The sequence below is a fragment of the Sebastes umbrosus genome, chromosome 15, assembly GCF_015220745.1.
Source record: "Sebastes umbrosus isolate fSebUmb1 chromosome 15, fSebUmb1.pri, whole genome shotgun sequence".
Taxonomy (NCBI): Eukaryota; Metazoa; Chordata; class Actinopteri; order Perciformes; family Sebastidae; genus Sebastes; species Sebastes umbrosus.
This window is the reverse complement of record NC_051283.1, coordinates 15,430,937-15,715,936: the sequence shown is the minus strand read 5'-3', so window position 1 is coordinate 15,715,936 and position 285,000 is coordinate 15,430,937. Positions and strand designations below refer to the sequence as shown.

Below are 285,000 nucleotides of genomic sequence, written 5' to 3'. Positions count from 1 at the left end.
ACTACCGCAATGGATAAAAACTTTTGCATGAAATCTAAGCTGGTTACTAAAAAATTTATGTTTACATCCATCATTTGTGAGAAGCACTGCAGCATAAAAAAACACTCATCTGAAATGGAATCCACCTTGGATAAAAGAAATAATCATTTGAGGTTGTAAGCACATCATTCAGCCGTCATCTAGGTCTGATGATGATGCATTGTTAGATTTGATCTGAAATATGTAGCCTACCAAAATAATGGCAAAGCTGTTACAGTGCAAAAACTTTAACAACATGCCCTCAGACTGTTTTGACGTCTTCCTGTGCTCCTGAGGGGATCTGAGAGTACCCTTTATTGCATGACAGGGAGGTGGAGTCGCATGTATATCCATAATCACAGCAGTGACGACCATCTGCACAGCACTGGCCCTGAATCAGAACAGGTCTTGATGTTAGAAAAAATAGTACTGACTAGTAAAATACTGCAGTAAAGGTGATACGCAGGTGAATTTCTAGGTTTACATTCAGAACAAGGACATTGAAACTTATGTCAGTTGCATCAGTTTGTGGTGTTTATGATGTAGACAGACATGAAATTATGCTGATCATTTAATTGTTCTATGCATTACACCCTCTAAACTCCTGTTTGTCTAAGCACTTTTGCCTCATTGTTTTCCCTCAGAACATTGCACCATAACATCATGATGGATTTAATATTTCATGCACAATCCATACCAGTTTGTAGGGGCAGCAGGTCCAAGGGCCGGTGGGGCCTTTTTGGCAGCAGGTAGTTCCTGGTTTGCAGAAAAAGGTGGGATCACAGCGAATGACTCCGACCTCAGCGTTGCCGCCACTGGCTTCTGTCACAGCTGTCATTGGTGTCTGCAAAAGGTACACACAAACTGACCATTATACCCTGGCTATTAATATATTTAAGCATGAATACATATTTATTTTCATATTAGATAACTAGTCATCAAATTTTTTTTGAAATGAGAGATCTTTAAATGATTTTAATCGCAAGAATTTGTCTATAATATTAAATATTCATAAACTAAACAACAATCAAAATAAAACCTGCAAGAGCTTTGGCCACTTGGCAGCAATGGAAACAGGAAAGGGGTGGGCTGTAAAACCAAAACAATATCTAAAACAGTGGTTCCCAACCTGGGGTCTGGGCCCCCCTTAGGGGGCGCCAAAGATCACAGGGGGTGTGCCAGGATTTGTCTGCTCTGGGGTGGTTAAAATTAGATTTGCTCATGTATAGCTAAAATTATAATAACACACTTAATGGATAATTAATACAAAAGCCTGTAAATAAAACTATTTAAAAAGATATATTTCCTACCGAACAAAATCTAATGAAATATTCTGCTTCAATCCATATTTGTTGGCGTTTAGCCTTTCAAAAACAACATTTTCATTGCGGTCAAAAAACGCAATTTGCTCTCTTGATTGACGCACACAAAGGGAGGTCTGCACCTGTATTAAGCAATCTGACAACACCATCAATTAAATGACATTTATTTAACCACATTAATAAACGTTACCAAAAAAAGATCATATTAAGTATCTGCATTCGCTTGGCGAATACGTCAATCATCAATTTATTTATGTTGATGAAACTGACGAGTTCTATCCATTAAGAAAGCTGATTTAATTTGTAATTTCTTTAGAGTGATTATGAGAAATAGGCTGGGAACCACTGACCTAAAAGATGCTAAAGCACTTTGTAGAGCTAAGTGGAACAGAGAAGGGAGATGTGTAATTTCTCTGTATGTTTTTCATTACAAGGGAAATCTTTCACATTGATGTAGTCATTTGATCCATTGTTAAAATAAAAATATTGATTACAGCACTTTTAAATTTAGGGGAAAAAACACCCTTTGGGTATTATTTGTTAAGATTTTTATCAATCAAGACTCAGGCCTGCCAACATAAGCAAACAAACCCACAACTGTTGTCACAGTTGGATTCAAATGATGCTAAATCCTGATTGGCGCACGGAAGGATGTGACATCACTCTTTTCCAACTAAGCCATGCCCACTTTAACCCAGTGAAAAAAAAGCCAAGACAAAAAACAAAATGCAATGTGCACTTAAATTGTCTGAAAATTGTGTATTCATGTAGGACCCCATCACTTATAGTAAGAAGCTGATTGAAGAAACTGGCTTTCAGGGTCTTTAGTGCTTTATGTGAATGGATGGTCATTCAGATCCCAGGATTTATACACCAAAAGGCACATTTACTGTGATTTGTCCTACCTCTAGCAAGGTGCTTTGGTCTTCTGGAGTTGAGATGAGAGAGGCAGGGACTGAAGACAAACTTTGTTTGGGGGAGAAGGGATATCGCAGGCCTTGCCTCACACAGTATTGATAAGTGACGTCACAGTTGTAGCCATAAGGACAACAGTGGTAGCCATCCAGACAACACCGGCCCTACAAGTTACAACAAGGTACAGGTTATTTGTTACATGCGCAACAATTACATTCCAAAAAACTTGAGTTGCAAGCTTTGACTTATCATAACAATAATGATTCATTGCAGTCGTTATTGTGCAAGAGTATGCAGGTCAACTCACATGATTGTACAAGCAACAGAACCAGAGACCGGTTGGGTGTCTGCAGCAGGTAGTGCCATCGGGACAAGTGTTATAGATGTCACAGTAGACAACTGAGCTCTTTTTTTGTTCTGGCACATGGTTGTTCTCGAGCTCCTGGATGGGAAATGCAGGTAGAACAGGAGTGCTTGGTTCCTCTGCAGCCTCCTTCGTCACCATGGGTATCTTCATCCACGGCTCCTTCTCACACATCTGGGTGACCTGGTTACAGCGATACTCTGAGGGGCAGCAGTGGGCCAAGTCAGAGCAACACACAGCCTAAAGACACGTGAATACAGACACACAGACATTAAGGGAGGAAGATTTGCACCAGTTTTACAGACAAAAATGTTTTAAAAACAACAGGTCAAGTTACTTTATGTGTTAACTTACATTTGGATACGGACAGCAGCTGTACCCATGACTAGTCCTACAGCAGGTGGCGCGATCGGAACAGACATTCCCGTCTGGACATTTGACGGAGCAGGACGCAAACCCCCACACAAACACTCCCACTAACAGCCACAGAGTTATCTTCAACATCTGCAAAAGAGTATTAATATAAAATTAATTTGAATCAGTTACATGTGACACATTATGTGCAGTTTCAGGAAAATTCTTCCTGCATATTTTGTTCACAATCTGACTTAAAGGTCAAACTTCTACTGCACAATCACTCTGCTCACTTGCTGCAACTTTCAGTTTCATTTCAGCCTAAACTAGGAACTTACTTTCACTCAAAAACATCACTGATACATTTATGCCAAGAAAGGATTTGATGCAGATTTATACTTTTTATTATCACTTACCTTGCAAGTGAAGTGATTCGAAAGCTTCCTGTTCTACTGTACGTCTCACAGTTTCCTGAAGTGAACTGACACACTGCACCTACTTTATATGGCAGATCAGTCCCTCCCACTGACCGAACAAGTCTGGAAGTCAAACTGTATCTCACACCCCCTGTGTCCTGTGACTGTCAGATTAGAACATCAAGTTTTCTGCTAGTTCACATCCACTGACCATACTTGGATTTTAAAAGGAGGGTTTGATTAATCATTGTATGAGGCTGCAAACACACACACTGCAATGTTTAAACAGGGAAGACTTTACATGCTCTCATTAACCTTTGAAACCATCAGCATCACAAGACCTGCCTGTAAAACCTCAAAAGTATTGATGCTACATGGATGGAATTTTTTTTTAAAGTAGGATGTACTTTGAATGTTTCAACCTTTATTCTAATATGACTTTTAAACTCACAGTGGGGGATAGAGCAAGAAGAGCAAGTTTTTAAAAGATATGAACTACTGTCTTACGTAGTTTAATACATAGATGTGGAATGTAACTCAAGTAAAATTAAGCACAATTTGGAGGTACAGTATGTGTACCTTACTTGAGCATATCCATTCTCTGCTACTTTCTACTTCTACTCCAACAGATACTGTACTTTTTACTCCACTACATGTATAGTTAATGTGCAGATAAAGATTTGACATACAAAACATATGATCAACTTATAAGACGGGAAACATTGATAAACATGAGACTAACCAACACTATGTTAAGTAGTTAAAATAGACTACACGTCAACCAGCTACATTAAAGGAACAGTGTGTAACATTTCGGGGATCTATAAGAAATGGAATATAATATTCATAACTATGTTTTCATTAGTGTATAATCACCTGAAACTGAGAATTGTTGTGTTTTTGTTAGCTTACAATGAGCCCTTCATATCTACATAGTGAGCAGGTCATCTTCACGGACTTCGCAATGTTGCGTGAGCAGCAGAGTGCAAAACTGTGGTACCAACAGCCGCCGTCTGATTTCTGTTGTTCCTAAAGTAGTGTTATTATGGTAAGGATGACCTCTGAGCGGAGTGGCTCACACTACAGTAGTCTTAGAACAGGAGGAGTGAGTGGAGGGGTACTCAGTTGGTTGCAATCTGCAGCCGTACCACCAGATGCCACGAAATCCTACACACTGTCCCTTTAACATGTTACCTACATGTTAATGCAAAATAAATGATAATCCAACAATATATAACAATCTGAAAAGGGCCATTCTTCCTAATGAATGCCTCTACTTTTTGATACTTAAAGTTCATTTTGATGATATGTTATGTACTTTTGCATTAGTTTTGAATGCATTTGTATTGCAGTATTACTTTTTTAAAGTAAAGTGTTTGACTACTTTTTCTACCAATTAATGGATTTCTCTTTTTTAGAAGTCATTGGTAGTATTAGTTCACTCTTGAGTCAGAAACATGTGAGCCCTAACTGAGGTAAACACAATGGGACGTGATGGCATCCAAGTGGGTTGGTTATCTACTTGTTGATAGGCATTAAACAAGGCAACTGGGTCTGCAACCCTCACCTATTATTAATTATTGTTTGATCCTGTATGTTACATATGTTTAGTATGATATGCTGCTGTTTAATGGTAGATTGTACGGCGTGAACCTGTGACAAAATGCAATAGCGGAAGTGGAACTGAGGTTTAAATTACACATAATGAGTTTGTTACAGTACAGCAGATCCCAGTACGTTTTAAGGAAGTGAGACTGTACAGAAGTAGATTTGTAACCGTTCGTATTTAAAGTGGGAAGGGCAACCACGAAAGCAAATCCAGTGGGTTAAAGGTTGATGGACCATATAAATATGATTTGTGTATATACTGTATATAAAGGTTGTAACTAAGAAACAGCAATAAAGGCTAAAACAATACTTTATTAATGAATTCCCATTGTTTATACATTTACACTGCAGTGTGACAATTCATCTATCGGAACAATTATCCCTTGTATAAATGTTGACTGTGCAGCTCACATTTCTTATCGCAAGTCCAACTTCAATATGAGGCTGGCGAGACATCAGTTCTACATGCACGACGCAGGCACTAGCATGACAGCCTCATCTAGCAACTAGAAACACAAGATGTCGGGTATGAAACAGAGAGAGCGACTCCGAGAGGGCCAGCATACTGAAGGTGGAAGCAAGTGCCAGTCACATTGAAATCTCCGAGATGAGGTGGGGGGAAAAAAAGAATATGAGGAATTCACTTCAGTCCCGTCGTTGAAAGAACAATTATCTACAAAAAGCGTGGTGACAAAAATCAACAGAAGATATGTACCGGTAGTTGCCACTTAGAGGGATGGGTGCCTCCCTCGATTTCACTCCACTCACAGAACCCCAGCATTACAAGTCTGTAGATCTCTTGTTCAAGCGTGATGTCCAAAGCTGGATGGGAGAAGTTTTCAGAGGTCAAAGGCAAAAATAACACTACTTGTGAGCTGTCAGGAAGATGAGAGAACCGTAAAGCTTTACGGTTGTTAGTCGAGCTCCGAGTCTGACTGAGATGCTGCCTTCTTTTTCTTTTTTCTGCCGTGTTTCTTGTGCTTCTTTTTCCTCTTCTTCTTGGATTTGTCCTGTGAACGTAAAACATTTGACATTTGTGTCCAAGTCTTTTCTCTTAAATTAAGCATAGATTCCACAGTTGGATTATCAATAATGATTTGTTAGGAAGTGTAGAAATAGCTGCTTTCTGGCAGAGTAGACACTAGTGGCGCTTTCACAAGCCAACATTTTGTCCCGTTTAATACGGTTTGTTTGGGCAGTTGTGAACGCAGTAATCGTACTCTGGTGTGGACTAAAACAACCGGTCCGAGACAGCTTGTGAGAGGTTGTCTCGGACCTTTTCCAAGCGAACCAAATCGCAGGCTGTCTGTATGGGCATTTGTTGAGATGGACACAGGTAAACGACAGGTTAACATGAGTGGGAGAGGACTGACCTGGACTTCTGTAGAAGTCTGACGTTTGTTTGACATCTAGGCCGAAGAGAACATACAGAATATGCTAAATAAAGTCTGCAAAAATAGTGACGTTTATAAATATATTTGAGATAAACTGGAGAGGGGGGATTTTTGCGCGCAGTCGATCAGTGCCAAGTCAAAGTGAAAAAAAAAACTTCAACAGCAATATGTCAAAGTCCGCGATTCCCTGCATAGAAGTGGCAGCTCTCGTGGCGAAAAAGATAGATTTGCTCCTTTGTACACACCCCTCAGCAAATTCATTTTTATATTTGGTCCACTTTAATTTTTGCAGTTGGTGAAACCGAACCAGACTAAATACAAAACAAACCAAAAGTATCAATTTCACTCTAATTCGGGCTAGCTAAACGGACAATGGCTTGTGAAAGACATATTGCAGCACCCTCGACAGATGACACTACATGCTGGTTCTGTATTATGAAGATGCACTTCATGTACACCTGCCTGTCCTGAAACATTTTTCAACTCGCAATTAAATCTTACCTACTTACTAAAGTCATACATTGCTGACATTAGTCTTTGCTGTAGTCATGAGATAAGCATCTGCCTCACATCAAACTGTAGACTCTAAAAGGAAGTTTGTCTCACTGTGATTTTCTCCTTTTCCTCGCTACTTCTCTTTTTCTTCTTGGCTTCAGCCTGAGGGAAGGAAAAGTTGACATGAGACCATGGAAAAAAGGGAAGTCTCACCCGATACTAAAAGGCCCCTTCATTGCAACACTTGTTTCACAATTATGGTACAAGCATCTGCAAAAGCAGTTACAGTAGGTTCACAACTGAATTCACAAGGTCATCTGTTTCTGAGCCAGATCGTTTCCTTCTTTACTGTTGAGCTAATCTGGTTAGCATGCCCAATTTATGATAAGTCGCTGTTACCTTTCCCCTTTCACTCAAGGTTTTGCCGTGTTTGCTCAGTTTCACAATCAGTTTCACAATCATTTTCATCCAACAACAGGGCTTGAAAGGAAAAACAAGCGGATATTTGGACTCATTAAGCCATTAAGGTGAGGGCTATATTTTTAGAAGGTCATGGTTCACGTGTTATTGATAGTTCAACCACCTTGATCACACTCTTTACCACTGTAGTCACTTGCTCTCACTCTCATTCACTGAGGTGCTGCATGCAGTCTGCCTCACACGACGTTCAGAGTGACAGTTGAGAGTTGAACTCGCAGTAGCCGTCAATCTGAATGGGTCAACCTGAGGTCGCGGTTCTCTTCCTGATTTAGGTTGAATGGAGGACAAACGCTGCCAGTTTTAGGTAAATAAGAATTTTTCAGTTAGCGTTTATCAGACTCCCCATAAAGCGTGACAGACAGAAAGCTTGCACATCTGGACGAGTGAGAGAGCGAGTGAGCGTACGGGGAGAACTGAAACTTATCTGTATCTGGCAATTGTGTATTGTAACTGTGTGTATGGTTTAGTAGTTAAGATTATAGAATGACACTGTGGATGGGAGTCTTGTGACTGTGACAACCAGAGATTAATCTGTCAGTCTCATGTGAATGGGTCCGACTCAGAAGTCTGACTAACTTATACACTACTGTGAATCTGACTGTCTCATCAGATGCTCACCGTTTTGACATGTTTGACCGGCCAAAGGCCTATACTGGTACACTATAAGGTTCTGTTATTATTTATAATTAAACAAGGCTAAAATATCAAGTGTCTTGTTGACTAAAACTGGACTATGAAATGTCTAATGTTCTCTTTGACTAAATATTTGAGGGATGAAGTTGAATAAATTTGATATTTAAGATAATTTTCTTCACCCCAAATTTGAATTAAAAGAGGAACTAAGAGCTAAAAGCGGAACAAAGAGGAGATTTTAGGTGAAAGCTTTTATTATCGAAGGTCTATTAGGGGTGGGAGTTTTTTTTTTTAATGACTGGTCTGGCTTTCTTGTAGTGAATAAAATTGTCACATAACAGCTATAAGCGGCGAAAGAGATGCGTTACATCTACAACCATTTAAGAATAATACTTACTACCTCTTCCCCCTCAGATTCTGCAGAGGACTCTGAGGATGAGTCTTTATAAATTCGCTCGGCCTTCCTTTTTCTTTTACGGCTCTTGTCATCCTGACAGACAAAAGATTTACATCACAATTACGAATGCTTTATATCACCTAGACTCAAAAGTGTTCGACTCAATTTGACTGGCAAGAACAAGAGACAAGAAATGCGATAAAAAAAGCATCACATATTTGTGGAAATATACACAAGGTCAAAAAGATTACAGGGATAATTTGGGTGTTTTTGAAGTGGGGTTGTATGAGGTACTTATCCATAGTCAGTGTATTACTTACAGTAGATGACGGTCGGCACGCCCCCAGCTTGGAGAAACTGACAGGAGTACCGACACGGGAGCAAAATTTAGAACACTTTCCCTTTATCTTGCCGTCAGACAGCCCTTTCTGACAGGGAACTGAGCTGAAAGTTAAACGTATCTATGCTCTCTCTTGTCTCTTCAAAGCCAGCAGGCTGAGATGACAAAAACAGTATAGATACGTTTCACTCTTAGTTCCACTTCACAGCATACACTTAAACCGATATTGTTTTTTTTAGGTGGCTAAAATAGGTTTTGTTGCCAGCCCCGTTCACAGCAGTACATTGATTTGCCCCGTTGCTGGTACTCCTGTCTGTTTCTCCAAACTGGGTGCGTGCTGACCGTCATCTACTGTAAGTAATACACCTACTATGGATAAGTACCTCATACAACTCCACTTCAAAATCACCTGTACTATCCCTTTAACACCATCAAAAAATGTGTTAAGTGGGTTACTGAATAAGAATAGTTACCTTATCTTTATCCCCTTCTTCCTTGATTCTTTTCTTTTTCTTCTTGGGAAGAAAAACAACATCTAGATTAAACACTGGCATTTAAAAAAACAAAACTTGATGTCATTGTAATGTAGGACAACTGTTTGACAGCACATTTTTAAAACCAGAACCTGATTCTTTTGAAGTGTACTGAAACAAGCTAGTTGGAAAAAAAGAAAAACCTTGCTTTCCGCATCAGACTCTTCCTCTGAGCTGTCTGATGCTCTCCTGGTGGATGACTTCTTTCTCTTCCGCTTTTTCTTCACACTCTTCTTTTCATCCTGTATACACAAATAGAAATACAGTCAAACCGCGTAATGCATTACGTGCAAGACAATTTCATGGAGTTGCGGGATTGATCAGGGAACAGATCACAGCCTTCTTTTAATTGATCAGTTTGGGCTACATAACATCTAATCTATTTCTGATCAGTTGTTAACTGTAAACCAATTCACTCTCTCTATTCAAACACAGGAAGTTATTCTGAGAATTAACCTGTAACCGAGCACCACAAGCACACAACAGCCAACAGCAATCAAACAAATCAAATCAGTCAGGATCATCCAGCAGAGCCGGTTCTGAATAAGAAGCTTTGTCTCTATTTCAGGAGCACCATGCTTCTAAATTGCAGCTGTTGGATTATGGGTCACAAAATGTTTTGTCTTAAGTATTTGGCAATATCTAGTAACACACGTTGAAGTCTGTAATAACTTACCACGTCTTCAGATTCTGAGGAGGAGCTGCTGGGGGAATCAGAACTCGATGAGGAGGAGGAAGATGAAGAATGCTTGACCAAAACACAATGAAAGCAGGGTTCATTAGACTTGAGGTTATTTGCTTGTTTGGGAATTGGAACACAGTAAGAGACCATCTCAAGGCCCTGACACACCAAGCTGACAGTCGGCTGTCGGACAGTTTGGGGCCGTCGGTGAGCGTCCATAGGCCTAGTTTTTATTAGTTATTGTTATTATCAGAGAGAGAAATCACTCTGATTGGCTGTTCAGCTTAAACGAATCAGTGCACGAGAAGAGAAACGGAAGTGAGGAAATCAACAAAAAAAAAACGAGTAAAGTCAAGAGGAGAAACACAGAAGACTTCTCATTTTTCATCTTCATCTCATCTGATCATTCAATACATAGATATTTTCACAGCGACATGACCACATGGAATGAAGCTAAGTGGTGAGTGAGAGTGGTGTGAAAATGGTTGGCAAACGCTGCTTAATTTCATTTACGTATCATATCAACGGCTTGTATATCCACTCCTGAGTCTTCCGGTTTCCCTTTTTGAATGACGAATACAGACTATCGCCGCCTGCTGGTGTGGAGAGTTATTTCCTCTCACACAGGCGTAGAACGTACGTGGTAACTGGCCGTCGGCTGTAGTCTTTGCGGTGTTTTCGGGTGCAACTTAACAACCAAAACAAAGGCGACGCAACAGCGTCCATAGGCCTAGTTGTGATGTCGGGTTGGTGTGTCCCCAGCTTCAGAGTACAAGCAGACAGTGTGTGTGTGTGTCAGTACTGTGGCACAACTGGCCATCAAAATACTGGAGGTCTCTCCTCACCCTGTTAGATTTCTTCTTCTCTTTCTTCTTTTTCTAAACACAAATGAAAAGCCAAAGTCAGTTAATATGATGGTGATTTAAGAGTGAGATCATTCAAATGTCTGATGAAGAAGAGATAACATACCTCTTTTTTCTCTTTCTTCTCCTCTTTTTCCTTGTCTGTTGTCTTTTTGTCTGTTGTCTTTTTGTCTTTCTCCTTGTCTTTGTCACTTGACATGGCACCCATCAACTTCTCTCGGTTCTTTGCCAATTCTTTCCTCCATTTCTGAAAACAACAGCAAGTATAATGGACTCATTACTCTTGACACTCATAGCAGGGATTGCAAATAATATGAAGAAAAAGACGGGTATCATTATGGTCAGTCAACATAATACAAACATACCACGTTCATTTTGTCCTCAAAGTCAGCCAGGGCTCGAGAGCCCTTCTTCTTCTTCTCCAGCTGCTCCTTTAACTCTTCCCTGATGAAGAGACAGTAAATCAGTTGTAAGACAATTTATATTGTAAAGCTTGTCAGCAGACGTCTGCCCAAACTGGAAAAAGCCCCTGTCAGCTGCGGCTCTTCATATCACCACTTCACTGGCGGCTACTTCTTTTAAAATCCCTTCCATGCAATGTTTAAGCTGATCGTCTACTTTTCATCAGCAAGAATTTACAGTAAACAGAAAATGCATAACTCCCTTGTCCTATTAATGTCCAGCATTTGTTTGATGAATCAAGATTCTTCTGTTTTCCTGGTATAATAACATATAATTAATTGAAGGCCCTTAACTAATACCAGACATGGGTATTTTATGTCCCCTTACTTTTTAATATTGCATTGAAAACACATTGCTCTTTGAGTAATGCAAATGGAAGTTTCATACTGAAGGTGAAGAGGAGCAGATAAAGACTTAAATGTGCCCCCTTGTGGCTAAGATTGGAGTGCATTTCATTTAAGATCAGATATGACATTTAACAAGATAAGATTTGATCCATGTAAAATACAGTGGGAGGAGAATTTTTTTTTTCAAAAAGGTTAAAAAACAAAACAAAAAAAAACTCTTAACTGCACAAATTAAAGCTGCAGTCGGTAGAATTGGAGAAAATATGATTAGAAAAAGTTATTTTTATAAAGCAGCCACTATATCCTGACAGTAGTGCATGAGACTAATGGCATCAAATATGAATAAATAATATGTTACTGCAATGCCTATTTCTCACCTCAAATGTTTTCAGAAACATCTTGTAGTGTACTGTTTAGCTGTAAAATGATAAAGTTTGTGACCCGGCAGCCATGTTGAGATCAGTTGAAGAAATACCAGCACCGCCCACCAGCCAGAGCACAGCCAATAGGAACGCTCAATAGGAACGCTCTCTCTGAAATGACCTGTGATTGGCCAGAGTCTCCCATCACGGGCTAGATCTTTTAAAGCCTGAAAAACAGAGCCATGAGGAGGTGCAGAAGTCTAGTTTTCTCCCAGAACACTTGAATTATAATACGCTGAAAGGTTATTATGGAATTTTTGCCCAATGATGCCAAAATATTCTGCCTACTGCAGGTTTCGTTCATATATTTTCATAGCAATATGTTCCTGACATAGATATATTCCTGACATAGATATATATTTTTTTCTCTCTGCAAGAACTGGAAGCTCTTTGCTTGCAGAAAGCAAATTATTTATGGACTGCGCTTTTTCTTGCTAGCAGAGTTTTGAATGTTTCATGGGGGGGACCAATAAACGTAAATACACAAGTAAAATGGTTAGATGATGCGGTTGACAGATGAATCTGCATAATTCATAATCAATGCATATTGGGGCTATGAAAAAAACGGCCCTTATTTTACACACATCAAAGGACCTTCCCCTCTGCTCTCAATCTTCTTTGGTAGCTCAGTTGTGAGAGCACCCTGTCCTGGAATAATGCTGATGTTGCAACTATACTGACTATTCATTGGGTAAAACGCTATCAAAAAGGGGGATAAACCTATCACTTTTTTGCTGCTGTGACATTAAATTTGAATAAGCCAGTGTCATTCAAATTCTCTACGCAGGAAAATCCTAAGGATGCATTAAGGACCAAGAAGTCTTAACACTAAGATAGCAAGTACAAGTGTTATTAAATCAAATCGTTTCTTTATCTATCTTATCCCAGTAGACAAAGTGCTGGTTCTGGCTGTCTGTAGGGAGAACCATGGACTAGAAAACTGCACATCCTCCCAGCAACAGTATCTTAAACGGCTACATTGAGCTGCGATATTGATTGACATGGTTGTAACATAATTCTCAGAAATAAGAGTTCATTTTTGTTACCAAGGAACAAATATTTATATCAGGGTAGTAAGGAGGTTTACTCACCATGTTGGTCGAGGTCTGCTTAAATAATCTTGTATAGTTGGTCCGGCGTTATTTGCCGGTCCCCTGGCTCTTGCAGCAGCAATGGGGTTAATGTAAGCCTGGAACAAACAGAGGAAAGCATTTTATACCCATTTCTAATGGAGGATGTTGGAAATACACCCAGATGCCAGATTAGTAGGCACTGAGATAAACAGTATATAGTTCTACAACACCAACACATACCCAATTTAACCAGAAAAAAAAAATGGAAAGATCTCTAAAATGAAATGTAAATGTATTTTGACCCTGAACCATTTAGTGCTTTGTAATAAACCAGCAGGAGTGTTCTGAAATCAATTCTCTGTAACCAAAAACAAAGGAATAACATTTATCCACACTTTCTTTTAGTTTAATAGGACCCTGCTAATGATTCACAGCTATATATATATATATATATATATATATAGACTCAAGAAGCAAAGAAAAATACTGTGCAACGTCACCACAAGATATTGAAAAACAAAAAAAAACAACTAGATGGTTAGTGAATATCTGTGGATTTTGGACTCTTGGTTGCATTAGTAGTTTCATATATTATATATCTGACATCTATCTATCTGATGATTCATCATTTTATTGAATCATTTGGCATTTTAGTTACACTTATTTATAAGCAACTAACCATCTAGGTTTTTTTTTTTTGCATCCACACACAGAGAAGAGTCTCCAAAAATAAATGAATAGATAAATAAATACACAAATAAATAAATAAAATAAAAATACCTTAAATGAAGCAAATGTTAATTTTGAAATAAATAAATAAAAATACCTTAAATGAAGCAAATTTTAATTTTGAAATAAATAAATAAAAATACCTTAAATGAAGCAAATGTTAATTTTGAAATAAATAAATAAAAATACCTTAAATGAAGCAAAGGTTAATTTTGAAATAAATAAATAAAAATACCTTAAATGAAGCAAATGATAATTTTGAAATAAATAAATAAAAATACCTTAAATGAAGCAAATTTTAATTTTGAAATAAATAAATAAAAATACCTTAAATGAAGCAAATGTTAATTTTGAAATAAATAAATAAAAATACCTTAAATGAAGCAAAGGTTAATTTTGAAATAAATAAATAAAAATACCGTAAATGAAGCAAATGATAATTTTGAAATAAATAAATAAAAATACCTTAAATGAAGCAAAGGTTAATTTTGAAATAAATAAATAAAAATACCTTAAATGAAGCAGATGTTAATTTTGAAATAAATAAATAAAAATACCTTAAATGAAGCAAATGATAATTTTGAAATAAATAAATAAAAATACCTTAAATGAAGCAAATGATAATTTTGAAATAAATAAATAAAAATACCTTAAATGAAGCAAATGATAATTTTGAAATAAATAAATAAAAATACCTTAAATGAAGCAAAGGTTAATTTTGAAATAAATAAATAAAAATACCTAAAATGAAGCAGATGTTAATTTTGAAATAAATAAATAGAAATACCTTAAATGAAGCAAATGATAATTTTGAAATAAATAAATAAAAATACCTTAAATGAAGCAAAGGTTAATTTTGAAATAAATAAATAAAAATACCTTAAATGAAGCAAATGATAATTTTGAAATAAATAAATAAAAATACCTTAAATGAAGCAAATGATAATTTTGAAATAAATAAATAAAAATACCTTAAATGAAGCAAAGGTTAATTTTGAAATAAATAAATAAAAATACCTTAAATGAAGCAAATGATAATTTTGAAATAAATAAATAGAAATACCTTAAATGAAGCAAATGATAATTTTGAAATAAATAAATAAAAATACCTTAAATGAAGCAAATGATAATTTTGAAATAAATAAATAAAAATACCTTAAATGAAGCAAATGATAATTTTGAAATAAATAAATAAAAATACCTTAAATGAAGCAAAGGTTAATTTTGAAATAAATAAATAAAAATACCTAAAATGAAGCAGATGTTAATTTTGAAATAAATAAATAGAAATACCTTAAATGAAGCAAATGATAATTTTGAAATAAATAAAAATACCTTAAATGAAGCAAATGATAATTTTGAAATAAATAAATAAAAATACCTTAAATGAAGCAAATGTTCATTTTGAAATAAATAAATAAAAATACCTTAAATGAAGCAAATGTTAGTTTTGAAATAAATCAATAAATAAAATAAAAATACCTTAAAAGATAAAGATATTGTCCAAACATGTTATGAGCTAACGTCACAGTTAGCATTGTAGCTTAGCAACCACTAATACTAGAGACTCGCTTTTTTAGCGTTAACTACAAACACGATGCACCAAATAATGAAAACCTACAAACATACATATAATGAAGAGCATGTTGTTGTATTTTCAAAAGGAGATGTGTATTAAAGGACCCTTGTCTAGGCCTAGCATAGCCTAGCTACATTAGCTCCAGCTAGCCTAGCCTAGCATTAGCATTTAGCATAACGTTAGCTTATCTTATAGCAGATATAATCAGTGGTTTCTCAGTTTTACTCTCATATTGTGTGACATAACTCACCACTCGATTGTCTCTCTTGCCCATGTCGAGTTAGTGATGGGGATCGATATCCAGAGAGAGAAACCATCAGTGCTAGCTGGCTAGCATCGACCTGGTAGCATCATCAGACTGAGAGGAGGCTGAGAGGCGACTCTTCTTCTTTCTGATGTTTTTTAGAGGTTGGTGTTGGATAACAACGATGTGGTCAATTAGCGCCCCCAGGTGGTATGGAGTGTAAACACCGCTAACACAATAGAATACAATACAATACAATAAAATGAAATAAAATGAAATGAAATGAAATAAAATAAAATAAAATAAAATAAAATAAAATAAAATAAAATAAAACAAAACAAAACAAAACAAATAAAATAAAATAAAATAAAATAAAATAAAATAAAATAAAATAAAACATAACAAAACAAAACAAAAAAAACAAAATAAAACAAAACACAGTAAATAAAATAAATAAAATAAATAAAATAAATAAAATAAATAAAATAAATAAAATAAATAAAATAAATAAAATAAATAAAATAAATAAAATCATGTAATTCTCTGACTCTTTTCTGAATTCTGGAAAACTTGCCCCGTTCACTCTTCTTCCCAGTTCCATTGCCTCTGCCACCCTTTCTTTAATCTGTGTTATATCAATATTAAAATAAAAATAAAATAATAATAAAATAAAAATTAAATTAAATTAAATTAAATTAAATAAAATAATGTAATTCTCCTTCTCTTTTTTGAATTCTAGAAAACCTGCCCCGTTCACTCTTCTTCCCAGTTCCATTGCCTCTGGCACCTTTTTTTCAATCTGCGTTATATCAATATTAAAATTAAAAAAAATAAAATAAAATAATGTACTTCTCCGACTCTTTTTTGAATTCTAGAAAACTTGCCCCGTTAACTCTTCTTCCCAGTTCCAATGCCTCTGCCACCTTTTCTTCAATCTGTGTTATATCAATGTAAATCTACTGTTACGGATATGTGCAATAACATGCTGATCACTCTGTGCAATAATTATATGATGCTGTGCAATAATTATATAATTATCTGACGGACACTTTGTGCAATAATCTGGCAAAACTGTATTCTGGCGAAACTGTCATCTCATCAATATACATATTGTATTGTTATATTTTATATTGTATTATCTTTTCATTAGCACCTATGGGATTGTCACAATCTAATTTCGTTGTACTACACAATGACAATAAAGGGCTGAATCTTGAATCTTGAATCTTCTTTTGCACTTAATCTGCTAATTAATTTCCTTTGATCCAAATGTCTGTAATTACTCAAATTAACTGGTCTGACTCTGTTGGTCTCTTCAGTTCACATGCTCCTTCACAGTACTATGTTCTAGTTTTGAAATTGGCACTTATAGTGAAACAGAATCATAACACAAATGAAATGATAAAAAAAGTTAATTTATTAAGAAATATATGTTCTTGTGCTGGTATGAAATAGAAGCTTGTTTCTAAGAAAAGACTGTGTGACAAAATGCAAGTATTAAAACAAATTACAACAGCAATTCTGCTTCCTCCAATGTTCCCTCAATCCAAAAATCAATAATCCAAAAATCAATACCTACTAGGACTGTCAATCGATTAAAATATTTAATCACGATTAATCGCAAATTAATTACAAATTAATTACAAATTAATTACAAATTAATCACACATTTTTTATCTGTTCAAAATGTACCTCCAAGAGAGATTTGTCAAGTATTTAATACACTTAACAACATGGGAGTGGGCAAATATGCTTGCTTTCATGCAAATGTATGTATATATTTATTATTGGAAATCAATTAAAACACAAAACAATGACAAATATTGTCAGGAACCCTCACAGGTACCGCATTTAGCATAAAAAATATGCTCAAATCATAACATGGCAAATTCAATCCCAACAGGCAACAGCTGTCAGTGTGCTGACTTAACTATGACTTGCCCAAAACTGCATGTGATTATCATAAAGTGGGCATGTCTGTGAAGGGGAGACTCATGGGTACACATAGAACCCATTATCATTCACATATCTTGAGGTCAGAGGTTAAGGGACCCCTTTGAAAATGGCCAAGACAGTTTTTCCTCAACAAAATTTAGCGTAAGTTTGGAGCGTTATTTATCCTCCTTCACGATAAGCTAGTATGACATGGTTGGTACCAATGGATTCATCAGGTTTTGTAGTTTCATATAATTCTAGTATTTTCACTCTAGCTTTAAAACTGAGCCAGCTACTTCCTATAACTCGCAACTTGCGTTAAAGAAATTAGTGGTGTTAAAATGAATTTGCGTCAACGCATTAACTTTGACAGCCCTAATACCCACACATTGTCTAGAACGATTCGTTAATCTGTCAATCACACTTACAAATGAGTCCGAAACAACTTTCACAAAAAGCTGCTTTTTATTCAACTGGTGCAACACAATAATAAGACACCAATGCCTGCATTAATACACAAGTATAATGCCATGATTGTGTTGTTCCTACTCGCCATTTCCATATGCTTAAAACAAATGTGACATAGGAACATATGTGTAATTTGAAATATACATTGGTTTCAAAACAGTGAAAGTTCTAAAAGCTCAACAGTGGACTTCAGTTTTGTGTTATGAGATTGAAATGCGTTTATTGTATTATTTGAATTGTATTTAGAGCTTTCATTGCATTGTACGCGCCACTGACACCAGATGTGAGTCGTTATCAAAATTCACACAGTGCTTATTCAAGCAGACAATTATACATGAATCTACATTGTGTTCGCCATCTAGCAATTAAAAGTTGCTGACAATAAAACAGTTGATACAGGCAGTTATCTTCAGACAGTAATGACTACAGTAACATATGTGATAAATAGGAATGACAGTAGACTGTGATCCACGATGATGATGGGACAGCTTGAAAGAAAACCTGAAGGAGTTGTGATGTGGTCAGTTAGTAGCCCAGGGATGTGCAAACTGTGCCCGAAAGGTTCGGACGACCTTAACAAGAACCTGAGACAGTCAAGAGTGTTTCTGTGTGTGTGTGCTAGCAGCACTACCTGTTAAGAAAACATAAACCAGTGTTAAAATATGTTACTGTTCTGCAAGAACTACTACATACAAAAATACAACTCTGCATAACTTGCTTTTTCCTTGCTGGTAAAAAAAAAAAAAAAATTGAATATAACTGGACATAACTGTAAAATAAAGCAACAACTGTACACAACATATTTATGCATTATTTCATTATCAAAAACCATTGTAAAATTCACTCTCAATCCAAAGCTAATGAAATTCAACAAGCACCCACAGAGCCCGCCCGACATTTTCAACAGACAAAATACTCTTTGCCCAACGACATTCCACCAACCCTCGCTATACTCTACGTCTATCCATTTTTACGACATATCTATGGGCTGACGATGCACGTATCAAAAGTTTTCTATCGTTACAGCTTGTATGTAGCACTCTATACTGTACAGTACCAATGCCTATCCTTTATACATTCCTTACATTGTCAAACTATTCTTACACAAATTCTATAATCATCTAAAGAGTTGGTGTAATTGGTGTAAGAATATTGTATGCCCCAGCATCTTAAAAAAAAAAAAAAAAAAACTTGATGAAAACAAGTATATAAGACTTGTCAATAAAATTAAAATTAAATATTGGCAACACTATTCTGTGCCAAACGTATTCATGTTGAATAGTGCTGGTGGGACTTTCTCCACCTATTGCAAGCCTGTGCATTACTGTAACATTCGGATAGTAAATAATAATTGTATCTTAGAATGATAAAATGGCAGACAAGTGAGTGGCAGGAACATTTCTGTTAGGTTCTTTTCATCATTGTCTCAGCAATGGTATCAGCCCATTTATGATGAGTTCCTTGAAGAGTGCAGAAACCATTAGAATCCCGCTACTGGTCTGCAGTTACTCAGGACATCCTCAAGGTGGCAGTATTATAATAAACGTAGGACTGGAATGATAAGACATGGCAGTGAGTGGCTGGCTTGTGATGCCCAATAATGTTTCTATAAGAAGTTGTGTACATGCTAATGTCAGTGGTAGTGCACACACTTAAAAGTACATATCTGTGAGCGTGCTTGTACTGTATATCTGCTCACTGCACACACCCACAGTGAGCATGAAGGCAGGTGAGATCCATGCTGTCCACCCAGGCTCCTGTGTGGTTCGCTCCTCCGGTCGAGAGGGCTCTTGTGAGGCTAAACACTGGTCATAAAGAGGCGTCTGCTTCGTGGCCTCTAAAGTCCGCTTGCCCACTACTACCAGTCAATCTGAGATGCAAGTCTCTTTGCATTGTTAACACAGTCAATCATCAACATTTAACAACCTAAAAGCAGCAATTACAATCCATCAGTTCATGGAAGGAGGATAGCTTTCGTGCATTTTTTCCGAGGGGGGGTGAGAGCGTTGGTGTCATCTTTCTTGACACTATCTTTACCCTCTATTTAGGAGTACTTTCCTTGAGCTCTGTACATTGTCTATAAAAAAGTATTGGTCTATTTCATGTTTTGGTTTTATGTACAGTACAAAATCACAGTTGATTAAGCTTTTTTGACACTGATTATAATAAAAAAAAAAGGTCTTTTTAAAGTTAAAGAGAAAACAAATCTCTACAAATGGATCTAAATCACAAGTATAACTGGTGCATCCAACTGTTTTTGTGATTTTTAGTTAAATGCATCTGTATCTGAAGGGGGTCAACAGCTGACATAAACTACAATATTTATTATTGAAAAGAACCAATCAGTGGAAGGATACCAGTAAAATGTGAAGGTACTTGAGTATGAGGCACAAATCTGTCTAGAGCAGATCATCTTAAAGGGTATGTGCGAAGAGGCAATAAGGCCACAATGAGGTCTGTGGACACTGAAGGAGGTACAGCGTTCCCTAACTGGGAGACTTTGACCTGACAGCAACTGCTGCATATCTCGCTCTACGGCCAACTGGCAAAGAGAAAGCCACTGTTGAAAAATCGCATGACATTTCCGCTTGTATTTGCCCAAAAGGCATGTGGGAGCAAAAGAAGGCTCCATGGTGGGATGACACCACAACCAAGCTTTTTGACCAACAAACTAAATGCTATGCAGAGCCGAAGGCTGGTAGCATCATGTTGTAGCAATGGTAAGAAGTAAAATAAATGCAGCAAAATACAGAAGAATCCTGGAGGAAAAGCTGCTGTCATGTTGGCAGAAGACTTTTTCGAGGATTTTTCCAAAGAAGAATGATTTAATCACATAGACTCAAGGCTGTAAATGATACTAAGGGTGCCTATACATGCCTCAGTATCAATCACTTTTTGATTTATATTTGTATTAAAATTACATCTATTTCTACTGATTTATTTTCACTTTGACATTTAAGATCTGTCAGTGTCAAAAAAGCTTGATTAACACACCTTAATTTAACACTGTAATAATAATAAAACATGAAAAACACCAAGGCGGGGTGCGCACAATACTTTTTATAGACACTGTGTGGGATGATTAAGGGTGAAGGAGGACGGTCAGGCAGTCCTCTCCTCCATAGTGGGCTTGTTGCTGGGGATGGGCTGGGCCGCGTACACACTTCTACTGTGGCTGTCCACGCTTTGAAAATAGGGGTGGCTGAGTGCGGCAAAAGCCGATATTCTCCTGGAGGGGTTGAAGGCGAGGAATTGCTGCAAAGGAGAAATAGAAGAAAATGAGATGGACTATAAATAAAGTAGATGATCAATTAATGTATAACTGCAATATTATGATATAAAGACATTTCTAGGTTTAGAGGACCTGGTAAATCACTGAAAACAAGTACTGCATGATGAATTGGGATTGGTTTGTACAGTAGCCAGTACCACCCACCATTAAGAGGGCCCGTCCTTGCTCGTCCATGTCTGGAACTAAGTCCTCTATTGGCTTAGGGGGCCGGGGGGTGAAGGCACTCTGTGGTAGGGCCACTTCCTGGGGCCAGTCCTCCGCAGAAGGTACCCCAACAACACTGTGGGATTAAAATGATCATTAGTGCCTTCAGATCAGCAATGTTCAGCATTCAATGCACTCCAGTTCAAATGTTTGTTAAAATCCTCCAAGGTTTGTTTTGTTTTCTTGCGTGCCTGTTGGTAAGCTTTAGAGGGATGCAAAATGGTGCTAATGATATTCAACCAAGCAGAGCAGCATAACCTAATCTGGGAGGTTCTGCATTAATTACAGAAGAGTCGTTGGGTGCACATCCTGTTCTATTAGGCTATATGCAGGATACTATGATCAATGAAGGGAAAGACAATATTCACACAACTGGATTTAGGTTCCCCAAATTTTATTGGACTGACTTTTGAAAGACTGATTTTTACGGACAGTCCATTAAAGTTTGAAGAGCTTTTAAGCAGGTTGTACGTTCAGACCATAGACTATATATAAGAAGTGGACGTGGTCACCGTGATGTCACCCATTTGTTTGTAGACTGCCGTTTTGAAGCCTTGTTTTTTGCAACCAGAAGTGAGACGAGAGGATGGATATAAGTACAACCGAACGCTGAATATGACATTTTTTGGCGACCAAAATGTATCAATTAACGATTATGTTGTAAGACTAAAATGCGGACAACTTCCAGGTAGCAACCTGTCAATCACAAGTTAGCCACGCCCTAAAGCATACCCTGCTTTATGGTTTATTTTACTCTAAATAGGACCAAAATTTACTAAATGAACATCATGCTGTATTGAAGAAGACTTGAAACTAGCGATTGAGACCATAAACTCATGTTTACAATGTTTACTGAGGTAATAAATCAAGTGAGAAGTAGGCTCATTTTCTCATAGACTTCTATACAATCTGACCTCTTTTTGCAACCAGAGGAGTCGCCCCCTGCTGGCTATTAGACAGAATGCAAGTCTAAGGCACTTCCTCATTGGCTTCACTTTTCAGGCCCGAAGGTTGCCGCCTGATTCAGACTCAAGCAAAGAAAACATACAGGGTCTCAGAAACTGTAACAGGAAATACAGCCAATAATACTTACTCAAAAATCTTTCCCAGCTGATCAACATCTGAGTTTCCTCGAAATAGCGGTCTGCAAAGTGAAAATAAACACAGGCTCAGTTTGACTTACAGTATGTGCTGCACAAAATACATGTAAATACAGGAAAAGGTTTAAAATGCATTTTGGTTAATTATGTTCTCATTGACCTACTTTAGATGTGAGCCTCACTATCCCACGGTACACTGCAGACAAACAACCCTAACATATAAGCTACTGGCTCAAGGCAAAGAGGAATGTTTGACTCTGATGTGAGCGTTTGAAGTCGCCACACACTGGCAGCTCCATCCCATGTAGTCAGGATTGTGAAGCGGTGCTGGTAGTACCACTGAAAAGGGGAGGGAGGGAGGGATGAAAGGAGGGAGGAGAGCGGCAGCAGGGCTGCTGGTGGTTCCTGTGGCTTTGGGCCGTCTTTGGGTGCCCGTGGGCGGCCATGCCTGCCCTGGCACCCGCACAAATTCCAGTAGTCATCATCGGCACAAGCCTGCCGGCCGCCGCACGGTACAGAAAAAGCCTATTTATCCCTCATGAGTGTGGGTTTTGCTCTGTGTGTGTGTAGGAAAGTGGGAGGGAGAGGCGTGTGACAGAAACGTTGGATTATTCTAACAGAGGCAGAGAGGTATGGGAACTAGACCTTCCTGCTGGAGTTCCTCTGAAAGGAAATGAGGAGGCGTTGCTGTCAAAGAGACTTTCCTCTTAACACTAACGATGGCAACATTACTTTTCTATATGTGTTACTCCCAAAATCACATTATGAAATCAGGTCAGAGGAGCTTTCTTTTTGTTATATTCTACTGATTAGTCACCAGCAGATGTCAATGTAATGCAGGATATTGTCACATAAGGTGTGCTTGCATGCATGCGTGTATGCGTTCTGTATCCAGGCACAAACACAGTTCAAGTGCATCCCACTTCACTGAAGTCAACAGCCGGGCTAGCCAACATGTGCTCCCTGTTTTCCCACTCGCAGGAAGCTTCGCATAGCTCAACACCCACACTTTCCTACAGACTCAGACACTGGGAAATTAGTCACACAGGGGTATTTTGCACTTCTTTTTTTTTTTTTTTTGACAGTGACGGCAAACTCTTTGTCACATGCTTGAGTTCGGAAGTGGAATTGAGATACAGAGTTTGTTTCAATGATTCACAACTGGCATCCTGAACTAATGGATGTCTCAGTGTTGCTTTACTCCTGAACCTCTCTGCTTTAAAACATCTGACTGGAAGGAGGATCACGCCACATAGGTCTTTCGGGGTAAAGCACTGCACTGAGGTTTGAAAGCCATTCAAGATCAGACCAAACCAGTTCTGACTGTTGCAAAAGTAGAAGAAGAAAAAATTCACCTACAGCAAAGTCATCGTGCCAAAACAAGTAGGGCTGATGATTCCAAGAGGTCCATTTTTAAACCTGGAGCGGTTTGTTGGTTTGTTTGAGGGGGATAACTGGTCTCACAGAGAGCTGGTGGCCACTGGCATGCACACACAGTCAAATGTACATTTGCACACACTCATGTAAGGGTGCACACATGCACAAAAGGGATTGTTTCTATCTCTGAGATTTGCATGTGCACATACGTACCTATGCAACACACACGAACGGGTGGCAGTGAAAGAAGGACTGAGATTGGGTTGGGAGCTGAGTCACGCTTCCTTTAGTGCCAGCACCGCTCTGTCCCACATTCCACTGAGACGACCTCTGGAATGTGTGTGTGCATGTTTGCACGTGAGAGCGTCAACCTGACGGGGTGGGAAACGCAGAGACAGAGAGAAATGGAGTGTGTGCTTGAGTGCGTTTAAGCTTGTGAACTGCGAGGACATGCAACTTTGTCTGTCAAGAGTTTGGATGTACTGTACATGTGTGTGTTTGAGGATTTATCAATTGAGTTCCAAAGTGTGAGAAAGTCAACACGGATGTGGGGCCTCTCCCAGACCATTAACACAACAACCTTTTTCGATTGGAGGAATGTCAACAAGCAGGCGCTCTCTCTCTCTCCCCCATTCACTCGAACTGTGACTCACCCCGACACTATCCCAGCCATGCAGATGCAGACTTGTATGATATTTGCTCAAATTCCTTTGAAAAAGCTCCCAACTCTAAGATTAGTTATTAAAGGAGGTTTTCTTTTTTTTTTTTTTTAACAATGGCATGTTTGATAATGAAAGTGGAGAGGAAGGTGCTCGGGGGGGGGAGCTTTGAAGTTTCATGAGTCATAAGAAAGACATTTTGAGGTTGGATTTGCTCTTTTCTGACTTGCAATGTTAGGTAACAACAGGGTGAATTGGGGTTGTTGCTGCTCAGTAGGGCTTCAACTAACACTTATTTTCATTATTTCATTACAAAAACTGACAGTTTTCCAAGGTACTCCAAGGTAATGTCTGCAGATTGCTTGTTTTGTCTGGCCAAGAGTTCAAAATCAAGAGATATTCAATTTGTGAAGAAGGAACTACAGCTGCAATGATTAATCCATTAGTTGTCAACTATTAAATGAATCGTCAACTATTTTAGTAATAATCGATTAATCGGTAAATTGTCTGATTCCAGCTTCTTAAATGTGAATATTTTCTGGTTTCTTTACTCCTCTATGACAGGGGTTCTCAAACTTTTTGGGTACAGGAACCCCTTAAATGGGAGGAAATTTTCCAAGGACCCCCTCATAATCGTAACACTGATTAAGCATAACGTTTACAACCATTTCTCTTAGATTGGAATTATTAGTATTCTAAAACTTTTCAACCTAAATACTTCAGACCTGTTTGATAGTGATAAACAGAAACACATTTCAATTTGAATCATGTTAATACCACTTTGTTTTGCCCTGTTTTTCCGGGATGTCACTTTAGCTTGGCCGGCTTCATGGCTTCCTGCGGTGGCACCTGAAGACACATGACGCACTTTGGTCTCCCGTCGCTGTTCTCAATAAAACCAAACTCGATATAACTTTCGTCATATTGTCTTAATTTAACTAGTTTGGGCTTAGCGTCACTTGACGATGTAGACTGACTCAAATATTTCTTGACTGATTCATGACAATCGTATCAGTTTCTAACATGGATGGGCGTAATGGACACAATATGCTTGTTTTAATGGCACAAATGGTTCCTGATGGACTAACAGATCGATCGCCCAATTTTGCAGATGATTTTTCTAAGATGATGTACTCGTTCATTCCCAGAAAAACACCCATTCAATTTAGATTCTCAAAGGCAATTAAATCCCCAGTGGGGACGTCTGGTTCATTGTACCTGAGCTGCAAAGCAATAAACTGTGTTTTCTCATCCTCTCTTGTTCTGCACTTTCCCTCAATCACGCTCTCTTTTGCTTTTTTCTCCACTGCTTCTCCCAGGTGCCCTTTAATCTCTAACAGGTGGCCTTTTAAAAAGCCATCTTAATCACCTGCAGAGAGAGCGAGAGAGTGTATGTTGTGTTCATGGTCATCAAAGGGCTCTGCCTTGCCTTCCGCCTTAAGGCAAAGTTGGACAGGTGCCAGACTGTGAAAACACACACATATTATCCACACCAAAGCTTTTTACAGCTTATTGTGTCAGGGTGAGGGAAGAAGTACCTTAACCCAGACAACACACACACACACACCTCACCGCTATCAGACAAGGCAGGACTGCCAACCTCAGATTGTGCCTGCTTGTAAAGGAACACTGTATCCTCTTGCACATAATACATACAGTACATGTTACTGTTATGTTATGTTTAGGCTTGGTTATTTAGTGGTAAGATGCTCAATTACAGGTTAATTTGCCACAAATTCTTTGGTTTGTGTTTAAACATTTTACACAGCCACGAAATGCACAATTTGTGCTGTTCATGTTGCGTTAACACATGTCAAGTACATCCAGCTGCCATTCACCTCAATGAGTCAAAGGCTCGACTGAGGTATTATGCAACTAAAATATTATCAAAATAGTCGCCAATTATTTTTTGTCGACCGACGTTTTCAGCTCTAATCAAGAGATGCAGAAAGAAAATAAAAATGTAAAAAAAAAAGGTAGAGAAACATCTTTTCTCATTTCTTTACATAACTGAGTCACATATGACCGTAATGGATCATCACTGGTCATCAAAGCATGAAACCAGGAATAACAAAGCAGCCTCTGTCTTTCACCACTCCTAATGTAAAGATCTTAATTTACACTATGAAAAATTGTCACGTGCCGTCACTTAGTTTTTACAGCAGGCTACCAAATAAAGCGTGATCACATGACCTGGAGCACACATGCACACGATGCAGGCGAGACCCCAGGATAGTTTACACTGAAACATGTTTGTTCCACTGTTAACTATAAAGCAGCTTGTGGTGGACCAGCCAACAGATTGAACGCACCATGGCCATTTGGTGTTTTCTTAATGGTGATATCTAACGGGTCGGTCTGCATGGGGCGACTGTCATTCGACTGTATACCACATGACTACATAGTCTCTTCACACTGCATCTCCGTTTGCCACTGGAGCCTATATATTCCCACTGAGTCCCACGTGCAGAGCGTTGAGTCGCTGTGTGTGGCTGTGCATGTTGGGGTATGAGGACGGTTGGGGAAGGAAGCATAAATTATAGGCAGGGCTGCTCCTCCTGGCACTCTGCCCTGCCTCAGAAAGACTGTTCTTATCTACTCCGAAGCACACCACTACAGTCTGGCAAGACCCCAGTGTACTGTTGAACACAAGACACACTTCTTCACATGCTATGGCACATAAATATTAACAATAGATTGACGCTATGATGATGAAATACATCCTCATGCCCTGGAAAAGTATTTTTTTCCTTTCACAGGCAGGCAGTTGAATGTTTTTTTTAAGAAAAAGGGTCCGTTATTAGCTTGGCTCTCCAGTGTGTGAAGTTCGTTAGACCACAAACTGACAAATACCTATACCAAGAAGCAGGATCTTGACTTGCATGCTGCAACCACAGCAGCCGGCCCGTCATTACTGTAATGGTTTGATAAGTCAACTGAAATGTGATTGCTCACAAACGCAGCTGACAGGTGACATTTTGAGAAAAAGACGACAAGTTTAAGAAACACCCAAATAACCGATTCTGTAACGACAGAAGCAGATTTTTCTGTGGAATAATATACCTCAAACTATAATGACCGCCTGGAGGTTGTATGCCTCCGCCAACCAGTTAATTTGCAGTTTACATGTCTGCTTACAGAGGAGTACAGAGGACCGATAGAGAGCTTTGTCACATAATGCAACGACAATCACCTGAAGGTCAATATCAGCAAAACAAATGAGCTTAATGTGATGGACTACCAGAGGAACAGGAGACCCCCTGTGCTGGTCATCCAGGGAGTCGAGGTGGAGAGGGGTGGACTCATACAAGCACCTTTGGGTCCAAATCAATCAAAAACTTGACTGGACTCTCAACACCAAAGTGCTCTTCAGGAAGGGACAGAGCAGACTTCCTGAGGAGACTCAGAATCCTTCAGTGTGTGCAACAGGCCCTTGCAGATCTATCAGTCTGTTGTTCTTCACGGTGGTGTGCTGGGGTGGCTTGGAGGCAGAGATGAGGACTTGGACTCAAGTCACACTTAAGGAATTCATCGGTACCAACCATGTCATACTAGCTTCTCGCCCTAGCTAAATAATGCTCCACTCCAAACTTACGCAAAATTTTGGCAAGGAAAAACTGGCATGGCCATTTTCAAAGGGGTCCCTTGACCTCTGACCTCAAGATATGTGAATGAAAATGGGTTATACGGTTACCCACGAGTCTCCCCTTTACAGACATGCCCACTTTATGATAATCAAATGCAGTTTGGGGCAAGTCATAGTCAAGTCAGCACACTGACACACTGACAGCTGTTGTTGCCAGTTGGGCTGCAGTTTGCCATTTTATGATTTGAGCATATTTTTATGTTAAATGCAGTACCTGTGAGGGTTTCTGGACAATATTTGTCACTGTGTTGTGTTGTTAATTGATTTCCAATAATAAATATATACATACATTTGCATAAAGCAACATATTTGCCAAATCCCATGTTGATAAGAGTAATAAATACTTGACAAGTCTCCCTTTAAGGTACATTTTGAACAGATTAAAAATGTGCGATTAATATGAAAAGTTTTTTTCAGAGTTTTATCCTACTAGACATTTGTGTGAAATGTGGTCATAATTAGTGTATAAATTCATGATTTATGGCCAAAAGCGTGTTTTGTGAGGTCACAGTGACCTTTGACCACCAAATTCTGATCAGTTCATCCTTGAGTCCAAGTGGACGCAGTGCAGAGACCATAACACCGACATTCAAGTGCAACACTCACATTCTTTGGCTCGGGGGGGTTTACAGCTCAAACATTTCAGCCATAGATCTGAGACATCAGATGGTTCAGTATTCATGCAAACAGTAAAACCACTTCATCGGGGAGACGAGATGGCAGATGGCTTTTGGTGATATGACCTCTATCTAACCTAGTCACAAGGATATGAGCATGACCTTTGTTTTTATACACTACACTGATGCATCTTCAAAAACATTACAGCCTTGGGTAAGTTGTGTGCTGCAAACTTACGCAAGTACAATGAGCTTAAAGGATTTAGTTTACTTCCTTTTCCCTACTCGTGACCACTTTAAATGTGACATATGGTTAAGATACACACAATGCGATGTCAGTTCAGTAATACAGTTCATACTGAGCTGGAAACATAAACATTTTGTATTTAAAAATGAGCTACAGTTGGTGCACAAGAGCACAGTAAGATCAATACGGCGAATAAGCGGCCGGCTTGTATGCAGGTCAGGGAGTGTGTGACTATTTCCGTGCTCACACGGTACACCACACGAGTCAGTTGTTGAGATGTAAGTGTTTAGTGCGTTTTTAATGCAAAAGCAGCGCAGTGAAGGAGGAGCATACAGCAGTGCATTAATGCAGTTTCCACATCGACTGAAGTTTAGTTAGACAGGATACGTCACTAACTTACTGGTTGGTTAGGGCAAAATAAACAAACAAAAAGCTGCTAACATGAGTATGACGTCAGACAGAATAACACCTCTTCCTACCTGGACGCGATGCAAACGAGCGAACATCAGATTGTTTCAGTCTTTCCCAATGAAGATGTCCTATAACCTTCTCCGTGTGTCAGCAAAGTGACGTGTCGCTTTATTGAAAACTGCTCGCCCTGGCTCTACTTATGTGAAGTTTTGACACTGACAGTAACTGAGAGTTAATCAATATCACTCAACAAAATCGCAATTTAGCCTGATTATCAGACTAGAATAGTGGCGCTTTTGGGTGAAAGCTCTGTGGGCCAGTGAGCGTGTAGTTGTTGGTTTTTTCTACATACAGTATAATTCTCTTGGCTCTCACCTTCTCCTGAACATCTCAGCGAAGATGCAGCCGACGCTCCACAGGTCCACCGGCGTGGCGTAACTGGACTGGAGCAGCACCTCTGGGGCTCTGTACCACAGCGTCACCACCTACAACACACAGCAGAAATCCACTAAGAAAACAAGGAGACACACAGACACAAATCACTCCCAGTTTCTTGCGTGTAGTTTTACCTGCCAGCAGCATTGAGTAAATGTCACCATATAGGGGGGGCTCACACTCACACACACACACACGCACACAGGGTTAATACTTCTCTGCCCCCATCTTAGGCTTACGTAAGACATGAAATCATATCTGGCAGGACACGTCTCCCTGCTCCCAGTTTGGTGTACCCACATCACACAGTCTTTCCACAGCAATCCACCAGAGACACTAAATACTGTATATACATATACTTATTACAATAATAAACAATACAATGTTTCCCTGGGTTAAACCTTGCAGATGTCTCATGTACGTGAAGTGATAACGAGCTGACTATCACTGATATTGACCACCACACCCACCCCCCAAAAAACACCTCCTGTCTTGCATCAAGCAACCCTGCACCCACCTGAGGTATAACAGCAGCCATTTTGTGCCACTTCACACTACGCATGGTTTCCAAATTTGTCCCTGTAACTCTATTGGGAGCTCTGAGTGTATGTATGTGTGTGTGTGTGTGTAGCCATAGCCTGCAGGAAAGCAGCAGCATTGTTAACAGCTACAGTAGGGAAAGCCTCCAGACAAAACTCAGTGACCCCTAGTAAGAGAGTGGACCGGTTCCAGGTGCTTTCCTAAACTCCAGATTTTTCCAACAGCTTTTGGCTGCGGTTCCCCCCTCAGGCACTGCTGTGTGCTTATCGGGATCTCGGAGTCTGAGGCGAATGTTTGTAAGCAGAGCGAGTGCGGTGTCACCTAGATATCTTTATTAGCTGGCTTTTAACTCTCGGCGGGAGGACGAGGAAACGATACCCTTTTAGAGCTTTTAGATGTCGTCCACATGCCTCTACGTGTAACACGAGCGCAATGATCTGAAGGATGGAGATGGCCAAAACTATTAAAATCTTGCTTATGTGCTCAAGTGCCCTGTGAAATTACTTTGAGTCAGCAGTCGAGTAACTTTATGGTTTATAGACTTTGGGATTTCTGTCACTGGGGGAGGTTGATTTCAGTAATGCACGTCCAAAGTATCAGTGATTTTAATCTTGTCCAAAAAACACAAGTGTGATTTTTCTTCAGTTAGCGCACTTGTTCATCTTTGTCTAATTTAATTGCCACTGGGAAAAACAAGTTGAGTTTTAGCGATGCTAGCAGCGCGGCTCTGCGGATGTCGGTTCACCACTTTGTTCCAGATATCTCAAAAACTATGATGATGTATTGCTGTGAGATTTGTTACAGATATTCATGGATATGATTAATTCAATCGGTGATTGCTTAACTTTTCCTGTAGCGCCACAAACATTCTTTGGTTTATGACCAAATACCTGCAAAACTAGTGATCATTCCCATTAGGCAATGTTAGCACGCTAACAGGCTAAACTACGGTGCACCTGGAAAATATCACCTGCTACACACTTAGCATCGTCACTGTGAGCACAAATAGCATGCTGGTGTTTGCATTTAGCTCAAAGCCTCACAGCGTTGAGTCATGGACTCATAGGGCGCTTTCACGAGCCATAGTCCACTTAGCTAGCCCGAATCAGAGTGAAATTTATACTTTTGGTTCGTCTTCTATTCGGTCCTGTTCGGTTTCACGGTGCGCAAATTAAAACGGATCAAATAAAAAAAAAAAATCTGCTCAGGGGCGTGTACGAAGGAGCAAATTTGTCTTCGTCTCGAGAGCTGCAACTTATATGCAGAAGATGCCGTCGAAGTGTTTTCCCTTTGACTCAGCAGTGATCTACAGTGCGCACGAACCTCCTCCAGTTTTATCTCCAATGACGTTATAAACGTCACTATTTTTGTGGACTTTAGTTAGCATATTCTGTTCTCTTCAGATATCAAGCAACCATCGGACTTCTGCAGAAGATCATTTACCTTTGTCCATCTCTACAAATGCCCACACAGGCAGCCAAACGGTCCGAGTCCACCTCTCGCAAACGATCTCGGACTGGTTGTTTTGGTCGGCACCGGATTACGATTACTGTGTTCACAGCCGCCCAAACCGCACCAGAGTTTGATTAAAACGGACTCAATTTTGGCTTGTGAAAGCTCCCAGTCTTGTTCAGTGTATACAAATTTGTATAACTGTAACTGACTTTCAGTCCTTTTCTTATTGTAAATGGTAAAAACTGTCTGTCCTGATCATTTGACAGTAAACTAACGATATTATTTAGTAAGCGTAATATTTTAATATGTAATACTAATATAAAATGTAAGAATTTGATAAGCCGCTGATGACATACATAACACTTTCCTGCAGAGCATCCTCGTCTATTACAACCACTTCCTGTAATTTTTGCGATGGTTTACCATTCAGAATGGTGAGTTTGGTTACAAAGTTGCAGGGCAATATTTAATTACCCAGCCATTATAAGAATCCTGTAAGAAAGGAGCATTATTCATAATTGTAGCTTGAGGCAAACTGAACAAACTTAACCCATAGCTGGAATTCTTAAGCAAGGCTGTCGACAGAGACTGATAAGAGGAATAAAAAGTTTGGTCACATTTCTTCTTCTAAACTGAATGACACTATTAATAGAGCCGGGCGCTGCGTTTTGCAGATGTGTGATACTTTCTCATCTCCTACTTCCTGCTTCAGTGGAAATGGGGAGGAAGTTGAGGCTAGTTGGCTGAGATGTGTCGGCCAAGCCACGTGACCAAAAATGAGACGTGTACTGAGAATGAACAGATTGACTGTTAGGGGTCATTGACAATTTTTAGACACAGCGAAACCATAAAGAATAACATGAATGGAGGAGGTTGCTCAGCTACCAATGTAGTCAGGCAACAAAAGATCATTGATGTTTTTTCAACATAGGAACATTCAAGGCTGCATTGCTTCTAACTTTCTTTAATTTTAGATATCTATTTAGAGCACATTACATCTCCATTTCCCCCTTACCAACCAATACACGGCATTGCTAAAGCCATCAAACATTGAAACACACAGTTGTTATTTTAAAATATGGATGGATGCATAAGTGACAAATGACCCAACATGTTTCTGCAACTCTTGCAGCTGCAGGCTCAAATGCATGTGACTTTTGTTCTGTCTGCTGCATGGAGTCTGTGGGCCTGCAGAGTCAAAAGCCAGGGCTCGTATGAACACATATGCACACATCGAGCCTTCTAGGAAGAACCACAGACCTAGAGCTCGGGGTATATCCGCCTCAGCGCAATGCAGTTATTCGAAAACCTGGCCACAACTGCAGATTAAGGCATATATATCACACATGCGTGCACTTGCACACACGCCAATAGATAGCAACAACTTTGCACTGTAGGAAATAGTTTTTTGTAGCAGTGTATCTGTGCATGCAATAAAGGATAAGACTGCCATTATTCTATATTTTTCTATTTTTGTCAATGACAAACAATCCCGTTTGTTCTTATAGGGCTTCTTTTTTAAGTAATTTCCTAAACCAACTGCCGACTTCTTATAATGTGCATTTGTTGATGACAATTTCAACTTTAGAATAAAGGCCCTGACACATCGAGCCAACGGTCGGCCGTTGGTGAGCGTCTGTCGGCTTAGTTTTTGCGATGTGTCCCGCACCTTCAGCTCCAGTCTGCCTGTGTCCAATTCAGCATGTTGAATTGGGGGCGGAGCTTGTCGGTGAGAGAAATCACTCTGATTGGCTGTTCAGCATAAACGAATAAGTGCACAAGAAGAGAAACAGAAGTGAGGATAACAAGCCAACGAGTAAAGTCAAGAAGAAAAACACAGAAGGCTCTTCTCAATTTTTATCTTCATCTCATCTGATCATTCCAATACACGGATATTTTCACAACAACATGACCGTCTGAAATGAAGCTAAGTGGAGAGTGGTGTGAAAATGGTCGACAAACGCTGCTTTGTTTCACGTACGTATCATAACAGCTTGTATATCCAGTCCTCGATCTTACAGTTTCTCTTTTTGAATGACGAATACAGAGTTATTTCATCTCACACAGGCGTAGAACATACACGCTAACTGGCCGTCAGCTGTAGTCTTCGTGGTGTGTTCAAATGCAAATTGTCAGCCAAGACAAAGGCGACATGAGGCGACGCAACAGTCGGCCTTCATGGCCGCTAGTTCTTTGATGTCGGCTTGGTGTGTCTGGGCCTTTACACAAATTTGTTGTGCTACATTAGTTAGTATTTACAGCACCAGGACTACAGCACCCATGTTCATCCTAAGCATCATTTTTGAACTATAATGGACGTCTATTGGACAGATCAGGCCAAGGCCAAACACGGGCACGTTTTAGTATGATCAATTCATTCTTGGATTCGACTAGGATTAAGATATCCTTTTTTCTGCAACCATCCTCTCACACCAGTTGTCGCTTGCAAGCACAGTCATCAGCTCTCTGCCCCTCAAATGGCTCATCTCAAACCTCAGATTCCAAGTTTCCGGGTGCTCATTTTCATTTCCAAACAAACAAAGTCCACTGTCAGCAATCCTCCTCACCCTTTTCTCCCTCTCTTCTGCAACCTCTTGTTCCTTCTCTATTAAATGCCTCTCTTTCTCCGTCTGTTTCTGTAAGCCGAGGAGTCTGTAAAACACACACATCTGAAATGCAGTAAAGTCTACATGCAACAGTTGGAGAGCCTGTAATATCCATGAGTGCATTTTGATCACGCCACAGTTTCACACTCTCCATAAAAATACTCAACTGTCTCGGTGTTAAGGAAGTCTGTTATACTAAATATCTCAAAACTCTGACAAAGGAACACGCTCGGAGTCTTAACTTAATAGCCGTTTTCATGGAGATGATTATAACAACACATAGACTGCTGTAAAGAGAAACATTCCCCAATTGCAATGTTGTTCTGAGCTTTTTTCGGTCCTTTCCCTTCCTCTTCTTCCGACCACGTTTGCATTCCTTCTTCCTTAGTCTCTTTCTCACCCTTCTCATTCTCTGTTCTGCTTCACATATCCCTTCATTACCCTCCAGCTCTCCCCTTCTCTGCACAGGCTGCATGAAAACAGAGATACAGACACATACAGTATGTAGGACAATCAGACACAGAGAGAGTGAGTCAGCCCTTAACTGTGCAATTTTTTGCTCTTAGGTCAGCTGCTTTGAATTTTCAATCTGTCTCTCTGCCTATCTGACGCCCTTCTTCCCTTCCGCATGGCAACAGAAAAGCCAGAGGAGGTCAGATAAAGCCTCGAGAGAAAAAAGAGTTAGAGAGAGAGAGAGAGAAAGAGAGAGAGAGTGTGAGGCTGACTCCAGATTAAAGGACAACATTCTGGGAATTCCTTTCTGCTGAGAGCATCCTCCCCCTCACCAACACCACCGCCATCCTCCTCCGCAACCCTCGCTGCTGCTGCTCCCCGCTCCGCTTCAGGGAGGAAATGGCTTCTCCCGCCCCAGAGGACCTCCAGACCTCCTGGGCTGGACCTCCAAGCCCGTCTGACTAGCAACATCCGGACCTGTGCCACCAGCGCACACTGTAGCATGAGGAGCATGACAATGGGGTGCCTGCATGTGACCGCGGGGGCGTTTGGTTTGTGTTATGTGCGAGTACTTGCACGTGACTCAGCGAGCACCTGCTTTAGCCTGGGTTCATGTGCTTCAAGTGCTGTGTGTCTGCAAATGTATGCAAGTCATCAGCAGCATGTGTTTGATGTTTAAAGGGTAATTCTGGTTTATTTCAACTTGGGTCTTATACGTAATAAAAAAAAATCTTCTAATAAAACACTGTACTCGCCAAGTTTAAAAGGTACCTTGTGGAGTTTTTGACCGTTGATTGCTATTGTTGTGAATAATCTGTTGCTGAGAAATCTCTGACCTTGCCTTCAAGATTTGTAGCACTGGTTTCACTCCCTGGCTCACCTTATCTGTGTGAAAAGGCCGAACTATCCTCCTTTTCCCGGTGCTCCTTTCTTATCTACTCTTACTTCATCTACCCGCTCGAGCTTTATGTAACTAGTATGTCATATATACTCCACTATGTCTAATTAAACTTAAAATTATTTTGACCGAACCGTGCTTTGTGTCATCCCGTTCTCCGAGCGCTCATCACTGCTCCCAGAATCCACTTGAAAGGGTCAAGCCAGTAGATTACAGATTAGAAGGATATACGAACCTCAGAGATAATCATGAATGAAGCAATGCTTTTACAAGTTGGTCCCCAAAGACACACACACAAGCTACCACCAGGAGACAGTTTACCTAGCTTAGCTTAAAGACTGGAGGCAGTAGGGTTGTAAATCACCAGTTTCATCAGGATTCTTTGGACAGTGATACGATATTTGCCAATATAAAAAAGTGTGCCATGATACGATTTCGATTTGATTTAATTCAGGGTCCTGTGATCGATTTGAGACGCTATCATATGCTCATTTAAGACAAACAGTTACATTTATTTAAACTCACATGAAGCAACTAAATTATGATTTGACAATTTTATTACTGAGCTCTTCTACACGATTAAATGAAAAACAATGTATTCTTTTTTTAATAAAAAAAAAGATAAAAATAGACCTCTTGTCGTTGGAGGTCTGGTAGCTGGTCACTGCTGGTGAGCAGCTTGTCATTACAATGAGAATAGCTGGTTAAAGGTCAGCCCACCTTAAGTGAGCTTGAGCTGAAGTTGTTGCTAACTTCAGGTATAACCCCCTCCACTTTAACCAGCAGGACGCTGCTTGGATAAAGGTTGCTTTCCTCGCTTTCGTTTCTGTTCTCCTGCACCGATTCGTTTGCGCTGAACAGCCAATCAGTGATTTCTCTCACCGACGGTCCACGCCGCCGATTCAACATGCTGAATCGGCGAAAAAAGCCTCCGACACAGTGAGTGACACACCGCAAAAAACTAGGCCGACAGATGCTCACCGACAGCCCGAAATTGGCCTTTAGAGGTGCTGGTAGGTGGACTTTTTAATCTTTGGACAATGCCAGGCTAGCTGCTTCTAGTCTTTATGCTGACCTAAGTTAAGTTAATCGTCTCCTGGCAGTAGCTTCATATTTAACAGACAGTCATGAGAATGGTATCAATGTTCTTATCTAACTCTTTAATAGAAAGTGAATAAGTGGATTTCCCAAACAATTCCTTTAAACAGCTGCCTTGTTGACATCCTGCTTGATTGTGTGACCACTTGTGTTTTCTGCCCCAATAGATTTGGTTGTAGTAATGTTGCTGTGTTCCCAGATCTCAGCTATGACTTTGATGAGCACGGAGGTATAATGACCCTGTGTTCACACTACAAGCAACGACACAGCAACAGGCTACAAGTCATTTTCAATGGAAGCCGTTGACATGAAGCTTTGACTTGACTTGACATCAACGAGCGCTTGAACGAACAACGAACGAACAACACTTCAACAGCGACAATGTAGCTGGCCACGTTTGGCCGGTTTGTTGCTTTTGTTGCTCGTAGCGTGAACACAGCAATAGAAATGATAGCCCAACAAAAATAATACCCAAGTTGTAATAAACCTGAATCATCCTTTAAATAACGTGCAAATTATGTTGATTTGTTGGGAACCATGTTCTCTCCCCTCCCCCCATCCTCCTCCACTCTCATTGTCGCTACCATGATACAAACATTTTGCTGTCGCTCTTCATGTGGACGTCCGAGTGGGGGGGGGAGGAGCCTTCACAGTGACCTGATGCCATGAGGATGAGGGGTTTAAGGCTGCAGTGCCGGAGGCTCTGGGGCTGATGGAGCTTGGCCGGGGGCCTGTGTTTACATTCCCTCTCACTGAGGAAGCCCAGGATGAAAGAGCACCACTGCACACACACACCACCTACACCCACATGTGCACCCACATACAAGTATTTTGGATGCACCAGCGGCCAAATGATTGTTGTAAGTGAGTAAATAAGAGCAGGATTGGAAGTTTTAACTTTCAGCAATTACTGAATAAAGTGGAATAAACGTTATAACAGTCAAGTCCTTCAGGTAAACTGCGTCATGCTTTAAGTCTTAATCTAGAATCTGATTAGATTCTGGAAAGCAATCCACCACAAATTAAAGACTTTCTACATGAGTCTAAGGAAGGTAAATGGATAAAGTCTTCAGAGTGTATAGGCAAGCCACATATGGGAGAAGGGGAGCGGATGTTATAATAATAATAATATGAGCAAAACTATGCACTCTGAGAGTACAGTGGAGCTGAGGCTGTAATGTTGTGTCTCCAGAGAGGCCCCATTCGAAGCTCTAGCAGTCAGCCATGTTGTAAACACCATTATTTCACTCCTCCCTCACTTTCCCTCTTTCTGTCTCTTGTTCTGCAAAAAGGACAATTTACAGTCCCGACAATACAGCTGCACCAGGCCAAGAAAGGAAATAAGGAAGGAGAGAGAAAAAGGGAGATGACGGAGGGGAAAAGGTAGAGGCTGAAGGGAGGGAGAGACAGAGCTACACGGCTAGAAAGAAAAGTGCAAGAGCAGCACACAAACTGTATACAGTAAAACGGGGCACTACAACTGTTGCCAAAGTATGCACAGTGTACAGGAATGCAGCATGGGGCCCTCGGCGAGCGAAACAAAGACAGCACAGTCAGTGGCTCTCTCTCCCCAGTGCTACCACATCCGCACATCATTAGCTGGAAAATTCCTGATATATGCTGTAATTTTTTCTCTTTTTTTTCTCCTCCTCTTCCTCTTGCCGTTGCTGGTACAGACAAGGCTTTAATATCCAGATGCTGGTGTGTGTGCGGGAGTGTGCACATGCACCATACACACCGGTTGGAACCCCCTTTTCCCCACCTGGAGCATTGCCAATTGACAATCAGCGATTAATGCAGTGAGGTGCAGAGGAGTGTGGGTACGGGGTCGCTATCGACAAACCGGAAAAATTAAATAACACCCGCACTGTGCACGTGAAAGTCTACTGCATGTGTGTACAAACATTAATAATGTAATTGTCTGCCTTTGAGTGTGTACAGTATATGCCTGTTCATATATGTGTGTGAACTGTGTGTGTGTTTGCTTATGTCAAATTGGGGCCAGCCCCTTTGCCCCAGCCGGCTGCAGTCAAAGCATAGAGGATGACTTTTCCTTTTTTTCCCATGCGGAGCTGTTTGAGGAGATATCTAAACATTCCCAGAGTGCGCTGCACGTGCTCTCCTGCGTGCAGTGCAAGGGTTTTCCCCCCCTCTCCCTACCGCTGCCCGCCTGCCTTTTCTTTCTGTCTGTCTGTCCAGAGTAGAAACACATTGTCTGGCAAAAGAAGAGATTCACAGACACGACTGTCCAGTTCATCCTTGGTCATCGCTGAGAAATTTCAGTTTCATCAGCGTTTGTTCCTGAACTCTGTTGCACTACAAGGGGCTACTGGTGATTGCATGTATGGCGGCTTAGTTTAAAGATTATGGGAGTACTGACGCTGCATGTTTTGCAAAGAGGTTTTCATAAAATCACTGTCTTAACCAGTGGGCAACTCCGGGTCTGAAAAGTGAAGCCAATGCTGAAGTGCCTTAAACTTGCATTCTTTGTAATAGCCAGCAGGGGGCGACTCCTCTGGTTGCAAAAAGAAGTCTGATTGTATAGAAGTCTATGAGAAAATGACTCTACTTCTCACTTGATTTATTACCTCAGTAAACATTGTAAACATGAGTTTATGATCTCAAACGCTAGTTTCAAGTCTTCTTCAATACAGCATGATGTTCATTTAGTAAATTATGGTCCCATTTAGAGTCAAATAGACCATAAAGCAGGGTATGCTTTAGGGCGTGGCTACCTTATGATTGACAGGTCGCTACCACGGCGTTGTCCGCTCTGGGAGTTCACCGTGTTTGAATCTTACAATTTTAACCCTTTCACAGTGTGTTTTCAGTTCATAAAAGTTCATTATAACCTTTTTTGGTTGCTGAAAATGTCTTATTCAATGTTCAGTTGCACTTAGCTCCACCCTCTCGTGTCACTTCTGGTTGCAAAAGATCAACATGGCGACGGCCAAAATGCCAAACTTGATGCTACAAAACGGCAGTCCACAAACCAATGGGTGACGTCACGGTGAGTATGTCCACTTCTTCTATACAGTCTATGGTCTTAACCCTTCAAAAACAAACTTTCCACGGGCGGCCGCTTATAATTTATTGACTGACACAACCTTGTAGCTAAGGTTGTACCAATTTTAGGGATATGAGGCATTGTAAGACAATGTAGGCACTGGTGGACCATTTCTTTTGCACGGTTCTAAGGGTTAAAACTGTGAAAATAAATAAAGCTTCATTTTAAATAAGGGCTAAAAGAGCCATCATCGAGAAGCATGTGGTTAGCCGACTCATAGACAGCTTATCTTGGTTATCATCACTATCTTGTAAGATTATCATAACTTGCAACAAGTGAGAATCTACACTTTCCCCTAACCCACACCCACAGATTTTAACTCACATGCATAGTCAAACATGGGCCCAAAAATAGGAATCACTAGTTCATAGTGAAATCCAGACTGAATAGAGTCTTGAAAGCTCTGTATTGTAAAAGCCTGTCTGCTGTTTGAGCGTGGGCAGGAAATCTGGTTTCAATTTGTTTAATGTCGTCTGAGATATGGGTGTCTTATTCTGGTAAGCGTAGTGGGAGGGCTGTGAGCAGAAACTAGGGGGAAGAATCGGGAAAATACCTTTGATCAGGTAATGTTTTCACTCCTCCGCATGTCACCAACAACAGAGTTTACAGGAAACTGTGACTGCACACTGTGTTAGATGTTGCTATTTTTAAAAAGCTATTAATGATAGGAAAAAACAATTGGTTCATTTGATCATATGAAAAGAAATTTAGAGGATTTATTCACTGAAAAAGACCTGAAAGGACCAGGCTTGAAGAGTCATTAAATTCCCATGTAACTCAATAACAGACTCACTTAAGATAAGCTCAGGGGCAAGACAAAAAACATTTTCACCACTAATGAGCTTATCTTGTCATCTCCTGTGACTTATGGCAACCCCCGAGTTTATTTTGGTTTCCAACTAGAAAAACACAGGAGTTTGTCAACAAGCGCTAACACAATACTCTGGTGGCATTCCTCTTGAGTTTCCCAAATCTAAATTTGACAGACGACGGCGTGCGCATGACATGCATGAGAGTGGAAGCTAATGGGTTTCATGGGACCATCCTTGTAGTACAATGGTCACAAATATGTGGCTGGTGAAGATGAAAAGACCACCAGGTTATTCAAGGTTATCTTTTAACGTCTACTCCTCTGTCACTTCCGGAGAAGGAGCCATATTCAAAAGGATCTTATCGTACAACTAGGAGGCGTAGATAGGAGCTAAAAGTTCCTCGCTAATTTAGGTCGTAGTTTTGTGAATAATTACTGTCTGCAGTGATTTAATTATATTTATGTGTGAAGAGTAGGGCTGCAATTAAAAGGGGACGCTGAGGTAATAGAAATGTTATTATGAATACTATTTTATGTAATGATCATCTCTGTTGAATAAGCTATAATTTAAAAAGTAACCTACAAAATGTTTGAAAACAAGGGCCTAATTGTGCAGTAGCCTATTCACATGCTGATAGTTATTCATTTACCATCCTGGTCATTTTAGTGTTTAATCTGTTTCATTAACTCATTCAGCATTCAGGAGAATATTTCTCCTACCTCGTCTTTCTACCATTTTCTCCTCTGCTTAAGAAACTCTAACCCTTTTAAGTCCTTTTAGTCTTCCACCCTGCTCCCAACAGTTTTCACCTTAGGGGCTCTCTTAGAGGATAAGATGCTTTGTGAATAACTTTTATCTTTACCAGGATCTAGTCTTAAATGAAAGCGGAAATTCTTAGAAAATATCATTAAACTAATATTCTAAGAATTTCATCACTAGGAGCAAATCTTTATACGCGGAAGACTTATGAATACGACCCGTGAGTCCTAAAGTTAGGAGCTACTTTTAGCCTTAGGATGTTATAGGAACGTGTCCCCTGACTTTGATTGGATGGATCCAAATCAGAAGATGAAAGATTTCTTGTCTAGCAGGGTCTTTGATCAAACATGCCCAAATTCATTTGGATGATAATAAATCATGTTTTAAAACTGCATTACACACTATCACTGCAGACTTGTGGGTTGTATTTTGCTGGAGCGTTTTATTCCAAATTCAAACATCAAAAGAAACGGTTTACCCTAAAGCACTTTAGCTGAAATGGGATCTCAATAAGATGGATAGAAAAAAAGACCCCACTCCGCTCTTTTCTGGTATGTCAGATTAACCCATCAGCTTCTCCCATCTGCCCGTCACTCAAGGCAGCACAATGAGCCTGTAGCCAGACCGGGGTCATTAAAAAACCATCAACAAAGCAACGGATCTCCAGGGACTGCCAGGGGCAGCCTAATCTGGACCCCGGTACCAACCCAATGGGTGGTCTCCCTCCCTCTCTCCCGCTCTTTCAAGGGAGGGTGAAATATGTGCAACATAGTAGGTGGGTGATGCCGATGAGGCCATCAGTCACACGCAGCCATGCATGTGCAAATGTACCCGGACTCCATCACACGTATTTACACACAAACCACATTTTTTGACATATTAACAACCCGGTATGTTGCTGGGTGAGAAAGCACATTCATCACAAAAAGAGAAGTTCAAGCAATGCTGGTAAATCATCAGCAGAAAGTACAACTTTCAGTTAGTGACACTGGGAAAAAAAAAAAAACGGAGCGAGGGACTCTTTTTGGCGACTTTATGCAAATGCGCTCTTCAGCCATCTTGTCATTCTAGAAGTGCTAAATGAATCACTTTGAAAGTGAGAGAGAAGTGTCTTGTTCGCTTAAGCAACAGCAGTTCTCCAAAGCCCATCTGTCTGCCAGTTAACGGTGGCATTAGGTGACTAAATAAGCAACTGCTGCTCTGTTGGGCAAAGGGGAAGATCCTCTTAAACGCTGTGTGTATTTGTGGACATGTGCAGCAGCATACAGTGTAGATTATCTGCTTTTATTAGCAAGAGGAAATACTGAATGGATGAGTGGAGGTTGTGTGTGTGTTGGACTGATAGGGGGATTCCAGACACAGGAACATTCATCTAGAACCAAAGATCCTGTGCTCTCGTTGCAGCACTACGCTCCAGCGCATGCGTGCACTAACACACACACACACACACCATCTCATTTTTGTGGCCCAATCTGTATAACCAAGAAAGGAAATGAGTGTGTGAGTGGGTGCACAAACACATTCACATGTCAAGTGCCTCCGTGTATGCATGAGTAGTTTCAGGGACTTGAGATTTGTCGTTCACATCTAAAAAAGGTGAATTCCCCGGATTAAGTATTCTACCCTGGACAAAAAGTGTCTCCGTCTAGTCATAAATGAAGCATAACGTCTACACAAAGACGAAACCTCCCGTGAAACCACACACACACACACACTGAATATTGTGTAACACTATGTAAATTCTCTGGTTGGGTACGTCTTCCTCTCTTAGAGTGTGACTGATTATAGAAATTTACTGGAGGAAATACTCAATAGTTTTATCTGAACCATAAAAATTACCCTTGATAATAATACTGAGAAATTAAGACTACAGTCAGACATCACTCAAACAGAAAAAGCTTGGAGAAAAAAAAATGCCTAAAGTTTGAAACTCAAACAACAACAATCTGTTCTGACATTTCTAACACAGACATTTATCAGTACTTTTTAATAACTGCTGTCTTAAGAATGAAAGCTCCTGTTAACTTGTTATCAATAACCCTATCATTACTAGGGGTGGCAACATTGTATTGATACGCGGACATCAAGTATCGATCTTTTATTATATAAACTAATAACCCCTTAACAATCTGACAGCCATCTTTCAGAGGTTGTAGTGGACTCAGTCTTAAAGCTAGTCTTTGCCAGGTTTAGAGAGCAGATACTGGTATCATATGAAACTAGAAAATCTAAGGAATCGATTGGTACCAACCACGGCACATTACCTTGTCGGGAACAATAATAAATAACGCTCCAAGCTTACGCTAAATTTTGGCGTGGAAAAACTGGCATGGCCATTTTCAAAAGGGGTCCCTTGACCTCTGACCTCAAGATTAGGGGTACCACGGTTAGGAAATTTCCCCACTGGTTAATAATGTGACAACACCGGTGTTACCGATTACACCAGACATTTTACAAGTAAAGATGACGGTCAATATATGCAGAGCGCTTACTTTGATCTATAATATTGGTTATATGGGGCCGCAGGTTTCCACCTGGCGCTGCTGCGGCTTTGTCTGCTCCAACACTTTCACTTCGTAGCGTCCGTCGTCCCACTATGTATTGATAACACAACGCTGATAAGCAAAAAGGAACTAAATGGGTTTTGTTTCTATAATAAAAGGCAAAACGACAGTGGGGGCAGAGGGCAAGTAATGTAACACCGATTACCGCGGCAAGCCTACTCAGTATATGTGAATAAAAACTCTGAGATGAACAGAGTGAAACCTATATCTTATTAGATAGAACAGATGTTGGTGAAATGCATCATTTGTTGTTGAAAAAAGGTAATATATATCACAATATATCTTATCGCAATACACCGTATATCGCAAAATGTTTAAAATCGCAATAAGATCGTATTTCATCGCAATTATCAGTGATCAATTCAAATTAATTCCTCACTCATGCTCCTTTAAAAATGTTCTTCTTTACATTCTAAATAAACTTTTCTGTGATGTGTTGTTTGGCATGGTTTCCTGATATCTAAAAGAGGGATTTAATGTTCATGAGTATAAAGTAATAGAATAATAGTATTTATATATATTTTTAAATAGCATTCAATGACTGCTTTTTCCTGGTGTGCCATGAAATACAGTTTATATATGTCAGCTCTAGAAGGGAGGAGCAGCTGCTTGGGTCCACTAGCCTGGCTGCTCATCTCTCGTTGTGCAGTGACAATGGCACCGACTCGTGTGTCTAATCTGATGCCGAGAGCCGAATAAAAGTTTGCATTCTTTCCCAGAGGATGTTTATATTTACTGTAGATGGGCAGACAGATGCTGCACTACAGGATGAGCCTGACTTAAGTTCCCATGAGCGTTGCTAACTTGGCATTATAAAAAACAAAAACAAGTTGCACAGCCCTCACCTACAACCCTAATCCTCCTTCCAATCACTCTGGTGCCTCGTCAGCAGATTGTAGAGATTTCCCTTCCCGATACTGATACCTGAACTTGCGGTATTGGCCGATACCGAGTATCGATCCGATACCAGCGAGAGACCTTCTTCTGATTATCATTATTACTTAACAGCTGTTTACTACTGACTATGAACGGATGTGATATTATTATTATCTTTGTTGTATGGCCTGGCTCAGGTTAAACCCTTTGTAACACATGTACAGATTTTCCTCTGACTGCTCTGACTACTGTTACCGTTACACTCTCCACTAGCACAGCACTGTTGTTGTTGTTCGCTATCGTCATGTGAAAAACTACCTGCAATCAGTTCCTCTCCGCTGCTCTAAAACAGTAGTTGCCAGTGGCACCCATGATACATCCAGGGCGAGAGCACAGTGAAGGCTACTGTTTTGGAGCGGCAAAGAAGAATTGATTTCTAGTTAAACAGGTTTTTCTGGGTTAATAAATGATGGTATCGGATCGGTGCATACACTGGCCTACTCGCCAACACCCAATCCCGACTTTTAGGCAGTATCGGACGCATTTCCGATACTAGTATCGGAACAACTCTAGCAGATTGGGTGAGTAACATATTTTATAATGTATTTTGTATTAGTGTTAGAAATGTTTTGTCTGTCGGTTGTAATGCTGTCACCACTTTGATATCTCCAAAATGGAACAAATACAACTCGTACACTTACTACGCATATATCTGTGTGAATGTGAAGCGGATCAGAATCCCTTCTCTTGGTAAATAGCCTACAGGTTTATAACAAAGTACTGAGCTACTGTTGCTGGCTACCTTAATCTCAAAAGTCTCATCTCTCCCCATTTCAAGCTCTTCCAAAGACTCCTTTCAGTCTCCCTCTCTATTTTATCTGGTCATCAGAGCCCAGAGCTCAACAGTTGGACATCAAAGTGCCGACAGTGGAAAGGGAGGGGTGTCTGTCTCTCCTCATCTGTCCCATCCCTGTCTGCAGCAGCCACTGAGGGATTCCTGAGACAGACCACGGGGGCCCTTGGCTCTCACTTTACACAGAGAAACCCTATCATTTGGCTCGGTGCTGCAGAGCTGCCCGCTGATGCCCTGTAAGTGCCCGCTACGTCACATTAGATGCTTTTCATCTAACTCTCTGGAGACGGGCGGGTAGTTCAAGCCAGTGTGTCTGTGTGTGAGTGTGTGAACGACGGCGTGAGTTTGAATGTTTAGATTTGCAATAATAAAAGTATACACAATGTGCAGAGACATGCACACTTGAAGGTGTGCACACACACTATATTGTATTCATATACAGTTTACTTGTGTAAAAAGAAAAAGCAATTAATTGATAATGGAGGGGAAAATAAAAAGAGAAAAGGAGGACACCAGATAGGGCTAGGCAATATGGCCAAAATCTTCTATCATGATATAGGTAATTTCATATTTTTATAATGATATATATCACAATATAGCATGATTTTTGGTAATTCAATAAATAAATATGAAATGCCTATTTTTGTATACTCCTGAGTGAATTAAATACTTGACAAATGAAAAGTACGGACTATTTTTCTCATTTAATTAAGAACCTTTGTTCAAAATGAAAATAACAGTTTCAAGTGAAATTATAGGGAAATAATTTAATATTTCCAGCTATACACTATGTTTACATGTATGCACACAAATACAGAGTAATCAGATTTAGACAATAGTTTGATTTAACCGAGTTTGATCAGATTTTCTGAGATATTTGAGTTAGTATGTGCTTATTATCAATTTAGACAACGTAATTGTGTATCATGATATATGAATTTATCAGGATAAGATTTCATTGAAATAATAGATAAGATAAGGGTATAGAAAGATTCTTTGCATTGCACAAAATCAGTGAATTCTTGTTGTCATTCTCTCAGTTGTTTTTGCTGATATTTTCTTAGTGTGTTTTTTCTCTTTTTAGTTATGTGTATGTTCACTTTAGAAGAAAAAGAGTGGACTGCTGATTTAAGGGTGAGATGTAAACTATCTAAATGTGCTCTATTCTCTCAATAAATATCACTGTTTGAAAAGTCCCTCAATAGATTGCTAGTTTATCTATTATACAGCTTGTATTAAAGGCATTCATGTGGGTACATTTTAGCTAAATGTCATGAGATGCAGATGTACTAGTTGATGCTTACCAACATTAACAGGTGCAATAGAGCCCAAGTCTGTTTGCATTAGGGCCTGTACTCTACATGACATCCCAAACCAATATATTTGATCATGTAATATTCCCTTATCCAAGTCTATTTGTGTCTATGACCCAGTTAAAACTTCCTGTGACCCACTTCTGGGTCTCTATTCATTTGGGAGTGTTTGTTTTGAGTCACTCTGTTGTGAGGAACTATTGGATGATGATCCCTACTGAGTTCAGATATATGAACAACATCACTCACCACAGAGGTGAGCGCCATCTGGAAGCTGTAGATGCGGGCAAGACCAAAGTCGGCCAGTTTAATCTGTCCTCCGCTGGTGACCAGGATGTTCTGGGGCTTCAGGTCACGGTGAACCACGCGGTGCGAGTGCAGGAAGTCCAGCCCCTGGAGCAGCTGGTACATCATATCCTGTAAGACAACAAAACAGAAAGAACAAAGAGAGAGAGAGAGAGGAGGGTGGATATTTGTTAACATGACAAGGACACAGAATTGATACAGTGAAGTTAAAAGGAGATTTAGGATGTTGGGAGTCATGACCAAGTTTGAGGTCATGATAAAAATGACACTGACGAGTGCGACATTGAGGCAACAGCACAGACAACATGGCTGAAGTTTTTCTACTATACCTCAAGTACCATCAGGGCTTGAAACTAATGGATCGTGTCCACAGGGACGTTTTTGGAACCAATGGATTGGCTCGCCTCCCAGTATTGGATGCTTGATGGGCTGCCACTAGATTAGATGGACTAGCTTTCACTTGTGGGCTGCTGCTCCCAGCTTTCAAACCCGAACCAACATGGCGGCTCGTTTGGGACATTTTTTCTTGTATATTACGAAAATAATTCACCGAAATGTGTTTCTGAAAACATTTTATGCGAGAAATAAGCCATGCAGTGGCTAAATCTGTCTTTATTTTAGAAGAACGATGTTTAGTATAAACCTTTTTTTGGGAGTTTCCGGAGGTGTCGACTTGCGCCGGACGCCCCTGATTTGCATAAAGTAGCCTAGACCTCAACTTTATGCAAACGAGGAGCGGCCAATGTGACGTTCCGTCTCTCGAATCGCGCCGCCGCGCTACCAGGATGCATTGCGCGGCTGCTTACATAGACAATGAATGGGAAGCATGGAAAGGATGGAACCTGTGGGCATGTACCATAATGCCTTCTCGTCGTCTCGGGGATGATAGAAAATGTGTTTGGGACGCAGTACACTCACTAGACGTGCCCTATTGTTTGCCCTGATAATGCTACATTGCGAACGACAAATCTGTGTTGAAATCGACAGGACGAGAGCTAGTTACGTTAGCTGTTAGCTCCGTGCATGACTGTGCTGCTTACCGACTGCTAACAGCTAACGTTAACTAGCACTCGTCCTGCCGATTTCAATACGGGAGGTGTGAATGATTTACAGTATGATGCGTTGAGGGTTCAGTATTGGGCGAAGGCAAATTCTATCATTATCATGATGTGTTCAAATTTAATCTTGTGAAATTAAGATAATGAGTATATAAATATGAGTATGAGAGTGTATGTCGAAGTAAATGGGATTTATTGTTTTATTTGTTTTTTACAGTGGTATCGAATCGGTATCAAGAATCGTGGAATTTCACTGGTATCGACTACTAACTGTCCGGTATCGTGACATCCCTACTCTGAATGACTTAATCTCACCTGATTAACCAAAATAATTCAGCCTTAATTGTCTTTGCAAGATGTCAAAGACAGATGGCTTCATGACCCCACACCTCTACATTCAACATTTTAATTCATTCCTCTGTCAAACCAGGCAACAAAAGGCCTGAATGAATGCAATGAGAAGTTAAGTACAAAGGCTGCAACGTTGTGGTATGGAGGGAGTTAACTAGAGGAGGCCTGTGTCTTTTCTTGTCGACTGTGGCAGATGTTTGATAACTGACACACACACACACACACAGGATAGAGGCAGAAAGAGGCCCCGCTCTGTATGAGCATGGCTCTCTGTTTCTCAGCAGCTGTCCTGCTCGAGTTAATTGGCGCTCGTTCTCTTTTTATGCCCATAAGCTGACCTCAGAAACGGCCACAGGCGCTGCATCCATGACACACAAAAGTAAAAGTAACACGGATGAACGGTGTAGAAACCAGCTTAGACTTGTTCTTTCCAAACTGAAATACTCTCAAACAGGTCCCGCACCTGTAAACAAATAACGAGTCATTACAAGGGGTTGTGGCCAAGTGGTTTTGGCAGAGCTACGGTTTGGGTTGTTTGATAAAAATTAAGTCTAGGGAGAGCAATTTCAGCTTAAGGCCTGATAACAGATACAAAATATGGAGTTTATGTGGGAAAAATGCGAGTCTCAATCATCTAGTCCTATAGAAAATCGAACGCGGTAAAGGAGACAACGTGGTAGGGCTGCAACTAACGATTATTTTCATTGCCGATTATTTGTTTGGTCTATAAAATGTCAGAAAACGGGGAAAAATGTTGGATCGGTGTATCCCAAAGTCCAAGATAACGTCCATCAAATGTCTCGTTTTGTCCTCAACTCAAAGATATTCAGTTTACCGTCATAGAGGAGTAAAGAAACCAGAAAATTTTCACATTTAAGAAGCTGGAATCAGAATTTAGACCGTTGTTTCCTTAAAAAACTAAAAATTATCAAAATAGTTGGCGATTTAATAGTCGATTAATTGTTGCAGCTCTACAATAAGAAGATGTGGTGGTGTGTTGCATCCTGGCCTGTACACCCCCCCCCCCCTCCAAAACACACACACACACTCCCTCCTATACACACACACATGCCCCCTACACGCACACACCCCCAAAAGCCTCCGCCAAGACCTCACAAGTGACATGGACCTGAGCCCGCAGCTCTATTCACTGGCCGACCAGCTGGTGAGTGAGTCAAAGGGGTCTGCACACTCAAGCAGAAAACATTAGCAAACGGCGCGGGGCTGGCCGCTGTGCTCGCCATAGAGGAGGAGACAGGACGCCCCACACAATGCTGGGGAGATGGGGAGTGATGTGTGTTTGTGTTTGTATACACACAAACCGGGTGTCCCTCTGGGTTAACATAATATGTGTGTATCTACGTTTTCTATTTGTGTGTGTGTGCACCAGCGTGTGTGTGTGTGCAAGCATGCACATGTGTGTGTGCCCTCTGACCAAGGGCAGGCAGGATGCATAAACAGACCTTCCTTTCTGCATCTCCATCCAGCCATGACCCAGCGAGGAGGGCAGCAGACAGACAGGGCCATAGCAGAGAAGCAGGCAGTTGGTTATTTTGTGTGCGAGTGTGTGTAGGGGGGGCTGACACAATAGCATGCCTCCCCCTCCCCCCCCCCCCCCCCCGCCCTCATCAGTTCCTCTCCGCTTTAAATAGCCATTTCACCATGCTTCCTTTCAGCAGCATTTCCTAGTAAACACTAATTATCTCAGAAGTGTGACTCTTGGACAAACACACAAACAATCTTGGCCCCCTTGGCCTTTGTGCCATCTTCTCCGCTGTATCAATTACCCTCACGACTGAGTAATGAAATGCATTCCAACTCTGATCAACCAGCATAACTTGCTGCATTGCAAATGGTGAAACAACAAGTTTTAAACTATTTAAATAGTCAGTTTAATACTACCGCAAAGTTTAAGACCACATGTGGCACAGAGAGAAGCGGGTGAGCCATCTCTTGGCCTCACGCAAAGTTGATTTCAGCAGCAATAAGACGAGAATTGCTCAACACACAACCGTCTTCAACTGGCAGCACTTCAAAAGTCTTCAAAAACCCCACTAACAACTTGGCCAGGAGGAAACAAAAAAATCACACAAAAAGGCAACAGGTCTGACCCTGAAAAAAAGCAGGAGGACCAGGATAAAAAAAAAGTAGTCAGCCCTCTGCAAGATGCAGTCAAAACATGGCTTTCTGAGTGCGCCTCCTTTTCTAATGCAAATGTACCAGAGGCAGCCATATTGTTTATTGTAGCTAGGCACAATATGGGACATCTGCCGGTTAGCGTTAGTGTAATTCCCTCCCCATGCTTCATTAACCTCCCCCTTTATGGGCCCAGAGAATGGAGCAGTGGAAGCTTGGACGATGGCGGCGGAGGAGGGTGGGCGAGACCCAAGCGCTGGCCCGGCTGAGGAGCACCGGGGCCGGGGCAGCCCGGCTCCTTGATGTCCTTCCAGCTCATTTGATTCCTGGAGGAGGACCTCTTTCATCAATGACCATGTGGTGGGTCTCGAGTCTGAGGAAGGCTGAGTGGGTGGTGGCGGGTGGAGGGTGGAGGGTGGAGGGTGGGGGGCTAAAATGGACAGGCTGGGGCAGGGAGGGGAGTGTGGTGCTGGGGGGAGATTGGTTTTGAGGATAAGTATGCCTGTTCTTTTTGGTTTATTGGTGAATATTTTCTTTGGTTTTTCAAGGGTGACATTCTTGAATAGGTAAGCATATAATGAGATTGGCACAGGTGTGCTAAATTTCAGACTGATGGATTTGGATCCACTTTCTGGTGTCATCTGGTGTAGCCTGGGGGGCAAATTAAGTTGCTGGGAACGGGGGCGATCGGGGGGTTACTGTGCAGTGCCCACTGTCCTAGAAATAACAGGGGATGGTGCCTGTGTCATCTTGTCACTCCATCATTGTCCTTTTGTCCCCTCAAGGCTCCAGCCATATGGATGTTAGGAGAAAGCAGAAGAAGGAGGGGTGCCTTAAGGATTCAGCATGCTTCAAACAAAGTGTTTATTGGATCGTTGAACATCGTCGGAATACGTTTTTCCAACGTCAGAATTGTTACTTTACAAAACTGACAATTCGTCAAACTTGCTATCTCAAGTTGTCTTTTTTCCTTCGTCACACAAACAATCCCTTCTTTTGTGAGAGTACAATCAAATGAAACACCATGAATGTCTTTGAGGAGAGACTGTCCATAAGTGTGTGCCGTTATACCCATTTGAACGATTATTGCGTCTCACCACTTTGAATAACAGCAGGCTTTTTCATCCCGCCCTCGAGCGTAGCCATTCAAAACTAGAGCTCAAACAATTAATCGATTGAGTTGTTAACTATTAAATTAATCGCCAAATATTTTGATAATCGATTAATCAGTTTGAGTCATTTTTTTAAGAAAAAAAAGTTAAAATTCTCTGATTCCAGCTTCTTAAATGAGAATATCTTTTGGTTTCTTTACTCCTCTATGACAGTAAACTGAATATCTTTGAGGTGTGGACAAAACAAGACATTTGAGGACATCATGTTGGGCTTTGGGAAACACTGATGGACATTTTTCATAATTTTCTGACATTTTATAAACCAAACAACTAATCAATTAATCGAGAAAATAATCGACAGATTAATAAACAATGAAAATAATCGTTAGTTGCAGCCCTTCACTTTTGCCTTCAGATGTGGAATATCTGTGAAATGTGGCTGCTAATGATTACTAGCCAAGCCAAAATAAGCAAAATGCTGATGAATTAAGTATCAAAATTGCAAATGTTCTCTTGATGGAGTAATTGATTAATCAGCTTATCATGCAGGCATTACCATTAATCATTATCAAATCCATACCTCATGAAAAATGAAATGGCTACAACTAACAATTCCTTCCAGTATCAATTATTTTCTAAATGAATTGTTTTGCCTTTAAAATATCAGAAAACAGAGAAGAGCCCAAGGCAACTTATTTACCTTTTGTCCAGCCAACAGTGCAAAGCCAACGATATTCAGTTTACAGTGACGTGAAACAAAGACAAGCAGCAAAGCCTCACATTTCAGAAATGCTTGGAAAATGATTAATCAATTAGTTGCTGATACATTTTCTGTCAACTAATCAATTAACTGACTGAAATGCAACTAATAATAATTTTCTTTGACAGGTTTTCATGTACAGTAAGTGGGTGCTTCAGTATTGCAGTAGAAGTACAATATTTGGAGCCGAACATCATCATCAACACAAGCATCAGCGCACCGAGATATCTATAGTAACTAGAGCACCGTTCACTGTATCAACTTCGGCAAAAATCCCTTGGAAAGCCTCAGGTGTGATCTACCTGACTCGTCTACGCTTGCAACAGCATCCCACCAACATTACCACTCGACACAAAACTTTCACACATAAACCCGGCCCTGGGGTGAAAACCAACAGTTATTCTAGCTTCCACAACTTCTCTGTTTCAAATGTGACACTTTAAACTCTGAGGCCCCGCTCTCCAAATATAGAGATGTACAGTATATGTCTCCAATATTACACACGATACATTTACAGACCTTGGGGTGAAACGTGATGAAGAGATTTTTTAAAAAGGTATGAGTGTGGGAAAGATTAAAATAAAAGGAGACAGTTACAGAGGAAAGGAGTTGGCGACACATTCATTTCCGACCTTTTGGCAAAGTGTAAATGGACACTCAGTGGATTTATTTAAAAGGGCAGGTCCATCTGCGTTGTATTCCGCCGTTGGTTACCAAAATAAGATAATCAATAAGATTATGAATAATGTGAACGCTGGCACTAGCTGAGTCAACGTTAACTGTGCCAAGTTATTTGGAAATAACTGAAAGGGTTAGTTTTGATTTTTTGAAGTGGGGTTGTATGTATACTCCCGTGTTCTGTGAGATAAAATTGCTGCTTTTGTGAATGTAGTCTGGTGGTTTGAAGAGAGCGATCTAACGGTAAAGCGGCTGTAGACGGGAGCAGTAGAAAATTTTAGCCACCTAAAAAAAATCTATTTAAGTGTACGCTATATTCAGTATATTCTCAGCACTTTACCTCGCCGACAGCCTTTTCCGACGGGGAACTGAAGCCATTGTATCACTGTCTTCAAAGCCACCAAACTCCATTCACAAAAACAGTTTTTGCTGGTCTACCGCTGCATCGATCGGTTAGTTTGTTTATGTTATTGTGTGACTTTCGGATCTGAGCTAACGTGGCGTCCACAGTAGTACATTGCTTAGCTTCCGTTCTGGTAGTCCTGTCTGCTTCTCCACACTGTCATCTAAGTTACTGTAATACACACTGACTATGAAGTATTATGTATATACAGTATATGTAGTACATCATCATGCAGAAACCTACGTCAGGTCACGTGGGAAAACAGCATTTTGACGCTAAAACATACGTAGTTCGACCAAAATTTGAATGTTCAAATTTAAATAAATAAGGGACACCACTGGGAAGCTACAGACTGATATACAAAACCTAAAAACAAAAATAATAATAATAATAAAATTTAATGAATTGGAGAAATTGATAGTGGTGGTGAATTTGAATTTGTTCACTGGAATTGTTGGTACAGATATCAATCAAATTGTGTACTCTTTGTTTTTTAAACAAAAAGGGACGATTTCAGAGTCTAGTTTCTCACACACTCTTTCTCTCTGTCTCCATCTGTAACGCAGCAGTGTAAACTTGGAGAGAGTCAGGGTAGAGTGAAAATAGAGAAGGCATGGAGCCTCTAATTTGGAGCCCATCTGCCACATGTGCTGCCCTTCAAAATGCTCCGGTACCTCTGATGTCGGAGGGAAACTGCACTCTGTCCTCCGTGTCTCTGGCCAAGAAAACTCACTCAGTACCACACAGACATGGCTGTGGTCATGCAGTGTTCAAGCCACAGAGTATTTAGCAAATAGCTTACTATATATTTTAAATAATGTAAATAATATTTCAATTGAGTTCTTTCATGTTGTGAAATTTGATAAGTGAAGCAAACAAAAGTCACTCACGCCATTAAAGACTCCCGTTTACAGCAAACACCATCTGTCTCCCCGAGTACTTCAAGATAACAACGGCTATGGTTACCTTGATGGTCTCAGGTGGTACTCCGGGGTCAGGGGCCTTCTCCAGGTACGTGGTCAGGTCCTGATCCACGTGCTCAAAGACCAGGGTGAGTTTGGTTTCTCGGTCAGTTCGAGAGACTGTACACACATCAAACAACCTAGAACAAGAGGAACAGGAGGAAGAGATCAATATGATTGATTCAATGGGGTGCGCTCTGCTCAGCACGCTGCAACAAAGCTTCTGATTACTACTGACAAGACTGGATATCTCTTTGTTATCATGTCTGCATGTTCTTTCTTACTGAATTCATTCCATTGTTTACTCATTCACAATTTTTGATACAGCATGGTGTTGCGCTAAAAGTAGAGTGAAGACACTGGTATCATATGAAACTAGAAAAACCCAAGGAATCGATTGTTACCAACCATGTCATGTTAGCTTGTCACGAAGAATTCTAAATAACGTTCGAAAGTCACACTAAATTTTAGGGAGAAAAAGTTGGCATGGCCATTTTCAAATGGGTCCCTTGACCTCTGACCTCAAAATAGGTGAATGAAAACTCTGAGATGAACAGAGTGAAAACTGTATCTTATTAGATACAACAGTTGGTGAAAAACTGCATCATTTGCAATTGAAAAAAAGGTAATAAATCGCAATACTCAGCATATCGCAAAATGTTTAAAATAAACATAAGATCGTATCGTGACTTAAGCATTGTAATAATATCATAACGTGGGGCCTCTGGTGACTCCCACCCCTACATGTAGCATAATTTTACACAACAGTTTTGGTTCCACTGTGCGAAGCTTTTAAATGCACTTTATATTGCACACATGTTGCACATGGACACTCAAATATAATACAATTAATATATTGCACTTTAAAGCAAATAGGGGGTGATTTCATACACAGCAAATAGACATGTTAAAGTCAGGTGAAACTAATGACAATAATAATGACTTAAGACTTACTGGAACCCCTTAATGTAATGGAGCCCTTGCTGATGTTATTAGTTACGCCTGTGTGTTTCCTGCTATGACAAGGCAAAATGTCTGCATGAGAAAAGGAGTCTATTGATGCAGCAAAAATAACAACACACAAGGGACATATTATCTTGCATTTCTCTTTTTATGGAAAAGGAAAATGTTCCAATAAAGCCTCAACAGCTAGAAAGCAGAATGATCATGTGCTGCAGGACACCCTGATAACGTTGTGTCAGGTTACCCTGAAAAAACTACTTCTATGCAAAAGCTTTTGAAGATTCAAGACCATCCAGCCCCAAACACCAGTGTTTATGGCTGCTGTGTTTCACTAGGCAACAAACTAAGGCCAAGAATCCAGATTATGTCAGCAGACCTGCCAAGGCAGGCTTTGGTGAAAAGCTGAAAAAAAAGCTATCCAGTATGTCCTCTTCAAAGAGCTCGGGGACCACAAGCAGCATTCCTCAACGGGCACTATGACAACTCCTGATGCTCTATGGGAAGTCGAGTGGACCCTGGCTGTAGCTGTAGAGGCAGCATCTTTCATCACAACAACACAGGGGACTGAGGGAGCCATGACGGATCTCCATCAGACACGTTGTGTTGGGTTACAAAGTAAAGAGTTATTGTAATCACATTACCTTAATACAAGACAGCCTTCTATCACCTGAAGAATATAAGAAGAATTAGAGGACTGATGTCTCAGCAGGATTTGGAAAAACTAGTACATGCATTTATCTTCAGCCGACTTGACTACTGTAACGGCGTCTTTACCGGTCTTCCTAAAAAATCGATCAGACAGCTGCAGCTGATTCAGAACGTTGCTGCTAGAGTCCTCACTAAGACCAAGAAAGTGGATCACATCAGTCCAGTTCTGAAGTCTCTACACTGGCTGCCTGTCTCTCAGAGAATTGATTTCAAAATACTGCTGCTGGTTTACAAAGCACTAAATGGTTTAGGGCCAAAATACATTTCTGATCTTCTGCTGTGTTATGAACCATCCAGACCTCTCAGGTCATCTGGATCAGGTCTGCTTAGTGTCCCCAGAGTCAGAACTAAACATGCAGAAGCAGCATTCAGTTTTTATGCACCAAATATCTGGAACAAGCTCCCAGAAACCTGCAGGACCGCTCCAACTCTCACTTCTTTTAAAACAAAGCTTAAAACTTTCCTGTTTGCGGGTGCCTTTTATTCTGACACTGCACTATAACTTTTACTCTTTTGAGTTTTATGCAATTTTAGCTTCTATCCTAGCTTTTATTTTTAGCTTGTTTTTATTTTCTAATCTTTAATGTTTTAATGTTTTTATGTTTTTATAACTGTTTTAATTATTTCTTAATGTTCTTTTGCATTTTGTCGCAATGTTCTTGAATGTTTCTGTAAAGCACTTTGAATTGCCCTGTTGTTGAAATGTGCTATACAAATAAAGCTGCCTTGCCTTGCCTTGCCTTACCTTTAAAGTAGTGCTGGGTATCATGGCCAAAATCTTCCATCCCGATTTAGGTCATTTCATACCTTGATAACGACATACAGTATATCCCAATATAGCATGTTTTCTGGTAGTTCAATAAATAAATAGTCTATATGAAATAACCACAAGGTAAAGCCTGTTTTCGTATACTCCTGTTTGAATTAAATACTTGCTACAAATGAAAAACACTGAGTATTTTCTCACTTAATTAGGAAGTTTAGGGCAAATTAATCAGATTTTCTTAGAAAAAGGAATTCGTATGTGCATGTTTTATCAATTTAGACGATGCCATTGTGTATCCCGATATCTCGATATATGATTTCATCATGATACGATTCCATTGAAAGACGATAAATTATCGTATTGAATTATTGCCAGGCTCCTATTTTAAAGTATATTATCTTTAAGTGAATAATACGTGGTAAATATAATTTGTGAAGTCAATTTAAATTCGTAGGCTACAAAACATAAAAGCGAAGATTTTATCATCCGTTACTTTGACTTAACATACATCTCCAATATATATATTGACCTAATGAAACAATAAGTGATAAACCATGTGCAGACCTTTTAAAGCAGAGTTGATGCTCACTGTAGTGTTCCCAGCGCGAGGGTGTGCAAGCCAAAAATGGCATCATCACGTATTGTGCGTAAATCGTGAAGGCTCTGCAACTAGGTGCTGCGCAAGCAGGGCTTTTCAGACATGACTGCCACTATAAGATAAAAGGCAAATAACTTAAATTAAGAAGTAACATAATGAAATAGAGAGACGGACAATTTGTTTTTAAATGCTTTAAAAGCAGGAGATCTCTATTTTGCACGCCAAATCAAATTGTTTACAGGATATTAAACCTTTCAACCTTTGTTTCATTATAATACATTTAATACTTGACTCCTTTCTTTACAAGGATTGTATAAAGGCGATAAAGTATGTCCATGAATATGAGATTAGAGTTAATTACAATTCTTCCTCGGCATAGAGGAATTTGGTTTATGGCATTCTTCTGGTAAAACTCGTTGACTTCTTGCGTCTTCATAGAATATTTAGTTTGTTTGCCCTCTGGCGTTTCGGAGAATACTGCAAAGAACAACGCATTGACCATGAAACGCCTTTGTGCGTGCTCGTAGCTCACGTGCCATCTGTGAAGGCCTGTGCCTCGCGTGAGTATAAACAAAACTTAATGTTTGAAACCCAATATGTGTCCTACAAAGCTTTCAAGTCATGTTGACTGATTCAGGGAACCACTAGATACCAGCTTTAACTGCCAACCTCAAAATGCAAAGATTGATGGGATTAGAGTAAATAAGGACATCTTAAGAGACTTCATCTATGATTAGTGCTGCAAATATCAATTCCTAGTGATCCTACGACCTATGTCACATCAATATTTTGATATATTTTCAGTGCGTGTGCAAACTAAAAATCGAAGCATGGAAAGAAATGACTAAATCCCTCCGGAAACTCTTTCATTCCTATCCAACGAGGCATCATGCGTCCTCGCCAACACCCTTGTAATCAGCGGACTTGGAAACGCTGGAGTCAGTGCAGTGCAGTGAGTGAGAGGCGATTCATTCAAAGGTATTAGTACTGTGCATGATGTCAGAGAATAGACGGCGCCCTCCTCTTGAAGCGCCGGGGTTAAACGCCCCTCACAGCTCGATTGTTGGGCTACAATGGGGGCTCTCAGCAGACACTGAACATATGGAATGAATAATGGACCTCATTACAAACATCCAGGGGTTGCCTGGAGTCACACAGAAGGCCCACAATGCACCCTTCCTGGCCTGGGCTGCTTTGCTGTGCTGGTTGGCTAAACTGGAGGATAGTGAAGTTCCTCTCAAAGAGCCGATGGTTCGCACACTTGAACCGATTTATTGCAACAAATGCTACTTGATGTTATTTAACCTCATGTAGTGCACAAAGTATGTGCAACCGCTAAATAAAACTGACCTAAGACAACTTTACACCCGCTGACGTATTTGTCTTCCAGTGAGAACAAAACCCATTGTGATCCCATTAAGAGAAAACCATAACCATTATCCTCTATTATTCATTTATACGCTGGGGAATTATTGTTAGAGGCATGAGGGCAGTAGCCATGCTTCTGAAACGTCCATTTAGAGTTTCCCCTTCAATCCCAAAGCAGTCAATATTCCACAATAAAAAAAGTACCAAGGTCAGGCCTTGGCTAGTGCCAACATATGACGCAGTATCTGACTACTGACCTCTGAGTGAACAATTCATTACAAAACTGAAAGAAAAAGGCCTCTGTGTGCAGAGCAGAGAGTACAACTGTAAACTGAGCTGTGAGTAACGCGTCTAACATGGATATATTCAGTAAATCCAGTCTGACTTACAGTAACTGAGCTGGGAGAGTATCGGTGTCTTGCTCAACAGCACTTTGACAGCATAGATCAGTACTGATGGGCACAACATATAGAATGCATCAAACATGTGCCACGCTTTTTAATTGGTTGTATTGTTATTTTAAAAACAAGGTACATACTGTATAGCCCAAAGTGAATTGAAATAATGTATAAATCAGTGGTTCTCAAACTTTTTCAGTCATTCACCCTTTGGAGGAGGACATATTTTTACGCCTCGGTAGGATAGAAACATTACATCCCAGTAATGTTTCTATCTCCCACTGCATTTATTATTATATATATTTATATAAATGTTATTTATGGTGCTGTTAGATTGCTGCAAGACCGCCCCATTACAGGTGAGTAAGCTGTTTTTGACCGCAGTGAAAATGTTGTTTTTGAAAGGCTAAACAGCAACAAATATGGACTGAAGCAGAATATTTCATTAGAAAAAAACATGCTGTCAATTTATTGAAATTTTTAAATCTATCTTTTTTAGAAGGGTGAAGGTAGGCTAATGTTTCTGTAAGTAAATATTAATTTTAATTCAAATGTCAATGCTATGGATGAGGCTCCAAACTACTCGGTGCAGCCCTACTTCGTTATATTTTCTTTTAATCACCGTCAGATGAGCACGTTGTCTTGTTCGTCTCAGAAGCATCGTCTGTTTTTATTTTGTCCCTGTCAAATATCTGTCCATTCTGTAAACCTGCAGAATGTCTGTCTGAATGAACACCATTGCTATAGCCGATTTGTTTTCTGTTCCGCCGTGAAAAAGATTCCGACGTCAAACTATCACATTTTCAACGTCACATTTCCCCCCATCTCACTTGTCATGCCTCTGCGCCCCACACTTTGAGAAACACTGATATAAATTAACAAATAAATAAAAGATGGTTATCTTTACTACTTAGAATATTTGAATATTCGTTACACTAGACATGTAACCAACCTCATGTGACCAAAACCAATTTGTGATAATCAAAGTCTGAAGTAATTTTTAAAAATACATTGCACCTATTAAAGTGAAATATTGCACTCAAATTGAAGTGTTATTGATGTTACACAGCTGTCCGTCAACGTCTCTTATAAAGATTGTCATCACTACCGCGTTGCATTATGGGATACTTATGCTGCCGTGTTCAGCGTTGCATGCTGTAATATTTCATCAGAAATAGAATGCAATTCACGTCCTATTGGTTTCATACCAAGGTTTCGAAAATACTAAAAATCTCACATACTGTTTTATCGTACTAGATGGCATGCTAGTGTGGAATTTTGGATGCAACCTCAGTCTTTTCTGATAGTATACTGAATATCTTTGGGTTTTTTATTGTTGGTCAAATGATGATGTTAATGTGAGCTTGAGGAGATTGTGAGAGTTGTTTTTCGATATTTTTTAAAAACATTTTACAGACCAAACAATTAATTTAGAAAGTAATAGACAGGTTAATCATTTCTGAAAATAATTGTTATTGGCAGCACTAGTTCACTTTTTTAACCAGGAAGTGAACCTTGAGTTTAGAATATTTAATCACAGATGCTTTAAATGTATTACCAGATAATTAATAATCTAATTAAAACTAATGTAAGATCCTGCAGAAAGGCAAAGGTTTAATCATTAGAAAGTCCAGCTTTGAATGGAAACGTCTCAGGTTTGATGTATTCCAAGCTGCGTTCACCGACACTCGTCTGTCCTGTCAAAGTTTTCATGAGCACCGACTATAGAGCTGCAACAATCAATCGATTAGTTGTCAACTATAATAATAATCACCAACTATTTTGATAATCGATTAATAAGTTTCAGTCATTTTTTTTAAAGAAAAAAATCTCTGATTCCAGCTTCTTAAATGTGAATATTTTCTGGTTTAATATAATATTTGATTTAAAATGGTATTTTGCCAACGTTTCAACTTTAACAAATACTGCGCGTCTTGTGAATTGAAGAAATCGCTGTAGGCCATATTGAAATTTCAATAAAAGTTTGATTGATTGTGCAGCCCTAGTTATTTCTAAAGCTAAGCGGGGTTACTTTTTAGAGGAAAGTGCATGAGGTGGATCAATGTGATTGGAGCCGACAAATAACTATGAATAAAAGACGTGGTGTGAAACTTAGACATGAAACTAACAATACAGATAAAAATGAAAAAGGAGAAAGTTCTGCTCTGACAGGTGTGCACCTACTGCCAGCTAACAGTGGCAGCAAGCGGCTAGTTGTTATGCAACCCACATTTTCATATTGTCAGCAGAAAATTTAAAGAAGATGACTTCTGCTACAAAAACAGTGGACACATGGAGGGAGTGTGGCTGCCAGTTGAGACCATCAAAAAGGAAGTAGTATGTGTCTCATAGGTCTTATAGCGTGAGTTGCCCTAATATGGGACACCTAAGCTCCAGTGGGTGTAGGTTTTCCTTAAACAAATAAAAGTAAATAAAACTACTGGTTAACACAAGCTGTGGTGTCAAGCGATCAAAATCACATGAATTCTCAAATGTCCAATCATAGATTAGGGTGCAGGAATCATCAAACTGGAAGCACCCTGTGTGAAGACCACCCAAAGCTCGTGAAATAGCGTTCAGAGAAACTTAATGTCAAGGGTATACATTTCTTATAAATAAAACAATACTGCTAGGTTTTAATCAGGATATGTTTATGATATGTTGGTTCATCAAAAATAGTATAATATGGTGTAAATATATTCGTTATTTCAATCAAATTTTCCATTGTCCCACTTTAGGAAATATAATTTCGAAAAGTGGGACAGGATGATTTGCCTAATGTGGGACAGCATGGATTGTGCAATAGCAATAGTTATTTATAGGGTTTTGGTCTGACTTAAGTGTTTCCTACATTAATTAAGGTGATTTAAGCCTTTCAACAGACTTTTCAGTGTCCCACATTAGGAAATAAAGATTTGTCTGAGACAACTTGGCACTAAGAGTACTGGTATGTCTACCATTTCTTTTTATGAGTGTGATATCTGCATTTTCTTTTTTTGGTTTGATTAGCACACATCTTGGGGGATTTCAGAAAGTGGATTTATTGTAATGGCTTCTATATATTACAGAAGTCTGAAATGCAAAAAAATCCCACGTTAGGCTAATTCACCCCACATAACATTTAGCTCATTCACTCTCTTAAACATACACACCCACAGGGCTACCAACATTTCTTTTATGAGTGTGATATCTGCATTTTTGGTTTGATTAGCACACATCCTGGGGGATTTCAGAAAGTGGATTTATTGTAATGGCTTCAATATATTACAGAAGTCTGAAATGCAAATGCATGGTTTGTGCAATAACTATAGTTATTTATAGATTTTTAGTCTGACTTAAGTGTTTCCTACATTAATTAAGGTGATTTAAGCGTTTCAACAGACTTTTCGGTGTCCCACATTTTGGACATGACTGTCCCAAATTAGGAAATAAAAACAACTTGGCCCTAAGAGTACTGATATGTCTACCATTTATTTTATGAGTGTGATATCTTGCACACATCCTGGGGATTTCAGAGGGTGTATTTATTGTATTGGCTTCAATATATTACAAAAGTCTGAAATGCAAAAAAAATCCCCACATTAGGTTAATGTGGGACAGCATGGATTGTGCAATAGCAATAGTTATGTATAGGGTTTTAGTCTGACTTAAGTGTTTCCTACATTAATTAAGGTGATTTCAACAGACTTTTCAGTGTCCCACATTTTGGATATGACTGTCCCACATTAGGAAATAAGCACTAAGAGTATTGATATGTCTACCATTTCTTTTATGAGAGTGATATCTGCATTTTCCTTTTTTTGGTTTGATTAGCACACATCCTGGGGGATTTCAGAAAGTGGATTTATTGTAATGGCTTCTATATATTACAGAAGTCTGAAATGCAAAAAATCCCACATTAGGCTAATTCACCCCACATAACATTTAGCTCACTCACTCTCTTAAACATACACACCCACAGGGCTACCACCATTTCTTTTATGAGTGTGATATCTGCATTTTTGGTTTGATTAGCACACATCCTGGGGGATTTCAGAGGGTGGATTTATTGTAATGGCTTCAATATATTACAGAAGTCTGAAATGCAAATGCATGGATTGTGCAATAGCTATAGTTATTTATAGAGTTTTAGTCTGACTTAAGTGTTTCCTACATTAATTAAGGTGATTTCAACAGACTTTTCAGTGTCCCACATTTTGGATATGACTGTCCCACATTAGGAAATAAGCACTAAGAGTACTGATATGTCTACCATTTCTTTTATGAGAGTGATATCTGCATTTTCTTTTTTTGGTTTGATTAGCACACATCCTGGGGGATTTCAGAAAGTGGATTTATTGTATTGGCTTCAATATATTACAGAAGTCTGAAATGCAAAAAAATGTCCCACATTAGGAAATACAGATTTGTCTGAGACAACTTGGCACTAAGAGTACTGATATGTCTACCATTTCTTTTATGAGTGTGATATCTACATTTTCTTTTTTTTTGGTTTGATAAGCACATCTGCATTTTCTTTTTTTTTTTGGTTTGACTAGCCTGGGGGATTTCAGAGGGTGGATTTATTGTATGGGCTTCAATATATTACAGAAGTCTGAAATGCAAAACATGTCCCACATTAGGCTAATTCACCCTACATAACATTTCTCTCTCTCTCTCTCTCTCTCCATCATACAGACCCACAGTGCTGCCCACCTCTCTCCCCTCACTTACCTGACAACATTGGGGTGCTCAAAGGCCTCCAGCTGCCTCAGTACCGCCACCTCCCGGATGGTGGACAGAGGCATCCCCTCTTCCTCCGTCTGGACCCGGACTCTTTTCAGGGCTACAAAACGTCCCCCGTTCTTCAAGTCCCTCGCCTTGTACACTTTCCCATAAGCGCCTTCTCCAATCTCGGCCACGGGTTCATATTGAGTAGTACCAGTACTTTCTTTGTCCATTTTTGCAGATGTTTTGTCTTGTGTCGTCTCGTCTTCTCTTCTCTTGGTTGGAAATATTGCAGGGGGGGAATCCCGGCGAGCTCCTTCACAAAGGCATATTCACAGAGAAAAGTTGGTGGCACATGCAATGCCTAGAGATGTGACAAGGGAAGACACACAGATGGAGGAAGACAACCATCTTTTGTCAGATTGTGTTGCTCCAGGTAGGCAACAACAGGACTGTCATCATGTTTTTATTCTCGACTATCAACACACAAGAAGAAGCTGAGTCCCAAACTTCCACTCCTCCTCCTCCTCCTTTCTATTACGTCCTCCTCTTTACCAAACTAACACACACAAAGTGAAACAATTCAAATTAAGCACATTTAAGCTGCTTTCTTTTAAAGCTAAGTTTGCACCAATTAAAACAGCGTTGTGCATATTCACAAACTCGCCTCCAACATGCAAAGCTCATGCGCGCTGACTCTCAACTGTGTTATAAAAGGACATTAAACACGCAAAAAAGAGACGCACAAACCTTATTGTGTCAGCTGCGTTAAGCTTACAGAATAAAATAACTCCTCTTGTGTTGTTTTCTAAGACTTTCTGTTTGAGGCGACACTAACTTTCGGAGCACGTGGCTGTCTACTGATTGCATTGTCTGAACTTCCTACAGCAACAAGTCCATTTAAAACACCCTAAAACTCGCTTTTTGCACACGGAATCCCTTTAAATACGTAAAACAAGGCTGTGACAGAGTTTTAAAGGTGTTTTCATAAGCTTGGCATAGCGTGCTCTAATTTTTTCTAATTTAATTGTGCGCGCACTCCAAAATAGGCTCATTTAAAACCCCAAGCAAAGTCAGGGGAGTTGCTCTTTAATTTAATTATAAAGCAACATTTCTAGCCTTATAATAAAAAATTTGCACACACAACATCTTGCATAAATATAATCCCAAGCTTTTCAAGTGTTTACCTTATTGTGTTGTCAATAAAAAATGTCGACATGTCCGATAAAAAAAAAAAAAAAATGCTGATGAGGAGGCATTTGGTTAAAAAATGTCCCTTATGTGCCTCTAAACGCATCACCGTCCACTGTCCTTCCTCCATCCATGCAGGGGGCCACACAGGTAGTTGGACGGTGCAGATCTAATCCCCCATCCCTCAGAGTGCATGCACCAACCCCAGAGCAGAGACACTCAAACAAGGGAGGAGGAGGAGGAGGAGGAGGAAGGTGGAGGGTTTTTACACACACACACACTCTCACTGCAACATGTGGGGGTGTGTGGAGAGGAGAGGATGATGGGAGGAGGAGGAGGGGGTCATAGGACAAAGGCAAACGCGTGATACAGCCCCTCCAAAAAACTCTTCTTTTGGATTTTCTTCTTTCTTTCTTCTTTTTTTTTTTTCTTCCATAGGCTACATCCCCGGATAGGCCCTATGCAACTATGCAACTTGCAGCAGCAGCAGCAGCAGCCCTGCAGCTCCTCCTGTGTGTGTGTGTGTGTGTGTGTGTGTGAGCTGAGTCTCTGCCTGGCTTTCTTTCCCACGCCGGCTGAATGTGGCCTGACCCCCTTCAGAGAGGTTTGACACGGAGCGGGGACATTTCCGCATTCCTCCAAGACTACAAAGGCAACACCGCCTCCTTTTTTTTGCTCTCCCCTCGGCCTCCTCTTGGTGCTTTACCATTCATAGTCCTACAGGCGGTTTATTGGATGGACGGTGACACACTATCTATCTATCGATCTATCTATCTATCGATCTATCTATCTATCGATCTATCTATCTATCTATCTATCTATCTATCTATCTATCTATCTATCGATCTATCTATCTATCTATCTATCTATCTATCTATCTATGGATGCCATGATGTGCACAAGCTTCGGATCTAGATGGTCCTCCTGAAGGGGTCAGGTTCAAGGCCCCGGTGGCTTGATCTGTGGCTCCACTGCTCCGGTGGTCTTAGTCTGCAAGGCTACATGCACCCCACCACTACAGCAGCCATGTGGGCTACTTACTAGATGGCAAAGTGTTTTATTTTGAAAATATGGGGGGAACTTCTGCAGAGCATCATCATCTCAGGAAATACCTTTGATTAATGTCACACGAAAAGAGGAAAGATTGTGAAATGATGTCAAAGTCAGTTTACAACATGTATTAATAATTATAATAATGATAAGAATTTGTTTAATAAGACACACATGTCTTGAAATGTTTCAATTTCAATTATAAGTCATTTTAACTGTGATATTGAATAATGTAATTTTAGCTTCAAAAGATGGAAGATTATGAAATTCTGTCAAAGTCAATTTACAACATGTAGTAATAATAATAATAGTAATAAGATGGCAAAGTGTTTTATTTTGAAAATATGGGGGGAACTTCTGCAGAGCATCATCATCTCAGGAAATACCTTTGATTAATGTCACACGAAAAGAGGAAAGATTGTGAAATGATGTCAAAGTCAGTTTACAACATGTATTAATAATTATAATAATGATAAGAATTTGTTTAATAAGACACACATGTCTTGAAATGTTTCAATTTCAATTATAAGTCATTTTAACTGTGATATTGAATAATGTAATTTTAGCTTCAAAAGATGGAAGATTATGAAATTCTGTCAAAGTCAATTTACAACATGTAGTAATAATAATAATAGTAATAAGATGGCAAAGTGTTTTATTTTGAAAATATGGGGGGAACTTCTGCAGAGCATCATCATCTCAGGAAATACCCTTTGATTAATGTCACACGAAAAGAGGAAAGATTGTGAAATGATGTCAAAGTCAGTTTACAACATGTATTAATAATTATAATAATGATAAGAATTTGTTTAATAAGACACACATGTCTTGAAATGTTTCAATTTCAATTATAAGTCATTTTAACTGTAATATTGAATAATGTAATTTTAGCTTCAAAAGATGGAAGATTATGAAATTCTGTCAAAGTCAATTTACAACATGTAGTAATAATAATAATAGTAATAAGATGGCAAAGTGTTTTATTTTGAAAATATTAGGGGACTTCTGCAGAGCTTCATCGTCATCATCTCAGGAAATACCTTTGATTAATGTCACAGCAAAAGAGGAAAGATTGTGAAATTATGTCAAAGTCTTAATGATTATAATAATGATAAGAAGAAGAGGAAACTAAAATGTTAATGTTTCAATTGCAATATATATAATTTATATACAACTTTACGATACAATAAAATATTATGTTAGAAGTAATTTTAACTGTAATATTGGATAATGTAATTTTAGTTTCAAAAGATGGAAGATTATGAAATTATGTCAAAGTCAATTTACAACATGTAGTAATAATTATAATAATGATAAGACAAAGAAGAATTTGTTTAATAGGACAAACTCAAAAATAAATGTAAATGTTTCAATATCATTTATATACAACTTTACTATCCAATAAATATGATGTTATAAGTCATTTTAACTGCAATATTGAATAATGTAATTTTAGCTTCAAAAGATGTAAGATTATGAAATTCTGTCAAAGTCAATTTACAACATGTAGTTTGTTTAATAATAATAAGAAAATACTCAAAAATAAATTACAGTTTTTCAATTGAAATTCATACAATTTATATACAACTTAACTACAATACTACAAATTATTAGGCTCCATGCCACACGGCAGCAGGGTGATGATGGCCTTGTGGGCTACTAGATGGCAAAGTGTTTTATTTTGGAAATATGGGGAACTTCTGCAGAGCATCATCATCATCTCAGGAAATACCTTTGACTAATGTCACAGCAAAGGGGAAAGATTATGAAATGATGTCAAAGTCAGTTTACAACATGTATTGATAATTATAATAATGATAAGAATTTGTTTAATAAGACACAATCAAAAATAAATGTAAATGTTTCAATTGCAATGTATATCATTTATATACAACTTTACGATACAATAAAATATATTATAAGTAATTTTAACTGCACTATTGAATAATGTAATTTTAGCTTCGAAAGATGGAAGATTATGAAATTCTGTCAAAGTCAATTTACAACATGTAGTAATAATAATAATTGTAATAATTTGTTTAATAATAAGAAAATATATATTCAAAAATGAATGATAGTTTTTCAATTGAAATGCATATGGCCATGTGTGCTACTAGATGGAAAAGTTTTTTATTTAAAAATATGGGCCCTTCTGCAGAGCATCATCATCTCAGGGTATACCTTTGATTAATTTCACAGCAAAAGAAGGAAGATAATTAAATTGTGCAAGTCAATTTAGCCTTAAACCTGAAGTGATAATAATTATAATGATAATAATTTGTTCGATAATAAAACAAAATTAATATAATAAATATAAATTATTATGTTAAGGAATTTTAACTGCAATATTGAATAAATATCATTGTCACTTGGTAAAACCTCAAACTAAACATTTAAATATCTTCTAATATCTACACAAATAGAATTGTAGGCCCATATATACTTTAATTATTGCCTTTTACCAATTCATTTTAATATTTTCAATATGTTTCTTTTGTGCTTATTTTATCTGTTTAGGTTTGTTTTTTATATATAATCCATATACATATAATAGCTATTTATTGATTTATGTATTTATATAATATACCCCTTTGTGCTTAAAGTTATAACTTCATTACATATAATATCAGCTGTAGACATTTAAACCTCTGAATGTTCTTCAAACTCTAAAATAAAGTTTATTTTTCACATTGTTTTTGTCCTCTTTAATGCTGGACACGGTTTAGACATGACAAGACTTGATGTCAGATTATCCCAATGAATAGCCAATTACAGGCGTGGAACCAAGCTCCATTATCATAACTTCATTTGAAGGCTGCATTACAGATTCACAGGAGATCAGAGGAACGACATTCCCCCGGTGCTTTTATTTACATGCAAACTTGTCTTGCTTGTAGAATCCAATGATTTCCATTGAAAAAGGTAAAGTTGGGGGAGATAATGACATGGAAGTATGTATGACAACCTCTCCTGCCCAACTTTAACCCCACCTTTAAACCATTTGCATCACAAAACACACAATGTTTTCCCAGACCAATTACTGTAAATGTGAGCATTTACATTTTGTTCATCACCATTGTTCATGTGAAATCAGCTCTGAGAGCCATCGCCCAGATTGAATACATTAGCATGCATACTTCTTATCTGGCTCGAGAACAAGCCAATTAGAGCCGTTGTGTGCGGTGTAGAGATGAGACTCAGACAGTCATTGATTAGTCAATATCTGACACATACACTTTTTAAAACGTTTCCACAGTCTGTGTCTGTCATGTATTTACCTTGGTAGGGCTCAGTCATTTGAGAGAAGTTGCAGGAACAGGATGGTCCAATTAAGAACATCCTGTTCTGGGAACAATAGGTCAAAATATAATTTAATGTTTAATCTTGTGCTTTTCTTGAAGTTGTAATATGAACAATAATACCATGTACTGACAATTCAAACAATTCTGATACACTTGTTGTAACTGATGGGATCATTTTAGTGGACTTAATCTTCTACCTTTTACTATTTTCAATAATCATTTATAATTATTTTTGACTATTGACTGACCTTATTTTGTAACTTTGACAAGAAGCAGTCAGTAACTATGGTGAGAACAACAACCGGTTCATCCTGATTTTTGGACAGAAATAGTTGCTTAAGATTTGTTATGTGTTTGGTGACTTACAGCATTTACCAGAGCGTGACTCAATCAGGGCATTTCCAATATAGCTGCAGAATTTTCCAGTTTCTGCTATTTAATGTTGGGTTTTGATACAGAAATGCACAGTGTGTTAATCAGTGGAAGAACTACTCAGATCCTTCAGTACAAAAATGTAAAAATACTCCATTACAAGTAAAAGTTCTGCATTCAAAATGCTGCTTAAGGGGAGACGCCACAGGCAAAAACATTGTTTTTCATTCACTGGTCAATTTTCCATAACATCTCTTCTTTCAGACTAGTGGAAAGAAAGCATCCAAAATACACATTTAGGTGCAATACAAAACATAATTGAAAAAATCAACTGGGGAAGTTTCATGGTGCTATCTATTAGTTAAGTAAAAGTACAGCGGTATCATCTGCAAAATGCACTTAAAGTACCTTTGACTGATATTTCATGTAAGACATTATTGGGTTGGTGCTAGTTTCAACCTTATCTACAGTTCTGTAGTTTAATACAGTGGTTTACAACATGGGGGGTCAAACCCCTCTACAGGGTCACAAGATCAGTCTTGGGGGTCGTAAGATGATTAATGGGATAAAGAAGAAAAAACTAAGTTTTGCTACACAAATTTGTATTAATTCTTTGTTTTTCTACTCTTTGTTATTTTGCGAAATATTTGATAATTTTTATCTTGTTCACCCTCAAATATTTATGTAAATGAAACCATCTGGAAGTTTTTTGTCAGGGGCCACAAGCCAAAAGAGCTGGGAACCACGGGTTTAATTTTTAATAATGTATTGTGTTTTATAAATGTGTCAAAAGATTTTTATTGTAAAATCTTAGCATGAAATGTAACTAACAATAAAAGCTGTATACTGTAGCGCAGTATAAAGTAGAATAACATGGAAATACTAAAGTAAATTACCTTGACATAAGTAGTACTTGAGTACATGTACTTAGTTACTTTCCACAACTGGTGTTGATTGCAGGTGGCTGTAGTTTTCCTTTAACACCCCCATACAGACAGTTAAGAAAGAAAAACACAAGTTGCTGCCAAACGCCCAAACTGGCATTTCAGCTCAGTATTCCTGAGAATCTGTGTTTGGCATCTGTAGCGTGAAACAATGCTTAACTATGAAACTGTTCCAAAAAGTTGGTGTGACCGTTTTTTCTCAGTTCACTTCATTGATTCTGTGGTAAAATGTTTGTCCGACAGGTTGTCTAGACAGTTCCTCAGGTATGCACAGGTTCGGCAATGAGCTCTTTCTGCATACTTGAATATTGCTGTGATAACACAGTGCGAGGTGTTTGGGGCGGAACTGCTCATTCTTCAGGTTCAAGATAAGGAATCAAATATCAGGAGAAACCAAACATTATAATTGTGAGGAAAGTACTGAGCTTTCAAGGGTTTCGTATTTGTCTCTCAGAGTTTGGTTCAAGTCTGTCAAATCCTTTTAAATCTCTTATCAAATCTGTTTACGTAACAATAGTAACCAAAACTAAATATTTACATTCAAAACACTAAAACTTAAAGCTGCATTAATTGATTTTTTTGGCCACTTGGGGCAGCAGAACAAGCTGTAAACACAGCATTATCCCGAATAACAACATCATGGCAAAAAGTTACCTATTTACACATAATTAGCAATCATTTAGAGTCGTGTTTCTGACCACCCAACAAATGTAAATCCAGTAATTCACTCTTTAAGGGTGATATGGTTTCCACCAACTCCTGAGGGAAATATCCAACACGTTCTCATCCCAACTCGTCAGATACTGACGCTTCGTCAGACCCCTCGGCGTCTCTTTTCAGTCAAAGTAAACACATGCTTAATATTGTAAATTCGGGCACCCTTGTAGCTCTCCTGATAAAGCTGGCCCCCCATTTTCCAAAGCTGAGTCCTTACCGCAGCGGCCCGGGGTTCGAATCTGACCCAAGGCCCTTTGCTGCATGTCATCCCCTCTCTCCTCCTTTCACAACTGTCACTGTCAAATAAAGGCAAAAAAGACCCAAAAAAAACAACAACAATGTGAATTAGACAAAAACACTTGCTTAGGTTTAGGCAACAAAACCACAGGTTTAGGAAAAAACTAAAATTACTATGTTTGTACAGTGAAAATGTGACTTGACGTGAACACAAACACGATCAGCTGATTGTAACGTGATAGTGAAATGCAATGCATGGGACACGAACAGCGGTCTCCTGGAGACATTGTGTTTGTTGGACCCATCCACCTCCCCTCCCACCTTTAGTGTGTCTCTTTCGCTCTTGAAACTACATCATAGCACTTTCCCTGTGCGTTTACTGTTGCCGCAGATGGGTTTACATTGTAGCTAATGGAAAGCCCGGTGTGTCTCTTACCGGCGCTAATTATGTGGCGGTATTAAACGCTGACGGCCGTGACAAAGCATCAGTATTTGACACCGTGGGAATGAGAACGGGATGAAATATCTGGCTCTTTAGCTGCTAAATGCTCCACTATGTTCACCAGCTAGTTGCTAACTTTTACGTTTGCTAGAAACAGTTACCTGCTGCGGCTGGACACAAGGTTGATGAGACTGGTGAGAGTGAAGCAAAACAATAAAGTTGCGGGCCAGGAAACCAAAATAATGCGCTGAAAGATGCTAAAATGCTCTGTAGACTATAGAGTCAGGTGAAAATTCAAAAATTGTCTGTGGGTTTGTCAACAGTGTGCAACCATTTCCATGTTAAACACTGTCGTTTGATACATAGTTAATATAAAAATATTGATCAGTGCAGCTTTAATTTTTCACTTCACCAAAATGGAACTAGCAAAATTTGAGGGCACTTTTAAAAAATAGTAATTAATGGATAAAGCTGCTCTTTTTTTTAAGACTGCAACTAATACTCTTAATATATTTATTTATTTAATCTTAATCTTGAAAGACCATTGAGGAGGTATCCTCTTTGGTGTCAAGATATAAAACAATGTTTGCAAACAAAACAATAAAAACAACAATGTATGATAGATATAAGTTAAAATACAGGATAATAAACATGTGGTGTAGATAATAAAATAGAAAAGATAAATACAGTGAAGTATAAAAGTAGAGTAAAATAAATAAATAAACTCATAGTTTACAATCAATAAAGTTCTGTCTTGTGTTAGAGAAGGAAATGGAAAATAAATGAAAATAAAATGATGGCTTAATGTAGGAGTAGGATATCGGCCTAGACTGGTAAATATATATTTTTTCCCAAATCTTGGGGGCAATTTTTTTAGGGACATTCTGAGATTTCTTTAATTTTTGCCCTTTGCTCCCCTTACTGAACTTACTACAGTACTTACTACCCTTACCCTACACCGAAGGCGTGTCATTTGAGTCTTAATGTGCTGCTTCTCTTGAGCAACCCAAAAAAAAGCCAGGCCAAAATTTCACTCTGACTCTGAGATGTTGTTTGTGTGTCTGAATGTGTTTGTCTTTATTGCTCTGTGTGTGTGTGTGTGTGTGTGTGTCTGCGTGCGTGTGTGTGTGTGTGGCAGCTGCTGATCAGTCCAGCCAAGAGAGAATTATGTCCCTCCCGAGGGCGACGAGAGAGGCCAACAAGGGACAGGTGACTCCCAGTCTCTCCCAGATCTCCTTACACCCACCCACACACACAGCCGAGGATCTACACACACACACACACATACAGAGAGAGGGAGAGATTGATTGTGGGCCTGTCTACTACGTCCCACCTAAATAGGGGGGGATGTCCAGGCCACAAGGCACAGGGTACAGTGATAATAACCTGAAGTCTTTAGGTAGACAGCTGTCACACCTGGGGAGGAATCTGATAGGATGTGTGATATTAGATTCCTTTTAAAGTTCCCGATCCCATTGTCAGGATTTACAAGCATCACTTAGTCCGCCGTGTGAGTCAGGTCTTATCCACCCATCAGCAGCGACATTTTGAGTGTGGAGACAGACCCCGACATGGTGCCGGCAGACAATCCGAGCCTGTTTTGCGTCTCTGACTTGATTTCCTCTTCCTTGTCAAGCCACACTGAAGTCCAGAGTGTGTGTGTGTGTGGTGCAAGCAAAGCCCCTTCTCTCCTCTTCCCTTGCCCTCCTCTCCTCCCCGTCACCGGCCCCCCAGACACAAGCCTCTTTCTGTTGGGGCATCGCCATGGCAACCAAGCCACTAACTTGAGGAGGCGACATAAAAACCTGCTCTTTTAGGGGGACACAGGAACACCTGCCGCCTCCGCCGATGGGGAGGGCCAGGCTGGACGCCTGGCCACGAGCAGACACACACACTTACATACAAATTCATGTTGTCACAAACGCAGACACACACACACACACACACACACACACACAAACTCACACACATACACCCACACAAACATAAACAGAGGATCAGTGTAACATTCAAATGAGACCTCTAGCTAACATCTGCTCCCCTTTAGAAACTCATCTATCTTCTCAGGTTGTTTGGTGGCTTTTGTTCTGAGAAAAAAACAGGGAAAGAGTTTCTGTTTGATTGATTAGGTTTATGGGTTTTCCTTATTTTAACATCTTTTTTACATTCGTGGCCACTTTGATAATGAATGAAATTACTTGTAATCCTGAAGGACCACCAGGCACATGCTCAGCCGATTGACCAGCTTGTCAGTACAATACCTGTAAGGTCATTGGGTTCTTGGTAACTGTTAGTTAACCTCACCTACACCTCAGACACTCCCTAATTACAGAGGAAAGTATCCTCTATCAGCACCTCTAAAGATCACCAATTAACACATTGTACCATATTTGTTTAAACTGTTTACAGATTTAAATAATGATATAACGTGTAATTAGTGAGCTCATGAGGTGCAGGTACAGATTTTGTTACCTTTGGACAGAGCCAGGCTAGCTGTTCCCCCCTGTTCTCAGTGTTTGTGGCAAGAAATGCAAATATGCTATTTTCTGATAGGAGTGAATGATAAAATGATATAGACTGTGAGATTTTGTTATATTGTTTATACCAGGGTAACTATCCCTTTAATATCTTTATTTGCATTAGGCCACTGTGGTCAATGTTACATCACTGAAAAGGACTGCTTTATGGCAATATTAGATGTATTTGCATCAATATGATGAATTATTAGTATACTTACCTTCTGGTTATTTAAAGGTACAGTGGTACAAGATTTTGCGGCATCTAGTGTTGTGGTTGCAGATTGCAACCAACTGAGTACCCCTACACTCACTCCTCCCTTTCCAAGGCTGCGGTAACGTGAGCCGCCGAGTGCAAAGCCGTGGTAATGCCGTTCGCCTCACTCAGAGGACATCCTTACCATAATAACAATACTTTAGGAGCAACGGAAGTCAGACGGTGTCTGGCGGTACCACTGTTTTGCACTCTGCGGCTCACATGACCGCAGTTTCACAAGCGTGTTGGAGAACTACGGTGGCCTCAGGTAAGGTAGAAACGTGAAAGGCTCTCTCTATAGCCAGTGTTTGATTTGTCCGTTCTGGGCTACTGTAGAAACATGGTGGAGCAACATGGTGGACTCCGTGAAGAGGATCCGCTCCCTATGTAGGTATGAAGGGCTCATTTTAAGCTAACGAAAACACAATTCTTAGTTTCAGGTGATTATACACTAATGAAATCATAGTTATAAAAATTATAATCCATTTCTGCTAACCAATCTCCCAAAATGTGACACACCATTCCTTTAAGAATGGAGCTAGAGCCAGCAGGCTTAGCATAAAGACTGGAAACAGAGGGAAACTGCTAGCCTGGCTCTGCCCAAAGCACCTTTAAAGGTACCAAATCACAAAATGCAAAATCTTGTCTTATCTCATTGTTACATTTCCTCTATCTGCTCTCTGCTCCTTCTAACCATGTTCATAAAGCATTCTCAACATCACTTTGTTAACCTTTGGGGCAAATAACATATGTCCAGCCCAGATCTCTTGTGTCCACTATATTATAAATCAAGCTAATGTCAGTCAGTTGTCATCCCTCTCAAGGCCGATGTGTGAAACCTCATCAAACAGACAGCAGTTTAAAGCTCCCGCAGCCCCTTTAAAGGCCCCAATCAACAAGTGTCAGTTTGGGGTCAGCCGGCGAGCCGAGGCTGCCTGCGTCCTCCTGCTGCAGGCGGAATATTCTGGAGAGACTGGCGAGTGAACCTCTGGTGCCTGGCTGCTGTTCATTAAGAGTATTAATGATTAACTGAGAGTGCTATTGTCCCCGCGGGCCCAGCTGTCCCTCCTCCGCCGTTGATCCACTCCGATGCCTCTGGGCCACTAAACTGGCTCCATTCATGTGCTAAAGTGACAGCTGCTCCTCACATTCCGCAGAAAATTAACTGCAGACGCAGGAAAAAAAAAACAAACAAGCTGGAAGCAAATGAATAATATTTGAGAGATTTCCTTTTGTCTTTTTTTTTAAAGGAATGGATTGGCGATTAAAGGGTGGATCGGAAGGATTATTGCAAGCCTGTGCGGTAATAGTTAAAGAAGCGGAAGATGGGGGGTACAGATAGGCTAATGTTTGCTGTGTTGGCGCTTAGTCACTCAGGGGATGTGAATCAAGTGAACTCAGCAACTTTATTGTTGAGATGAAAGCCATCAAACAGTGTGTATAAAGTACATGACCTATTAAAGGCGGGAAAAAAATGCAGAATCAGTGTGACATTTTTTTTTTTTATTGAGTTATTTTACCTTTGTTATCATTCCTAGAGAGCGGCATATAATTTATCGAACTGTAATCAAGAAATTAAGATTGTTAAAAGCTTTGACTATCTCTTTAAAGTTGCCGCTGGTGCCAAAAGAAAATTAAATAACACACATGATTATTTATATTTCTGCTGTATGTACAATTTAAAGTGGACAGAGAGAATGCAACACGTGCTCCATGCAACCTGATGTTGAAAACGCCTGTTTGTAGTCACATACCATCATTCACTGACATGTGTGCAAAAGGAACAATACAATGAACAATATGATCTATCAGAACCGGCATCATCCTGTATTGTTTTACAACATCTGTAGTAAAGAAATTAAAGTAGGTTTATCTTATCCGCAGGGAGAGGACTTTAATTGGACCTTAATAAAAGGCACCGCCGGTGTTTTTCGCTGCCATCTGCGGCTCTAACATTGTGAGGAATTGTTATTGTTTCACCTGGGAACAATTATGCCATCTTGTCTGTAATCAGTTGAGTGGTCACAGATACTGTATGTGCATGCTGTGGGTGTATAGGGCTGTGTTACTGAGCAGCATATGGTCTCACTGTCCCGTTTCCTTGTATTTGTACCAAAACTCCTTGGAGACAGGTGGGATCTAATTACTGGTAACATGATGGTTGTTTTCAGCATTGCTTTCAATTAGAGGGTCTCTTTCTGTCTTTGTTTATGGTTTTTGCACAAGTCAACACATACTTTACATTCTGGTTTTTGGGTTCCTGGATGTATACAGGGGTGGACGAAATAACAGAAAACACCTTACAACACAAAACAATAGCTTTCGGAGTAAATACAAATGGGTTATAATTATTAGTTTTTGCTCAGCCTGTTGGCGGTGTATTTGAGGCCGTAGTTAACAGGGTTGGTAATTCTTCTCTCATATAGTCACTGTGGGTGAGGGTCTACTTGAGAGCCTGTTCCTCTTTGCTGTATTTGCAGTATGTCAACATGAATTTTGAGACTTTTCCTCTTGCCACACTTTGTGACTGATGCACCACCTGCGACTTCAGGCAGCAACTAAACTTTTCTTTAAAACTCACTCTTGTCATTGTCAGACCCCTACCTATTAGGCTTATTTTCAGGTGCACACTATATTTAAATCTAGGGTTTCTACTAGAACATGTTTAAATGCTTTAAAGTGCAAAAACGCTTCGATTTTCCTCATACCGACTGTGCTGCAGGACTTTTTTTCACCCTCTGTCTGTAACACACTGCTTGAGCTAAGGAAAAGCCCAGTCTGCTCTGATCGGTCATCTGGCCCACTGTTGTGATTGTTCAACTGAACCAAACTCTTCCGACTCCGCTCCAGCTCCGCTCTAATCAGTGGGCAACTTCCGGGTCTGAAAAGTGAAGCCAATGCGGAAGTGCCTTAAACTTTTGCTTTTTTAAAAGCATTCTTCCTAATAGCCAGCAGGGGGCGACTCCTCCGGTTGCAAAAAGAAGTCTGATTGTATAGATCGCTATGAGAAAATGAGCATGAGAACATGACTTTATGGTCTCAATTGCTTCTTTCAAGCCTTCTTCAATACAGCATGATGTTCATTTAGTAAATTATGGTCCCATTTAAAGTAAAATAGACCATAAAGCAGGATATGCTTTAGGGCGTGGCTACCTTGTGATTGACAGGTCGCTACAACTGCATTGTCTGGTCTGGGAGTTGTACGTTTTTGTCTTTCAACCCTTTTACAGTGTGTTTGCAGTTCATGAAAGTTAATTATAACCTTTTTGGTTAAAGACCCTAAAATGTCTTATTCAGTGTTCGATTGTACTTAGCTCCACCCTCTTGTGTCACTTCTGGTTGCAAATAACCAAGATGGCGACGGCCAAAAAACGAAATGGCGACGGCCAAAATGCCGAACTCAAGGCTTCAAAACGGCACCAATGGGTGACGTCACAGTGACCAAGTCCACTTCTTATATACAGTCTATGCCTCTAACTTGCTTTTGTTTGAGGGAGTGCCAAACTAGCCTCTAAGCGGGTATTATACAAATGTGTCACTTAGTGACATCACCACGTCATGGTAGAAAAGGCAGGACTTCAAACAAGGCATTTCAGGCTGTTCAGGACCAGTGTTTCTGAGGGGGAGAGTAACTCCCTTTGGTGTGGACTTTGGGCTTTGTAACTTTGCAGAACTTTTACATGAACAAAAAACTATACAACACATTAAAGGAAAGGGGAGAAACACAAAAGCATAATAGGTCCCCTTTAAAGCTGACATATATTGCTTATTGGTTCAGCACAATATGACCCATTAGAAAACCAACCATCAGGTGACCTTGGCTTGTTTTACTTCACACTTCTTGCTGATTATATCACCACTGTGGGTGGTTATGGGTATTACATCTAAATACCTCCAAACAAAGCAATGCCTCCATTTAAGATACTTGATGTGTGATAAGCCCCAGCCAGCTGTTCAACAACCCCTATCAATGCATCTCTCTTTTTTTGACAGGAACTATGTAGTCTCATACTTCTACGCACAAGTGGGAAATATTTTACTGTGACACCTCCGGGGAGAGAGGAAGGGAGGGAGAGACCACCAGATGTTTGATGCAGGATGCAGCATTGCGTCGAATATTTTTGATAAATGGCGGAGCCCTGTACGCCAGCCAGTTTGTGTCGAGTGACGATAAACATTAGCACCTTCCATGACAGGAAAGAGGCCAATGAGGTGGTCTCTGTTAGAGCCAAAGGTGTGTATGTGTATATGTGTGTGTGTGTGTGTTAGTGTGTGTAAGTGTGTATGTTGGGGGCTGGGTGTTTTGACTCCTACCTCCCATGGCAATTCCAAAATACAAAACTGTGCTTTCAGTAAATGAAAAGTATACTTGGTGCGCTCTTGTCTGACATTATGTCGCAGAATGTCACCTTTTCCTCTCAGGTTACTTGAGGTTGTTACTAAGCCGGCGAGGCCGGTCAAATAAGGTTTATATATACACCCTTTTACCTCTGATTGGTGCACGCGTTAGTGTTGTTTTCCTCTTATCCTGCGCTTTACGAGTGTGTGAAGCAAAGACGACAAGCACAGACCTGAGCAAAGGGAGTACTGCCTTTCAGCCTGGGATTGTGGTCTGTCTTAACAGCCAACGGTTTACTGCTGCAGAGAACATAGAGGTGGCTGTGTCCATTCGACTCTGTATGCATGCACGTGCACCCACCCACAAAAACACACACACACCAGTTTGGTTTGTGGCATGTAGGATGTAAACACCTATTTTTCATAGATGTGTGTGTTGGACGAAACGCTAATTAAAAAGTCATTACTGCAATGGAATAACTGTGAACTTTCATTTCTCTAGTTTAGTAAATATACACTTTGTACTGCAGAGACATTTAAGTTAGTCATGTCTGGAGTAGACACTTTGCATACTTAAAGTATATATTTTTCTCCCCCCTCCCCAGCATGACATACGTCTCAAAAAAGCACCCATACAGAGTAAGAATCTTTGATTTTTAATCTCTCTAAGGAACTCTAGACTGGAGAACAGGAAACAAGATAATATGTCTATGTGTGCATATGGGTGTCAACTATGTAAACACAACTGTTGAGAAAAGTTTTTATCAGCGCTACACCTGCCATTGACAGATACTGTGTCACATGCGCTGCAGTGAATGCACACTTTATGTTATAAGTCTAAATAACGTATGCGCTCAGTCACTTTCACGCTATGTCTTTTGAATTAAGAAACCAGTTACTCAACCGAGATTGAGCAATGACAGTAAGAACGCTATGCTCTTATAGATTTGCATTGAGCTCTGAGCTGCTGTGGGTGTGTTAGGTTTTGAGCACACAGAGTCTTTCACTGGAAGCAGAAGAGGATCTGGGTTGCAGGCAGCAGGATTTGACATCGGCTTATTTCCTGTCATTGACTGCGGGTCACATGTGCGTGGGCGCGAGATAGTGGAATGCATTAAAGGGGTGAGGCTCTTGCCACCAGACACACACACACACACACACAGCAGTACTTGCAACTTAAAGGAAGACAGGAATATGTGGCTTGTCGAAGCATATTTACATGTTTGCTTTGGGACATGTTGTGCACACTCACAATGAAACACAATGTTTTGACTGATATTGAAAGTTCAGGGTGGAGAACGCCGAGGCGCTCTCTTTGAAAGCTTCACACTGACTCAACCCAGGCGCCCTCCAAGGGTCAAACACTCGGTTCACAAAGTCAAGGTGCTGTTTAGGCAACAGCAGTGAGATCCAGAGAGAGATAGAAGGGTTCAATGGTGCAGCAGTAAAGTGTTCACATGCGAACATGAGGGAACAACATGCGCCTGCTGCATCCACCCACGCACATCCATGCACGCACACTGTGCACCAACATTCTGTTTCCCACTGTTATAAATCTTTGTGTGTGAATGAAACTTGTCATCCAATCAAATCACTCGCAGGCAGTGCAGACGGCCCCGCCCCTTTTCTTAGCTCCCTCACTGCTCTACTTTAACCCCACTCTCTCTCTTTCTCTCTCTTTCTCTCTCTCTCTCTGTCTCTGTCTCTTGTTCTCCTCCAGCCATAGACTGACATTTCATCATATGTAGCATTTCAAGTTGTCATCCAAGGCGTGACATCCTCTTATCAACGACCTCAAAGGCACAACTGTGCATGCCCGCTTCTCGTTTTGCTCGCGTAGTAATTGATTGCGTGAGAGGGCCTGCTTTCCCTGTGAACTATTCTTTAACATAACTTGAAGTAGTGTTACATATAGGTGACAGTCACAGATGTGCTCATCCTGCACTTCAACACCTTCACTGACAAATTCGAAGGACCTTTAAACACAATGACACAGCTGCAGTTATTCCATATTTCAGTGGATCAGGACAGAAATATGTATGGGGAGCCCCGTAGTATATCACAGTAGGCCGCTGACACCCTATGTGGCCCCACTGTAACGACTGCTCCAGACACGCACACACACACATTCACGTACACATGCACACACGTGTGCCAATAGTGTGGCCTTGATGTGGGCTGGTGTGCTGTGTCTGCTCTGAGTGTCTGCAGCTGGAGGCCAAGGCTGCTAGAGGAGAGGAGAGGAGGAATGAAAGAGGAGGAGAAGAAGAAGAAGAAGATATAGGATAAGAGTAGAAGACATACAATATACAGGGGTTGAGGAGGAGAGAAAATGATCAAGAGGACCAAGGTGCAATGCAAAAAAAGAGTGAGGAGGAGTTTAGGTTGGAATAAGCCTTACAAAAAAGTATACTTCAAGTTAATTCAATGAAGTAAAGTATAGTTAGTATAGTTCAAGTATATTCCCATGTATACTTTATGTAAGTATACTAATATCAATGTACTAGTAGTATACTTGTAGGTGTACTAGTTCAAGTATACTTTAAAATACACTCTCAGTAAGCTACTAGTTTGAAAGTTTTACTGCAAGTATACTTATCTTTAAGTGAACTTATAGTACTTAGCCAAATATACTTATACTTTTCAGTATAAGCTAAGTATGCTTGGACTTTTCGGTATACTTGTCGGTATAAGCTAAGGATACTTATATAAGTATAATTTTGTTAAGTATATCTCTGATAATTACATAAAAAGTGAACTGAAAGCATACTCTCTTTTTTAAGTTTAAAAGAAGTATACTAATAGCACACTTGAATAAAATTCTTTTGTAAGGGAAATCATCTCACAAGGAAAATGATTTAGTGCTACGAGAATAAGGACAACAAGATAATATGATGATGATGAAGATGAAGAGTAGGAGGCGTCCAGAGGGGTAGAGTTGTGGTGAAATGTGGCAACAGTCACAGACATGGACTGGGAGGCAGAAAATGGAAAATGTGACATGATTTAACACAGCAAGAGGGCCCCCATTTGAGGTTGTGTGTGTGTGTGTGTGTGTGTGTGTGTGTGTGTTATACATAACTCGCTGGATGTACAGCGCCAAGCCAGACCAGATTAATAAAATATGTCAGATAGCTTCATTCATAATAATGTGAGAGGAAGAGCACGGACAGGGACAAGGTTCAGGGATTGCAAGATCTCACTGGGCAGACGTGTGAAACCTTCAGTAATTCTGTCATAACTCAACATCCAAACTGCTGTCGAGGACATCTGGCTATGAGATATTAACTACTGATATCATCTTGACCCTTTTAAATATGTCTTATAACTCAGGGGTGGATCTACTTTCATCACTCACCACAGTGGTCATCAAGTCAAAAAGTCACAGCCATAACATCCTGACCCAGTCATTACAGTGAGCTCTGTCTTTCTCAATATCCCCCAGTCGTGTGCCAATACGTTGTTCCCTTTTGAAAAATAAAATACACAACATTTCTCATGATGATGTGCTAAAATTTTCTTATTATTAGTCAGTGCTCTTAATAACTGAAGCAACTCAAGCTGTTGGTATGTTAAATTCTCAATCAAAAAAAATAAATTCTCAATTTTAGAACATATTTTTCAAATTGTTTATTTATCTTAAGAAGTGGTAGAATTTTCTCAACCCACAAAGGAAAACAGACAATAGGGCTGTCACAATATCAGATTTTCACTACATGATTATCGTGGCCAAAAGAATTTAAAAATAACAATATTATTGCGGAATCTATGGAAAATTTTAAGAAATAATAATAATAATGCCATCAGTCAAATTCATGTTTAACTTGTTTATTGTGCGTTTTGTCTTTTTTTTGGCAAATTAATTACACTCAAAATACAAGTTTTGGGAGGTGGAGCAAGAGTCTGTAATAATAACTGTACAAAAACGTGATTTAAGAGGCACTGGATTATTTACATAATATTATTATATGTGTATATTTAACATGATATCAATATTTCATCTTAAATATCACAGTTATCGTCAATATGCACTTTATTAACACTCTAACAACAAAATATCCAATGCTGCTGTTATAATTATAATACTTACAGTCTTTAATGCACCAACTTGTTTTTTCAAACATGTACATATCTTCTGTCACTGCCGATATAAATCCTACATACAGTACATGTATATGTACATACAGTATATAGACAAGTACATGTACATACTGTACATAATCCAGCCCATGTATAACCATTCAGTATTTATTCTTTGCACTATTTGTATTGTTTACATTTAAAGAACATTTGACTTGTAGATGTTTTTATTTTATTTTTAAAAATAAATGTATTATATTATATTATATATATATATATACATATATATATATATATATACACCTTTTTTTCCACTACTTGTGTACATACAGTTCTGTCTATTCTTTACCTTTATCTGTCCAGCTTTGTTGTTCTTATGAGAGAGATGCATAAAATAATAAAATAATAAAATTCTTTGTATGTATGTACTTGGCAAATAAAATTCTGATTCTGAATACTGTTATATGGCGACACCACTACATGACAACAACAAAAATGTTCTCAACAGCATAATCATACTGTATGTGACAGAGAATTACAAGGTAAATAATCTGTTATACTAACAAATTCTACATGTTCTAAGCTTTACTGTCTTTAATTGTGAAAAGCTAGATATTTATACCTCTTCAGGCCTCTTAAAACTGAGAAAAACTCGGAGAAACTCATAGTATGCAACCTGCGACACAGTTGTGTATAGACATTACTTTGATTTAAAGGGTCACAAGCCAAAAAGGTTGGCAACCACTGCCAGAGCCATGAAATGCAAATAGTTAGCCATGATTAACAAGTAAAAACTAACCCTTAAACGTGCTGTAACCTGCTGTACAGCTCAGTTTATAAAGCCACTGGCAGACTTTGTCTAATACATGATGCACTGACCCCATCTAAAGGTAAAGAGGAAACTTGCAGCTTCTGAGGAGAGAGCCTGCTTCACAAACTGAAGGTACAAGACAACGACTCTTTTTTCTTTCATAAAACAATATTAACGTTACAGATTTTATATTAATTTTTGTTCAAAACATTTAACTGAGATCATTTGTGCTGCTTTCATTTTCTAGTTTCTAATTTGTTTCCAACAACATAAACAGATGACTCCCCCGTCAAATTTGCCAAATCATGTGTTCTCGCTAACAAACACTGTATTGATGTGACAAAACCTCAGTTTCATCAGGTGTCTCTGCAAATGGACTCCCTCATGGAGTACTTGACAGCAGTGATGATAATCAGTGTATTTATTGGTGCCATCACCAAACTAGGCACTCATTTACACGACCTACAATGGACTAATTCATCCACTGTGCAGTTCGGTCCCAAGTTTCACCACATCCTTTCAGAGGATGACCATGCAGAAAAAAACTCTACTGAGCGAGTCCCTGAAAGGACACAGTAAGTGTTTAAGTGTCTGGCATGTGACTATGACTACATTGAGACTTGGTCTGGGCATGATTTCTCTAAACATATCTTTAGCCAGCACCGATCACAAAATGAAAAGTAAAAAAAACAGTTTCTTCATGGGAAGATGGTGTGGCACAAACAAGTCTTTGTTTAGCAGCAATGCAAATAACTTGCGAGACAAGAATTAGCAACAGATTTCCCTCTACTTTTCTGTCGTGGAACAATATTTCCTCCACAACTTCTCCCCGAGGGCTGAAAATAATACAAAAATGATGTCAACGTATCTCTGGTCTTGATGAGAGTCTGTATCTTTAGGGCATTTGAAAGGTCAGGGATACTTCATGTGTCGGTGTCAGGACAACATTCACCAGCCAGTTTTCTCTCTTTCTGTCTTTTTGTCTTCTAATTTCTAGACTACACGACAGAATAGCTGACTGCTGACCGTTGTGTCCACTGACGGCTCTGCAACTTAACCAAACTGAGTCACGTTGGCGGTTAAAAGCTCTCTGCCTGCCTGCTTTTTTCTTTGTTTCACAGCCCGAGGGACGGCAGACAGCTGGTGTATTATAATGTAAAGACCCAACTATCCTTTTACAGTTGTATGTCTCAGTTTCTCTTTGACAGAGTGAAACCCTCGGCCTCAGGGCAGCTATGTGTGAGTGTGTGAGGACCATGCTGTGCTGCCTCTCTGCCAGGTGGACCTCTTCTTCTTCCTCCCAGTATCACATGGGAGGGGCCTGGCTGCAAGCAGGCTAAAGCCAGCTCCTCTTATTTCCCTGCCAAATGTTGTCACCACAACCAGTCACATTTCTCTCCTCCTCCTCCTCCTCCTCTTCTTCCACCACCACCACCTCGTTCTCTTCCAATCCTCTCCTCCTTCCTACATCCCTCACTCCCTCTGCCTATACTTGCCTGCCCGTCAGAAGTCCCACACATCCCCAGAGGATAAGATGCCATGGAGGTCACAAGAAGAACAGCGCTTTACGTCTGCTCTGTTCTCTTCATCCTAACAGGTGAGTTGCAGTAGTCTAGGAGATGTTTTGTTTGAGTTGTCAGTGTTGCGTTGGTGCAGCAATAGCAGTTGCTGTGGTTGCTGTGTTTGCTTGGTTGGCGGGGTAAAACTTGAGGAAGTTTTTTTTTTGTGGTGAGCAGAAACATCATTGTTTGTGAAATCCTTTAGAGGGTTCAGGTCAGAGAATCAGTAATGAAACTGGGTTGCAAAATTGAAAAGCAGTGAAGTGAATTCAAGGACAATCACTGTGTGTTTTTGTATTTTAAAAAAGTTAAATTTGGCAACCCTAATATCCTAATATTTTGGGCAAAATTATAAGTTCTTTACGCTTAAGTACAACAGTCTTTTACAGCCTTTTTAAATTTAAAGTGTTCCTTTTAGAGTCTGTCTTGTTTTGCATGTCCTTTCCATAATCATCACCGTGTGACTTGACGGATTTAGCTTTTCTACTGTTGTCGGCTGTAAGTAAAGACATAAGGAGGGTGTCAGTGGAAAGAAGAAGTGACCCAGAGGCCACAGCTCTGTGACTCAGTGATAACAGACGTGTACCAGCAGCACATGACCAGATAAATCTAACAGAAAAATCCCTTAAAACACAAAGCTCTCACCTGCTTTGATGTTTGTATCATCAAACCTCCTTAAGGAGCTCTATTTGTCTTATCTGGAAGAGGACAGAAGATGGTGGCGTTTGGACACGCACCGGGAGACTTTATTTAGTATCCAAACAACTCAGATGTGTGTGTGTGTGTGTGTGTGTGTGTGTGTGAGAGGGTGATAAGAGGCAGGTGCTCCACACAATAGTTGTTTGAATGTGTGTGTGTCCACTAAATGAAGATATCCTCTCGCCTCAAAAGCCATTGTCACTGTAATCTCCTCTGGTATCACCACAACAATATCCGTGTTGTTTGGGGACAACAGTGAAGGAGCGGGCTTGGCACACTCCTCATCATTCTGCCTTTTCGCCGGATCTCAGCATGGTGTAAACACAGGCACACTCCTGCTACTGGCAACACACACACACACACATACACACACAGTGGGAAACTGGCCTGCAGGCCTGTAAGTGTGGAACGTGTCGATGGGGCGTCTGCATTATTTAGGACATGACACCAGACACACTGTGAGTCTTTTGTGATGAACATCATGGGTAGCGGTCACCAGGGACCTGGCTGACACCAGCTGGACGTCCCCGAGGAGGAAGTGTGGACGGGTCAGAGGGGAGGGGGGACAAAGAAAGAAAGAGATTAGAGGTGGAAGGTAAAGATGTGAGGGGAATGTGGCTGTAGAAGGAGAAAGAATGAAACTCACTTTCCCCTATTTCCATTCAAGATTTTATTGCATGAGTTGCAACACACTTAAATGATGTGAAATCGTATAGCAAACTAACAGCTTTCGTGGATATTTTCCACCTCCACCAAGTTTTTTAACGCTGAATTGGAGAAAGAGAAGACAGACAGACAGAAGTGAGACAAAGGGACACAAGTTTAGAGAAAAGTGAGAGGTTTTTAGTTTCACAGTAACTGCCTACTCACATGCTGCCGCTTAACTCAACCTGGCATCCAAACTCAGTCCCTCACTTTATAACTTCAAACTGTCAAAAAAACAAAATATCCAGAAAGCGAAGTTTGAATTAGTCAATAATTTATGTCAAATGAAACCATCTGAAAATTATAGACAGTACAGTAGAACTGCAATGATTAATTGATTAGTTGTCAACTATTAAATCAGTCACAATTACTATCACTATTTTTTATAATCGATTAATTAAAAAAAAAAAAAAAATGTAAGAAAAAAAATTCTAAATTCTCTGATTCCAGCTTCTTAAATGTGAATATTTTCGGGTTTCTTTTCTCCTCCATTACAGTCAATTGAATATCTTTGAGTTGTGGACAGTACAAGACATTTGACGATGTCAGCTTGAGCTTTGGGAAACACTGATCAACATTTTTCACCATTTTCTGACATTTTATAAACCAAAAAACTAATCGATTAATGGAGAAAATAATCGACAGATTAATCGACAATGTAAATAATGGTTAGCTGCAGTGCTACTGTACAGCATAGACTACAGAGCAAGTGTATTTACTGCTATATATGTTAGACATTTCCAGGTGGAATGACAATAGCTGCTGAAAAATAACCATAACTCCTCCTGTTCTTGGTGTTTATATTCCAAGTTGTTGTTTTCATCTGGTTACCAGCGAATAAACCACCCTGGCAACTAGCTGGTGCTCTAACAGACAGCAAGGTGCAATTACTTCAGACAGCCCAAGTGTTTGTTTTGTGAGTTGTGATCAAAGAGAGACAGGCCTCATCCTTGTCTGACAACAATGAAACTCTGTAGTGAGCTGGGTCAATATTAACTCAGTTTCAGGACCTGAACAATTTGAAGACTAGGATATAGATTATCAGATTAAACAGACACCACATAAATGGGTTCATCTTGAAATGAAAATAGCTGTGTTTTGCTTTCATATTGTCACCATCTTTCCATCTTATCAACAGCACCAATATGATTATCAATGTTTTTCCAATATTGATATACTGTAATTCACAAAGCATAGATATGTAAAATCAGTTTTAGTTTGTGACTAAGTTTCTAAACACTTTTGTAAAACAATAACACAATATGATGCGCTAATAATGAATGCCACGAAGCAGCATTAATATGAGCCATATGTTTCAATCTACATTAAATGGATTTTCATTACGGTTTCTATCATATGGTATGTACAAAAGGGTGACAGTGTCTAAGTCTTTTCTAGTTATTTTCACCCGATTTGATAGTTATCAGGCCATTAAATAGAGGTTATCAGTCACTATAAACACCATAGATGTGGGCATACTACGCCTACTATGTTGTAAAAGTGTTGTTGCTGAAAGTGTCTGCTGCATGTGTAAAAAGGCAACTGTTTGCCTACGTTAGCCATACCGACTTTATGAATATGCCAATGTTGTGTTTACAGCTTGTTGTGCTGCAAAAAGTGTCCAAAAAGTCAATTATTGCAAATGGCAGATAGCTTTTCTTCACCATCTAGTAATCTTTCTCAATAACTACAATAAGACAGGCTGGAATAACACATTTTATAAAATAATTTCCACTATAATACATTAACATTTTGACATGGAAATTGTCCGATTTAAAGATATTATGTATATTGGCTACCTAAATCTTGTTCTCTGTATCATCTCCAAACTCATATTTATTTCGAACACTTAGGGGAACAGAAACACACTCAGTAACTAACAGACACTCTGGAAGCACCTTGTGTGTTCATCCTAAAATTATCTTATATCATCATCAACAAGTTTCCCTACAGCGACGGTGCAGTAACTCTTTGTTTCCCTCCTTCTCCTCCTCTTCCTCTCCCTGACAACTTCACCAACTCAGAGGTCAGCTCTGAGCTCATCTACATCCCGTCATCGGTCCATCATGGCGTTAAAGGGAAGTCTGTGCTCCTGTCCGTTGAGACTCGCTTCCCGCTGGATGATGCTGAGATGCAGGGAACTTGGTCCCACACCAGGTCGAGCGGCACCAGAACAACGTTGGTGACATTTACCAAAGAGGCCACAATCACTGACATGATGTACCGCAACCACCTCGTCTTTAGAGAACCCAATGTTTCTTTGCTCATCCGGAAATTAAACCATGACGATGAGGGGGATTACCACCTGAGCCTCAACATAGCGTTTCATAACAAGACAGGACTGGTTATCAAGGAGGAGAGAACTGTGCACGTAACAGTGGACGGTGAGTGTTTTCCTGTCACATGTCATAATGACCAATTGGATGTCATCTATGGACTCTAATACCTTAACTTCTTTGTTTATTCCGTAGACTCTGTGTCCACTCCAGTCATTCAGAAGAGCCCATCGTATGCAGTTGTTGAGGACAAGGCCAACGTCACCTGGAATTGTTCTGTTGAGAACGGAACAAGAGTTGTGTTCCAGTGGTTAAAGGACAACGTCGCACTAGGTCCCAGTGACAGATACCACTTCTCCCGAGACAACTCCACATTGTTAATCAGTCCTGTGAGAAAAGAGGACAAGGGAACTTACCACTGTGTGGCCAGCAACGCTGTCAGCCAGGGTCGGCACAGCCGGGGCGCGGAGCTCAATGTCTATTGTGAGTAGATATATCCATCTGTATCTGTCGCCTTTTCTTCTACTGTATATACGTCTCTGTCCCTGCACCAAGACAACCTGAAACTGCCAATCTAGTTCCCAATTAGTTCCCAGAGAATTGCAATGTGGTTCATTTCCTGTGAAAATGTAATCTTCACATTTATAAGAAGTGGACGTAGTCACCGTGATGTCACCCATTGGTTTGTGGAGTGCCGCTTTGAAACCTTGAGTATGGCATTTTGGGGTTGTGGCCAGAAGGTAACACGTAAATTGCGAAACTCTTTTGCGAGATGGTTAAGGTTAGGCATTGATATTGAAGGGTTAAGGTTAGGAGGGGTCATCGGGCAGCGAGTCTTTTTTGCAAGTTTTAAAAATTTGAGGGTTACCCTCTAGAAACGGCTTCATTTTGACTGTCACCACATTGTTTTTTTGCAACCAAATGTGACACAAGAAGGTGGAGCTAAGTACAATCGAACGCTGAATAAGACGTTTTTAGGCGACCAAAGTGTTATAATTAACTTTCATGAGTTGAAAACACACTGTGAAAGAGTTAAAAGTTTAAAGATGGTTAATGATTTAAAACAAAAATGCGGACAACACCCAGACCAGACAACGCTGTGGTAGCGAACTGTCAATCACAAGGTAGCTAAAGCACACCTTGCTTTTTAGTCTATTTGACTCTAAATGGGATAATAACTTACTAAATGAACATCATGCTGTATTGAAGAAGACTTGAAACTAGTGATTGAGACCATAAACTCATGTTTACAATGTTTACTGAGGTAATAAATCAAGTGAGAAGTAGGGTCATTATCTCATAGACTTCTATACAATCACACTTCTTTTTGCAACCAGAGGAGTCGCCCCCTGCTGGCTGTTAGAAGGAATACAAGTTTAAGGCACTTCCGCATTGGCTTCACTTTTCAGACCCGGAGGTTTCTCATTCAAGAAACAAAATGCCGCTCGCCATGATCACCTTTTTCATGTGAAAGTAGCTGCTATGAACACCAGAAAAGATAAATTACAGCAAAATGATGTCCATAAGGCCTGGCTAATTTTACAGGGACTGGAATCAGATTTTGTTTCCCTGCCAAAATCTCTATCACGGCAGGTGTGATCTTCATTTTACAAGCTGTTGTTAACTTGTAATTAGGCAGGATGAACATAAATGAACCAAACTGAGAAATACCATAAAGACAGCAATGTAGACAAAATAAGTAAGTTGTTGAATTAATGTGTTACACATATACTTTTTTTTTTTTAATTTGGTCAGAATGCACAAATATACTTGGATGTAGGCTATTTGTCACAAAGCTCCTGTAATAATACCAATTTATAGAAAACACCTATTTTCGTAATTTTTTTGTGCTCTCTCTCTGCACTGTATTAGGTCATATGTAAATGTCTGTGAGACCAAACTACTTTCTGACAACTGAAAAGATGTGACTGTTATGGGTATTTGCATGGGAGCAGACTTATCTCATAAAGCCTCTGTTCTGCCATAAAGCGCGTAGATATAGTGATAAACTGGCCTGCTTGTGTGAGTCTGAGGTTGCACCCAGAACACACGTATCAATGAATTCATTTGAATGTATTCTAATTTTCTCAAAACTCATGTTTCTGTATCGACAGAAAGTAAAGTATAGCCTCTATCCACTACCATCAGTTTCAGTTTTACTGTGTTCAGCTTCTATTACATCCAGAGTTTTTATTAATGTTAATGTAAGACTGAAAACGACTTATTCATTTTCTCAAAGTCATATTTCCAGTCACATTAAAACTGATGTGAGTCAAAGAACTGACAGTGCTTATGGACTGATTCACTTTAGATGCAACACACAACTGCAATGTTTGCCACTTACTTATGTTAAGTTACAGTGAATCCTATTTTAACAGACTTAAAGGAACAGTGTGTAATATCATATTCATAACTATGTTTTCATTAGTGTATAATCCCCTGGAACTAAGAATCATTGTGTTTTCTTTAGCTTAGAACGAGCTGTTTATATCTACATAGGGAGCGGGTCCTCTTCATGGAGTCTGCAATGTTGCTCCAGAACGGACAAACCAAACGCGGGCTCTAGAGAGAGCCTTTCACGTTTTTACGTTACCTGAAGGCCACCATAGTTCCCCAAAACACTCGAAGAGTGCAAAACCGTGGTACTGACAGCCCCCGTCCGTTGCTCCTAAAGTAGTGTTATTATAGTAAAGATGGCCTCTGAGCGAGGCGAACGCCGTTACCATGGTTTTGCATGTGCCGGCTCACGTTACCGCAGTCTTGGAAAGGGAAGAGTGAGCGGAGGGGTACTCAGATGGTTGCAATCTGCAACCACACCACTAATTGCTGCCAAATCCTACACACTGTACCTTTAAAACAGACATCTTACTTAACTACATGACGTAGAGATGTGGTAGGGAGACATTGTGTGTTGTCACAATTAAAATAAAACAGAAATCTTCAATCAATCTTTTGTGGTTAGAATAAAATCACAATATTTCTTGCCATTAAAATGTACATTATTAAATCTTTTTAGTTAGATTTCTTTTTACACTACAACGCTTATCAGCGTACTTGCGGCAATTAATAAGAAAAAAGTTGTTTTCATATGTTCTCACATCTCCTCTAGAGCTGTTTTGTTGGTTAAGTGTTCAAGGTCAAGCACCTGCTCTTTCAATTCCCCACCAGGACTTCTGCTGCTAGACTGTGGATTGAACTTATGACCCTGTTTAGAAAATCTTTTCGCCGCTGCTGCCCCATGATGTACTAAGATGAGACAATTCCTAGAAAAGTAACCATTCTGTATAATGAGCACCATATCAGCAGCCAACTGTCATGTTTCCCTGACCCCTGCAGACGGCCCCTACAACCTGGAGGTGAACTCAGGCCAGGGCCTGCGGACAGGAGAGGTGTTCACCATCAACCCCGGAGAGCTGGTCTTCTTCGAATGCCAGGCGGACTCCAACCCGCCCAACAGCTACGTCTGGATCTCTAAGAGCCGCAACGCCACCCAGGTCATCACCGAGGGCCCGCGGCTGGAGGTGCGCTCCTACAGACTGGCCCAGGCCGAGGAGTACCTGTGCCGGGCATTCAACAACGTGACGCAGAAGCAGGACGAGGCCCAGTTTACTCTGGTGGTGGCCAGCTTAGGAACAGGTGGGTAGAGGGTGGATCATGGCGAGAAAGAGCACAGCGTGGGTAGATTTTGGGAATCCTCTGAGATAAACACTCTGTAAACACTGTGTCACGCCAAAAGCAGAAGAGGTTGATGAGCCGTGAGAGATATATCTTGACAATGACAAACACCACGACCAGCTTTGGTGGGTGGATTAAAGTGTAGTGTAGTGTGTGTGCACAACCGTTGAAAAGTGAAACCGGGTTATGGATATAACATGAAATATGCATGGCTATTATGAAACTGGCGTTTTATCTGTGTTGCTATGGTTGCAGCTCCTGCAGCCTGTATTAAAGTTCAGTGGCTGGGAAAGTAAACAGTGGATAACAGCTGTCGTATTTGTTGACTAAGTTTTATAGCATGTGGAGTTTCTGTGTGCCGAATGCGACATTGATATGTTGTCTTGGTGATATTGGGGAAAGGCTCTCTGATGGCTACTGTTGATACTGGATATGATTTAAAATGCTGTTTATCGAGTCAACACAAGTCATGACAGCATCCATTTTATTGACATCAAAATCTCTTATGAACATTACCAAAGAAGTCTGAGGCTCACGCTGGTGCTTTAAGCTAACATGAGCCGTCTAGCATGCTGATGTCTAACAGGTAATATTTAAAGGAACAGCGTCTAACATTTAGGGGGATCTATTGGCAGAAATGGAATATTAATAAGTATGTTTTCTTTAGCGTATAATCACCTGAAAATAAGAATTGTTGTGTTTTCGTTACCTTAGAAGGAGCCGTTTATATCTACATACGGAACGGGTCCTCTCCTCACGAAGCTGGCCGCCATGTTTCTACAATAGCCCAGAACGGACAAACCAAACACTGGCTCAGGGCCATTCGCGTTTTCACATTTTTGCGTCGGCTAATGTACTTCTCCTACATATTTGGCCCACGGGAGGAGAAGTTTCAGTTGGTTGCAATGTGCAACCTCACCGCTAGATGCCACCAGATCCCTTACACTGTACCTTTAACAGATTCTACTTTAAGCTGTGTCTCAATTTGGATACTTCCGTTAGTATACTTCCTTGTAGTACACTGTACACACTAGATTTACTTATTTGCGTAGTGCATGAATTTTGACAGGGTAGTTTTATCTCAAATCGCACATGGCTGTTATGTCACAGACATCACGCGGTATCGGCAGTAATTCAATTCAGACGGATAAATTAACCCAATAATGGCTTCTATCCGACTAGTATAGTGTTACATGGTAAAAAACCCCACATGTATAACTAATAAACTTAAATTTGTTCGCCATTTCAATTTCAAATTTCCCTTTATGTAGCAAAGATATCGACCATTGAGGGTGAGAAGTGTCGAGCGTTCCACAATCAACGTTTTGACCGTTTTGAGTACAACATCTGGGTACTAATCAGTGTGAACGCACTTATGCACTCAAAATAGCAAGTGTAAGTACGGATGTATGCGAATTGGGACATAGCATTAGTTTAGCCTAGTAGCATGCTAACATTTGCTAATTAGCAATGCACTGTGGCCGATGGGAATGTCAATGTAGTTTTGCAGGTATTTGGTCATAAAACAAAGGATTCACCAAATCCAAATTTTGACTTGATGATGGCGCTAGAAGAAAAGTTATCACCAAAGTTAATCAAATGTATCTTCTCGTGTAGAGATCTTGAATATTAATACCACATTTCACATTAATCCATCAATTATTTCAACATCATTGTGATTGAGGAAAAGTCAGGGAGACACGAAAGTCATTAGGAGTCATCCTCTGAGGACCGTGAATGTGTGTTATTTCATGGAACTCCAACCAACCTAATAGTTGTTGAGTTATTTCAGTCTGGACCAAAACAGTGGACCATTCGACCCACATTGCCATCCCTAGAGCCGGCTTGGCTAACAATGAGTGTTAATATCAGTGTCCCTCCTGTATTTGTTTACAGGGAAAGAGAAGCACACCCAAGAGGGCAGCTCTGTGTCCCCTCTGGCGGCCATTACCGTCTGCTCGTTGTTCGCCATCGGCTGCATGCTGCTGTTCTTCCTCAGGAGAACCTGCCATCCTAAGAGAGGTGAGATAATGTCTTATCCTGCTGGTGGTTTTCTAGCAGTGAGTCCTGCAACCTGTCTAACACGTTTGAAATCTGCATGTCTGATTAAATGCTGAGATGCGCAAGACAACACTAACGGCTTGCTGCACCGAGATCTCACATGTCGAGGTTAATCTTAAATGTAAATGACTTGCAAATGTCAGTCAAACAGAAGGGAACCAGGCCAAAGTAACTACTGTGTTTGAATAAAGGTAATATTTACAAACCTGTCATTTCTCTATTTGTGAATAATTATTTCTCTCTGTCTCTTTCTCTCCATTATCATTAGTGCTTATGAGCATTTATAACAGGTAAGAGCCTTTACTATGAAATGAATACAGACATGAACAACAGTACTTTTTATTGTGCATAAGCTTCAACTAACAGCTTTATGTGCTTGTTTTTGGTAGGCCGCTTTCAGAGCAGAAACGACCACATCGTTCAGGTGAGCTACTGCTTGTTAACACATGTTTTTAACTGCTATCAAGGACACTCACATTATAGCATACATCATATTTACATATGTATCTTACATCATATTTTTTGAGGTGATTAAAGGGATGAACAGGGCCTTGGTTTTCCATTAAACTGCAAGCCATTCCTAAAAAACAGGTTTGAGATAGGAGGAGTTTAAAGCAGGAAAGTAAACAAGGTCAGGATGTCTTTTTTCATGCAGTACAAATGTTATTTTCACCTATTCTAAAATGGTGTATTTGAATATTTGAATATATATACAGTCTTGGATGAATTGTGTATCACTGTAAAGCTGAGACTCTTGTGGATCCAATGAGCCCAATTGTATTCATGTTTGATGATGTTAGTCTCCATAGTAGCCATTTCATTGTAGTGAGACCATTTTTGAAACTTGGCCTCACTGTATAAAATGACCTGTGGTGACCTCTAGGATAATCACAGCCTCATGAAACTTAACCGCTACAAACTAGAGACCTAGAGCATTCAGAGGATGTAGATTCCTAGATTAATTGATTTATTAATAATTTTGTTATTTATGACTAAAACAACTTGACACACAGTGCTGCTTCCCAGCTTTCAGATGATGTACACCACTTCTATGTGACATCTACTGTTGACTTTTTATCTACCCCTGAACTTCCCCTGTCCCCAATCACTACCCCTCTATAAGAAAAGGGCAGAATGGTTAGGGGTTAATGTAAAGCTTGACTCAAAATAGACACTAATGTACCGCTCTAACATTAAAGCCTCTGTATCGGCAGGTCATGAAGATGCTACAGAAGACTTTGGCATCTACGAGTTTGTCTCCATACCTGGGAAAATGGAGTCCGCACAGGTATATTTAACACATTGTACATCGACATGGATTCAATGATAACAATGCAAGATTTTAAGATTTCTTAAGCTATTGTTGAAACGTTTTTAAATGTTCCTATGCAACTGTCCTGCAGGCATCGTGCAGATCTCTGGCTCGCCTGGAGTCCATTCAGGATATGCACACCACCATCTACGATGTGATCAGACACGTACCTGAAACCCCCAGTCACAGTTTGCTGGAGTGAGCTGGAAGAGTTGAGATGGAACTTACACCTCATCATTTCACTTGAAGACTCCTGTGTAGCTTTATTCTCTGTTATCAAAGCCTGAAACTCTGGCTTTGGTGGCCCGTTTTTTTGCACAAGGGATGAAGGAGACTTGTTTGAGTACACAACCTGATCGTGCACTGTTACTGTCCAGAGTTTGGGACAGATGTTCAATGACTTTTGCTGACATTATTGTGAGATGAAAGTGTATGTATGCCTTGAAATGTTTTGTTTTTTTATGTGCAAGTGTAACTGTTATGCATTTTTGATCATTTCAGGTCATATTAAACCAAGCAAGTTAGTTTATGAGGTACCTAAACTATTTAAAACATATATTTAATTTGAAATACTAAAGTTTTATTTCGATAATATCTTTCTAATTTAACATTTCCGCTAATGAGAGTCTGTTTTGTGACAAGACAAGTGTTATAATGAATGCATTTTCTTGTGTGAAATATTTAGGTTAATTGTAAATATTGTACATGGATTATACTGCAGATTCTTTATACATATTATTCTATTTCTATGTTTTGCTCCGATCTATTTATTCCCATAGAAACACTTAACCCTGTTTCCACAAATGTAGCATTTTTCTCTGCTCAACATGGATATAATGAAATGCTGAAACAAGGAAAAGGAATCATAAATTATTGTACAGTTTGCATTCACATGTGTGTTTTGTACTTTATTAAATATATAACTGTTTACTATTCTGGGTCATTTTTACAGTAAATATGCATACTTCATTCTGCAGTTAATATTGCACTTGTTTTATGTCTTTTTCATAGAAGAGCAGTCAGGGCTTGAAATGAGCACTTTCTTTGTCAAATGTCCTGAAAACAACAACAACAAATAGCTGATGCCAGCAAAGATGTCAGTTGTTCTGCTGCTTCATAGTCATTCTTTTGTCTGATGTCTTGGCTGTGATCTCTCTTCTCACAAGTGTTTGAGTCGTATTTGTTGTTTCCAAATTGCTGCAGAGTGCTCGTTTCTCTCGGCTTTGTGACTTGCATTGTTATGCCGTGTACCTGGCGTGATATGGAGAGACAGGCAGCAACAGACGGATGGTGCAGCATGTGGCAGGGTGCCCTCCACCCGCTCCTGCTGACACCTTGTCACGACTAGATAAAAATGTGTGTGCTTACCAGTCTGCATGTGTGTGTAAAATAGAGGTAAAGGGATGTGGAGGAAATAGATCCAGACCAGACACAAAAGTGTTTTGTTAAGAAAAGAGAGGTCACAATTTATATGTGATTTACAAAATGTATTAGAGACTCCCATGCACTTACTTTTCTGTTATTTTTCCCACCTTGAATGCACCACTTAAAGGCAGCAGTCTGCTATGATTCAGCTTATTACCAAAACATTGTGTCACTAATGCGCTGAGTGCTTCCATTCAAATTCATGTCAAATGCTGTAGCACAAAAAAGATCCAAATTCACAAGCTAGTAGATCTGGTATTGAAACTTAAAACTCTTAAAGGTCTGATTGATAACATTTTTATGCAGAAAAATATATTTAAAAAAATAACACATCCACAGAGCTTTTAGAAAGGTGACGAATAAAAGTATGGCATTGCCTGACAAAAATTAGGATTGTGAATTAATCATTTAAAAAATGTTGGCAGGTCCAAAATGAATGTTTTGTTTATCTCTGTGGAAGATATCTGACATTTGGTTCCCACTTCTAACAAGGCTTGTGAGCCAATAGTAAAAACGACGTTGGTATCACGTGGTATCTCTGGGTCGTCAGTTAGTGGGGGAAAAACGGATAAATGGCTGAGATTGACGGTAAGCGCCTGGCAATGACTTGTCGTGAAGTGAATGCAATGGAACGGGGGAGGGAGAATGCGACATCTAGTGGCTGAATGTTATCAATAGCCACTGTAAAATGACTAGTGCAAATGTGTAATATGGTTTCTATAGTGTTACTCCACAAAGCTGCTGAGGTGGAACATTTGATTTGGCTCCTTTCACAGATATCAGGCTGGTTAAATGTGCAGACAGAGGTCAGACTCTTGGCTCTAGCAGCAGTTTACTCTCTGGGGAACCCATTCTCTCATAGAAAATCTGATTCCCTTTGTCGGTAAGTGCCTGGCAATGACTTGTTGTGAAGTAAATGCAATGGAACCAGGGTGGGAGGATGCAACATCTAGTAGCTGAATGTTATCAATATTATCAATAGCACCTTTAAAATAGAAATATTTGAATTGATTTAGCACTTAGGTGGTTTATTTTCCAAAGAAAACCGGTGACTATGAAGAATCACCACAAATAAATGACACTATTGTGAAATTATTATTTTACACATTGCCAACAAGACAAATTATTGCACTAAGTTTTTGCTTGTTCACTGGATAATAAATTGTCAAGACCTGCAGTACTTTATGACCCAGTATGAAGCTCATAAGTCTGCTTATCATGATGCTCCCCTGCATAACAACAAGCAGTTTATTGAATCTAGGTCTTATTATAGCTGATGAACTGACCAACAGAGTGTGCAGTGTCTTTGCGGTGGCATCTCCGGGTAGGGGCTGCCATCTGTTCCGTCTCAGTGTATGCTTTGAGGGAGGCTCCGCACTGTGGATGACTGCCTAACAAACAACAGTGGAGTAGATTCACCTAAGGAGAGCGACCTCACCTTCATTTGACTGGGAAATAGCCTGAGGCATCATTAACCAGGAACTAGAGCTCATGGGGCCTGCTGTCTGCTGTCTGCTGCATGCTGCAAGCTTTTAGCCAAGCGCTGCTTGAAATAACACCCAGAGGGGGAAATTATAGAACAGGCTGAATGGGTCTGCATGTGCCGTTTTTGTAATTATTTTCAACAGTTTACAGTGCAGAGCCAAATCTAATTACTTGGCGGAGGTGGAGCTACAGTACATGGCGCTGCTGGGTCATTTGGATGGCATGACATGATCACAAAAGGAAATGTGGTTTGCTAAATAATCTCTCTCACTCCCACTAGTAAAACTAAGTTACATATTGTGTATTTAATTACAGTATGTAAACAACAAAGTGTCCCGTATACTATATAGGCCTACAGAAAGCTTCAGACAGTTGTGGAAGAAGTACTTATATGTGTTACAGTATATAATACTATTGGATCATTTGAATTGATGCACTAATATGTCAGCAGCATTTTAATGTTGTAGCCATCAATGTTGACTAAATTAACTTAGTTACATTCCACTCCTAATTTTGAATATAGAAAATTATATACAGCTATGTAATATATATATATATAACATTTATTGAACTAGGAAGTCACATTGAGATTAAAACCTCTTTTACAAGACAGGGTCAGCAGCATCCAACACATAACAAGACAACGACATTGAATCACGGCAGCAACAGTAGGTACGACAAAATACATTACATCATACAGTGCATTAACAAGGCAGCATGTTGGCCATGTGTTTGTTATTTAATTGAAGCAACTGCAGCTAGCAGTTACCGCTTCTATTATTCTATGTTTAAAATCATTTAAAGAGATAAGAGTCTCAAGTTTAAGCTTGGCCTGCAGATGGTTTCAGGACTAGGACTGTAGTGGAACAGGCTTGTTTTGCAGCTTCTGTACTGATAGAAGGCACTTTAAACTGAAGACATTTATGTGACCTCAGATTATAACTGTTCTGGAGAAATACAAACTTCCGGCTTAGGTAAGGAAATTTGCCAGAGATGATTTTATAAACTAAAATGTACCAATGTTGTAACCTCCACAGAGTGAGGGATGACCATCCTACCATGCTGTATAAGGTACAATGATGCGTCCTGAAGCCAGAATAAGTGACATACCTCAGGGCTGAGTGATACATGGGGTCAAGTTTGGACAAGGTGGACGGTGAGGCAAACCTGCAAACTTGTATCACAAAAATCAATCTGAGTCAAGAAAAGGCCAGCAACTAAGCATTTTCTTGATGCCATGGAAAAACAGGACTTTTGTTCTGTACAGAACACGCAGTGTGAATTTTAATTTCTTTTCAAGATGGTCAATATGGCATTTAAAATTTAAACTTTTGTCCATCCAAATTCCCAAGTATTTGCAATTGTCAACAGACTGAATAGAGACACCATCAAGAGTATTAATAGAAAGGGTTGGAACTTTTGAGATCAATCAAGATAATTTCAGTATAAACAGTGGAACAACCATAGGCCTTTTTCTTTTTCTTTATTTTTTTGTATACTTTATTTTTTCCCTTTTTACGAGGTTGTTTTCATATATGCAATTTACAGTTCGTAATTACAATAGTTTTATAAACCAATTTTTTTAAGTAGTTGAGCTTATAAATGAACTCATTAAGTACACTAGAGAAAACAACTTCAACATTCAAAATTGAAATAAAATTAAGAAAAGAAATAATAATAATAATAATAATAATGCAAAAAATAATAGAATTAAAAAACAAAAAACAAAAAAACATACAAAAACAATAATCATACAAAAATAAGAGAGTAATAATAATAAATTAAATAAACAAATAAGTTAATAGAAAATAAAAAGGGGGGGAGGGGTGGGAGTGCAAATATATAGTAATATCATTTGCATGGGCACACATATGCATCCTCCTTCACGTCAGGTCACCTCCAAGCATATGTATATGTGCATGCGTGTTAACCCATGTAGCTATATTTTTCCATCTGTTAGACTCCATCTCTTCTCAAAAACATCCTCCATATTCTTTATTTTGTGAGTTCCCTTTTCCATAACCTTTACTTCTTGAATTACTCTTTTCCATTTTATAAAATCTATGGGCGTAGGCCTTTTTCACAACCGACATTTTGACAAGCAGTTGACATGATAAAATAACACCAAGAGTAATTAGTAGAGTAACATATTTTTTTTTTCCAGGAAGGCAAAATGAACATTGCTGTCTAATATTCTACTCTGTGATGTTAAATTACTACCATCCAGTGGTGTAAGACAGCAATACATGTATCATAATATTAATGCTTTACATTGCTTTTGAATAGAATTTCCATTATTTCTTATTTAGAACAACATTTATTTTTAATACAAATGTTTTCAGTTTTTATTACACTGGTATTACACTTCTGACAGGGGGTCACAACAAAAGCACAATTAAAAACTACCTTTCCCAGCATGCTTTGTGAATTTTTTCTATTTCCTGACGTTCACAGTCACGTGACGGTCAACTATGGCTTCCCTCTCGTAGTGATGGAGGCGCATCGTTGACAACAAACACAAAACTGTGACTTTATTCAGTTAGTTGTCCACTTTGACACAAGTTGGATTCACGATGCAGAAGATCAAGTCTCTTATGGCCCGGCAGGTGAGCGAAACAGGTGTACAGAAACCCAGAAACATAACTATTAACCCGTTTATCTCTATGACAGCAGCAGGTAGCTAGCATGACAGCTAGCTAAGCTAACTGGCTAATTGGTGACAGCTCATCGTTTCTGTGGCTCATTAAAGAGCACAGAAACAGCGTTTTATTTAACAACTACGACCTATTAACACCACATGAAGAAGATACACATGTAGTGGAAGTATTACCCGTGGTTCAGCTGTAAGAGTTTACCCATTAAAGCACAACAATAGAATAGAGAATAGAATAGAAAGCTTTATTGTCATTGTATTAAATACAACGAGATTCACAGTTGCCACTTCTGGTCAGTGCTTTAAAACACACAGTTATAAAGCAAATAAAACAGGTAAAGTAGATGTAATAAATACATAAAAACAGAAGTGTTACACTAGAAGTATAAAATATAAAAATAGATGTAATGTAAACAGAGGTAATTGCACTTGTAAAATAGGTAGGGTAGATGTAATAAATAAAATGTAAACAAAGGTAATTGCACTTGTAAAATAGGTAGGGTAGATGTAATAAATAAAATGTAAACAAAGGTAATTGCACTTGTAAAATAGGTAGGGTAGATGTAATAAATAAAATGTAAACAAAGGTAATTGCACTTGTAAAATAGGTAGGGTAGGTGTAATAAATAAAATGTAAACAAAGGTAGTTGCACTTGTAAAATAGGTAGGGTAGGTGTAATAAATAAAATGTAAACAAAGGTAGTTGCACTTGTAAAATAGGTAGGGTAGATGTAATAAATAATATGTAAACAAAGGTAGTTGCACTTGTAAAATAGGTAGGGTAGATGTAATAAATATGTAAACAAAGGTAGTTGCACTTGTAAAATAGGTAGGGTAGATGTAATAAATGAAATGTAAACAAAGGTAGTTGCACTTGTGAAATAGGTAGGGTAGGTGTAATAAATAAAATGTAAACAAAGGTAGTTGCACTTGTAAAATAGGTAGGGTACATGTAATAAATGAAATGTAAACAAAGGTAGTTGCACTTGTAAAATAGGTAGGGTAGAGGTAATAAATAAAATGTAAACAAAGGTAGTTGCACTTGTAAAATAGGTAGGGTAGGTGTAATAAATAAAATGTAAACAAAGGTAATTGCACTTGTAAAATAGGTAGGGTAGATGTAATAAATAAAATGTAAACAAAGGTAATTGCACTTGTAAAATAGGTAGGGTAGATGTAATAAATAAAATGTAAACAAAGGTAGTTGCACTTGTGAAATAGGTAGGGTAGGTGTAATAAATAAAATGTAAACAAAGGTAGTTGCACTTGTAAAATAGGTAGGGTAGATGTAATAAGTAAAATGTAAACAAAGGTAGTTGCACTTGAGGTGTACATTGCATCAAGGATATATTGCACAGACAAATGTATTTCACATTCAGTGTATTAATATTGCACAGATTTATTGTTTGTACAGTGTCCGTATGGCACAGTGAAAGACAGGGCACAACAGTGGAAACTGGGCGGTTATAGGGAAGTTCTCATCTTGCACTGCAGTAATGTTAGACAGGTTGGTTCACCACAGCACAACAGAGCATATCGCTTTCAGAAATCTCCCCCTAGCTTCCACTTTTTGGCTGTATGTAGTAGTGTGGTGATGAATAGCAAGCTATGTGACACCGGGAACAGGTTATTATAACTGTAAAAACCGTGAAGGTTACTTAACTTGTGAAGTCTAACAGTGACTCTTATTTTGACAGGGCCTGAAAAGCCCCCAGGAAAGCATGGCAGACCTCAGTCCTGTGGAGAACCTGAGGATCCCAAGCAAGGTAAACTTCTTCTAGCTCTCAGTTTTGTTGATGCATTTGGACTACATATCCTATAAAATCAACATCTGACTACAGCTAATGCTGTAGATAGCTAAATGTCCCATGTTTAACGGTTTGTAGTAAGGTCTGAGTAGTTGAATGCTTCCTGTTGAGTTTTGTTGACAACTGAAGAAAATATATGCTGATGTACTTTCATTCTTTTCAATTCTCCCAGAAAACCCAGAAAAGTTCCTTTTTGTCCCCCTCCATTTGTCTTTAGATAGTTTATTTTAATGAACATTTTAGTGCTTTTAGTGTTTGTGAATTGTATTTTATCTCTATTTGTGTCTGCAACTTTGTGTTCTTACTGCTGACCGTCTTGGCCAGGTCTCCCTCGGAAAAGAGGTTCTTAATCTCAATGGGACAAACCTGGTTAAATAAAAAAAAAAAAAAATACACAATGAAAGTCAACAAAAACTGCTTTTGAACTGTCTTCTTATGTACGATATATCAATGGTAGTGATACAACAAGATTGAATGTGTCAGGATGGTTTTAGACTTGAACCAGACTTATTGTTAATAATGTATGTCTCAGACAGACCACTGCATTGCACTTTGAATCGCTTCCTGTAAATGAGTTACATCCCACCTACTGGGTTTTCTATACTGTAATGCAAAGAGACCATTTCTTTCTCTCGAGGACACACTTCACATCAATCTTAAGTGTGAAATATGGTCTGCTGTAATAGTATTTTAGCATTTTTGGCATGGCAGCGTGTGAAAATGCAATCAGTCATGCTCAGTCACAGGAAGCATTTGCCATTAACCACTTGTACAAATTCAATTTCAAAAGACAGAGCGAAGCCGCAGAGTGAATGTAGAGTCACTTACTCACTTACACGTAAATGCACTGCTAGTTGCCGGCTTTGCTTTGACTTTGTCTCGTCGTGATGACCTTCTATTAATGTGGCTGCGTACAATTTGGAAGGTGACCCAACTCCACCCACACAGTGCAGGGTGATATCAGCTACATTGATTCAACCAGACGTTTAATTCCTTTCCTTCTCAAGACTTGGCATTGTTGTAATTGTTGTTGTCGTTTGGCCTTAATGTGAGTGCAGCTTTCTTCGTGGCGCGCTTTGCTGATGTACCATTTGAGTGTTTTCTGCCCAGGTTGAAAAACACAGCAATAGAGATAAGACTAAAAAAGAAGAAGTGCTTTTCTGTCAATTCACCCATGAGAGTTGTGAAAGATGAGGCTGAGAGAGTTTCTGTTGTTTATTTCAAAAGTCCTGTTGTCATGAGAAAAGAAAAAAAGCAGTCTCCCGTGATTGGCTCATACATAACAATGATTTTTTTTGGGTCAAAGATGGGGCTTGTGCTTGGTGTTATTGTCACAATAAACTACAAATACAGGCTCGTGATGGATAACTAAGATATTTTTTAATAGGGGTGTAAATCACAAGTTTCATATGAGATTATATTGATTCTTTGGACAACGTTACCATATTTGCTGATATCATAAAGTCTGCCACAATAAGATTTTGATCGATATGAGACGATATCATATTTCATATATTAACACAATCAGTTACATGTATAACAACTCACAAAAAGCAACTAAATTATGATTTGACAATTTTATTACTGGGCTCTTCCAGACATTTAAATGAAGAAACAATCTATTCTTTTTGAATAAAAAGAATAAAAACAGACCTCCTGTTGTTCACTTTAAAGTGCCACACATGTTTAAGTTAAAAAGATGACAATACGTATCAATGTTTTCACTTTGCATCGATGATATTGGATTGTTACACCCCTATTATTTAATAATCAAATAATTTGAGGTCATTGTATCATATTGGTGTGTAGACAATATACAATTATGTTGTAACAAACCTGAAAAGCACCCAATGACGCAGATGAAGCTCAGATAAGATAAGCCGTCATTTATTCTCCAGGTGTAAGTCGAGCCTGAATGAAAGCAGAGGAAAGTTTCTCAGGAAAGATTTCTTTTCATTGGATGCATGTCTCCCTCTGGCTTTGTGATTGGTATCAGGTGATGTGGCCAAACTGGATATACAGACATAAAACACGCTGGTTTTATACCTGAAATGTTCACCTCTTCATGCTGCAATCATGGCGCCCAAAACAGTTGATATTATTACACCTTTTATGTTTGGCTTATGTGATATGAGTCAGCATAGTATTGGGCGAGACTTAGTATGGATGTGAGGATTATATGCACCCCAGCCTCCTACCTCTTTATTTCACAGATGAATTAAATCTCCTGCCTGTGTGTACTGCAAACACCTGGATACTGTGTGTTCAGCCAAAACACAGGTCTTATTATTAGATGATATTATGCACCGACTTTATTTACTTTGCTGCGGGGCCTTTCAGCTGTCAGGAAAAATGAAATAGGACCCTGGCAGGCTTTGTATACACCGAAACCTACGGTCCTCTTTGATTAAAGGTGAATAATCCTCTCAATATGCCGTGGCCGCTGCCACTGTGGGGAACATTACTTAACACACTGCTCTGTGTAGGAGAGTGAGACCAAGCTAATCGACTGTGTGCGTCTCTTATTATTACACTTAATCTGAGACTTACTGGTTAGTACTAGTCGTGTGTTTCCAACCACTTTAGCCGTGATTCACGTCATTTATCATCCTCCAAGAGCTGACAGCAACATCTGGCTCACTGTAGGGGGGAGGAGTGATGCGGGGGATGATTGAGAATGAATGCGGCCGAGTCATTGTTGTGACAGGACTTGAAGGGTTGATGGAGTTTGAGTGATACGCAGGGAAAACATCAACATATAGTTAGTCTGTAGTTGTAGATTTTTGTGTGGGAAGGCAAATAGACTGCATTTATATAGTGCTTCTTTTACCTAAGGCACCCATTCACATACACACTGACATACCGATGTATCAAGTAATCATTTCCTCTCTACTTGTGACATCTTCACCAGAGATACCTCGCTTGGTTTGCGGTAGTCATTAACAGGAAGTGGCATTTTCGGCATTTTTCGCTCTACTTGTTCACCCTGTTTGGGTGATTACAGAAGTTAATGAACTTTTAAGGTCTTATTGATAACAGTTTTATGTAGACAGATATATATTTTTTAATAATACGTCCGCAGAGCCTTTATAAAGGTGCCAAATAAAAGTATGGCTTTTCCTGAAAAAACATAATTAATTTATCATTTCAAAAATTTTGGCAGGTCCAAAATGAATGTTTTGTTTATCTCTGTGGAATATAGCTAACGTTTGGTTCCCACTTCTAACAAGGCTTGTGAGCCAATAGTAAAACGACGTTGGTATCACGTGGTATCTCTGGGTCGTCAGTTAGTGGGGGAAAACGGATAAATGGCTGAGATTGACGGTAAGCGCCTGGCAATGACTTGTCGTGAAGTGAATGCAATGGAACGGGGGAGGGAGAATGCGACATCTAGTGGCTGAATGTTATCAATAGCACCTGTAAAATGACTAGTGCAAATGTGTAATATGGTTTCTATAGTGTTACTCTACAAAGCTGCTGAGGTGGAACATTTGATTTGGCTCCTTTCACAGATATCAGGCTGGTTAAATGTGCAGACAGAGGTCAGACTCTTGGCTCTAGCAGCAGTTTACTCTCTGGGGAACCCATTCTCTCATAGAAAATCTGATTCCCTTTGTTCACCTGCTGCTGTGTACCTGATGCCCTCTACAAATTTACATGTACATCTGGTCAATGAGCCAAGGACCTACATTTAATAAACGTTTGACCTTAGTTGAGACTTCAATGTGATATAATCTCAGAAATTATGATAAAGCAGAGGTCTACGGCATTAGATAGATAGAAATTTGTATCAATTCATGTGTGAAACAAAACCTTTAAATAAATCACAACCTTGGCAGAGTCTTTAATATAATCTTTTTTTATTGAAATGGTTCTAAGCTATTTTTGATCACGCTGATGTTTTTGTTCCTTTTGTTAGTCTCTCTTTGTTCCTGAAATGGCATAAGCTGCTTATGCTTTTCTTTCTAATACATAGACTGTATATATCGATGGTCCATTGATATATACAGTTTATGTTCCTATCCTTTTTGTTCAAAGCTGTGGTCCCTCTGGGAGTCAGTTTTAAGGATTTTCTTTGCGGGTATTGTGGTGAACCATATCTCTAACCTTTTCAACCCTGCGGAGCGTTTGAAAAGGTCTTTTATTGTGTGATAAAGCAGTGCTCGAATCAACAAGACTTTCTAGATACAAAATACTGACTTCCAGTGAACTGTATATAAACTGAGGCACACTATTTTCGAACTGATATATGGATATGGCCATAAAAATGGCTTCTTGGGCCTGATTATTTCACAAAGGCAAGTAGAGTTGGAACAATTTCAGATTAATTGAGTAGTTTCAGTCATTTTTCAAACAAAAAAATGGCAACTATTTGCTTATTCCAGCTCCTCAAATGTCCGGATTTACTGCTTTTCTTTGTTTGCATTATTGTAAATTGAATATCTTTAGGTTGTGGACTATTGGTCAGACAAAGCAAGCAGTTTGAAGATGTCACCTTGGGTGCCTTGGACTGGTGATGGACATTTTATCATCCAAACCATTCATTTATTAATGTAAAAAATAGTTGGCAGACTAACCCATAATGAAAATAATGGTTTGTTGCAGTCCTGTTTGTTGGGTAGTATGTTTGTTGCAGCTCTAACTGTGATACAGGTTTAGTGAAGCTCTGAAACAAGCTGGTACATTACATCCGTGTGATGCTGAAAAATGTTTAATTTAACTTTGTTCTTGGGATCAGTTGGTTTTTCCTGGAGGCTTCACTTTCCCCGAGGCAAACAGTAGTTCCTCTATAAACCCTGCTGTTAGTGCTCGAGGTTCATGCAGTTCCCATTTCCCACCAGCGGGGGTCACCCTCAGTTTACTCATCACACAGTTTTAGCTCATCAGAATTCTCTGTTCACACAAAAAGCATTATTTACACAGGCTGAGTGCATCGCCAGCTCAATATTGTAGTACTTCTTCACATTTTTAGGATGAATATGAGTGCCTCCAGTGTGCAGTATGTATTTTCTGAAGATAAGGGGCTAAAGCTGTGAGGAGAAGGAGGGCATGTCATTAGCTCACACAGGCTATCTTTAGGGGGAACACAGCTCACTTTGACACTTCACATGTGTTATGGCCTTAAGTGTTTTGATTCTGAGATACTATTGTCTAATTATGCCTCCAATGGCCAGCTTAATGCACTCATATAACAACCCAACTGCATGACATTACAGATAAAAGATAATCCTTGCTTTTGGCTCAGTGATAGACAACGGAGAATTACTGTAAAGGAAAAATAATCGCATACTTCACTTCACTTTACTCAAGTAAAAAAATCAATACTTGTTAAACCAGCAGCTGACAGCCTGGGTATTGCTGCTGGTTGTGATTGTGTCCTAATGTCCCAGAAGACATCCCTTGTGTAGGAGCAGATGAGGATATACACCCTGTTGGGCTCGCATAAATATTCAACGCTGATTATACATGAGGAGGTTTTGATTTGTTCATCTAATGAATGATTCCATAGTGGAAATAATTGGCCCTCCACTCAGCCTCCTCACTCCACCGTCTTTTTCTCCTAATGTCTCGCTGGATATTCCACGAAACTCTTTTTTGTTTATTAAATTTTCTGTTTTATCAGGGCCCGCCCCGTGTCGTCGAGCACCTTTGCTTAATTTTCCGCATTCACACGTAAGCAGCACTCCACACCAATATCCCCCTTTGATTCTTTGATAACGCTTGTTAAACGTCCCACACTTTGGATGCAAATAGATTTCTAATTTCCGCAACGAGATGAGAATTTCATTAATTTGCGAAAGGGGTGGTTTGTTTGTCCTTCATCCTTCAAAGTGAAATTTGATCAAAGCCTCAGAGCAGCTAATGCTGGGGCGTCTGTTTTGTTTTGTGCTTACGCAGCGGCAGGGATGGAAGGGGAATTATTTAACCCCGAGGTAGCCTCTCAAGGAGTCATTTACTTAAAAGATGTTTGGTACATCGCTGCAGGTGAGAGACTGAGGGAGGGAGACGGTGGCACACGGGAGGTGAATTGCTCTAACCACACCGGAGTGGCTTCACATCATTGTCTTTTGATTCGCACTCCCTTTTCTTTTCGCTCCAACTTTCGCTACCAATGAGTCATCCTCCTCCCCCTCCTCCCATTTTCACTTTCCTTCTCATTTGAGCTGATTTCCCACCCACCCTTTTGAAGGCAGAGCGTGATCTCATGCCTCTACCCCTCCTTTCCAATCTCACACGCTCACCCACACATTTCCCCCGGGGCCTTTGCTCACCTGATTCAAACATGGCACACACACACACACACACACACACACACACACACACACTTGCCTGAAGGTCTGTGCATTGCACACACACACATCCACATGCACAGATTTAATTCTTTATTCCTATCCTCTCAATTGCCTTGTATAAAATGTATATATGTTATACAAACGGGAGTCTGTTTGTGTAATTGAATTAAATGGGTCTATATTCTACTGTGAGCATTAAACTCGCAGCAGCGTTCTCATATAAATGTCACTCAGCAAGACACTCTCACCCGCAGAAGCAGATTCAGTTACATGGGTGGCACGCTCCATCGCCTTTACTGCCACACTTCTTGCTGATAGTAGCTGGTGAAAATATTTAGTGCTTAGGCAGGTGTGTAACAAGGTTTTCTTGATGAGTGTTTGCTATCTCATGAAGTCTATATGAGTACTTATGCATATAGGGGGCATATAGATTGCATTTATCCTATAATTCCTCATCCATCCTGGTTCAGCTCCTTCCCAAGCCTACGGTCTATTTTTAGTGTCATTGTGCTTTAATGTGCTGTAAGATTATGGCATTACCTTAAATAAAAGATTTCTACTCGGCATAAATCCGCCTTGCATGAGATGTTCTCTTTAAATTGGATGTAATATAATATTTAGTTATATGTAGGATTTCTAGCCATGCTAGGGATGGCATTGATGGTCGGAAATATATCAGCAACTGTTGGATGGATTGCCATGAAATTTGGTGCACATATTCATGTTCCCCTGAGGGAGATTCCTAAATACTCTGGTTTTGTGGTTTTGAGTAAAATGTCTCAACAACATGCTAAGATGGTGAGCACTATAGCATTGTCATTGTGAGCATGATAGAATGCTGATTAGGGCTCCCCCCTCTTGGTTGATTAGTCGACTAATCGTTTGTTTTGGTCTTAAGCCAAATTCACAACGGAGCAGTGGCGAAGTGCGGCCTGCAGCGATGATCATGCAGTGTCTATGGAAAGCTGCGGCGGCCACTCCCGAGCAAAGCGTGCTACGGCCTTTTGATTCTGTAGCGGATTGTGGCCAAACAAAAGTTGGGAAGTGGTTAACTTTTAGTGGCGGAGTGTGGCCAGAGACGACCCACAGCCAATCAGTAAACAGATCCTGTGACTCCTGTGATATTTTGACCTATGTTACGAGGAATTTCTTCCCGCCTGAAACACATTAACACATCTCCCAGCTGCAGAACATTTTTATTATTGTGGCAAACTGCACTTCGCCGTTGCCTGGTGTTTTCAGCGTGTCTACTAAGATTTCTTAAGTCAATTAGTTTTGTTTTTTTTAATGCTTTTTTTATGCTTAATGACTTATTTTCCAAGAAACTTATGAGCACATCTTTGCTAAACACAAGATTTAAAGTGGTGCATTTGTGTGATTCTTTGTGGAGAAACTCAGTTTTACAGATCTGTCGATTAAATCAGTTAATCGATTAGTGGACAAAATCAAATGAGTGTTAGTTGACAATGAATACGAATTTCTTTGGTCGAGTACCGCTGTGTCTAGCCTCACAGAACTGCTAGCATGGCTGTAGACTCTCTGTGATTTGGACACTTTTGAATCATCATCATTTTGCATCATCACTGACAGGTGTAGAGTCACATACCTGTAATTATTGGATTTATAAAAATGTGATGCATTGCCGTGGGGGACACTACTTTTTTCGTTCCGTTGTTGCAATTTACAAGGGCACTATAAAGGCCTTAATTTCATACTCAGAATTTGGTGTTAGCAACACAGTTGACCCATTGAGCCGTGACTTTATCTCGGCTCCTTGGGAATGCAGGCTGAGAGCCCTTCATCTAACTGCAGCAATAAGCCTCAATGTATGCACAGCATAATCACTCAGGCTCTAATGCTTCTCAGAGATGCTCTGAAGGGGAATCCCCCGTTGTATTTTTCTTTCTTCTCGTCTTTCCTCTCGAGGCTCCCCATCATCTCCCAGGACAGCTATCCAACGAAACAAGCTGCAATCTTCTCCCGAACCATGCATTTAATGTTTTTCTACTACACTTTTTCCCCCACTGCACACCTCCTCTTTCCCTCTCCATGCCTCTTGTTCGCTACCTCATTTTTATTCTGTCCTCTCTTCACTTTATCCTTCACCCTTGCCCATGTCCTTAAACTCCTCTCTACCTCTTGTTCCTCTAATCCTATCTCCATTCCCTTTATTGTTCTTTCCCTGAGCATCTTTCCTTTTTTCCTGTAGTACCCTATTCCTCTCTGTATTTCTCTTGAGATATTTTGTTTGTTGTTTTTTATTACTTAGGAAATGATGCAATTCTCTTTTCTTTATTCGTGTCCAAGTGTGTCTGGGACTTTCTAAAGTGCTTACTTCAAGGACATCTTTTAATACCCTCTCTCTTTGTCACCGTCTTTCTTTCCTCGCCCTCTTCCAGGAGGAGTTGCGGGAGCTGAGGGAGCAGCCCATCGACCCCCAGGCGGAGCAGGAGATGATCGAGAGCATCGAGGAGGTCTACTTCTCCAACGACTCCTTCGACATGGTGCAGCACGAACTGGAGGTCAGAAACTCACTGTTCGAATGAGCGTTATTGACTGAATGAGCTCCACTCACTTGTAAAATGATGACAAGACACTCGCTCCCAAGTCCCCACGCCCCTCTCCATAAAATAATAGCTCCATCAAACCCGCCACGTTTCAGTAATTCTGATAACGGCATTATTGCATTTCTAATGTGAAGATATCTGGTTATGGTGTGGTACCCTGCGCTTTGGACCTCATCTGACTGGCAGAGTTAAAGCTCCTCCTCACCTGAGCTGCTGTTTGTTGCTCTTCTGCTGAGCCGCATACGCACCATTGACATCCGGATTGATGGATTGCATCCGCTCAACAGAGGAAGGGTGTGAAATCTCATTAGATTTATCTTGGTATTGCTACACCATCTGAAATGAGACTCTCAGTCAAGGGGAAAGTAATTACCTATTATCCTTTGGGCCGTGGATTTGTAATATATTCTTTCCTTAGCAGAGTTTGTTTGCTGTTTACTAAATAACGCCCTCTACCTTCTTGAATAATCTTACTTATGATCTGGCAAAGTGTATTTCTTGAGCAAATTCTTTTTGTTTTTTTGGATGGAGGAAGAGCGACAGCTATCCTCAGTGAAACCAGCTTTTATTTTTAAATGCCTAGTGTGATATATTTGATAAATGAAGATGCTCAGGAGTGAAGATTAGCTCTCTCAATATAAATGAAATGACTGCTATGGTCCTGAGCGCCAGAACTTGATTACTTTCATAGTTCTACTTTCATTTCAATTCAATTCAACACAACTTTATTGATCTAAGAAGGCAATTTGATTTTGGGCGGCAGTAAAAACAGACAGGAAACAGACATATGCACAGACAGACATTTACAAACAAAAGAGCTCTTTGGGACGGTGTTGAGCTGATTGTGCAGTTGCATTTAAAAGGTAATGAAAGTTATAATTTATTGAGCCCAGAATTGTCCTTCAGCTCCTTGTTCACCAGGCGGATGGCTTCCGGTATGAACAACGTTGGAGGGTACTATCTGGGTACTATCCCCCATGATGCCTTTGGGCCTTTGTCTTGACCTGCTGCTCATATAACGATGCTAGGCCTCGGGAGGGACGATTTTGGAAAAGGTGCTCATTATGATTTGGAGACACTTTCTGTTTTTTGACAGTGAGGGATGGGAACCAACAAATGAAAGGATAAACACAGAATACTCTCGAAGAAGGAACTGTAGAAGGTTTTGTAGGATGGATTTTTGGACAATGAATGAATTCAGTTTCCTGTGGAAGTATTGACTTTGGTGTGCTTTCTTGTATGTTGCTGAAACTTCAAGGTGTTATTAAAGATGGTACGGATATATTTACAGTTCCACAACACCCACCTCCTCGCCGTGTATAACCACGTTGTCTGTCCGAGGGGGCTTCCTCCTGAAACTAATGACCCTCTCCTTAGTTTTGGTGGCGTTCAACTCCAGCAGGGCATTGTTACACTGCTCTATGACATCATAGAGGACGGGACCATGTTCCTGTTCAGACCCTGAGAGTCGTGAGAGGACCGAATTTGATGAGGTGGCGGTTGGGATGGATGCTCTTACAGTCATCACTGTAGAGAATGAACAGGAGTGGAGATAGGACGCATCCTTGTGGTGAACCTGTGCTGGTGTACAGTGTGTCTGATAAAATGCCATTAGTCAGGACTCTCTCAGGTCTGTATCCACAATACATAAAATTAGACCTTGGACTAGATTGTTGTGAGTGATCAGTTTCTTGGTTAGGATGACATGCTGCATCATGGTGTTAATTGCAGAAGAAAAATCTACATATAGGAGGCCTGGCAAAGGTCCTGCCACAGATGCCATCAGGTCCAGCGGTCTTGTTGGATGGGGTGGATTTCTGTTTTTGCAGGTCAAGTGTGGTAAATGGCATAAGGCTGTGTTTGAGCTCCTTCATGTAGGAGGTCAGGTCAGACCTCTCGAAGCGGGTTAGTATTTCTCTGTGTGACACATACCTAGCAGGGATTTTTACTACGCTGAGCAGTAGAAACATTTGGAAGCAGCACTCAGCTGTATAGAAGTAAGAAGGGCTTACAGACTGTTTTTGCAGATGTGGATGCAAAAGCTTTCACCTGTGTAGGAGGATGTATCGTATGCAAACAATAAGGTTGTATGTTTGTATCTGTGTGTGTGATTATAGAAACTACCCCCTGAGCTGAACCTGCAGGAGCTGGAGGAGTACAGAGACAAGCTGAAGAGACAACAGGCAGCAGTAAGTAATTATCTCTCTCGCTCTCTCACACACACACACACGTGGGAAGAAATGCTTTGTAACATAGGTCAACATGTCACAGGACTCTGTTTACTGTGACATGTTTACGCTGCGGGTATTCTCTGGCCGCAATTATCCCCAACTTTTAGTTTGGCCGCACTTTGCAGCAGAATTAAAACGGCCGCAGCTCGCTGAGCTCGAAGCGGCTGCCGCAGCTTTCTGTAGACATTGCATGGCAGCTCGCCGCAGGCTGCACGTCGCCGCTGCTCTGGTGTGTTTTCAGCGTAAGGGTCTGATTCAAGTGAACCAATTAAAAGGCAATATCACAAAATATTAACAGAATGTATTTAATTAAGATTTGACCCACTGAAAATATGTTCTAGTAAATAAAAGCTGAAATAAATGTCTTTCTTCGCTAGTATTTTGTCTATTTGAAATGATCTCTTTTGGTTAACACAAGAAAGACAAGACAAGACTTCTTACTTTGACCTGACCCAAACTTTACAACATTTTCCTCAGACCTATTATGTTGCTATAACATTGTATTCTGATGCATGTACCCTTTGCGCGGTTTGACAAGACTCTGACCTGACTTGCCTGGCACCCCAGCAACTTTAAGTCAAACCGCTACATGGTAACATGAAATATGTGGAGTTGTGAAAAAAGTTTGAACGTCGTTAGCCTTTGTGTATTTACATATATGGCCTCAACTGTATTACCATTTAACTGGGAGCAGCGTGGTCACAAAGCTAGATGAAAACTTGAGGTTCAAAGTTCAATCTTGACCTTGAGAACAGCGGTTGACATAACAAATCTCACCTCAAGGTCCATGTAGTAGCTTTTCAGGAAGAAGACAGCAATGAAAACAGCTTAAAACACACTGGCTCACACTGCAGACAAGAAAAACTAATACATCTGAACTATAATTCCCCAAAAGCCTGTTTTCAATTAGGTAAATGCTTGGAATTTCTTTGCTTTATTATCTCATAGCAATTTATCTTGATTTGCGTGAAACCCCAAAGATCCTGTCTGACAAGTTCTGGTGTCCCACCTCAGTCAACAGCGCCATGTTGTGTGTGTGTGTGTGAGGCTAGACAGGACCATTAACACCCCTAAATACCACGATTTGTTTTGTAGATAGATGGGTCCTTTTTAAGCCAAAAACCTGCACCCATTAGCAATAGTTTGTGCTTTGTGCCTGAACTCTGATTGCAGACTCTTCTGACGTCAGTGACTGCGTTTTCGTCCCGCGGCCACAGCAGGACTATTTACATAGTGGCCGTCATTCTGAGGTCAGTCAGGTACTCGCGGATTCAGACCGGAGAGCTGGACTGTTAACAAATTCTATTTATAGAAACACGTGGTAGAGGAAGCAGCTCTTTTTCCCCTCTGCACCCTCAATCTTCACAGTTCAGTGCAGATTTCGCCCACTTAGCCCTCCTTCCTGACAAGCTTCCGTACTTTCACACACCTGTTTGTCTCCATCGCTCCTTCAGCTCTATGTTTGTTTTTTAGTACTTTGCCACATCTATTCCCTCCACACCTCCTCTTATCCCTTTTTTTCATATATGACGCTCTCCCCCTCACTTCCCCTCGTTTGACACTTTTGGCAGTTGCCCACAGAGCTGTCTGTCTAGTTGAGATGATGCTCCAGACTTTATGGCCTGTGGCATGATGAGACCTTCAAGTTAGTAACACAGACGTACTCTCACAAGTACCCTCTCTCTCTCTCTCTCTCTCCCTCTGGCTGTGAGCCGGAAGGCACCTCATCGGAATAGCCATGGTAATTGGTCCAGTGTGCTGTCAGGCAGAAAATCTGCAGCTATGTTTCTCAGCAAGCTCGTCAATACGAACCTGCAATCCTGAGCCTAAATCAGCAAACCCTCTACCTGTTTGTCTACCTCAATACCCTGAGGCTTTTGTTAGATATCATCAGTATATATCTCCTTTCATTTGTTTATTTTTCAAGCTAAATTTTCTTGTCTTTCTTTCTGAAAATCATCATCTTGCTGTTGTACAATTTCACAGATCGATTACCATGAGAGTGAAGAAAGAGACAATAGAACATTACATACACAAGTAGAGTACACATGAAACAGCTATAAGTATAGACATATACATACATTAGGAGAAAGACCCCAAACCCCCAAAACAAAAGAAAAATGTACAAAATTATACTATATTTGTGTTTTTACACTTTCTCTCAGGTCTCACTATCTCATCGATCAGTCAGACATTTTCTGAATAATTATCAGGAGATGGAGATAACACCTGTTGCCATTTCTGAATAATGGCTTTCTTTTGTTCTAACTATCACTCCCATTCCATATTTTTTATCTGTTCAAAATGTACCCTGAAGGCAGATTTGTCAAGTATTTAATACTCTAATCAACATGGGAGTGGGCAAATATGCTTGCTTTATGCAAATGTATGTATATATTAATTATTAGAAATCAATTAACAACACAAAACAATGTCAAATAGTGTCCAGAAACCCTCACAGGTACTGCATTTAGCATAAAAATATGCTCACATCATAACATGGCAAACTGCAGCCCAACAGGCAACAGCAGCTGCCAGTGTGTCAGTGTGCTGACTTGACAATGACTTGCCCCAAAATGCATGTGATTATCATAAAGTGGGCATGTCTGTAAAGCCATGCCAGTGTTTCCTCGCCAAAATGTAGCTCAAGTTTGGAGCGTTATTTAGCCTCCTTCTTGACAAGCTAGTATGACATAGTTGGTAACAATGGATTCTTTAAGTTTTTCTAGTTTCTTAGATGCCACTATCTTCACTCTAGCTTTAAAACTGAGCCAGCTACAACCTAAAAATCGCATGTTGCGTTAATGCGTTAAAGAAATTATTGGCGTTAAAACGATCTTGCGTTAACGCGTTATTATCCGGTTAACTTTGACAGCCCTAGTTGTTTTGTATCAGCAAAACAACACCGTTGCCATGACAGGGAATCAACATTTCTGCTTGATTTGATAGTGAGAGAGACAGACAGGAAAGGCAGGGAAGAGAGAGGGGATGACATGCAGCAAAGGGCCTTGGGCCGGACTCGGCCTTAATGATACACCCTCACTATTTTAAAATCAGAACTCATGTAACAATGTACTGCAAAAAAGCCTTCACACTGCATATTTATTGTATTGTGAAGTCGTACCTGTGGATGATTGTGTATGTGTTGTGGTTAACCAAACTAGTGCTGCCACTAAAGGAAAACCATCTCTCTTGGTGGGAAACTTATATGTGTGCATCCATACTGGACACATACTGACTCCCCTACAGCATCATTGGTAGCCTACAGAGGCTCGTAGTCGTCAGTGTGTGAAATAGGGCCTAGCCCTCTGAAGGAGTAATAACAGTGCTTTCAGTTCCTCACTATGGGGCTGTTGTGTGACGGCCTTTCCTCCTGGCGGATATTGATGCTGTAAAGCAGCGTGACGTAGGAGTGTGTGTATCTGTGTGTGTGCTAGGGAGGGCTTCAGTACATGAGATGAATGTACTGTTCCGTGTGTACTGCATGTACTTGTTCCTCTATTTGCCGTTCTTTCTTCACATGTGTATTGACACATAACTATCCCTTCTCTTTCCTTTTTCTTCCCTTCTCCTGAGTCATATGCTGTAGGGTAGAGAACGGACTTTCTGTGGTGTTTATTTTCTCTCAGCCCTATGTTCCCTCAGATCAGTACCTCTGGTGCCATACCATTGTTCTGACGACCCATTATTTCTAAACCCCAAAAGTCAAATCCCATTTCTTCGACAACCCGTTATCCCAAAAACAAATGCCCATTTTTCCAAAAGGGCCCATTGCTCAGAAAATACAACAAATACACATACACAGCACATGGCTAATTATAATGTAGAATGATGCCACTGGACCTTCCTAGTCACAATTTTTTCCCTACTATGGTGAAGGCATGTCCCGCCCTACTCTGCCTCTGATTGGCTTACCCTGATATTTTTACCCTAACCCTGACCAATCTCACTCCTCATGCCTAAACCCAACCAACGAAGGCAACGAGTACTAGCCAGACTGTCTGTCTGTTATCGGATATTGGTAGCGCGATATCTCAAAAAGTTATTGACAGATTTTAACATGGGCCTGGGATGATGCTGAGGGAACATAGGGGCTGAGGGAACATAGGGGCTGAGGGAACACGGGCCTGAGGGAACATAGAAATGACCCCCTTTCTGTGGTATTGGAGAAGAGAACAACTGCCCCGTTTCTCTGCCACAGTAACCAAGCTTAATTGGCATCTTTTACACACGCCTGGCAGAGGCTCGTCTCAGGGCAAATGTACTTTTCGTGCAACAACACTCGAAAAATCTCAGGGTCCAGAGACACAGTGTGCAATCTTGGAAACCCATCAGCTATCGGTCTGACAACGGATAAGCCTCTGGGGGCAAGGGGCTATATTTCTGGGGTATAGCCAGCTGATATCCGGGCCAAGACGCTGCTCATTGTTTACAGTCCAATTTGCAACTTGAGATGTGAGACTGGAGTTGGAGTTGAGAGACGATCTGTACGACCGGATTGTTTCACAAGTAGCCAGTTTACAAGCTGATTTTAAACCAAGAAAAAGCTCAATCACTGTCAGACGATAGCTGTGTGTTCCTAGATTGCATTTCTGCCAATGCGTTCCGCCTCTGTTGCTCTCCACACGGACTGTTTACCTCCATTCGACCAAAGCCTGCTCGAACGTGACTGGTCAATACTACTCGGACTACCAAAAGAAACCACAACGCTTCTGATGCCAAAATCTTGTCCTGTTTGCAACAGATTCTAGATACGAATGCAGAATCTGTTTATAGAGATTAGGTCGTGTGTTGTTGCCATAATTCCCCATGTAAACACACAAATGGTAGAAAGCCTTAATACATATTGACCCACATGCTTGTATCAGGGCCTTTATTGACCGTATTTGTCATCTAAACCTACTCAGATAAACCCATCTGTTCCAAAACCTGTAATACTTCTAGAACATATATAGTAGTTAAAGTGCTTTAAAGATACAACTCATGAGCAGCAACATTTTGCCTTCCCATCCACCTCAAAGTGACTTTCCTCACAGAAACGTAGACTGAAGAGATGTCGGAGGAGGCAATGTTGATAACTTGGAAGAACATATTACATTTTTAGAGCTAGAGATGACTATCCCTCCTGCAGCAATAATGAATTCTCTCCCAGCGCTCAGTTGTTTAAAAAGCTAGTAATGCTAATGCAACCTTTGCCTAAGCCCCGCCGCCTGGCTGCCACATTTCTCCTTGTGTTTCAGTCAGGCTGAAATCATGTCCTACTGTGCAGAGGAAGTGAGTGAAAGTGGAGCACGAGAGATGACATCACAGCTTCAAAGTGAATATGTGTTACACTGCTTTGTGTTAACCCTCACTGTTGACTTTACTGTGTTTCGACTCCCTAGCTCTCTTAATCAGGAAGACTGACCTTCACTATCCTGCTCGAGACTTTTCACTGCTACCAGCCCTAATTAGTGCTAGCTAATTTAACTCTAATTGCCTCATGCATCTCAGTAAACACTTGCAAACTATTCCGACACATTTATTATAAGCCTATGTATATCTATAGTCTACAGCCTTCTTGCTAATGAGCAAATTGTCCCAACATGTTCAATCTCTGTAATCAATGCTCGTGTTCGTTAGCTCCGTCATTCTAATAGATGATGTGGGTGAGCTGCAGAGTGAAGTCTGTATGAGACATCTGTCTTCTCCTGTCACTTCCCGCATTTTTTCCTCCCTCGTGGCACATGTTAGTGTTCCTAATGAGAGAAAAATGGCATTCATTGTCTTACTGTGTCTTGAGTTGATGATTGTTCATTGCCAGTCACTAGTTTTTGGACAACATTGACTCCATCTGCTGAATATTGCATGCACTGCGCTCACTTTGCAACCCAGTCGCTGCACAATTAGCCTCCATTTGTGTATGTGAGGGCGAGCTGAGAACTAATGACTTTGGCCTTGTGGCTCAAGTGGGAGGGTTTGGTTACTCACTGCTGCTGGGTTTCCATTATGTGTTTAGACTCCTTTTTTAAAAAGTTTAATGTTATGTGTTGTAGTCAGTGGGTTGCCAATAGGTGGCGTTATGGTCTAATTTTGGGCCAGCTCTGTGAATGGTTGAGGGTGTGTCTGGGACTTCTGTAACACGATTCCACAATGTTACTGAGTACTGGATATATTTTTCTTTGACCATCTTATTCATGCATTTATTCATTAATTCAACCTTTATTTATACCCCAAAGATCATTGAGGGGCGACCCTCATTTACCGCATCAATTACGAAAACAAAGACAAGGAAAGCAAAACAACTATGAGATGTACAAACAGAGAAGAGGCAATACCATTATAAGAATTATAAAAGCCATCAAAACTTTTCGATTTGGAAAAATAATTTGATAGATACATTTGGATATTTAAGAGTACGTACAAAAGAATAGAATTTTGAAATTACCATAGATAATTTGACAGGTTAAAATCCAAGATTAAGTATTGTAAAACAATGCATTTGAATGTTAAAAGACACAAGACCCTGTTTCAATTGAGCTGCATTCGCCATCTTTTCAGGTCTCCAGTCGGCCACCATGTTGAAATGTCGATCCCTGCCCATAGCCTGGTCTACTGCATACTAGCAGATATGAACACCTCCTCACTACTGTGAATAAACTCATGCTAACCGTAAAAACATGTACTGTGTGTGTGTGTGTATGTGTTGGTGTGCACAGTAATGGAGATAGAGGAGAGATTGCTCACTGTGAGTCGGAAAAAAATGGTTGGTTACATCTACTGGATGAGTTCTTTTGCCATGATAATGAGCAGCACATTCATTACCAGCTCATGTATTTGTAGTAAGATTTGAAACATTTGAGCTTCATTTACTCTTCACTTTGAAATTACAGTTATTGTTTTTCTTGTAATTCATACAGCCCATGAGTTCTAGAAATTAGCCCTTACTGAATATACATCAGACCGGCAATACGTCACCCAGAGTAGGCTCGCATGACCACTTTAAACAAACCGGTAATAGTAATAACGCTATGCCGAAGAGTTACTGTGTAGTTTGTTGCACCAACATTGAATCCAAAAATGCTGATCTATGATTTGTTCCCCTGCCATGTCCTAAAAAAATATATAATAGAGGGTCTTTATGGCTCCAAGCTATAGACCAGACCAGCATTGCGTCATCGACGAGGCTGCGCTCCTATTTGGGGCAAAGAAACTCGCCATCACAGGAGAGAAAATGGAAAATGCCAAAAAGCTGTTGTGTAGCGGGTTAACTGAGGCTTTCACACTGACATCTGATACACATACGATACGTTAATATTCACCGTGTGGTAAATCGCTAAATGATGCTGGTAACAGTGACTAGCATGGCTAGCTGACGTTAGCTTGAGTGGGAGGCTGCTGCAGTAATACAGTCATACATTAACATTATAGCAGTATGAGTCTGTCGTCTCCAACTAAATCTCAGCCCATAGATCAAACAGTTAGCTATTAACACGTTGATTATTCAAAGACAACACTTAGACTAATGTGATTCAATCAAATATATGTATAGAAGTCTGAATAAGCACTATCTGGCCACTGTGTTGGACGGGCGAAGACTGAAGGGACATGATGGCGACCAACATTAATTTATTAAGGTATGGCGAGCGCTCAAATTCAGGCAAGGTCGCAAAATAACTACTAGACATGTGTATAAAACAAACGTTTGTATAACAAGAGATGAATGCATGCGAATTTGTCAAAATTACAATCCAAACATACGTCAAATTGCATTGAAGTCTATGAGACCTTCGGTTTTCTTTCCCCCAAAAGGGGGGCACAGCCTTGACTTTTTGCGAAGTACCCGTATGTGCTGGTCTGATGTATACACGAGAATGTACTTTTTTGATACCACTTCCTGTTACACTGGGGATCCTGTATTAAAGGGGCACACTTCAAAATAGAAAAATAACCCTGATGTCATAATGATACAATCAGGATTAATTCAGCTTGGGTTTTCGAGACTAAACTTTTACAACAGAAATCCAGTGTTACAAAGGGGGGACATGGAGATGTGGTGTTTACCAGGCAGGGAGAGTCTAATGACACGATCGAGGTGCAATATGCGACTACAGACATTTTACAATCCTTTAACTTTTTCAAAAAGTGTTGCAAGTATTGAATGAGAGTCATCGGTAGGAGTTAACCATAGCTCCAATCTGTAAGACTTGTTTCTATGGTCCTTCAGTGCGAGTGAGGTTGACGATGCATTCAATTTCCATTGACCCTCATTGTTCTTCAGCTTTTTCCTTCTCCACTAATAGCAGTGGGGGACAACACTAATAGCAGGGGGTCATAGTGATCTGATGACCGTGCTGAATACTGTGCTTGATGCCATAAGCAGGGAACGTGTTCTTTAGATAATTACAATTCACCTGAGATGTCAGTCAAATTGGTAAAAGGCACAAAGGAGAGGAGAGAACATTTGAAAATACAATAGGAACAGAGACTTCTCTGAAAGAAGAGTAAGGCTATCAAGAAAGGCATTGAATGAAATGAAACTGAGAAAGGGAGACGCTCTTTTAAAAGGCTTTCGCTATATTGCTCTTTACATACAGACATCAGTAATTGTTATTTTAGCTCCATCCTTGATAGCAAGATTGCATTGCCCAGACTGTTTTTTGTGGGGTGACATTTAGGTAGAACATCAAAATGTCTTCGTTATTTCTTATGCTCCATTTCTCATCTTTTTTTTTTCCTTTCTCTCTCTCTGTAGGTTTCTAAAAAGGTCGCCGATCTCATTCTGGAGAAACAGCCCGCTTATGTTAAGGTAAGCCTTCAGTGTCAACTCACGATCACATTAAACAACTCTTTCTGTCTTTTCTTGGCCCAGACACTCACCTAAAAAAAGTAATTCCAAAAAACATATCAGTTATATTTGACATTTGTTTTCTTTTTTGGGAATGGCGTCTTTTCTGAATTTTCTATGACTGGATCGGGTTATTTTGATATCAGGGTGTCAGTGGATGTGTTCCTGTGTCAGCTGTCGACTGCCAACAAGATAAAGTAGAGTTTCCGTAACCATGGCAATAGGAAATCTGACTCCAACCATGGATTAGGAAAAGGAGACAATAATCTACTTTTTATTCTCAATATAGTCGGATTGGGATTTAAAACTAAATCCATAAAATCCCTTCTTAGAGGAAGGGGGGGGGGCCAGGGGTTTGATCCAGGACTGCCCCGACTCCTCGCCAGATCAGCAAACTTTCTGTTGCTGTTGTTACACAAGTTAGACAATAGACTGTGTATGAGAAGTTTATTGGAATTCAGTTCCAAACTAATAAATTCTATTTCAAATTATGCGATTCAGATTTAGTTTTTTAATGCAATTATTCAAGTTAAACAATACAAATTCAACTTATGTGATTAAAATTCAGTTTAGTGACTCATATTTCTGCCCGCAGAGAAACTACTTATTTACCTTTTTTTGGATCTTGGATATCAACGATTGTTAGTAAAATAAACTCTATAGACGCTGCCAGTGTTGCCAGATTGGGCTAGTTTCCGCCCATTTGGGCTACTTTTGATTACGTTGGGCTGGTCGATGAAATTTGGGCTGCTGTTGTCAACAGTTGGTGGGCTTTTGAAAACACAGATACAAAATTCAGTAAACTTTGTTGTCTCCGCTCACTCATATTGACGTCATCTTCACTGACGTTGACATGGCAATTTGTGTTGTCTAATTTCAGTCTTTGTGGGTTGTGATAGCCTATTTATCTAACATTTTATCTTTGGTTATTTGATGCAGATATGAAGCTTTTTATGCTTATGATGTGTTTTCTATTGAGCATGTTATGGTTTTACATGGGTTTCTGGCAAGGTTATGATTTGAACCATTTTTAAGTAGCGATGGGCTGGAAACTGGCAATCTGATCTGGCAACACTGAACGCTGGTGTTTGCGCAGGTGCTCGAGTGGGCTTCAAATTAACAGTGTTTTGGCTTGAGATCAAATATTTGCATATTACTAAATATGTATATTTGTGTGTGAGTATGTGTGTTGGATTAGTTGAAGGATTTGGTCTTTTTTATTTATTATAATTTAGCAATCACTAGTCCCATCAGATTTATCATTATTGAAGTTTGGTCGAGTATGTCAAATTTGTGTTAAGTCAATAGAGCTTTGATACCAGCAAGACACAGCAGCAGATAACTGACAGCTTTAATACATTTGGTATATAGTGAAATTGCAGTGAAATTACCATCATTGTTGAGCCTTGTGGAGGTCAGTCTATGAATAGCAGATTGATCATTATTTCTTTGACCTCCGAGTGACAGCAGGGCTTATTAGCAGACGTTGCCAGGGGTTTTGGGAGCATTTCCATTGACCCGTCTCAGCCCTCTTTCATTTCTACAAATGCCCCGTGGAGTTCAGAGGGCACTTCAGTTTCTACATCCACTGCATTAGTGTCACAATGAGAAGACAGACAGAGTTGCACTACATAATTTCCTAGCATTAAGAAAGACCAAACGTAATACTGACCAACTTGGTGCTCGTCCCTTAATTTGCAGAAATGTTAAGTATCCAGTGTAATGCCTTGTAATTTAATATGCATTACCCTGTGTCTCTGAGGCTGTTCTGTGTACCTGCTACTATATGAGGTTTCATCATTTTCTCCACCATGTTTTCTGTCCTAAGGCTTCTTATCTCCTCTCTGTGATACTTTATCAAACACGTACACAGAAACACATACTGCTGCAGAAACACAGCCACAGGGCACGATGCCACTTCTCCCCAGTGCTTACGCGCTGTGTATAACACATCGCTGCACACATAAACTGTACGAACACATACACCCTGAAATGATGGCCTGCTAAGCGTGTGATGTGAGTCATAGCTATGTAGTGACTAACATTACTTATGTTGGAGCCCGTGTTTGATCACAGTTGCTGCTTTCAAGCGACGCATGCACTCGTAAAGAGTCACAAGTGTGATTAGGTGTCTTCACGTGGAAGGTTACATAGAGGCCAGAGTCATTATCATTGATTCATTTACAAATGTTGATTACTAATTAATTGGTATATTCTTCAGGTGCCCACATTTTACTACTCTTTTCTTTCATTCTCACACCTTTACATTTGAATTTGATATTCTGAAGTTGACAGATGTAACATTATTTTCCATGAGTCCAAGGTGTGATCCAGTTAAATTGCTGGATCAATAAAACAGGGTATGTGCCGATTTTAAAATAACCACCCTCTGTTATCTCTTCAGGCAAAAACAGACGGGTTAGAATTGAGTGGACAACTTGTCAATAAAGAAAGATTGCCTTCTGGGAGTCCAACTTGTAATGAATTTGCACCTGGTAGCCCTGATTAGGTCACTCAACACCATTGGAAAGGGACTTGGACTGGTATTCAATTATTTTTCCACTGGGAACACTTATTCGTCACAGTTACAGCTGGTGCCTTTGTTTGTGTTCCCTAGTTGCCAGTTGGTTATACCTGACAATTACATGGGGGTCTCAAAGCTAGGGTCGGTAATGTTGTTGTTAAAATTATCCAACCGAAAAATCCAGCCCAGTGTTGCCAACACTTTTCCAATGAAAGTAGATTTGCAGCACTAGCTCCAAAAGTCCCTAGAGATCCCGAGAGAAAGTCGCCAAGTCGGCAACACTGACAGTCATCCCTTCAGGCCTCCCTCCAAAGCCACACCCCCGAATTATCATTGTGAACGTATTGTTAGTATTCATAGACTGTATATAAGACGTGGACGTAGTCACCATGACTTCATGAACTGAAAACACATTGAAAGGTTCAACTCCCAGACCGGAGAGCGCCGTGGTAGCGACCTGTCAATCACAAGGTAGGCACTTCACTTTTAAGACCTGGAGGTTGCTCACTATGGAGGATACAACACCCTCTGTCTTTTGGAGAACACTACCATCCCTAGCTTTAAGTAACTGCGTGGGAATGTGGAGACATGAATATATTATATGCAAAAAAAAATGTGAACTCCAGCCATAAGTCCCAAACAGCAGCATCATTACAATGTATAGGATGGGTACCAGGGAGCTAGTGCATAGCCAATGTGGCAAAGGGTCGCAGGGCGGACCTCTTATGAATATATGAATAAAGAAGCCTGGAAAAAAAATCTCCCTTATGACTAAACATCTCCTCCTCTTTGACCTTCATTTCCACACCAGCCTGTGTTTGTGGATACTGTAGGAGTTGAGATGTATAGTTTCATTGTACTTGAGTATGCTCACCTTTCCTGTACTCTATGTGTACAGTACATAGAGATCTATTTGCTTCTGCCTCTCTTTACTTGAAGATTTATTCCAGGCATTATTTTTTAAGGTCATCCCAGTCATGCGTACCAGATCTTTAATCTCTTTTAAAAAAAACTGACTGGACAATTGTCAAACTGCACCACAGTTACTGTATTTGCTGTTACACTGTCTGAGCTGATTTAGCCCTCCTTCTGTCAGGTTAACTGTAGCTTACATACAGGATAGATGGCTCAGAGCAGTGGTCTAACAACAAATTAGAGCCTCAGGCTACATACTGAGTTCTCAGCATGTTGAGCGCGTGTGTCTGAGTATGTGATTCTGTTTTGAAGCTGAATGTGTGTATTCACGCTGTTTTGGTCTTTTCCTGTTTGGATTTGTTCACATGACTGAATGCGTGAATGTTTCTACATTACGTCATTGGCTGAGTGTTTGCACTGCTGCTATGCACACAGTAGTGTGTGTTGATAATGGGCATCATAACAAGGGGTAGACGGTGAGAGCCAGACTGTGTGTGTTCGTCTGGTGAAGCGAAATAATAGTTTCTGTCAGAAACAGGAAATGAATGTAACCGTCCTTGACCAGACTTGACCCTGAGGGCACTTATTTTGTAACTACTCAAACTAGTATTGACTGAACTAAAACCAACCAGTGCTATGCACTGATATACGTGTCAATCATTGATTCATTTTCCATCACTTTCAGGATATTGGGGAAGTCAGGAGTTAGGGATTTTGCTGTGAGAGTGATGCCTGTACAGCTTGATCCCCTTTGCTGTGACTAAGTCTAGACATAGTACAGTTTAACAGTTGTAGTGGTTTGGTTGCTAAAGACGTGCTCCCAGTATGTCAGTATGCTGGATTCAGTCTCTAAATTATTCGTTAGCTGGACGTGGTGACTCAGCCCAGTCCCAGCCAGTAGAGTGCAAGGGCATTTTGCCTTTTTTCTCTCGCCATACATCCTTACACACTTACTTACTTACTTACTTACTTACTTACTTACTAACATACATACATACTTACTTACTTACTTAGTTACTTATTTATTTACTTACTTACTTACTTACTTACTTACTTACTTACTTACTTATTTACTAACATACATACATACATACATACTTACTTACTTACTTACTTAGTTACTTATTTACTTACTTACTTACTTACTTACTTACTTACTTACTTACATACATACATACATACTTACTTACTTAGTTACTTATTTACTTACTTACTTACTTATTTACTTACATACATACATACTTACTTACTTACTTACTTACTTACTTACTTACTTACTTACTTACTTACTTACATACATACATACATATATACATACTTACTTACGTAGTTTACTAATCCTGAGAAAAATGTAGGCCTCCATTAGCTTAAACAAAAGAGTGATATACAAACAAATAAAGGATAAAAAGATAAAAACAAAGCAGTGAAGTGATATTCTAGCTATCTGTAATTTATAGTAAATAAAGTTGTTAACAGTTTATTGACACTTTTGCCGATAAAGTTTTAGCTTTCTTAAACATTCTCATGAAACCAATTCTCAGAATTAGTATCCTGGCATGCTGATGTTGTCCAATTTCCTAGGCCTTGAGCAGAAAAGCACAAGAGTTGCATGGTGCATGTCCCCTCAGAGACAACCCTGGCTGTATTGAATCAACCCTTGTCATGGCCTCCGTCAACACTCGAGATCATGAGGGCAGATTGGTTTGAATGGGATCATTGATCCCTTATCCACAGCTGAAGTGCCTTAAGTACTTTGATGCTGTTGTTGTTGTTTTTATGACCCGTTGAAAATTAATTTCCCCAGACTATCTTCCCTTTGGTAAAAGGTTGTTATGTATCTGACAGTGTTATGATGACATTTTTGTGAACACTGGACCTTTCTTTGTGGAGGGATGATACAGCATTCAAAATTAATTAAGCTAAAAACAAGCATCTCCCACCTCAGGCATGTGGCAGATCAACAAAATAAGAACCAAGAGAGGAAGAGAAAAGTCGTGAATATAAAAGCAATGCACTTCGTCCTGCGGTCCTACTTCTGGCAGAGGTCACTGAAATGGCATAAAAACTGAACCGTCAGAGCAGAGTGCTCATTGATCCTTTTCGAAATGTCAAAGCTCTGAAGAAAGGAAGCTTTTCTCAGATTTTCTGTGTGTTTTTGTAAGTTGCTCTTCTGAACTACATTATACTTTGGCACCGATGATGCATGCCTTACCATAATGACATCATCAATTTTATCTATCTTCACAAAACGCTCACAGCAGGATGCATCTCACTGAGGAGTGCTCTCGTATGTGTGTGTGCGCTTGTGTTTGAGCATTGCTGTTCATAGTGGGGGAGATGATTCGCTGGGTAAATGGCATTATTACAGGCATATTTCACTGACGGCTCCGTAAATGAACCAGTCAAACAATATCTCCTATAGATGTTAAAAGACTCAGCATTATAATAAGGCTATGGGGCTGTTTCTTATTCCAGCAGTTTTAGTGCGAAATAGTACAATAATTCTTTGGGATCTGAAACATTAAGTCTTTTCCTCTGTCATTTCTACCACTAACTTCTTCCCTATCACAGGAACTGGAGCGAGTGACGGCGTTACAGACCAACCTTCAGCTGGCAGCGGTCATTTGCACTAATGCAAGGAGGTAATAGTGTTCTATTGCATACCATTCACTAAATGAAATGGCTGCTGAAATGGCCCATTCAAATAGCATCCGCATACTAAGTGCTTTCCTCATAACCGTGGTAGCGTTCCTTCCCTTCGTATATTCTCCGTCTGTTAATATGTTCCCAAATGACAAATTATTCTGTCTTGTTTCTTTATGGGAATAAAAAAACAAAACACCATCCCACTATATATACTAGGGATGTCACGATACCAGAAATTTAGTAGTTGATACCAGGGAAATTCCACGATTCTCGATAACAATTTGATATCACGGTAAAAAACAAAAGTAAAACAATAAATCCCATGTACTTCAACATACAGTCCTTTATCACCATTTGCATACTGGTTTTTGTTAGGAAGTTAAACAGGTCATAATTCTTTCTCTTTTATTTATTTTATATATTGGTGTGAAGACATTTCCTTCAAACAACTGGATTTATTCAATTCAATTATTGGACTCACCAAACAAACATGATAACGTTAGAATTTACCTTCGCCCAATACCCATTTTTACTGAAAAGAGCCTGAACACATTATAATGTAAATCAATGGTACCTCCCGTGTTGAAATCGGCAGCACGAGAGTTAGTTAACGTCAGCAGTTTTTTTGTATAGATATACAGTATAGTTACATCAGTTACTACTGAGTTCTACTAGTGCATCATAAAGCTCATCACAATGTATTGGACTTAAAAATGCCTTTAAGAGCATAGTAGTATTAATCTGTGTTGATGCTATATTCTCCCTGTACTGTGACGTCTCGTGTAAAGGCAACTGAGCGTTTCAAAGGAGGGATTCACAGAAGCTAGCTTGGGTCTGTTGGCCAATCAGAGGAGACGACAACTGCTGACAGGCCTGCTGAAGTCACTAAGGACCATCAAGACGCTGGTGAAGTTTACACACACAGTTGACATACAACACATTTTGTTCTAAAACTAGCTATAGTGTAAAGGAAAACCAGTGTTTTATGGTAATTAACACACCTTTTGTATACTTATTGCATAGTTATTTTTGTACTGTTATGGTTGATGTAATATCTATTTCTGACCTGCAACATACTTTGTTTAGACTGTTGTCCTGAGAGAAGTTTTTGACTTCTCTGTCAGTGTTATTTTGGATCACCTTGGGACTCCGACTTACAGTACCTACTGCACGACTCCCCTGAGCGGTTCCCGTCAGAAATGCCGTTATAAACACACTGTGTGTGACATACCACTGATGTGAAACAGATGAATGTAGTCTAATAATCTGCACTTGATTTAACATTAAGATGAAAGTTAATCAAACATACCCTGTTTTAATTATTTGCTCATTTGCTTGATCATTAAAAGATTTTACCAACGTGGTCAGAGCAGGGAAGTGTGTAACTTGTGTTGCTCTAATTATTACCACTTAATATTGTGGCCTGTTAGTGATTTTAAGCCGTATTCATGTCTTCCTTTTGTCATTCTTCCCCTCACAGCAAAGAACAGATGTAAGACTCAGCGAGATGCTTGAGGTATTGAAATCCTTTCTACACGCACACACACGCACGCACGCACAGATATGTTTATAATTGACCTGAAAGGTCAAACATCAGTAGGGATTCTGCATTGGAAGCCAAACCCACACAAACTTGAGACGCTCCCACAAATGCCTATCTACAATACTGTGAAGGTCAGCTGTAGCACATGGAATAGATCTGACTACCACTGAGTGTAATCCTAGGTAATCTTCACAGTATCTACTGTAAGAAGAAGATCAAACAAAAGTGACACACATCACTGTCGTAACCCTGTAAAACGGTTTCAGACCATACTATACTGTTTTTATACATTAAATGATCTCACTTCTCTGCTCCTTTAGGAGGAAGACTATCCAGGTGCAATCCAGCTCTGTCTGGAATGTCAAAAGGCCGCCAGCACCTTCAAACACTACAGCTGCATCAGGTACAGTACAGTATGTACAGATTGATAGAGTGATATTTATCCAAATGAGAGCAGGCAATGACTTCATGTTCTATGGGTGAATGGAAAGTTTTCTGATCTTCATAGATTAAAGCTTAAAATCACTGATCTCCTACTGTGAAAGCCTTTACTTCTAAAATAGATGTTTTATTGAAAGGTTTCCAGTTAAAAGATAAAGAGAGAGAGTTAGGCAGGCAGCTGGCTAGTCATGCCATACAGATCAAAACACATCAACAGAGACAGGTAGACAGGCACACAATCAAAAGCACATGAGGATCAACTGTTAACCATTAGGGGTATACAATGTCTGTCCCTTTGATTTCCTGTGTAAGTGCGATCAATTTGTGGCAGAAGGTGGGTGCCACAGTGCTCTTTTGTATGTATTGATTAAGGATTGATCAGGGATGCACGTCATTGCCGGCTTCCTCCTTCTTCCTTTGACACCTCGTACAGACTCTGACAGAATATTTTGTGAAGAGGTGTGTGGGAATGAACGTCTTTAGCTCCCAACCAAGGTTTTAATAGTTTTGAATATTTAATTAGTTTTTATCACAGGTTCAAGCCCAGCTTGGGGTCCTTCTGTGTGGAGTTTGCATGTTCTCCCCGTGTTAGCATGGGTTTTCTCCGGGTTCTCCGGTTTCCTCCGAAAGAAATGCAGGTTAGGTTAGTTGTTGACACTAAATTGCCCGTAGGTGTGAATGTGAGCATGAATGGTTGTCTGTCTCTATGTGTCAGCCTTGTGATAGTCTGGCGATGTCAGCTGGGAGTGGCTCCAACCCCCGCTGGATAAGATAAGCGGTTACAGATAATCAATGGAATCATTTTCATTTTATTTTAGTTTGGACTTTTAGATTTAATTTTAGTTTAGTTTTAGTTAGTTTTCAGAGTGCGTTTGCTGGTTTTAGTTTAGTTTCAGTTTTTCAGAAAGGTTTAGTCTTTATATATCTGTTTTTTACAGCAGAGTTTGTTTTTGTTAGGGCCAGCTATAATGTCTCAGAAGTATGTAGCTACATATACATACAAAATACATAGTGAACTGTGTAGGAATGGCCATAATGTTTAATGTTTAATCTTTGCGTCTCCTAGAATGTAAAGTCCGTTCAGGTCGTCTGATTCAACGTCACGAGAGTTGAAGGAAATTCATGCCGTCCCCTTTTTTCGGTATTGATATATTATAGCTAAAGAAATAAAACTGAAATTAATTTCTGTTCATTTTTATTTTATTTTTAGTCATTTGTTACTAGGCAATATAGTTTTAGTTTAGTTTAGAGGTATTCTTAAATAATATAGTTATTATTTAGTTTCAGTTTACTAAAAATTAGGGCTGTCAAAGTTGATGTCATAATAACACGTTAAAACCAATTTGTTTTAATGCCACTAATTTCTTTAACGTTTTAACACAATCAATTTTTTGGAGGTTGTAGTGTGTTCAGTTTAAAAGCTAGAGTGAAGATACTGGCATCATATGAAATTAGAAAAAACTAAGAAATCCATTGGTACCATACTAGCTGACAGCTGTTGTTGCCTGTTGGGCTTGAGTTTGCCATGTTATGATTTGAGCAAATTTGTTATGCTAAATGCAGTACCTGTGAGGGTTTCTGGACAATATTTGTCATTGTTTTGTGTTCTGAATTGATTTCCAATAATAAATATATACATACATTTGCATAAAGCAGCATATTTGTCCACTCCCATGTTGATAAGAGTATTAAATACTTGACAAATCTCCCTTTAAGGAACATTTTGAACAGATAAAAATGTGTGATTAATTTGCGATTAATCACGATTAACTATTTTACTGCTTCACTGCTCCCATCACTAGTCAGAGTAACACACTGTGTAATTGTTTGCTATTTTGTCATGCACTGCAGAGTGTGCGTTGGTCTATTTTTGGAGCGAGCACTTGCGTCACAAAACGGTGAGCTCCACGTCAACGGAGCTCCATGTCAATGCACATTTCTTTCCGCAGGCACAGACCTTTTAAACAACACCGAGCATCTGCGCCTCCACTACATTTAACAACTCCACCTGGCTGTGACGATGCCCTTTGAGTGACCACTGGGAGATGGTTATCAGTATGATAACATTATGCACAGGGGATTGTTGTGGTGCGGGAAATTTCTCCCAATGTTCTGTCTCGCATGCAGCTGCTGTTTATTCGTGTCGATATCACTTTTGTTTTGGAGTTCCGTGTCCATGGTGACGCTCCCTGAATGTGCTGGGATGATGGTGTGCAGTATAGAGTTGTTCCACCAATGATACCAATGATCATTGCAACCAGCCTGTCGATGAGGGAATGTGATTGTGATCATCGTAAAAAGAAGCACTTGCGTATCTGTTGCAACTCTTCACCTTTGCTTTCCTTTGCAGTATGCTAATACTGCTTCCTGGATGTAGTCGTTTTTTAACATTGTTGCATTGATCACACATCTGTCACGCTTTACATCAGCATGCACATTGAACTTTGAGGCTCTCTGCCCAAAATTGTTACAACCCAGAATGCAGCGTTGCCCTTCCCTAAGCAGCTAGTTGGTCTGCTGCACTGTGATTTAAACCTTACAGCCATGCTTTTCCATGCGCTGCTGAATGCCCTACAAGGAGGCTTTGTTTCATGCCTGACCTTCCTTTGTCCCCGTCCCCAACCCCTTTGAAAGTCAATATCGTATCCCCCAAGAAGGCACTTACACAGCCTCACGCTCCGTTTCAGTCTATTTTCATCAGACGGTCCACATGAGCATCTGATGGGCAGCTTAAGACCCGCACATGTCAGCACAGTGTTCATAAACTGTGAACTCTGCTGTGGCCTTGGAAAAACAAAGGTGTAATCTAGCATATAGCATCTCTGTAGTATTGTGAGCCTCACAGCAGTTAAGAGTAAATGGGAAAAGAAGTTCATTTTTGTACCATATTAGGCAGCCTTAAATTAAGATAAGATAAGATATGTGTAAATTTGGGTTTGTATGTCTTTTTAATTGACCATTAAACACTATTGAACTTTTGCAAAACTAGTGTTGTAAACATAGAAATAGAACAGAAGTAGAACAGACATTGAACTGTTTTCCATAGTCATTTGACTAGCACAAAAGAAAATGCCGATTGTTGTTTGTTGTTATGGTGTTAATAATGTTAATGGGGTGGTAAAGTGTGATCGCAGCTCGCTGGAAAGAGAAAAGGATGCAGCTTTGGGGTTATCTTTAGGGAGGTAACCCCCAAGTTGCAAAAAAGTGTGAAAACTCTCGTGAGACTCGCTGCCCAACGTCCTATCCTAACCATAACCATTCGAGGTCAATGCCTAACCTTAACTATCTTGCGACTTGGGTGTTATCTTCTAAACACGACCCAGCTCCGGAGATGGATGGATGGATGGCTAGTGATATGGCTAGTATTTTATACCAGTTGTCATACAAATTGTCTATGGATTATTCTAGTTGATGCTCCTCCAGATCCCCACGGCAGCTAATTGCCGTTTTAGTATTGAGGGAGGTGATTTGTTCAGGTGTTCTAATCTATTCGAAGGACGGGCGGTTCAGCTGCAGGTTCAAGAGGAGCAGAGTGTAGGAAGAAGGGGAAAGGGCTGCTACGTTAATTCTTTTGTCTCAGACACACAACATTTTTTTGTGCAGGCTGCCCAACATGACAGCACAAGCACTGCAGCAGTTCATTCATTTATTCAGAGCCACGGCCTTCCTCCTCCTCTTTGTGGTCTTGGTATATTCTCTTTTGGAGGCTGCTGGTGTGCAGTTTTTTAAAGAAGATCTTCATGTGTATCAGCTGTAGTTTGTGTTTCACTTAGATTTGTGTTTCCTCGCAGCGCTTTAGAGAACAGGATAAATGCCTTCCAGCACTCACAACAACAGCAGGATCTTAAAACGTATTTGAAGTCGGGTCAGTTACTTTGGTCTGAACGACGTGTTGTTCGGGTTTTTTTCCACTCCGACAGGTTTGGCTTCACACATGTAAATTCAGCTGAATGAACCACAGTGCATTAGTCTTTTTTTATTTGTCTCTAACATCACTTTTTCAGTTATGCTGGTATGCTTGGAAGAAAGAATATTTTTTTTTTTTTTTTTTTTTAAGCGGTCACAGTCCTTTTCATGATGAGCACCAATTATATCAGGTGACAGTAAACCTGTTTTAGTCGGACGTTATCTGCTTCCCAAATGTTTGGATTTAATTGGATGTTCATGTAAGCCACTGGACTGAATAGTCAGTATAACAGACAGACTAATCACAGCTTATTATATTACTAGGCTATATTTAAAAAAACAGTGACACACTCTGAGTGAACCTAAAGGATTGTACGATATTGCTGCAAATCTACAGTAAGAAATTAGCATAAATATTCACATATGCTATGAATCTAAATCGGGCTGGTGTGAAGACAAAATAGAAAATAGCAGCGAGCACGTCTCCAAATCTTTAACAGTATCGGGTGCCAGGTAGTGGTAAGAACAGAAGAAAAAAATCACCGGCACTCACAGATAAAGATTCTTTTTTGGTTTATTCTGGGCAATCAAACGTAAACAAACACGTTTCAGCTATAAGCCGTCATCAGCTTGATAAAGCAGACAACAGATTCCTATTGTCATGTGAAACCCACTCCACTTTTCCGACTTCAGGTCGACAACTTTTTATGTGGCCCTTGTAATCTTAGAGCCTACAAGTTAGAACTGTACCCATGGAGAAAGGGCCACAACCCCACTAAAGATGCCAGAGCTAAATATCTAAATATTACATCAAATCTTGCAGTTATAGAAAACAATCATTGCACTTTTTTTCTGGTCTGATCAATTTTGCCAGTGCTCTTTCTACAACCACCTTCTTGAAGCCTTTTCTTGTTAACCTCTCCTCTTTTAACTTCCCCCTAACCATCCTCTGCTTTCTCACTTGCATGTTACGGTTGTTGTCCCTTCTTCTCGCTACGTTTCACTCTTTAAAGCCCTTCCCCTGGCACTTTGTTTCCTCTCTTGTAACAGTGGCAAACAATACTACAGCAAAAACGTCATTGCCACAAAATCTGAGCATCCTGCAGGACTCCTGAGTCCACATTTTGCCAATTTAGCAAGTCAGCAGTCACCGTGGTGGGGCTTTGCCTCAAGGCCCTGTGGACACCTATTACCAGTGATGATTGAAAACCGTGTTTAAAAAAAACTCCCTGATATCCACGTAACTCTATTTCAATCCTTCTGTTCCCTGCAGGGAACAGATTGTTAATTAGGTTTCTCTCCTCATCTGTTATTTATGCATTCTGTCTGATCGTGGGAGGGTGCCAGTTTGTGGGGAGGAGCTGCATCTGCACACACATGAACACGCACTGGACAGTGGCAATATATTTATGGGATGGACCAAATAACAGGAGGACCGGATAATACGGTCACCTGGGTTATTGGATTTGCGTTGACCTCTTGTGATCTTAAAGGAAAAAGTTGGGAAATACGCTTAATCTGCTTTCTTGCCAAGAGTCAGATGAGGATAGAGCCAGCAGGTGCTTAGCTTGGCATAAAGACAGGAGAAAACAGCTAGTCTGGCTCTGTCTAAAGTTCAAAACTACACCCAGCAGCACCTTTAAGCTCACTAATTAACACATTCTATCTTGTTTGTTTAATCCAAACATAAGCAAGGCCGAGTCAGTGACTTCCTCACTGTTCTAGCCAAGAAATAGTTGCTTTTGCATTTCCGTTTCTATGTGGATTAAACAAACAAGATATAACATATCAGTTAGTGAACTGGTGCTTGCAGGCGGATTTTGTTATCTTTGGATAGAGCCATGCTAGCTGTTTCCCCTTGCTTCCAGTCTTTTTTGCTAAGCGAAGCATTAGCTGGCTCTAGCTCCATATCTAGCAAACAGACATGAACGTGGCATCAATCTTCTAATCTCACTCTTCGAAAGAAAGCAAATAAGCATGTTTCCTCAAAATGTCAAACTATTCCTTTAACACCTAGCAAAACACATGAACAGTTATTAACAGCTGGTCTTCACATCATCGAATCTCCTGTTAGCAAAATGGGACTGGAAAAGCAACCAGAGCACTCAATGCCACACACATGGATCCTTAAATGCTTGGTGCAATATAAGGCAAACAAACCACCTTGATCTTCTTTAAAGGTGCTAAATGCGAGATTGGGAGCATTTCTATTGCCTCCGCACGGCTCTCAATATGGCGACGGCTGAGCTGGTGGCTCGCAGCTAACGGTGCTAGCAGCGCTAACAGTACAAGTATACAGTACAAAAGCAGTGCGGAGTGGCGGCTGTGAGCTAGCAAGTGGGGCACGCTCACATGTATGAACATGCACTAAAAGACACACACGGCTGGCCCGGCTATGTCAACAAAGCACGGAGAAGAGGTAGAGTGACTTCATTCTCTGCTCAGGTAGATATTACCTCACTATATCTTTACATAACAAATAGTTCTTTGCTGCTTTATTAATGTTCTGGATATCATAGCACCTTTAATGTGTGCATTTTAGTTCCTTTAACCAGTAGGTATGGGTGATGTTAGGCCCTGTTGCTGCCCAGTTCCTAATGTTTGTCAACCACTGTTGGATGTCTGCAATGCTGTGATGGTGACTGGTTCTTATTCTGGAAATTGCAGTGGTCCGCCTCACTCTCAGGTGTGTTAGCCCCCGAGCACTGGTCTTGTGGGATGTTTTTTTTTCCTCTTATATGCTTTTCCAATACTGCTCAGTTTGTTGTTTGTGTTACTCTCCCACACTGCAGCGTGGGAGTACAAAAGAAAGTTGTGTGATGAACAGGGCATTTATCCTGTTGGCCTCTGCTCCTCTGTTGCATCTCCTTAGTGTTGCTGCCAGAGCTGGAAGCCTTTGTTTAGCGCTCTCCCGGGCCTTGCATATGGACATTCAGATGCATTTCTTTAGTAGCCAGGACCCGACATTGATCCGTTCACCCCTCTGTAGTTGAGCCAGCTTACTCACTTTGTGTGTTTTCTTTATATTGGCTTCCTCGTGGTGTGAGGATACTGGCTATGACTCGCCTAACTGAGCTTGTAGCTGACATTGTCTGTTGTTATCATTGCTGTGGTGCATACCCTCATTAGATTTAGTTACAGTGTGGTTGTGGTAGTAATAGAGATTGTGAGCAGCACTCCGTTTGCATCTGCTATGTCACACTGTTTGATGGGAAATTCTCAATCATCCTTGGCAGTTTAGTTCAGACGCTGATAGTAAGTAGCTTCTTCTAAACTCTTAAACTCTCAATTCTTAGCTCATTTGTCCATTTTCTTTCCATATTGTGGCCATTATTTGAGTCTCCAATTGTAGTTATAACTTTCTCTTTGCTAACTGGCTGGTTTCACTCATCTATAATATTTCTCTCATACACACACAGAGGCAGACAAAAAAGGCTTACATATTTTGAAATGGTGTGCTCATTTTGTTACCTGTTTTGCAGACGACCTGTGGGACTCCATCTGTAGTCTCCTCTCAGTTCCTCCGCTCCCTCCTCCTCCTCACTCTCCTCACTCTCCTCACTCGATACCCAAATGAAGCTAAGATGCTTAATTAGCAATTTTGTTAAGGACACTCTCTCCCTTGGGCGATTGTGGTCTCACAAGGCACAACATAAGTGCGGGCTGACCTGAAAAATACCCCAAGCGCAGCAGGGAGAGAGGCAGGGAAACGGTGAAACAGAGGATGATTATGAATGGGCGCAGTGCAGGGGGAGTCACAAGGGGATTGGATCGGTGTCTTGGGATGGCAAGAAAGTCGTGATTTCCGTTGCTACTTCGCAGCTCTTTAAGTTGAAACGTGTTTCCCAGGATGAGGCAAAATTGGAGTACGCTCCAAGGAAACGTAGTGTTTTCTATCCGTAATAGTCTGGTATATACAGACACATATAATTTATTGAAAAAGTGCAAACACTTGAAACACAAAATCTCATCTTCCCAAAATATTAGTTGGAAATACATCCATTACTTATACTTTTGCTCCCTTTTGCCCTGTTTGTATGAAGGAGGAGACTTGTGAGACACACGGCTGCAGCTTGTTGATGAAGTGGTTCTCTTTTTAGATGAATATTCTTAATTTATAAATATAAACCGAGCCAAATTCTGGTTCCAATACTAGTTGCTCAATTCAAACATGCAATATTTAATTATGTTGTTATTGAGAGTTTATTGTATATGTTTGCTGGGTATTGTTGTTTTGTTTTCCTATAATCTATATAATATTCTAGTATATTTATTTAATTTTTTACATCTAACTAATCGATTAATAGAAGATTAATGTATGGCAATTTTCATTATTGAATGTCAGAATATATATTTTGCTTGTGTCTCATATCATTGGAAATTGAGAATATTTAGAATTTTTTTGTTGATCAAACATCGAACAAAGTCAATTTTTGATATCGACTCCAGTAAATTTATATGGGCATTTACCATCAATTTAGTCATTTTTGGAAATTATTTTTTACATTTTATTGACAAAACGATTAATATCTTATCCATTAATTAATTTATATATTCTCCATATTCTGCTTCAATTAAGGAACTAACCCTCAACCATCTCCTTTTTTCCCCCTCACAGCGAATTGAATTCCAAACTACAAGACACTCTGGAGCAAATAGAGGTATGTGCCTTCATGCTTTATCTCTAATCACGTTATTTGTGAGCGATATCAGTAAAGCGACTTTTAGCAGTGAATAAGATTGTGCTCTAACCCTGTAATTTTCCAGAAGTCCTCATCTGAAAGAAGCAATTTATACTTAATTTTGACATTTTCATAGTTTGCCTTTCTCATTCTGGGTCTGCCAAATATTGACACATTCAGAAAGTCATTATTGTCAGTGCACAGGCACCGTAAATTATATCTGTTTCATCTCTAGCTGTGTTGTGATAAATGGTATGCAAAGCAATTTTCTCTGCACCGCTGCCGCTGCGCTTGACTAGATTAATTACTTACGGTTTTGTCGGTACACAAGAAACAGGCGTGCATGCACACACACACACATACACACACACACACACACACACACACACACACATAGCCACGCAGCCAAGCAGCAAGGTGCTCGTTTGTTTACCTGTCAGCATGAGTTTGTGATTAAGCAGAATCCTCTAAAATTAGAAAGGTAAACACTTGCACAAAGTACAGACACACACACATCAAACACCTTCAACTTAAGAATGCTAAGTGCCAAAAACACTATATACACTATATGAATATGCATATACTCTACATATATACATAACCTGTACAGCATATACTAAGTTTACACAATAGAGTTGTCATTAGTTGGCAGTCAGCCTAGTGTGTAATATCCCTTGATTCCTAACCGTTTTCTACTTGCAACACGTCTTCGATCTCACACACGCACACACACACTCACACACACACACACACACACACACACACACACACACACACACACACACACACACACACACACACACACACACTCTGCCATGTTTCTATAGTAGCCCAGACAAACCAGCCTCTGTTAACTTTTCCTGCTTGGGCTGGAGTCGATAACGTACTCGCTCCCGTCGCCGCCGCTCTCTCTCTCTGGCTTCACCACTCACTTCCCACATACACACACACACACACTTTATGCACTTGCTCTGTTCCAACTTGCTCTAGAGAGGACTATTTGCGTTTTCACTTCAGCCACCGTAGCTCTCCAACAGGCTCGGCACACTGGAGAGGCTTCAGTTGGTTGTAATCTCCTCATCTCACCACTACATGCCACTAGATCCTACACACTGGACCTTTAAAGCATTGATACATTATTGTAGAAAATGGCAATAGCAGGAACCAAAGACGAACATTTTCAAACTCTACATGTAGTGGAATGAGTCGTCAAATGACCCAGTATAAAGCACCATTAAAATTCCACAACATATAATTAGACCAATGTACAGTGGCATGGTTTGTCTTTCGTCAAAGTACTTTGAAATATAAATTCAGTTCAAATAATTTCTGACTTCCTCTCGAGTAGTTTGAGAACGTACGTCAGCGGTAGTTGTTGCATTATGTTCAAATGCAGCTTTAAACATAAAAGGCGTGAGAAAAGACGTGGTGACGCAAGGCGTTTGATCACTTACCGCCTTTGTCAGCGCTATAATCTTTGAGGTCGGCTTATCCCTGTACATCCAAACTTCCTGCTAACCTTGATTTACTTTCTTACCTCTCATTTTAGCTCTTTGTCAAAGACTTACACACACTCATATATATACACCCACATTCACATCCAATTACCCTTGACCTTGTGTGGTAGCTATACAGCTGCACATCTATATCTAAATCCCCGGTCTTAAGGTTGATAATCCCTCTCTTTTTCTCCTCCTTTGTCATCGTTCTCTCTCTGGCTCCAGGAGCAGCTTGATGTCGCCCTGTCGAAGACTTGTAAGCACTTTGATGTTTCGCACTACACCAAGGTCCAACTGGCATACACGCTCCTGGGAAAGACACAGGTCAGTGGTTTGACTCGTCTACAGGGTCACGGGGAATGGCTAAACATGACTGGATGTGATGGTCCGATTGTTGTCCTGGCGTACTGCATATGTCTTTTTGTTTGACTCTTGGTCTCTGTCTTTTTTTGGCGGGGGGGGATTGAGTGTCAGCATTTTTTAAAAGATTGTTCATCTTGGCTGTTCCTCTCCTTAACCTTATGTCAGGGCTGTGTTCATTCAATAGTCAGTGTTGTTTCTTTACTTTCACGACCTTTTGCCACCATTTAGATTAGGACGGTGTAAAGATATCTTCCACAGACACGCTGGTTAAACCATTATGAGAATGTAATTTGTTTTATTCAAGTTTCTCTTCGTCATTATTATTCCTTCTTGCCTCAGTCGAGTGTTTTCACCCCAGTGAGTGAATTCAGGGTTTTTTCTCACTGGAGTAGAGAATATTTTAGGCCACAGGGCGTGCATGTCATCCTTTGTGACTACGTTATGCTCCGCTTAATGTCAATCAACTGACACCCACCGAAATCACCCACAAAACAGACCCGAGTTCTTCAAAAATAATCCTTGGATAATATGAAATAAGCTCTCGAAACGGCTGAGATGATACAGTCACAACAACATTTTTGAAGCTGTAAAACATTTATGTTAAGAACAACAACAAAACACTAACAACAACAACAACACCAACAAAACACTCCTGCTAAAAAATGCCTGGGGAGAAATATAACGAACCACAGATATTATCATTTATCACTCGCGTCTTTCTTTTCTTGCTCCTCATATCCCATTCCAGCCCTCATATTTTTTGGCAAAAAGCATTGATCTCTAATGCTCAGGCCTCTCTCTTTAATAAACCATGCACTCCATCATCACCTGCAACATATCACTTGGCCCTGATCTCTTTCTTCTGCTTTGAATTACATTTCTTCTTCTTCTCTTTTTCATAGCCCTGATCTTATGCTTTCTGCTTAGGTGTGAAAATTATTTTCTTTTCACCTCCCTATTTTCGTGTACCAGTGCTCTCTGATATGGGTTATAATCAGTCAAGGCTGGAGTTGTAAGCGCGAATTATAAACTTTGTGCTTACGTAATCGTTGTCGTCCTTGAAATATTTGTTACTTTCCTACTCCAACGTGCTGAAATGAGTAGGCAGTCTATCCAGCCACGCATGATCGTTTTGAACGATGATGAGGCTGACATGCATGCCGGGCCTGAAAAATATACTATCAATACTTTTCAAATCATACAGAAAATATCTAGCCTGGAACAACAAAGAAACATAAAAAACACGTTTCTTGGGTCTTTTTATTGATTGTTTTAATCGTTAGCATTCAATGAACTTCAACTGTCAATCAAAACAAATAAGGTTGTAAAGCCTACAAATAGCATTGCTTTTATATAAGTCTTTCTGTTGTGCATTTTCCCCGTCCGCTAAAGTGGCGGATGGCCTGACGATTTTACCTTAAAATTTACCTGCATTTGGCGGGTGGTGGGTGCTAATTTCAGAGCTTTCACAAACTCTGTTCCTCAAAGAGCCTCATTCTCATCCCGGCACTCACACGACAACGAACGTATTCTCTCATTGTTATTCAAAACTTGCGTCAATGTTGATGCTAATAAATCTGCTATATGCCTCTTGATATTAACAACCATGCTTGAGGTGGAGTCTGGGTCATCAGCGCTTGTTGAGAGTGACTGTTTTTTCTGTGATAATGAGCATTTTCAGACTCTAAAGTTAACTAAGGAGTTGTTCTTGACTGCCTCTTGCCATTGCTCCTAAGGGCTTGTTGTTGTTTTCATCTTCCCTTCTCTTTTTTTCTTTTGCTTGCACTGAATAGATCTATCACACCCTCTCTCTGCATCTGCATTCCTCACATGATACCTCTATGATCTTAGTCTGAATCTTATAGTCTTATTTTTACTTCTAATGACACTTTTCAGTTGAATACATGAATGAACTGTGTCATCCAAGAGGTACAAGGCTCTTGACCCACAGTAGCATAGCACCTCAGACCATCTGTGTTTTCTTTACACTGCTCTCTCTGGCTCTCGTTCTCCTGGCTCAGAGCCTAATGAACATGACACCCAGGTTGTTTTTCCAACATTTATCTGAATGAAACATCTGCTTGCTTAGTATAAGTAGTTTCTAGATGAGTCTGTTTGCTTTTGCACTTGATTGATAATTATGTCTAAAGATGATGATTATTAAAATGTAAGTTGCCTCCTTTTCTTGTCTACCGTCCATGCTTTGTACAGCCAGCGATGTTCACGGATTTTTTTTTTGCACAGATGAAGTGAAACTCCCTCAGAAAAGAAGGAAGAAATGTTAAATTACTTTTGTGGCAGCAGGCAGTCAGAATGGATGGGGGGCAACATTTTGTGGTTGTTTGTAAGACAGTCTAATTGCACTGAAACACTGTGCCCACGTCTCCTGCGACTCTGGTGTCCTCGAATTCACTAGGGTCCCGTAGCAAGGCTGTGGGTGGGAGCTGCAGAGCAGAAAATGAGGGTGAATGTAACTTGAGAGAACAACAAACTTGAATTGCAAAGGCACAAACAGGGCTCAGCGCAGCGGAGCGACATTGTACTGCAGATGTTTTTTGATAAATCACGCTTAAGAGCAAATCTTACTAAGCCAAAAAGCTGCTTTAATCAGTATTTTTATATTAACAATGGATCAAATTATTAAATTTTATGTTAATAGGGTGGAAATGGAAAAAAAAAACTGAAAATGATCACATGTCTCTGCAGTTCCCCTCAGCTATTTCAAGCAATTTAGGGTCTTTTAACTCATTGTGTTCGTTTTAAAGAACGCATCTTTACTGTTTTGTTTACCCTCACTGTTCTCATTAGGATCTTTGCCAGCCGCATATGGCAGCTTTTTTTCAGTGACTAACTAACTGATTATCTAATTAGAATCGAGTATTCAACAAAGCCGTGTAATAATATTTGTATAATGTTTCATATGCTAAATTTAACAGTGTAAGAGTAATTGGGGGCATTTTCCTTTAATTCATAGTGCCCTGATAATCAATCATTTTGATGAAATAGCTCTGGGTAATCCATATGAGATGAATGGTGCTGTGAGGTGAACAGAGCTGGAGGCAGTTAAGTGTGCTACCATACATATCACTAATATGCCTCTGCCATTGTGTTTTTCAAATTGTTCTTTGCCGTAATGGCTTCATTAATGACACTTTCCACAGCAAACTGAGCTGGTTTCAGAGGCAAAATTGCCCATTTTCACTTGGACTTGAACATAGCAGTTCCCAGGAGACAGCTCTGCCCATTTCCCCTCATGCATTATTGTTTAGCTAACATAATATGTCTGCAAATAATCCAAAATATCGAGTATACAGCATGTGTCTCGAAGAAGTTTGATTTGTAATTTTCCCTATCCGTCTGCCTTTTCACAGATCCACTCTGGTAGATGACAGTGACATCTTAACATAGTCGTTTTTCATAACAGTGTGTGATTGGCTCTCTCTGCAGACTGCTATGGACCAGCTGCACATGCACTTCACCCAGGCTATCCACAACACGGTGTTCCAGGTGGTGCTGGGATATGTGGAGCTGTGTGCTGGCAACGCTGACACCAAGTTCCAGAAGATGCAGTACAAGGACCTGTGCACGGTAAGGAGACGAGTGTGTGCGTGTGGGTGTAAGTGGGTTGTCAATTTATTCCACCAGTATTCACCCATTCTGTCTTCAAGTCTAATAGCTTTTTGCCCAGAGAAGGTTCAGTCCCCTTTGTTAAGATTAACCACTTATTTACTTAGTTAAGTGGAATATTCATTTAGAACAAAAAACACCACCTGCAGAGTGCTTTGATGAAAAGACAAATGACACACTCAAACTTTGTTGCTCACATTATGCCTCTAGCTTCCTTATTTCATGACAAGGGATTCTACAGATTCTCAGTAATAGAGTGAAATGAAATGAAGTGGAGGAGAAAGCGATTCAGAGAAAGGAATGTATATTGTAGCCCTGCACTTTGAGATAATTAATCTTGCTCACAATACAGAACCAATGCACTGCAGCAGCAACAGCACATTCTGATTGGGCTCTCCATACCGGCACACACGCCTCAACTCCCTCTCTGTCTTTTTCTTTCCCTCCGGATCAAAATAAATCACATTTGCATGGCCAGCAAGCCATAACTTTAGTCAATTCGTCATTATCTTGCTGGGGTGAGTTTTCTCCCCCCAGGGGTCTGTGTTACAGTCTGACCTACAGTGTGGAGGGGTATGTAGAGGTATAGGTAAAGGTTATCTCTGCATGATCGGAGGGTACAATTTGTTTCTTTACAGTCTCTCCTGATATGTCAGTTGTGGGAGTTTTTTCCCTCCCTGAGCTCCATGTGTGGCCTTGCTGTTTGACTGCACACCATTTACTAGGGGCATTGCCAGCTGTGCTCATATCTACAATGCCCTGCCCTTTACCTCTTACCTTTGTGTTACCTCTTCACTCTTCATCTCTTCTTGCCCTGCTTCTTTTTTTTGTCTGTTTATGCATGTTTTCCTGCCCCAGTTGGTAAGCGGCATGGAAGAAGCAATATTCAGTTTATTAAAGCCGGGGGTTCTGGGTCGAGGTTTCTTTTGGTGGGACCCGGTTTAGATCCAGAGGGGTTCAGTGGTAGCCTGCATTCAAGCTGGCTGGCGGGATGTTTTCAGTGTAGGAGCTGAATAAAAGATCAGTCTCTCTGTCGTTTCAAACTCAGTTTGAGCACATTTTTTTGTGTCACCATGAAATTGTGTCAAAAGTAGAACGAAAAATGTTTGGTGGGATGTTTTTTTTAAGATTACTTTTGGGCCTTTTGCCTTTATTGACAGTGATAGTTATTAAAGGGGGAGAGAGAAGGGATGATACGCAGCAAAGGGCCACAGGTGGGATTCGAACCCCGGGCCGCTGCGGTAAGGACTCAGTCAGTAGGCTTGTAACAAGGAGTGGTATCACTGGTAGCATACGGTGCATGGGATTCCCAAACAGAAGACTGTGGATGTAATGAATTGATGCTGATAAATTTCTCAGTTGTGGTCTGAGGAAGAGTTCTCTCTCATTGTTGTGGGTAAAGAGCTTTCTTGCATGGAAGTCTGCTAGCTTGACCAGTGGCTGCTGTTATAAATGATGTACTCGACTCCACTCTTTTTTGCCTAGTGCTATGAATACATCAGAAGCAATGCCACTATATATATATACCGTACTACAGGATTCTTGATAGTAATACCAGTTTATCAACAATCCAGTTAGCTTTTGAATGCTTATGACTGTAGATTTAAGTGCATGACCTGTCGAGGTATCAGTGTAAGTACTGTATAATCCACCTTACTTATATTTCACTAGTATTGTAAATAAGGTGGAAAATGACTTTTCATAAGAGAGTAGTTGCCTCTTGGACAGTGTCTCCATAAACGACAGCTGAGCCGGCAGCTCTAAGCTAACGGTACAAACAATGGCAACAGTGCTGACAGAGCTAACAGTGTGCTACACTTTCTCATCGACGCTGGTCGGGACGCCGTTATCAGCTGTAACCGACGTATGAGTGCACTGCAGAATGGCGGCCATGAGTAAGCAAGTGGGGCACGCTCACATGCACCAATATGCACTTAAAGGCATGTACGGCCTGCCCGGGTGTGACAACAAAGCACGGAGAATCTCGGACTACAACACACACGGAGAGGGAGAGCGAATTCATTCTCTGCTCAGGTAGACATTACTCCTCTATATCTTTACATAGCAGATAGTTTTTGCTGCTATATTAAAGGAACAGTGTGTAACATTTCCGGGGATCTATTAGCAGAAATGGAATATAGTATTCATAACTATGTTTTCATTAGTGTATAATCACCTGATCTAAGAATCGTTGTGTTTTCGTTAGCTTAAAATGAGCCCTTCATATCTAAATAGGGAGCGGGTCCTCTTCACGGAGTACGCCATGTTGCTCCGCCATGTTTCTACAGTAGCCCAGAACGGACAAAACCAAACACGATTGAAAGCCTTTCACATTTTTTACGTTACCTGAAGGCCACTGTAGTTCTCAAACATGCTTGTGAAACTGTGGTATCGCCAGCCGCCGTCTGACTTCTGTTGCTCCTAAATTAGCTGTTATTATGGTAAGGATGGCCTCTAAGCAGAGAACGGCGTTACCACTTTTGGATTCCCTGAAATACTGTGTGCATGCAAATATTCAGTAGTTACATACACATCCTTATGTTTACTTGAGTTTGACAGATACACTGTCAGCCCACCATGTTGCCTGGATGACCCCACTCATTCCACAATCACACACATACTGTACAAATACTCTTATCAAGATTGATGGGATATGCCATTACACTCTCGGCTGTGCGATCGTGATTGATAGGGCAGCGCACCCACACACAGGCTCACACTCAAATGAAGAGCTATGTGAACACCCACGCACAGTCAATTTGTGTCGCCTGCAGCATTTGCAGCCTGTCTGCAGTGATTTTTATGGGGAGATCAAGCGGTTTGCTTACTTTTACTCCAAATCCGTATCGAAGGCACTTATGCACCCGCCTCTAAAATGTCAAAAGGAGAGCTACCTGAAGTACCCTGTGTGAAATAAGTGTCTTTGTAGCTCATGTGGTGCACAAACACTGGATTGAGCTGGTTTTGAAGAGATGCTAAAACTCTGAAGATGGGTTTGCCAACTTGTATTTGAAATGCCTTTCAGTGTCCCTCTCTGAGGTTCTTTGGGACTTTATGAAAGGATAAAGGAATTCATTGACAGTTCCCAAGGTCTCTCTGGCTGGTATATACCTGTGACAAGTTCTCTTTCAAATTAACGGAGAAGGTGGTTGGGGAAATCAGCTAAGCAATGACGTAAAATGTAGAAGTTAAAGGGACAGTGTGTGGGATTTGGCGATATCTAGTGGTGTGGTTGCAGATTGCAACCAACTGAGTACTAGGCTTGCCGAGTTAGTCGGTATTACCGGTGTTACCGGTGTTACCGATTACATTACTTACCCACCACCCCCAACGTTGTTTTACAAACTGAGAGTGAAAGTGTCTGCTGCGTGCATAGTCTCAGCTAAGAGACATAGCAGGAGTTAGATTTTACACACACGGGACGAGAGAGAGTTGGACAGACAAGACGATGGTGGAGGATTTGGCGTAAAAGCGAAAAGCAAAAGCACCTATTTGGCAGTACTTTGGATTTAAACCCAGTGCTGTAAGGGAACCATAAGGTTAATGGGGTAATTGCCTTGCGGAGGACTGAGCGTTCACAGCTAGTGTGCACGGGCACAGCAGCTCCAGGTAGAAACCTGCGGCCTCGCAGTAAAAGCTGGACCAGAGAGCCCAGACACACAGCCACCCAACGATAAAGATCAAAGTAAGCGCTCTACATATATTGCGCGCCGTCTTTTCTTGTAAGATATCCGGTGTAATCGGTAACACCGGTGTTGTCACAAGTTAATTAACTGATGGGAGAATTTCCTCACCGTGACATCCCTACTGAGTACCCTTCCGCCCCCTCACGAAACCGGGGTAATGCCAGTTTTGCACACTGCGGCTCACGTTACCACAGTTTAACAAGAATTACGGTTAAAGTCTCTTGTTGGTAGCAGTGTTTGGTTTGTCTGTTCTGGGCTACTGTAGAAACATGGCGGAGCAACAAGGCGGACTCCGTGAAGAGGACCCGCTCCCTATGTAGATATGAAAGGCTCATTCTGTTCTTCATATCATATTATGAATATTATATTCCATTTCTGTTTATAAATCCCCGAAATGTTACACACTGTTCCTTTACTATTGTGGAACTGTATCAATACAAAACTAGGTGTTTGTGGAGCAGAGCTATCTTATTCAGCTGCTGTTCCCCTGATAAATAAAGGTGAAGAAAATGTTAGAGCCACATTAGACCTCCTGAACTCGCATCTTAGCTATGCAACTTTAAAATTCAAGGGAAACGGGAACACTCAGAGAGGTCAGTTCTGATTGTGAAAGGGTCTTATTAATTTTACATCAGCATCTCATCATTATTGGCCAGCCTCATTCCTTATCAATCCCCTTGTCTGTCTGACTTTTCTCCTGATGGAAATGGGACGGTTCGCTCCCAGAACCATAGGAGAGGAGGTGACTGTAAAGGCTAAACCATATACTGTACTGCACTTTCATATTGTATTGACCACAGGAGTTATAGTAATGATATTCATTCTAATCTGAAAAATATCGGAAAATGAGAATACGCTATTGTTTCTGATAATTCCACTAAGTCGTAGGCTGTAATGAACATGGTGGACTCTAGAAGCTGCTAGCGGGGCTTTAGCCTTCTATGATTGTTTTCTTTTTTACCTGTGTTATACAAAGCCATTAGCTCACCCCAATAATATCAAACAACTGCTCAGTAACCCGTAGTGATCCATCCCACTCTCTTTTGTGCAGTGTCACATTATTTTTATATAGGCCGACCTTCGGTTCAGTTGTATATCTGAAGGATGGACCATTTTGCGAGGCTGTGGAGCGGATGCAGTTTCTTTTTCATGTTAAGCAGTGCCATGATCCCAGGCCTGCTTTTTGTGTTTATTTAATCATGGCCGCTGATGGCGTCATTACAGAATGAAACTAATCTACTGCCAAACATTGTGCATCTTATCAGCATAGCTGTTATGGATGGAAATTGGTCTCATGTTGTTTGTTGTTATTACTCTGCCACAGTAGCAATAGACATCTAAAGACTGCAGCTGTTAATCATGTAGAGTGTTTTTTTTTTTGTTTTTTTCCCAGAGGAATGATTTTTGATCCTCAGGCCAGGATGCCCCATGCATTATATTTTTTTTCTGTTCAGTTGATTGGATGATTCTTGTATGTTTCTGGGGAATCTGTGGTTTGAATAGCAACAAAAACGTCTCACTCTGAATCCCATGGAGACTCAGTCAATGCCTTTGACAAAGTTGACACGTGCAATGAACCTTGTCGTTGCGCATGGCAAGTTTTTGTGATGAAACACTTTGAAGTGCAGCATGAAACAGGGAGCAGATGATCGAAAAAATCTCCAGTCGCCTCACTCAGAGGCCATCCTTACCATAATAACACTACTTTAGGGGTGTTAATGTTTAAAGATGTTGGCTTTGATGATAGCATCAGTAAGTAACCACTCAAGCAGAAGCAGCAACCTAGTTTTTTTTTACTCTTTAAGGGCGTGCCACAGGGTTCTATATTGGGTCCTCTGCTCTTTACATTATACATAAGAAATTGGTTTTTATCCACTTTTATGGCGATGATAATTGCATGTCACATTCGTGAGGCCTTTATTAACTTACAGACTGATTTTATGCCATCCAAAATGCTACAAAAGATCTGAAATTTACTGTTAGATTAATTTGGTAATATACGATTTGTGTTTACAAAGTCATTTCAAAAGAATTTTCAGACCTCGTAGCACTTTACCTAACTGCCTAGATGCATTGTTTAAAATGTGTCCTATATGTTGGCAAAAGTTAAAGGAACAGTGTGGAACAATTAGGGGGATCTATTGGCAGAAATAGAATATAGTATTAATAAGTATAATTTCTCTAGTGTATGATCACCTGCAAATAAGAGTCGTTGTGGTTTTTTTTTACCTTAGAATGAGCCCTTCATAGCTACATACGGAGTGGGTCCTCTCTTCACGGAGCAGACTGCCATGTTTCTACAGTAGTCCAGAACGGACAAAACAAACAGTGTAAACTTTTCCTGCTTGGGCCAGAGTCGATAACATTACTTGCTCCAGAGTTAACCCCTGTCACTCCACAGCCGCTGGGAAACAAGTCACGCGAAACCTCTGTTGGTCTTGAGGAGCTGCAGCATTTACTTCTGCACAAACTGCAACTTCCACTGAACATTCCCTCGATATTCTCAGAGCTGAACTAACTCTGTCTTCAGCTCCACTAGCTCACTTGTTCGCTCACATCACACACATTCATTGCCGCTTTCTCTCTCTCTCTTACTTCACCACTCACTTCCCACGTACACACACACACCTTGCTCTGGCTCTGCTATATTCCAAATGACCTACGCTACTCTTACAACAGCTCTAGAGAGGGCCATTCATGTTTTGGCGTCGGCCACCATAGTTCTCCTATACACGCTTGGCACACGGGAGAGGTTTCAATCTACAACCTCACCGCTAGATGTCGCTAAAGCCTACACACTGTTCCTTTAAGCCAGACTCTTTACAGACTTGTGCACCAAGTTGTGTTTGAGACTGTGTTTGTCTGAGAAAAAAGAAAGATTCCTCTTTAGGAGTGTGTACTCTGTACTTAGTTTCTTTTCTGGCACAGCAGCTCTACAGATTGCTGACTATGTGTTTGATCTCATGCAGGTTAATCAGGTTATTTATTCTTTTTTGAAAGGCAGGGGGTGTGATTTGTCTGTTCCTAAAGAAAGTGAATCAGCTGAATCAAGGTTACCTGCCTTCGCTTGCACATCTCTTTTGTAAATTGTCATGTGGGGCATTTCTTTCCTGCGCACTCCTCCACACACCCACACACACACAATTGAAAAAAAATCACTCAGCGCTTTGTCTTTTGAAAACCTCCCTGACAGAGCTTGGCATATGTTATCTGCATAACGATGGGTTACTGTCTTCAGAAAACCAAATGGCTGAAAATAGATCCCAAGCCTGCCTCGTGCGAGCTCTCGTCACTGGACTAGTTTAGAAGGCTGTGTCCAGCGAGAAGGATGACAAAAGTTTTTTATTTAATTTTTTTCTTGTGTAACCTTACTGCAAGTGTGACGTGCAAACACTCTTATGTCCGTTGTAAACTATAACACACACACACACACACACACACACTAATACTGAAGAATACAGCAGTTCTGTGTAGGTGTATTTCTTCTCATCAAACCCACTGAAGATCCACACCCACACACTCCTCTTACCCCCACATTGTTTCCCCTCACCTCAGTTGCCTGGCAACATGCTGCTGTAATATGGTTGGCTGGTGAACAACATGGGATGTCAAATGTAAGCCCTGTTTTGACCAAGCAGGTTCATTAGCTTCCCCATCTGACCGGTGGTGCTAGAGCCGGTGTGTAACTGAAGCTATGTTTATCTCTATTTGTTTATTTCCGGTTGGCCTCCTAAGCACTGCTGCTCAATTATTTCCTTTAAGTGTGTGTGGCAATTATAATTCTAGTATAGTACCCATAGTAGAAAGTATACAGTAGTAATACATTTATTATTATTATGTCATGGCTGTGTCTATTAGTGCTAGTATTTTATGTCATATTTGATAGTGGATACACAAAAACAGTATATCCAGAATACTGTATTCTAGTATAAGTACTGTTGATATCGAAGGAGCATTAAAGTTGTTTAGATGTAATTATTCAGCAGCCTTATGATTGATATTTAACTTCATTCACAAACAGTGCGCACGCACAAATCTGTACTTAAAGCTTCAGTAGGCTGAAAGTTTTTGGCATCATTGGGCAAAAATTCCATAATAACTTTTCAGCATATTGTATTATAGCGTATTGTGTTCGAGTGTTCTAAGAGGAAACTAGACTTCTGTACCTCCTCATGGCTCTGTTTTCAGGCTTTAAAAAATCTAGCTCGTGACGAGAGACTTTGACCAATCACAGGTCATTTCAGAGATAGAGCGTTCCTATTGGCTATGCTCCGACTGGTGGGCGGTACTTGGTATTTCCTCAACTGATCTCAACATGGCTGCTGGGTCACGAACTTTATCATTTTACAGCTAAACAGTACACTACAAGATGTTTCTGAAAACATTTTTGGCAAGAAATAGGCATTACAGTAACAGAATATTGATTCATATTTGATCATCGCTGCCTAGTTTGACCGTTTGATAGGAGTTTGCGGGTGATTGACAGCTGCTCAGAGATCAGATGGTCCTCTTCCTCCATCTTTTTCCTTCTGGTCTGTCATTCTTTGTTTCGCATCAACTTTAATATCAAACCACTTCTTTTTGACCTGAGCCACAGTCCGTAGTTTATATCAGGGGACACAACATTCACAACCTGAGTTATTGTCACCCAAAACCCTTTTCTGCCTTCCGCCTCGGACACTATTGTCTCAATTTCTTCAGTAGTAGTTTTTTTCCTTTTTGCTGTAGGGACCATGCTTCTCTCTTTTACAACAACTTCACCACTTTGTCAATGGGCAGGATGCTGATTGCAAATAGCGAGCATGCGCTTGTCAATTAAAATTATTCTGATCCACTGACATAGACACGCTGGTAAGAACAAAATTGGCTGGTGGGCATGTTTCATGAATCCGACGGTAAATTTGCATGTGCACTTATTTTGTGCAGGATTACTTTTTTTTTACTACAGTACCACAATTCGGCCATATTATGTTGGACCTGTAGCGCTCAGGCTAATAAAGAGCAATATTGACAATTCCCCACTTCCCCTTAACATGAACTAGAACTAGACAGCAGTAGATTTATTTGACAGAATCTGCAGCGACATAACTTGAAACATAATCTTGATGATGCTCCATGATTTATCCTGGTATTTAGAGCACATTATTTTACTAAATTTAAATGCCTTATTTTAATGCTTATTTAATTCACTTAGCTATAACAAATTTTTTTTTTTTTTTAAAGTTATTTTTTGGGGTGATTTTTAAGCATTTTATTGATAGGACAGTGGATAGAGTGTTGGAAAGGGGGAGAGAGAGAAGTGACATGCGGAAAGGACCACAGGCCGGATTCGAACCCGGGTCCACCGCTGCTAGGACTGAGCCTTGGCATTTACATGGGCGCTCGCTCTACCGACTGAGCTAACCAGCCGCCCAGCTATAACAAATTTTAATATTTAATATCCATATAGAGAGGATCCTTTTATGCAGTACAGTTATACACAGTAAATTGTTCAGCCTGAACCAACGGAGAGCAAAATAAAGATGATTTGCAAAATGTGTTCCAATTGTTCCCCGTCTTACCTAATGGCTGGTTGATACTGTTCTGTGGTTTTTGTGCTGTTCATGGCATAAATGGAGATTATACTGTACTCCCTACCAATATCAGGTAATGCAATGTTATTGCATTCAACACAGCTCATAAATAACAGCCAGTATTTGTGTGTAATATTGGAGGTCTACTACACGTCTGACTGCACATCCTGCAGTTACCACTGGTGCCATAGACTGTTTTTCTAAAAAAAAGAAAGAAAAAAAAGCCTCAATTACAAATTCCACTTATTGTTTGATTGGTTAAGTGAACTATTTACACAGTTTGCTGTGGTTGCAGAGGCAAAGAGGTTTGTTATTTGTTTTTTTAAATGTTAATTTGGAGATGTGTTGCCATTGTTGTGGTTACAAAAACATCCTCAGTAGAAAACGGTGATTCATGTCGTTTGTAGCAAAGGTATTAAAACCTCTCAAGTTTGAGTGCAGTTAAAACAAATTCAAATGAGGATTTATTACACTGGTAAGAGCATAATTGACTGTCATCATTGGAGGGTTTGCGGGGCATGTTGTTTTAATGTGCTATTGAGAGTGGCTGGCTAACATCTGATGTACAATCAACATTGAAATATGAATGCAAGCATCACCTTACCTCCAATATTTTGTCCTTAAATGCAATATACCAACTTCTTCATTTTAATAATGTTCACTATTTCACTTTTCACACTTTTAATTTGAAGCGCTATTGATTACCTGTTAAACTTTGGTGTTTTGTGTAGTGATGTTACATGTCTGAGAAATGGCTATTAAGTTATAGCATTTCAAACAACAGTGCTTGACAGCAGTGGAGGCTGTTGTGCAATTTAGCTGCCTTGGGCAACAGCTCTGTCGTTAACATCTTTTGAGATTGTGGCCATTACATGTTTTTTTGTTGATTGTGTACAGTGATGAATGTACCTCAGGTGTCTCACTAAGAACCGTTCTGTTGAGAGATTGTCCTTGCAAGTGGTGGTTTGTCACTCAGGGACTCAGACATTCCAGAGGAAAATACCAGAAGAAGAGGGCGAGGGACTTTATTCATGTTAGTTTGTGCACAGTTGGGGTCTTTATTGCAATGCACTGCTTTCTCCATCTGCAATTACCAGTGTGTGAGGCTTGTGTTTATATTTACAATGGAAGCTGCAACCACTGTGGTGGTTTAAACAAAGTAAAGCGCGGCTGCTGTCGACAGCACCGTTTCATCTGGCTGTGATTAATTCGTCTCCGGGCATGTTGACGGGACTCTATTGGCGAGTTATTTGCTAGAGTCTTGAACTGTGTCAGTGGCTACTATTGCGCCAGCTGCACTTTTCTCTGGTGAGCCAGATTTTTATTTAACACACACATTTTTCCAGGCTGTCTCCAGGCGGTCTCCTCAGAGCTCAGAATGAGATGTGCTCTTCTGTTGGATGTGTGCAGGAAAAACAGCAGTGTGCATAGAGTGGCGCAGGAATGAGTCTTAAAACCCGGAAATGAGTCAGCATTTTAGCACTTCCGGTTCCCTCGTTTGGAAGTCAGTGGGTTTTTTGAATGGGTTTTCAGTTAGATGCCTGAATAAGGTTTGTGGTTAACACAAGCTGAAGAGATGTATTAGTATAAAGAACACGCCACCAAAAGCATAACCATATGTAGAACAGTGTGATCTGCAATTTGCACTGCTGTCAGGATATAGTGACCATTTTATAAAAATTACCTTTTTAAATCATATGTGCTCCAATCTTGCCTACTGCTGCTTTAACACTCCAATGTACAGTTCGACACAGTGTCTCCTAGTGTGCAGAAATAATAAAGATGCCATTTTATGAAAGCAATAATTCACTTCAAGCCTTGGGCATTTGAACATTACGTCACAGCTGATGTATTACTTTCTGATTCACAGACAGTGGTTGATTATCCACTTGCACAGACTTATTATAGATCTACAGTACCCTCTGTGAGAGCCATCAGAAAATCATCCGTGCATATTAGTTTAGAAAGTTTTCATGGTATGATATAACCTAATGTGCATCAGATATAGTTGACACCCTCTTTATAACATCATTATTTTAATCAGTCCTAATTACATAAGATGAAAGTGTTTCTTGTGGCACTGAAAATAGATGTTTTCCAACGCAGTGTCCTTGAATGATGAGCATAAGCAGGCTTTAATTAGACGTAACATATAGGATCAGCTTTTTGTTTGATTCTCTAGTGCAGCACTGTGTGTTTCATAACTCCAATATTATTCCTTTTTTTCTCTTTCAGGTAAATACAATACATATGTGGCACACAAATAGAGTAATACAGCACACTACACTGAATTCATGTAATGTAGAAAAGAGCATCAGTGACCTTGTTTTCATCGCTTCTCTGTTCGCAGCACATCACCCCGGACAGCTACATCCCCTGCCTGACGGATCTGTGCAAGGCATTGTGGGAGGTGATGCTGAGCTACCACCGCACCATGCAGTGGCACGAGGAGCATGACAAACAGGAGACGACAGCCACTCCAGGTAAGAGACTACATTATACCTGTTTAACCCTATGACCTTTATCCTTTTTCAGAATCTGTTTATATTCAGCACAGTTCCCCGTAGAGGCATACAGTTTCAGAAATACAAGACGACCTCGTACGTACAGTGGTGGAAAGTAACTAAGTACATTTACTCAAGTACTGAACTTAAGTACAAATTTGAGGTACTTGTACTTTACTAGAGTATATCCATTTTCTGCTACTTTATACTTCCACTCCACAACATTTAAGAGGGAAAAATGTTGTACTTTTTTACTCCACTACATTTATCTGACCGCTTTAGTTACTTTACAGATGACAGTTTTTCATCCCCTTCCTGTCCAGTGAAAACAAAACAATACAATAAATCTTTATTGTCCACCAAGGTGGAAATTTGTCACAAACGGAGACCGCAGCATAAAAAACAGACAAGTAGTTAATTACAAACCAACACATAAACAGGTCATATTACACATTAAAACAGTTTATGTCAATGCCTGTGGCTCAGTCACTTTGTTGATTTTGAATGTTTGTGATAAACTGAGGGATGAAGTGTTTTTCTGAGAAATAGTAGTTTAAATGAGCACAACCAGCAGAAAAATGCAACATACACATTTAATGCAGCAGTGATATTAATCCAGAAACATCAGATATATTAATAAAACACTGACAGGATTTTCACTTGTAGTGGGGTATTTTCACAGTGTAGTATTAGTTATTTTACTGCAGTAAAGGATCGGAATACTTCTAACACCTCTGCTCACATAACATGGCTCGTACACCTTCTGTTTTGCACGAGCTCATATTTGGTGCTCACAGAGTATCTCGCAGATTCAGTTTACAGGAGTATCACTCTTTTCCTGGCTGTGTGATTTCAACACACAGCAGGTTTATTAGCTTTATAGCTCACAGAAAGGAAGGATTGAACCTTGGTGCATGAAAATAGAAGAGAGTATTGTATGCGTGCTGGTGCTTCAGTGCAGCACGCAGTGTAGTGGTACGGGTACTGAAGAGGCATGATATTTTTTTCATTTACTGAGCTCCCTTTCAGTGTAGAGGTCATTGAATGAGTCAGTAGTGGAGTAATCACTTTTGATCACACTGTTCTGACCCCCTCTGCAGCAATACAAAGAGATGTGCATTATAGATGCAGTTGTACAGTATCTCTCTGGTGCATTAATACAGTGGTTTGAATTATTTATTTTTCTATCATTAAAATGAATTGGTTTGACAATCTGTCCTAATAACATGAATATAAATTATATGTACACATTGTTGAATTTACATTGCGACATGGATATGACCCAGCCGTTTGGTTTCAAGGATAAATACATGCACAGGTGATGAAGCATGAATGATGCATTGTTTTCTAATGGAAATGTGTCATGCGTGACTTTGAGTGTGCTCTGTGTACAAGCTAATACAAACAGGACTTTCATGTCCAGCTGTTTCAGTTCACGATGGTACCGTTTGCATATAAAATTAAGACTTTTTCCATACGGAGTTGCTTTTTTACGTCGTCCTCAGTGACAAACTCACGACCCCTGACTAAGTGACATTTTATGGATATTTCATATTATATTCAATGCATAACAACAGTCCAGAACAACTAATAAACTGTACAATTAACCCAAATAATTCACACAATAACTGCAGGAAGTTCGTGTAAAACGAGCGATGTAGATGAATGAGCACATTATTTCCTGTGAGTATTGCGTCAGAGATGAGTTTTCCTGTTCTTTTTAGGAACTTTTAATACAATTCCCTGTATTGTGTATATTTTTTTAAACGTTTAATAATCATTCATACTTAATAGGCTTCTTTTTCTCCTGACAAATTCAGCGCTTTCTTCTCCCTGACGCTTGGTCATTGTTCTGTTAGCTCTTTGCTTGTTGTAACTGCGACCTCCCGTGAGGCTTTGGGGACCCCAGGTTGGGAACCAGTGATTTAGATCCCCAAATTCGACCTGCTTTATCATTTTAGAAAATAAATAGCACGTGCTTTTTGTACATTTTGTGACATTAACAGTATAAAGCACACCAGCTCTCCACTGGAAACTCCGCAAAGCTGCGCTCAAGCTATACGGCCCATTAAGAACAGCACGACGACTGAACACCACATCTGTCCAAACCCAAAGCTTATGTCTGGATCAACAAGAAAAGTCTCGCTTGTGTCGCAGCTTCTATCCATCCATGCCTTCAGTCAGCCAGATGTGAAAACATCAGCCACGAGAAGCTCAGTTGTCAAGGCGATACATACTTTGCGGTTTAGCAGTAAGCTCCACAAGAAGTTGAATTTCTTACCAGTGTAAGAAAAAGAAAACATACTGGATTTGGTTTATAGCTCTTTCACTTCATAACTGTTTATATAATTTGTTTTGCCAAAGACTTTGTCAGATATTAGCTGCAAATGCAGACCTGTCAAATTAGCTGGTGCCTTCCTACTGTGTATGGAAAGATAGCTCATTTCCATTTCCCATACTGCAGAATTCATTAGGCGAATGGATGAGGACACAAAGATGTCCTGAATGGTTGGCGACATGCTAAGTCCTCAGCATCCTTCATTAGATGCCATCCTCCTTGAAGGGGAAAGGACGTACTCCACATTCCCTTTCACAAGGCCCATCTATCATCTCGCTATTTGATTGGCTGTCACCTCTGTCCTCCGTGTAAAGGTGTCCCCGACCCTGGCTTTGTCCCGGCTTTCACCTTTCTCTCTCTCTATCCGCATGTGTGTGTACGGTCCATCAGAGTAATGATTTACTGTACAGGCTTTGTGTAATTTGTTGAAGAGTATGACCTCCGCAGACAGTGACCGCCATCTCTCACAGGAGTCCTAACGGTCAGGCCCACTGAAGATCACTCCTCTTCTGTGACAAACACACTATCCTCACGTCATTGAGAAAGTAAAATGAGCATCCCGTTGAATTTAAGCCCGTGGCCACTTGATATACTGAGCTGGTCAGTGTAACGTTTCAGTAATTAATCTTGCCACTTGATGAAAGGAAAGACTGTTTCAGGAAGTAATATGGGCCAGGGTCGTGTCCCTACCTGACAACATAGATTTGCTGCCCCGTCATGTTTTATCAGAGCTGATGGCCGTCAGGCGCAGGGGGTGGCTCCGTGTGCGTGAGAGCACTCGAGTGTGTGAAAGTAAATAACCATGGTTCATACAGAGCATGGGCATGGACCATATAGGCTGATATTGAAATGTATGGCGGCTGTTTGCTCTGCTGTGATAAAGAAAAGTATCGGTTTTCAGCAGTCAGGGTGAGAGTTGGCCTTCATGCCTCATTAATGTTCAGCAGTAACACGGCATATACACTGAACTAGGGAGCATGCTATGTGAAATAACATACGGTTTACTGACCTCTCCCAGTACATATGGCAATTTATTTTTTTTGATTGACCCATTTCATCTTACTTTTCTCTTCATGCAGGCCTCCCTTCCCCTACATCAACATGACCAATCTAATTTTTTTCTCAATATTTACATCTTGCTTATAGAGCATGTGTATTCAGTAATTGAATTTATTTGCCCTTCAAATGCATCTTCTTTAAAGGACTCTCAGGTTGGAAGTTAAATACAACATTGCGACCAGCCTTTCAACACATATAGGTGTGCATGCAAATTAAAAAAAGACTTATTTGTAATGCTCGAACTGCACCAAATAAGAACTGAATAAATTAAAGAGGACCTATTATGCTCATTTTCAGGTGCATACTTGTATTTTGGGTTTCTACTAGAACATGTTTACAAGATTTAACGTTAAAAAAAAATGCTTTACTTTTGTCATACCGGCTGTGTTGCAGCACCTCCTTTTACTTACTGTCTGAAATGCTCTGTTTGAGATCCTGGCTTCCCCCTCCCGAACAGTCCAGTCTGCTCTGATTGGTCAGTTGGCCCACTCTGTTGCGATTAGTCAACCGAACCAAACTCTTTGGACTCTGCTCCAGCTCCGCTCTAACTAGTTTTGTTTGAGGGCGTGCCTAACTATCTGTTATGCAACTGTGTTACTTGGTGACATCACCACGTTACAGAAAAAAAGGCAGGACTTAAAGCAAGGCGTTTCAGTCAGTTCAGGAGCAGTGTTTCTGTGGGGGAAAGTAACTCCCTTTGGCGTGGACTTTGGGCTTTGTTTCTTTGCAGACCTTTTACATGCACAAAAACCTATATAACACACTAAAGGAAAAGGAATAAAGCATAACAGGTCCCCTTTAGGCTTGTTGCGGTAGTCAGGAAAATATCCTCACCGTCACATCCCTAATCCCCTTTAATTTAAATTAATAGGGTATAAAGTGATATGGAAATATAATTTTCCTATTTCCTATACTATTTCATTTTGTGTTGTCATAATATTCTAAAACCACGAGCTGCGTTTTGACTTTTCTCTTGCTAAATGTTTACAGATTTATGCAAAGTCATGCACATTTTTCTCCTCTATGAGTGGTTTGAAACCAGCTGGGAGCTTAGTCCCCTGTGGGTGTTTGTCCTGTGAGTCACCAAGAACTCCGTCACCCAGAATGCCACCAAAGGTCGAATGCTGGTTACCACCTACAGATTGGCAAGGGGAGGCTTTCCCGGTCATTTGCCTTCTCCTCCCTCTCTGCAGTAACACTCTTTAATGACCATTATTAAAGCTTTCTAAGTAGATAACATGAGCAGGCTGTCTGCACCCCGCCTCACCAAGGCAACAGTGGGAGTTAGCAGTGACACAAACTAAACTGACAGCAACCGCAGAGTCGGGGGAACTAATGGGGATATAATTGTTTAAACGATGTGTGGAAAAGAGGATGGAGAAAAAGAATAATTTAATATATGGAATAAAACCATTATGGATTCAGAAGTATCAATATATGCAAGGGAATTCTCATTTTTAATCAGCTTTTAGAAATATAGTTAATACTGCAGTATTTAAAAAGGGTGCAATTAGTTTTTGCTCTTTTTCCGTTGATACAGCCTTACTCTTTCTGGTGCAACCGGTGCTCTGTTTTGGCAACCTCAGTTTCACCTCAATTGCTCTCTCTTTTCCTCACACCCGCTCACTCCAACTGCCGCCCTTGTGCTCATTAAAGGAAACCCAGTTATGTTAAGTTCCCGTATCACGATGTCTCCCAAGCCCTTTGCTCTTTGGGCTTTTAGTGAATGATGCAATTGGTGAAACCAGTTCTGTCCTTATTAATGACTCAAATTACAACCAATGTTATTGGGGTGGGGTCTCAAGGACAGTGTTTGAAAATCCCCCCAATTTAAGACATCCTTTGAAATTCCCAGTCATGTTTGATTAAACCCTGCCACAATGTCATTAGAAATCATAAATAGTAATGGGAATAAAATGATATTATTGGCTGTGGAGGTAATTATGAAAGGATGAGAACGGATTGAATTTGAAATGCATCATGAGCAGCACACTCCCAGTGAAGGTCAGAATCTGAGACGAATACGAACACCATTTATTTCATATAAATCCATATACCAAGGAAAAAAATGACCAATTCTGAGTGTGATGATTGCAATCAGTCTGTGGGAGGAGAAGATAAACGTCCATGGTATAGCTCGGAGAGGTATTCTTGCTGACCAGAATTTAAATTTGATTTAACTGTTGTGAAAGTGCTATCTCCTTGGAACCAAATCATCTTGCTCGTCTGGTGCTCAAAACCGCCATTATCCCTTCTTAGTAACAGGGGAAGCTTTCGCTCCCCCTAGAGATAAGATACACTTGACCATGTCAAGTTAATATGTGAATCAGTGTCGTGAAAAAAACATGATACTGTCCTTGACACAGGCTTTCTGTTTTGATGCACTCACAAGATTATTAACAAAGACGTCCTAAATCTGTTTAACACTGAAACAAACATGAAAGCAGATTCAGCTTTTGAAATTCTTGAGACAAAAAGATGCAAATTCAGTGAGATGATTTGACAAGTGTGTGTTAGAAGATGCAGATGATGAAGATTGCGATAGAAGGAAAACACTTTATTGTAGAAAAATTGTTGTATTTTTAAATGTTGCGCTTGACAGATTTTTTCCCCCACTTGTTTTCATAAGATATATTGTTTGAACTCAATGCTAGGCTAAGCTTCTTGTTAAGATGGATAATTATTGCAGTGGACAATCGGAGGCACAGGCTTATTACCCATTAATGATGTTTAAGGGAAGCCCACTGTGTCAAGCTATTCTGCTCTTTGGCGTATTGAGCCTACTGTCAGAATCTATAATGAGGCCGGGCAGATCCTCTCTGCTGCTAATTGTATGCCACAGAGTACGATTAGCACAGGTCCTGTGGGTAAAGCTGTGGGCTACTCTACATACGGACTGATGAAAAAGAACAATAGAGTACGAAAACCTCGTGAGGTGAACGATGCTGCGCAGGACAGAGTTCTTCTTCCACTTTGTTTCTCAGAGAGGTGATCAGCCGCTGGGGATGTTAATGATTAACTGATAATTAATGAATCGTGGCTAAGAGTACTCCACTCATTTATGTCACTCCTATAACATTGACTACGTTTACATGCACACTAATATTCCACTATTACTTTATTCCGAATTGAATGCGGGTCATGTAAACAGCATGTTCCGTTTGGATATTATAAATTAGGCTTTATTCCTAATGGAGCATTTTCAGATTAAGACATGGGATATGCCGATATTATTCGGCTTTTTGGCGCATTATTTGGACGTGTATCGGAATATGCAATTAGGTGTTTTACAACAGTTTGCGACACACAGCCTCTTGCCTTTTCCCTGAATCTTGTTTGCAGCCAGCTCTCTTCGTTGTACATAAACCAACTAGCCAACAGTTTACAGAGATGCATGCCCAAAAGAAAAGCCCACATTTCTGGTCGGAAGGAGAAACACACCTACTTTTAAACATTATGACTTGTTGGAGGAATGAAAGAACAACCAACGTTGACCCGACGTTGACCCAAGTGATGTAAATCTTTCAGACTTCTCTCAGCTCTATTTTTTCACATAGGCAGTAGTATTCCCCCAACACCTGTAAACAGACTTTGATGTGTAAATCAAAGGAGATCCCCTTTACAGTAAGAATGTGATTGAAAAAGGATATCGATAATGTAGAAAGTCGGTAACCTCTGGACATTGGCTCCATCAGTTCAGTCAGTTCCATATGGCATACAGTGGATAACAATGCCGTTTCATTTCTAAAACATCATGGTAAAAGATAGTGTTTCTTTCAGGCAATATATATGTCATTATATAATCCCAGGATGACCCTTCAATATATTTGTGTCACACCTGAACAACCCACTGCTTTTTACAGCTAAAGTTTTCATTCTTCTCTTTTTTTTTTCTATCACCATAAAGTAATACCTTCACAGACTCCAAGGTTTCTGAGAAGCTTTGATTAATCCAGGTTCACTAATCCCCAACTATGTCGTTTGGTTTAGATTTTTCATGTCTTTTAACCTCTTGATGCCCCTTTTGATCGTGTTTTTTATTTTTTTTTTCCCTCTCCTTTAAACAGCTCAATAACTCCTTACTCAGGGCATCTTGGTTGTGAAGGCTTTCTTCACCTCGTCCTGCCCTTTCTCTTGCTCTCCGTCATTATATGTAATTACGGAATTAGATATACACGGTGTGTGGGTGTAATAAAATTGATGTTTGTACTTTTTTTTAATGGATGTGCTCTTTTGTTCTGGTGTTGCATTATGAGAACACCCTCACTGCCACCGTTTCTCAGGTCACAAAGGGACATGTTTGATATGCAGTTTTGTGGTTGGGTATAGTTTATTCTCAGAAGACCAACGCCTCACCCAGCGGGTTCAGTGAACAGTTGCTCTGTTTTGACTACAGCTTGGAGATTTCTGAGTCTAGCTGAGTTAAATTATGTGTGTGTATGTTTAAGGCTTTAGGTCTTTCAACCGTCTCACTGCTTCAGTAAAAGAAAAACACTACCCATGATTCATGCCTGTCTCCTTTGTTTTCTTTGACTAACGTGTCTAACCATCATCTGGTTTAATGGTTAATGAAGGACATGATCTACAACGAGATCCACACGTATTATGTCAGTGACACATTTATGTTTTCTTCAGTGCTCTTAAACTGAGGACTGACATCTAAAGTCTTGGAAGTTCTTGCCTCTTGAAAGTCAAACTCATCAATAATCTGTTGCCCTGCCTGTGATTGGCGCACATGGAGATGGATTCAGTGTGTGGATTCACCAAATTGTTATGGTTGCCTGTAAATATACACTCCTGTCCAATACTTGAAGAGAATGTGCAGATGTTGCAGCAGACTTTTTTTACTTTGGGTTTTGGCTATAGGGCCATGACCAGAGTTATTTGTTTCTCTCCTGCTTAGAAACTGTTGCGATTATGTAATTGGACTTGTCATTCGGGGTGTTATATACTGCACTGAATGTTGTTCAGTAACAGTCAGTGGGAAACCTCCAGGTCTGAAAAGTGAAGCCAGTGCAGAAGTGGCAAAAAGAAGTCTGATTGTATAGAAGTCTATGAGAAAATGACCCTATACTTCTCACTTGATTTATTACCTCAGTAAACATTGTAAACATGAGTTTATGGTCTCAATCACTAGTTTCAAGTCTTCTTCTTCAATACAGCATGATGTTCATTTAGTAAATTATGGTCCCATTTAGAGCAAAATAGACAATAAAGCAGGATATGCTTTAGGGCGTGGCTACCTTGTAATTGACAGGTTGTTACCACGTCCTAGGATTTTAACTCTTTCACAGTGTGTTTTCAGTTTATGAAAGTTAATTTAACATTTTGGTCGCCTAAAAATGTCTTATTCAGCGTTCGGTTGCGCTTACCTCCACCCTCTCTTGTCAAGAGGGCGACGGCCAAAAAATGCCAAAATTCAAAACAGCAGTCCACAAACCAATGTGTGTCGACGCTGTGACTACATCCACTTCTTATATACAGTCTATGCTAACGATTGAGTTGGTTACCAGGGTGCTGCAGTGGGTAGGGAGGCCTTCCTTCCTACAGAGAGAACCAGGATTGAGGTTCCCATCTCCACATGCATATTCATCATTAAAGCGTCTTTGTGACACTAAATCCCTTAGAGCAGAGCAGCCCTATAGCTGACCCTGGCAGCTGGCATCACTGTAGAGTAGATATTAAAAGATATATATTTAATGTGTTTTTTTATTCATTTTAAAAGAGAGTTATATTATGCCCATTAACAAAAGACAAGGCAAACCACAAACATTGACCCATGGGATGACCATTTTTCTGTCTTTTATTGTGGGGTTCACAGCCACCTGCTTGTTGACTCTGCTGCTGGCTTTCCTAGAGATCCACTTCAGACAGAGCGAGCGAGCAGCTTGAGACTGATTGAAGCAATTTTCAGCCCGGAGGAAATTATCGCAGCCACAATGACATTGTAGCTTCTAAAGTGTCTGCTCCACATGGTATCCTATCTGATCGGGCGAGAAGAAAAAAAACACACACACACAAAAGAGAGGACAGTGAGCTGATAGAGGAGTGACCGTGGTAACTGGAGATGTTGGTTCAATTTTTCTGGCTGTCTGACAGCGACCAGGTCCTCGGCACCTTATTTAAGTGTCATCCAGTATTGTCATATTGGGTTCTAGGTCGGTCGCTGTCAGTTTTTGCTCTCTTGAGGGAGTCTGTGACCTATAAGCTCTTGTCAAACTGACAACCACTTTTGTGCAGAAAGTCTTCAGCTAAAATTCAGTCTGCCTACATGGTCAAACTAACAATGAAGGACTATACTGTCTCGCACGTCAGATCTGCAGATCAACTATGCCATATTATATATATTTCACATTTCATCATTATCAAAGGGATGTTTTTCATTTGCTTCTTCATCAACCATAAGAATAGTCTTTTTTGACTTTTGTATGATCCAGTCTGCTTGCGTGTCATTGTGCAGATGTTCATTGAAATAAGTAAATGAAATCCTTTGAGTCATCCTGAAATGACACAGCCAAACAATAGATAAATAAGACGCATAAGAGGGGGAGATGGAATTTTATCAGTCTCATTGTTAGTTTTTAATCCGTTTGTGTGCTTTGTTTGAATGCCCCTAGGTGACGCAGCAGAGACTGATGAGTCCGTGGTGGACCGCGTCTATGTGAAGAAGAAGCTGGAGCATGGACTGACACGGATCTGGCAGGTTGGAACGAATATATCTTTCTCTGCATGGTCTTAGCATGTCCCGTCCTTCCTCTTCCTCATGTTTCTCTCCACATAGTCATTCCACAAGCAGCAAGGTTTCTTCCTCCCTCTTCGCTCCTTGCTTTTCATTTCTTTTTCCCTCACATTTCTGTTTGAATCACCACGTCCCTCTCCTTTCTCCTCCTCAGGACGTCCAGTTGAAAGTGAAGGCCTACATCCTGGGGACAGACATGTCTAACTTCAAATACGACGATTTCATAGTGGTACTGGATGTCATCAGCAGGTACGCCGCAGGACCAGAGCAGTCCGCTCATCCTTGTTTCTACTAATTGGTCTTCATTATCTTGCCATTGCTGTCCCTTTCTCTGTCTTGTCTTTTTTATCTTCTTTCAGGTTGATGTACTTTCACAAGTCTCTCTTTTTTTTTTCCCCTCGGTCACTTCCTCACTAACTGATTGAGATTATGCGAACACACTTGCACACAAACACAACATGCTCCTTTGTCCAGAAAGAAAATTAACATTGACTTTGTTTACATGCACATCAAAACTGAAATTATAATGCCAGGAAGTCCAAACACCACACTTTGATTATATTAACTCTGATTATAATATTGTGATACGCAAATAGGAAGTGTACACACCTTTCTTGAACTGTGCTCAACCTGTGTTGCTCAGCTCATTGTTGCTGTATGTGGGAGTGAAGCCTCTACTTGGCTGGAACAAGTTTGTGGGTGGAGGGAAGAGACATGTTTGTAAACACAATCCAGGATATTACTGTGTATGTTTTCAAGTCCACCTGAAATTATGCCTATTTATTTGTGGCATCATATTAAATTTGAGGTCCTGCGACCCAAATCAATACCTAAAAGGGAGAAATTTACATTTAGTGTTTGTTGATCTTATGAAGCTGCTGTTTGCGTGACAGTTCTGTGTACATACTGTATATGAGGTCATCTGAAACAACTGTTTGCCTGGTCAGCTTCCTAAAAATGTCAAAATTGTATTATTTAGTTTTATTATTAGTTATTTTAGATGGCTTACTTCAAATGCAGACTCATGTGGTCTTTTTTTCTTCAGTACCATTGCTAACAAAACATTGTCTGTCCCTTGACTGGCAAGTTACATTTCACCAGAGCAAGTCTGTTTACATGGTGTGTCTGTGCCCCTGCTGGCTCAGCTGTCACTCAAACACACAGTGGTCTTCCTCCAGAGGCGTTGAGGCTAAAGGGCTGTTTTTGATCATTTAAGAAATCACTTTTACATTTTTGACTGCTTATGCAGAACCATATACTATAAATTTACAAAGTAGGACTGTCAATCGATTAAAATAGTTGATCGCGATTAATCGCAAATTAATCACAATTTTTTTTAATCTGTTCAAAATGTACCTTAAAGGGAGATTTGTCGAGTATTTAATACTTTTATCAGCATGGGAGTTGGCAAATATGCTTGCTTTATGCAAATGTATGTATATATTTATTATTGGAAATCAATTAACAACACAAAACAATGACAAATATTGTCCAGAAACCCTCACAGGTACTGCATTTAGCATAAAAAAATATGCTCAAATCATAACATGGCAACTCAAGCCCAACAGGCAACAACAGCTGTCAGTGTGTCAGTGTGCTGACTTGACTGTAAGGGGAGACTTGTGGGTACCCATACAACCCATTTTCAGGTCAAGGGACCATGCCCATTTTTCCTCGCCAAAATTTAGCATAGATTTTGCAGTATTTTCACTCTAGCTTTTAAACTGAGCTCGCTACAACCTAACAATCACAAGTTGCGTTAATGTATAACAAATTTGTGTTAAACGCGTGATTATCGCATTAACTTTGACAGCCCTAGTACAGAGTGAAATGTATATATGTTTTGGAATAAAACTTTAAAGGAACAGTGTTTAACAATTTGGGGGATCTATCAGCAGAAATGTAATATAATATTCATAACTGTTTTCATTAGTGTATAATCACCTGAAACTAAGAATCATTGTGTTTTCGTTAGCTTAGAATGAGAAGGGCGGAGTGAGCAGAATGGTATTCAATTGGTTGCAATCTGCAACCACACCACTAGATGCTGCAAAATCCTACATACTGTACCTTTAAAATTACTACATGATCACTTTACTCATATAGATGGAAAACGGTTAATGAAATCATTACCTTAATCACAGTAGCCCTAACTTGCAGGGGTCGCATCATTGTGCGCACGTTCACTACAAATAAACTTATCATCAACAGGCAGCCATCAAAGAGTCCTCTTGTTCTCCCTACATCAGGTCTTCTCACTACATGCTCCATCAGATAAATGTGCCAGTGACAAATCCCTTTTGTCTTATCGCTTCCCTTTTTTCTTTCGCTGCTTCTCTCCTCTTCCTTCATCATTGTCTCTGTCATCCTCTATTCCCTCATCCTTCAACATCTCTTCCAGGTTGATGCAGGTTGGTGAGGAGTTCTGCGGCAGTAAGTCAGAGGTCCTGCAGGAGTCTATCAAACGCCAGAGTGTCAACTACTTTAAGAACTATCACAGGTAAGACGTCTCTATTGCTTCTGGATCATTTCCTGGATCGTGTAACAATTAGACATACCTTCTTTTCATTCACCAAGCTGATGGGATTGATTGTGTTTGAACAATTAGACACAGAGCACATGGATCTGACATGCGCAGTCCCCTGATGTAACTGAAAGAAAGCTGTCGAGGCGCTAGCAGATGAAACTGATTCTTGGACAGGTTGATTGGCAGAAACTTTTATGCACAATCACAACCATTGGCTGCCTCGATCAGGCTCTATTCCCGGCGTAACCCTCTTCGGAGTAGACGTGTAATTACACGGTAACGCTCGCTGAGCTGAAAGCACATGTACCTCCTGATTACGTAACCCCCTGCCAACCGCATGAATATGTATGCCTTCACACAGACAGGGCCACATCATCAGATGTGATTTGCATTGATCGGTGTTGTGATTACCCGTCAGGATACATTGATAAGATTCTTGAATATCAGAATGCTAATAAGCTTCATTCCCGTGACACAAAATGGCAAAGGAAGGTAGATACACAGGCATGATGGGATACAGTGTGAAATAGTAATTGGAACTGAAAAAGGGAGCGGTAAAGGTGACAGACCCAGGGAGAGTGAAGAAGAAGAAGAAGAGGAGGAGGTGTACACCAGACACCATTATGACGGCACATTATCACCCCCCCCCCCCACACACACACACACTCTCACATCTGCTCTGGTGGCCAGGAGGCTCCCAGCATGCATCATCTATACATTAGGCTTGATTCATTTTCCAGCCGGGTGTCATTCCCAGAGAGATTACCCATCAGTGAACTTTGACTGGCTGATGCCTGTATTTGTCTGTCAGCTGCCTGCAGTAACGCACTCAGTCATCGTGGCGGGTGTGTTGTTGGCCTGCGGGCGCAAAGGACAGAATGACATTGTCAAGGTTCAGACATGATAAATAACTAAGAGCTGCGCCATTGGGTAATTTCTGCTTTTCTCATTTTCTCTGATTGATTGGAATGTTTTCAAAGCTTTAATGTCCTTTAATTATCAATGCATTACATTAGAGGGGCATAAGAAAATATTGATACACTTGAGTATCGCAAAATTATGTTGTGTGATACTGTATAGATTCTCAAAAACACGACTTTTGATTAATAGTTTGTCAGTGTTTCATTGAGATTTTATGCTTATGGTTGTGTGTTCTTTATACTGTGACAGTTTTCCAAAAATTTGATTTAAAAAAAATCGCAATATATCGCAATATATTGAATTGTAACCCCTGTATCGTGATACAGTACACATCGTATCGCTAGATTACTGCCAATACATAGTCCTATTACATTAGAGGAAAATAATTGTTAGTGGTGTGAATCTTTTGGTATCTCATGATTCGATTTGATACGACGATACTTGGGGTCATGATTCGAATGAAAATCGATTCCTGACTCAAAATCAATTCTCGATTCAGTACATAGGGGTGCTAACTTCAGGATCTCCTCCAGTCCACTGTGCGCTAATGAAGGTGGTGTGGCAAATTGTGACTTTAAAGAAAATTAAAGTGTGCACAGTATAAGAGCATGGAGTTTTTTTTATGATTGAAGAAGTTATATTAACGGGTAGCAGTAATGTAAACACACAAAGGCAAAAGGTCACATTTATTCGTGCTAAACTTGCACAAATAAACACTTTTTTTCCAAAACGTTTTTAGTATTTCTCAATTCACAGTGACTTCAAGAATAAGAAGTTCAAGTTATACAAAAAAGAAAAATGCTGCCTGTTTCATTAATATAATTGGTTTGCTTCGGCTACAGTAGCTGCCTTTTTATTTATCAGAAACTTTACCAATTTCAAAAATCACAGAGGATGAAAACACAATAACGCTCCCCCTCCATCCCTAATAACTGTAGGGAAAAGACGCCAGCATGCGCTAAATGGAATGACTTAAAATGTGATATCCCTTCTTTATTTCTGTACCACAAGTCTTCCCTGTCTGTCGCCACTGCTCCGTGTTCTTTCACTTCAAACACCTTTAAGACGAGTAACACGGGCTACTGCAGTGTTTGAAGTCAACACTGCTCTGACATTTCACACGGAAGGACTTGATATTTACCCAGCGGGTGACCATCAGGGTGGCTGTCTTGAGCTGTGATGACAGTTAACATGGAAACATGTTACACACACCCACTCAATCACACACACACACAAGCACCTTTCTTTTCATTGTGAATCAGTGACCTTTGCAGGCTTTTTTCAGTCAGTACATTTAATCTGGACTCTCTCAAACCATGAATAGACCTGAACTCACTGCTGACACCAGGTCAGTGATGGACACATGTCGACTTCACATGTCTTACGCCATCCCCGTTGCTATCTCTTTCTTCTCATCCCCTCAGGGCACGACTGGAAGAGCTGAGGATGTTTCTGGAAAATGAGACGTGGGAACTTTGCCCTGTCAAGTCTAACTTTAACATCGCCCAGCTCCATGTGAGTACGAATCACATCGCTGAGGCGAGAAAGTGAAGCACGACCGCATTCAATTATTCTACACTGTCACTCATCGCACACCACTGTGACATTTGCATAATGATATGAAACACATGGGGATCCTGCTCAATGATATTTGTGTGTGAAAGTTCACTGCATGTTATATAACACAGATGAAGATTAAATGGCTGTTGAATATCAGAGCCTATAATGTAGATCATGTACAACTTCCACTGAAATATTGTACTCATCTCATGGATATATTCTATAGCCAACTCAAAGAAGAGATCATTGTGCTTACAGCATTTTCAGCTCACTTCACCTGGAAGCAGAGATGATAAATGGAAAGAAAGAGATGTCAGAAAGATAAATGGAGTTAATTCAAATTCAGTTTTTTTCAATTTCATCTTGTTTTCCCCTTTTGTGTCCGTCTTGCTTGGGCACGTTTTGCAACAAACACACATGCCAAAGCATCTTCATTATACATCAAACCACTGCCATGAGAATATTGTGTGTCTACATCACCGTATGGTAAACAGGCAATGTCCATTAACCCTTTAAACCATGCTGGGCACTAACATAATGTAGTATTTTATCAGACTGCCATGAAAAGATACAAACATGTGATCATGTAATATATGTACCTATTTTCCTTGAAGCCCCCCCTACTTGTAAGAAAAGCTTTTGGTAACGACTTCATTAATTTACTATAATAGCGTTAGAGCCAAAATAGCTTTTTGGTTATTGTGGTTAAATAAATGTAATTTATGGTGCTGTTAGACTGCTGCTAGACTGCCCTGTTAATGCAGGTGCATGCCTCCCTTTATGTGCGTTAAGCAGGAGTGAAAATGTTGATTTTGAAAGGCTAAACGCCAACAAATATGGATTGATTATTTCGTTAGAATTTGCTACTAAGTCAAATATACATCTTTTTAAATAGTTTTATAAGAAGACTTTTGTATAAATTATCCATTAAGTGTGTTATTATGATTACTGCACTGAAATTCTTATCTTTTTTATATTAATCACATTTAGTTGATTGTGTTCTGAATTGTTATAATCATACTCAAATGGTGTTTGTTGAGTCTGTTCTCAGACATTTCTTCACCTCATCTTTGGCACTTGGAGCTGTTTTTATCTTTTAAGTTCTTCCTAAACACTACATACCATTTTTGACTTGACTACACCTTTTGAAATTATTTCAGTTCCTAAACTTGGAGCAATTCCCAATTAATAAATGATGCAGGGAAGTTTGATACTTAATACCATCTACAGCCCAAGGAGAGCCCATTGTTGAAGGCCAATGACTTGAAAGGGAACGAACAGAAATATCATGCAAGAACAAGCACATTGCCTCAGGCAGCTTGTTTTTGCCTTTGGGCCAATAAATTTCCATGAGAACATGCACCAGACACCTGATATGTTATTCATCGATGTCCAAGGTGTGTTTTCTATTTTTCTACTACTGTTTTCTGCCTAATCACGATTGCTGATTTGCAAATGCAGCCAACAATTAGCAAAATGTCAAAATGTTATTGAGAATTATTCTGTAACACTTAAAACATTTTGAACAAACACAGAAAACACTGATCTTGAAATTATAATAACAAGAATATTATTACATTTAGGAGACATAATACCTGAATGCAACACACCAGAAGTCAAAGATCAATGTCTCCTCGAAGAAAGATATTACACAGGTTATATACTTTTCTCTAAGACAAAGAAAACCTTTTCCATTGGTCAAAACTTATTCAAAGTTTCCAACATTCTGACCAATTGGCAACCAGCCAGGCGCTGATCACACGTTAACATGAAACCTTCATGCTCTCTTCATGCCATGATTTAATGTACACACACATATATGTCCACGTAAACAGGGCCTCTCTAGTGTTTAAGGTGCAGGAATGTGAAAAAACAAGGAGAAAAAGGTTACCAAAAGAAGAAATTGATAACTTTAATGATTAGCTCTACAATACTGTAGACTTTTTGTAAGATAATATAATTTATAACACACTGCAAGCTCTGAAATTCTCAAGTTTCTAAACCCCTTCTCTTATATTCCTCATCTGCATCACCAAACATGAACCTACATTCATCTCTTGTCTGTCTCTGTTCCATCTCCTTCAATCCAGGAGTTTAAGTTCATGGGCCAGTGTCGCTCTCCGTCCGTCTCCCCGAGCAGACAGGCGGTGTCCTCGACCGGCCTGCCTCAGGAGGAGCTGTCTCTGTTCCAGCAGTACGTTCAGGAGGGAAACCCCTTTGAGATGCACGCTGAGAACAAAGAAGAGGAAACGGAGGACGTGCTGGCATCTAACGGGGTAGGTGGCAACACAGACTTCCAATTGATGCCTGCTTAATGGTTTGGAATTAGTTGTATCAGTGTGAAATGTGTGTTGCCCAGTCAGTCAGAAGGGCTGCAAAAGCAATTTATAGTTATACATGCTCATTTACTGTAGCCCATCATATACATTGTATTGTCTTTCCTTATGTGGACCGTGTGCAGATCATATCTGATGATTCAGCCACCAGTCAGATACACCCACTTACATTAATAAGTATGTCTATTTAACAAGGCTACCTGTTTAGGTGCAATACCAAACAAGTTATTAAAGAGCCAAGTTGATTAATTGAGACATAATTACTGAGGGTCATTAAGTTGTTTACAGCAGCTCTCCAGCTGTCATCACCACAGCCATAACAAACTTGAATTAACGTTGTAGTGCAGAATTTGCATGATCATTATAGCACTTTGATGCATAGGCTGACATGTAATATAAGATGTTAAACAGCAAAGGATTTCCATGGGTAGATTAATTGGCTAAGTAAATAATAAATTTAAGAGTAAAGCTGTATATAATGGTGTAGCATCTCTGTCATGTAGTCATTTTAATATTAATTCTTGGGCTGCATCCATCAGGATTTAAGGCATTTTTCTCAGCAAAGTTTAGTACTATAGTGTAGTGTATAGTGTAGTATTTAGTACTTACTTTACTACTCTGTTTTGCGTTAAATATAAATAGGCAGCACTTCACCTTAAAAGAAATATTTTACTGCTAAGTACGGTGCCGTTGTCCAGTAAAACTACTAGGCCTGTCACTTTAGTGCCATACATAATTGACAGGGCCTTTGACTGTACCATCACAGTATATTGAACAACAGCCAAACAGTGGCTACTATTGTGTGGTTAAGAAGGAATAGGGGAATCAGTGAAGTCAGTCAGGACCTTCTTGTTCCTTGAGGAAAGTTTCTAGTCTTTGTTATGACACACAACAGCATTGCCTCTCTGGTACTGGCAAATCCTCATTGAAGCGTAGAAATGGCTTGGGTAGGCATTGATGGGCAACTGAAGTACAAACACCACCTGTCTTTATTATCTTGGTTAGCAGCACTGCAGGGTCGCTGCTAGCTGGACAGGTCAGCGTCTTGCAAAGCAGCCTGAACCTCTGTCTCTCTTTGTTGCATTTCTCTGCTCATACAGACCCACTTTTGACAACATTGTATGCTATAAAATGTGAAATATTAACTTCTGTGCATAAATGCTGGCACTTTTTTCAGCTCTGATCACAGACTGAAGTGTCACCACAAGACGGAGAGAAGAAAACAAACCTAATCACAAATCAAAGCTTCTATAGGGCTCAACCAGGTATCTATAACATGGATGCAGTGATCCAGAGAAGATATCTAGTACTGAAGATGATATACACATGTGCTCCTTGAAGTCCGAAAGCAGTTAGTTGTTCCTTCAAGGCTTATTTGTTGAACAAAACAGTATCTCTCTTCAAGAAAGTGGAGAAGAAATTACACAGGTGCCTCGATACCCTGACACATCACCCACTTTTTTTTATATATATATCTATTGATATATTTTCCTTCCAGGCTCAACATCAAAAGCAATATCGCACTATCTAACATGTCAGGCTTACAGAAGCCCTAGCTTGGCTCACTCTTAAGCTCGTAATCCTCTCTATATGACCGTTGGGTTGCTTGAGCTTGCAGTTAAGGACAAAGAAAATATTGTCTTATTTCAGGGGCGCTTTAACCAGACTCTCCTCTGGGAGGTGAATTCATTTTCTTCTGTCATTTCATGGTTATATGCATCCATTAGGGCTAAAGATGGGGATACTTTCTTTTCAATTATAATCTTTTTTTGATAATTTATTAACAGCCCTTTTATACAGTTTGGCTCTTCAGCGTTTCTCTTCTTGAGTAGCCAGTTTGTATTTGATGACATGATTTCCCCATGGCATCATTTTTTTCACACTTCCTCAATTCTTTCTCCTCTTTCACAGCTGGTGATGTGTCAGCAAAGTTGCACAGCAACTTGTTTTTTTATCCCTCCTGCTCATTACATCTGTACTGCATCTCTTCTTCGCACTGGCCATTTGACCGTTTTTCATTGACTTCCATCTGATCTCTCTCTTCCCCAATTCAAGTACGAGTCAGACGAGCTGGAGAAGAGTGTGTACCAAGATTACGACAGCGACAGCGACGTCCCCGAGGAGCTCAAGCAGGACTACGTTGACGAGCAGACGGGTGATGTCCCCCTCAAGAGGTCAGCTCCAAGTCAAATTGTTTTATACCACACAGTTCAGGGTATGACAGGTGACATTCAAGGGTATATCCAGGTGTCCATCATTTCTCCTCCTGGCTATTTCGAATTTATGAAAGTAAGTGAACATGTACACCAAAAAAATAAGTAACTCACGTTAATCACAGATGCAAAAATACAATTATGTGATGATGATTTTTTTTAAAGAGGTCATAAAAGGAGGTGAAATCACCAGATTACGCCACTTTTTTATACATTTAGCAATGATAATTTTAGTTCCCCTCTGCCTAACCCTGCCAAGTAGGCAGAAAGCTTGTATAAAGCTTTTTGTCTACCCATGAAAAATTCTCTTTCTTCCCACCTCCGCCTACGTGATTGGTGACTATTGAGAGATGAAACGCTGTTTAATAAAAGCGGAGGCAATCGGGGCTCCTCTGCACCTTGTGTAAAAAGATTCATTTTCATTTGAATGAGAAATTTGAATGCAATAGAGGAACGTTTATGTATTTTGTTTATTTTATTATCAGGGCGTGTTGAATTCTATGGGTGATGTAATTAATGCAAAAACAATTACCATCGTATAGCTGTAATTATTTACGTCTTCCTCACTTTTAATGCAGCATGATGGAGTTATGAATTTTATAACCCTCCTTTATGAGTTTATAATTGTTTTTGTCAGTCTGCATGTGTACGTGGTGAACTGAATTATTAAGAACCTACAGGATTGTGTGCATATGTGCATATCTGAGAGCTGACATCAAATTTTACACCGGATTTGCACGGGAAACAGATGACCATTACTTATTCAGTATAGCTCCTCATTACCGAAGCATTGTTACAATAATCATTTCCTGTCATGTAATGCACAATGACTTATTAATGGTATACCGTGATGTCTCGTCGTTTCACAGATCTGACACGCCTGATGTTTTTGCTTTAACTCTCCCCACATTCGATTTACCGTTCCCCGTGTGTATTAACCTGACATTAGCCTATAGTCACTAAAATGCAAATTTCCCATTCTTATAAGCAGAAATCACCAATGGTTAATTATTGAATGGGTCGCATGATCACATCCAGAAATTAGAAGGCCCATGTAATGATTGCTGGCTAATATGGCTCGATGAGCGGTGTCAGGGGTCTGGTACTCTAGGATCACCAGTTCAGAGACGTCACCACCGGGGTCCCTCTGTGGCTCCTGCATTGTGTAATGGGTTCTGATGGATCAATTAGAAGAGTCTGACCCGCACTGAGGTTTTTGAACCTGGCCGATCGTTGCTGAGGATTAGTGACGTTAACATATATTACTGACTATGCCCTACTTTTCTCTCTCGCCCTCCACATCCTTCACGCATCATCAGCGCGTCCCGAGAGACCATAAGAAGCAGGAAAAAGTCAGACTACAACCTTAATAAGACCAATGCACCGATCCTCACCAACACCACCCTCAACGTCATCCGGCTTGTCGGTGAGTCCTGCGCACACACACACACACATACACACACGCATACACACACACACACTCACTCTCCCACTTAGCTCTCCTTGAGAACAGCCCAGACTCAGCCACAGTGGGCGTCCTCTCGAGCCCGTTGAGATTTCTATTTATTCACCAATGAAGCCAGCAGCTCATTGCGATCGGTACACTCTGTTGGTCTCTGCTGCTACCTGTGTGACTGAGCTGCACTAATAATTATTAGCCTTCAACCTAAGCTCTGACCTTTCGCTTGAAAAGAGGTGCTTGGACGTCTTTGTGACATGGCTTTCAAGACGTCGGGGCCCTTACTTTGCAAAGCGTGCCCCTTGGCGATGTGACCTTCATGATGTGATTTTTCATGTGTGAAAGGGAATTAAACTTGGCAGTTATCTTTCCTGTGCGGTTGTATGGCTGAATAAATCTTGTGCTATATGAATTCCTTTAATAACCCAGGGTGATATAGATCTGCTTTCATTCTTAACATTTCAATAAAAAAAAAAGCCATTTAAATTGTCACTCTTCTGTTCATACTTAAAGACTTTCCTGCACATACAGTACAAAATAGAAATGTTTTCTTTTGTCTTTCCTCAGGAAAATGTGTAATATTGATTTATGGCTGTGTGGCAAAACTTAAAGTGTCAAACTGAGGGGAAAGCCAAAGTTTGATTCCAAGCAATCACTTCTAATTCAGTCTGTGCGGCTCGTTGATGGAGTTAGATTGCTCCCTGAGTTCTTGGTCCAGAATTCAAGCGAAAGGGTGTGAAAAATGAGAGTGTGAGAGAAATAGTGCTGTCTCAGTGGCAAAGCCAGCTAGATTGAGTTTATTTCTTTTTTTCCCCCCCTCCATTCATCAGTTCTGAGTCAATGGTAACCTTGTTACACCCCTGTACCTCTCTACTTATTGCTTTTATTACCTTCCTGCTAAATTGGATCCACGCCCTCGAGTGTATGCAAATGCGATGTGTTCCTGCTGAAGTTCTTCCCTAAAGGATGTGATTCCACCATGATTAACTACCTGTAGTTTAACACTTTTAATCACCTGCAAGATGTATTTAAGAACAGAAGCATTTCATTCATTAGAAGCTGATACTGAGTTAAAGAAAACACTTAAAGTAACACCCGATATGTGTGTCCTCTACGATACATCGTGGTGTGCAACCAGGAGCACATAAAGCTTGTTTAACAAACCTCTAATAACTGTTTATTTTCTGTCGTCTCCAAACAGGGAAGTATATGCAGATGATGAACATTCTGAAGCCGATCGCCTTCGATGTCATCCACTGTGTGTCACAGCTCTTCGACTACTACCTGTACGCCGTATACACCTTCTTTGGACGCAATGACATGGTACAGTATTTATGAATCTCTATGCTACTGTTTGGTTACACATTGACTGGATATTTATGTTGAAGAGTAATGAGTAAAACAACGCATAGTATGTTTAACTGGAAAAAGGCAAAAACATTGTTTTTCATGCACTGGTCACTTTTGAGATTTTGGGCTATTTTGCTTCCATGACATGTCCAAAATAAAACATCCAAAATACATATTTAGGTGTTTATTTTACTACTTTGTCTATTTGCGTCTGAAGATTTCTCCTGAATTCACCAAAAGTTTGCATTAAATAATGCCTCATTTGCATGTTTAAACATGAAATTTCAGAAAACATGTATCCTAAATTCCCTCTGTAAAAACCTTTGACTCTAATATGTCAACAAAATGAAACAAGAATTTTGAACCTGGCTTTATCCAGTGTTCAGATTTCTGTTCTGGAAATGTATGCAAATTAGCAGAAATTTAATAAGATAATGTATCATTTGCATATTTAAACATGCATTTTCGGAAAACTTGTAATACAAAAAATAATTGCCTTAATGTAATTAATCAACTGGGGAAGTTTCATGGTGATATCTATTTGTAAATTTTTTAAACCTATTCGGCTGGGCTATCTGGCCTTGAGAGTAATTCCACATTAGATTTCAGAAGGACGAAAAAGCCTTGCTGCACCACACCGGACATCACAGCCGGGTCTTTTGTACTTGAGACCACATCCAGCTGTGATGTTGTGTAGTACTATAGACAAATCTGGCAACCGCTTTGTGTGTTCCGCGATCTAGCAGCACCGCCATTGCTGCGATGGCAAGTCGTAGTGACTTTACTGTCAACTAACAGTATTAACTGGTGATTTTCAGCCAGAAGCATCCGCGGTTGCTCATAGTAACTTACTTAATGGTCGGCATAGATAATAAACACAGATGAATATGTAGGCTTTAACAAGGACAGAGCTGCCGTCACTACGAGCAACCATGACGTATTCGGCTGAGAGTCACCAGTTAACACAGTTAGCAGACACTTTGTTTGTGCTTTGTTTGTTATGGCGACCGAATGATGTTTACTTTGTGGTCATTAGGTTGCCCTAGTAAGAGCAGCTTAAGTTATATTTCACAATAACGCCACAGTTAGTTGATTGAGTTAATTTATTGTGGGACCACCGCAGCCCCTATACGGTGCCTTTGCCAGCTAACATTTAAAAGCAGTTTTAACTTAGCTGACGTTACTTGTTTCACCATGTTAGGCTAACGTTAGACAGCTGAGAACTGCTCAGGTTCTTCCCGAGCTCTTAGACATCGTTGTCAAAAGTAACATTACATAGAAAGTAAAGGTAAAAGTAGAAAATGTTACACTTCTTGGGACAGCTTGCATTCAAACGTGTGCGTATTATAGGGAGATGCCATCGCGCTGATGGCAACTTGTTTACTTCCGGTACTTCCCCGAATTTTGTTTATCGTGTCATGCTACATCACTGCTTCACAGGGTGTGGAATAAAGCATGATGCCACCTGTAGTTGACAGGACAATCAGGATTGCGAGACTAAGTGCAGTTACTCTTCAAAGAAAGATTTGCAGGAACTGTGTCAGTTTTGACATAATACGTAACTGTCTCCACTGTCACCATACTGTAAAATAGACAGAATTTATAACCTTCAACACACACTGACCCCGTCAGATAGTGTCGTATTATTTAATGTGCATCAGTTGATATCTATAAAACACACCGCCACATGCATTTTACAATCCTATTTCCTGACGAGCGTCAAGATGCTGCCAGTGTGTGGGCTTATATTGGAAACAATTGGGGTGCTTTGGTGGCTTAGAGGTTTCAGGTGCCAACATTGAACCGCAATCATCTCATCTCATGTCATCTCTCTACTGCCAATTTTTTAAAAATAAAGGCATAAAAAGGTCCACAAAAACAAAAACAACCGACACAGGAGCTTTGATGTGCATCACACTGTCCCGCTGTGTGTCATCCCCTTATAGTGCTACTAAAAATAAAGAAATGCAGGCTTTCAAGTTACCACAAGTAATCCGGAGTTTGTTTTTTTTCATTGCACTGCCTGCAGTTACGTAATTTTACTTCTGCTGCATCAGTGGTATGGTGCTTTAAGAAAGCTGCTTGCATTTATTTCTAAGGACAGATTTTAGAATTTTCCGTCTTTTTCTCATTGCTCACTGTCTGTGGACAAATTTAAGTTGAACGATAGGTTACAGTTTCCCCCCCTGCTCCATCTAGAGACTATCACGTCGTTTATGCTGTGCCTCACAAAGAAAGAAAACAGCATTTGTGTCAGTATCACCCTCGGGGAGGTGATAATGATGGCAGCAAAATGACTTCTGTCCCATCGACGTGGAGGAGATAAAGAGGATGAACGCTCCGCGGGGGCCGCTCCACTACACATTATTGACGTGTGTGTGTGTGTGTGTGTGTGTGTCGTGGGGAGATGAGGGAAGGTGACACACTGGTTGTGTATAGACAACTTTGTCAGGAGGTCACTTTTCTCATGTGTCTTAATCTGAATAGTTAATGTACAGTATGTGAGTGCGCCACTCTTTCTCTGTAACACCTTTGTCTTAACTCTCTTTTCCTTCTTTACACACAGACTCTTTGTCATTTTATCTGCACCTTCCCACCCTTCTTTTTCATCTTTCATGCCACAGTGTTGTTAATCTCACATGTTCTGCTCCTCTCACATAGCATCGCTCGTCTTTCATCCCTCATCTCTCACTGTTCCCATGCCAATCTTTAACTCGCTCTCGGCTCTGTGAAACTCTCTCTTTTTCTCTTTCCTGTCTAACTCTAGTCCTCATTAAATGTAATATCATGAATGAGCCCATTTCAATACTAGTCGTACTCAAAGAGGCACCTACAGTAAAATGCTAATGCCCCTATAAATCTTTAAAAAGCTTATGGAAAATTGCTATGCACATATGCTGGTATTTTGACCTAGGCTTTGCTCTCTTTACACCGCTGGAATCAAGATGGAGCTGCTTGACTCCCCCACTTGAAGAGTAATGGGTGACATTAATATTCAAAAGGGTAAATACCCCATTATCTGTGTATATTGACCCTCCAAGTCAAGCTGCACCATTGACGCTGTCGCACGTATGCTAAAGATGCATTATGTGCCGTGCTCACAGATTCTCCATCGCCATTAATAACCGTGCTTCCAACTGCTGCGACTGTGAGAGGCAGAGTTCCAGTTTGGAAAAGTGATTAATGTTTGAAAATTATGGAAAGTTTGCCCAATGGGAATAAGCAGGATATTTCACCTGTCTATTCTAAGAAGAGACAGTAAGAGAACTCAGACTCTGTACTGTGTCGCTCTGATTTGATGGCAGAAAGAAGAGAGGAGAGAGGCTGGATACCAAAACAGTGGTGTAGGAAAGATGTGTTGAGACAGAGCTGCATAGAGAGAGATAGCGAGAGCAGATCAGTAAAGTGTCTGACGCCTGAATAGACGACTTCTCTGAACAAAATGAGAAATAATGCAAGAAATAGTTAGTTTTCATTCTCGAATCCTGACTCCCACAGACAGCTCCTCACAATGCATGATATTCATCCAGCATTCACATGTGCAAGTCAAAGTGTTTATACCATCAGAGTCTCCTGTGACGCAGAATAAAATAATATACCCACCATCACTAACCCTAACCCTAACCCTAAAATTTGAGGACTCTAAAAGTCAAAATCGAAGCAGCAGAGGTCAAGACTTTTAGTTTCTAGTATGGGTCAAAATCCCCAAAAAACGTTTGATCCTACATTTCCCATAATGCAATTCAATACCATCTTTCATAGAGCTCAACAGTGAATTTCCAGAAGGGAAAATCCCATTTATATTCTAAATCGCAGATCAGATTATTAGACATAATGTCTTAACCGTTCAAGGTAGACATACCAGGAACTAAGAGATTTTTAAACAATGGTATATGCTCCTGTCGAAACCATAAGTCTGTATAATATCAACCTTGTTTTAAGAAAAAGACGTTTTATTTGCGATGTCACCTAGAAGTACTACACTACCCACAATCCTAAGAGTAACAGTGACGTCTCTGATTGGTGGAGCTCGCTGTTACCATGGAAATGTGTACCACACCCGCAAACGGCTAGGGAGGATACGCACTCGTGCGTGCTGCTTGTGCGTGCTGCTCATGATTTCAAACCGCGCCAACATGGGGCTGGCTTGTTTGGAAACATTCTCTTACATTATGAAAACAGTTCACCGAAATGTGTTTCTGAAAACATTTTAGGCGAGAAATAAGGCGTGCAGTTGCTGAATCTGTCTTCATTTTAGACCGACAACGGTTAGTTTCAATGTTTTCTGGGAGTTTCCAGAGGCAGCGAGCTGCCATTCATAATGGTTTATGGGATGAGTGATTCCGTCACTCTTAAAATAATTATGTACACAGTCTTGTACCTTTGCCTTTTTTTCTGTTTTCCTATGTTTTTTTTGCTCTGAATCAAATGTTATATGGTCATGATTCATCTCGTAGCTGATTGGCTTCGTATCATGCTTAAAACTCTTTATATAAGGATTTTCTGAAACTTCAATAGTGTAAATGGACTTGTATTTATATAGCGCTTTTAGTCTTTTGACCACTCAAAGCACTTTAAACTACATGTCAGCATTCACCCATTCACACACACATTCATACACTGATGGCAGAGGCTGCCATGCAAAGTCCCAACCTGCCCATCAGGATTCAATCTAAATACTCATTCACACACCGATGGCACAGCCTTCAGGAGCAATTTGGGGTTCAGTATCAAAAAGTGTCTTTCGTTTAGCTCTATTAGACTCTCCCTGCATCCTAAGTGCCCACCTCTTCACATCTCAAGATTTTAATATTAGCCTTCTTTTAAAAGTTTTCAGTCTTAAGCCCCTCAGAGATAACCCTGGCTGATGACATCGTTAGGGTTGTTTTTTCAAACTTTGGAAAGCTCTCTCCAGAGAGAACTGTTTTCACAGGCTGTGAAGTACTAATGGTGACACGTAAACTGAACTTCTCAAGGACAATTTTCAAACATCACCACACTTTTTTATCACGTCTGAGAGATGTGAAAGGGACACAAGTGTGTTTCAGTTTCAGAACAAGTGCAAGTTAATGTCTGGACACTACCCTGGTAACGAAGTTCTACAATAATCGGATATTTCCTTACTTTACATGGCTGATCAGCAGTTTCTGTTAGCTCTTAGCTTAAAGACCATTCTAATGTGAGGCAAGAATTAAGTGTAGATAACTTCCATTAGTCTTATTCTGTTTCTTTGTTTGCTTCTTTCTTTATGCTTATTTTCAATTCTGTAATACTGCCGCCACAGTGTTTTTTTTTTTTAATTTGAGACTTTGCTTCTTGTTTTTCCTTTCTGCTGCCCATTCGTCATCCATAGCCTGTCCCAAGCCCGTCTTTGCCAGCTCATGGTGGCAGAGACGCAGGCCCTGCCAGGGTGGTGGGCCCTGCTTGCTTGGTAAGAGTAGATGACTAATACACAAGGTTGTCCCCAGCCTTGCTAGTCCAAATAAAATGCTAGTCAACACTTGTGATGTGGTTGATTTGAAGCCCTTTAAGGTGTGCGTGATTTGCTTCCTTTAGTGACATCAAACACATCTGAAAGTGATTTCAGAAGTACTTAGATGTCAAGTTTGCTGTGCTTTCTTTCTCCCTCTCCACACTCTCCACTCTCTCATCTGTCATCTACTATAGCTGGTGTGATTGTGTGATTTTGATGTGTGCTCCTCCCGGTTTACTCCTCCCTCTTTTGGATTAGACTCGACTAGAAGTAGAAAGTAAAGATTCTCTTGTCTCCGACTATGTGAGATGAAAGCAGATGTTGCCGTGTGTACGTGCTTTCACACTCTGCTAAAGTGTGAGTTCTTATAGAGGAAGGTGTTTCTGAAACTAACTTACTGTGTGTGTATTCTACAGTATGAGTCATCGGGTCTGGGCCTTATCAGCAGCAGACTGAGAACCACACTGAACCGGATCCAGGAGAGCCTCATTGACATGGTAAGACTGTAACTCTGTCTCTCTTTCTCTTCCACTCACTCTCTTCCTTCCTCTTTTTCCGTTACCTCATCGTCTCTCTCATTTTCTGACACAAACATGCTCTCTCCACTCCCCTCTCCTCTCTCCTCTTAATGCCTCTACCTGTGTTTTTTTGGCCATCCACTCCCGACCATATGTCTGATCTCACAGCCACAAAATGCATTATGGGTCATCATTATCTGGCCAGTGGTAACTCGCACACACACACACACACCTCCCTCTGTTTAAGTGGCCGCACCAGGGTGGATGTGTGTGTTTTTCCATTAGGGCTCTCAATCACTACTCCCCTCTGTAGAACTACATAGTGACAATTAGTCTGGTGCCGACAACGCTCTCTACACTTCTGTCCGATAGCGTGTCTTTCTACGGTCGTTCTCCTCTGTTACAGGATGAAGCACGTGTCATCTCTCACTCATTTTTCTCCATATCAGACCGGCGTTTTGGCCTGTTTTCAAAGATACTTGGACTTTAGTTTGGCCCTAATCTGCAATACCTCTGAAGTTTTGCTCCCCTGGAGGCATATATGAAATTCTCTTGACGTTTTTGGCTTAGCTTTTTCTTTGTTTTTAGCGAGAAAAACCAATGAGTCGTGTCGCTTGAGTCTAATTATGGCAAAAGTGCGAGTGAATGGCTCACTGAACTCATATTTTAGTCATTCTGCCTTGAATTCAAATCTGAATTCTAAGACTCTGCTTTTATTAATTTTAAAAAATGTCATTGGTTATTTACATACGTCTGTTTATGTGCATTATTATTCAGAAGTGCCCTGTTCAGAAGCTTGACTTTTAATTCAGTGTGAATTGTTTTCCAACCAGCATCACTTTTGCGTGCAGAAATAATCAGCAGTTTTCCACAGCAGGGAGCACACGGCATCCAAAGCACCTTTTTAAAACAAAGCATTTCTTTGACAGCGCAGAATAATGGCATTTCACTGTGATAGCAATGCTGGTTACTTTAGTGTTGATGTTTATAGCTTAGCAATTCAGGGTTGGACTGAGGAGAAGGAGAGAACTAAAGCAAAATAAAGCAGAAGAAAACAGATAAAAGTCAGAAAAGAAGGATGAATTATCAAAACTTTAAAGTGTAGTAAACACTGAGCAGTGTAATGCAGCATCATGTTTTCTTCCCTCAGGGGGCACTATAGCAACTATTTACTCCCCAATTATTTTCTGGCTAAATTGCAAGCTCGGTGTTCAGCTGTGGGGAATATATGTTTATCATCTGAACTGATCAAATGAACACAGACGGACAAATGGACAGACTGGGTGGAGAAAGAGAGCAGAGATATGTTGGGTTTTTTTGCGAGCAAGAGTGAGTTTTCTCAAGAAACAAAACTGTGTTAAAGCGTTAACGCAGGCGTGCACACATGCATTTCAGATGAGCATAATCATATCACTTTGTGGCCATCACAGGCTGTGTGATATTCGATCTATTTAAAACCACTTCAGAGATAGGACACTGACTCTGGCTTTTGTAATTACACCCATCCTCTCTCTAATGTATTGGCAAATGCTTTTAGTCGCTCCTTTCTCATATGCAAAAACTATTTTAGCTCATCTCGATAAATCATTCAATGTTGGCGAGAATGACCTATTTTTCCAAACTTACACAGCACTCCTTTTTCTTTTTTCTTCTTCTCCTTCCCGCTCTCTCTCTGCTCTTCTGTGTTTCACATCTGCACACATAAATCTCACACACATTTCCACAGCTAATGTATATTGTCATTTATAACAATAAACATCCAGTTTCCATCCAGTTTCCATATGGATTATAAATCCCTCATTTTTGAATATAGGTGTCTTCACTCCAAAGTGAGAATGTATTCACGTTGAGTATACAAACACACTCCCCCTGCATACCAATGCACACCCCCACACACTCCAGAGATTGCAGCAGGGTAGACCTCATTTGTAAACAGATTATAAAGTTAATTGCACGCCGCATTTCAATTGAGCGGCCGAACCCTTGCGGTTTTGTTCCCCTGCTTTGCCTGTCGCAACTGTCTGAGTCTAAAAGCAATGTGCCGGTAATGACTCCGAGTCCCATATGAACAGTAGCGAGATTCCATCTCATCTCGTCTCAGGTACAAAGCGGCTTCGGCTTAAATTGGGAGCTCCACGGGGGAAAAGTAAAAGATCATCCCCCTCGTTTATGTTGTCTTTCTCCGCCTCCGTTATTCTTGATTACCTCTCCGAAACCCCCGTCGCTTCTCTGGGTTTGACAGTTTTCATTTCGAGTTCACTCCCTTTTGACTTTGAATATTTCACTGAGAGTGTTTGGAAGGTTGTGAGGTTAGGGAAAAAACTTCGGAGAGTGCCAGAGAGGTTAATTGCCTTGTTCACATATTCGCTCACCACAAAACACCTGTTACATAATGTCTAAACACGAGCGCTGCCATCAACACCAGTGTCATCTTTACCTGAATGTGAAGCTCCAATCTGACTTGTTTTACTAAGAAGGAATCAGCTGTCGCATAAATTAATGGTTTACTCGGAAGTAAAATTCAAATCTTTTGGTTATATTGCATTGGGCAGGTTAGATGACCGACGTAGCCGTATGAGAATGATGCCATAAATCCCGTCTGCGGCCATATTGTTGCTGCCAGAAACTTCAGCTGTGGCAGCTGTTGAGAGACGTTGCTGCAGGCAAGAGCTGACACATGCTAGCATTCGCAATGCAGGCCACGTCTGGATCACCGTCCTTTAACTTCTCTCAACACTCAAACAACCAGTATTTACTCTTTCAATCAGTCACACTTGTTTTTCCAACTCTTTCTCCCTCATTTCTTCCCTTACGTTTCCTCCTTATCTGTCTGTCCTTTTTAGTGCCAGTGATTGCATACCTCTCAACTCTGCTTGTTTTGTTCCTCCCAGTTTTATGGCGCTTTTGAATATGTTATGGCATGTTTGGATGTGTATTAGGGAAGGGAATCACCAGAGGCCGCACGATACAATATTATCACTTAATACTTCATTCACGATACAATCTTATTGCGATTTTAAACATTTTGCAATATGCTGAATATTGCGATATGTTATATTGCGATTTATTACCTTTTTCAACTGCAAACTATGCAGTTTGTCAACATCTGTTTTATCTAACAAGATACATTTTTCACTCTGTTTATCTCAGAGTTTTCATTCACATATCTTGAGGTCAGAGATCAAGGCGCACCTTTGAAAATGTCCATGCCAGTTTCTCCTTGCCAAAATTAAGCATAACTTTTGAGCGTTATTAATAGCTCTTCCCAACAAGCTGACAAGCAAGGATGTCCCAAACAAACATCTGGTGTCAGACCCCACCCAACAGGTCCCTGGCACCAACCTGCCAAGGATACAGTGGTCAACTCTTAATAGATTCAGGTCCGGACATGGCCCCTGCTTGGCCAGCCTTCACAAATGTGGCAGTAGCCCAAGCCCATTGTGTGCCTGTGGAGAGGTGCAAACAATGGAACACATCATTGAAGCTTGCCCGCTCCACAGTCTAAAAGGAGGGTTAGTCACCCTCCATACAGCAGACCAGGAGGCAACGGCTCAAGGACTTTGCATTTGCTAAATAAAAATAAAACAAGCTGACAAAGTTGTTACCAATCAATATCGTTTCATATCATTTCATATGATACCAGTATCTGAGCTCCGCTACAACCTCTGAAAACTAGAATAGCGGCCGTCGGATTGTTAAGAGTTTAATAGTTTATATAACAAAAGATCGATACTTGACGTCCGTGTATCGATACAATATTGCCACGCAAAATATCGCGATACTATGCCGTATCAATTTTTCCCCAACCCCTAATGTGTATTTATTTCAGTGTTCACCATCGGTCCAGGCATGAAGATACGGCTGATCGATTTTGAAAAAAATATGTTTTTTTTCCCTGTTTGATTCTTTAAATTGCTGAATTCAACCCTCAGCGTGTGATGAGTTGATTAGATGTGTGTTTTTGTGTGAGTACGTCCGCTTCTGGGTACACAGATTGGGACTTTTTCATGCCTGGCACTGAAACAGGATTGAGAAGCTGGGTAATTTCTGTGTTGGCAGCAGTCGTCTGGCAGTGAGGGTGTTTGCAGATATGCACACAAAACAACACACACACACACACCGACAGACAAGAAAACACAGTATATGTATACAAAAGGATCGAGAACTTTAACACACATACAGGTTTGTAGTCCTACTGTAGTTTACTACTACATTGAGCACTCGTTTCACGCTCTCTTCCTGTTACTGTAGCAGCAGAATGATAATCCCTAAGCATGCATTGGGGTTGTGGTTCGCTACACTGTCTTGGCACAGCTAACGTACACAGACACGCTGCCTCTCATGAGAGGCACTGGCTAATGTCATGTACACACTCACTGCACACTGAACCCGGTCATTAGTTGTGCGTCTCACGAGGGCACATCACTGTCCAGACTGGCCTCTTCTTTGTGGCCTGCTGTCTATCTCTGTAAATGGTGCAACGCGCCAGGGGGGTTTTGCCATTTGACAGGGATTATAGATCACAATTAAGCTCCGCGGTGTGACTGTTTATACTGTAGTTGTCAGGAAATCACAAGTATTGACATTTCGTTGGGGTTTCAGTGGAGCGCACTAACACACTTCAGTGATAGGCCCAGCTGTAGGTCACGCTCCTCGGCGGTGATGAGGAGACAGTTGGTTCCCCCTGGATACAGTAACTCAGCAGCTTCTTGTCTCACACCTCTCAGTGTGCCTGACATGGTGATAAGCAGAATTACACACTTTAATACAAATCCCGTCATTTGTATTCTGCATTTTCCATACACTTCAGTTTGGTTCATTCATGTCCTTAAGTCAATTATTTCAATCAAGTTATTACGCCTCGGCCTTGTTTGTCCGTCCGTCCGTAGATCCCATTCTTGTAAACGCAATATCTCAGAAACTCCTGAAGGGAATTTTTTCAAATTTGGCACAAACGTCCTCTTGGACTCAAGGATGAACTGATTAGATTTTGGTTGTGAAAGGTCAACCAGGATTATTATAGTGAAATAAAACTTCAAAATATTTGTTGTAAACTGAAACTAAATAAATAATATAAGATATAGATATAGATATAATGTCTCAGAAGTAGGTAGCTACATATACATACGAAATACATGGTTTGAGAACTGTATAGGAATGGCCATAGTGTTTAATACTTAATCTTCCGATGTGAAGTAATCGCGACATAGCGGCGTCTCCTGGAAGGTCAAGTCTGTTTAATTCCTAAAATAAAATGAAAACAAACTATTATTACCGTGCGACCTTACGTCCGTCCCATTCTCGTGAAAGTGATATATCAGAAACGCCTGGAGGGAATTTCATTACATTTGGCACAAACATCCACTTGGACTCAAGGATGAGCTGATTAGATTTTGGTGGTCAAAGGTCACTGTGACATCACAAAGCATGTTTTTGGCAGACATGGATCTAAACTGTAGCTTGACTTGGTTGACGGAGGCATACAACCAAAAGGCAGTAATTCTCTTTTTTTAGTTTTCCTCCTGTATCATGGCTTTTGTCATCCCAAAGCAGGTGAGCAGACCTGCAGCTCTGGGAAAAGAATTTGCTAGAGACAGGCTTAGAGGTGCCGGGGGGTGTCGTACAAAATGAATGAAGGCCCTAATTCCATTTGACATTCATCTAATGAGAACCAAATTTCTAGTATTAGAGTGACAAAGAGGTGCAATAGGATCCACTCGACAGTAATTGGCTGGCAGGCAGTCCACTCGACTTGCCCATAAATCTCTATGGAATGGATTGGAGAGGAGTAAACAGTCAATCAAGACAGAGTGAGACACTTCAATTGAGAGATCACTTTTCAACTCCACAGCTGGAAGCTTCCTTCACGACAAGGGCGATTACAGGATTATCAAGCTCTTAGTTTACTGGACCTTTCAAAATAAGGATTGTTTATTTTTTATTTTGCTTGGGAATAGCATTTTAAAGTTGTATTGCTTTTAATGTTTTTTCCTGAAAACATTTGTTTTCGAAAGGTTATTCTTAGGTCGGAGCTTTCTTGCTATTATTTGAAAGGTGCAGGAGCCAGGTTTGTTAAGCTCCAGGATATCATTGTAAAATGAGCAAGCATTTGAGAAGCTAGAACCAGGGATTTCTTTGCCATTTTGCTTACAAAGTTTCTTAAATGGGGCACCCAGGTAGCTCATCTGGTAGAGCGGGCGCCCCATATACTAAAGATGAGTCCTTACAGCAGCGACCCGGGTTTGGGTCTGACCTGCAGCCATTTGCTGCATGACGTCCCCTCTCTCTTCCCCTTTCTAGTAGGGGTGGGGGAAAAAAGCGATTTAAAAAAACATTTTTTTATTGATTTTGAAATAGATTTTTTTAATGCCAGAATCAATATATTTGCTTCATTTGAGTCTATGCGGAGGCAGAAGGAAGTTATCGCTTTTATTGTTGTAGTCTGAGTAACGTGACATCATATCCGCTCCGTATCCTCCAACCAAAACAAACCGCAGCCGGCCTCAACGAAGAAGTACAAAACAGCGGAGGGTCCGTGTGGATACAACCTGCACCCTCACATATTAAATCCAAAATGGTAAACACTACACATACAGTAAAGCATGGAAACACTTTGAGTTTCATACATTGCCAGGAAAAGCAGAGCTAGACATCATGGCTAAAGCTGCATGCTATGCTATATTTGACTTCAGGACATCTCTGACTACATACATGCTGAAAATCAAACATTGTAATGTATTAATTTAGATATTTTTCAAATTAAAAGTCCCTAGAAGTGTATGATTCAACTTTTCCCCTCGGTCTAGTGTTAACAAAAATTGCAATAAATCATCATATCGAATCGCAATACTTAAAAATCGCAATACCAAGTCGAATCGGCACCCAAGTATTGTGGTAGCATTGAATCGGGAGATAGGTCTATTGTCCCAGCCCTACTTTCAAGTCTATCTAATAAAGGCAAAAAGGCAAAAAAATAACCTTGAAAAAGTCTTAAATGATCACTTATCAAAAGTGTTGCAGATTAATTTTCTGTCGATCGATTAATCAGCTAATTGTTTCAGCTCTAGCTGAATACTGATGCTCGAATGTGGCTAAATTTAATAAACTAACTTTAGTAGATTATTATGTGTCCATATAGGACAGTATTGCTCATACAATAGTATGAAGCTGATTGAGAAAATAGCCCTTTAAGTATTTCATTGTATTTGCATATCTTCTTTCACACCAGCCATTTATGTTGAGAACTATTTCCCCAGACTTATATAACATTACATCACACGGTTCAAATGATGGATCCGGCAGACTTTATACTGAGCGGGAGCTCCCTTCTCTCCTCAGGTGTCTACTGCTGCAGACTGTTAGGGCCTCCCATACCCACCTCAAAACTACCTCAGGCTGTTGCTCAAAATTGAGATGCTCACAACAAAATCACCCGGTGGATGTGCAGGGAAAATCCAATAAAGAAATAGATGCTCCAGCAGAGTTGGGCCTGACTCAGCACTTTAGAAGAACAGAAATGAATGAGCCAAGATAAACCCATAGCCTGCAAAGTACACTGTGGCTACTTACTGTAAGTGTAATGAGGGAGCCAGTGCACACTTGCAGTAGCATTGTGTGGGAATTGCTGGAAATGAGCTTTTGGGTGGTTTTGTGTTCAACAAAGTAGCAAGGAAGTTTTTGTAAAGTTGGAAAGTATGGCCTATATAAAATCTGAAATATGCTACAGATGTTTGGCGGGTTTTCCCCGTGGATCTGAATTCCTGCACTCTGATCGATAGAGAGCTTCAGTGCCATTGTCTCCCTAAGGCATCATGCCAAGGAGATTACATGTCCCATATGAATACCATAAAGCGTAGCAGAATCTCATTAAATCCTACCACGCACAGTTATTGTACATATACCCACTTACATCTGTTTAAACCGTCTATCCTCATTAATAATTATTTTCAGCCGACTAAATATCTCAGCCTCTCCTCTTTGATGTGTTGGATGAAAAACAGCAGGGATTGATAGTCATCAAGCGACTCCCTGTTTTTTAAGTCTTATATTCAAAGCTTTGCTCTTATCTGTTTTCAAATCCCTCCCTGGACGATCATTTTCTATATGTTTTCTTTTCATCGGCAATTCCCGGGCTTAATTTCTAATCATTACACAAGGGTAGATAAGCTCCCTGGCTTTGATGCTTGATGTCTTCATACTTAACAATGCTGTTGGTCCACACGGGGAAACCATTTCGGCATAAATACCTCGCTGGCGAACTAAACTTGTTCTCCCTTTCGCCTGTCCACTCTACACAAAGGCCCTTAAGGACATTGGAGTTGATGTTTGCACTGTTAGGCAAGCTGTTCTTTCTCAAACTACTGGATGTTATCAAAGCTGACAGAATCAAGTAACGAAATTCTTCCCGAAGGCTTTGGGATGGTGCTGCTCTCCAAAATTCCTAATCCAATTATGGTTTGGCTTTGAATAAATGCAGTTGCAGTGAAATGTCTCTTGATATTCCCATTTGTTTTTGTCTTTTGGCATGTGCTTATTTTCCAAATGATCTTTTTATATATAAACTCTCACTAAAAGGTGCCATGACTTCCACATGCTGACTCATTCTTCTGTTTTGTACCATTCATGTTAATTATTGATCATTAATGAGGGTAAGGACACAGACGTTACAATATGACAGAGACTATAGAGTCTTCACTACAAGTGCAGAAAATGACAAAGAAACAAAGACTGTAAGAGAATAGTTTGACCTTATAATGTGTAGCTTCTAGATGCAGACAGAAAGGAAGATGTTTTTGGTCAGAATTGAAACCGAGACCACACAGAAGACCAGAAGCATAAATAAACGTCTTTCACATTAAGGCGGAGGCATTTGGTTCGCAACGATGGCCTCTTGCCAGTATTAATAACATTTTATGCCAAAGTTTTGTCAAGTGTATTCAGTTCGTATCAAGTGTATTATGCTCAAATAATATATGACCTTAAGTCCAAAAAAGTGATAAAGCAAGAACGTACTGGTTCTGTTGAAGTGATTCATTTATTTTCCATCCATTTGCCCCTTTTCTTGTAATATATAGTTTCCTTAGATTTGACATTTGAAACATGGTGTAAATCCTAATTGTAGCATTTCCGTCTTGATTATTTAACTCCTGCTGTCACTTACACTAAGAGAGCTCATTAACAATAGTAAGACTCAAAATAAATGTCTTCAATCTCCTCAAAGCATAATGTTGTCAGCGGTATAGAGCTATGGGGTGGGCGATAATTCAATATGATATTTTATCGTTGAAATATGAAATCATATATCGTGATACACAATTATGTCATCTAAATTGATAATAACAAGCACATACTAACTCAAATTTCTCAGAAAAGTTGATCAAACTCCATTAAATCAAACTGTTGTCTTAAAGGATCAGTGTGTAACAATTGTAACAATGTAATATAATATTAATAAGTATGTTTTCTTTAGTGTATATTCACCTGGAAATAAGAATCTTTATGTTTTTGTTACCTTAGAATGAGTCGTTTATCTCTACATAGGGAGCGGGTCCTCTCCACAGAGTCCGCCTTGTTGCAGCGCCATATTTCTACAGTAGCCCAGAATCGACAAACCAAACTCTGTTAACTTTTCCTGCTTGGGCCGTGGTCGATAACGTTACTCGCTTCGCCGTCGCTCTCTCTCTCTCTTGCTTCAGCACTCACTTCCCACGTACACACACACTTTACGCACTGGCTCTGCTCCAGATGGCTCTAGAGAGGGCCATTTGGTTTTCGCATTGGCCATCGTAGCTCAACATGCTTAGCACATGGGAGAGGCTTCAGTTGGTTGCAATAATTCAAAATGACCATTTTTTTTCTTTCAATGAAAACGCATCGCGATGAAATCATATAGTGACATATCATGATACACAATTATGTCATCTAAATTGATAATAACAAGCATGTACTAACTGAAATTTCTCATAAAATCTGATGAAACTATTGTCTTAATCTGATTGCTCTGTATTTGTGTGCATGCATGTGAACATAGTCAGCTAGAAATATTTACTTTTTCTCTATAATTTCACTTGAAACTGTTCATTTTGCTCTAAAGTTCTTCATTCAATGAGAAAATACTTTTCATTTGTCAAGTATTTAATTCACACAGGATTATACAAACATAGGCTTTACTATGTGGTTATTATATATATAGACTGTTTATTTATTGAATTACCAGAAAGCATGCTATATCGTGAAATATATCTTTATAGATAGATATGAAAAGACCTATATCAAATTTTGCCAAATCGCCCAGCCCTTGTCCAGTGTATGATTATTAGTGTGTGCAGCATCAAAAGACACATTTCTATGAGTAGATGTCTTCTTCTTAAGCTTGGGACACTGAAGTGTAATTTACTTATTAAAGTGGCCTTTAGTTATATCTGTGACGGATGTATTTTAACATTTTGTAAGTCAAAGGTTTGAATTACTTTAGTAAGCTCAGATCAAGGCATTACTTTTGTTAAGTGTTATCCAGGGGCAGAGGCTCTATTAAAAAAAAAAAACCTAACAAAAGGCTGAACCTATCTGTCTGTCACAGGGAAATTTTAGTCTCTTTTTTTTACTCTTCGTTTAGCAAAGGTCTTTATATGGTTCATTAACTCAAGGGCCACTTCAGCCTGAGCAACAGCGCCAGACAGATAATTAAAAACACAGTGAGCTCACAAAGAAAAGAATTGTTCTCTGCCTCCAGTGCTGCTTTTCTTACTTCAATTCAGATTATACTGAGAATCCACACACCCATACAGATATTTCCTTTTCTCTAATATACAATGGGCAGAAGTAGAGGTTTTGTTCAAACGTCGTCTGTGAACTTTGATTATTTTTCATATGAAGTATTCAAAGTGTAATGAAATGGAGGACATTGGCTTTTGATATGGATGGAAAAATTGCTTGATGTGGACGTGCTTGCAATTTTACAAAATCCATAGCCGGTCCTACGCATGTGAGGTTCACTAGCTACTGCCTGCTCATGGCTAACAGAGCAGGCAGACTAAAGGGGTGTGATTGATTAATTAATTGATTAATTATAATTAATTAATCCTGCTGTGGCGAGCTCTGTTTGCTAAAAGTTATGTGCATATGTTGTTTTTCTAAAGGAGACTAGTAAATATCCATCTTTAAAGCACGGTAACACTTTATAATAACCACCATTTATAAATGATAAATTGATAATTAATTAAAACTTAGTTAATTGTTCTTTTACTATTAACAAACAATGAAATTATAATTTATAATGTTATTATTATATATTAGTAATGCTATATTTCTTTTTATTATTTTATCATTAGTTTGTGTAATATGAAATAATTACTTTATAAATTCTATATTGTATCATAGCTGATAAGAGACGATAACAATTACATTCTGATTACATTAGTACACTATCTATGAACAGTTTATAGTTGTACACATTATAACATTTTATATGCTATATTAAATATTCATTAATGATTACCAAATGGTTTGTAAACCATTAAGAAATCATTTGTAAAACATCTATAAACATTACATAGATAGATGGACCAGAAACCAATTATTAACCACTGACAAAGTATTAACTATCTATCTAAATAATATTTATAGATGCTTTACAAATTATTTATTTACCATTTAATGGTTAAAGGTATTATATTCATCAGTGTTATAAATATCTGGTCTATTTATTTATGCAAATAATTTCGTTATCATTAACAAATATTTAACAAATTATGGCACAACTAATAATTAGTAAACATAATTAATTATAATTTCCTCATATTTTTAAGAGTAAAATAACTATTAACTACGTTTAATTAACTATCAATGTACCATTCATAAATGATGGTTATTATAAAGTGTTACCCAGTGTTGTTATGAGTTATTAATTGCTATATTTTTACAACTACATTTTATCTGGCGTCATTGCAGAGCAAAGCACTGTGAAATATTGCTGATGGTCTTCGTGGTTAATATTCTCATTATTCTGAAAATATTTCCTCGATCATCTTTTAATATTTAATGTCATGACTTTTGTCTCAAACAAGCAATTTAAATGAGGGCAGATTTGCTTTGGAAATCTTAATTATTGTTTCATCAGTGAAGACCTCCTACTACCTCCATCCTGATTAAATAATTTACGTAACTGTGTTGATAACTGTCATTCACATTCACTAATCAAAAGACAGTCTGCTCCAGTACAGAACAGTAGGTTCATTTAATGGAGCTTGTTCTTTTGGCAAATGGAGGAAAATGTGGATAGAATTGCAACCACATAAAAAAAAAAAAAGAGAAAGAATTTGCTCTAATGGACATTTTTCAAGCACCACTTACATGCTGCAGGTTTCAGCGGGCCTGCTGCCTTGTTCTTGTATATCAGTAACTCGATTTAGGATCTTTTATCAGTGGACTGGTTTCTGTTCCTTTGTACCAGTGTTGAACAAATTGTACCCTGCAGTGCTTCCACCTTGCAGGATGCCAACCTTGTTTATTACCTGCAGAGCTTGATATTTACCCTTGGCCTCGCTTGCTTATGTGGCTGTTGGACTTTGTTGTCACCAACTTATCAGACTCTCCCCAAACCAAAACATATTTTTCATGAACTGTAATCAAATACAAAGTGACAGTAACTGCATTTCATCACTTTTTAGCATTACAGTACAAATAGGGCTGTGTATTGGCAACAATCTGGTGATACAATACGTATCATGATACAGGGGTTATGATTCAATATATTGCTATACCATAAGCAAGGTGATGTATTGCGATTTTTTTTTTATTATCTAATTTTAGGAAACTCTCATAGTATAAAGAACACATGCATAAAATAGGAGAAAAAAAGTTTACTTTTTTTATGCAATGAGAACAGTGGGATCTGCATTTATCACAGTCCCTGTAACATTCAACATCAGAGCACTACTTTTTGTGCAATCTGAGGCACTGTCTGCCACGAATCTTTGCATTTAAACTATTAGAAATAGTGTTTTTGAGAATCTATACAGTATCACAAAACATAATATTGCGATACTCAAGTGTATCGATATTTTCTTACACCCCTAATTACAAAATATGTTTATTTTGTATAATTTTAAGATAACACATAATTGGATATTTTTGTAAGCCAATATAAATTGACGTGCTACTCATACCACAGAATGAATAAAGCCTTATCAGCTGTAGTATTGTATCTTAGTTAACCGATCATATGTAAGGTATAATGTCTTGCATCACCCTGAAGGGGTTTATTTCACAACAATGACCTTCTAGCTGTACATTATCCTGCTTACTACACAGCTACTTACTTAAGAAATCAATAATTTAACACAAAAATGGTCCACCAGAGTCCGACATCAGTACTGCATCCATAGCAACGGTCTGTTATACATAGCAACGGCTGCTATAAAGAAATAACAGACTGTAGAATGTCGTGATTGACCAACCATCAACAAAGCCGTGTAATAATTCAAAATAAAGGCCTGTTCGTGGGGGGATGGCAGGTTTCAATTTAGTGTTGTGATTTTGGGTAGCGGGGATACCCTTGTTGCTTACTTTTAGATTACAGATTGTGCTTTTATCATGCTATCATGTTCCATAAAGTATTTCTTCTCTTATTGTTTGCCATGGCTCATTAAAGTGATAATGGATGGTCATTTGTTGTGTTTTTATAGAGGTCACTCAGTGCTCCAGCTTCTCTTTCTGTATTAAACTCAGTCAGAGGTTGATGATCATTTACATCAGTACACTGAGGTGAATGACACGCATATTATTTTCCTTCCCATAACCTGCCAAATTGATGTCAGTTTTATAAACAGGAAGCCGAGAAATGTATTAGTAAAATTTCCTCTGAATAGCTGCGTGATCTGCTGAGTGAAGAGTTTGTGCTCAGCCTTTGAGACTGCTTTGGGAAATGCAACAAATGCAATTTGAGGGCATTTCTTTACAGAACTGTTTTACTATGCTCGAATTCACAAGATGCATTTTTTCACAGAAGAAATAATTCATATGGTTGTCATAATAAAGTCAATGCAGCATCTCGCAACCGCTTATACTTGATTCAGGTTCATTTTGCATTTGTCAAAACTTTGATTTCTTTTCTTTTTCCGTTTTATGAACAGTGAGTCGACTCCGTAAGGGATTTAATGTCAAATGCTAATGACTGGACTTAATGTCAAATGCTAATGACTGGACTTTCAATTTGTCAATGTTAAATTAATGAGTATTTCGCATAATTGCAGATAGAGTATGAAAGATTAAATGAGTGACATTTAAGGCAATTGCCTATGATTTTCTGTCAATGGACTAATTGAAGAATCAATTAATAGTTTTAGCTCTAATATCCTGTGAATGTTATTTTCTGTGATTTACTAGAATATTCACATACAGTACAGTACAAAATACACACTACACTATAGCCACATATACTTTGCATACATACAGAAAAATATTTTAAAATTTTAATTTCTATCAACATACCAGAAATGGTTCTGTAGCATATATTGAAAATCAACTCGGACCAATAACCGTCACTCAAGTATTGGTTTTGTAACACTATATACTAGACTCCACAATGGAAAAGCAATTTCACTATTTATCTCAGTGGGACAGCAGAGAAACTGAAACTCCTCCTAAATATCTTGAGCAGCTGCAGAGTGTAAATCAAATGAAGTACGACCTCTTCACTATCATGTCATGCTATATGGAAAGATCGGCCTCATCTCGGCACTTGTATGACTCTGAAAAATTGTTCACTGATGATTCATTTGTCCAATATGGCAGAATATTTTGCACGTGGGCCTATTTGGCAATGGAGTTAGTTTACTTTTGTCTCGCTAAAGTCATTTGTCATTTTGACCGAGTGTTTTCATAAAAGTGAAATCATAATTGTTTGCGCAGTTGTGTCTTTGAGGATATCAACAAAAACCAAGTTACACTACAGTTGATTACAGTAGGTCTGTAATGATGACTTGATATCTTTATACGTGAAGCTATTTTTAGAAGTTGGAATTAAATCATTACTTGTTTTCTGATAAAAAAACAAGGATTTCAGCAGCTGCATGTTGGTGCTTGTCTGCAAACAACCACAAAAGATAACTATGAGCCATAATTGCCACAGGATTAAGAAGACAATTAAGCAGAGAAGTTTAATCTCTCATTTGTAGGAATTAATTTGTGCGACGAAATGAGCTTCCTCATCTCTACATCTCTTACATTTATTTGCAGATTAAAACAGGCAGAAGCATCCGAATTGTATGCACGTATTTGCATGTTTTGTATGTTTACCCCCCAAAATAATTCAAATATTCAAGGGCACCAAAGGGCAACAACAAGTGGAAATTATGTTAATGCTATTCCATTAAATCATGTTTGCCATTTTGAACATAAAATGATAGATCAAACATCTAATAAACGAATAAACATGGAGTAGACACTAAGAGCGGATGCTGTTTCATATTCAGTGTGCTTGTCACCCCAAACAGAAAGATAAAACCCTGTTGAGGTTGTCACAAGCTGTCAAAGCTGGGAGCTCCTTTTACAATACATTTCTCGCCTCAAAATTGGAAAAAGTAGATGCATAAAATCCCAAATGTCATGGTAGTTGTTTGGTTTTCTTCTTTTCTTTTGTATTCAGCCTAGTCATTGCTTTTACCTGAAGAATCCCAGCAGAGTCATATGCAGTTGGAAAAGAAACCTGACATTTCTCCCGACAGTCATTCAGAAGCCTCCTTTTCCTTTTTTGCATAAAGTGTTGACGCTTCAGGGGCGCAGTCAATGAAAGGTCAGGCCTCATGTGGAGAAATTAAAAATAGACCAAACCAGACTTTGCTGCAATGTCGGACGAATGAAACCGAAGTGAAATTGATTTGTTTGATTTAAAGGAGAACATGTCGGTGTGACTTTTATAATGCAACCCAATGATGGAAGTCAGTATGATACAGCAGAGTTAAAGGGAACACACTGCACTGTTAGAAGACCTGAAGATGGGTGTTACGTAACTTGTAACCTGTGTTCAAATACGAAACACTTAAAGCAACCATGTACTTAGAAATCATATCAAAGCTCATAGTTTTTGCTTCCTTCCCCGCACTACCGTAGCCAGGAAAAAAAACTGTGTGTGCCACATGATCCGTGGGCGGACTGGAAATGAAATTCAGCCTGTGACTTTTAGATGGAGAGGCCCTTTATGCGAGCGCCCGAAGAGAGAGCGATCCGAAATTTTTTGGCAGTTCACACTAATTCAGCCACCCCAGCTGCCACCTCAGTATATATTTATAAAAAGTTGTGGCTTTTTAATTTAATTCATGAGGATTATATCTGACAGATTATAGCCCACTCAGTCCTTTTTACCTGCTGAAATTCCTTTAAAGGACAATTACAAGCCACAAAATACAGTTTTCACCTGCCAAAAACTGATTGCAGCTCCTACCTTATGACTGAAAGGTTTTTTCTGCCTCAGAATAGTTTGATTTCATTCATGAGGATTATATCTGACAGATTATAGCCCACTCAGTCCTTTTTAATTGCTTCAGAATTAAATCGAACCGTTCTGAGACAGAAAAAAACTTTCAGTCACAAGGGAGGAGCTGCAATCAGTTTTTGGCAGGTGAAAACTGTCTTGTAATGACCCTTTGAAGGAATTTCCGCAGGTAAAAAGGACTGAGTGGGCTATAATCTTTCAGATATAATACTCAGGAATGAAATCAAACTGTTCTGAGGCAGAAAAAACCTTTCAGTCACAAGGTAGGAGCTGCAATCAGTTTTGGCAGACGATCGCTTTTTGGCACAGCACCGGCTGCACGCACGACTGCTCATGACTTCTTTTCTTGCTAGATGTGTGTGTAGTGTTGCCAACTTCCACTAGTAGAAATATAGAACGGCTGTAGATTGATGGTGGCGGGTTGTTTTGTTTAGTAATAGTAACTTGTTTTAGTAAGACTATAACTAAAAATTAATTCTGCATCTGATTTTTTGGCGTGCTAGCTGCCTCTTTGGGTGGCACTGGCACACCTGTTGCTACGCCATAACTTTCCCAGAGTGCATTGTGTCAGTGTCCCCAGAAGTAGATCTAAAAGAAGAGACCAGTTAAAGCTGTTCATTTTCAATTCAAAAGTTTGAACAGTACAAATGCAGGTGCATGTTTTGGCCACAGTGTCGTCCCACTCTTCTCATATGTCGAATTCTGCGTAAGCAAACTGTTTTATAAGAAAAGGAATAACAACGGCAGTAATGTTTAATTTATCTGCACTTATTTACAATAAATTTTGTGTTTGCGTGCCGCTGCTGCTCAACAGCTTTTATCACGGTCCAAATCTTAAATCACTTGTCACAATTGAAATGCGCACTAATGCCATTTCTGGATTAACTCCATTACCACTGCACTGTTTGTCATGTTTATGTGCTTAGAAGTGTTTTCCGTCCTTCTTTAACTCTTCACAGCGATCAGAGACCTAGCTGACATTATTTTAGCTTCAAATGTGTTCAATCACACAGTGCGTTTTGTTTATTAAAAGTTGTTGACAGATTTATTAAGCATGACTGGAGGAATTACATGAACTTTGTTGTGATGTTGATGTTGTGGAATACTGGAAAACTTTCCATAAATCTTAAAAAAAAAAAAAAATTCAGCAACATTACAATCATAGTAATAATCCTGACTAAGAGCAGCTTCAGAATATTATTGCCATATTCAGAGAAACAGAAAATTCACCAGTACAAACTCCTTAAAGTGGCAATCTCAAAGATTTTCATTTATATAAATGTCTGTTAAGTCACTATCTAGCCAAATGATGTAACACTATACTACACAATTCTGAAAACTTGTAGCTCATGTACCTAGAAATATAATTGTTCTATTATATTTCTATGCTCATGTATCAACAAAAAGACTGAAAAAAACCATTGCCACTTTAACATGCATAACGCATACTCTGAAACATGAGCAGCATATGGAAATCTTAAAAAAGTATTAAATTAAACATTTGTACTCTTCAGTGGTTAAATAAATAAGTTGAAGTTAACAAAGTGCATCTTTAATGTGGAGCTTCAGCTGTCCTCCCTTTGCCCTGAGTTCAGAATAACTACACAATAAGTTCAGCTGTCCAAAGGCCAAGGTGTGGATGCTTTGGTGTAGACGAGAGGTTGTGCTGTGAATGCTCTGCAGCCTCTTGCCAAAGGACAGAAAGTCTGCAGTGGACAAAAAAAGATTGCTGTATACTTTTTCTCTTGTCCTCTCAATGCTGGTTGCATATACGTCAGAAGTTTGCTCCTAGTGAGTCAGACGAAGGAAAATATCGTATTTTAAAATTTGTAATCAGATGTGAAAACTTTATTACCCCCCCGGGGCAAAAATGGGCCGTTACAGTTGCTCTTATGTTAACATAAAGAAATGTACGAAAATAGAAATAAAGGAAAAAGTATAACATACAAATTATTGTACATAATGCTACAGTATAAACATGATATATGTAAAGAAATATAAGTAAGTAATAAAATTAAAAATAAGAATATAAGAAATATGTACAGATATTTGCATTAAGACATGTAATATATAACATATAACCTCAGTTGAAATAAATAAATACAAAATGCTTATGAGTAAATACGAAATGCTTATAAGTAAATACAAAATGCTGAGAAGTGGGTTCTATTAAATGTGTTAATTATAAATGCCAGATTGGTATAAATAAGAATTAAAGTATTTCTTTAAATGTACAGTATAAATGCAGTATTATTGACAAAGTATTGCACAGTTGAATTATTACACAAATTATTGTACCATTGAGTCGGTAAAAGTTAAGTCAGTAAAAAAAAACTTCAGAAATATCCTTAACAATACTATAATGTTATGAGTAACTTATTCATAATTCATTTGTTATTTAAGGCTTTGTCTTATTTTATTCACGTTTCTGACTTTTAAATAGTTACAGCATTTATATTTGTAGAGAGTTGCTCTTGGATGGAGATAGATATTGCACCCTCCACAGCGACGCCATTAAGCTGTAAAAGTAATATAATTGATGTGGTAATCTTCTGGATGTGATAACATTTTATTTCAGACTGATAATGGTTTTTGCAGCGCTGAAGGTTTGACTGAACGCAGAGAGATTACTCAGAGGTTGTGGAAAGGTTGCAGTTTTCACAGAGGAGGCCTGGGTCGAGCAGAACCATAAATCTGCGTACTGTAGCAGCATACTGAGCATTTTTGTTCTCTAAGCTGGGCTGTTTATATATCTCATTCTAGGGAGTAGATTGCCGTTAGGGGAATGTAAGACGTCATCTTCTTAAAACTGTGCACATCACTGCATGTTCTACAACACTGCTTTATCTTCTGGTTTTGAGTGATGATAAACTAGTGACATGTGGGCCTGTCATCACACACATTTTCATGTTTTATTCCCTTTGGTTACATCATTTCTAATTCATCTGAAAAACTCACTCATTTGTACCTTGTGCTTTCTTTTACACACTTCCTTATTCTTAAATAGTTTGTCTGTACTTTGTGCAGCCTCAGTAATAAAAGCTGGTCATCTGGAATAATGGCGCTCGTACGCAATATTAGACCCAGATTGCAAAGGAGTGCAGTATGTAAGTGGTTGATATGGTCCAGCATTAATAGCTCCCATTCATTCATTACTTGTATGATTGCTATTGATCTCCCAGAGGCTGTTTCAGGGGACTTTGCAGCTGCAGGATGTAAAGCCCTACATGCCAATGTAATGCATCGTGCTTTCATGTAAAATAATATGACCTGACCTCCTGTATGGAATCTCGTTGGATTTGTATGCAGATATAGTTTACTGTGATTGATCGGAAGGGATCTAGGTTGAAATCTTTCTTTTTTTCTATTTCAATTGTTTTTTTTAAAATGAAAAGATAAAGGGGTTGCTTGATGGAGAGGTGTAGAGGAATATATCAAAAGGAAGATAAATGCTTTGCTGTTGAAGAGTGTTTGGTCAGCAGAATTTCCGAGTGTGTGTGTGTGTGCTTTGGGTGTAACTGAGCCCCACAAGGTTGATTGAATTTCAGATTATGCTTACCCACCAGCATACATCTACATTTTGTCTTCATTTTTGCAAGTGAACTATCTGTTATGTCAGTTTAAATGTTAAAGTAACCAACCCGGTCTCACGGGAAGGCGTATAAATAACATGACATTGCAAGGACATTGCATTTTAGGCTTTTTGCATGTCATTTGTACATTGCTAAACTACAGTAACGTCTGCAGTTAGGTTCAAGCAACAAAACTGCTTAGTTTGGTTTAGGAAAAACATCATGGTTGGTATGGTTTCAATTATGATTTTAACTTCTAGCGATTATGAAAACAAGATAATTGACATAAAACTGTTATTGTGCGGCATTCCGTTTCGCAATGACGCTCTCATTTTGTCTTATGTTATAAGCACTCTCGCCCCGGACGGTGGGTCAGGGACGGCCACTCGGTGTGGGAGGATCCCCTTGTGGGAACTCTCTCAGGTGCTGGCTGGCTCTCGCCGTACTTCATCCTGGGACGAAGGTGGCGCTTTACAGCACCCCATGCCTGCACATCGCCGCTTAGTGCTTGTTGGGCCATCTCTCCCTGTGGGACTGTTCAACCGGAAAAGACTATCCTCAGTTGGCAACCCACCCGAACGTCTTGAAATACGGACCTGTCTCGTTTGCCCTTCTTTGTGGCTGTTTTCTTCAAAATGTTGACTACAATATTTTCTTTCTAAATGCATAATGTTTCCAAAGTTCTAAGCAGCCTTAACAATACGCACGGAATCAACGGAACATAAGTACAGAAACACGAAAAAAATTTCACTAACGTAACTTACAAAACAAAACACTGGTCTCCTGGTTAAAAATCCTGTGTTTGTTGGACCCATCCACCTCTCCTCCCACCCACCATGAGCAGTCTTTCTCACTTTTTACTCTACGTCCCTAGCTCTGAGCATGGCATACTGTATTTACCCGGATGTGTTTACATTGCAGTCGGTACAGACTACATAGCGCACGCATGTCACGCCAAAAGCAAGAATGGCGTTCTTATTGCAAGCTCAATGCCTTGCGCATCATCGCGGTATTCATACGCCTTTTCATGCGAACCGGCTGAAGTAACAGTTGGACAATGCTCATCCACAGTAGCACCTCCTCCGAAACCACAACAGAGTAACACTGATAGTTACCAGTCATTCAAATTATTTCTCATTTTATCCAACGCTAACTCTGTTCCCTGGTTATTGCACATCTCTGAGCTGCTTCTAATTATAATAATAACTTTTAGCAAGTCTAACAGGGTCCAAGCACCCCAAGCAATTAGGTAGAGAAGGTGAACCATTTTGTGCCTCATTCACAAGTAATAAAGAGTCTCTTAGGTGTCTGAAGAATGTAATGAATATATATTTTAGACTCTACGTGCTAACTTGCCTGTCCACCTGTGTGTCTTCCAGGAGGCAGCGGGGGAGAGTGCAGGAGTCCACGGCGCAGCGGAGGACAGGAAGGAGAAAGTGCCCAGCCCCCATCTCAGCCAACTGGTGGTCCTCACTAACAGCGGGACGCTTTATGGACTAGCACAGAGGGTGGTGGCCACTGAGTCTCTGTAAGTACACAACACTCCTGTAAACCACGCAATGATTTAAGTACTTATAAAGTATGCAATATAATTACACCTTAAGACAGCATTATTGGTGTTTATTCCTTTGGTATTGAGGAGAAGATTAAGACAGCAGTGTTTGTTTTGATCACCTGTGTGTCCTGGCAGTGTGATGTAAACTGACATGTTCATCTCGTATCAAGTTAAAGAGGCTGATTCTCGCTCACTGCCTCGCCTCAAGGTGCTAATAATTTCATTAGGCAGTGTTACAAAGCCCGGACATCAAAGATTTGCTCTACCTGCAGTGTGTGTTTGTGTGTCTTTAAAGCGTGTTAAATTGAAAAGGAAAAAAAAAAAGATGATTGAAATAGAAAGAGCGACAGAGAGACTTGTTTACCCCTAATTAGAATTCTTAGCGTTCTCCCTATAATTTGCTATTTGTCTTGCAATCAGTGCCTCACTTACAAATTTATTTTTCTCCCTCTTTCTCCGCCTATGCAGTTATTCATTCTCCCTCTTTATTTTTCGCCCTCATACATAATTAGGTTAAGCTATTGTCAGTGGGACAGCTCTTGGACTCTGAGAAGTCTGCAGTGTACAAGTGCTTTATAATGAAAGTCTGTAAACCAAGCGCCCAGATGACACCGCTGCAGAAATGCTGAATAGGCTTACACTCATTCGCACAAAGTTTTTCATGTATCGGAGGCAGCCAACAAGCTCGGAAGAATAATGAAAGTAAAGTGCAGAGGTGAAGATATTTCTTTCTTGGGTAAAGTTTGAAAGGAAAAGATCCCCTGGGTAGAAGGGAGTCAGACTTATTCTGGGCAGAACTGCATGGAAAGTTTTTTTCCTGTCTGAAAAGGTGTTATTAGAAAAAGGCTAACCTTAGTGTGTCTTGTGAGCACCGCTGACGTCTTAAGCATATGCCATTTCAAACCACGGACGAAACTCTGAGCAGAAATTAAAGATAAGAGCTCTGTAAGGTGCTCCTCTCCCTTCTAGCTGTTGTTCAGGTGTCGTATTTATGCAAGCGTGATGAGATAAGTGTGAAGTACAGGGTGTGTTTTTTCTTACCCAGACTGCACCGTGTTGCCGAGGTAAACACAAGCTGTTCCAGCTAACCTTAATGTGATTTTCTCTGCACCATGAAAAGAGCAAATGCTTATTTATGGGGGTGCTGGCTGTGTTTAATTTAATGTAGTGCTTTCAGATTTAGCGTTAACCAGACAGCCCTCATTAATTATTGCTTTTAATATAAAGACTTGTGTTTGGTGTTAACAGTATTCAATGTTGTGCAGCATCTTTACAGATGGTCTGTTTATGAAGCGTCAGTGTGGCCAGATCTGAGATTTATAAATTATTGCCATGCAGTGATTGCAAACTTTACCTACAGCTCTTGCTTTTCTTGTAACGATTTTTTACAAAACCTTCCCGGTTAAATGGTAACTTTGGTTTTTCAACATGGACAACAATTTCTGAAATTGGTCCAGTATTGAGGGAGAGCGCTGTAGATGGCAGCTGCTCACGGGCTGCAATATGCTATTGGGGCAAGCTGGCACTATCATTTACGGCCCCTAAAAGTGCTTTCCATGATTGTTATTATAACTGACATAGGGGTGTAAGAAAATCTTGATACACATGAGTATTCCGATAATATGTTTTGCGATACTGTATCGCTTCTCCAAAACGCTGTATTGTGGACAAGTGGCAAAAACAATCCTTTTTAGTGCACATAACGTTATATTGACGCTGCTCACTTGCCCTCGCAGCTGGTTTTGCAGCTGCCAGTTAAAGCTTTCTCCCTCAATACTGGACCAATTTAAAAAATTGTTGTCCCCATTAGTCACTTAGACACAAACACATGGGAAAATAGGGTCCAGGTTGAAAAATACCGAAGTTACCCTTTAAAAAGGAGAAGATTGTTTAGGAAAAAATACTGACTTAGTTTTTAAGTCCCCATATATCCAAAATGTGTTATATTCTGCTGCAAGAATAGAAAACCCCTACAGTATGTGATGGGAATTTATATATGATGAGAACAACTCAGAAAATGTTTTTTTTATAAAAATGGAAGAAAGAAAATGAGCTCCTGATTACGCACCAGAATTATTTAAGTAAATGATTCCGCCACAACTTTTACTCATGTTTTTAATCATATATCCCACCCTTTTAGTATTCAAAATAAACATAAATGTTCTCATTTGTATAAAAAACTTGAAAAAATCCTGTCGCTGTTTATCAGCTGATTCAGGAACAGGAAGATAGATGTTCAGGCTGGTTTTCAGTCCCGCTGGCAGGCGTGTATGACACTGAGGATGACATCATTGTTCACTTTGTTGCTGAGTGAGCTCAAAACAGAATTGGGTTTAAGGGGCAGCACAGTGTGTGGAGGCTCACGCCTTGTTTGAGTTGTTTTCTTCTCTTAAATTGCACTGTTCAATCACTTGTGTTGTTGTTGACCTGGAGCTCTACAGAAATCCCTGCTGTATGTGAGCCGCGCTGTTACGCAGCAGTTGTACTTGTTAAACTCCGGGCTTGATCCTGAACTCAAACCCGCTCCCAGTTGGACATAAATGATACTTCGCCCTGTGAGTGTAGAATGTCTAAAATATGGACGTAGGTTTCTGAAGAGTTGTTGTGAAGCTCAAAGTGGATGGCTCCGGCTTGGCAGTGACGACAGCCTAACTCCCGGCTAATCCAAAATTGGGCAAAGAGGTGGATCGCCAGAGGAGCTGAGGCGGGTCCGGGTGACACTAGCGATGATTAACCGCAAATTAATCGCGCATTTTTTATCTGTTCAAAATGTACCTTAAAGGGAGATTTGTCAAGTATTTAATACTCCTGTCGGGAGTGGGCAAATATGCTACTTTATGCAAATGTATGTATATATTTATTATTGGAAATAAATTAACAACACAAAATAATGACAAATATTGTCCAGAAACCCTCACAGGTACTGCATTCAGCATAAAAAATATGCTCAAATCATAACATGGCAAACTGCAGCCCAACAGGCAACAACAGCTGTCAGTGTGTCAGTGTGCTGACTTGACTATGACTTGCCCCAAACTGTATGTGATTATCATAAAGTGGGCATGTCTGTAAAAGGGAGACTTGTGGGTGCCCATAGAACCCATTTTCATTCATATATATTGAGGTCAGAGGTCAAGGGACCCCTTTGAAAATGGCCATCTTAGTTTTTCCTTGTCAAAATTTAGTTCAGAGCGTTATTTAGCTTTAGTTTCTGTAGTTATTTATCTAGCTTTAAAACTGAGTCTGCTACAACCTCTGAAAGATTGGCGGCCCATCAGATTTTTAAGAGGTTAATTAAATATCGCAAGTTGCTTTCATGCGTTATAGAAATTAGCGGTGTTAAAAAGAATTTGCGTTAATGCGTTATTATCACGTTAACTTTGACAGCCCTAATAAAAAAATGTATTAGCTATTGGGGATTGACTCGCTTTTGGAGCCTCGAGTGGCTATTCGACGTGGTGTTGGCTTCATTTCTCAGCACTGGAGGTTTCTTGTGAGGTGAGACTGGAAATCAGAGGTAGTTTTTTACAAAGTGCAGAGTTGAGAGACTAGAGGATGATTTATGTTGCAACAACACCGGAGTCTGTTCAACTTAATTATTTATTGCATTAAACTGTAATGATCAAAAGGGATAAATTAGATGTCTGCAACAGTGGAGAATGGTGTAATTGTTTGAACAGTACAAGTAATTATATTGAAAGAAGACTTTTAGTGCAACATCTGGATACAGGTCAGCATCAAGCAGAGGTCACAGAAGGTACAGAAATGTCTCTAGGATTTCTCATCTATTCACATTATCATATAATTAACAGAGGTAACGTCTAAAGTTCAGTCTCTAATTCTCAGTTGCTCCAATTCAGGTCCTCAAACCAAAATTCAATCAACAGTAATATCCGCTTTAGTTGATTGATCCGTCACTCTTGAGTACTACAATAACAACACATTGTCATTTTGTCAGAACATTTTTCACACCATATTATACCCCCACTGAGCCTAATTAAATGTCTGTCTCTGTTTTTTCGTCAGTGTGTTTCTGGCCGAACAGTTTGAGTCCCTCCAGTCCCACCTGGACACGATGATGCCTGCAGCCAAGAAGCCTTTCCTGCAGCAATTTTATTCCCAGGTATACTTACACCTGCTCTCTAAAGTTTGTGCAATTACACTAACTGTTAGTCACGTCGTCACTGTCAGCTGCAGGTGAGATCGTACCAAACATCTGACTACGACGGTACCAAACCTTTCATTATCATTTCATCATTTAATGACCAATGTATGATTACTTTGCTAGCGTGTCGTGTGCCGGGCTTCTGAGGCTTGGATGGCGTAAAAAACAGTTTTCTTCAATTTTAATCTGATGGTTAATACTTACGATACTATCAGACACGCATCTTTCAACTCATTGCGCATTAATTAAAACATGCTGTAACATATGTGTAGTATCTCTTATTTGATGTGCTCTAAAGCATTCCAGTTGCATTCCCTCTTTTATTTGTAGCCATCGTCTGCCTGTTTGTTTTCTTTAAAAGCCTATTTCTCTGTAGAGATGAATGACCATGTAACTGCAACCCAGCATTCAATGCTGTTCTCGATCAACAAAGGAGAAAATTGTCTGTCAACCCTAACCACCCCGGGAGCTCTTTCCCAGGCTTTTTTTTTTTTTGTCCACTTGACATTTGAAACGTTCAGGTACACAATGAGGTCTGTTTTCCCCCAAACATCAAATGAATGTCATGTTCTATGATTTCCCTCTTGGAAATATTTTGCAATTGATGACGTTCAAAGCGAAATTGAAGAGACCTTGACTTCTTGTCTGCCTCGTAAAGTGTTTACTGTGTATACATAACACTCAAAACCATATTGAATGTAACTTACATACATGCATTCTCCCCTTCCTTCTCTCAGACGGTGTCTACAGCCAGTGAACTTAGGAAACCAATATACTGGATCGTTGCGGCCAAGGCCATCGACTACGAACAAATGTTGCTCCTGATGGCCGGAGTTAAATGGGACATTAGGGAGATAATGTCGCAGCATAATGTATACGTGGACGTCCTGTTAAAGGTAATGTTGCATAAGGAATGCGTAGGTGACTGTTGAGGTAACGTGTGATTTTCTATCATTAGGGCTCTCCTCCAAACCAAAGAAACTCTTAGTCGAATAACACTCATATGATTTTGTCGACTGATCGATTAGTTGATTTAAACGACAGATCTGTTAAATTGAGTTTCTCCAAAAAGAATCACACGAAAGCACCACTTTAAATCTCACCAGAGATGTGCTCATAAGTTTCTTAGAAATAAGTAATTCAGCATGAAAAAAGCCTAAAAAAATTATTAAAGGACAGAAGAAATCTTAGTCGACTAAGACCAAAACCACCAATTAGTCGTGTAATCGACTAAGAGCCCCCTCTCAGCCCTAGCTATGATGTAGTTTACTTCTGAAAATTATGGGAATGGAATAAATCACACACTATTATTTTTTTTATTTTTTTTTATTTGCCACTTGAGGGCAGTGGAACAAGCTGTGAACACAGCACTGAAATATGATTATGTTTTACTATGTTTATGTCTAGCATGTCAGCAAATAGTGGTTGATTTACACATCCAGCAGACGTGGAGCAAGATTAGCATTCATTTAGAGTTGTGCTTCTGCCTGACTCTAAATTGCCCGTAGGTGTGAATGTGAGCGTGAATGGTTGTCTATCTCTATGTGTCAGCCCTGTGATAGTCTGGCGACCTGTCCAGGGTGTACCCCTCAGCTGTCAGCTGGGATCGGCTCCAGTCGCCCCGCGACCCTGAATAGGATAAGCGGTTACTGATGATGGATGGATGTGCTTTTGGCTAACCAACCGATATAAGTCCAATATCAACTCTTCTGTTAGCTCTGTTTTTGGTCTCCACCAACAGGGAAATATCTGGATCTTTAGTGGCTAAATGCTCCACTTTGTTTACAAGCTAGTCGCTAACTTTGTCTGCTGTTTTGTGCTCGACAGGTAGCGTACAGTCAATTAGCTTAGCTTTTTCACTGAAAACAGCTGCCTGCTGCTGGAAACGAGGTTGATAAGAGCAGTGAGAGTGAACCAAAACAGTAAAGTTACCTCCTGGAAAACCAAAACAATGAGCTGAAAAACTCTAAAAGGCTTTGTAAAGCTGAGGGGAACTGCAGAGTCCGTTCAGAATTATCTGTGCAATGCCCCTTTATGAATACATGTAGTCGTTTGATCCGTTCTTATTATAAAGATACTGATTAGTACAGCTTTAAAGTTTTCAAGTCAAATGTAAATTAGTCAGTGCATTTTTAATCCCAATTTGTGCATAAAGATTCTGTTCAAAGACAGGAATGGAGACTTCATTGGAGCAGCTTTTTTATCATATTTCATAGAGATAATATGCAAACATCTCCCTATTAAGATTGTTGCATCATATATGTCACTAACACTCTTTGTCAGCTGAATTTAAATGATGATAGTAAGACTAATGGTATCCTTGTTGTAATCTTTTTTTCTGTTCTAGTGTATATTACATTCAGGAAAAGTTCAGAAGTATCCCAATGTTTATTCTTTTTCCCCAAATAAATACCAACTGTCTACTGCGGCCTTCTCAGTGTCAGGCACTTTCAATAACAATAACTAAAAGCAGAACACAAAAAAAGGCAGCTGTAATAGATTTGCTTTTATCTAGCGGGGATTTTCCTCACATAGTGTTTTTGTTGTACTTGAGAAATACAATCTGGGCTTATCCTTTTAACATGCGTGTCATTTACATAAAGTATTACTCGTTATTCCGCTTAAAGTCAAGAACTCTGAAGTTACTTGTTGTCCCCCATGAGGTTAAATTCATTCGGGGACCTTTACTATTAATTATTCGGGATGGGGTAAATAATTTAGTACAGGGTGGGTGAGCTGCTGAGAGTTGAATACAGATCTCTCCTGAAGTTTTCAGCTTTGCTAAAGACCTCACCGGTCCCTGACGTATTTTTTTGGAATTGAAAGTTTTCCACTAAATGGGTGTCTTTATGCAAGCTGGCCACTTCCCATTATAAATTTTACATGATGGGGTGGAAGGACACACGGCGCTAGTTTTCTCACCTCTGACGTTCAGAGACAGAAAGGTGTGAAGGGGTCGCTGTGGTGTGAAATCCTGAGCAGTCCAACACAAATCCCCATACATGCATCAGCATTTCTTAAAGAGCTGTTGATTAAATCACAGTTTAAAACACAAATTTTTCTTGAAATAGATAAATAAATATATACTAGGGCTGTCAAAGTTAACGCGATAATAATGCGTTAACTCAAATTTGTTTTAGCGCCACTAATTTCTTTAACGCGTTAATGCAATTGATCACTCTGAGATTGTTGTGGGCTCAGTTTAACAGCTAGAAGATACTGGTATCATATGAAACTATATAAACCTTAAGAATCCATTGGTACCAACCATGTCATACTAGCTTGTCAGGAAGGAGGTTAAACAACGCTCAGAACTTGTGCAGAACTTTGACGAGGAAAAAACTGGCATGTCCATTTTCAAAGGGGTCCCTTGACCTCTGACCTCAAGATATGTGAATGAAAATGGGTTCTATGGGTACCCACGAGTCTCCCCTTTACAGACATGCCCACTTTATGATAATCACATGCAGTTTGGGGCAAGTCATAGTCAAGTCAGCACACTGACAGCTGTTGTTGCCTGTTGGGCTGCAGTTTGCCATGTTATGATTTGAGCATATTTTTTATGCTAATTGCAGTACCTGTGAGGGTTTCTGGACAATATTTGTCATTGTTTTGTGTTGTTAATTGATTTCCAATAATAAATATATACATACGTTTGCATAAAGCAATCATATTTGTCCACTCCCATGTTGATAAGAGTATTAAATACTTGACAAATCTCCCTTTAAGGTACATTTTGAACAGATAGAAAAAAAATGTGTGATTGCAATTAGTAGTTTTAATCGATTGACAGCCCTAATATATACACACAGTCTGTAGTCACAGTTTAAAGTTATCTGCTCAAACTCACTTTTTGGATTCCTGAATGGCTCATAGATGTTCGTCTGGCTTCGGGCAGCTCTGCAGTTAATTCTCACTAACTCAGCTTATGAGCTAAATTGCCTGAGGGGAAAATCTCCTTCTCGCTGGCCTAGTTTAAATGCCCAACCGTGTCAAAATGGTCCCACTGATGGACTGACATGGTACGTATCACATCAAGCATGTACTTTTCCTCATCAGGAACTAATAGCTCCCTCTGCTAACTTGTCAGACACTCATAATGCATATGGATTGCGTTATGTGCATTGATTGAACAGAGTGTGCTACATTTTGTTGTACTGCACACAGGAGAATATTTTATTCATGAATTCAGGTTGATCACTGGCATTCAACAATGGCATTGATTTGCATATAAAGTGGCAAGGAAACGTAGCAGCCTCAGAATGACTTCATTGACAAACTGCTTAAGTCAGAAACTATTGTGAGACTTGTTTGTGAATGAATAACATTTCGGTTCTCGGCTGCGAAATTAATGGCGGTTGTGCATGCCGTAGAGTTCAGCTTCATTTTTTAACGCGACGCAGCTTGAATTAAAGTTGGCGGACGTATATTTGCAAAACGCAACACTAGGAAACCTCAGACTTCCATCATATTTATGTACAGTCCTTATGGACTGCAATTTGTTCCCTGTAAAAAAGGCAACAAAATATCCTAATTGTATAATATCATCCATAATTGAGCATTTCAGGGTGCAGTGAGTACACAGCAAGTGTTAGCTGAAACCTCTCCCTGTGTGGAGGGTTTACGGCTACAAACAAGAAGCATCAAAACATGGCACATGTAGCCGCGGGCCACTTGTGACCAAAACTGTGTAGTACATCTTCGTGTCCTGCAGCCCGCACCGTCCTCTGAGATGTTTCCTCTTTTTTCTTTGTGTTAAAACATGAAAGAGAGGGTTCGACCCGATAGCTGAGTGGTTAGGGCGCAAATGCCCTGAGCAGCGAGTCCCCGGTTTGATTCCCGGCTGGCTGGACTTTCTGCTGCATGCCGTGCCCCTATACTGTCTTTCCACACTGTCTCCTTCCACTAACACTATCAAACAAAGGAATAAAAAGGCCACAAATAAAGTTACAAAGAACAACAACATAAAAGAAAGAACATTTGGAGGCCAGTTGTAACAACGCCCTCGTGACTGGTGTAAGAAAATATCGATACACATGAGTATCTTGATATTATGCTTTGGGATGCTGTATTGATTTTTAATCTATTCTGTATTTCGTAGGTTGTAGTGGGCTCAGTTTTAAAGCTACAGTTAAACTAGAAAAATCAAAGGAATCCATTGGTACCAACCATGTCATAATAGCATGTCTCTGTGAAGCGTTATTTTCTCCTGCACCTGTGCATACTGGGGTCCCTAAACAGTCTTAGAATTGCATAAATTGGGTATCACTGGAAAGCTGGGACTCTAGCTATAGTAGACTTTTTTTTTTTCTACTCCTATTTTATACACATGGTGCGTCTTTATACTATGACAGTTTTCCTAAATTTAGATTTGAAAGAAATCGCAATATATCACCTTGCTTATAGTGTAAACAATATATTAAATATACCCCTGTATCATGATACGTATCATATCACCAGATTCTTGCCAATACACAGCCCTATTGACTGGTGTACTGTTTTGAGATACGTGCTGAGGAGATGTAACTACACGTCTCAAATGTAATCTCAAGTGTGTAGTAGAAGATCTAAATTAACAGAGCCCAAAGGCCGACTAAGGGCTGACTGTAAGAGCTGGCAGGCACATCAAAAAGTAAATGAATGAGTCCAGTTGGGACGTTTCCAAACCTGAATACAGTATTCAGCAGCGCACAGATGATTTGTTTTACCGCATGATTTGTGGCTTGGTGGATTCATACTTCCTGCCCACGTCTGCTCAGTACTTCAGGATGTTGTGTTCATCAGTCCAGACGGTAAAATCATTAAAGCAGCTTAGTTAAAGTAGAGTTGTGGTGCAATTAAATAACATAGACATACTGTAGGCTGGGAAAAAGATGATTTAGCCTTGATTGATTTTATGTATTTATACAGCGATTTAGAGTGTGCACTGTATGTAAAATGTATAAAGATTGGCTTTATTTATTTAAAAGAGATTGATACAAACCCCCTAATGCAGTTTATTCTTTGCAGACTGTAAATAATTGTGAATTGCACAGCTTGAGGTGGTTTTATAACATTGTTCAGCTTCTCCAAGTTGGTTTTGGGGGAGCTGGTGTTGGATGTCATCCAGGAACACGGAGTAGCTGAGAGAGAGTCAGAGGAAAGAAATACATAGATATAGTTGTTCGAGAACACTTAAGTTTGTCTTCCAAGTTGTATTGTGGCTTGTTTCCTTTATAAATGTCTTATATAGTACATACGTTTGTGTTCGTTTAATATAAGTTTGTGTTAGTTTAGTATAGTAACATGTTTTTAGCTTTAGATATTATGGATATGTCTTTATAAAACAGGTTTAATGTGTCCGATTTAGGGCTGGCACTAATGATTATTTTCATTGTCGATTAATCTGTCAATTATTTTCTTGATGAATCGATTAGTTGTTTGGTCTATAAAATGTTAGAAAATAGTGAAAAAGCCGAAGATCACTTCCTCAAATGTCTTTTTTTTGTTTTGTTTTATCAAAGATATTGAGTTTACTGTCATAGAAGAGTAAGAAACCAGAAAATATTCACATTGAAGAAGCTGTAATCAGAGAATTTTTACTTTTTTTTACTTAAAAATGACTGAAACCGTTAAATTAATCCATTATCAAAAAGGTTTAATTAACTTAATAGTTGACAACTAATCGATTAATCGTTGCAGCTCGTGATTATATAAAGAAATCCGCCTCTTGAACATCATTATTTCTTTTACCTCTTGTGTTCACCTGTGCTTTTCTCCTCTATCTTCCCAGGAGTTTGAGCAATTTAACAAGCGACTGGAGGACGTTTCCAGACATGTGCGCATCCCGCTGCCTGTGTCCAACGTCCTGTGGGAGCACTGCATCCGCCTGGCCAACAGGACTCTGGTAGAAGGGTAAGAAAAAGTTATAAAACACCTCTTCAGCACCGAGGGATGTTTGTTCAGTCTGGCGTCATTCTGGCGTCATTTTTGTCACTATGAATTATTGTTAAACTTCTGTAGAAAAATACCGTTTTATCATGCGTAATGTTTTCCTTGGGTGAAACAGTGACTCAAAAAAAAAGCAGTGTGACACAGCCATGTACTCTGAATTTTATTTATCCCAAAAGAAATTAAGCTTTGATAAAGATCCATATGTGCATCAATATTCAATATTTGATAAAAAGACAATAGACTCACAAGCAGCTCAGTGATCGGATAGAGCCTTTATAAACTGTCAAAATGACCCATTAAGAGCATTTCGAGGCAGAGGGAGTTGAGACGAGTCTGACTGCAGTTCCTGTAACTTCACCTGAGCATGATGGACTTCTCTGTACACTTTTTAGATTTCTATTTATTCCCGCTAAGAGCACTTGAAGAGTAAAAGCAAAAGTGCAGTTTGCCCTTGGTTGATTTTTGTTACGTCAGGCTTTCACAGACAAGTAACATCAATCTCTCTATATCTACAAAAAACATGCTCATATAGTTTGAGCAGGACTGCTGTCATCTATCCAAACAAATTTAAAGAGCATAAGCTCCAAAAGGTCAAATGTTCTGTAAACATCCTTCATGCTGTGAAGGCACTTTACCGTCTTCCTGCCCAAATGTCTTTTAATTGTGGTGCTTTGTGGAAGTTAGATAGCAGCACCTGAATAATCTCAGTTATTCATACATATAATACAAATAAATTAGAAAGTCAGCATTTTAAATCCATTGAATAGAACAAGTATTGATAGTTTGTCAGTATAGTAAAAGCTTCAGTCAGCAGTAAGGTGCATTAAATATTTATTTAGGAAACCTCAGCGGCTATTCAAGAAGCAATTCGGTGCTATTCAAGTTGGATGGATACGGCGCTGCAGGGAGTAAAGAAATGTGCACAAAACATGAAGATTGCTCAGTCCGCATGTTAGCATTATGAATAATTCAGAACAGTAATGTCACCATGCTAAATACAGCACAGACCCATCTGATAGTGGTTTTATTTTTTACAACCATGGGGAAATTTAAGTCCATTGTCATATCTTGTTATGACAATTTTTTTTTTGCTTGAAAAGGTGTCTTTCCTCTCAGGTTACAGTCGAGTCCCTGAGCTCGTATATGCAGCATTTGTGAGTCGTTGCATCCCAGTGATTTGAAGCCCCACCACTCTAATCCATTGCATCTTTACAGGAAAGCCTTCAGAGATAATGATGATTTAAGTCTTTCTTTGTTTATCCCTCGGTTTGAACATCTGCGCATCATAAATTAAAAAAAGTATTTCCAAAGTGTGTTGTTAAGCACCGTGAAGACCAGGGGAAATTAACCTAAAGTACATTAGAAACCTGGAGACTCTGTTGCCAGGTTCCTTTGGAGCAATCCCCCAAAGAAAACCACTTTTAAAATTCCCGTCGCCTCCTCCTTCTCAATTTCGTGCTGGCATCCCTCTGTGCCAGTCAGACATCTCTCCATCGGGGGAATCGCATGACACAGACCACTCACACAAACCGCGAAAAGCTCTTGACACATCCCTTGTAATGCATTTCACCACTTTCTCAGTTGTAAGCGAGACATACGAGTTGTGACAGGTGACAGAACGTCAGAGTGTGTTTATCTTCAGCACCTGCATCCCCGCTGAGTGAGTGTGTGTGTTGAGTGAATGTGTGAAGTAGCTTTTTAGACTGAAGGTGTGATAAACTCCCCTCTGACTGGATGCGCAGTAACACTGAGTCATCCCGGCTGAATGGTGACGAAGCGAGTCGCCTACAGCTAACAATTATCATGAGGTTACACGCATTTTATTGGGAAGAAGAAATTGGCTCATGTTGAAGCCAAAGTCATTCGGAGTTGCTAATTTGTTCAGGTTACGGGGAAAGTGTATGCGGGGTTTGTAATGACAGGCAAAGAAAATGGTTTAGGTTCAAAACAAATGCTTGTTAAGTGGTTTAGTGCTTGCAAAGAAGGAGAGAGAACATTGGACATTAGCATCAGCGGAAGGCTTTCCCTCACCCACTGAGAAAAGGGAACATGTTTACCTCCCGACACATTTGCTGAGCACTTTTCTTCCCATTGCGTAAGAGGACTTTTTAAACCCCTTGCCAGTGAAACAAATGGCCCATTACGACTGCGATGCTCTGCAAATTTAAGCTGCTTTTTCGCAGACTTCTGCCGTCTGCCTGGTCTCCCCCAGTACACTCCCCTCCAAACACATCTCCCACTGCGCTGGCACGCCAAGGCGGAGCGGTCATATTTGTTTGTTTGTACTCCGACTCGCTCAGCCTGTTATTCAATTTCTCTGTCCAGCGATAGTCTCCCTGCAGACTCGCAAAAATGGCTCTGTTAGCATTCTGAGCCGAAGCTCAAACAATCTGGCAGGCCTGACAAGAAAAAAGAGAGAGAGAGAAAGAGAGAGAGAGAGGACGAGGCGGAAAATGGAAACGGAGGAGAGAAAAGCTGAAGTGTGAGACAGAGAGCAGAGCTGTCTGTGTGGTTTGTTAATGTACTAATGTCACAGACACTGACCTGCCAGTGGACGACGGTCCGTGCTGCCAAACACCTGAAACACAAACAGAAAGACACAAACACTGAAATACATGTGTACTCTAGCCCACACACACTTTTACTGACACGGCACAGACAGCTGTGTGGAACAACCTGACTTCATATTTAATATAGGACACATGCAGACACCCGTAAGGACTTATGTATGTCCTTTCAATACATACCCACTGCAGTTAGAAGTCTTTAAATCTGTTATAATGATCTATTTTGAATTATTTTTTTAACTTTATATTTGACTTTGAGTTGATTCTGAAATAAACATACATACAACCCGCCTGTCCAAATATTCATAAAACAAGATAAAAAGGAAGAGAAGAAAACCAAATAAAAAAAAAAGGGGATTCACAGATTCAATCCAACACATGCGAGGACAAACAATATAAAATGAAACAAACTATGATTAACATACAGTATAACACAAACAAGGTGTTATGCATAAATTTGAAGCATTTAAAAACACAGAAAGTTAATATTATGTGTGTGACATGCAGATTTCATACCAAAAGCCCTTTTGCCAAAATATTAAGTACATTCACACATCTCTCCTCTTTTCATTTCCATTAATAGAAAGTTTTTAGACTTTGCTTTTAAACACTCTAATGGATTCAGAGTGTCTTCTGTAACTTAAGTTACAACACATTTCTTTGTGTGCTTTGCTGATGGAGCTTTGACAGTATTTCCATATTGAATCAAATGTTGATAGAAACAAGCTGAAACACATCTTCCAGGCAATTTTTAATGCATAATAAATTCACAGTAGGGGAGATAAAGTAAAAGAATTTAAAAACATTGCAACATGACTTTCTCCTTAAAGGGATGGTTTGTGTGTTTTGAAGTGAGGTTGTATGAGGTACTTATCCATAGTCAGTGTATTACCTACAGTAGATGACGGTTCGTACGCACCCAGTTTGGAGAAACAGACAGGAGTTCCCGCAAGGGAGCAAAGCAATGTACTGCTGTGGATGGGGCCGGCAGCAAAACATATTTTAGCCACCTAAAAGAAAGGCCTACTTAAAAAAATCAATATCAGTTTAAAAGAATATTTTGAATATTGGTGGCTTTGGCGAGAGCATCGATAATGGCTTCAGTTCCCCGTTGGAAGTAGACTCTATAGCTGTCTCACAGCAAGATAAACCACACTTCAACTGATACAGATTTTTTTTAGGTGGCTAAAATACGTTTTGCTGCCGGCCCCCGTCCACAGCAGTACATTGCTTTGGTTCCGTGCGGTAACTCCTGTCTGCTTCTCCAAGCTGGGGGCGCGCCGACCGTCATCTACGTACCTCATGCAACCCCACTTCAAAACACTCAAACTATCCCTTTAATGTATAGAGACAGACAGACACACATGACCAACACCTGTGATGACTTTCATACTGAGCAATGTTAATCTCCTCTTTCCTCCTCTGCTGTTTTGTCCTCCAGCTACGCTAATGTGAAGAAATGCAGCAATGAGGGCCGGGCCCTGATGCAGCTGGACTTCCAACAGTTCCTCATGAAGCTGGAGAAGCTGACCGACCTGCGACCCATCCCTGATAAAGAGTTTGTTGAGACCTACATCAAGGCCTATTACCTGACTGAGAATGACATGGAGCAGTTCATCAAGAATCACAGGGTGAGACGGCAAAGATGGAGGATTGTATCGTTAGCTTCTACGCAACACTAAATATCTAAGTATACAGCGAGGAATCTCTGTCTGTCTGTCTGTCCTTTGCATATCTCGAGAACCGCTCATCCCATCGACTTCACACTTGGCGGGTACATTGCTGGGGATCCCATAGTTGTGTGCTTTGTCGAATTTGGTGCAATTTTTTACACGTGACATGTACAATATTGATAACCTTGAAATAAAAATGCGCACAGCGCTCTGTTCAGTAGCGGGGGCGAGGCTTCAGGGCTCTGCAGACTAGGCTTGCCGCAGTAGTTGGTGTTACATGGTGGTCGGGCAGACACCGATTATATTACTTGCCCACCACCTCCACCATCTTTTTGCGGGTTTTTTTATAGAAACAAAACCCATTTAGTTCATTTTGGCATATCAGTCGCGTGTTATTAATATATAGTCGGATGACGGACGCTACAATCTGAAAATGAAAGTGTCTGCTCCATACGGAGTTTCAGCACAGGTCAGCAGGAGTCAGATTTCACAAGCAAAAGCGCCTATTTGGCAATACTTCGGATTTAAACCCAATGCTGTAAGGAACCATAACGTTAATGTGGCAATTGTTGTGCAGCACTGCAGTAGTAAAAGTTCAATTTAAGTTGCTGTTTTGTTTTTCTCCAAAATGTGAACACCTGCATTTCTCTGAAAGCTTCATGCTAACAGGCTGAGTCTGTATTGCTGACTCACTCTTTGTCTTTTTGCACAGGAGTACTCCATGAAGCAGCTCGCCAACTTGGTGAACGTTTGTCTGGGTTCGCATATAAACAAGAAGGCTCGTCAGAAACTCCTGGCGGCTATCGACGACATCGACAGACCCAAGAGATAGGCTGATGAACGGAGCGCACCCTGAACGTAACAACCAGCCACAGAGACGGACACTCCAACTCCCACACAGAGGAGCTCAGCGTAGAATGTCTTCATTTTCAGATTAGAGCGTACATGTTGTAGTTTGTTCAACAAGCACATGCAGAAGTAGAGCTACTGTATGCAGCAATGTAAAGCTCACGTTAGCCAAATGCTAATTATCTGTTAATGTACAGCCTTAATGTGGTCAAAAACACACGATATCACTCATGATATTCTGATGAACATAAATACTAATACATTCACTCTCAAGCATGCTGCAGTTGCTCTGTGCATACAGTAGATTAACCAATAATGCATGCCCTTAAATTCTGATTTAACAAACTTATGAAGATTTTCTGCAAATTGTCTGCAACCACAACAATTTAATCTCTTCAGTGACCATTAAAGCTTCAGATAAACTACAACAAATACAGGATCTAACAGTGTAACATGAAGTGTAGTTTCACCATGGGGCCGTTTATACTGCATTCCATGTGTTTTTACCAAATGTGCTCAATTTCTGATACAACTCCGACCTTGAGCTTAACAACACGTTCTAGTCCCAACTCGTCACGTACTGACGCTTTGTCAGGACCCCTTGGCGTCACTTTCTAACGCACTGCGTAACAAATTATGATGCTCCGCTACGGTCTTTAGGTTTAGGCAAGAAAACCACTTAGATGAGGTTTAGGAAAAAAACATGATTTAGCTGAAAATCACTACTGTTTGTAAAGTGAAAGTGAAACTTTCGAAACCACGCGTTGTTGGTTTCACGCGTGACACGAACCATGCTCTCCTGGTGAAAGCCCTGTGTTTGTTGGACCCATCCACCACCCCTCCAACATGAGCTCTTTAAACTACTACCACACTCCCCAACCACTTTCTCTGAGCGTTTAATGTGGACGTGGATGGGTTTACGTTGTAGTTACTTGAAAGCCCGGTGCATCTCATACAGATGCTAAAGGATGCCTTGTACGTTGGTATCACATCGTGTGACAAAGTGTCGGTATTTGACGCCCTGGGAATGAGAACAGACTGAGATTAAAAGGTGATTTATGAGTTGCTTAATTTTAAAATTCCATAAAGTTGTAAAGTTTTGTGGTAAATACGTCCCAATTACAGATCCAAGAAGAGTCAGCTATAAACCTCCACTATGATATTAAGCTTTGTCACATGATTGAATGTGGAGATACAGTAGATGTGGGTTATTGTTCATCATTAATCAACAGTTACTCCAGCCCGTATGTCCGCTGTATATTATTTCACTTCAGGGTATTTGTCGTGCCTGATTGGATGCTCTGCTTCTTTCTTTTGTTTTTGTCCTTGAATTACATAAATCTAATATAATGATGATTCTGAAAATAATATAAATTGCCGTATTTAGCGTTAACATAGAGTATATCTGCACTAGCTGCATTTGTTTGTTTGCCATTTGTCATATCTGAGGAGGAGTTTCTGAAAGTCTTTGTGATTGATCTTTGAATTCAGTCTCCGGCTTTCTTGATGAGCAGCAGTGAAATCTGTTTCGTGGGTCTGTGCGGTCAGGTACTGGTTGTGTGATTTCTCATGAGTTAGTAGTTGAACTGTGGCAGCAACTAGAGCTTTCCTCCAAAGCTTTAAGGCTCCACCGCTCCGGTCATCTCCATTAGTTTAACTTGACCAGACCTGCCGAGAGGGCGTGATGATTTACTGTTAAAAGGGAGGCGATTGGAGTTACAGGTTTTTGATAATGGCTTCAAATATTGTGTGCAACTATTCCATGAAGAATACTGTAAATGTGAATGTTTTGAACAATGTCTGTATTTATTTCTTGCTCTGTGTCTTGTTTGGGTTTTTATATATGATAATTGCTGGAAGTGTGCTTGTCATTTATCACCTCTCAGTATCTTGTAACTTATCAACTGAAGCTTATACAAATATTTAAACATTGTCAAATTATGTTAAAGCTAGAGTTGGTAATCTTCTTCTAAAACATTTTTGTTATATTTGTTGATATTCTCAATACGTCCCAACAGCAATCAATATATCAAAAAATTAAATCTGGTATCTGTAGCTGTCGCAGGACTGTAATAAACCGTCCAATCACCTGCCTGTCTACCTGTGAGTGGCTTTAGAGGGAGGCCTGAACCGGACTGTCTGTGTTGCCGACTTGGTGACTTTCTCGCTAGATGTACCGACATTTGGAGCTAGTGCTGCTAGCTACTTTCATTGGAAAAGAGTTTGCAACACTGAGCTGTTTTTTTTTCGGTTGGATTACTTTTAAAATCTAGCATACTCTTGCTAGTGTCTCAAGATTACCAACCCTAGCTTTAAGGGTCAAGTGCACTATAGTGAAAATCAGTAATCGGTGTTGGAACTGTAGGTTGAACCAAAATGATTCTAACATAATAAACACACTAACAAATTGACTCTGTTATTCTTAACTTCTTAATTCTTACGGTGCTATTAATAAACTGCAAAATCTATAAATCAAATCCAGTGGTTTAAAATCTGTGTGCCGCAGCAGTTTTAAAAGAGTCGTCGTCGTCACCGTTCATCAGAATGGGAGTGTTACCTTCCAGCAGCACTGCTGTTCATCCTAGTGATGCTTCACTCAGCCAGGAGCAAGACGCTGTCAGATTCATTAATGTGGCTTCCTGTGTGGTTACAAGCCCTCAGCTCTCCTGTTTAGAAGGAGCCTGCTGATCAGGTTGAACCGAAGGAGCTGTGAAGGACTCATTATAACTTTGATGACTCAGGCTGTATCCGAAACCGCATACTATACTAGTAGTACGTACTGATTTGGCCAAAATGTAGCATCTAGTATGCAAACACAAGCAAAATCTATAGTATGCCAAAAAATACCCGGTATGTTGTACTGATCTGAAAATCTCCATTATGCATCGGACCAGTCTACCTCGCCTACTGTATCCCATAATGCAAAGCGCTGAAACGGTAAAAGCTATGGTCACAACAATATTAGCTAAAAACGGCAAGTTTTTTTGCATTTTTCTTAACTATTGCATCACTAAATTCACTTATAACATTTTTTTGAGGCGACAAATCAACTGTTTCGATTTTGAATATTGTCAGTTTTACGATATTAGATGGCGATTCGAACAATTGCTCCAATGTTTTCGGAGTTTAGAAGCTCCACAAAACTGCTCGGGGTCGCATACAGCCTCACTCTTTAATTATAACTGTTGACATTTCTGTCAACTATGTGATCAAGCTGAACCTAATCTTCCTTGAGCGGACAATCATCCACACGATGACTTGGCCTAATGGTTACTTTATACTATATAGATGTCCTCATTACACCAGCAAATCAATACCAGTAGCCTTAATGCATGCATACATAAAGTCTGTTTCCTCTGAATAACAGTATCATCATATCCATCAGGGAAATAAACGTATTTGTCAGCTTTTTTTTCCAGTGTCGGATAAACCTGGACAAAACTACAAAACCTCTCAAACAGAGTTCAAATCTGGGTTCCAGTGTGGATCTAACCTCATATGTAATATGGTTATGGTGACAGTTTGACCTTCCACTTCTGTGTTTTCACAGTTTTATAGGTAAGGGGTTGTGGGAGTATTTGACAATTCAAACCTTGTGTGCCGCCTTTTCTTGCAGAGCTTTCCTCACCAGACCGCCCTGAAACACTTCATTCATGACCTACCCGACACCACTGCTGTCGCTGTCCTTGCACAACACATTTGGGCGCCCAGCTGGACCGCTCACCTCCTGTGATGCCGTGGCCCAGTTACCCTTTCAGATAAAAGACCAGGCGCTCTTTGCTCCTGCGTTTTTGGCCCCTCTGCCAAATTTCATGAGCCAAGCTCATAGAAATCACTATCAATGACCTACATGTCCTCTATTCCCGCACTGTCTGCTGATATGCATTCACAAAGACTTCATTCATTTCCCTTCATACACATGTAACTGAGAACAATTGCTGGCAGAGCCTGTTTGTAATGTTTACTTTGCATGATGATTGACATGACAAGATGTAACAGCAGAGCAGAAGAGAGTAAAAGTAATGAATAAAGGCCAGATGAATTTAGATCATGAATTCTTTAGAAAAGTTCTGTTGCTCAGTGAAAGCTTCTTTTTTAAGTCATCATCTATGAAAAACTATTTTATAATTTCTCAGGCATGGGACAGTCTTTGATAATCACTTAGCTTTGAAATGTCGAGCTTTGAAATACTGATAAAAAATCTCTTGAACTCTCCCAAAACATCAATAATAACCAAAGTTGATAAGACTTTTTTATAAATGACTTACTAAAAGAGAAATGATTTCTTTCTTTTCGCCCCTCAGTGTAGACTACTCTCTCTCTCTAGAAGAGAACGTCAACAACAACTGCATTGTGTGTGGTTTTTATGGGCTGTAGCTGTTGCAAATGATTTTTCGGAGGTTGCAAGGTACATTTTGAACAGATGAAAATCAGAAGATTAATCACGATTAAATATTTGAATTGATTGACAGCTCTAGTTTATACACCTCTGTGTTTTCTGCATTTTATTCTACTGTTTATTCTATTATTGAAGTGTTAGGCGAATTAAGTTATGTGGTTTATTTTTTTTTTTTTTAAATAAAGGTACTTTTACTTGAGAACAACATTCTAGTACTCTTTCCACTTCTGCTCAAAGTAGTGCTGCACGATTATGGCCAAAAATGATCATCATGATTATTTTGATCAATATTCAGATCACGATTATTATCACGATTATTCATTAATTCTAGGGAAAAAATGTTTTTATTGCAATTTCACATTAAAATAAACAGAGCACTGCTTTCACTTCCATGTTGTGCTGCATTCCAACCGTCAAAAACTTTAAGTGTTATCCTTTTACATTGTTATTATTATCTATAGTGGTTGTTTGTATAAAAATACACAATTGAAATGATTAGGAAAAATATTATTATATTTTTATTTAAATATTCGCTTTGATTAAAAAAATATTGGCATTAGTATTTCTAATTATATGTAATTAAGCTGCTTTGAGCTAGTGTTAGGAAGTTAAACGGGTCATATTTCTCTCTCTAATATCTATTTTATATTGCTGTGAAAACATCTCCTTCAAACAAATGTATTTATTCAATTGTCTCGCCAACAACTACATTTTACAAGATTGCATTTGAACGCATCATGATATAGTTATAATTTAGTATCGCCCAATACACATTTTTACTAAGTAGAGCTTGAGCGCACTATAACGTGCTCTGTGTTTTTGGCAGAGGAGCCGGTCACTATGGTTACTCTGAGCAGCATCATGGGAACACATTACAATATAATACGTTTCTGATTAAATTAGTTGTTCCAGTTTTGGAATTTTGGATTTGCAGTCGTTACCAATTGCAGCTTTAGGTCTTCTTCACTCACACTGAAAAACTTCCACAACGCAAACATATTGTGTGTGTGACGTTACCGTTGTGTGCCGATGTAAAACCATCATGAAGCGGCTACACATGTATCTGACAATATGGCAACAAATTTATGAATAAGACACTGCTGGAAACGCGCCGGCTTTGGTCGGCTGCTGATTGACAGTTTATCTCTAGCTGTTAGTTTAGGCAGCGCTCGATTTATGCAGCGGAGTTTTCTATGAGCAGAGCATTTTAAACGTCAATATCACAGTCGATCATGTTAATTTCATTGTGGAAAGCCAAAATCGTGATCGCGCTTAATATCCGATTAATTGTGCAGCCCTAGCTCAAAGGTATTAAAGGAGAAGAGAGACGAATATATACAGTATATAGGGGTAGAAAACACACATGGGTGTCAGGCTAACTGGAACCCACATACACACATGAAGACCTTTTTTAATCTCAGTGTCTCACTCTGTAAGAGCAGAAAATCGAAAACTGTAACTAGGGACCTGTGCACGGTTCATTCGCTCTCTCATAACGACAGCGCAGTGTATTTACAGAGCTTTTCATTAAAGCGGTCTTATTGATTTAGCCTTATCACCAAACAAACCTTACTGTGCCGAGGAAGGAGTTCAGAAATGTGGTTCAAAATGAGTGTGCCATTTCTTGCACTGTGCAAATTGGTAATGCTAACAAAATTGTTCTGCCCGCTATGCACCAAAATCAGATTACATCAGGCCAAATATGGGCTTTTTAGTGTTCGGAAATAGTTTTAGATATCCTGCAGAATGCATAAAAGGGATCATTTATTCATTCAAAGCCCTCAGTAATTCAATAAACTTAGTTACTTTCCACTATTTCATGAACATAATGCCAGCATTTTCTCATCGTATTGACTGGTATTACGAATTGAAGCAGCTAATTGGATGTCAGACTCCGCTGCATGAACTTTCACGACGGCCCTCTGAGAATCTTGTTCCGCCAGTCGCTGCTAATTTGTTGCTTGAGTAGCTGTGCTTCGGTGGAAACAAATGTTGTGACTGGTCGTAAACATGAGCAGAGCAGGAAAACCTTTCAAGAAACATTAGGGCTCCATTTAGAGCAGAGGAAGGGGCTGTCAATTCAAAGTTCAAGTCAATTAAAGTATCAGTAAATAGAATGGGGAAGTTTGATGGTATGGATAGATATTTCAGGGCAGTTCTGTATACTGAGAAAAAATAACACACATTGACTGTGTTTTGTGTGAGGGTATTTAAACTTTACAACATACTATACTATGATTTTTTTCCATGAAAATTTTGGACATACAGTACTATGCCATGACTTCTTTTCATGAACTTTTTTGACATACTATTCTATGATTTTTTTTTCGTCTAAATTTTCAACATAAAGTACTATGATTTTTTAAAACATACAATAGTATGACTTTTTTTCATGAAATTTTGGACATACTATTCTATGATTTTTAAAAAAAAAAGAAAAAAAGTCAAAGTATAGTACATAGTATACTATGATTTTTTTTCATGAAATTTTGGACATACAATAGTATGATTTTTTTTCTCTAAATTTTTCGACATACTATACTATACTTTTTTTTTTACGTTAAAATTTTCAACATACAATACTATGATTTTTTTTCATGAAATTTTTCAACATACAATAGTATGACTTTTTAAAATATTTTTCAACATACTATATTATGATTTTTTTTCATAATGTTTTTCGACATACTGTACTATGACTTTTATAAAATATTTGACATGATATGCTACTACTTTTTTTCCTACATACTATACTATGGCTTTTTCGACATACTACACTATGACTTTTTTACATGAAAATTTTCGACATACTATACTGTAACTTTTTTTTCCATGAAAATGTTGGACATACTATACTATGACTTTTTTTCATGAACATTTTTGACATGCTACACTATGACTTTTTCGACATAGTATACTATGACTTTTTTCCAAGAAATTTTTCGACATACTATACTATAATTTTTTCATGAAATGTTTCAACATACAAAAGTATAACTTTTTTAAAGAAATATTCCGACCTGCTATACCATTACTTCTTTTCATGAAAATTTTGGACATACTTTACTGTGATTTTTTTTTCCATGACAATTTTTTAAATACCATACTATGACTTCTTTTCATACATTTTTTTGACATACTATACCATGATTCTTTTTCATGAAATTTTTGACTTTTTGAAAAAAAAAAAGTCAAAGTATAGTGAATAGTATACTATGACTTTTTTCATGAAATTTTTCTACATACAATAGAATGACTTTTTTCCATGAAAATTTTGGACATACTATACTATGATTTTTTTTCATGAAATTTTTCAACATACAATAGTATGACTTTTTTCATGAACTTTTTCGACATAGTATACTATGATTTTTTTTCATGAAATTTTTCGACATGCTATACTATGATTTTTTTTTCCCTTAAAGTGTTTAACATACAATACTATGATTTTTTTCATGAAATTTTTCAACATACAATAGTATGACTTTTTTTCATGACATTTTTTGACATACTATACTACGACATTTTTTTCATATTTTTTGACATACTATAATATCACTTTTTTCATGACTTTTTTCGACATGCTTTATTATGACATTTTTCGAGATACTACATAATACGACTTTTTTTCATGACATTTTTCGACACACTATACTATAATTCTTTTTTACATTTTTTCAATACATTACAGCATGACTTTTTATGACAACTATGACTTTTTTCATGACATTTTCATGACATTTGACTTACTATGCTATGAATGTTTTTCATTATATTTTTCAATATACCATACTATTGCACTGCCCTCAACCCTAAGGCTCGACAGAGGGTGGTGAAAACTGCTCAGCAGCACATCACCAAGACGGAGCTTCCTTCCATGGAGGACCTCTACACCCAGTGGTGTAGGAAGAAGGACCCATCAGGATTATCAGGGACCCCAACCACCCCAGCTACAAACTGTAGTGACTGCTGCCGTCCAGCATCCGGTACCGCCCCACCAGGCTCAGGGACAGATTCATCCCGTAGATCATTTGACTTTTGAACTCTAGAGCTCATTACTATTGCCACTTTACCTTTATACCATCTCTTTACCCTTAGCTGTGAGCTAGCTAGCAATGGACAGCACAACCATGTATTTGTGTTTGTTTGGGTTGCTGTTCAGCCTCTGACTGACCTCATGACCCACAAGAAACTCCAGTTCTTTCTGTTGTTTTCCTCCAGACTCTCTCCTTTAACATCTCGTCCGCGCCACTTCTTTATGAATCAGCTTGCAGCTGTACCTGCTGAGATACAGACATGATAAATGATTATCACAAAAAAAAAACCAAAAAAACAATTCATGAATGTGTTATGTGAAGAGGCACAGTGATGGACTGACTGTGCACATTTGAAATAACATGTCAGACTGATACTGACTGATGTCTGTGTTCTTCATTCTTTATCAACTTCACACAGTATTTTCATGTCAGGAATATGATTCATTTTATTAACATTTTAGATTTGTTTGATTAGTGAGGTTATATAATGACTTTGCTGTTATAAACATTACTGTTGCTCCTCTAGAAACAACATTTAGCCTAGTTATATTTAAAATAATATGTATACGTGTAGCTAATATGCACACTTCAATATCTGTTTTGTATCGCAAGTCACATCATCATCGCAATATTGAATGTTATCTCACATCGCAGATTTTCCTCATATCGTGCAGGCCTGTCCTCCAGATGTCTTTTTGTCAAAGCAATAAGCATGCACTTGTACACCGCCGTCTCGGGCACGTAATGAAACAACTCTTTTGTTCCAGTTCACATCATACGTCATATCAGCAGCACTTTCTGGTGCTCTTGGAAATACCCTCACACAAAACACAGAGTCAATACTCGTGTCTTTGAGGAATGGGGTATTGATTTTTCTCCTCTGGACTTATGTTTGGTCTAAATTACCAGATTCCACACAGTTTAAAAAAGGGGATGGTCCTATCTTTGACATCTCGTTTCAAAGAGGTGAAGGTTTATTTTTCCACAGGGGAGCTCAGATGGTATTTTGATGAGATAGATGTTTCGGGACCAGTTTGCTTGTATCAAAGATGCATATCTTTGTTTCATAATCTCAGTCCTGAGCTAATTGCCTTTTAATGCAATAGGCTACTTGCAATGATGGCTGGTGACATTTTCATTGAGAGGGCATTGAAGAATAACATGTTAGACTAGAGCTGCAGGTCCGAAGCTGCAGGTTTTGATGGCACTGATGGCACCGTGTCTCTCCACTTTTAAGATGGTTTATGCTGCTTGACATCACTGACACTGTGTGTCAAGATAAGATAAGATAAGATAAGATAAACCTTTATTAATCCCTAGGGGGAAATTCAGGTGTCAAGCAGCAAAGCGCAGGTACAGAGGTACAGGTGTACAAAAGGATTATAAAACAATAAATAGAAATACAGAATATACATAGTGAATGAACATAGTGAATGGACATAGCGTGTACAGTCCGTCAATAAAAAATGTAGTGTACAATAAATAGATGTAATATGTACAGTCTATAAAATAGTATATGGGATATATAGTGTAAAGTAAGTTTAAAGTTTAAAGTGCAGCAGTGGTTAGAAGAGGTGGTTGCACGTGTCCTTGTTTTTCCTCCTTTCTCATGTATTTGTTTGATGGCCTTTCCCTTCTAGAAATGAAAATCATTGTTGCCCTGAAGCCACTTTGCAAAACACAGAATATTCATTGGATTTTAATACTCTTGCATTGGCATAATTTCACATTCCTGATAACAAATGATTTATATCCACTATGCCTAATAAGTGAGCCATGAACGTAATTTCATGGGTCTCGCCCTCTTGTGTCCTCCCTTTCACAACATGGCAAACAGAGAGATGACTTTTGAGTAGGGAGGCAGATAACAAATGAGAGAGGTTCTATATTTCATCAGCTACAGTATCTCACAAATCTAATTGTGTTTGCGGTTTATTCATGGCTTCACAATATGCAAATATTTATGATGAGTGTCGTGTGCACTCTAATGTACTGTTGACTTAGAGTGTAATAAAAGGGCAGCGTTATCTTTGCACTTCCTGTTTATGCACTCAGTGACCACTGTCCTCTGATTATTTAACATGTTTGTATAGTGAGGAGAATTTAACATAAACAATATGGGTCAATATTAATAATCTGCAGGGTTGACCGTGTTCATCATAGTGCAGACAAACAATCCGCTGAGTGTGATTAAGACACGTGTTTGACCTTAAGGTTGAAACAGACAGACTCACCATTACTGCATGTTTAAATTACATTGATCCTGACCTCAGGAGTCAAAGATGTGACAAGAATGTTGATCTACGTACTGGAATCTCATTTTGCCCGATCAGGAAACACTAATACTGACAGAATGGAGCACAACATACTGTAATGTCACTGCAAAAAAAATCCCTAATGTTGTACTGGATTAGATTCTGTCTCTTTTGTATACTATATTGAACAGGATCTTTTTTTAAGGAGACAACATGATGTGAATGGCTGAAGTGGTTGGAAAAGAATGTCTACAATTTCCACCGCAATAAAAGAAAAATCAAACATGATCACATTACAGGAAAGTCACTTTTACATTTGAAGCTGGCAGAAGAGCCTCCAAACAGTGACCCAGAAATGATTACAGTATTTTCATTTTTACTTGATAGCAAAATAATGAAAGCAATTCATCATACAAGGGAAAGTAGACCTGCTAACATGCTTTGTCTTCTGCGGAACCTGCGTTTCACAGCCACCATTACCATATAGACCAATATTTCACCCACCAATTTGTCAAAGGCTCCTCCGCATTGCTTTTAGTAATACAACCTCCTGTGTACTGTACCTTCCATTTCAATCACTGCGTTATCATAAGGCCCAGCATGCTTCTCTTGGCTTTACCTTTTCTCATTACTCAGAGGAAAGCCATGGCCTACAGATCAGGGAGTTTGAAGAAGTCAGAGTGAAGGCGACGACAAATGAAGGTTTAACAGGTCCTGAGCCAGCCTGAGACCGTGACAGCTTTTCTTTTAACAGCAATTACACACAGTCTTTGCTTCACTCCCGTACTGACAGCGTTAAAGTGTTAAAGAGATTCAGAGAGGAAGAGATAAAAAATACATATTATATACTAGTGATATATTCTATAGTACAAGTATATAGTATATGCTGTACGGTGCACACACCACAATGAATGCTAATGTGTCTATTCCCCTGCAGTGTGCCTTTTTACTCATAGCTACACAGGCGGTTAAAGAAGGGACATTAAAGGATAATTCCAGTTAATTACAACTTGGACGTTATTTTCATAGTTTTGGCCATCACTTCTATGGGTTCTAAAAACATCAACGCCAACAAAATGATCAGTCAGAGATCTGGGAACGGGGCAGCATTGCTACAATGAAGTCTAATTAGTAAAAATGAGTGAAAAGCTTGTTTTGATAAGTGCTTATAAATACCCTTTATTATTATTACTATTATTATTATTATTATTATTATCATCAATCACACAACATGTATTTGTTAAAGGGACTGTTTGTAACTTCTTACACGTATAAATCAATCCGGGTCGGTGTGCCACGCGCGCTAGCGTGTGGCTACGCTGTTCAGATAAGACTCCAACACAAACTACACGGAAGCACCAAAACCGCAAAGTTCTTTCTAGTGAAGCCCGTCTTGCAAAACAGTGTTGGCCGCGGTCGGAGGACGCGGGGAGACCGTAGCTTTGGTCTCCAGGGCCAGAATCTCTGCTGTACTCTGCTCCTCTGCTCCTCTGCCTGCCTTCACTCAGCTCGCTCCACCTCACGTGCATGCGCGCACGCTACACACTGCAGAAGACTTCGTAGCTCTGAGAATATCTAGTGAATGTAAAGTGGACGTTTGTGTAGGAATAGCACCTGCAGCTCCTCCAGACCAACAGAGGTTTCCCGTGTCTTGTGAAGTGTCGGGGCTCCGCAGCGAGAAACGTTATCGTCTACGACTGGGTGCCGGTGTCTCCCCTGTTCCCTCCGGCCGCGGTCGGGAGGCTGAAACAGGAAAAGCCAACACTAGGATCAGCATTGATTCATTGTGAAACCTTCGTCTGGTCAGCTAACATTACTGCCAAGCAGCTGAAATATAGAGTGATATTGTGGTTTTAGCTGATGTGTGTCGCCTCACTGTTTTGAGCGATGCTCGTTCATGTCTATTTAGAGCGAGCAAGCGCGAGTCCAGCGCTGACTTTCGTTGACTTAACGGCCACAGGTGTCGCTGTTAACAAGCAATTTCTGATTCTTAAAAAACAATCCCTTTAAGTAGACATAAACATGCAGACGTATGACCATAAATTTGCTTGAAGATATTGCATACATTCATTGTTTTATACCCTCTTCTGTCACACTCACACCGAGCAGTTTGAACAAGATGACCATCAGCCCTCTTGATCGCCTGTTTTAATGTGGCGTTCAGATTGACCATTTTTTGATCTTGATGTTGGTGATCCCGAAGGTTTAGGTGTGTGCTCAGGGAATGAGGCTTATATGCAGACTGAGCTCTGACTGGTGTTATACTCTGAGGAGGATGATAAAAACTGCAGACAGAGCTGCTCACCGACCTGCTTCGGATAAATCATCCCATCCGATCCCACTTGGGCTTCAGCCAGTATTATTTACATATTCAAATTAACCGCAGGATTAACTTGAGGTTTGCGTAGTGAACTCAATAAAGCGGATGCATTATGCATCTGTCTTGTCCATGTGCTTGAATTTCCCCCCAATTATTAGAATATTTGCTGCATTGTCAGCGTCTCCGTGAGTAAAAATTGCTTGTATGCACACAACCAATCACACTATTTAGGCAAAACCCAAGAGAAAGATCTCATAAATACACTAGGAAATCCTGCTCGACTTTGTCTCTGTTAGTTTGCTGCCTCTGAACAGAATCCTGTCTCCGACGTACGTGCAAGGACGCTATGGTCTATCAGTTTGTCATCATGGTTGTGTGAGTTGTTGATTGTGTACACGGCACTCACTGATGTCAATCTTCCTCTTCGGTACACATTTTAAGACCTTTAGAGTGAGACACATTGATGCTGTCTGGGCTTGATTCAAGCTCGCTAGGTGATATGGGGTGTGTACCGGCTAGGGCGCCGCAGGCAGGTCTGAATGACGGTAAACAATGCTTTATCCGTGGGTGGAAAGCGGCTGGCTGTCCCCTCTTAACCTGCTGCGGTATATTACCCTGAGGGGGAAACACACACTTCCTTTTAAGAGTGTGACTTACAGACTGTGTACATGAAGTGCCTTGAAGTACCAGAGTGTGTGGGCTGTTTATGTTGAAGCAATTAGAGGATTTCTATTTGTGCTTAAAAGACGCACACACATGCACACTGACCCCATATTACATATAAATCACAACTTAAACTTTATTTTTTTTATTATTAATATTTTTAATTTACTTATCTTTTTGTTTTTTGGTCCTTTCTCTTTTCCTTCTTTTTTTTTGTTTTTGTTTTGTATGTGTTTCATTTATGTTTCTATCGGATTTAATTCATTTATATGTATAAATGTAATTGTTAATGAAATTAACTCTGCTTATTTAATTGTGCAGTCATATCGCTATAGGGATGGAGGGATATAATTTGTTTATACAATTATTTCTGTGATTTATTGAATTTTGTACAGAATACCAATAAAAAGACTGAGTAAAAAAAACTAAAAAAATGCACACATGAATACGCGTGTATTTATTAGGAATAGAACATATCACACACATCTGGGGTTTATGTTTTAATAATCTCTACAAACAGATTCTTCATTCACATGTAGAATATGTAGGCAACAGGACTAGATTTTGGTATCCAAGCTGGTTTCCGTTTGTAGTTCGAGTAGTATTGACCAATCCTGTTCAAGCAGGCTTTGGTTGAATGCAGGTAAACAGTCCATGTGGAGAGCAAGAGAGGCAGAACACATTGGCTTGAAGTGCAATCTCGTAAGCCAGCTATCGTCTGACGATGATTTAACTTTTCATTAGTTTAAAATTAGCTTGAAAACTGACTATTTGTGCAGTCATAGACGTCGTCGTCTCTCAACTCCAACTCCAGTCTCACATCTGAAGGTCTAATCGGACTGTAAACAATGAGCAGCACACGGAAGAGGAAGTCTTGGCCCGCAAATCCGCTAGAGGCTTATCCGTCGTCAGACATATAGCAGATGGGTTCACAGATTGATGTTTTAATGCATTTTCCTAACATGAAAAGGGAGCGTGTTCAAGCTAAATTGGGGTATAAATGTGATCTAAAACTCCCATGCCAAATGTATATTGCAAGAGTTATTGGTCACTGTCATGATAGACATAAATAGGCTACATAAGGAACAGTTAAAGAAATACACTTACTTGCTTTCTTGCTAAGAGTTAGATAAGAAGATCGATACCACTCTCATGTCTGTACACTAAAAGCCAGAGACATCAGATGATGAAAATGCCGATGGGCGCCCTTCCTCATTTTCTGCATTGAGGTAACAAATAAAGAAAGAAAGAAAGAAAGAAAGAAAGAAAGAAAGAAAGAAATACACTTTTCACCCCTGTAACTCTTGCACTTCTTTGTTAATAAAAGTGTAAATTGTAATGATACTAACTAAAAACTTTTAAGGCAACAATATCAGGGACAAATTATTAATTTATATTATAATAAATACAGTTATGAAAATGAAAATCATAATTTTTGTCTTGAAACCATTGTGATGCCTGATGTGTGTTGCGGTTTACGGGGCTAGGGTTAGGGTTCTGGGGGGTTGAACCCTAACCCCATATTAGCTTCGCCTGAACTTTTGAATTAGTTTATCTTTTAAATTCATGTTGAAATCACTTATCTATCTTTTTTAAAAAAGATGCTTGCTTGTCTTTGATCCCTATTCATTCAATTATTTTCTTTACCCATGAGGATGCAGGTTTTTAAAAAAGTTCATTGTAATAAATATATTTTTTCTTTATGTCACATGCATGTGAACAAAAGCAAAAAGCACATTTGTAAGAATATCAATCGCCTGTCTGTTATTTACAGACGCGTCTCAAAGCTGTATAGGCTACTTCACACTGCAGGAGTAATAAAACTGAAGTGAGTTTGTACTTTTCTCTGGCTGTGGTGGGACCCCTCATAAAACGCGATGAGCACCGTGGAAAACCCCAGCACACAGCCTTTGGATGCTTTGGCCGCTAACCCGGCGTTTAACGAGGCTCCGTGGTCCTTTAACTTTAAGCACTTTGCTTTTCGCCTGTGTCGCTTGTACGCTCTGTGTGTCAGAGAATTACAACACTGGTGAATATCCCCCATTTCTGCACAGTGTTGACATTTGTGGCTCAACGGTAATGGATGCTTGCATTTGAGCCACTTACAGTGTCAGAGGTTTTTATAGGCTGATTGAAACAACTGCTTGGTGAAGTTCTCCAGATTTCTGGCTAAATGTAATACCCACTTGTATATTACGTGCTTCAATCGGCTGTAGGCTTACTGTGATAGAATTTGGTTGACAACATGGTCTAAAAGAGGCAAATTACCTTTTTGGTTACACTCAACAGGAGGTGTGATTAAACTTAACAATGTCTTTCAGTTTGATTTTACATCAAATTGTTCTCTTTATGGACACTTTATGGACTAACACGTTATGATCTTTTAAAAAAAGATCATAAAAAGCTGTGCTCCTGGTTCGTGGAAATGCATACTGAATGTTTATACTGAAGAAGCGTTCCACATCACTGAGTAACAGGCTATACCTCCTGCATTTTAAGACCATTTGAGGATAGAGGAAAAATATGTGGATGAATCAGACTTTGATCAATGTCAGCGAGGGATAGACTTGTTAATTTATTCAACACTGATGTGCTCCGTCTCCCTAGGATCTAGAAAATTGCATTGTTTGAGTTATTATTTCGACACTGTGAATAATTGTACGGAGGAGTGCGGAAATATCTGCAAAGCGTTCGAACGAGATGTGAGTTTAAAGCGAAGGAAGGGCGGAAAATAAATTGTTGTTTCATGGAAAGCCTCTCCAACGCCACAGCTTGTACTCAAGGGCCCTGATAATTAATAATTTGCCTCCCAAATCTCATTAGTGCATAATGAGGGAACATGCTATTAGTGAGACATAACTGAGACGGTTATCGTCTGAGCCTTGGGCAGACTGACCCCTGCTTTTAGGACAAACAGCGAAAGAACACCCCTGTTTTTGTGTTCTTTCATGTACTCAGGAGGCGATATCAACTCCACACCACCAGGTTGTGTTGGGCTTTCTGCTGTGATTTAACAAACACATGCTGGTTTCTTTCAGGGTTTCTTTTGAGATTACATCACTCAGTTGTTAAGTGGGAGTAATCATGAGTGGCACTATGTGCAGCACACGCAAATGAATCCTCCTTCATCCCTCAAAGGTTAGAAAAATATACTTTGCTCCTTCTTTCTCATTTCTGCAACTGTACAAATCACGGCCACCACAACGCCTCAAGCCTCTCTTATCCCCCTGCTTCCGTACTAAATAAGACACCAAGATGGTGAATGTCGTCATACAAGTGGATCTGTGATCTGCTTTAGGGCATTGCTTTGGCACTTATGTTCTTCATATGAAAGGGTTTAAAACAAGAGGGTAATTATCACGCAGCAATATGTCTTCCAATAATACATCAAAGGGTTTGAAAAAACACGAAGCTCATTTAAAATGATAATGTATGAGTGTTGCATTGTAATCCTGAAAGAGGAGTTATTACATTAAGTAATCTATACTCCTCTCTCTGTAGACATCGGGGCGCTGATATTTCCTGAAGCTGCAAACCGCCATCAAGAGCAATTTAAAAATCCAATAAAGAATCTTGATTGTTTGAGGCTTTGTGAATAAATTGACTTGGCCTTTAAAATATGGAATAGCGTGATGTGAGTGCATCGTGCTGAAAACACAGCACACATGATGGTTTCTTAATACTTCTGGGGATGATGTGCTACTCATCAACTAATGAATGTAAAGATATTTCTCTTTTATATTCCTCCTCGTCCTTCCTTTCATGCAGTGCTCCGCCGCCCCGCTGCAAAAGTTGCATTTTTCAGTGCCTGAATTCAGCCACTGCCTAAATTCTATCACGACTCAAAAGTCCTATCTCTCAGGAGCAGATAGAGACGACGCTGCAGATTTGTGCCTAAGTGAGAACAGATTTTGATGGTTTGATTTATTTTCTTTTTGTTGGCCGCACTGAACACAGTAGGGGTTCCTTTCTCACACATTATGCTCAAAGTCGTACGGCTGGCACACACATACAGGCATCCTCACATTCATACACAACACACACACACACATCTTGATCCAGGTCTTATGACACATTTCTTCCTTCGTGAGACTCCAGACAAACATAGAAACAGGCAGAAAAACAACACCTGAAAGAAACCCAGAAACATTTTATTCTTAACTCCTCTGGGATATTTTCACATTAGTTGCCAACGCACGTAAACTGGACATTTCACAGATACAGCTGTCGCCCCGTTGGTCACTTTTGTCCAGAGTGAAATATCTCAGCAACTATTGGATGGATTGCCGTGACATTTGGTCCAGACATTTATGAACCCCAGGGGTTGAAGCCTGCTGACTTTTCCAGTAGGGTTTGACTTGATTTGTGCTTTTTGAATGAAATCTTGACAACTATTTTCATCACTTTAATGTTGCAGCTGGTAAAGGTGCTTATTTTAACTATAAGCTTATATACTACTTAATAATACACCATAGTTTATTAGTTGATTTATATTTCACATTAAGAATCTGAATCTGCACATAGTAACTAATATTGTCAAATAAATAATTGAGGTCAAAAGTGGGCTATAAAGCTACATAAAAATGGAAATACTCAAGTAAAGTACACAAAGTTCAAAATTGTACTTAAGTACAGTACTTGAGTAGCCTACAGTTACCACTGCTAGAACACAAAATTGTTTACAAGAGCACAAGATCGAACCTCTTAATTTTGCTTTCAAAATGCACCAGATTGATGCATTTAACTTTAAAATGTACAAAATTTTTCTTCCCGGGGAGCATGCCCCAGACCCCTTTGAGGTCAGGATGGTACCACCTGCGTCTCATTTTGAGCCAGGCAAAACCCTGACTATACTTCAATTTTTTGTTATTTTTTTGTTTAAATCTCTTGCGTTATAATGTCAGCAATATTGTTTAACTAATGTTCTGTTAATTCATGTGCACTCAGTTTGAATTGAGAGTAGTTTTTTTTGTGGAGAGATGTCAAAATGATGGGTCGCTGCAGCACAGCAGTTAGGAGCAGAGATGTTAAGTTAATAATAAAGTTAAGTCCTAATAGTCCAACCCCCGTACTTGGTTCATCCGGTACTTGAACCAACGGCACTCGAGTTCCCAAGTCAAGTGCCTACAGCCGCCCCACTAACAGAAAAGCTTCTATCTTATTTTGTGCATAACCAAACAGAGAATAATAATTCACAGAGTCAAACTTGTCCTTTCTCCGTTGTCCTTGTGTCTCCTGCAGCGAAGCTCGGTTATGATGAATTTCTGGCTACGGCAGCTGAAAACACTCCAAGCCTTTGGTCAAAGAGCGGTACACTGCATGGTCAGTAATGAATGAGCTTGAATGCACCCGGCGTCGAGGTGGGAAGGGAAAAGGAAACATGACCATTCACAACAACAGAGCAGTCACGGTCACGAGCTGGAGACGCGGTGGTTTCAAGTGACCTTGAAACATCTTTAACGCACAGATGAACATTTGGATCACTATAAATCTAACAATCCTGAGTAAAACCACGCACAAGATCACTTTCACAGCTGATTCCTGAGCACACATGACACATTCTTGGATTGGTCCAGTGTCCTGTGAGATTGTGGCTGTCAGGGAACAATCTCAAATGCCTGAAATAGCCAGACGCTGACGTTTTTTCCTTAAGTTTCCCAGGACGACATGCTCCCAAGATGGAAGCTGTTCAAAGCAATTTACAGCGTCTGCCTCCAACTTTATTGTTCCATTGAATCTCCTGAAGAAAAGATCCATAACAGTAGGATTTATGACAATTATGGAGATTTCCCCCTCATTGTATCTTCATTATTGCATAGCTCCTCCATCTCTGCCTTCATATGCAGTAGAGTTTGCATACAATTTCAGACTTGAGTATTTTCATTTAAAGATTCCTTTTGATGAATCTGGTGTTATGCTGATGGCAGGGGACAATATTTATCAGTAGAAAGCTCCACACACGTCTAACTTCATCATCACATTATTATTATCTCATGGACTCAGAAGCAGTGTGAATACGCAGGAGGACAGGACGTCTTCTTCTCTTGGTCGTACCATTAGGATTCAGCAGAGCCTGAAATTACATATTATAGCTGCCTATAGAAAAGCTGAAAAATGCTTCAGATAATGAGGAGAACTCTTCCTTGTTAGTGTGAGAACAGCCTTAATTTGACGTAGGACGTGAGTGGCCATCCATCTTGGAGAGGAACTGTGTCAGTCGATTCTGTCTCGTTCTCTCGGTATGTAGCCGAACCTTTAGAATTAAAAGGGGCTGTATGACATTGCCAAGCCCGAGGGATAACAAAGACACCTAAATGGAGTAAGACTTCCTTTGTTTTCCCTGTACACTCTATTATAAAAAATCTCTCAACCCTGAAACACTGACAAGTTGGCGAGGAAAATGCTGTTAAATCATCAGAGAACGTTGCAGAAATGCTTGAAAACAAAGTTTGTGTCGGTGCGGTTGGAAAAATAATTAATTTTCCTCTCACTTTAGAGGTCATAGCCTAATTAAATCATGAGAAAGTACCTTTTTATCATCAAATTCTTTCATCTTTTTCTCCTCTGCAAACACATGTTGCAGTTTGTTTTATCTGATTGCTATTTGCTCAGGAAATAAAGAGCAACACCAAATAATCTTTTATGTCTGTATTCTTTTGCTAAATAGGTAAATAAAAAAAACACCAATCAATTTGGCTTTTACAAAATGCAGGTTTTTTTATCAGCTTTGAGATGATGCCAGTCCGAGCCGAGAGGGAGAAAGAGACGAACACAAGTCAAAATAAATGACAGGAACATTAACAAAAATAGCTGTCAGAGTATTTCACAGTGCAAAAATCGTATCGTATACACAGTGTCTGCTCGTATTTACATGGGCATGAACATACAAAATATACAGAATCTGTCTTCCCCCAAACCCATACCATGAATAGTTAGTCTTACAGTGTGACAAATCACCTTTATAAAGATGAATTTCATACTAAAATAAATAAAAATACTTTCAAATTAGCAGGGGAACCTATACTCTTCCATCGTAGCATGATGATGTCATTCTCTCATATTGATTGTCTCTCTCCGTTCCTTCCTTATTAAACCTGGCTAGCAACAGAAAGGTCATTGAAATATAGTATTGCAATAGGTCCAAATGTCTGTTTTATTCAAGGGGGAAATAAGTGAAGCTACAAAATAAGAGCTGCGTCCAGCTTGTGTGGCTAATGTGTTTTCTGTTGGCTAAACTGCAACTTTACAGCTAACAAAGAGCTGCATCCTTGACTTGGATAATTTGATTAATATTAGAGCTGCAACGATTATTCAATTAGTTGTCAACTATTAAATTAATCGGCAATTATTTTGATAATCGAGTAATCATTTTGAGCATTTTTTTTTTAAAGAAAAAAAGTCATAATTCTCTGATTCCAGCTTCTTAAATGTGAATATTTTCTGGTTTCTTTACTCCTCGGTGACAGTAATGTGATCATCTTTGAGTTGTGGACAAATCAAGACATTTGAGGATGTAATTTTGGGCTTTGGGAAACACTGATCGACATTCTTCACCATTTTCTGTCGCTTTATGGACCAAATAACTAATCGATTAATCATGATGACTAATCAACAATGAAAACAATCATTAGTTGCAGCCCTAGTTGTTTTTTGACTTTTCATGGGGTTTGCTTACAATAACAGAAATATAGAATATCCCCCAGCCTTATCCTTAAAGATGCTCCTTCTTTACAATTTACATTTTAGTTCTTTGACCTTTCTTCCCCGACACGTAAACAGGGAGTGGCAACAATCTAATCACAGCAGTCTGAGCCAGCTACAGGCTTTATTGGCTATACGCTCCAGGATGATAAATGTTTTTCCTTGCCTGAATTCAAATGTCTTCTATTAGATATGCAGTTTAGGTAGCTCATTTGGGTTTTAAGTAACTTTTACAGACACAGAATTCATCCAAGTTTCAAAAAAAAAATTTAAAACGGTGGCTCCTGATTTGGATTGTAACGGTATGAGATTTTCACGGTACAATAACCATCTCAGAAAATATCACAGTTTTAAGGTATCATGGTGTACAGTATTACACTATTATTCTTATTCTGTTTCAATGACCCTTAAAGGAATGACAACAAAATTCTATACTGAATATAATAAACCGAAAAAATAGCATGTAACTATAGCATGTTATATAACTGAAGCATGTTAGTTTACATGTTAGCAGCACTGTAGCATGTTAAATTAACTACTAAATGAAAAAAAATAACAACAGCTGTGAGCTTTTAAAATGATGTCCTATGATTATTAACAAATAACACTTACTGTAGTTGTGCGACGGAGCAGCCAGACGGCTCCTGCCTGTACCTTTAACTCACAGATACTTATGTCAGGTTTTTCAATATTGTAGATAACCAAAAGAACACGGTATGATAACCATCAATTTTAATACCGCAGTACACCTTGACACCGGTATGCCGTTACAACCCTACTCCTGATACAAAGCAGACTCAGTCAGTGTGGTCTATTGTTTGTATTCACACTTAAATGCACTATGGCCATCAAAACTCTTAACTTTCATCTTTCCAAAATCCTATAGCACAGATATGAGTAAGCAGCAATAAAATCACCATAGAGTAATATGACCATATTTAGGACAAAGAGTTGATTATTCATGTTTTGCTGTCTGCGCAAGATTGTGATATGAATTTGTTGACTCTAGTATGGATGTGATCTTCTTATCATTTCATCTTTAGCGAGCCTTTCCTTTGCCCTGGATGCGTATTCATACAAAATGCTACAAAATTCATGAATAAATATGCATGGACAACAGAATATCACTTTTTCCAAAAAAAAAAGAAAAAGAAAAAGGAGATTGATTAAAGGCATCGTGAGCATGACAAAGGATGAAAATCTGTGCAGCTTCCACACTGCAGAGAAACCACTCGTTTGTCAGAATCATTGGCACAAATGATACTTGATTCATATATGCAGTTAAACAACTCTTGTGGCTGTTCAACCTCAAAATAAAGTCTTTTTTATTCATATATATATATATATTTTTTGCGCATTTAGCTTCTTTTTGCTTCTTTAGCCCTGTGATGTTTCGGCATCGGCACAAATACAGCGACTGCAAAAAACAACAAAGCAGTTGGTAGTGCAGCATCACAGGACACACACACACTTAGGAATTGGCAAGAATAAAATATTAATAGAAAACAAAAATAAAATCCTTTTTAAAACATTTGAACACATCTTTTTTTCAAATGAAACGTGGTGAACATACATTATGTACACAATTCCGGAGCTTCAAGCACAGAGGGTCTTTTGAAATTTGACCTCTATCATGGCACGTATACGATCAGGTTTGTTGGTGTGTGTCTTTAGCTTCAGGGTACCACATCTGTACTCAGCTGGACATGGTACGCCCCTTCATAGGTGGGACCAACAAACAGTACCCTTTGGTATAGGTGAGGTTAGGAAAGATTGTTTCTTCTACTTCACCTTAAAAATCACGACTTCACCTCCACCTCACGTCAATCAGAACCAATATCATCCTCTCTGTCACATTCAGCGCCATCGTCTCGAACAGAAAGCATCGCCGCCTTCATCACAGTCACAGTTATTTCCGTCTCCACACCAGACCTCCGTCACACTGTGAGCCTGCTCTCACAGTTTTTAGCAGCTTTAGGAAGTGACACATGTCAAAAGCAGCTCTTGTTTTGACATCAAAGTTCTCAGAAAACAGCCGCGACAGCAACGTAAAGTAAAATGAAGTGTCAGCCTTGTAGCTTATCCATCTCCGTCCCAAAGAGCTCTTTATTTCCGGACCCGTATCGTCGTCCTGGGCTGAACAAACCAACATCAGCCTCTAAGATATAATCACTGAAACATGGTGGGCAAACCGGATTTTCATTTCATACTGTACAACGCTCAGTTGCTCTTCTTCGTCCGTCCCCACCGCGACACTCTTTATCCTCCGGTGTGGCTCAAGCGTACGTCTCTCCTGATTTTAGTGCCTCCCGTTCAGGGTCCCCAGTGTGGCGCCCGTTCAAGTGTTCGCTGTTACAGTCATGGTGGTACATGGAGGCGGGTTCCTCGGTGATGGAGGTGGCTGTGTAGGATGTGGAGCGCATGGAACAGTGGTCCTTTCGTCTCTGACCCCACTGGGTTTTATACTGCATCCACTGTCTCTTCAGAGCTGCCTGCACCTGGGGCGACACAAACACATCATCACGGTCAGCGTCTTTGACATTGTTTTGCTGTCTAACCGTGGGACAAAATTTCTGTGGTAGTTTCCTCGCTCTCATATAACTGGGAAACCGTTGCATACTGCACAAGACCACATCTCAGTGAAAATGCTGTCAGTTGTTAGTTGTCAAAGTTACACAAACATTTCTCCGAACTGCATTTCTCTTTTACTTCTCAGATCACACAATGACTCCACCAGACAAATTAACATGCAAATCAAAACAGTGCAATGTGAGTAAGGCAGAGCCCATGTAAACACCATCTTGTGACAATATTAATCCAATTGACGGTGAGCTTAACTGATGCAAGCATAATTGCTGCAGCATATGTGGATCACTCAGATTTCAATCATGTTAACAGATGCTAGTTAGGAAATGTAAACACTACAGTCACATTTCTTGGTAAATTATGTGGCCAAGTTGTGCACATAGCCAGATCATCATGTTATTGAAAGGAAGAAAGATCTGTATTGAGCTATTATGTATAAGATTAGCAACAAGTAGTGTTGTAGTGCTCAAGATTGGTCTTGGTCTTGAGACCGGTATCAAGACCACTTTTTGAAGGTCTCGTCTCGGAATCGAACAAAGAAGATTCCCTGGATTTTATTTCAAGACCGGTCAAGACCATAACTGCGGGGTTTCACTAAATTGCCTGTGCATTGTCTGATTTATATGTTAACATCATTACTATGATTGCTCATAGAAAACAAAGGAACATTCCCACACATAAAATTCACCTCTGCAATGCCTTTTGATTATTTTGCATTACATTTCTAATGGTACACTTCTGCTTACACACATATTGAGTATATATGGCAATAAAAGAGGTGAATGAAGATACCAAGTTGGTATGTGTGTATGTTGGGGTAGGAGTTTGAGGTTCTCAAATAGGGCCCATAGCTCATTTCTGCCCCAGGGTCCCCTATAGCGGGTTAATCTAACCCTTCCTAGTATTGTTGTGAGACAGATGTGGGGCTTTAAGATTAATGTATTTGTTTTGTTTTGTCAATAAAATTTTATAAAAAGGTGAACTAGAATTACCGCCTTGCAGTTGTATGCCTCCGCCAATCAGTCAAGTTGCAGTTTACATCCATGTCTGTACAAGATGTCATCATGTGTGAAATTGTCATAACAAGCATATGAATTCTGAGTTATGGCCAAAAACGTGTATTGTGAGGACACAGTGACCTTTCACCACCAAAATCGAATCAGTTCATGCTTGAGGCCAAGTGGATGTTTGTGCCAAATTTGAAGAAATTCCCTCCATGCGTTGCTGAGATATCGTGTTCAGGAGAATGGAACGGACGGATGTACGGATAACCCAAAAACAATATGCGGCCACGGCTATTGCAGCTGAGGACGCATTAACATGCAGCCCAAACCCCAAATACACTAAAGTCAAAGTGATATGAAGAAAATCAACAAGTCTTCACATTTGAAAAGCTGGAACAAGTAAATGTTTGACATTCTTCCTCGATCAATGATTGATTGTCAAAAATGTCGACTCATTTTCTGTTGAACACCTAATCAATTCAGCATTATGTACTTATTGACTGACTGATTGAAGAACTGTGTGTGAACTTGAGTTCCTGAAAACAGAAACCACAAATACAATCTTCCAGCAGTGCAATGTTAATCATTTTACTCTGTAACACCAAAATACTGCGCTAATTACTGCGGGTATATTAATGATCTAATGATGTGAATTATGACAGTAATTGTTATAATGAGACAAAGAGCAGCCTGGGTTTTGCTTGATGTCACAAAAACAGCATGAAAGCTGTTTGTCTCTCTGACCTGACATCACAATGGAGCCATTGAAGAAACAAGGCAGTTCTGTGCAGTTTGGCCTTTAAATCAAAGAACAGGCCCCAGAAACCCGTGTCCTGATTAAGGGAGCTCAATTGGTCATTATGCGGGTGAAGCAAGCAAACCCTCTCATTCCCTTGTGATAGTTTGTGTTAGTTGACCCCAAATCACCCTGAACGTGGACTAGTCCATTAAACACATGTTCTGCACACTGTTTATACTCCATACATTGTTTGCATTGTTTAAAAAGACGCTGATGCGTTCTGGCTGCTCATCTATGAGCTAATACCTGACCTATTTTCCAGGCTGAACGCCACAGTAGATGGTTACTTCCTCTGTTCCAGACACCTCATGCTGAGTATTTACTCTGCTCTACCCTGTTTTTTTTTTTCTTCTCAGTCGAAAGAAATACCTCCAAACAACTTCATTGTTTCTATGAATAATAGGGCTGTGTTTTGGCAAGAATCTGGTGATACGATATGTATCATGATAAAGGGGATACGATTCAATATATTGCGATACCGTAAGCAAGGCAATTTTTTAAAATAAAATTTTAAGGAAAACTTTCATGGTATAAAGAACACAACAGAAATACACCATTTTAGAATAGGCCAAAATAACACATTTATACTGCAAACATAAAACTGCATGGTTTTTGCCCCAAGTACATGTGATTATCATAAAGTGGGCTTGTCTGTAAAGGGGAGACTTGTAGGTACCCATAGAACCCATTTTCATTCACATATCTTGAGGTCAGAGGTCAAGGGACCCCTTTGAAAATGACCATCCCAGTTTTTCCTCGCCAAAATTTAGCATAAAGTATGAGCGTTATTTAGCCTCCTTTACCGACAACCTAGTATGACATGCTGGTACCAATAGATTCCTTAGGTTTTCTAGTTTAATATGATACCAGTAACTTCACTCTAGCTTTAAAACTGACCCTGCTACAACCTCCGAAATATCGAATAGCAGCCGGGCCAAACGTTGGGCCGTCAGATTTTTAAGAGGTTAAATAAAAATCTATAGTGTTTTGGAGAATCAATATAGTATCGCACAAAATAATATTGGGATGCTCATGTGTATCGATATTTTCTTACACCCCTAATGAATAACAGAGAATTTCACTTCACTCTAGTATATTTAATACACAGTTTGTCTGTAATTGCCTGATCTGTCTGTTGTATTCACACCACCATGGAGACCTGCTAAAAATGCCTAATTTAACCTTACAGCACGTATTGTTGGTGCTTTGTTTTGTGGAGACCTTGAGCTTGAAAGCATCTGTCACACGCTGGGTCTATGGAGCCGAAAGGTCTCCACAACACAATTAACCCCAGGTCTGAGCTTTAATGGAAATCTAGCTCATTCATTTGTGTTTGAACCAAGTTAAGGATGCTCACAGTCAGACAGCTGCTGACAGACTTAGAAAGGCTGACAGGAGAACTTAAAAGGAGAGTCGATTTCCAGCTGGGCTTGGAAACCACACAGTCATTTATACTCGTGTCTTACTCTTCACCTGACATGACCCTTCAGCTTTCACTGCAGAAGCACTAAATTGGTCTCAGATGAGAGAAGAAACACAATGCTTTATAACCTGTTACAATTGGACTAATGACAGATGTAGCATTCCTGTGAAGTTCCAACCGTTTTACTCAAATATTCAATGCCAAAAACCCAACTTTGAGTCTGTGTTTGGGTCACCTCGTGATATGCTATCAAGAACAGATGTAAGATGCCAGAGATCTGACCTGGAAAAACAAAATATGAAAATGTTTTGCCTGATGGAGTTTGATGTCTTGTACTTAATGTCATAAGCAATGAGCAGTTTTATTGCTCCATGGCTGAGCAGCTCCCAGAGTAACGTGCAGGTTGACCTTTAAAAAGGGCAATTGCTTTATCACAACCGCAGCATTATTCCTTCAACATGGCACCAAAAAATGAATTTTTCAAATATACTTAAAGGAATAGTTACTAGTAGTACTAGTAGTTAATAGTTATAGTAGACAATTTATTCATTTTAAGGCTGAGAGTTGCCTGAGAGGAATTATACCACTCTCATGTCTGTTAAAGGGACTATTTGTAAGAATCAGAAATTGCTTGTTAACAGCGACACCTGTGGCCGTTAAGTCAACGAAAGTCAGCGTCCTGTTGCTCGGGCTCGCTCTACATAAGCTAAGCTAACTGTCTCCTGGCTCTCATTGCGTATAAGAGAGTGGTATCGATCCTCTTATATAACGCTTGGCAAAATGTTGAACTCTTCCTTTAACTTTACACAACATTGTGTAGCAGCAGCGCACTGTAGGGAAACCAAACTGACACATAAATACATGAAAAACGCTTACCTCTCCATTGAAGAAGCAGAATATTGTTGCCACCAGTAATCCCTTAAAAAGCAAAACAAGTAGATATAATTACAAGTAGTAGACATAATTACACATTATGTCTACACATCCATTTTTTTTCTTCTTACAAAATCCGAATCAGATATACTTTATTTGCCCCCGGGGGGAAATTGGGAAGTTAGTTGCTCTCATATAAGAGTATAAGGAAATATAAGAAAAATAGAAATAAAGTAGCATGTAAATTATGTACATAATGCCAAAATATATAACATAATATATGTAGAGAATTATAAATAAATAATAAAATTGGGATAAGAAATCAGAAATATAAGAAATATGTACAAATATGTGCATCAAACACATACAATATATAACCACAGTGTAAATAAGTAAATAAAAAATGCGTGTATATAAGTGTGTTAAATATAAATTGCAAGAATAGTATAAACAAGAATTAAATAAATTCTTAAAAACGTACATAATAAATGCAGTATTAATGACAAAGTATTGCACAGTTGAATTATTGTACAATTTCTTGTACAGTATTGCACATTAAAATAATAAGGAATCATGGGGTAGTAACTAAATGTAGTAGCTAAAAGGTAGGAGATTTAAGGAAAATGTATCACTTCCTAGCAGTAAGTCAGGACAGCAACTTCACAATCAGAGTGCTTTTTGAAAAAAAGAAACACAGTACAAAGAGTATCTGGTGGAGCAATGTACTCCCTATCTGGTAAGTAAATGAACTGATTGCCCACCTGCCTGTTGTTTAATCAAGTGCCTAACTCGTAGCTAAATAAAGTTAATGGAGTGTCTGCTTTTTTAATGTAATTCAGCAGTGAATCACATCAATCAATCACAACAACAACGAGGCAGGAAACAAGGCTTTTATGAGTGGAGACTTTCAAGCAATGCCAAACATCTAAATCTCAAAACTGACAGGACTGAGGGCACTGAATGTGAAGTGTGGGCTGCGTTCAGGACCATTTCTGTTTGCATACTGATACTGATATTACTTTTCTTTATTATTGATTGTGGTTGTTCCCAGATGTGCAAAATACCTCAACCCACAAGGGCAGTGAAGCAGCATTTTATTGGCTTTTTTCCACCTTTGAACTGAGCTTCTACCTGGTACTTTAATAGAAATTCTGATTAATGCAGCGCCTTGCTGTCAGCTCAGTACCTACGTGGTAGTGCATGAGTATGTGCATGAGATACTCGTAGACCTCCCCAGCTAGACGGTTCTCTGGCCTCCAGGGAAAAATGACGAATTGTATTCCCAGCAGGGGCACCAGGATCAGGGTGGCTCTCACTGCCTTCATGTACATGTTGGATTCTGCCCGGTGTGTGTCCCTCAACTTGGTCACCAACACTCTTATAATATTTAGTAAGAAGAAGAGGTTCACCTGCAGAGAGTAAAACAAAGTATGAAAAAAAAAAACGAAACAATAATTAAAGCCATTTTTCTGATCTTTTATGCTTCATCCCCTAAACACTCCGACTCTGTCTTTCATATGTTGTACCTGGCTCAGCTTTCAAACTAGAGTGAATATACTGGTATCATATGAAACTAAAAAACATATCCAATCCATTGGTACCAAACGTGTCATGCTAGCTTGTCGGGAAGAACACTAAATAGCTCTACGAATTTACGCAAAATTTTGGCGAGGAAAAACTGGCATTGCCATTTTCAAATTTTAAAATGATGTGTTTGAATATTTCTGCATACAGGGGTCCCTAAACATCTTGGAATTATATAAATTGGGTATGACTGTAAAGCTGAGACTCTTGTGGATCCAATGAGCCCAACTGTATTCATGTGTGATGATGTTAGTCCCCATAGTAGCCATTTCACAGTGAAACCATTTTTTTAAATTTGACCTCACTGTATAAAATGACCTGTGGTGACCTCTAGGATAATCACAGCCTCATGAAACTTTACAGCCACAAACTAGAGACCTAGAGCATTCAGAGGATGGATGATTTTCCTAGGTAGATTGACAATAAGGGTGTTTCTGAGCAGTTTCCAGAAGTGCTCGCCATCCAATCGCCGAAAAATGCAATGCAGAAATCTCCAAATGTCAAAAGTGTTTGATGCCATATCACAGCATGGCTTTTTCTATGGTGTTACTCAAGGTCTTGGTGTCTCAATATGGTCTTTTGGAGGTATAATTGATCATTTTAATCAATTCTTGACAGGTAAAAAATGGTTAAATTTAGCACCAAATCTGTGTAACAAATGGTATCAACCCAAAAATTGCTGCAACAACTTATGAGACATAATAGAGCATGGGAATGACCATCGCAAACTTCTATCATCACGTTCTAAACATGCATCGCAAATTAATCTTAAGGTTCCCAGCTTTCAGATGATGTACACAACCTCTATGTGACATCTACTGTTGACTTTTTATCTACCCCTGAACATCCCCTGTCCATAACCACTACCCCTCTAAAAAAAGGGGAGCAGAATGGTAAGGGGTTAAGAACTAAAACTACAACCAAAATAACAAACCAATAATCACATGTTTCCCTCTGATCCATGCATTTCTATGGAACAGCGGATTAGCAGACTTACAAGAAGCGCTGCCACTATAGGACCATGGACCGCGTAGAGCAGATGGGTTTCCACACTCATCCAACAGCTACAGAAGGAAAAACATATCAGTCAGTGCTGTCTGCGGCCCAAAATACACATGCACACACACATGCAAAAACATGCACGTGTAAGGATCTGCACGCTCTCGCTCTCTCGCCACACACAGACGAGCACGTATGTAAACACCTCCTGTTTATTTGCACAAGTTTCTGGAACATTACTCACTTGTCATCAAAATACTTTTTCCTTGCCACGGCGTGGATGGATGCAGGCACTAGAGGAAAGCCTTAGACGGGGAAAAAGATGAGGTCTTGAGTGAATTTAGGGAAATTCATTAATCATTTATGCAACAGTAAAAAGTGTGGTTAGCTTGGTCAGTTGTTTCTCTGGTCTTAGACTTCCTCATCAAATAAATGATTCCTTCACAATAATTGTTTAATTCTCGGAAAGGCTGAAACACAGTGCATCTACCTTCCTATTGCAATTGTATTGCTCCAACCTGAAAAAACAACACTACATTGTTTATTTCCGGTAACAATCCCGTCTTATTTGACATTATGGCTATAAAAAAAACCCACTGGAGGCTGGGCTCAGACTAGCTTTTCACTCTTCATCTGGATACAAACACATGAATCCATGTACGGTCCATTTTCAGACACCAATGAGGCCCTGCAGCATATTGGCCACAGATGGACCTAACTGGCCTCCACACACACACACAGACACACTACAAACACAGGCCTCAAGGTTTATCCTCCCATTTTTAATGATGACCATCCATTTAGTTCCATCGCCCACCTCTTTGACAGACTGCACTCATTATTCCTGTTTTGAACAAGGTGAAAAGCAGGACAGCACTTAGCGACAGGAGGGCCAATAAAGCTGTCAGCGTGTCCAGGTTGAAATACTGTACGAGGATTGGGCGGATACGAGTAAATTGTGGCTGCTAGATTGTGTTCTGTCTTGTTGAATTGTTTTTTAGTGAGTTGTTAAAGCTGTGACTGAGTCCAATGAAGGCATAAAAATACAAGATACACAATACAATATAATACACATAGACAAAACACAGCAAATAGTGTTTTGATCAACGGACTCACCCCAGCCCAGGAGGTAGTACCAGTGCAGATGCTGCTCCTCAGCAAACACAGCCACCACGATGAGCGTGTGCAGGTAGATGCCTTCGCACAGCATCCAGAAATAATTGCAGCCCAGCATGTACATGTGGAAGAAGTGTAACACCTTGCAGCTAACCTGCAGAAAGAGCCAAAACAGGAATATTTGTTATTTGTTTTGTCGATACAAGAAGAGCACTATTAAAGTTGATTCAATTTAAACACTCCTGACATCATCTCAGCAGGATACAAAAAAGATGTAAAAGGATTTTTCTACGCTCATGGCACAAAATCATTAGCCAGTATTACCCTCTGAAGACAGTGAAGATGTTTATTCATTTACCCCCTCTGGAGGTGAGCTGGGATGGAAGTGATGGTTTTACTTTGTAGTCGGAGTGCTCTTTGATTGCCATGTGCTGCAAGCATATTACACAGTACTGTACCTTATACAGCACGATGCAATTTTCTATCTATGCATCCAGCATAGTGTGACAACATGTCTCATTATATATTCTGTTCTTTTGATTGAATCATTAATATAATTTCTTGGAAGAGAGACTTTGACTTTGATGACACATTATGATGTCAGTCTTATCCTTCCACAGTATATTAATGCTTTAATTATAGAGATGCTTGTGGATGCGCCATAAACTGTAATTCTGCTAATGACTGCTACACACTGGTTCCAATAAACCTGATGTCAAAAAGTCCCAACTTCCCTCTTAAAAATTCATCCACAAAAAATGTCTTTATGTGTGTCTCTAGGAATATTGAGAAACGTTGTTTCATTTCTTAAGGGATTTGTTAAAGAGACATGTTTTTGGATTTGTCTGCTTAATTGGTGGCTGCTGCTGGCTCATCCCATCTCAGATGGATTCCCCAAATTTGGATTATGTGACTCCCGTAAAAGCCAAGATGGCTGCAAATTGTAAAAACCGAATCAAACATCCATCTAGAAAGTTATGTGTAATGTAACAAATTGCTACAACAATGTTTCTCTTCAGTATATGGTAACTAAAAGCACAAAATCATACTGTATAGTGTTGCAAAAAAATGTTCCCTTTTGATACTACGGATCACAATGCTTTGTTAAATAAGCTTCTTTTCATGTTTTGTTGATTCTGCTTACAGCTGGCTGTTGCAGATGGTTTCAAGTCAAGTTCCCTTACAGTTGACAAAGGTGTCCCACAAGGGTCAATATTAGCCCCCCTGGTATTACCATTTCCAATTTAACTTTGCAATATCCTTTTTTAATGCTGACGATGCCATCGTCTGGACCCCAAATCAGACTTAGTTGCTTCTCCCATAATTTAAAGCTTGTTCTAAACTTCAAAAAGACAAATTGTACGCAATTTCACTTGAGCACAAACTGTTGATGTTCCTACGATCCATGCTCTCAATGGAAATCTAATCAATGCAGTACAGCATTAGAAATACTTAAAGGAATATAGTTAGACAACAGATTGACCTACAAATCGTTAAACACCTCAATCAAAAACTAATTCGATTTTTATACAGGAACAGAGTTAGTTTCTCCTCTCAAAACAAAAAAGATCATACAATCCCACTATACTATCTGTACTGGATTATGAATACCTCTGGTCTATGGAGTTGAGCAAAAGTTCATGTCACTATTTTACCATGCAGTCTTTGAGCGTATTACAAGATATGGGATAACTGCCTGGTCTGGTAACTTGTCTGTACAGTTGAAATCCCAGATTGTAATTATGAGAGAGATTTATACTGTGACTTTCTAGCTTAAAGTGAGAGAAAATGTTTTGTTAGTAAATGGAAGAAATGGATGATCTATGACACAGTGGAAATGCGTATGGACAAACGTCACTGTCAGTAAGTGCGTATGTGCAAACTGTTACATGGAAGCTTTGTGTTGTTGTATGTTTCTAACTTCTGTGGAACTGCAGGAGGAAGTCCAGAACAAATTTCCCTACAGGCACAAACAAGTATATCTGATCTGATCTTATCTTATGTATGCGCATGCTGCTGCCGCTACCCTTAAACCACAGGACACCATTTACCACAGTGCCATTTGATTCATCACACGCGATAGCTATTCCACTATTCTCATCACCTCTGAGAATTATATGAAAAGGTTGGATGGTCACCATTGTTTTCAACTACAAGACAAATAGCTGAGATTAACATCCTTTGTTGAGCGTGAAGTGAAGAAGCATGACACCAAATTGCAGGATAGATTTAAATTAAAAGCTCCTTTCATGTAATATGCTCCTCACTACTGGAAATGTACTGCAAAACAAATTAAAGTTAGAGACTATTGTTTCTCTGAAGGAATTTAAACTTCTGCTTGCAGAAATTTGTTAAAGATTGTTTTAATTAGTGCATCTGTGTATGTAGTTATTTTTTTGTGTGACTAACTTATCTTGCTGTAATCTTGAATATTTGTTCTCAGGTCTCTCTCGCAAAAGAGACCTTGATCACTTTCTGAATAACTACTACAGACTGCTTTGAAAATGATGGGGGTAATTATGGGGGTAACATCCTGCATTACCTGTTAGTGTTGAGAATCTGAATGGACAAAGGCAGGAATCAATGTTTATAACGGTTCAGCTGCTCTGGGGGACCCTGAATCTTCTACCAGAGGGTCAGAGCTGGTACTCTGAGTAGAGAGTGTGTGTTGGCTCCGACACTATTTTCTGATAATAGACTACTCATATTCTAAAAAAACAAGTATTGAATTAATTGTTTTCCTTTGAAACCTTTGTATGAACAAAAATTATATTCACATCAGGATTTCTGGTTTGTAGTCCGGTGTTAAAAGAGCATGCGTGCAGTCACCGTTCAGTGATTCAAAGATGTTGGCGTTGCTATTGACTGCTCTCAGGGGTCTTCTTAGCTCAAAACACACAACAGTCTTTCACTTCTAAACTCTTAGCCATATGTCTCTCCCTCACTTTCCTACATTTCTCTTTCCCGTTAAGGAAACTCCACAATAACAGACATGGACTCATATCAGCATGCAATGAGTTAGGTCACACACCTTTTACTGTCAGGCGTAGACTGAGGAGATTATGTGATCTGTCTGTCTGTCTGTCTGTCCATGGCTAATCTCACATACTACTGGACCCATCAGTCTAATATTTTTGGTGCTCATTTTTGATTGTATGCCCAAGGACCTCACATGGTTGCAGTGATTCACACTTTTTGACAATATATTTTATTGACTGTTTTAAACCGTCATTGACTGCTGACTCCTCACTACTCCTAACCAGCCGGTAGGGGCCGCAAGTGATCAACAACTGCTTCAGTTTGGAATCTTGTTTCCACTACAGATTACAAATTGTTCCTCTCTTGATTTGCATGCCAAGGTAAGACGCTTTCATGTATGTATAACTATCGCTTAGCAAATGACAAACTGAACTGAGCGCTGACTACAACGGAGCGCGTCCTCTCATGTTGACTAGTTAGCCATTAGCAGCCGGTGGGCAGTAGTCCTGCGATGTGTTTGGCTTACAGCTAACAGAGTTAATACAGCTAACAGTTAACGGAACTAAACACACCGACAGTTTCTGTTCAGCGGAAGCATTACAAGGTCCACATGAAGCGTTACACAGTGAACTGCAGTTCAGCTGCTCTGTTGTGTTAGACGTGCGAGTGAAAAATGCATCTAATACGGTTGCGGTCTAGATGGGGGGCAATTGTGGTTTGTATTGATTCAATCAAACATTACAGCAGTGGTCGTTGCAGACACACCTGGCGGAAATCTGTACTCTACTGAGTGCACTTTTTTCTAGCTCACTACTGTTTTGCATTGCAGCTAGCCGAGGTTTGTCTAAAGTTACCGACAATGTTCTGGTTTACAAATCAAGCTGCCATACATCATGTAGATGTTTCTCATGTTTTCAGCCTCCTCCCAGGTTTGACATAAGCTTTGGGGATTCACTCCCCCACACTGCTGGCAGGCTAAACCAGACTCTGTATCGCCACACCGGAGAGAATTAAAAGATCTTTTATTCTCTGTGAGAGTAAATCTCCACCACAATCCACCTTTCCTAGATCACCAGCGCAGAAAACAGGCTCATAAGTCTCACATTGGCAGCTGTAAATTTCAAAATGTTTCCCCAACAGACATGCGTGAATCCCAACAAATGGTGCTTGTGATTTCTTTTTCTGCATCCTCTTGAAAAGCGGGGCCACGGTGACCAATTTTAATCCGACACGCTGCAGCGAGTAAGCACGACTTGACAGTTCTACGTCGGAAAGTAACAGATTCGACACAAACCTTTTTGACAAATGGCGAGGAGGAGAGGTTTGAAAACGGGTCACTGCACAGAGTATATATTTCTTGGATTTTATGTCATGTCGGGCTGCTTCTTGGATATGTTCAGCGATGGGATGTGAATAAAGACGGCAGTCAAAATGAGCCAGATAGATTTGATGAATGTATGAAAAAGGAGCATCAGAGGGATGCAGAATCAAACTCAAACCCGGCTGAAGCCTCCGCTGTCTCCTGGATGTTTCTAGTACTTTGTCGGAACAGATTGCTGAAAGCTGGCTGGGGTCTAATGGGATTGTATGCACTGTGAGCCAACTTCTACAATCCTATCTGTTGTTTCTGTAGGGGACTTTGATCATCTTTTTATTTAGTTTTTGCACATTAGCATATTGCAAGGATTTTGATGGTTGTTCATTTTAAAAGTTTGTAGTAAGTAGGCCATATTCTGACACACTTTTCACTAGAGCCCGACCGATTTGGCTGATACTGGCCTATAACAGATATATTGGTATCACACCGATTTCACAGAATATAATGCAAATAAAGATGCTTGCTTGAGTAACATAGAAATTGTGTCATCACATAGTTTGTCCAATAGAACTTGCTCCAACATACAGTACTGTGGCAAGTAGCAGATTGAATGCTAAGTCTTAGTAGCGAGAAATGTAACAGCCATCTCACTAATGGTTAAAAATATAAACCGGTACAAAAATGACAATTACCTACATAAACCACCATGTCTAACATAATCCTGTCCCTGACAACCGCCATGTCACTCATGCTTATCACATCTATCACATTAGCGAGGTTGCTAGTCAGCTATAGTTTGTCAGTAGTGAGTCAGTCCATCGACATACTGACTGCGCCACAATTGGAATAAACACTTTGGATAACCGCTACACGCCATTCAAAAACGGCTACAGACCGGAATCACTATCCGTGTTCAGGAAAAGCGCCCCATGTGGCAATCTTGTTGAAGTCTATGTAAATAAACTTCACTAATTTTCTCTCATTTTTCTCTTCTTTTCTGAGCACCTGACTTTTGATGACTGGCCGTTTTTTTTATTTATAATTATTTAATTCCCAGTGAAGTTTATTGTTTCAGTGCACTGATGTTATTTTGGACAATAAAGTTTGTTGTTAAATTGAAAAATATCCTGTCTCCATTACATATCTTTGTCACAAGTATTTGATAACCACACTTGAGGAATCACTGCAAAAACATGTGTGTACAGTATAGATATCAGCCAATTGATATTTGATCTTTTTTACTCCCTAATATCGGCATCAGCCCCAAAAATCCAATATCGATCGGGCTCTACTTTTTACTAACTTGGAATTCTAGAGCCTGAATGTGTTTAATCGTATTCAGTTCTACATAAAAGGAAAGATATGATCCTTGTTTCGAGTAGGGAAACCTCTGCAATAACAACTTTTAAGAGGTAGCAAGCAATGAGTCAACAGGTTGTCTGTTCCAAAAGGAGTGGTTCTTGAAAAGTAACACATGAATTTATGTTCAGGCCTGATAGTGAGGCATTCCTACGAGACAGATTTATCATTTCTACCAAAGCAGACCTCGGGGTTTCAAAGAATTCACATAATGCATTCAGTGTGGCTCCAAAACTCCTGACAGGAGAATGTGGAAGAGAGCAAAAACTGTCTGTTGACTGTGTAACGCTGCCAAGATATGGCACAGTGAGATTAAATTCTAATTAGGATGTACTCAAAAAGTCTGTTGCACAAACTTTAAATATTTAAAATATAGAACAACTCCATTTGAAATGAGCTTGCTCACATTGCCTGGCCTTGCATAAGCAAATTCATTTTAAAGAGTTCATCGAAATTCTTCCTTGCATTTTAATCTGGTTTAGCATAAATTGTGAATGCATTTGTATCTCATTTCAAGACAGTGAGACTAATCCTCCTCCTCACACTGTATTCTGCTAAATGGCATTATTTTTGCCGTGCCAGCATCTGGCTCTAGTCTCTCTATCTCTACAAATATTGGACTATAAAATTTGGTAAAGACACTCATGTCCCCCTTAGGATAAACTGTAATACCTTTGGTGTTACGATAACTTCTCCTCTAGTGCCATTATCAGGTACAATACTTGTACACTTATATACTTGTTCAAAACTCATGACATGCCCATCAGCCTTAGCTGTACTTTGTTATGTGCTAATTGGAAATGTTAGCATGCTAAAATGCTAAACTAAGATGGTTTATGATCAAATACCATGGATGTATAAAGAGAACTAGATACAGCATCGGAGGCGGGCTCCCGTTCATTCCTATGAAAGTTGATCAGTGGTGCATGAAGCGAAAATGGCTCGATTGCCGAGTAATAAAGTACCCGGATCATCTGGCGAGCTTCCGCATCCATTGGACCCATAGAGCAGGCGCAGTAGCGTTTCCTTTAACTCCGCCTCCCAGCCCTCGGTCTGTGTCTCATTCACATGAACGGAGGAAGGGAAATAACTCTGGATTCAGCTATTAGTGCATTTTACAACTTTTAGGACCTAATGATTTAAATAAGGGCTATTCAAGTGTTCGTACTGGGAAGTTGATTTTACTAAAAAAAAATTATCCGCTGATTAACAGACGTCTCTTTCCCAATGTAAGTCTATGGGAAAAAGTCTTTTTAGGCCCAATGGCATCACGTGACGGACACGGAAGTTGTAATACCACCGTTTGGCCACTATGTAAAATTGGCCCGGCGCTCTTCCTGGGGGCTTGTCAAATATTTGCAAAACTAAAGACATTCCCATCAGCATCAGCTGTACTTTGATAAGATAAGATCAAACTTTATTTGTGTTTTGTACTAATTAGCAAATGTTAGTATGCTAACATGCTAAATTAGGGTGGTGGACACAGTAAACATAATACTTGTTTGCATTGATGTTGTGAGCATGTTAGCATATAGTTAGTCTAACAGACTGTGACAGATACGTTGTGTGTTTCCATCCCCACAATGGATGTATGGCAGCGCTAACAATGACATTTGTGGTCGTCCTGGTGGTAAATATTCAACAGAGGCTGAACTCACCGGGTTACTGCTCACCACTTCAGGATTATTGACCACTCCTACAAGGTAGATGATGGTGAGGGCTGAATTGAGCACATAGGACCAGAAGAGGTTCTTGTGGAGGGTGATCCTTTGGCAGCTCAGACTCCTGTGTGAAGACAGACGTCATGATTGACTTTGTAATATAGCAGGACATGATGTGATCATTATTTTTTTTTTTTTAAATCTACAAATTATGAATAAAAACTCTTCTGACACACAAAAACAGAACATTAAAGAAGACAAAAATGTGCAACAACCGATGAAGTATACAGGAGAAAGCATAACTTGCGGGCTAATAGTTAAATGAGGTTGTCAGATGTTGCTTCAGTCTGTAAGATATCAAATAATTGGGATCTTTTATCTCAGAATGTTTTGTGGTTGTTAAATAAAAAAGCCCTGGGATCAATGAGCTGGATTGCCTCTAAATGCTCTGTACAGTGCATGCTAGAAACGCTGTTAAATAATGCATAATAGATCCCAAGGGTGGCCTTCATCACTTAGAATTAATAGCATAATGAAATGCTTGCCAGGCAACGTGAAAATCTATTAGAATCAAAACCGTTACAAATAATTCATATCCACTAGCTTTATTGTTGGTTAAATGATGTTTCAATTTCAGTGCAGCCATCAAATGTACTTCAGCTCACAGACAGTGTTTGAAGCTAAATGAAACCATACACCAAATATACTCTGCCTCCTATAAATGTGTCATCTGCACTTTAAAAATTTATATCCTTTTATTGCTCATGGACAATTTTATCTTTGTTGAGCCATAAAAACCCCAAAGACTCATGAAAAACATGAAGATCGCTACGTTTCCCCAAGCCAAGACAAAACAGCATATACAACTGCACATTTTCACCGTCTTATTCAGAGGCCGCGGTCATCTCGGACAGAAAAAACAGCCTCGCTTTAGCTCCAGACATAAGAGGGAATGCAGGAGCTGCTGAATGCTTATATACAAAAGGGATTTATCTAAAAGGGGAAGTCAAAACACAGACTGAATCCTTATGGCAGCGTCGTTCGGACTGTGACAGGTCCCAACGTCTTCTGGGCTGTTCAACCACGTCTGTTTTTCCACAGCAAGCTGGAGTATTTTTTTCTGGGAATCCGGACAGTGTTGATGTAGAGTTGTAAATAACAAAGTAGTGCAGCTGTACACCATCGCATACCGCTGTAAGCTTCACATCTGGATCTTATAATACAACATAAGGCTCCAATATTTTAAGTGTTTTGGCTATAAATAGCACAAGTCAAATATATAAAGGATTTTCTAAGCCAATAACTTTGTTGCTTTATTGAGATTTTAATTTGTCGGGACTGTGATGTTGATGAATTGTAAATATCCCGCTGAGTTTCTCTGTAGCTGAGTTAAGAGTTTGTCTCTCAGCGGGTCACGGCGTTTTGCAATAATGCACCTGACCTAAACACAGCCGCTAGATTTACGAGTGTGTATAAAACTTTGCAGCAAACTGAGGGCCTCGTACGAGATCTGTTCTGGATAACAGCTGCGTTTAGGAGGTCAGCACCCTTCAACATGTCAAATTTTACAACTGTAGCATTCATGAACAACAAGGCCAACAAAGTAAAAATATTGATACAGAACATAAAATGAATTCCCCCCCCTCTAGGCTCCATATTCACGTTTCTTCATAGGTATCTGAAGAACTATAAACCCTAAGCTCCTAAAAATAAACTATAAAGTTTCAACAATGTGCAGTCTGCTAACTTTTTCTCAGGCTTTATCTCCTCCAAATTTCACATCCATTAGCTGAATATTTTGCCTCCCTTCCCTTTATCCACGCTGTTATTTTAAACTCTCATCTAGTTGAATTTCAGCAGCAGTATCTCCTTTAATTGTGCACTTTCTCCCTCTGGGATTAAGCAGTTCATCAGGATGAACAACCTTAATGAGCAATGCGCTCAGGTGCACATGTTTGTAATAAAAGCAAAGCGCCAACGCGTCCCATGGACGTCACAGCTCCCCAGTTTTGAATCCTAAATATCCATGAAATAAATGTGCAGTGCAAGGAGACCAAATTGGCATGAAATTAGCGACAGTTAAGTTGTGTATAAATTACACTCAGTGAGGCAGCAGAACTGGTTGATAGTTTGCATTAATTTATGACAGCAGCTATGATTACTGTCATCACTTTTAATTTAACACTGTGCTAATTTTAAACACATTTAGATCATGTTACTTGCCCCAGAGCAGCTCTACGAGTAAACCGCCTTTTTAATTATATTCTAAAATGTGACATTAACATTGAAAAATCCTATGTGGACAAAGGCAGAATAGAAAATTTCACTGACTGCACATACGATTGAGACAAAAGTACTGACAATGATGAGTAATGAAATGGTTGGAGGAGACTGTAGTGAAAGCTCAACACCATCTGTGGGCCTGTCATGTGTGATGATGCTAGTCCCCATAGTAGCCATTTCATTGTATTGAGACCGTTTTTTAAAACTTGATCTCACTGTATAAAATGACCTGTGATGACCTCTAGGATAATCACAGCCTCATGAAACTTTACAGCCACAAAGTTAAGACCTGGGGCATTCAGAGGATGGATGGCTTTCCTAGGTAGATTGACCATAAGGGGGTTTCTGAGCCGTTTCCAGAACAGATGTGCTCACCATCCAATCGCCAAAAAATGCAATTTTTGCATAAATCTCAAAATGTCAAAAGTTTTTGATACCAAATGACAGCAATGGCTTTTTCTATGGTGTACCTCAAGGTCTGGGTGTCTTAGCGTGGTATTTTGGAGGGATTTTTAATCATTTTGATCAATTCTCGAGTGGTAAAAAAATGGTTAAAATTAGCACCAAATCTGTGTAACAAATGTTATCAACCAAAAATTGCTGCAACAACTTATGAGACATAATAGAGCATGGGAATGGCCATCATATACTTCTATCATAATGTTCTAACCCCTTATACACTTTTACAATTTATAATTATTGACTAGAACAACTTGACACACAGTGCTAAGCTGCATCTCAAATGAATCTTCCCAGCTTTCAGATGATGTACACCACTTCTATGTGACATATACCATTGACCTGCTATCCCCCCGTAAAGACTCCCTGTATCCCCCCTAAAAAAGACAAACATGGGTTCAGGGAAAAAAAGGGGTGAAGTGGAAGAGGTTAAGAGTAAAGCTACCATTGATTAATCACCTCAGAATTATGACAAACTGCATCAGCTTTCGTCTTGGTACAACCATCCTAAATATTTACTACAGTCATTACAATGTGCATCATCAAACTATTAACTGCAATTGCAGCTAAATTACCGTCGAATCCATTACCTGAAGGAGAAGAAGATGGCCAGAGAGATGAGAAGAAAGGCTATGGATAAAGCGTGACCCACAATCGCCATGTAAAACAGGATATACGCTGACTGTAAAAACAAAACAATAGATAGAGAAAACACATGTAGAATTACTACTTAGAAAAAAGTAGATGTACAGAAGAAATGTGCAGTCCCTGAGGTATCTTATTGTTGTATTTTGTGCCGATCAAGGCCATAAACTGCACAAATAGTATTCAACATGTGACATTTGGCACTAAATAAAGTGACATCAATGTTACAGTTTACATTTTCAGGGTCAATTAATCCAGGGAAATGTGGCAGAATCTTGCAAACAAAAAAAATTGACCAATGTTCTCACGTCTCAGTTGATGGTGGCTTGCTCATGAAAGAAAGAATAAAGAGCTAAAGTTGGCATCAACTCAGTCTTATCAGAAAATCAGGGAAGGTTTATTTTTCCTTATTTCTCTTTGGGATAACACTGCTGAGGCTGTTTGTTCTAAGAAGTTTCCTGAAGCTGGGAGGCTGAGTCAGCAAAGATCAGGTTTCTGTGGTAACAGATGGAGCGGTCGATCTTTGGTTCTGATCGATCAGCAGACTTTAAGTCTTTCTCCCAGGTTTGCCAGGACAGCAGCGTATAGTACACTGCCTGGATGGAGACAAGACGGAGTTTCTTGCAGTTGTTTTGTTTACAATTTGCCGTTATTTGCAATTGACCATTTCCTCTTTTCCAGATGGGAGAGCAGAGTTGTTATTTTTTTGTTCATTTCCTTGGATATTTGCTGGGTGAATTTTTTTTTGACAAACCTGTTGTCAATAAGATAGAGGGTCCCTAATCATCAGCATTAACAATGGAAACGTTTGCAAAAGGAAAGCAATACAATTTAAATTAGCAAAAGGGCACTTTTGGTTCAGAGTGTAAATTTTGGTTTTGTGCGAGAAATTTGGGGTTAAGTGAAATTTGGCACAGTGAAGTTTCACATAACATAACACAATCAATTACTGCTGTCAACTTGTGTCATTAAAACTTAGACAAATAGTTATACAAACAAACCAACAACAAACACAAGGCTTTAATCCATGGGACCGTTGTTCGTGTCCCATGGCTTAATTTTCACTTTCACTTTCACTTTACAATCAGCTGTTCGCTTGTGTCCAGTGTTCACAACGTTTTATGTTTTAATTTATAAACATAGTTATTTTAAGCCCAGCCATGTTGTTTTTTCTTAAACCTAACTAACTGGTTTTGTTGCCGAAACCTAAGCAAGCGTTTTTTATTTAATTCACAACATTAACCACGTGTTTACTGTGACTGAAAAGTGACGCTGAGGGGTCTGACAAAGCGTTAGTATGTGACGAATTTGGGTGAGAACGTGTTGAAATCCTGGAATGAGCTCTGCAGTGTGCTGGTCTGGTTTCCATGTGGGAAACGTTGGTCCAGCAGCCTGGTGCTGTAGGTGATAAGAAGGTTGTTAATGATGGTGTCAACACAATGCTATTTAGGGAGACTCCTCTGCCAGGCCTGTGTTTTATGACGACAGTATAGCCTGAGAGACAGAGGGCTTACATGTTACTTTCCACCTCTACATATTTCTCTGGAGCTCAGTATTGGAGAGTAATGTGTTTTGGAAATAAAATACCTGTTAATGTTGTTGTCTCGTACAATATTTATGGCCTGCTACGTCAGAATTTCCAGTTTTCAGATTTTCTCATATCTGCTCACAAATACCAGACTCCATGCACAAAAATAAAAATTTATGCTGAGCCATCACACTGTGACCACCAGGCAGTAGATCTATGATAGCACGCTACATTATCTTAAATAAATTACCTTCAACTTTGCCTGGGTGTTTTCATTGCAGAGTGTGTAGTTGGACCAAGTCCTGTTGGTATCAGGGTGGCGAAACCACTGCCCGTCCTCCCCACAGTACTTTGTGGCCTTTTCTGAAAGTAACAATTAAATAATAAATGCATATTTGCCAAACATCTTCACATTCATACAGGTGTGTCCATGTATTCAAGTTCTGTTAGCCTCGGTGAATAATTCATCCTCAAAGCAATTAATATTTTATAGTTCTTGAAAAACAGTCAACAGAGTGTCAGAAGTGGAACTCATTGTGCATCAGCAGACCATTAAAGGAGCGACACTCTTGAGACTCGCTGCTCACCTGTCGGGTCAAAGTCGACGAAATAATTGGGGCAGTTTTGAGAGGTGTAAGTTCCCGCTGGAGTGTCGTCCCAGCACAGCCAGCCATCCCAGTTACGACTGCAGTGCCGCCCTGTAACGTAGCAACACAGAGAGTTAAACATCCGGAGAGGAGAAGCAGCCATGATGAGTCTCAGTAGATAATATCTCTACCTGTTTTGTTGTAAAGTGCATCTCGATTCATTTTCTCGAAGCATTTGTACTGGCTGTCGAGGATTTTCTTCCTCACAATATCCTGTCCTTCTGGGTTGACCATGGGGCCGACTGTGGCCTCATCAGCAAACTCCACCTCCGTGTCTATTGAGAGCTGGGCGGCTGCCTTCATTTTAGAGAGACACACACACACACACACGCACACATAAATACACAGTCATGATTAATCAGGACGGAGCAATGAGCAGTGAGGCTATGGAAAAAAAAAGGCATGACACACAATTGAAGAAATTCTTCTTTTAAGTACAAGAATATGCTTTTCCTGTACGTCTGTTGATGACAGTGAAAGAAAGAAAGAAAGAAAGAAAGAAAGAAAGAAACTATGTGAGTACTATTTTCAAATCAGATTATACTGAAAATGCTAATTTTGCTCGTCAATTTCTGTATTATTAATGAACTCATCCTATTTAAAATCACATTCATTTTCATTGACAGAGACAATATATATACAATTATGTTTTCCACAAAAAAACAATGCAGTATTTTGTATTTTTTCCAGCTCTGAGTAGTATTAGCAGATCTTCCTTTCAGGCTATGGATTTCATATCCTTGATACCTCTATGTATGGCTGACCCAGCTTATGATATGCATATACTACATTTGTATGATTTCGTCCCAAACTTGCAGAAAACCACAGCAGTATTGGTAAACTTAGAGAAATACTTCACCCACAAAATGACCATTTGTATATCAATTACTCACTGTGAATGGAGAATCCGAAAACAGAGTAAATCCCTGATGAATTGAAGTAAATGGAGGCCAGGTTTAACAGCAAAACTATATAAAAAATTTGTTTACAAACTCTCACACAACTTGAATACCTGTATAATAATTAAACCTGGCCTCCACTTACATCAATTTGTCACTCTGTTTTGGGATTCTCCGTTCACCGTGCAGGCATGCGAAAAAAAAGGCGAGTTTTCTTCAAGAATTCAAGGTAACACATGGTGAGTAATTGATATATGGGAGAATTATTCCTTTAATTACCAAGAATCCCTATGCATAATCTGCACAATAAATGTTGGATGCATAGTTATTACAGTACATCAGGAAACATTACCTTCAACCTCTCCTTAGTGACAGCACAGAGTGTATAATTGGTCCAAGTCTTATTGCTCTCTGGATGGTGAAACCACTGCCCATCTTCTCCACAGTACTTAGTTGCCTTTTCTATAAAGAACAATTATATCATAAATAAATATACTGTATGTTATTCATTCTCCAAATTCCCACTCCTCTATAAATCTGTGCAGCTGTGTCCATTATCTCCAATCCCATTAGATTTACTAATTAAATCCTCACAGCAACTTTATAGTCCATCTTCTTTAAACACAGGAAAATAAGGTCAGAAGAGGTTAACAAGATATCAGTAGACTTTCAAATACAAAAGCAAAATTCTTGCGGCACACTGCTCACCTGTGGGGTTAAAGTCAAAAAAATAATCTGGGCAGTTCTGGGAGGCGATGGTTCCCACTGGAGTGTCGTCCCAGCACAGCCAGCCATCCCAGTTACGACTGCAGTGCAGCCCTGTAACGTCAACAAAGCCACAAAAACATGATGACAAATGTTTACAGGCCTCTTGGTCATACCTTCATGAAACTTCTCAAACAGAGTTACAGTAGACGGTGTCAGTACCTGATTTATTAGAAGGTGGGTTTCGATCTATTTTCAGGAGGCATGTGTATTCATTCTCAAGCATTTTCAGTTCCTGTAAAAAAAAAAAAAAGTATGTTTCAACATTACATAATATTGTATAGACAAATTGAGAATCACCCAAAAGTGTGACTCAAATAATCCCTTGTACAGGAGATCACTGTTCACATCCGGTTTCCAAAGCAGTCCACATCCAACGGTTTTGGAAGGCACTCAGACAACGCTGTACAGGCGATGGTTGCGCTAAGTCAGAAAACACTATTATATTGTAGGTCATTTTAGAAAGCAGTGATAAGACGTATGCTCTGATGAAGGTCTGACAGACCGAAAGCTTAGAATAAAGTGGAATACTGCATAGATCTAAGTGTGCGGATATCTTTTCTATCATCTTTTGGACTCATTGATTTTTCCAGTCGCCTTAGCAAAGATTAAGACAGGTGGAGCGGTTGTCATCCTGCATTAGAAAGCAGTGATAAAAAAACGATTTTGTTTTTTAGGTTGGAGGACTCATTGCATAGACAGAGACAATAGTCGCGTTTCCATTCACATATTGTTATTCAAATGTTGAAGTATTGCATTAGAAAAGCTCTATCTTAATGGCAAAATTCAATAAAACTTCCGCAATTGTGAAAAAAAAGTTTGGTGGTTTTCACTTCTGTCAAAAAAGAGTTAATGCACTAAATGTGTTATGGAAACGACAAACTTTTATCTCACATGATTAATCAGCTGTTTCTGCCGTCGGCGTCTTCTCGGATATTCTCATAACGTGCGAATGCTTGTCTTCGTCTCCGGACAGCATGAAACATGGCCAATACCAGCTGACATTAAACAACAATTGAAACAAATTCCTGAAAACCTCTCTCCATTATTCTCTTGTACAGTAGATGGGTTGGATGGCCAAGCCTTCTAAGATCTGTTTACTGGTGGAATACAGCCATGTAGCCTATAGCGCCAACTTCTGAGGAAACTATGCTGTGGCAGAGTTTATTCGCTCTAAACCAGTTCCTGGAAACGGTCCTAATTTGCATTTCTTTTTTTGCAACATGTCAAAAATTTGCTTAAAATTCACTTGACAGTTGAATGGAAACACGGCTATTGTGTACAGACCAACCAGATGATCCCTCACCAGCTTCCCACCCATGCTGGGAGTACCACTCGCGTCTGCAGCAGACAAATGTTTTTTTCACAATTGGTGTGCTACCTTACTTAACTCTCTTTAGTAACTGTTCAGTTCCACATTTGGTATCCTACAACTACGTTGCACTGTTATAATGGATCAAAAGATACTGCTCCCATTATGTGCCTTGAGTACAAACCTTTACATGACCCGTATCTCTATTGTGTGTTTATACTGTACCACTGCTGTGTGTATGGCTGACCCCCTGAGATCCCAATGCTATTAATTATCCTGTATATGTTCTGAATAGTGGAAACTATATACCTATTATTCTATTAATGCAGACAAAGGGGGGCGTATGTCCTGAATTTGCAGGAAAACCCATCAGTATTGAACCTGTATGCATAATCTGTACAATAAATACACAATGGATAGCTTATTTCATCAACAACACTTTACCCTCAGTCTCTTCTCACGGGTGGTTACGCAGAGTGTATAGTTGGTCCAAATCCTATTGGACTCCGGATGGTGAAACCACTGACCGTCCTCTCCGCAGTACTTGGTTGCCTTTTCTGGTAAGAGCAATTATGTGATTAAGTCCAATTTCTCAGTCAACGGAGGATTAAAAGTGAATTCATCATGTGAGGGTAACAAGATATCAACAGAGTTTCTCCTTTGCTCACCTGTGGGGTCAAAATCGGCAAAATAATTTGGGCAGTTTTGGGATGTGATGGTTCCCGCTGGAGTGTCGTCCCAGCACAGCCAGCCATCCCAGTCACGACTGCAGTACAGCCCTGTAGCACCACCAACACAAAAACATATTCACAGGCCTCTTGTTCATACGTTTTTCCAATGAGAACTATGTAACATGTACATATCATGTTAATACATAATAAAATAGTTTGCCGGCAAACTTGAGTTACCGCTACCTGATTTGTTATGAGGTTGATCTTGCTTCATTTTCTCAGAGCATTTCTTTTTATTCTCGAGGACAATTTTTCCCAAAACACCGCCTTGGTCCGTGTCAACCCCTGTGGGCTCTGTGGTCGGCCCTTCGGCAGCATCCCTTAAAGAATGGGGGACGTCCTTCTAAGAAAAAAACAAATGAGTGTACAGAGCAGCTGAGACTATCTTCATCTTGTTCTTCCATTACTTACAGGGAAAAAGCCAACACCAAATACCTCTGATTTTTTCTTTGAAGCTGGTTGACAAGTGGACCCAGTCTGGACCCAGTTCCCAAATTCGGCACAATATTTGGTCACTTTTCCTGTGAGGAAAAAAAAACACGTAATGACTTAACAGCAGCTTGATTATCCTGAAAGCTCCATATACCATATCAAATTAGTTATAGGCACATTATTGCTTCTGTTTGAGGTTCATGTCCAGTAAATAATCTCTATGTTCTTTGCTCCGTCTTTGTTTTTCAGCATCATCCAAACACATAAATTGGACCCTGAATCTTGGCATTACTGGAAAACTGCGTTTTATGTAGCTTGGCACGCATCATCAAACGTTAAGTCAAACAGAAAGTTCCCTCTTGGGGGAAATTTTCTGGCAAATTCTCAGATGTTGGGTTTAAAACCACATGTACTGTAGATCCATGACTGGGCTAAGGATGAGATCACATTGGTCCTGATTACAACAACCGTAGCCTGACTGCCTAGTCGTCTCCGACAGCTCATCAACTGTTCAGCATCCACTTCCAACTGTACGTCTCCCCCTGAAGCCTCATATCAGCAGCATCGGCTTTCAAATAAGGAGCCATAAGGGGACTCTTAACGTCACAGGCATTTTGGTAAGACCCTTTATGAGCCTTCTCTTACAAAACACCTTCTCGCTCTTCTCATTCATATCCTCTCTCCCCATCCATCTCTTTGACTCCAACTTCTCTGTCTTTTTTTGCAATCCCTCTTTTTCTTTGCTTCTCTTTTTATACCCTTCAGTCCAATTTCTGGCCTCTTCCTCACCCCCCTCTCTCTCTCCATCATATTGCATCTCCTAAATCAGACATGACTCAACTCTGGATTTCTTCAACTAGACATAATTGAGCCGCGCATTCCTCACAATGTAATAACTGCTCATACTGTAGTATACTGCAATCCAAACAATAACTGTGCTTACATAATCGATTTCCAAAGTCAGTTTCAATATAAATAGATGTCTGTTTGTTTTCATTCAGTCTGATTGATAAAACACAACAGGCTAATGATTTACCTTATATCTAATTTATGAAACGCTCTTATACTAGCTGTCCTTTGCACTCACTGTTGTGACAAACTTCCTCCATTGTAGCATATAGAAGCAACAGTGATTTCTTTGTTAAAGCTACTGTGAGGAACTTTAAATTTGTTTCGATTTTGGCGGTCCCTGTGGACAAAAGCGGTAGTGTTTCCGACCACCAGAGTCTCTTTAGAAAACATCTAATTTTACTGCAGAAGGATCTGACTGTCTGCTCCCATAAGTCCTGGTTCTGGTTCTCCCGTGCGTCCCTTCCCACCAGCGGGCCCAGCAATACAGCCTGAGCCTTCAGCAGCGCGGTGTCAGTGTTGGCTCCCAGCGAGGACCTGCGGAGCAGCGAGGCAAAGCTCTGCTCCTGGCCAGAGGAGGAGCCGCTGCCGCCAGGCACGGAGCACTCCTACTCTTGACAGAGCTCCGACTGCAGTTCGAAGGCAGTAGCAAAGCCGGACCTGGGTCTGTACACGGTGGGTCTGCTGGAGTCTGAGCTGAAGGAGTTTCTGGTGAATCTGCATAATTTCGCCTGATTTTGCGCGGAATCCGACCCGGTGGCACCGATGACAAGCATTAAGAATAACTATATAGAAATAGCCAATCTTCTCGCTGATGGTCTTGTTTACTTATGGAGGTCATATAGAGGCATCAGTATTAAATTGAGACTGTTTCATAACCAGTTAATTGTTACTTAGTCTACAGCCACGCTATTGGCTCTGCAAGGCTATAAATGCTACCGTTAGCTTGCTAACATGCTCACATGGCAATGCTGTAGATGTAATGTTTACCGAGGTCACAATCTTACTTTAGGATATCAAGCACTTAACACAAATAGCTGAAGCTGATGGGAATGTCAGTAGTTCTGCAGGTATTTGGTCAAAAACCAAAATATTGGCCAAATTAAAATTTTGACTTGATGATGGCGCTAAATGAAAAGTCAAGTTAGTCCAATCGTTTTTGAGACATTTCCCTCAAAACCCAAAATGTGCACCTGGTGACACTAAAGGAAAAGCTATAAGATCACCAAAGTCATTACATCCTCTGGGAACCATGAATGACTGTACATAATTTGGTGCCAATCCATCGAGTAGATAATAAGATATATCACTGAATATGTGGAAATTTTGAACTGCTGGTGGCGCTAGAGGAAATTCTTTAGAGACAACACAATGCCAAAGCTCTTTTTCTCAGCGTTTACTGTTGCCGCGGATGGGTGTATATTGAAGTTACAAATAGTTGAGATATTGGAGTCAGGACCAAAGTGATGGACTGACCAACCAAGCAAAATTAACATTAGAGCCACTTGAGTGCAGACTGATAAAAATAAAGAACTAATTAGCATGAACCTCTAAAGATGCCAATGAGCACACATACTGTAGCATGATCTACAGAACAGAACAGACACCCCCCGAAAAAGATGTCATAGTACTGGCTATGTTGTTTGATTGACGGGCAAAGGCAGGAAATTTGGCAGGTTACCACTTTCTGTTATGACTGATCATGAAATCTTCCTTTAAATAAGAAACTATCTACTTGCTTAGGACATGATGCATACAATGCAATTACATTATGCACTTTAGTCAGAAACACTTGCATTAAGAAATTGACCACGTATAGTAAATGGTTATATACTGTGGTTAGACTTGGTGGAAAAGGCTCTGCTGTTGGAGGGAGCAGAACAAATCTAAAGACTCTGACCAATAACTTGGAGAAATAAACCCTCCTTAATAATGTGGACATTAAATCTTAGTTAAATCAACAATACCAAAAATATAAGGAGGATGTTGTTGGGGTGGAGCAGCAGAGTAAGAATGAATGGATTTCATTGGATGTTACTGGTCAGCTAGTAGCCACACAGCTGACGAACGAGGCAGTGATTGTGAAACATGTATGAAATAGCTAATCAGTAGCTTAATTACATTTTAAAACCAAATTATGATAATTATAGAGTGCAAGCTCAAAACTCGGAACACAGCCTAATAATTAACCAACTTCCCCCTGACTGTCACACATTAAATACAAAATAAAACCCTCCAAGCTTCCTGAAGCCAGTGGACCTTTTTTCATACAGTCAGCCCCATGACCTTTGACCTCAATTACACACAGAAGATTGGATCGTTTTCTGTGTTGCCTGCTGAACTGGAATAAAAAAGTTCAGGGAGCATGTCGCTGTGTATTGGTGCGAGAAGATCTTTCTTACCAATTGGGTCCAGGTCAGGGCGATCTGGACAGTTTTGTGTTACAGACGTCCCGGCCGGTGTCTCATCCCAGCACAAAAAGCCATCCCACATACGGCCACAGAACATACCTCGAAAGGAGAAAGGAAAAAAGGTGTAATGACTGTTCTGTTCGTGTAGCACAAGTGTACATCAAGTCTTCTAAAGCTTCCACTTCAAAAGCCTTCAGTTGAACCCCTGCTGGCAACACTGCCGTCACCTTGAACAAGAATAACAACTGTGTTCTGCTCCCAATCCACCACCTTACAACACCATTACACCTGTGATGCTCTCCCAAAGCTAATCGATTTGGCCTTAAGAAGCCTTAGAAATGATTTGGGCCTCTCACCGGTTCTGTTTTCTTGGTGCTCTTTGTAGGACAGCTCAAGACATTTATATTGACCCTGGCTCACCGCCTGGTCCTGTCCATCTGTCACGCTGCGTCCAGGCCTGAGTGATGGATCTGAGATTGACTCAGCACCTCCCACCACCCTGCACTGTTGAGACAATACGGCACAAGAGGTGACAGGAAGGGGGAAGAAAACATGTTTATACAGACTTGGAACACAGTGTGGAGTATAGATAGGAAGTTTTTCTGTGATTACTGCTCTGATCTACATTCCCCTGACAGTCAAAGATAAATACTATCTTGTATGGTGCTGTTAGTTAAATTTCTACTACGTCACGGTTTTATCATGTTTAGATAAAGACATAAAGATAAAAAATTAATAGAAGAACAAGCATGATAAGTTTTTGAAGCATCTTCAAAGCTGATCTGAGGAGGATTTCACTCCGCTTTGAATTTCTAGTGACTCACTATTACCGTAACTCATTAAAGTGTGTTTGGGAGCTCACAAAAGAAGTTAAGTAGCTGATTTCCACCAAAATGCATCTTATCTCTGCTCTACAGTTTGTATTTGGAGGTAGAATTAAAAATGAAGAAGAAGAAGAAGAAGTGTGAAATGCTGATTTTGATAATGCTGCTCACTGAAGGATAAAGAGACCACTTTGGTTTGACTTATCTCGCATACTTTTGGGGGCTGAAAATTAAGCCTCTCAGAGTGCCAGGCTCATGCACCTGCATTTTCTGAATTTTAATACTTTGCCTGGGAGATTGCCTCTACATGCCTTATCATAATTGAGATGAAAACCTCCTACCTGTGTCTCTTTGTGGAGGCAAAAGACCAAAATACCATTCTTACCTGTCTGATAAACGCTTGTAAAAGTCAAAACACTTAAGAAAGAAACAGTGACTTTTGTGAGAATGCCGACGTCCCATGTAGCAGTTTAGCAGCCGTACATATGATGTCACTCCAAACATTGAAGTAAATGACGTCATACATACGACCACCAGGCCACCACCAGTATCAACAGATGAGAAAAAAAGATGTCAAGGCCTTTCGTTGCCTTTTTACAATTCATTCATCTTCCTGAATCAATGACAAGACCACTCGAAAAAGAAAGTACAGACACATAAAGCAGAACAGCGTAGATACATCAGGCAGAAAAGATTTGCCACGGCTACTATTCTGGATGTTTAGCTTGATGCTAAACAGCAAAGGAAACGTCCATTTCACACCGACACTGAAGAATTGAGGACCAACTGTTGGGCCAATGACTCTTGAAGGACCTCTATTTCTCTGCAGTAAAAGCTTGAGCTGTCTGGAACAAGATGAATATGGTCTCTGAGCTTTCCAACATTTAGAGCCACGATGTTTAAAATACCATTTATTATTGAATCCTCATTAAGCCAACTGGTGTGCTGTAATGTGTAAGTAGAGCTTCAAGTCCATCAAAAGGACTTTCAAAGTTAGATTTGTCTAATTATAACCCCTTCCTCATCAGCATATTATAAATGACAGAACATACTGCCAAAATGTAAGATATCACATTTGTGTTAACATCTTTGACTGATGATTGCAACACTGCTGTAAGCTAATTGATGTAATTCCTCAAACACTGGAGAACACTGTGAATATGACTCAACACTTCGAGCTGATTTGAAATAAGATGCTACAGTATATACTGTAACACTTTGTATTTGATGGTAACAAACCACCAGCCCCCAACATCATGAGAATATATTCAGGAAATACAGACATACATATGCTTTATCCTTCAATATAGGTGGGATTATGGCACCTTATCGCATATGAACACTACACCAAAAATAACAGAGCATCCCGATGGCCAGTGCACAAAGCTCGCTCTGGCTCCAGTTCTCTTTATACATGCATGTCTGGCCCGTGCTCTCTCACACAGTGGTAAATGTTGTGGGCGCGCTGGCTGCCTGCTCCAAACCTCACGCAAAGCACTCTGCTTGTATGATCAATTTATTTTTAGAAATTCATTTTATATTTTACAAAGTAGAATATGGGCAATAGTCTGGAAACACAAATATTTTTCCATACTCTCTTTTCCTCTTTTCAATACTTATCCAGAGCTGGAAATGACTAAAATCAAATTCCCTACATTTCCATACTATGTAGGAGCCCTGAGATGAACACTTGCGGTGTTAAATTTCCAATCGAGAGGATCAAAATCCCTCTCCTTCCAATAAACCAACATGGGACCTTATTTCGGAAAAAATATGAATAGTAGTCAACGGCGAAAGACAAATATGTTTTTGATACGGTTTGTCAATTTGAAACATCATTTTGCAAGTCTGTGTATGCAGTATGTCGTAAAACTGTTGAAGTATAAGACGTAATTAGAAAGACTACACACCCAAAAGTCGCATAAGTGACGTTAGTTAGCTGACATTACACTCATCGAAACCTTGTAGAGCCGGTCCTGCATGCTTGCTCTTATGGAACCAATTAACTTTCCTTTCGCACAGCTTTTTGGCCAAACTAGTTGTGATTTTAACCTCTTTTAATACTTTTTCCCTCGTTCTGGGATAACGCTAACGGGCATGTTGGTGTTGTTTGAGACGAGAGATGTAATTCACTGAGCGGTTTCACACAAAACTAAATGATACTACGACAAACCTACGACAAACTGAGACTTTCTTGACTTGCAAAATTATCTTTTAAATTGACAAAACATCATATGTGTAATTCATGGTGCAATTCAAACAGGATGAAAAGGTTAGTCTCTCATCATTGACCGTACTGTATATATTTTTTCCTAAATAAGTTCCCATGCGGGACACCACAGAGTTTTAGACCCAATGAGGTATTACATTTTCATTTTGTGTCTATATCCAAACCAAGTTGAAATACAGGTTAAATGCAAGACATTGTAAACTGTGAGTCATCTGCATAAAAGGATCAGATATAGTAAGAACATGCAGACACGTGCAGTCATAGATCACTCTCTTCTGGGTCATCCAAGTTTGTAATGAACAAGCTGAGCTAACTATAAACTATAATTATCAATTATAAATGGTGAGTGAAAATTAATCATGAGATTTTTTTTGCTGAGAAAAGAAAACCACTAGACCACAATATATTACGTGTCCATTTAATGAAAATGTAATCCTATGTTTAAACACACGTGTGCAGCATACATAATGGGCAAAAAGAGAAGGGTAAATTTACCTTACAGCGTTCCTGGAATTAAAAAAAGAGAGCTTACCGACAGGAGAAACCAAAGGATCCAAAGGGAGCCTGGTAACTTCATATCTTCCTCTCACAGGCGAATCTCTAGAGAGAGAGAAGAGAGCAACAAGGTACAACTATCAGAAAACAAGTTGTCTACCGTGAAAGTGACTGACTGAACAAACAGATGGCTGTTTCAAATCCGGATTACGGCCTCAGGAGAAAACAGCAACAGCAATCATTAATCTGAAATGCAAAACACTGCAGCAAAGGCACTGCAGTTTACGGCATTTCACACTTTGTGTCTGAGAGATAGAGATAACATGTACCAATCAATACGTGAAACAACGGAATAAAAGAGTAACGTTATATTGTGTGAGCAAAAGGAGACACAGTCAGACAAAAATAGTTGATGGTCATTAATCATCTCGTGCTGAGCCTCCACTCCTGCAGGACGGCAGCAGAGTGCATGTGAGATTAAAATTCACTTCAGGTCTCTTTGCTTTGGCTCGCAGAGACTCTGTTGGAAGCCCTTCACTCCGCAGTTTGAACAGTTTGGACGACCTATTGGTTGTTGTCCACACGCCACAGCGACCCAGGTAGACATGCATGAGTAAAGTCACTGTGAGAGGTTAGCAGGATTGATAGTAATTGTTTTGGCTTTCAGATACACACTGATGGTAGGCTACTCACGACAAAAAAAACTTTGAACTGCATCGGCCAAGTATTTAAGGCTAGGAGTGCTGATCTCTGAGACCCTTGAATTTCCCTAAAATTTCTCATTTCTCATTCATAATTGAGTAGATATGAGGATGATTATTATTATTAATGCTAGACCCAGATGTCCTCTGTCTTATATCTACTCTCAGAAAGAGGCCTCATCTATTTCTCTGTCCTAGGCCCAGATATAGTCCTACCCTCTGTGTCAATTACATACAACAGAGTAGAGCTGAAACGATTAGTCAATTAATCTATTAGTCAATTGACGGGAAATGAATCAGCAACTCTTTGGAAAATTGATTCATTGTTTAAGTATTTTTTCAGGGGAAAATGGCAATCAATACCTGGTTGACCTCAGAAAACAAAAAATGTAACTTAAAATTTGAAATTGTTGGCAGGATTTTGAAGTAACAGTTCATTTGATGACTCTCGGCGTAAATCTTATAGTATTTCCTGTTAGCATTAAATGGTTTGTCTTAAGTTCTAGACAGATACATAGATAGATAGATAGATAGATAGATAGATAGACAGATAGATAGATAGATAGATAGATAATGTGCAAAATGTGCAAATTTGTTGCAGTTTTTTTTATTTTAAATAAAAAGTAAATGAGGTAGTATCCCGACGTGCAAATTTAACATGTTCAAGGTTATTGAAGGAGCAAAACAGAATGGAGTATGGTTGAAACAGAAAAGTTCTACAGGTTTTTGTGTTGAAAAATGACAAAAAAGTACTTCATCCGATTTCCTGTTGACAAATTGACAGATGATTTTTTTCAGCTCTAAAAAAAACCCAACTTTTTATTTTCAATTTTTTCACCGTAAACCTCATCCCCAGTCTGAATCCAAATCTCTGTCTATTCAGCCATTATCGGTCCTATCCTAAACTCTGCTCGGTATTTCCAGTTTAACAAAAGACGATACAGTATACCCCTGTGGATCCAGTATCCTGGAAAGCTCAGTCAAGGACACAGCGACAGACCGCTCAACATTTCTGCTTTGAAAAGAAGTAGTGAAGAAACACAAAGAAGCACACAAAAACACCAATCAAAGACAAAAGGGGAAAAAACAGAGGACAGAGGAAGGAAAGAATGGATCCCAAAATAGCCTCTGGGAAGAGAAGATCTATAAAAACCATCATTGTGCCAGAACAGAGAATTCACACCAATTATCAGCAAATAACCTCCGGGTGTTTCTACAAGTCAAACTACAGAAAAGACACATACCGACAATGCACAAAGGACTTCTTAGGAACTGTCAATTGATTGTTTCATCATTAACTGTGTATTGTCGAGGACAGGGAGAACTAAGGTGCATACTAACAGGTAAAAATGTCCTCAACAAAGAAAAAAAAACAAGCATTGGCCATTTGTTAACACTTAAAGGAATAGTTCAACATCTTGGGAAATGTGCTTATTCACTTTCTTGCCGAGCGTTAGATGAGAAAATAGCATAAAGACAAAACCGAGGGGAAAAAGCTATCAAAGCTCTGTCCAAAGGTTAAAACACAACTATCAACACCTCCGCTAACGGTGACGACAAGATTCATGCAGATTATAAAAACACTCATATAAATACTTTAGGAAGGTACCGACACTGGCACATCATTAAAATATGACTTTTGACAGGTCATTTTATAATATCTACAGTATGGGAATTGTGTCTGTGTGATTAAATCGGGATAGCAGTAAAGGGATTATTTGAGACACCAATAATCTCTGGAACATTTCAACATTATAACACACTCTCAGTACATCAATAATGCATTTCCCAACAGCAAGCATCACATTTTAATATCTCTGCTGCACATGTGACATTTTACTCAAACTCCCAGCTATATTTGGCAGCGGGGGGAGGAGTGGGCTCTTTCTACTACGTCTTTCTGTCTCTCCCATTAGCTGTTCGTGCGTCTCTAAACATAGTCCCCAGAGCATTTATCGGGCCATTATGTCTAATGTGATGTGATCAGTAAGGCTTGAAGCATGTGTAGCTCATTAATGAGACAAGACCCCATAAAGGGAAGACAAGGGAAAGCACTCAAACGGGATGGGTGCATACTGTAGCACGTAGTAGACGTGTAAAGCACTCGATCCTCTCCAGGAATGCTGTTTAGCATTATGGTGCAGTGTGTAGGATCTGGCGGCATCTAGCAGTGAGGTTGCAGATTGCAACCACTTGAAACTTGTGCCGTGTGCCAAGCGTGTAGGAGAACTATGGTGGCCGACACGAAAACGCGAATGTCCCTCTCTAGAGCCAGTTGTTAGAGTAGCGTAGGTTATTTGGAGAATAGTAGGGCCATAGCTTAGAGTGTGTGCGTGTACGTGGGAAGGGAGTGGTGAAGCAAGAGAGAGAGATAGCGGCGGTGAATGTACAGTGGAAGTTGCACTTTGTGCAGAAATAAATGCTGCAGCTCCTCAAGACCAACAGAGGTTCCCCGTGTCGTGTTTCCCGGCGGCTGAGTGGAGTGACGGTGGGGGTTAACTCCGGAGCGAGTAACGTTATTGACTCTGGCCCAAGCAGGAAAAGTTAACACAGTGGTTTGTCCGTTCTGGGCTACTGTAGAAACATGGCTCCATGAAAAGGACCCAGATATAAACGGTTCATTCTAAGCTAACGAAAGCACAACGATTCTAATTTCAGGTGATTATACACTAAAGAAAACATACTTATTAATATTATATTCAATTTCTGCCAATAGATCCCCTAAATGTTACACACTGCTCCTTTAAATCAACTGTAGATCACGTGAAAAGTCAACCAAATGGGAATTTGAAGGAATCTGCTTTTGCAACATTAATTACAGTTTAGATTCTAAACTAATTTGAAAATAAAGACACGTTAATTACTGTGGTGACCGTAATTAAAATGTCTGTAAAATGAAGGTTTAAAAACTGTTGTAGTTGAAGGTTTTACTCTTAAATTTGTGCCCATAAACAGACACTGATTTAGTTTGAAAATCAATGAAAAGCGTCTTTTTTTTCCTGGAGTTCTGTACTTTACAAAGGTACACAATGAATGTGTGGCTGACATTCAAACTTTAAGATATGTTATCTTTTTGTATATTCCACCCATCATCTGCCATCATTGTTTGGAGTACTTTCATTCCATGGTTATTATCGTAAACTAAAACTGAAATTAAAACGAAAATAAGCAGTAAAAAATATTATCGTAAACTAATACTAAATCAAAATGATATCCTTTAAGAAAAACTAAAACTAAAACAACGAAAAGATATTATTGCCTGGTTAAAAAAAAAAGAAATTAAATAAAAATGAACGTAAATTAATTTAAATTTTTTTTGTTTTAATATATCACAACCAACAAAAGTAGACAGAATGACAGCAACTTTCGTGACATTGAGCTACAGAAATTCATCGGACCTGACATTCCGCAATTGCTTCACAACTAATCCCTACTGTTTTTCACATGCAGTTTAGTCTTGTAGAATTAAATAACAAGAACATGATTTCAATACTGTAGTCGATGAAATGCCATTTAACCATGCTATTCAGCTCAGGTCTAATGTTAACCAACTGGGATCAGGATGAAATTGCAGGTGACAAGTTTCCTTGTCAAGTGTGGTAGTGAAAGAGTACTCAAGTTGATTCTCAATTCAAAAGATTTTAACATTATGGTCATTCCTACACAGTTCTCCAACCATGTATTTTGTATGTGTCTACATACGTCAGAGACATTATACCTAGCTTTAACAAAAACAAACTCAAACTAAATAGATAAAAAACTATAACTTTCTGACGGACTGATACTAAAACTAAACTAACATGATATTGAAATGTCAAAACTAAAAGAAAAGAAAAAATACTCGACTATTATAACCTTGTTTTGTTTGTGCAAGAAAACTCTACATTTGGTGGTGATAGACATATTGCCTTAGGCTTTCTTCTGTTATTCTCAGAATCTCTATAAAATTGAATAAAAGTGTCCTGATTTTATTAGTATTATTATTCATGTGTTTTGCCCTTGGTCAGATCCTCTGTCTCTTCTCTCCCCCTCTCCTTCTGTCCT

At 39.6% G+C, this 285,000-nt stretch overlaps 6 protein-coding genes and 2 long non-coding RNA genes across 22 annotated transcripts in view; 3 read left to right on the top strand and 5 right to left on the bottom strand.

Moving 5' to 3' along the window:
- LOC119502815 (progranulin-like) overlaps positions 1-3,553 on the bottom strand; it is a 3,715-nt gene extending 162 nt beyond the window's left edge. The window contains exons 1-6 of the mRNA XM_037794020.1: positions 3,390-3,553; positions 2,974-3,123; positions 2,563-2,859; positions 2,246-2,419; positions 716-862; positions 1-409 (exon numbers count right to left, since the gene is read on the bottom strand). The exon at positions 1-409 is cut by the window's left edge and continues 162 nt beyond it. Of these exons, the coding sequence (XP_037649948.1) occupies positions 281-409; positions 716-862; positions 2,246-2,419; positions 2,563-2,859; positions 2,974-3,123 (897 nt within the window). The 5' untranslated portion in view covers positions 3,390-3,553 and the 3' untranslated portion in view covers positions 1-280. The remainder of the gene's footprint in view (positions 410-715; positions 863-2,245; positions 2,420-2,562; positions 2,860-2,973; positions 3,124-3,389) is intronic.
- Positions 3,554-5,289: 1,736 nt separating this feature from the next.
- fam133b (family with sequence similarity 133 member B) lies at positions 5,290-15,852 on the bottom strand. 13 transcript variants are annotated; one of them, XR_005210179.1, is made up of 13 exons: positions 15,677-15,852; positions 13,137-13,234; positions 11,180-11,258; positions 10,921-11,061; positions 10,797-10,829; positions 9,946-10,017; positions 9,413-9,511; positions 9,210-9,251; positions 8,397-8,489; positions 6,998-7,048; positions 5,907-6,007; positions 5,713-5,819; positions 5,290-5,597 (listed from the first exon to the last, which is right to left on the bottom strand). XR_005210179.1 is itself a non-coding variant. In XM_037794022.1 (12 exons), exons 1-11 carry the CDS (start codon positions 15,698-15,700, stop codon positions 5,912-5,914), a joined length of 828 nt encoding a protein of 275 aa, XP_037649950.1. In that variant the 5' UTR covers positions 15,701-15,852; the 3' UTR covers positions 5,290-5,819; positions 5,907-5,911. The 13 variants fall into 13 exon arrangements, 9 of the variants coding, with proteins under 9 accessions (XP_037649950.1, XP_037649955.1, XP_037649952.1 ...); XM_037794022.1 differs by having other exon boundaries at positions 5,290-5,819; XR_005210181.1 differs by having other exon boundaries at positions 5,290-6,007; positions 6,893-7,048; positions 15,677-15,850.
- A 2,199-nt stretch (positions 15,853-18,051) lies between these two features.
- On the bottom strand, positions 18,052-66,392 carry cdk6 (cyclin-dependent kinase 6). Of its 2 annotated transcripts, none has more exons than XM_037794018.1 (8): positions 65,817-66,392; positions 64,636-64,993; positions 55,126-55,261; positions 47,605-47,772; positions 30,002-30,111; positions 22,663-22,713; positions 21,510-21,645; positions 18,052-21,328 (listed from the first exon to the last, which is right to left on the bottom strand). In XM_037794018.1, the coding sequence occupies exons 2-8, from the start codon at positions 64,860-64,862 to the stop codon at positions 21,176-21,178; spliced, it is 981 nt and encodes a 326-aa protein (XP_037649946.1). In that variant the 5' UTR covers positions 64,863-64,993; positions 65,817-66,392; the 3' UTR covers positions 18,052-21,175. The 2 variants fall into 2 exon arrangements, with proteins under 2 accessions (XP_037649946.1, XP_037649947.1); XM_037794019.1 differs by lacking the exon at positions 65,817-66,392 and adding an exon at positions 65,380-65,586.
- Positions 66,393-86,139: 19,747 nt separating this feature from the next.
- On the top strand, positions 86,140-98,102 carry hepacam2 (HEPACAM family member 2). Its single transcript, XM_037793676.1, has 9 exons — positions 86,140-86,482; positions 89,873-90,232; positions 90,320-90,607; positions 93,461-93,760; positions 95,696-95,821; positions 96,129-96,150; positions 96,250-96,284; positions 97,075-97,148; positions 97,264-98,102. The coding sequence occupies exons 1-9, from the start codon at positions 86,425-86,427 to the stop codon at positions 97,372-97,374; spliced, it is 1,374 nt and encodes a 457-aa protein (XP_037649604.1). The 5' UTR covers positions 86,140-86,424; the 3' UTR covers positions 97,375-98,102.
- A 4,433-nt stretch (positions 98,103-102,535) lies between these two features.
- vps50 (VPS50 EARP/GARPII complex subunit) lies at positions 102,536-227,086 on the top strand. 2 transcript variants are annotated; one of them, XM_037794525.1, is made up of 29 exons: positions 102,536-102,688; positions 104,433-104,501; positions 113,236-113,358; positions 115,521-115,592; positions 124,369-124,422; positions 130,472-130,542; positions 131,335-131,452; positions 132,027-132,062; positions 132,410-132,492; positions 141,055-141,097; positions 142,843-142,941; positions 146,428-146,568; positions 158,217-158,349; positions 168,385-168,470; positions 168,661-168,755; positions 170,908-171,006; positions 173,379-173,469; positions 175,605-175,790; positions 177,906-178,024; positions 179,383-179,489; positions 180,724-180,845; positions 186,226-186,303; positions 186,762-186,842; positions 208,307-208,455; positions 212,509-212,605; positions 213,385-213,543; positions 219,420-219,541; positions 223,589-223,778; positions 224,533-227,086. In XM_037794525.1, the coding sequence occupies exons 1-29, from the start codon at positions 102,656-102,658 to the stop codon at positions 224,650-224,652; spliced, it is 2,976 nt and encodes a 991-aa protein (XP_037650453.1). In that variant the 5' UTR covers positions 102,536-102,655; the 3' UTR covers positions 224,653-227,086. The 2 variants fall into 2 exon arrangements, with proteins under 2 accessions (XP_037650453.1, XP_037650454.1); XM_037794526.1 differs by lacking the exon at positions 186,226-186,303.
- Positions 106,503-123,062, bottom strand: LOC119503039. Its single transcript, XR_005210240.1, has 3 exons — positions 122,615-123,062; positions 116,064-116,074; positions 106,503-106,515 (listed from the first exon to the last, which is right to left on the bottom strand). It is a non-coding gene; the product is annotated as an uncharacterized LOC119503039 (long non-coding RNA).
- An 18,911-nt stretch (positions 227,087-245,997) lies between the features above and the next one.
- calcr (calcitonin receptor) overlaps positions 245,998-285,000 on the bottom strand; it is a 64,476-nt gene continuing 25,473 nt past the window's right edge. The window contains exons 2-22 of the mRNA XM_037795494.1: positions 280,293-280,360; positions 277,063-277,210; positions 276,698-276,805; positions 273,450-273,535; positions 273,198-273,357; positions 272,952-273,062; positions 272,728-272,840; positions 271,134-271,206; positions 270,915-271,025; positions 270,559-270,668; positions 269,439-269,604; positions 269,248-269,358; positions 268,911-269,023; positions 267,078-267,169; positions 263,743-263,869; positions 256,429-256,582; positions 255,557-255,617; positions 255,311-255,377; positions 253,920-254,138; positions 252,733-252,774; positions 245,998-248,542 (exon numbers count right to left, since the gene is read on the bottom strand). Of these exons, the coding sequence (XP_037651422.1) occupies positions 248,321-248,542; positions 252,733-252,774; positions 253,920-254,138; positions 255,311-255,377; positions 255,557-255,617; positions 256,429-256,582; positions 263,743-263,869; positions 267,078-267,169; positions 268,911-269,023; positions 269,248-269,358; positions 269,439-269,604; positions 270,559-270,668; positions 270,915-271,025; positions 271,134-271,206; positions 272,728-272,840; positions 272,952-273,062; positions 273,198-273,357; positions 273,450-273,535; positions 276,698-276,805; positions 277,063-277,210; positions 280,293-280,337 (2,439 nt within the window). The 5' untranslated portion in view covers positions 280,338-280,360 and the 3' untranslated portion in view covers positions 245,998-248,320. The remainder of the gene's footprint in view (positions 248,543-252,732; positions 252,775-253,919; positions 254,139-255,310; positions 255,378-255,556; positions 255,618-256,428; positions 256,583-263,742; positions 263,870-267,077; positions 267,170-268,910; positions 269,024-269,247; positions 269,359-269,438; positions 269,605-270,558; positions 270,669-270,914; positions 271,026-271,133; positions 271,207-272,727; positions 272,841-272,951; positions 273,063-273,197; positions 273,358-273,449; positions 273,536-276,697; positions 276,806-277,062; positions 277,211-280,292; positions 280,361-285,000) is intronic.
- Positions 273,797-285,000, top strand: part of LOC119503632 — a 23,298-nt gene continuing 12,094 nt past the window's right edge. Inside the window, exon 1 of the long non-coding RNA XR_005210361.1 lies at positions 273,797-275,112. This is a non-coding gene — a long non-coding RNA (uncharacterized LOC119503632). The remainder of the gene's footprint in view (positions 275,113-285,000) is intronic.

Bases quoted from the DNA above. Each gene is read 5' to 3' on its own strand.
- fam133b (XM_037794022.1), bottom strand. From the start codon at position 15,700: ATGGGCAAGAGAGACAATCGAGTG. The intron at 13,235-15,676 runs GTGAGTTATGTC...TGTTTGTTCCAG, and splicing joins GCAAGAGAGACAATCGAGTG to GCTTACATTAACCCCATTGC. The intron at 7,049-8,396 runs GTAAGTATTATT...TCCTTCCCTCAG, and splicing joins AATCTGAGGGGGAAGAGGTA to GCTGAAGCCAAGAAGAAAAA.
- hepacam2 (XM_037793676.1), top strand. From the start codon at position 86,425: ATGGAGGTCACAAGAAGAACAGCGCTTTACGTCTGCTCTGTTCTCTTC. The intron at 90,233-90,319 runs GTGAGTGTTTTC...TTTATTCCGTAG, and splicing joins TGTGCACGTAACAGTGGACG to ACTCTGTGTCCACTCCAGTC. The intron at 90,608-93,460 runs GTGAGTAGATAT...TGACCCCTGCAG, and splicing joins CGCGGAGCTCAATGTCTATT to ACGGCCCCTACAACCTGGAG.
- cdk6 (XM_037794018.1), bottom strand. From the start codon at position 64,862: ATGGACAAAGAAAGTACTGGTACTACTCAATATGAACCCGTGGCCGAG. The intron at 30,112-47,604 runs GTGAGTGATGTT...TGTGTGTTGTAG, and splicing joins AGATGGCGCTCACCTCTGTG to GTGGTGACGCTGTGGTACAG. The intron at 21,329-21,509 runs GTGGGTGGTACT...TCTCCTTTGCAG, and splicing joins AAGGACGGGCCCTCTTAATG to CAATTCCTCGCCTTCAACCC.
- vps50 (XM_037794525.1), top strand. From the start codon at position 102,656: ATGCAGAAGATCAAGTCTCTTATGGCCCGGCAG. The intron at 115,593-124,368 runs GTAAGTAATTAT...CTCTCTCTGTAG, and splicing joins TGAAGAGACAACAGGCAGCA to GTTTCTAAAAAGGTCGCCGA. The intron at 208,456-212,508 runs GTAAGTACACAA...TTTTTTCGTCAG, and splicing joins GTGGTGGCCACTGAGTCTCT to TGTGTTTCTGGCCGAACAGT.